Here is a 288,358-nt window from a genome sequence, read left to right on the forward strand (position 1 = left end):
GTTTACGACCACTCAGCAATTGGAAAATAAACAAGAACCCACCAGCAGCAGGTTCAAAGTTCACAACTAAAAGGGCCCTTTAAAAGGAGGCCACCTATTTATAACCGGGGCTCATTCTCTCTCTCTCGCGCGCGCGAGTAGGCGCTGGTCCCTGTATAGGTGGTCGCGTGGATCATGTGCGGGTTGGTTGGGTTGGTTCATAATGGCCGTGTCAAGAGATACCATGGGTGGAAAAAACCCGATTTTTCCAGCGGCAGGCATCGGGTTTTTTCTTTAATACAATTAAACCCGATTTCGTGGAATTAAAACCTGGTTTAATGAACACGAAACTCTGATCCAAGGCTTAGGCTGCTTCCTCGTCGGTGCTGCTATCGTACTCGGGGGGGCCGTCGGGCACGGGGTAGTCGTAGAATGCGGCGGGCAGGTTGGTCGTGATGAACACGAGGAGCTTCTCCTCCACAATCGTGGGCGCCAGTGAGTTCCTTCGCTTGGAATGGATGAAGCTCATCGTTGAGAAGTTGGCGAAGTGCGGTTCTGCAATTAGAACCGATTAAGCCGCATTTCTCCCAATCTCAGATGATCGGGTTTAATATAAAAATACAATTAAACCCGATTGTAAAAAAACCCGACTGTGCCACCCCCTTGAGAGATACCGACACGTGAGACGGCGACGCTGGAGGAAGCTGAGTTCGAATTTTGGTTAAAGCCACCCACCCACCCATCATTAAACCGGCTCCTTGAGTGCAGTGCGTTGGTTGGTTACGAAGAGACCCCGGTTGAGAAGAGGGCAGGACAACTGTGTCGTCGATTCCGTGGAGTTTTCTCCTCCTTACTCTTAGGTTTTTTCGGTAAAGTCACGTAGGTAAAAAAATTAAAATTAATAAAAGTAATAATAGAAATAAAATAATAAATCACGACGTTTCGGAGGCAACACAAGTCTCCGTCATCAGGTGGGATCGTCACAGCTAGATTTACTGTATCAAGTGAGGACGCGGCATCTCTTGAGGAAGGCCAGCGTCTCGACAAGCTGTGACTTCTTGTCTCGATGTCTGTTAAAAGCTCTAACAGATCGGTGGAATTCCTCCCCGTAGGGGGCATTAATTCTAGATTTGAAGCTTTCGTGACTTTACCGAACAAAACCTAAGAGTATGAATCCTTGCAGTCACGAAAGCTTCACATCTAGAATTTTCTTTCCTTCTTTTGCAATGTATGCGACCGATTGAAACGCGTGATGATGATGTTATTGTTGCACCACTGCCAAACGCCACCTACACCATCATGGTCACAGTGGCAACTGCCGCGACCAGGAGGTCGAATCGAACCGGCGAATAGACTTGGGTCAAACCTTGACTTACAGCTTTCGTGACTGCAGGAATTCATCTTCTTGGGTCTTTCCGTAAAGCCACGTAGATGGGTTCAAAGAAAATAATAAAAAATAACAGAAAACTACGACGTTTGGATCGCAACGTAAGCGGTCGCGTTTTCCCGAAGACGACTTTGCCGAAAGACCCAAGCACTTGGGTGACTTTACCGATCGCTGGTCCAGTGCGCTGCACATCACTGTGTGGGTCGCAGCTCCCGTAGTGTCTCGGACAGAAAGGTGAAACACGCTGCGGTTAAATTTCGATTTAAAGCTTTCGTGACTGCAGGGATTCATCTTCTTGGTTCTTTCGGTAAAGTCACGTAGAAGGGAAATAATAAAATAATAAAACATTATTAAATAATTCTCACGACGTTTCGGCCACAACGCAAGCAGCCGTCCTCAGGTGAAGACCAGATCTGTCGGGGAGACAGCGTCATTCAGACCTGGTCTTCACCTGAAGACGGCTGCTTGCGTTGTGGCCGAAACGTCGTGAGAATTATTTTATTATGTTTTATTTTTATTATTTTAACAGGACCCTGCGGGGTGGGCTGGTAGGAACGAATAACCAAGGAATATAAACATAATGTATTATTACACTTGTTTAGCCAGGAAAGCCCCACTGAGTCAAAAGGTTGTTGTAGGGTCCTGCCAAGTGTTTGCAGTAGGGGTCGATGTTGATACACGGACGGACGGACGGACGATATAATCTATTGGTGGTCTGGTCCACTTCGTTCCTACCAGTATTATTTCCCTTCTACGTGACTTTACCGAAAGAACCAAGAAGACGCCGCGGTTACTTTACCGTTTTTTCCCCCTCCTGTTTCGGTTATGCAAAACACGATTTTAACAACCCTAATAATAATCCCTTTTACAAGTCGCCGATATCACTACAGTGGTACAGTACCACCGGGATTACTTCACGTCACTTTATTCTGATGGGATGTGTCAAATGACTCAAACGATTTTTTATTTAAACTAAACTTTTTATTTTATCTAGTAAGAAGCAGCTGAGCTATATCGATATTTTCCAGAAGCGACTTGGCCACAAGCGGCAGCAGCACAACAAGTGGAAATGTATAACAGACATTACTCGAAACGCGTGATGTTGATTATGCATCCATAATGATTCTAAATTTGGAGGGGAAAAAACCAGATGACACGGAGAGGAATCCACGCAACCATGGGGGGGGGGGGGTAGACACGCAAACTCCAAATAAACAGCAAGCGTCAGGGTCCGGGTGGACATCCACGACTTCTGTAAACCAGGCGAGGTAGTCAACATTTCGCCACCGTGGCATTGAATTTGCACCCACATCTCACAGAATGCATTCCTTGCCTTTCGACATCTGGCAGTTTGCCAGCTTTGGTTCAAGCTAAGCCTGATTGCTGATGAGACGGTGAATGCCGAAACCAGTCGTTTCCTCTAAACACCTGACGTTTCACCAACTTTGGTTCAGGCTAAGCCTGGCTCTGCTGATGAGACGGTGAATGTCGAAACCAGTCGTTTCCTCTGAACACCTGACGTTTCACCAACTTTGGTTCAAGCGAAGCCTGGCTCTGCTGATGAGACGGTGAATGCCGAAACCAGTCGTTTCCTCTAAACACCTGACGTTTCACCAACTTTGGTTCAAGCGAAGCCTGGCTCTGCTGATGAGACGGTGAATGCCGAAACCAGTCGTTTCCTCTAAACACCTGACGTTTCACCAACTTTGGTTCAGGCTAAGCCTGGCTCTGTTGAGCCAATGCTGCATTACGCAAATTCGGCACACCCTGAAGCTGATTGGATGTGTTCAAAGTGTACTTGAATGTTGACAGCTATAGGAGGGGTAACGTCTTATTTATTTTGCAACTTAACAGACTGGTTGCGTGCGTTGCTAAGCAGCGGGACGTGACTGTATCACCTGGTTGACCAAAAATAGAGACAAAGATCCCCCGTCTAGTCTCTGACAGACTGTTGGGGCAAGTGCTGTTAGCGAGCACCTATGAAGGCCGGAACGGCGCACGAGCGGGTGTTGTGCTCAACACGACACCCGGCCACCTTTGTCTCCCCCCCCCCCCCAAGTGCTGATGTCTACACAACGCACCGGGTACTCGTTTTAATTAAGGCCGAGTCGCCCTAGGGGGGAGGTCCAAATCGAACCGGTTCAGGTATTCGCCGCCGCTGTTATTGGTCGCGAACGCGCCGGTTTCGCAGAGGGCGGCGCGCTAACCACTGCGCCACCGCTCCCCGGCAGGGCACACACCCCCACGCGCACGAGTTCCAAACAAAGTGCGCTCCCCCTCGATTTTATAGAAATCATTGCGTCGTCAACTTTACCTCACATTTCCGGAATTTCTGCCAAGTTTCACCGACTCAACCAGGAGGAACCCCCCCCAAACCCACTTTCGCCCCCCCCACCCCCGTGACACATCTAAACAAATATGTGCATATGCTGCGTTGAGATAACCGCTTCCCTCGTGGTTGAATAATATTGAGGACATCACGTTCACGCGAGACGACATCGCTTTGGCATTTCGCCAAAGCGATGTGTAAACAGACGTTTATTGTCGTTTTAAGTGGAGGGGCAAATATGACAGTCGGGCGTATTGTCTGCTTATTTATTTAGAAACTTATATACTGTGCTGCGGTGGGGGCCAATGGAGTGCGTTGAGCGCGATGCACAGATGGATTTACGAATTTTTGTTGTAAATCTCCTCCTCCCTACCACAAACTTCCACAAGCCACTGCTGTCCAAACCAGCCCAACCCCGTGTCCGGTGGAGGGAAAGGGGCGGAGACTAAACGGAAAGAGGCGGCGCCTAAAAAATAAGAGGGCGGGGCCTAAAAAAGAAGGGGGCGGGGCCTAAAAAGGAAAGCCGTAAAACCGAAAGAGGCAATGGGGGAGGGGCAGGGACTAATCAGAAAGAGGTGGGGCCTAAATAAGGGGTGGGACCTAAACAAGGGGGTGTGGTCTAAAAGGGAAAGCCGAGAGGCAATGGAATGGGATGAGAGGGGGGGGGGGTGCCTGAGCAGGAAGGGGCGGGCCAAAGGAGAAAGGAGGCGGGGCATAGAGAGGAAGGAGTGGGGCCTACAGAAGTTTAACTTCTCCGTTTCAAGTACAGTCAGAGATAATACAAAAAAAGTGTAAACTCAAATACGTGCAGCAGGCAGCATTGGGTTTAGTGCCCACAGATGCGGCCATGAGCCAACGAGTACACGTTTAAAAAAATATTTGTTTCTATGTGCTTAGTCATAAAGACAGAGTCTGTTGCGTGCCTTGCGTGCGTTTGTCAAACGGATTATAGATACACCACTACCTGGGTGGTGGCACACAGCAGATAACACGGTAAGTTTAGACGAGGGGGGATGTCACGGGCAGTGCTGTTCAAGCCACCACACCCTCGCCATCACTGCCGTCCTTGGTGCCAAGATTCTGCGAGCTGTTGCAGATTTGACCTCTGCCCTCCAAGATCTGCTCGCCACCTTAACCACCACCATAAAATCAGACTGGGGATGCTGCTGCTGCTGCGTTGGCAGAGGTGCAGGTGCACAAGCACAATAAAACATTTTAAAACACGTTTGTTAATAAGTGCCCTGAAAAGGAACAGTATATATCATAGTCGACGTTTCGGGCAATGGCCCTCCTTCATAGCACACCACCACCCAGCTGATGGACTTCCCCTTTGCTAGACAACACATACATAACTAAAACAATGAATCATACCATGTAATTGGTATTGGCAAAAAACGTCCCAATGCTGAAAAACGACCAGAAAATTATTAAATTGAGATTGCACACAGCAGCAACATCGCCTCCTGATCGCGAAAATAACTTGGAAGAACGCTGCTGAATGAGAGTCGTGAGACTCAGTCTTTCCCGGGTAAAACATGCGTACCGATAATAAATCATATTTCCAGCAGGCACACTCGCAGTATCAATACTGCGACTGGGTTTATGGTCCTTCCCCTTGTTAGACTTTGACACCGTCCTCCAAGGATCGCTCTTGCAGCGTCATCACCACCGCCGTCTGACCTTGGGTCTTCCCCCCATGTTGAACAGTCAGAAGGAACTTCAAATAAACAACGCGCCCATGCACAAACGCCAGACAATTGTATTGGCTTCGGCTTTTTATTACTCATTAGCTTGACGATAGAAACTACACCTTATTGGTCGGCTGGTAACGTTTACATTTCAGCCAAAATGTTACTGTTTAAATTTCGATTTAAAGCTTTCGTGACTGCAGGGATTCATCTTCTTGGTTCTTTCGGTAAAGTCACGTAGAAGGGAAGTAATAAAATAATAAAAATAAAACATAATAAAATAATTCTCACGACGTTTCGGCCACAACGGAAGCAGCCGTCCTCAGGTGAAGAATTCACTCAAGTTTCTTCACCTGAGGACGGCTGCTTGCGTTGTGGCCGAAACGTCGTGAGAATTATTTTATTGTGTTTTATTATTATTTTATTACTTCCCTTCTACGTGACTTTACCGAAAGAACCAAGAAGATGTTACTGTTCAATGAAGTTTTTTTTCACGTTAGATGTATTATTCAATGTGACCGAGGAACATCCCTTGGGGCGCCACGGTGGCGAGACGTTAACTACCTCACCTGTAATGCAGGTCGTTGGTTTGACCCCGAACCTGACGCCTGTATATTTTGAGTTTGCATGTTCTCCCCGTGATCGCGTGGATTTTCTCAGGGTTCTCCAGTTTTTCCCTCCACATTTTGAAACATGCGTTTAGAGAATTTGGCTGTTATAAATGTCCAAGTCGTAATAAGCCACTTTGTCGAGCTCTCATTCGTGGCCAGTTCGCTTCTGGAAAAGAACTACATAGCTTAGTGGGCTTTAACTGGTAAAATAACAAAAAAGTTACGAGACATCTCCTCTAACAGTGGCAAAATATAGTAATAGGTTTTTACCCTTTCAACTGGTACAAAAACTGACACCTTTTTACAAGGCATCATGTTTGTAATAACCACAACACAAGCAGTCAAAATGCAAACAAAAAGAAACAACTCTGATGATATGCACTGTCCTTGAAGTTGATTGGTCCACACCCGAGACAACTTTTCTTAGAGCCCAGTCTCCATTGGTGTTAGACCAGATGACGCCTTTTGGCGTTGGACCAGATGACGCCTTTTGGCGTCATCTGTCTCGGGTGTGGACCAATCAACTTCAATGACAGTGCATATCATTATCAGAGTTGTTTCTTTTTGTTTGCATTTTGACTGCTTGTGTTGTGGTTATTGCAAACATGATGCCTTGTATAAAGGTGTCAGTTTTTGTACCAGTTGAAAGGGTAAAAACCTATTACTACAACAAAAAAGTTTAAAATAAAAATGTTTTTCAAACAGATGGAACATCTCGTTTGCAAGGGTGTCCACATTTCTCAGGCAAACGGTGGCGGTGACATGGCCCCGGCGGGAGTGCATTGTTGCAGAGGGTTAGAATCCTGAAGGACGCCCTGGTAAATTTTTACTTTATCACTGCGGGCGCGTTGACCGCAGAACGAGCGCCGCCTGCTTCACAGCTGACGTTCTAGAGGGGGGCGCCGCGATTAGCGGGCCTCATGGTCAAAATTGACTCAAGTTTAAAAGATTACTCGTAATTCACTTGATTGGGAACCCCCCCCCAATCAAGATCCTCCTTAGTTTTGAGACTCAGCGAGGACTTTGCTGAATAAAGTAAAAAAAAACATCCGAATAGCCTTTAGTCAACTCATTGTGGGGGAAACTACAATGTCAATGCTTATTTTTTTGATGAACAGAAGGACTTCGAAAGTGTTTTCTTTTGGGTTCAATCCCTCACTTCTCTACACTCCTCCGGTGTTGCCAATGAACCCGCATCAATTGGCATATTTGCCAGTCACGTGACACCATAATTAGATTGGCTCTGTCGCCGGGTGATGGAGGGCTACAGGGCAACATTGGCTTAACCGACGACGCTAATTTAACACAAAATAGACTCGTTTATGAATCATAACACTGAAAGCCTCCTCGTTATTTTTAAAGTGTTACTTTAAATAGTTGAAGGCCACAGGTGTTCCCTCCCCCCACCCCCCCAAGCTCACAAAAGTACGACCCCTTATTTTCTTTGACAGGTCTGACCCTTTCATTTCCACGGTGGTTCCGGCACACAATTGAGTCGCCACTCGAGAAACGTGCGTGCACGCACGAGGTCTGGGCGTCTTCTTTTGTTGTTTTGTGTGAATTTATTTCAGTATTTTAAACAAAGAAATCAAACCGTAATATCGGCGCGGCCACCCGCACCGACGCGCGCGCGTTCCAACTCCCACGGGAAGGGCGGCAAATTATTCTTCCTGCATTTAGAGGACACATTCTGCGAGCTGTAAACGTCAAAAATATAGCGTTACCCGCTCGTTTCAAGACGTGGTAACTTCGCGCGTGTTTGGTCGTGTGCGAATGTGAGTGTTTGCGAGTAGTGCGCGTGTGTGCGAGTGAGTGTAGTGTGCTTCACAGCGTGTGCGCGCGCGCGCGCGTGTTTTGGCTGCGATGCCCCTCAAGTTGGGTAAGCAATACAAACCCTGGTTATAAGTCAAGAGTTCAATTCAAATATAATCGATCATAAATCATCATTATATATAATCATTACATATTATTGTCCCTTTGGGGTCAGCGGAACAGATACCGTCGCGACGAGGCCACAACTCGTCAGCAAATGACCGCTGTTGTGTTCAATTCATGGTCGACGGGGACCTGGCATAGGAATGTGGAATTTCCAACGTCTCAGGACTGTCAGTGTTTCTGACCACCACGACCCAAGTGGCCGTTTGTGCGGAAATAAGTTTTTTGAGGGGCCGTCGTTCGGCTGATTGGTGGTCAGAGACTTAAACGGAGAGTCTGCGATTCACCAAACCCATTGAAAATTCATTCCGAGAAATAAATATGCTTTTTTTGTTATTTTCCTTTGAATTTTGTCGCTCATACATTACGATAATCCCTCGTGTCGCATCGGAAAAGGGTAATCTGCTTAAAAAAGAAAATTTGACAAAAAAATTGAGCAAAAAAATAAATTACTAAATTCACTATACAATCGGTGGGGGGGGGGCAGCGGGGGGAGCAGAAAGAAAAATCGACGCTATGGCACTGTAGCGTGAACCTGCGAGCCGGTCCCGTCAAAAGTTTGGGTTACAGCTCAGTTTAAATTAACATGGGTCACATAATCATCATCATCGTTGTCGTCACGATCATCATCATTCTCATTATCATGCCATCATCATCATCATCGTTCCAGGCCCGATAAAAACAAATAGTAACGCACCGCGTGACGCTACACCGTTTGGCGGACGCACCCAAGAGAAGGGTGGTTTTATTTTAAGAATATTCCTCGGGCCTGTCATGGGAACAAGGAATTGCCTTCACTGGCTGAGGACCAATGGCCCAGGAATACAAAAATCAGAGAGAAAGCCATGTGCAGTCGTGAGGGTTTCCCACTCGTGATTGGCCGACGATGAAGAGCGTTCACCCGTGATTGGCCGATTGGTTCGGACAACTCCATTGTGATTGGCCGAAATTTGAATGGCAGCACTCGAAATGGCACCACCACTGTAGTGGGGTACAAAGACAAATGTCCCCCGTGTAGCCTGAACAGACTGTTGGGGCAAGTGCCGTTCGCGAATAGCACCTATGAAGGCCGGCACGGTACACGAGGGGGTGGGTGGACAGCACCACGCCCGACCGCCTTTGTCTCCCCCAGTGACGATGTTTAATACACCGCACCAGATACTCATTTGAGGTTGAGTTGACCTAGGGGAGGCCCAGGACCGGTTCAGATAATCGTCACTGGGTGTTGGCAGTGAGCGGGAATCAAACTCGGGTCGCCAGGTTTATAGATCGGCGGCGCTATCCGCTGCGCCACCGCTCCCTAGGGTACGGGGTACACACACACAGGAAGGGTAGGCACACATTCGCAAATACACAAACAGCACGCACATGCACGCAAGATGCGCACGCACGCACATAAAACCACGCAAAGAAACAAACAAATATACAAAGACAAACATCCACCCGCGTAGCCACATCGACTGTTGGGTCAAGTTTTGTTGGCAAGCACCTATTAGTAATGCCAGAAATTGCGCACAAGGTGGTTCTGTGGCCAGCACCACGCCCGGCCACTTTTTCCCCCCCCGGTAGTGATGTTTACGGACCACACCAGCTACTAATTCGAGGCCGAGTCAGGTGGAGGATGGGTGGCCCAGCGATTATCTCAGTCCCCATTCGTGACGGACGTTACCCACGGCTGGAGACTGAACCCAGGTTTTCTGGGTTCGTCGTGCAGAGCGCAAATCGGCACGCAACTGCCGCCCGGCTTTGCACACGCGCTTAGATTACTCACAAGCGCAGATACAAACAGGTACACACAAAGATCCTCCGTATAGCCAAAACTGACTGTTGGGGCAAGTGCTGTTAGCGAGCACCTATGAAGGCCGGCACGGTACACGAGAGGGTGGGTAGCCAGCACCACGCCCGGCCGCCTTTGTCTCCCCGGTGGCGATATTTACACACCACACCAGGTACTAAGTCGAGGCCGAGTCGACCTAGGGGAGGCTAAGGACCATTTCAAATATGTGCCACTGTTATTGATCGTGAGCGGGAATTGAATTCGGGTCGCCGGGTTCGTAGCGCAGCGCGCTACCTACTGCACACACACATAGCCAGGTCACGTGGGTAACGGCACACACACACAGCCAGGTCACGTGGGTAACGGCACACACACACAGCCAGGTCACGTGGGTAACGGCACACACACACACACCGCTGGGGCACGTGGGTAACCATCACCGCCCCTCAGGCTCTCAGGGCCGCACCTGCACTCACTCGAGAGGGCCGCTGCCTAGCAACCGAGCACCGTTCTCGTCTGGTCAAGTAGGGGATTTGTTTTTGGGTTTTTTTTCTCTCTCTTTCTCTCTCTGCACGGCGATCTCATCGCTGCCCCCTCCCCCCTCTACCCGAGGCTCCAGCGTTGTGAACGTCGTTCCGTGCCCACGTGGGCGGAACAGTAGTTTCGCCGAGTTAACAAAGCGATGGCAAGTTACTGTTATTTTTTTTTGCAAAAGTGTAAGCCGGCATTGCACCACGACATCGTCCTGCGCACAACTCGTACCACATCCAGTGTTACCTCTTCGCTACGGCTGTGGGCTACTTGCTAGCCACGTCGCTCACCTACTCCAGCCAATCAGGGGGACCCAGAACAATATTCAGTGGGAGATGAAGCCACGGTCGTTGTCGAGCGGTGGCCGCTCCCTGTTTGGGGAGTTATCACCGCTGTTTATTGTTCTGATGGTTGTTGGTTAAACGTTTCTGGGTGCACAGCTCCTCTCACCCCGCGTCTCGCTCTCTCTCTCTCTCTTCCCTGTCTCTCTCTCTCCCCGCCTCTCTCTCTCCCCCATCCCTCTTTCTCTCTCCCCATTCCTCACTCTCTCACTCCCAAACCCAAAGCTGCCACCCCTTCGGACGACTTGCTGCTGTGCCGAGAACGTAGCACGGCTCAGCTGCACCGCCGGTCCTCTTCCCGTGTCTCCCGACTCTCTCTCGAGGGAGAGAGCGTTGAGACAGAGAGAGCGACACGCAGATGACAGAGACAAACACGCCGGCTTACCACTTTGGTGGTGTTGCTCGAGTAAATGTCGTTTATTCGAGCAAAACAAAACGGCGTTGGGAAAAGCAAGATGGGCGACAACAAAAAATATATACCTGCTTTCAAACAAAAATTACGGCCTCCTTCTAGACCGGGACGAATAATTACATAGCCTTATAAATGTTTTCTGAAATAAATGCGCTGACGACGTAGTGAAACGGCATGTTTTGTATCCGTATGTACACGCAATTGCCTCTAGTCACGCCCGCTGCTGGATGAGGGCCTCCCCTATCCGTGCGGGTCGTGCAGAAGGGACGGGGGGTGGGGGGGGGTTATCCGACCGTACTTCACCACGCTGGTCAGTGCGGCGGGGGGAAGGGCGGGGTGGGCAAGGGGGGAGGGGGGGAGCAAAGAGGGGGCGGCAGCAGCACTTGTGTTTTTGGAAACCCAGCGACGAAGGATGCGAGACTCCACCATAACCGCGCCACGCCGTGCGTCTCCCCCGAACGCTCTCCGCAAATTCGCAAACGACGGATACCCGCGCCGGGTCTCCCCTCTCGCGTGTAAAATAAAAAAGAAAATCTATTCGTTTTGTTGTTTGCGATGCATTCATTGCCGTTTTTTTTTTGTTTGCTGCATAGCAGGGCAGAATGAAAACCTCGCAAAATATATATTTTTCCGAACGACGATGACAAAAATGACGACGATGATAACCGACGGGGTGGGGGACAGCAACAAACCCCCGTGGAGAGTTCCCCTACGACGGGTGCCCCCCCCCCCCCCGGCCTTCCCCACTACGAAGGGGGGCAGAGGAAGGGGGGGGGGGTTCAGCAGAGGTGTGGGGAGGCCAGCGAGCCAACGATCCCACTCCCTCCGGCGACATAAACTATCGAGAGACGACGCCCCCTCCCCTCCTCCTTGCATCTTGAGAGGCGAAAAACAGCCACCGTTACAGCTCCGCAGAACTCCGACGAGCGATATCTGTCGTCGTCGTCGTTGTTGTTGTAGTAGTAGTCGTAGCAGTAGTACTAATAAAAAAAATAATGGCAGCAACGATCATTTACAGCATCGGTGTCTCGAACGAAGGTCGCGGGGGTCGAGAGACGGTCGTGTTCTGGGGGTTGGGGGGTTAAAAGTTCCCCTCCAAGTTTCTGGAGGTCCCCCGCCTCCCCCACCGTTGCCGTGCTCCCGCTCGAGAGACGTCGTCCCCCGCCCGCCTATCGGGTCACCTTCTTCTCGGACGAGTAGATGGACAGGTAGCAGTCGCTGCTCCCGGCCGCCAGGTGAGGCTGAGAGCGACAGGGGCCGGTGGGGGGGGAGGGGGCGGAGGATGAGGCGGCAGAGGGGGTGGAGAGACAAATTTGTTTAGAATGGAAGTCGCAACCCCCCCCCCCCCCCCGGTCTTCTCCCAACAAAGCAAGTGGCTCTTCTTGTCGAGAGTCGTGCCCGGTAATGGACCGGAGCGGTGCGTGTCCCCCGGGCAGGCCGACGCGCACGCGAAAGCTTCTGTTCAACTGAACGCCAGGGTCATGCGATTGCAAACATCGCTGCGACAGTGACCTCTAGTGATTTGATGGGTGCCGCACCCGTTACGACGTCTACGTTAACGCGTTCGGTGCATTGCGGCTCAATGCGTTGTTAGTTCAGCGTGCGGCTCAAGGTGTCGCTGGTTCAGCGTGCGGTTCAATGTGCTGTTCAGCGAGCGGTTCAGCGTGCGGCTCAATGTGTCAATAGTTCAATGAGCGGTGCAGCGTGTGGTTCATGGAGCGGGACAGAGCACCGTACCCAGGACGGGTGGAACGCCAGGCAGCTGACGGCTCCGATGCGCTGGCCCATGAAGCCGTCGTAGTACTTGATGCTGTTGAGCGTCTCCCCGCTCATGTTGTACACGGAAATCAGCTGGTTCATGGAGCCACTGGTCGACCACACGGGAGCACAACCACGGCAACGGCCATTGATTAGTGCTATCGGTAAAAGGCAATGCACGGAGGAGGGATTTATTACAGCGGCTGCACAAACACCAAAGACAAAGACCTCCCCCCCCCCCTTCCCGCCACCCCTGCCCCCTGCACAGCCTCACCAGACTGTTGGGGCAAATGTTGTTGGCGAGCACCTATGAAGGCCGACGCAGCACACGACCGATTAGCACGGTTGGCTACGTACGGTGCAAAAGAATTTCAACAAACGTACGGCACGCGATTGTGTTGGCGTGGCCAGCATCACGCCCGGCCAATTTGCCTCCCCAGTGGTGAAGTGTACACACCGTACCAGCTACTCGCTTGAGGCCCAGTCGACCTAGGGGGACAATAAGGAGCAGCTAAGATATTACTAATAGGGGTTTTCCCCTTTTTTCTGGCAACAAAACTGACACCTTTTGCAAGGAATCATGCTTACATTAACCACAATACTTGCAGTCAAAAAACAATACTCTGATAATTTATGCATTGTCTTTGAAACTGATTGGTCCACACCAGAGACAGCTTTCTTTAGAGCCTAGTCTCATATGGTGTTCGACCAGATGACGCCAAAAGGCGAACACCATATGAGACTAGGCTCTAAAGAAAGCTGTCTCTGGTGTGGACCAATCAGTTTCAAAGACAATGCATAAATTATCAGAGTATTGTTTTTTGTTTGCATTTGACTGCAAGTATTGTGGTTAATGTAAGCATGATTCCTTGCAAAAGGTGTCAGTTTTGTTGCCAGAAAAAAAGGGGAAAAACCCCTATTAGTATATTTTGGTACTGGCAAAGGAGGTCCCATGATGTAGCCAAGATATTCATCTCCGATGTTGGCCGTGAGCTAGAATCGAACTCTGTGTCGCCGAGTAGGTAGCGCGGCGCGCTAACTACTGCATCACCGCCACCACCGCCGTCACCGTCAGCACCAGCGCTCACCATGCGAAGATGTCGGCCTGCGGGTGAATGTCCATCGCGGTGAGGCCCTTGCTCATGGTGGTGCAGCTCAGAGACTCGGGCAGACGCACGTCCCACTGCCGGATGTCCCCGTCCACGCTGCGTCCGGTACGCGGTCACCGTGTGTGCGGGGGACGGGGGCGGGGGCGGGAGGGGGCGCGGGGTGGAGAGCAAGGAGAGGAGAGCGGTGTGGCAGGGGGGCAGGGAGATCAAGAGCGGTCGATTCTCCCGACACCATGTGGACTGCTCTTACCTACGAGTGTGAAGATGCACGATTCGTGAGTGAGGACGACAGTGCTGACAATTGCGGTTGACGATATAAACGACAATGAGAATAATGACAATTGTGATGCTGATGACGTCAATGTGGCCGTTTATAATGTTGATGGTGAGGATAAGAGTGATGAGAGTATTGATCAGCATCACGATGATGATGACGATGATGAATCTGACGATGATGGTGGCCGGCGGGGGTTGATGGTGGCTACCTGGCGCTGATGATCTTGCCGTCGGGGATTCGCTGCAGGTAGGCCTTGAGCACCCAGGCTTCGTGCTCACGGAAGGTCTGGACCCGGCTGGACAGAGAGAGGAGTTGGGAGGGAGGGGAGAAAAGGGGATCAATCAATGGCAGAGGAATGAAGGAAGGTCCTGAGCCTTGGCTGGAACAGAGGCGGGGGAGTCGATGGCACGGACCAATGGGGGAAGGGAGTTCCAGATTTCGGGGGCAGCAGAAGAGAATGAGCGACCTCCCACTGAGCGGAGGTTGACCGAAAGCATTTGTCTGTTGGAGTGGAGAGTGCGTGGCGGGGAGCAGAGTGAGATGAGAGGGGAGAGATGAAAGAGGTTTGTGAAGGGGAGTCGAGGGAGATGAGAGGGGAGAGGTAGGGGATTGCGTGGAGGAAATAAGAATGAGATGAGAGGTAGGAGAGTGCGTGGAGGGGGGGGGGGGAGTATGGTGAGATGAGAGGGGAGAGAGAGTGCATGTTTGATGGGAGTATGGTGAGATGAGAGGGGAGAGAGAGGAGAGTGCATGGAAAGAGAACGAGAGCTCAGCAGAGATGAGTCTGCTGGAACGCGGTGTGACGCACGCGGGCTGTGACGCACACACGCACGCACGCACAAACGCACCAACGCGCACACTCACGCACCAGTCGTGGGGAGACATGCGGCGGTCGAAGAGGCGCACCGAGCCGTCGCCCAGACCCGCGACGAGCAGTGCCGAGTCGCACGACAAGCTCGTCACGCAGCTGTCCGCGCCCGTCGGGATGTCCTGGGCAGAGGGACGCGAGCGTGAACACGCGCAGACACACACACACACACAGACACACACACACACACACAGACACACACACACACAGACACACACACACAGACTCACACACACACAGACACACACACAGACACGCACACACACACAGACACACACACAGATACACGCACACACACACAGACACACACACAGACACACACACAGACACTCACACACACAGAGGTCCCCGACGTGTAGCCTTCAACGAGTCCGATTAGCACGGTTGGTTACATACGGTGCCAAGGAAGTTCAACATACGTTCCCACTAGCGCTGCTAGCGAGCACCTATGAAGGCTGGCATGGCACACGCTAAGAGGGTGGTGGTGTGGACAACACCATGCCCGGCTGCCTTTGTCTCCCCGGCGGTGATGTTTAGACACCGCACCAGGTACTCATTTAAGGCCGAGTCGAACAAGGGGGAGGCCCAGGACCGGTTTAGATACTAGTCGCCGATGTTGGCTGCGAGCGGGAATTGAACTCGAGTCGCCGGGTTTCGAAGTGCAATGCACCGACCACTGCATGACCCTTCCCAACATACATGCACATACCTGTACACACACACACACACACCTGTACACACACACACACGCACACACCTGTACACACACACACACGCGCACACCTGTACACACACACACGTGCACACCTGTACACACACACGTGCACACACCTGTACACACACACACGTGCACACATGTACACACACAGGCACTGGCAGTAAACAGTAAAGGTGACGTGTCTCCCCACCCGTGTGTGTTTGTGCGAATGGAGGGGACTTTGCAAGTGGGGGGGGTGGTGGGGGTGATGGGGGAGTGCGCGGGCAGCATGGGGGTCTCATAGGTGGAGGGAGGGGCTCGTGGGGGGCCCCTTGGGGGTCGGGAGGGGGTCTCGTAGGGGCGGACCTGCACTTTCATCTCCCGCTCAGTGTCCCACACGCGCATGATGCGCACGTCGCCGGACACGACGAGGAGCCCCGTGGCCTGCTCCCAGTCCAGCACCAGGCCCGCACCTGCACGCGCACACACAGGTTACACACAAACAGCGGTGACACACACACACACAGCGGTGACACACACACACACAGCGGTGACACACACACACACAGCGGTGACACACACACACACAGCGGTGACACACACACACACAGCGGTGACACACACACACACAGCGGTGACACACACACACAGCGGTGACACACACACAGTGGTGACACACACACACAGCGGTGACACACACACACACACAGTGGTGACACACACACACAGTGGTGACACACACACAGCGGTGACACACACACACACAGTGGTGACACACACACACACACAGCGGTGACACACACACACACAGCGGTGACACACACACACAGCGGTGACACACACACACACAGCGGTGACACACACACAGCGGTGACACACACACACAGCGGTGACACACACACACACAGCGGTGACACACACACAGTGGTGACACACACACACACAGCGGTGACACACACACACAGCGGTGACACACACACACACAGCGGTGACACACACACACACAGCGGTGACACACACACACACAGCGGTGACACACACACACAGCGGTGACACACACACACACAGTGGTGACACACACACACAGCGGTGACACACACACACACAGTGGTGACACACACACACACACAGCGGTGACACACACACAGCGGTGACACACACACACAGCGGTGACACACACACACACAGTGGTGACACACACACACAGCGGTGACACACACACACAGCGGTGACACACACACACACACAGCGGTGACACACACACAGCGGTGACACACACACACAGCGGTGACACACACACACACAGTGGTGACACACACACACAGCGGTGACACACACACACACACACAGCGGTGACACACACACACACAGCGGTGACACACACACACACAGCGGTGACACACACACACACAGCGGTGACACACACACACAGCGGTGACACACACACACACAGCGGTGACACACACACACAGTGGTGACACACACACACAGCGGTGACACACACACAGCGGTGACACACACACAGTGGTGACACACACACACACAGCGGTGACACACACACACACAGTGGTGACACACACACACAGTGGTGACACACACACACAGCGGTGACACACACACAGCGGTGACACACACACAGTGGTGACACACACACACACAGCGGTGACACACACACACAGTGGTGACACACACACACAGTGGTGACACACACACACAGTGGTGACACACACACAGCGGTGACACACAAACACACAGTGGTGACACACACACACACAGCGGTGACACACACACACACAGTGGTGACACACACACACAGTGGTGACACACACACACACAGCGGTGACACACACACACACAGCGGTGACACACATACACACAGTGGTGACACACACACACACAGTGGTGACACACACACACACAGCGGTGACACACACACACACAGTGGTGACACACACACACACAGCGGTGACATACACACACACAGCGGTGACATACACACACAGCGGTGACACACACACACACACAGCGGTGACACACACACACACAGTGGTGACATACACACACAGCGGTGACACACACACACACAGCGGTGACATACACACACACAGCGGTGACATACACACACAGCGGTGACACACACACACACACAGCGGTGACACACACACACACAGCGGTGACATACACACACAGCGGTGACACACACACACACAGTGGTGACACACACACACACACACACAGCGGTGACACACACACACACACAGCGGTGACACACACACACAGCGGTGACACACACACACACAGCGGTGACACACACACACAGCGGTGACACACACACACACAGCGGTGACACACACACAGCGGTGACATACACACACAGCGGTGACACACACACACACAGCGGTGACACACACACACACAGTGGTGACACACACACACACAGCGGTGACACACACACAGCGGTGACACACACACAGCGGTGACATACACACACAGCGGTGACACACACACACAGCGGTGACACACACACAGCGGTGACACACACACACAGTGGTGACACACACACACACAGTGGTGACACACACACACACAGCGGTGACACACACACACACAGTGGTGACACACACACAGCGGTGACATACACACACAGCGGTGACACACACACACAGCGGTGACACACACACAGCGGTGACACACACACACACAGCGGTGACACACACACACACAGCGGTGACACACACACACACAGCGGTGACACACACACACACAGCGGTGACACACACACACACACAGTGGTGACACACACACACAGCGGTGACACACACACACACAGCGGTGACACACACACACACACAGCGGTGACACACACACACACAGTGGTGACACACACACACAGCGGTGACACACACACACACAGCGGTGACACACACACACACACAGCGGTGACACACACACACACAGCGGTGACACACACACACACAGCGGTGACACACACAGCGGTGACACACACACACACAGCGGTGACACACACACACACACAGCGGTGACACACACACACACAGCGGTGACACACACACACACAGCGGTGACACACACACACACAGTGGTGACACACACACACACAGCGTTGACACACACACACACAGCGGTGACACACACACACACAGCGGTGACACACACACACACAGTGGTGACACACACACACACAGCGGTGACACACACACACACAGCGGTGACACACACACACAGTGGTGACACACACACACACAGCGGTGACACACACACACACAGTGGTGACACACACACAGTGGTGACACACACACACACACAGCGGTGACACACACACACACAGCGGTGACACACACACACACAGCGGTGACACACACACACACAGCGGTGACACACACACACACAGCGGTGACACACACACACACAGTGGTGACACACACACACACACACAGTGGTGACACACACACACACACAGCGGTGACACACACACACAGCGGTGACACACACACACACAGTGGTGACACACACACACACAGTGGTGACACACACACACAGCGGTGACACACACACACACAGTGGTGACACACACACACAGCGGTGACACACACACACACAGTGGTGACACACACACACACAGCGGTGACACACACACACAGCGGTGACACACACACAGCGGTGACACACACACACACAGTGGTGACACACACACACACAGTGGTGACACACACACACACAGTGGTGACACACACACACACAGTGGTGACACACACACACAGCGGTGACACACACACACACAGTGGTGACACACACACACACAGCGGTGACACACACACACACAGTGGTGACACACACACACAGCGGTGACACACACACACACAGCGGTGACACACACACACAGCGGTGACACACACACACAGCGGTGACACACACACACACAGCGGTGACACACACACACACAGTGGTGACACACACACACAGCGGTGACACACACACACAGCGGTGACACACACACACAGCGGTGACACACACACACACAGCGGTGACACACACACACACAGCGGTGACACACACACACACAGCAGTGACACACACACACAGCGGTGACACACACACACACAGTGGTGACACACACACACACAGTGGTGACACACACACACAGCGGTGACACACACACACACAGCGGTGACACACACACACACAGTGGTGACACACACACACAGCGGTGACACACACACACAGCGGTGACACACACACACAGCGGTGACACACACACACAGTGGTGACACACACACACACACAGTGGTGACACACACACACACACAGCAGTGACACACACACACAGCGGTGACACACACACACACACAGTGGTGACACACACACACACACAGCAGTGACACACACACACAGCGGTGACACACACACACACACAGTGGTGACACACACACACACACAGTGGTGACACACACACACAGTGGTGACACACACACAGCGGTGACACACACACACACAGCGGTGACACACACACACAGCGGTGACACACACACACAGCGGTGACACACACACACACAGCGGTGACACACACACACACAGCGGTGACACACACACACAGTGGTGACACACACACACAGCGGTGACACATACACACAGTGGTGACACACACACACACAGTGGTGACACACACACACACACAGCGGTGACACACACACACAGCGGTGACACACACACACACAGCGGTGACACACACACACACACAGCGGTGACACACACACACACACACAGCGGTGACACACACACACAGCGGTGACACACACAGCGGTGACACACACACACACAGCGGTGACACACACACACACAGCGGTGACACACACACACAGCGGTGACACACACACACAGCGGTGACACACACACACACAGCGGTGACACACACACACAGCGGTGACACACACACACACAGCGGTGACACACACACACAGTGGTGACACACACACACACAGCGGTGACACATACACACAGCGGTGACACACACACACACAGCGGTGACACACACACACAGCGGTGACACACACACACACAGCGGTGACACACACACACACAGTGGTGACACACACACACACAGCGGTGACACACACACACACAGCGGTGACACACACACACAGCGGTGACACACACACACAGCGGTGACACACACACACACAGCGGTGACACACACACACAGCGGTGACACACACACACAGCGGTGACACACACACACACAGCGGTGACACACACACACAGCGGTGACACACACACACAGCGGTGACACACACACACACAGTGGTGACACACACACACAGCGGTGACACACACACACAGCGGTGACACACACACACACAGCGGTGACACACACACACAGCGGTGACACACACACACACAGCGGTGACACACACACACACAGTGGTGACACACACACACAGTGGTGACACACACACAGCGGTGACACACACACACACAGCGGTGACACACACACACACACAGCGGTGACACACACACACAGCGGTGACACACACACACACACACAGCGGTGACACACACACACACAGCGGTGACACACACACACACAGCGGTGACACACACACAGCGGTGACACACACACACACAGTGGTGACACACACACACACAGTGGTGACACACACACACACAGTGGTGACACACACACACACACAGCGGTGACACACACACACACAGTGGTGACACACACACACACAGCGGTGACACACACACACACAGTGGTGACACACACACAGCGGTGACACACACACACACAGCGGTGACACACACACACACAGTGGTGACACACACACACAGCGGTGACACACACACACACAGTGGTGACACACACACACACACAGCGGTGACACACACACACACAGTGGTGACACACACACACACAGCGGTGACACACACACACACAGCGGTGACACACACACACACACAGCGGTGACACACACACACAGCGGTGACACACACACACACAGTGGTGACACACACACACACACAGCGGTGACACACACACACACAGTGGTGACACACACACACAGCGGTGACACACACACACACAGTGGTGACACACACACACACACAGCGGTGACACACACACACACAGTGGTGACACACACACACAGCGGTGACACACACACACACAGCGGTGACACACACACACACAGCGGTGACACACACACACACACAGCGGTGACACACACACACACAGCGGTGACACACACACACAGTGGTGACACACACACACAGCGGTGACACACACACACACAGTGGTGACACACACACACACACACAGCGGTGACACACACACACACACAGTGGTGACACACACACACAGCGGTGACACACACACACACAGTGGTGACACACACACACACACAGCGGTGACACACACACACACAGTGGTGACACACACACACAGCGGTGACACACACACACAGTGGTGACACACACACACACAGCGGTGACACACACACACACAGTGGTGACACACACACACACAGTGGTGACACACACACACAGCGGTGACACACACACACACAGTGGTGACACACACACACACAGTGGTGACACACACACACAGTGGTGACACACACACACAGCGGTGACACACACACACACAGTGGTGACACACACACACACAGCGGTGACACACACACACACACAGCGGTGACACACACACACAGCGGTGACACACACACAGTGGTGACACACACACACACAGCGGTGACACACACACACAGCGGTGACACACACACACACAGTGGTGACACACACACACAGCGGTGACACACACACACAGTGGTGACACACACACACAGCGGTGACACACACACACACAGTGGTGACACACACACACACAGCGGTGACACACACACAGCGGTGACACACACACACAGCGGTGACACACACACAATGACAAAGATCCCCCACGTAGCGTTTATCGACTGCTAGCTAGTAGCGCCTATGCAGGCCAGCACGCCATACAAAGGGGGTGGGCGGCCAGCGCTAACGCCCGGCCACCTTTGTCTCTCCCAAAGAATCGGGGGGGGGGGGGGGGGGGGACAACACAACAGCGAGGCCAAACGTATAAAGGCAAAGCCTTCGGCCTCCAATGCGGGGGGGGGGGGGGTATAGAACTTCACCGCTCCGTCCCATTCTACGTTCACATTCATTCCACACTTCTCTCTCGCTTGAGCTAAATAACGTAATTATTATTACTATCACGTAATTAATTCTAATTGAGGAGGGTCCTGCCAGAGTTGACGCTGTTAGGCGGCGATGCTGCTGCTGCTGCGTGGAATCCCAAACGAGTAACCTGCGGGTCGGTAATAATTATCGGAGGAAAACCCACGCAGAAGAGGGGGAGAGAGAGAGGCGCCCGAGTCGGGAATCGAACCGGGGTTCTTGCACCGCCGTAGGGCGCGTGTGTCACAGACGTTTCCGTGCAGTCTCCTCTCTGCCCCCCCCCCCCATTACTCTCTCTCCACCATTCTCTCTGTCCACTCTCTCTGTCCACTCTCTCTGTCCACTCTCTCTGTCCACTCTCTCTGTCCACTCTCTCTCTCTCCACTTTCTGTTCACCCCCCGGAGGCACTCACCTCCCTGGTTACTCTTCTCGAGAAAGATGGAGAGTCTCCGCGCGAGTCCTGTGTGCGAGACAAAACCGCTTACTATGGGGACACAGGAAAAAATAAATACACAAATGGACGAACAATTTATATCCCACGGTAAAAGGTTACCGTGTTTACTGTACCATACTCACCACTCCAATCTCGAATGCTCTGCATGGGTTGATGTACCTAGTATACTACGCCGTGCGGCGGTGGTTTGGTGGAGTGTGGCGGTGGGGTGCCGTGTGGCAGAGGTCGCAACCGGGTACCCGATACCCGTACCCTACCCGATACCCGGCTACCCGTACCCGGCACGGGCACCCGTTTGCGACCCTGGTTCGGCCGGGTACGGGTACGGGTAGGCCGTGAGTCACCGGTGAGTAACTGTTTGTCACTCATTTCCCAACGTCTTGTCTCTTCTCACAATTCAAGTTCCTAGAATCAACCCACCCGCGCCTGCAACATGGCTTCATCCCAGAGGTCGCAATCAGGTACCCGATACCTGTACCCTACCCGTACCCGGCCGGGTACGGGTAGGGTACGGGTACCCGTTTGCGACCCTGGTGCGGCCGGGTACGGGTACGGGTAAGGAATCAAAACCCGTTTGCGACCTCTGCCGTGCGGCACATCAGGCACCGTACCGCGTGCACTGCGAGTGGAGGGCAGCATGTCGGAGAGGCCTTGCCACGAGGAGATGAGCTCCGGGTTGCGCTCGCCCTCGGCACAGTTCTTCCAGATGCGGATCGCGCCGTCGTCTACGGGGACACGCACAGATACACAACACGTGAACACAGACAAAGATCCCCCGTATAACCAAAACAGACTGTAGGGGCAAGTGCTGTTAGCGAGCACCTATGAAGGCCGGCACGGCACACGAGGCGGTGGGTGGCCAGCACCACGCCCGACCGCCTTTGTCTCCCTGGTGGCGATGTTTACACACCGCACCAGGTACTCCTTTGAGGCTGAGTCGACCTAGGGGAGGTCCAAGACCGGTTCACATAATCGTCACCGGTGTCGGTGGCCGTGACGGGAATCGAACTCGGCTCGCCGGGTTCGTAGCGCGGCGCGCTAACCGCTATACCACCGCTCCCCACAACAACAACAACCGCCATTCGCCACTAAGTGGCGGTGACGTCACCACTCCCCACAGACACACAGGCACACACACACACACACGTGGATAGACTCGCGCACGCACACACCCACCCACAGGTGTGTAGTGTGCCGTGAACACGGGCATATTTCACCACCGGCCAATAGGGGGCAGTAAAATCAAGTGACAAATTGCCCCCCAAACCCAACCCAACTGCCGCCACCGCCAACTCTCGCACACTGGGGACCATCAGCAATAGCCACGGCGCGTGACGGTGACGCCGCTGTTGGGCAGGTTCGCGAGCGCGAGCGCCCGCGGGCGTCGACGAGCGTGCGCTCACCGGCAGCCGTGAGCAGCAGGGGCACGTCGTGTGCGTTGAGGAACTCCATCGCGGTGATTCGCGTCAGCTTGGGGTTGCCGTTGTGGAAGTAGTCCACCTTCTCCTGCCGCTCCCAGTCCCAGAAACTTGGGACGCGGGTGCGGACGCAGCGGCGGCAGCAAACGCAACGGGACGACAGAGAGAGAGAGATTTAGTCAATTAAAAAAATCAGCTGCTTGTTCTTCTTCCTGTCCCATCGCCACACTTTGCAGCGTCGTACCTCGTCGTGACTTCTTTGTTTAATTGCCTCCGTGAGCATCTCTGATCCAGACATCAGAGCGCGAGCAGGTGACACGCGTCGATTAAAACCCATCCACTTCAGTTGCAGTGGGATCGATGGACCAATTAGGAGCGTATTTTTTTCTATACATTTTTTTTATTGTCATTCAAGAACCCGGACTACAAAGTAGATTTAAAAAAGAGGGGGGGGGGGGGAAAGAAGGTAACGTGTAACAAACTCATTACACCCTCAAAATTAAGGATTGATCGGGGGTGGGGGGGTGTGGGGCGTGCGGGCTTCGCTGCCTTACCGTGGTCGGGGTAATGATCGGGGAGCAGTGGATTTCAAGGGAAGAAAATCGCAATTTAATATGAATTCGGGTCAATACTCGTGCATTGAATTGGGAGAGCAATTATAGTAATGTTTACCCCTCTACATTTAGAATAATTTGTCTGACCTGTTGTTACTGCCATTGGACAATGTTTATAATGAGCGACGCGCGTCCACCGTTGTCTATTCACAGTTCCCCAGAGTTCGCAGACACTTTGGATCGAAGAGGCATTTAAACGTAGCTGCCCCAACGTGTTTTGGAACCCACTCAGTTTCGTCTCCATTCTGCCATTTAAACTGACTCCATCGCTAACATCACACAAGTTTAAGTGTGAATGTAACTTAATTAGTTTTTTTTAAAAATCTGTAATTGTAAAATTGCTTTGATTTTGTCTACCGGCTGAGTTTCCCTTGTTAAATAACTCCATGGCACGACGAGCTTTACTCAGTGGGAAATACACGTCACTCGTCAGATCTCTGGACCGCACGCCCTCCTGCCCCCGGGCCTTCGGGACGACTCCATCCAGCAGTGGATAGACCCATTCCCCCCCCCCCCACCCCCGCCCCTCCTGCCCAACCTGGACAGGCCTTTATCCAAAAGTACGTCAATAAAAGGAGTTCCCAATTTGTTGTATTGCTGGGTTTTTTGACACACTTCGATTGAACTTATTCAATCGAAATCCCTTACATTCAAATGAGCGTGGGGTAGCCCTTAGTTCTAGATCTGGGCTACAGAGTCCGTGAACTTCTGTATGCGCTACACGTTCGTGAATCATCAATTACAACGACAACAACAATAAGGCTGTCACTTCCGCAGGAGAGCCTCGCCAACACTCAAGACTCTTTTGCAAGAGGGGTGCTGCCAGTTTTTCCCACAGTCGGGTGACGGGGGGGGGGGGGGTGTGAGCTGATGGATCGCCATGCCCATGCCCCGCAGCGGCGTGCCGAGTGCCCGCCCTCACGGCCACGGGAGCCACGGGTTCGCATCCCAGCCGGAGGTCGGGAATGAGGCTCTCGGGCCTGGTTCCGCCGTCGTGAAGATCGCAACGCTCCACTCACAGATTCCGACGCGCCGAGTTTCACGTCCGGGTCATGGTTCGGCTCGGCCCGGCCCATCATGGTTCGAGGGCCGTTAAAGCGAGCGCGACGGTACTCACCAGATGCTGTCCCGGTCGGCGACGGCTACGTAGGGGTCGTAGGGGTGGAACTTGACGACGGCGGGGACCCCGGGGTTGCGGTTGATGAAGATTTGCTCATCCACCCGCGCGATGCCTTGTACGGTGCGAAAGAAGTTCAACGTACACACGCGCGTCACACGTTACGCAACACGCAAAAGGAATTCTCTCTCCTCTGTTTATGAAGAAAATATTTTATTCAATCAATATTGGCATCATACCTTCCGTAGATCGATGGCGTTCAAGTTACTGATCTTAAACTGAAAACATTTTTAATTTCGATTTAAAGCTTTCGTGACTGCAGGGATTCATCTTCTTGGTTCTTACGGTAAAGTCACGTAGAATGGAAATAATAAAATAATAAAAATAAAAGATAATAAAATAATTCTCACGACGTTTCGGCCACAACGCAAGTAGCCATTCAGACTCTGTCTCCTCGACAGACCTGTTCTCCACCTGAGGACGGCTACTTGCGTTGTGGCCGAAACGTCGTGAGAATTATTTTATGTTTTATTTTTATTATTTTATTATTTCCATTCTACGTGACTTTACCGAAAGAACCAAGAAGATGAAAACATTTTACTTGCGGCGTTCAGTTTGTGCTCACAATGTTTTAAATTAAATAACAATAACAGCCGCCTGGTCGGGAACTGGCACAATAGCGTCCCCGGATATAGTATAGGGACCGATTGATGAGATTTTAGGCTTTTAAATGTTTTTATTTTAATTCCTATTTTTAATTCTAGATATGTTGTTTGTCTCTTAACTGTGATTCTTAAATGCTATTGTTAGTTTGAAACGTGAGGTTAGAAACGATAAGTCTGTGCGACTCTACACTTGCCTGGGTAAAATGTGGGATAGGTTTTTTGCCAAATCCTGGCCAGATGTCTCAAAAACTTACTGAACCAAACTGCCAATTAATAAGCATCCAGTACATAACAGTCAACTATAATCATTCATTCAGTTAATTATAATGGTGAGATTCTGACAGTAAATTATCATGATGTATCGTAATTGACAATATATAACTATAATGGTGCATTATAACAATTATCATGAGTTACAACGGTTAATTGTAATAGCCATTAAGAAGAATTAATTATCACGATGAAATTATATCAGTCAATTACAAATGGTAAATTTATGATTAATCACAATGGCTCATTACAAGGGTTGATTATAACGGTAAATTGTAATAGTCAATTACAATGGAGAACCAAAACTGTTCAATATAACGGTACATTATCACGGCGTAAGCATAGAGTCTTATCCACGACAATTCCAAGTGCATATTCAGACGGTCAATTAAATAATACAATTTAACGACGACGGGTAGTGATGGCTAGGCGAAAGCCTCCATCCAGCAGCGGCTAGATCGTGGTAGGCGATCATCATCGGTCAAAATGCAAGCGTCTCTCTCCTGTTTGGGCCTTGAACTGGTGGTGTAAAATCCACGTTCCTATGGCCAGAGCAAAACCAATGGTGATAATAATTTAGAAGTTGTAACTGTGCACGATTTTTGTTTACAATGTAATTGAGCCTTGTCAGTAAACGTGGTAATTAACCATTGCAATTAATTGTGATAAGTTGCAGTTGATAATGGACCATTCACTCTCTCTGACAAAGACAGAGTAAATAAATTATTTGGTGATACTGCTGCTGCTGCGTTGGCAGTGGTGCACAAAGCACAAAGAACAAACACAACTCACACTCGACAACAACGCCACCTTAAAGGAAAAACACATATAGCAAGTCACCATGTGTTCTGATGAAGAGCCATTGCCTGAAATGTCACCGCCACCCCAAACCCCCTCACCACATCCCCCCCTTCTCACCAATCCCACCCCCTTCTCACCGCCACCCCCCCCTCCTCACCACCACCCCATTCCTCACCACCACCCCATTCCTCACCGCCACCTCCCCCTCCCTTCTCACCAATCCCACCCCCTTCTCACCGCCACCCCCCCCTCCTCACCACCACCCCATTCCTCACCACCACCCCATTCCTCACCGCCACCTCCCCCCCTTCTCACCAATCCCACCCCCTCCTCACCACCACCTTTTTCTCACCTCCACCCCCTCCTCACCACCAACTCACTGCCATCCCCCTCTCCTCACCGCCACCCCTTCCTAACCTCCACCCCCTCCTCACCACTACCCCCTCCTCACCACCGCCACCCCCCCCCCTCTCCTCACCACCACCACCACCTCCTCCTCCCTGCTGGAATTCGAGCCCACGCCCTGAGCAGCGCCGGCTCAATGCCCCTGTGACGGGGTCATTATCGGGGCCCTGCGAGCCACCTGGCGCCGACGTTAATTTTTAATCGGGGCATCTCGTGCACGTGGGCACCACGCACACACGCGTGCGCCCGTGCTCACCTTTGCCGAGCAGCTGTTGAGCGTCAGAGCGCACGCGCTCGTTCCGCATGAACCGCCACTCGCGCTCCTTGTAGATGTGCGACTCCGTGTCGTGCTCCTCCGGGTACTGGCAACCACCGAGACACAAACACGACACGAACGCGGCTCAACCACAAGGCGCCGCCACTGCCCGCCGGACACGACGCTCGCGACGGCCGCGATAACCACGACGACCGCACGAACCGCGACCGGCACCACATCGGCACGATGTCCCTGCACGGAAAAAAAAACTGGCTGCAAGCGATGACCGGCTGCAAGATGTGATGTTACGCACACGCTGCAAGGTGGCGGCAGGACAAGGAGCCGAGACGTTGCACCGCATTGCCGCGTAGCGCATCGTTTCCGCGCGTGTACCCAGAATTCCCGCACCGCTCGGCTGCGCGGCTCGAGCCAAAAGCATTTTCGCCGTCGCCCGCTTTGTGAGCGCGTTTGTGCGACAAGTGTTCCCGATTCGAAGAATTTGTGTTCTTAGCGGAAACGCAACACCAGGTGTTGTTTCGGCCAATGCAAAGGTCACAGAAGCATGAGCTCTGTCTCTCTGGCCCCTCGTCTGTGTGCTGTACGTGTAGTGAGATGGCTGGTCAGAGAGCGGGTGAGTCTAAAGTTCTTTATTCGTTTCGGTCTCTCACACGGAACACGACCTCCTCACTCCATTTCCCGCCGAAAAGGGTCCCGAGCCCCCCCTCCCTTTCCGCTGACCTCACACCAGAGGTCGCAAACGGGTTTTGATTCCTTACCCGTACCCGTACCCGGCCGCACCAGGGTCGCAAACGGGTACCCGTACCCGGCCGTACCCTACCCGTACCCGGCCGGGTACGGGTAGGGTACGGGTACCTGATTGCGACCTTTGGGATGAAGTCATGTTGCAGGCGCGGGTGGGTTGATTCTAGGAACTTGAATTGTGAGAAGAGACAAGACGTTGGGAAATGAGTGACAAACGGTTGCTCACCAGTGACTCACGGCCTACCCGTACGCGGCCGCACCAGGGTCGCAAACGGGTACCCGTACCCGGCCGGGTACGGGTAGCCGGGTATCGGGTAGGGTACGGGTATCGGGTATCCGGGGGTTTCCCTGGCCTATCGCTACGTCTTCTCCGCAGTCTCCTCTTGACGACGTCACCCTTTCTTGGGGGCGGCATCTCTTGTAAGTATGTCTACGTATGTATGTTGAGCTTCTTTCGCAACGCATGTCGCTAACCGTGCTAATCGGAGGTACGGGGGGGGGGAGGGGAATGACAAAGAACTAAACAAAAAAAGCAGTTTTTAAGAAACGAGTTTTCACTATGGATGATTTAAAAGTGCATAGCTCCAGGTGGCTTCCATAATATCGGAAGGAAGCGCGTTCCAGACGGCCGTGAAGAAGGTCCATTGGCCGAAACGTCACCCACTATAAACTTGTCCCTTCGAAGGTCACAGTGTTGTCTCTGACGAATTTGTCGAGTGTTATGTCCACCAATGCCAATGCCAGCAACAGCATCGCCAAATAATCTGCCACCTCGTGGCAATGTTTGCCACCAGAATCCCAGTCATTTGAATGGAGATGAGGCGATCACCGACACAATTCCCTTCGAAGGCCTGAGAAGAAGCAACTCTTAAAGAGATTGAGATGTGTTAGCCAATCGGATCGCCTTCACCTGCATATCTGAGACAACACAATTAGATGGTCCGTATTGTATATATACATGGTCCAAATAATATATTTGGTTCCTATTAACGGTTCATATGGTGAATGCAACAGTTCAGTCTCCACGCGACGTCTCGCCAATCTTGGCGACGGCTCCAGACGGGAAATTTCCACGTCTCCCACCGTAGCTCATCACCAACGGGGAGTCGTAAAAAGTAAAAATTAACCCGTAAAAACAAAGTTTTTCACTATAAATCCTTTATATGCGTGGCGGCTAGAGTCCTCTCGTCCTCTGGCTTGAGATGGCTGCCACCTATGGGTCAGATGATTGCCTGCCACCATTAAGCAATTGGTAATTAAATATAATTTATTTTTTCCTAAAAAGTGTAAAATTTTTGAATTTTTTTTTCACGAAAATTAATTGTCACGCACAACGAGTCTGTGTGCAAAATGTCAGCTCGATTGGATCACGGGAAGTGGGTTAAAAAACGACCGAAAGATTTGCACGGTCGTAAGCGCGCAAGCAAGCAAGCAAGTGAACTTAATATAAAGGATTTAAAAAATGAGAATCATTTTAAACAACAGGCGTGGCAACAACGATCATCGGCCACATTCACCGCTAGCGAACGAGCATCGCCCACTGCGCTCGCGCCGTTACCCATGAACCGGTGCCCGGGGGGGGGGGGGGGGGGGGGGGTGGCGCTCCTCTCACAGCACCGCGCAGTGCAGTTCCCACGTCAACCGGAGTCAGCGGGCTTCGTCTCGTTACCGAGGAGCCGCGCGTCGCCTAGCAACCCCCCCCCCCCCCCACCGGTCGCCGCGGTAACGGGTCACGGACGCCGTGAAAGCGGAGTGCGGTAACGGCGGAAGCGACGGCAGGATTCGTGACGGCGGGAGCGGCGGCCGATAGAGGCGAGCGGAGATGCAGGGCAGAGAGGAGAGACAGGAGAGAGAGGCCAGGTCAAGTTGTCCTGACGCGACGCGGTGGATTTATCTGTCCCGTGGGAGAGAGGGATGGCTCGAGGGGGGGTGGGGGGCGGGGGGGGGCGGGAGGGGTGGGGGGGGGCGATTCATAATGGCCGTGCCAGGAACGGAGTGGTATCTACGGGTTCCATCGCCCTAATGGGACCGGGTCCTCAAGAGAAGCGAGTCGCTGCGATGGCCTCTCGGCCCGGACGCCAGTGACCGGACCAGACACATTCAAAGCGTGCCCAACGTCTTGGTTCTTTCGGTAAAGTCACGTAGAAGGGAAGTAATAAAATAATAAAAATAAAACATAATAAAGTAATATAATATATTTTTATTATTTTATTACTTCCCTTCTACGTGACTTTACCGAAAGAACCAAGAAGATGTTTCCCTGCAGTTACGAAAGCTTTAAATCGAAACGTGCCCAACGTGTTTAAAGTTTGATACAAGGCCACGCTGCAGACGCTGCGGAGAATCGAGATAAAAGAAGGGATCTAGACGGGACAGACTGCACACGCGAGACACGACAAGAAGAGACCAAACACAAACAAGCCATCTACGAATCAAACCATGACACCCCCCCCCCACCCCGACTCTCCACCACCCCCCCCCCCGCCGCCTCTACGAATCATGACAATGGATTGAATTATAAATTGGGGGTCACGTCAACTGAAGGGAGTCTCTGGAGCCTCGGCGTGAACATAAAAGCGGGACGGTCAATTCTCGCGATTACTTTCTTGGGGAGGGGTGGGGGGCAGGCTGGGGGGGGGGGTCTCCCATCACCGGTGAAGTAAGCCGCTGGCTCCCGGCGTCGCCGTGGAAGTCAAGGTTTTTATTCAAATGGTGACATTTCAAACCGGGGGGGGGGGGGGGGCACCCTCTCTCCTATTCCTCCTCCCCAGGCCGGAGATAAAAGAGCGACAAAAGCTCCCCAGGCATCAAACGGCAGGGCGAGCATCAAAACGACATCACACAACGGCCACATCGAAAAGATTACGTGTTCTAAAAATGGAGACCCCCACGGGTATCGTGCTGTGAGTGCCAGGTCGGGGCTATAGAGTGGGTGATGAGTTATGGGTCGGGGCTATAGAGTGGGTGATGAGTTATGGGTCGGGGCTATAGAGTGGGTGATGAGTTATGGGTCGGGGCTATAGAGTGGGTGATGAGTTCTAGATCTGGGCTATAGAGTGGGTGATGAGTTCTAGATCTGGGCTATAGAGTGGGTGATGAGTTCTAGATCTGGGCTATAGAGTGGGTGATGAGTTCTGGGTCTGGGCTATAGAGTGGGTGATGAGTTCTGGGTCTGGGCTATAGAGTGGTTGATGAGTTCTAGATCTGGGCTATAGAGTGGGTGATGAGTTCTGGGTCGGGGCTATAGAGTGGGTGATGAGTTCTGGGTCGGGGCTATAGAGTGGGTGATGAGTTCTAGATCTGGGCTATAGAGTGGGTGATGATATTCTAGGTCTGGGCTATAGAGTGGGTGATGAGTTCTGGGTCTGGGCTATAGAGTGGGTGATGAGTTCTGGGTCGGGGCTATAGAGTGGGTGATGAGTTCTGGGTCTGGGCTATAGAGTGGGTGATGAGTTCTAGATCTGCACTATAGAGTGGGTGATGAGTTCTGGGTCTGGGCTATAGAGTGGGTGATGAGTTCTAGATCTGGGCTATAGAGTGGGTGATGAGTTCTAGATCTGGGCTATAGAGTGGGTGATGAGTTCTAGATCTGGGCTATAGAGTGGGTGATGAGTTCTGGGTCTGGGCTATAGAGTGGGTGATGAGTTCTGGGTCTGGGCTATAGAGTGGGTGATGAGTTCTAGACCTGGGCTATAGAGTGGGTGATGAGTTCTAGATCTGGGCTATAGAGTGAGTGATGAGTTCTACATCTGGGCTATAGAGTGGGTGATGAGTTCTACATCTGGGCTCTAGAGTGGGTGATGCGTTCTAGATCTGGGCTATAGAGTGGGTGATGAGTTCTGGGTCTGAGCTATAGAGTGGGTGATGAGTTCTAGATCTGGGCTATAGAGTGGGTGATGAGTTCTGGGTCTGGGCTATAGAGTGGTGATGAGTTCTAGATCTGGGCTATAGAGTGGGTGATGAGTTCTAGATCTGGGCTATAGAGTGGGTGATGCGTTCTGGGTCTGAGCTATAGAGTGGGTGATGTGTTATGGGTCTGGGCTATAGAGTGGGTGATGTGTTCTGGGTCTGAGCTATAGAGTGGGTGATGCGTTCTGGGTCTGAGCTATAGAGTGGGTGATGAGTTCTGGGTCTGGGCTATAGAGTGGGTGATGTGTTCTGGGTCTGAGCTATAGAGTGGGTGATGCGTTCTAGGTCTGAGCTATAGAGTGGGTGATGTGTTCTGGGTCTGAGCTATAGAGTGGGTGATGCGTTCTGGGTCTGGGCTATAGAGTGGGTGATGTGTTCTGGGTCTGAGCTATAGAGTGGGTGATGAGTTCTAGATCTGGGCTATAGAGTGGGTGATGAGTTCTAGATCTGGGCTATAGAGTGGGTGATGAGTTCTACATCTGGGCTATAGAGTGGGTGATGAGTTCTACATCTGGGCTATGGAGTGGGTGATGAGTTCTGGGTCTGGGCTATAGAGTGGGTGATGAGTTCTGGGTCTGGGCTATAGAGTGGGTGATGAGTTCTGGGTCTGGGCTATAGAGTGGGTGATGAGTTCTGGGTCTGGGCTATAGAGTGGGTGATGAGTTCTAGATCTGGGCTATAGAGTGGGTGATGAGTTCTGGGTCTGGGCTATAGAGTGGGTGATGCGTTCTAGATCTGGGCTATAGAGTGGGTGATGAGTTCTGGGTCTGAGCTATAGAGTGGGTGATGAGTTCTAGATCTGGGCTATAGAGTGGGTGATGAGTTCTGGGTCTGGGCTATAGAGTGGTGATGAGTTCTAGATCTGGGCTATAGAGTGGGTGATGAGTTCTAGATCTGGGCTATAGAGTGGGTGATGTGTTCTAGGTCTGGGCTATAGAGTGGGTGATGCGTTCTAGATCTGGGCTATAGAGTGGGTGATGAGTTCTGGGTCTGAGCTATAGAGTGGGTGATGAGTTCTAGATCTGGGCTATAGAGTGGGTGATGAGTTCTGGGTCTGGGCTATAGAGTGGTGATGAGTTCTAGATCTGGGCTATAGAGTGGGTGATGAGTTCTAGATCTGGGCTATAGAGTGGGTGATGAGTTCTAGGTCTGGGCTATAGAGTGGGTGATGAGTTCTGGGTCTGGGCTATAGAGTGGGTGATGCGTTCTGGGTCTGGGCTATAGAGTGGGTGATGAGTTCTGGGTCTGGGCTATAGAGTGGGTGATGAGTTCTGGGTCTGGGCTATAGAGTGGGTGATGTGTTCTGGGTCTGAGCTATAGAGTGGGTGATGCGTTCTGGGTCTGAGCTATAGAGTGGGTGATGAGTTCTAGATCTGGGCTATAGAGTGGGTGATGAGTTCTAGATCTGGGCTATAGAGTGGGTGATGTGTTATGGGTCTGGGCTATAGAGTGGGTGATGAGTTCTGGGTCTGGGCTATAGAGTGGGTGATGTGTTCTGGGTCTGAGCTATAGAGTGGGTGATGCGTTCTGGGTCTGGGCTATAGAGTGGGTGATGTGTTCTGGGTCTGAGCTATAGAGTGGGTGATGCGTTCTGGGTCTGAGCTATAGAGTGGGTGATGCGTTCTGGGTCTGAGCTATAGAGTGGGTGATGAGTTCTGGGTCTGGGCTATAGAGTGGATGATGAGTTCTAGGTCTGGGCTATAGAGTGGGTGATGAGTTCTAGATCTGGGCTATAGAGTGGGTGATGTGTTCTGGGTCTGAGCTATAGAGTGGGTGATGAGTTCTAGATCTGGGCTATAGAGTGGGTGATGAGTTCTGGGTCTGGGCTATAGAGTGGGTGATGCGTTCTGGGTCTGAGCTATAGAGTGGGTCATGAGTTCTAGATCTGGGCTATAGAGTGGGTGATGAGTTCTGGATCTGGGCTATAGAGTGGGTGATGAGTTCTAGATCTGGGCTATAGAGTGGGTGATGAGTTCTGGGTCTGGGCTATAGAGTGGGTGATGAGTTCTAGATCTGGGCTATAGAGTGGGTGATGAGTTCTAGATCTGGGCTATAGAGTGGGTGATGAGTTCTACATCTGGGCTATAGAGTGGGTGATGAGTTCTACATCTGGGCTATGGAGTGGGTGATGAGTTCTGGGTCTGGGCTATAGAGTGGGTGATGAGTTCTGGGTCTGGGCTATAGAGTGGGTGATGAGTTCTGGGTCTGGGCTATAGAGTGGGTGATGAGTTCTGGGTCTGGGCTATAGAGTGGGTGATGAGTTCTAGATCTGGGCTATAGAGTGGGTGATGAGTTCTACATCTGGGCTATAGAGTGGGTGATGAGTTCTACATCTGGGCTATAGAGTGGGTGATGAGTTCTAGATCTGGGCTATAGAGTGGGTGATGAGTTCTGGGTCTGGGCTATAGAGTGGGTGATGAGTTCTGGGTCTGGGCTGTAGAGTGGGTGATGAGTTCTAGATCTGGGCTATAGAGTGGGTGATGAGTTCTGGGTCTGGGCTATAGAGTGGGTGATGAGTTCTAGGTCTGGGCTATAGAGTGGGTGATGAGTTCTAGGTCTGGGCTATAGAGTGGGTGATGAGTTCTAGGTCTGGGCTATAGAGTGGGTGATGAGTTCTGGGTCTGGGCTATAGAGTGGGTGATGAGTTCTGGGTCTGGGCTATAGAGTGAGTGATGAGTTCTAGGTCTGGGCTATAGAGTGAGTGATGAGTACTAGGTCTGGGCTATAGAGTGGGTGATGAGTTCTAGATCTGGGCTATAGAGTGGGTGATGAGTTCTAGATCTGGGCTATAGAGTGGGTGATGAGTTCTAGATCTGGGCTATAGAGTGGGTGATGAGTTCTAGATCTGGGCTATAGAGTGGGTGATGAGTTCTACATCTGGGCTATAGAGTGGGTGATGAGTTCTAGATCTGGGCTATAGAGTGAGTGATGAGTTCTAGATCTGGGCTATAGAGTGGGTGATGAGTTCTAGATCTGGGCTATAGAGTGAGTGATGAGTTCTAGATCTGGGCTATAGAGTGGGTGATGAGTTCTAGATCTGGGCTATAGAGTGAGTGATGAGTTCTAGATCTGGGCTGTAGAGTGGGTGATGAGTTCTAGATCTGGGCTATAGAGTGGGTGATGAGTTCTACATCTGGGCTATAGAGTGGGTGATGAGTTCTAGATCTGGGCTATAGAGTGAGTGATGAGTTCTAGATCTGGGCTATAGAGTGGGTGATGAGTTCTAGATCTGGGCTATAGAGTGGGTGATGAGTTCTGGGTCTGGGCTATAGAGTGGGTGATGAGTTCTACATCTGGGCTATAGAGTGGGTGATGAGTTCTGGGTCTGGGCTATAGAGTGGGTGATGAGTTCTGGGTCTGGGCTGTAGAGTGGGTGATGCGTTCTGGGTCTGGGCTATAGAGTGGGTGATGATTTCTGGGTCTGGGCTATAGAGTGGGTGATGAGTTCTGGGTCTGGGCTATAGAGTGGGTGATGAGTTCTGGGTCTGGGCTATAGAGTGGGTGATGATACTTCTCAAATACACACCACCATCATCATCATCATCATCCCACGTCGCCTTCTCCTCTCCTCCGCTCCCCTCCCCTGCGCTTTGAAGCTACGACATCAGTCTGTACGGCTGCACGTGTGTCTGAGTGCACGCACGTGTTTATCGACGCATTTGTTTTTGTGCCCACCCACGCGTGTGCGAGCTTCTGTAGCTTAACGGTTGGCGCGCTGCACTACGCAACCGGTCACCCGAATTCTATTCCCGATTACGGCCAACACCAGTGACAATTATCTGAACCGGTTCTGGCCCTCCCCCTATGTCGACTCGGCCTCAAATGAGTACCTGGTGCGGTGTGTAAACATCGCCGCTGGGGAGACAAAGGCGCTCAGGCGAGGTGCTAGCCACCCACCCACCCCCCCTCCCCTCAAATACTGCTCTGGCCTTCATAGGTGCTACTCGCGAATAGCACTTGCCCCAAAAGTGTGTTAAGGCTATACGGGGGATATTTGTCTTTGGTCTGGTAATTAGCTCGTGAATCCCAACAGGGGTACCGTTAAAAAGTGAAAAGGCCAAATGATTGCGTAAACGGCAGACTTAATTACTTCTATATCTTACCGCAGTTTATTTTCACGTTCAAGCAATAAAAAACTTTAAATCGTCTTCCTGGATCAACGAGCATTGGGGCAACAATCATCTCTACCGGGCAAGCCTCGACCGGTGCTGGACATTCCCCATTACTATGACAGGAGCTGGCTACGAGCAAATAACTGTTGACTTCCCGAAAAAGTAGTGCTCATTTTATCAACCCCCCCCCCCCCCCAAGAGATGATGATGGGCTGTGCCCATCATGCTCACATTGCGAACATTTTTAAACGCGATAAAAAAAAAGAAGAGGCCCTTTCCAGCACTTCAGATGCTAAGATGTTCAAACGCCACCGATTACAAGGTATCATGGAGCCTGCATTGACCACACGCCCCTGCTTGTGGTCAACCATGCAAACAAACATGCTGTGATAATGCACGCATTGGCCTGGAAAATTATTTGCCTACACCAGAGACAGCCTATGCTCTTTGGTTCTTTCGGGAAAGTCACGTGGGTGAAAATAAAATAAAAAATAAATACAAATATTTTTATTAAAATAAAAAATATTTTATTTTATTTTCACCCACGTGACTTTACCGAAAGAACCAAAGAGTATGGATCCTTGCAGTCACGAAAACTTCAAATCTAGAATCAGAGACTGCCTCCTAAAGGGCCGTGTCTCAACACCAGTGCTGGACAGGAGGACAACGGCAAAAGGCGAAAAAGCGCAAAGGAAACAATATTAATATCTCGGGTTCAACGATTATATCAATTATGATTATCTTGATACCGGCAAAAAAGGGTGCCATAGATATATTCAATCATTCAAAGTTTTTACTCACAACTCGGACGGCACAACTGTCATTACTTATCCAGGCTAATAATAATTAACTCACGAAAAAAATGGCACTGGCGCAGAGCGTTCGCATAGTGCGAGGCCATCGCCGCCGAGGTGTGCGGCGGGAGTTTCCCAGCGAGCGAGCGGCGATGTTGCCGCTTGTCGCCCCACAACCGAGTAAGTTTCACAGAGACTCCTGACAAACAAGTCAGCCGGGGGAAACGGGGCGCTGCGATACGACGAAATCCGACACCCGGCGAAATCACCAATCAGAGACGTTGCCCGTATATGGGGGAAAGGAGGTGCGGTGTTGGTCACGTGCGGACATTTGTGGATCGTGAATCGAGGTAGAATCGGATCGATTCCTTCCGCTCAGTATCCGTCAGTCGCTCAGTTGATCGGGCGGCCATCTTGAAAATGTCGATTCATTGGCAATCAATTGATTGGTAATCGGTACTTGTATCGAGTAGTCGTGTGACACGCCCCCTTTATTTGTTTGGCTAAGATCAGTGGGGGGGGTGGGAGGCTGAGAAGAATGCAGGGGGGGGAGTCGCGGGGCTTGTGGCTGGTGGCGGTACCTTCATGACGGACTGCGTGAAGTACTTGGTACTCCAGTCACAGAAGCCGGTGTGCAGCGCGAGGCAGGCGGCCGGCCTGTGGGGCAGCGCGCCGTCCTCGCCATCCTCGGTCGCCTGGCCCGGCACGGGAGGACAACGGCAGGGGAGAGGGAGGGGAGAGGGAGGGGAGAGCGAGGGGAGAGCGAGGGGAGAGGGAGGACAACGGCAGGGGAGAGGGAGGGGAGAGCGAGGGGAGAGGGAGGGGAGAGCGAGGGGAGAGGGAGAGCGAGGGGAGAGGGAGGGGAGAGGGAGGGGAGAGGGAGGGGAGAGGGAGGGGAGAGGGAGAGCGAGGGGAGAGGGAGGGGAGAGCGAGGGGAGAGCGAGGGGAGAGGGAGAGCGAGGGGAGAGGGAGGGGAGAGGGAGGGGAGAGAGAGGGGAGAGGAAGGGGAGAGGGGGGGGAGAGGGAGGGGAGAGCGAGGGGAGAGGGAGGGGATAGGGAGGGGAAAGGGAGGGGGAGAGCGAGGGGAGAGCGGGGGGAGAGGGAGGGGAGAGGGGGGGAGAGGGAGGGGAGAGCGAGGAGAGAGCAAGGGGAGAAGCGAGGGGAGAGGGAGGGGAGAGCGAGGGGAGAGCGGGGGGAGAGCGGGGGGGAGAGGGAGGGGAGAGCGAGGGGAGAGCGGGGAGAGCGAGGGGAGAGCGAGGGGAGAGCGGGGGGAGAGCGAGGGGAGAGCGAGGTGGTCAGGGAATCGTGAGTGAGCCACGCGAGAGGGAACGACCCCAGGAGGGGACGACACTGACACCGCAAGCGTGGGGTTAATGTTGTTATTATTATTATTGAACCCACGTCGCGCCGCGAGATGAAGGGGGATTCCATTTGGAGCTCTCGCAGAGCCACAGAAGTGGATATCGCAGAGCTAACTCCTTAAAGTGACCTCTGATCCATACGCGGTAACGGGCAGCGCACTCACCCCCACCCGCCCGCCCGCCCGCCCGTTTGTCGCACGACAGCCTAAACTAACGTCTTGAAATTCTCGCAGCTGAACATTTATCCCAATGAAGTGCAGAACCACATTTTTTTTTTACACGGTGGTTTTCGTTGTTGTTGCTGTGCAGTCGTCGGTGGCCGCACTCGAGAACCCGGTGGATTTCATCGCAAGCAGGCAGGGCACGCGGCTCAAACTCCAGGGTTTGAACCCAGGAGGGGCGGCTCTGAGGTTCCGACCTCCAGAGTAACCCCCCCCCCCCCCGACGCTTGAACTAAGACATCGCCGGAAGAGAACGTCCACGATTCGCGAGTCTACACTCCTATGGTGTTCCCTCGTTATTCGGAGGTGCTCGTGAAAAGCACATTTCACGGATAATGATGTTGTTCTTTTTAATGCATTACCTTAAATAAATACTTAACATTTCTCTCATCACTTTATCCCTCATCACATTCTCTCTCATTACTTTCTCTCTCTCCCTCTCGATGCGCAGTCGCATCGTCCGTCTCGTTTGCATCGTCCGTGCAGTTTGCATCGTCCGTCCAGTTTGCATCGTCCGTCCAGTTTGCATCGTCCGTCCAGTTTGCATCGTCCGTCCAGTTTGCATCGTCCGTCCAGTTTGCATCGTCCGTCCAGTTTGCATCGTCCGTCCAGTTTGCATCGTCCGTCCAGTTTGCATCGTCCGTCCAGTTTGCATCGTCCGTCCAGTTTGCATCGTCCGTCCAGTTTGCATCGTCCGTCCAGTTTGCATCGTCCGTCCAGTTTGCATCGTCCGTCCAGTTTGCATCGTCCGTCCAGTTTGCATCGTCCGTCCAGTTTGCATCGTCCATCCAGTTTGCATCGTCCGTCCAGTTTGCATCGTCCGTCCAGTTTGCATCGTCCGTCCAGTTTGCATCGTCCGTGTAGTTTGCATCGTCCGTCCAGTTTGCATCGTCCATCCAGTTTGCATCGTCCGTGCAGTTTGCATCGTCCGTCCCGTTTGCATCGTCCGTCCAGTTTGCATCGTCCGTCCAGTTTGCATCGTCCGTCCAGTTTGCATCGTCCGTCCAGTTTGCATCGTCCGTCTCGTTTGCATCGTCCATCCAGTTTGCATCGTCCGTCCCGTTTGCATCGTCCGTCCAGTTTGCATCGTCCGTCCAGTTTGCATCGTCCATCCAGTTTGCATCGTCCGTCCAGTTTGCATCGTCCGTCCAGTTTGCATCGTCCGTCCAGTTTGCATCGTCCATCCAGTTTGCATCGTCCGTCCAGTTTGCATCGTCCGTCCAGTTTGCATCATCAGTGCAGTTTGCATCGTCCGTCCCGTTTGCATCGTCCGTGCAGTTTGCATCGTCCATCCAGTTTGCATCGTCCGTCCAGTTTGCATCGTCCGTCCAGTTTGCATCGTCCGTCCAGTTTGCATCGTCCGTCCAGTTTGCATCGTCCGTGCAGTTTGCATCGTCCGTCCAGTTTGCATCGTCCGTCCCGTTTGCATCGTCCGTCCAGTTTGCATCGTCCGTCCAGTTTGCATCGTCCGTCCAGTTTGCATCGTCCGTCCAGTTTGCATCGTCCGTGCAGTTTGCATCGTCCGTCCAGTTTGCATCGTCCGTCCAGTTTGCATCGTCCGTCCAGTTTGCATCGTCCGTGCAGTTTGCATCGTCCGTCCAGTTTGCATCGTCCGTCCCGTTTGCATCGTCCGTCCCGTTTGCATCGTCCGTCCCGTTTGCATCGTCCGTGCAGTTTGCATCGTCCGTGCAGTTTGCATCGTCCGTCCCGTTTGCATCGTCCGTCCCGTTTGCATCGTCCGTACAGTTTGCATCGTCCGTCCAGTTTGCATCGTCCGTGCAGTTTGCATCGTCCGTCTCGTTTGCATCGTCCGTCCAGTTTGCATCGTCCGTCTCGTTTGCATCGTCCGTCTCGTTTGCATCGTACGTCTCGTTTGCATCGTCCGTCTCGTTTGCATCGTCCGTCCAGTTTGCATCGTCCATCCCGTTTGCATCGTACGTCTCGTTTGCATCGTCCGTGCAGTTTGCATCGTCCATCCAGTTTGCATCGTCCGTCCAGTTTGCATCGTCAGTGCAGTTTGCATCGTCCATCCCGTTTGCATCGTCCGTCCAGTTTGCATCGTCCGTCCAGTTTGCATCGTCCGTCCAGTTTGCATCGTCCGTCCCGTTTGCATCGTCCGTCCAGTTTGCATCGTCCGTCTCGTTTGCATCGTCCGTCCAGTTTGCATCGTCCATCCAGTTTGCATCGTCCGTCCAGTTTGCATCGTCCATCCAGTTTGCATCGTCCGTGCAGTTTGCATCGTCCGTCCAGTTTGCATCGTCCGTCCAGTTTGCATCGTCCATCCAGTTTGCATCGTCCGTGCAGTTTGCATCGTCCGTCCAGTTTGCATCGTCCGTCCAGTTTGCATCGTCCATCCAGTTTGCATCGTCCGTCCAGTTTGCATCGTCCATCCAGTTTGCATCGTCCGTGCAGTTTGCATCGTCCGTACAGTTTGCATCGTCCGTACAGTTTGCATCGTCCGTGCAGTTTGCATCGTCCGTCCAGTTTGCATCGTCCGTCGAGTTTGCATCGTCCGTCGAGTTTGCATCGTCCGTGCAGTTTGCATCGTCCATCCCGTTTGCATCGTCCGTCCAGTTTGCATCGTCCGTGCAGTTTGCATCGTCCGTCCAGTTTGCATCGTCCGTCGAGTTTGCATCGTCCGTCCAGTTTGCATCGTCCGTCGAGTTTGCATCGTCCGTCCAGTTTGCATCGTCCGTCGAGTTTGCATCGTCCGTCCAGTTTGCATCGTCCGTCCAGTTTGCATCGTCCGTCGAGTTTGCATCGTCCGTCCAGTTTGCATCGTCCGTCGAGTTTGCATCGTCCGTCCAGTTTGCATCGTCCGTCGAGTTTGCATCGTCCGTACAGTTTGCATCGTCCGTCCAGTTTGCATCGTCCGTCGAGTTTGCATCGTCCGTCGAGTTTGCATCGTCCGTACAGTTTGCATCGTCCGTGCAGTTTGCATCGTCCATCCCGTTTGCATCGTCCGTCCAGTTTGCATCGTCCGTGCAGTTTGCATCGTCTGTCCAGTTTGCATCGTCCGTCCAGTTTGCATCGTCCGTACAGTTTGCATCGTCCGTCCCGTTTGCATCGTCCGTCGAGTTTGCATCGTCCGTCCCGTTTGCATCGTCCGTACAATTTGCGCGAGTGTGCGCTCTGCCGGCACGACGGGCGCGTCCGCCAGCTCACCTTGTCGGGCCCCTTGTCGAACATCTTGCGCGAGCGCGAGAACTGGTAAGTGAACTGGACGCCCGGCGCCGCGACGGCTCCGCGCTGCGCGGTCAACTCGCGTGGAGACGGAACGACCGCCACGGCCATCGTCGCCCCCGCGTGACCAGAGCCGAGCGGGACGGCGGAGAGCCCGACGCTCGAGCCGTGGCGCCCGCCGCTGACGGGGGTGCCCTCCCCCGCCGATCCCGCCGGGCTCGCCCCCTGGAAGGCGCCCGTGCGGTCGCAGTGGGAGGGGTGGGAGGGGGTCGGGGGGTGAGGGGTTGGGGGCGGCGGTGGGTGGGGGGACCTGGGGAGTGACGGGTGAAAGGTCAAACCGTGAACAACGTTTTTAACGCGTGTGTGAGTGTGTGTGTACACTGAACTTCTTTCGCACCGTACGTAGCCAATCGCGCTAATCGGAGGTGTGGGTGGAAGGACAACAAATTAAACACGAATAGCAGTTGTAAAGAAATTTTTTTTTCATCTAGATTTAAAAGTGCACATCTCCAGTGGCTTTATAATATCGGAAGAGCGTTCCAGACGGCCACAGAAGTGCGCCTGAGAGCCCGCGATGCGGTGACCATCTTTGTTATCGATGGTTAGCCGCTGCGAGCATGACCCGAGTTTGCGTATGTATTCATGTTGAACTTCTTTCGCACCATACGTATCCAACCATGCTAGTCGGAGGTGCGGAGGAAGGACGCCAAACTAAACACAAAAAGCAGTTCTAAAGAAACGAGTTTTCAATCTAGACCAGGGGTTGGCGATCACAATAACAAGAACCATTTTTTTCATATTCGGTCAAAAAAAATCCTTATTTCAAGCGCCGCAATGCACGTGACTACGAGACGGTGGCCCTAAAAAAATAATGTCACAAATCAGTCGATTTGTGACATTATTTAGGTCCTTAGAAAGCCGCATGCGGCTTCGGAGCCGCAGGCTGCTGAACCCTGGCCTAGATGATTTAGAAATGTACGGCTTAAGTGGCTTCCGAATATCGGAAGTAAGAGCGCGTTCCAGACGGCCGCACGAGCGTGTCCGAAAGCGCGCCGTGACCGTCTCTGCCCGTCGGCGGCGTGCTCGCCGTACCTGCTGCCGTGGGCCGCGGCAATCGGCGTGCGGTTGGTGGGGCTTGCCGGCGCCGAGTGGGTCAGCGACGACTCGGAGACACGCTGAGGTCGCCCGCTGACGGTCGTCTTCAAACGCGGCACGGGCACAGCGGGAGGTCGCAGTGAGGGTTATCGGCGAGCACGGCGGGCGAACGGCGCGTTTAAAGTTGTAAACGGTAAATAAGGGCGAGCACGCAAACACACAAACGCGTGCGTGCGAGGTTGTCGTCAATGCTCCGGAAGTGCTATGTTGTTGATGTTGTTGATGGCGATGATGGGAGGAGGGAATTCCAAAGTGGAACGGTGCGAGGGAAGAAACGGAAAGAGAAGTGAGGCGACCTGCAGTGTGGGTGAGTAATTCAGTGAGTTAGTTGTTGTGACCAGCAGTGTGGTGGGTGAGTGTGTTAGTGGGTGGGTGAGTGAGTGAATGGGTGAGTGATTGAGCGAGCGGGTGAGTGAGTTGTTGTGACCTGCAGTGTAGTGGGTGAGTGTGTGGGTAAGTGAGTGATTGATTGAGTCAGTGGGTGAGTGAGTTGTTGTGACCTGTAGTGTGGTGGGTGAGTGTGTTAGTGGGTAGGAGAGTGATTGAGTGAGTGGGTGAGTGAGTTATGACCTCCAGTGTGGTGATGGTGGTGTGTGAACAGTGTGATGGATGAGACCAAGCAGTCTGTGTCTGGTCGACCGAGTCTTCAGCATTGGTGGAGGAATCAATTAAAAATGTTCAAGGGTAGTAGTAGCGACCGAATAGGGACAAGCAGGCAATTGACCATGGGCGACATAGTGACTGCAGTGAATCAGTGCATGCAGCATCATCACTCAACCCCGACTCCTTGACGTTGAATTCCGTCAGACGCACTGAGGACATGGTTCGGGGTTAGTGCACAACTCTTATCACCTAGGTCAGGGGTCGGCAACCAAAATAACAAGAAGAGCCATTTCTTTCCAATTCGGTACAAAATTCAGTATTTCAAGAGCCGCAATGCATCTATGTACATACGTACATATCGTCAAGAAGCAGCCCGTAAAGAGCCGCATGCGGCTCCGGAGCCGTAGGTTGCCGACCCCTGACCTAGGTTATCTCAAGTGCGAAACATTCGTACATTGTAAGATCTATAAAACAGTTCGGTCTTGCATTTTTACTGAACTGGTTAAATGTGTCTGGGCCGATGGAATGCTGAGTAGGTGAGTGGGTGAGTAGGTGAGTCAGTGGGTAGGTGAGTTCCAGGCCAAAGGACCTCTGAGTAGGTGAGTGGGTGAGTAGGGGAGTCAGTGGGTAGGTGAGTTCCAGGCCAAAGGACCACTGACTAGGTGAGTGGGTGAGTAGGTGAGTCAGTGGGTAGGTGAGTTCCAGGCCAAAGGACCACGAACCGCAAAGCCGCGGGGGTCCAAATCTCGCTGCGTAACAAGCATGTGCATGTCAGCGTGCACGAGTGGAGAGAGCGCACCAGCGATACACGTGTGTATGTGGCTGTGCGCATGTGTGCGTGTGTGCGTGTGCACGTGTGTGTGTGTGTGCGTGTACGTGTGTGTGCGCGCACCTTCCACGCGACGGAGTTGAGCGTCCGCATGGCCATGTCGGACACCTCGGGGCAGGGGTCCACGGCCATGTGCAGCAGCACGCGCCAGATCTGAGTGTACACGCTATTAAACGAGATCCCTGCGCACGCGCACAAAGGCAAAGATCCACCGTGCGGCGTTAACAGAATGTTGGGGCAAGTGCTGTTAGCGAGCACCCACACGCAGCCACACACCACCAAACTCAACCTCTTCCTGCACCTGCCCCACACCCCCCACCCACCCGACCTCTCCTCCCACCTACAACCCACAGCCCTCCTCCCCACCTCACCCACCCCTGCCCGCACCGATGAGCGAGTTGAGGGCGCTGTAGGAGCTGACGCGGCGCATCTTGTCGACGGTGTCGTACGTGAGGATGAGCTCCTCCCCGTCGGGGCTGCTCGCCGTGCTGCTGCTCCCGCCGCTCACGTTCAGCGGCGGCGATGTCATCGCTCCGCCGCCGCCGCCGCCTGCGCAGACGAGGGGAGGGCGATCACGGGGTGGGGGGGGGGAGGTCGGAGGTCGCCGTCGTTATCTCGCCCAATGTAGCTGCGTGAAGTTCGCGTCTCCCTGCCGCTCGTCAGTCTCTCTGCTCAATTCGTTTGTGCCGCGGCGTGGCCTAGAGCGGGCGGGCGCCGTGTTCGTCGCGGGAGGTTCGCGCTTCGAAGCCAGCGGCCGCCCTCGGTTATTGTTGCCGCGCCGATTGTGTTAACCGTAATAATGCTGCGAGCCGTCCTCTTCGCGGCGGGCGCGCCGACGGGTCCCGGGATGTCGGTGGCCAGAGCAGGCCGTCGCGTGCCGGCGCTGCCGTCTGAACGTGCCAGATCTCATTCCAAAAAGAATTCCACCGCAAATTACTCGATCTGAATTTCCACTTGCATGGCTCACTCATCTTCACCACCGTTCTGTAGAAAAAAAACCTCGACGGGACCCTCCTGAAAGAACAGAGTCTTGGGACTCGGCGAGGCCTTCCGGGGCAAATGCTCAAAAGGATAAATAATATATATTTAGAATGAGCAGAGGGGCGGACTCCTCCTCTGGTGATGGCCATTGTGAATGCATAACAAAGATTGGACGAACTTTATTGGCCGCCATGCAATGATCGGCTCACCTGGGAAATCGCCACAATTTGGGGTCAGGATTAATTTCCACCGAGGTTGTGTTTCTTGGCAAGTTGCGGTCGGTCTCAACGTTCCGCGCCATTTGCTTCTTCTCAATTTGGCGCGTCGGCCCCAAGGTGACGTCCGCATTGCGATCATCGAAACATTTGCAAATCGTGCACGGCGCGGTCCTAGCATTGTGTGCGTCGTTAGGCGCTCGCTTATCCGTGAGCAGGAGAGTTCCCCTTGGCCGTGAGCACGCAGCACCGCACGCAGCACGCACGCACGCACGCAAAATACCTGTACACATTTTGACTTAAAGCTTTCGTGACTGCAGGGATTCATCTTCTTGGTTCTTTCGGTGAAGTCACGTAGAAGGGAAATAATAAAATAATAAAAGTAAAACATAATAAAATAATATAATAAAAGCATATTAAAAAATATAATAATATAATATTTTATAATGTTTGATTTTTATTATTTTATTATTTCCCTTCTACGTGACTTTACCGAAAGAACCAAGAAGATGAATACCTGTACACAGTGTATACACACACTCCACATACCTACCATGAAACCCCACCCAGCTGTGCAAGACAAAGATCTCTGTGTAACCTTAACAGACTGTTGGTGCAAGTGCCGTGCGCACGCACACACACACAGGTAAGCGAGGGATGCTTAGGGAAGACACAACTCAACAAGCCGACGACGACTCTTCTCTTATAGCTACACAGCCGGGCTGTGCGTCGCGGACTCTCCCGCAGAAGCGTGAGGCTTTGTTGAAGAAAAAAAACGTTTAAGTGACTTTCATGAGCGGGGCACCGACGTTGGCAAGATGTTAACTACGTCGCCCGGTATACAGGAGGTTGTGGGTTCAATCCCAACCTTGACGCCTGCCGCGTGGATTTTTCTCCAGACCCTCCGGTTTTTCGCTCCGGATTTAGAATCAACATCAAACGTTTAAAGTATCTGGTTGCTATAAATTTCCACGTGACGGTAAGTCACTTCGTTGCGCTTGTAATTTGTGATAGCCAGGTCGTTTCTGAAAAAGAGCTGTGTAGCTCCGTGGGCCGTACCTGGTTAGTTTAGTAACGTAACGGCGCTGCGCCGACACCGCGCTACAACGTACGGGGAGCGGCGCCTCGCAGCGACGATGACGCCGGTGCGCTACGGCATCACCGGGGAAGTTTCGGCGCCCGTGCCGGAGAGCCCGGCGCACACAACCCACTCGTTCGGCCACAAAGCTGGACATTACGCATCCACGTTCTGCCTTCGGGGTGGCCGCCCCTCCCTGCTCCCGTGAGCGGCGCAAGCCGGGCGCAAGCGGAGGCGACGGAGCGCCGCCGGCACGGCGCCAAACCGACCGACCGGCGCGGCGTGGCAAAGCTGGCGGGCCACCGCGGAGAGCCCAGTCCACACGCGGACACTTTTTTTTTATTTACATTTTTTTTTATTCATTGCCGGATTCTGTAGCAGGCATCGCTCGCCGCCGGGCGGTGACGCCAAGACTGGAGGCGTCGTGGCCGTAATTGGACGGGCCAATCAGAGGTGAGCGTGATGACGACGTCACTTCCCGCTTGATGCCCTGCACCCCCGCCAGCCAACCAGCCTTTAATTAACGGAGTAAGCGGCGTCACAAGAAGCGACGTCGAACCGTTGTGGATTGAGGCTTCTCGGATCTCGCCGAAGGCGCTTTCGGGGTGGCGGTCGGAGCGGATCGTTGGTTGGAATCGACGGCGCCGTCGTCGGGGCGACAATTTCTCCCTGACGACACGGACGGCGGCAAGAGCCTCGCGCGTGGACCGGGCCTTGGCGTTTGTTAACGTGCAGAGCGATAGGAAGCGGCAGGGCAGAGAAAGCGACGCCGCAGCAGGGAGTGGGGGCGGCGAATTGGGGGGGGGGCGAGGGGCTAAGGACAGGATGGCAGGGGGCAGAGGCAGACGTGTGTGGGGCGGGAGAGAGGCGCGATGAGGCGGAAACGCTGACGCTCGCGGCGCGGCTGGTAACCCACCGACGTCGCGCTCTTTGTTCGCCGCCGAGTCCACGCGACACAAACTCCGCACGCAAGCACGCTGCAAAGCTGAGCGTGCCAAGGGGTGTGAGAGTTTTCCGGCATCACACGAGGCTAGCCACCATGCACCTTCCTCTGAGCTTTGGGCAAAGCAGTGACGCTCAGGCAGCAAAGGGTGACGCATCGCAGCGGCAACCCTCGGACGAGATCAAAAACTCTGGGTCAAAGCGTTTGTAGTTTGTGTTTTTCTTTCAAGAGGTGGAAGAGGGACGTGGAATTACGCGAGCGGTGGGCGAGATTAAAATCCAGCGACAGCCCTGGTGACCTCTAACCCTGACCGCTCATCCATTTCCCTCTACGAGGTGATCAGAATCAGAATTTTATTTTCATACTGGAGGAATCTGATGAGCTACAAAGTCCAGTACCGACTTGCTGATGCTACCCGCTTGAATTACCCGGGCGAGGGCCTGCCCATTGAGCTTCTGCTCTGCAGCGTCGTGCCAGTCAACCTCTCGCCATCGCTCAGCCACTGCCGCGTCACTCCCGTTACCACGACGACCGCAGTTTTCGCCCCCCTGATTTACAATGCTGTTATGATGTCTCTGCAATGCTAACCCCCCCCTCCACCCCCCCGACTCTCCTCTCGTCCGGAACTGCGCTCAACGCACTCACCGCTGCAGGTCGCCTCGCTTCTCTCTCTGCTTCTCCCTTCGCACCGCTCCCCTTCGGGATTCCCTCCTCCCATCGTCGTCCCTTCTCCGACGTTCCGATAACCCCGTACGATCCCTAGCACTCTCGGTATGCTAGCGCTGCTGCTGCTGTTGCTGCTGCTGGTGGCGGGCGGTGGTGGCATTGGGTGGCGGTGGAGGGCAGGGTCGGGGGGCGTATAAAGTTTTGGGAGGTGGCGCTCGTGAAATGGAGGGGATGACGGAAGGGGGGGGGGGGGCGTGAGCGACACCGCTTACCATCCTCGCTGAGACTGAGGTTCTGCAGCGACTTGTTGAGGCTGCGGGCCGTCGCCGCGTTGCCGATGGCGCGCAGGTTGCCGTACGAGCTCACGGGGCGCAGGCGCGACGACGCCAGCCCCTCCCGCGCCGGCGTCAGGCTGCCGGGGGGGTCTGGGGGGGACGGCGGTTTGGTCGGTGGGGGGGGGGTACGGCGTGGGAGGTGCGGGGGGTGCGGGAGGAGGGGGGTGGTTTGGGGTCGTCGGGGCGGCAAGGGACGTGGGCCTGGTTCGTCAGGTACCTTGACCCCTCACCCACCCGCACCCTGAAACCCGGAATCTAAATCACTAAACGTGGAACCTGGGCCCTGGAATTTGAACTCCTTGAACCATTCCCACAATCCAAATAGCTTCAAGCAAGGGCGCTTGGAAGTGAATTACGCAATACAAATAGACACGCACATATACGGTAAACCTAACGTTTCAGACCGTTATCCTTATTCATAGCGGAGAGTTTCACCCGACGAGTCGATCTCTCTCCCGCTATCGTCTGGGCGATCGTGACGACCGCGACCGCTTTCCACCGCCGGCGCCGCGACAAGGAAGACGCAGAGAGGCAGAGGTGGTGGTGGAGGAGGAAGAGGAGGATTCGGTGAGATGGAAAACAAAACAATCGGAGAGAAAAAAGTGACGGTGCGAGGACAGAAAATCACGGCGGGTGTTAACGAGCCTTGATTGGTCGTGGGTCAACGAGTGAATTGGGTCACGGAGAAAAACAAGTGGTGAAGGGGGTCCAACGAACGATGGCGCAGATGCCATCGCGACCTCTTGACCCCCCCCCCACCCCGCCCCACCCAACGCGGCGCGCTCCCCTGCGGTCGACGGCAACGCGAGCGGAAAGTCTGCGGGCGAACGCGGACGCACGGAGCGACACGCCAAATACCCCACAGTGCACGCGTCAAAGCGAGAATCCCTCCGTTGCGGCGCTGAGGTCAGAGTGCCCGACTGGCAACCACCATCATCACCATCATCACCATCATCATCGTCACCATCACCATCATCACCATCATCACCATCATCACCATCACCATGATTACTACCGGCAGCGGCAGCCGCAGTAATCCTTTGCGGTTGATAAACGACCGGCACCACATCGCAAGGAGATCAACAGCAGTTGCGGCCGAAGATGAAAACTGCCACCTGACACAGGAACGTGGAATTTCCAGCAATGGGCCCCAGAGCGGCGAGAGGCGTGAGTGCGTGAGTGCGTGCGTACGTGAGTGCATGAGTGTGTGAGTGCGTGAGTGCGTGAGTGCGTGAGTGCGTGACTGCGTGAGTGCGTGAGTGCGTGAGTGCGTGAGTGCGTGCGTGAGTGCGTGAGTGCGTGCGTGCGTGCATGCGTGCGTGAGTGCGTGACTGCGTGAGTGCGTGAGTGCGTGAGTGCGTGAGTGCGTGCGTGAGTGCGTGAGTGCGTGAGTACGTGAGTGCGTGCGTGAGTGCGTGACTGCGTGAGTGCGTGAGTGCGTGAGTGCGTGAGTGCGTGAGTGCGTGCGTGAGTGCGTGAGTGCGTGCGTGCGTGCATGCGTGCGTGAGTGCGTGACTGCGTGAGTGCGTGAGTGCGTGAGTGCGTGAGTGCGTGCGTGAGTGCGTGACTGCGTGAGTGCGTGAGTGCGTGACTGCGCGAGTGCGTGAGTGCGTGAGTGCGTGAGTGCGTGAGTGCGTGCGTGAGTGCGTGAGTGCGTGCGTGCGTGCATGCGTGCGTGAGTGCGTGACTGCGTGAGTGCGTGAGTGCGTGAGTGCGTGAGTGCGTGCGTGAGTGCGTGCGTGAGTGCGTGACTGCGTGAGTGCGTGAGTGCGTGAGTGCGTGCGTGAGTGCGTGAGTGCGTGAGTGCGTGAGTGCGTGCGTGAGTGCGTGCGTGAGTGCGTGAGTGCGTGAGTGAGTGCGTGACTGCGTGAGTGCGTGAGTGCGTGAGTGCGTGAGTGCGTGCGTGAGTGCGTGAGTGCGTGAGTACGTGAGTGCGTGCGTGAGTGCGTGACTGCGTGAGTGCGTGAGTGCGTGAGTGCGTGAGTGCGTGCGTGAGTGCGTGCGTGAGTGCGTGACTGCGTGAGTGCGTGAGTGCGTGAGTGCGTGAGTGCGTGCGTGAGTGCGTGAGTGCGTGCGTGAGTGCGTGACTGCGTGAGTGCGTGAGTGCGTGAGTGCGTGAGTGCGTGCGTGAGTGCGTGAGTGCGTGCGTGCGTGAGTGCGTGAGTGCGTGCGTGAGTGCGCGAGTGCGTGAGTGCGTGAGTGCGTGAGTGCGTGAGTGCGTGAGTGCGTGCGTGAGTGCGCGAGTGCGTGAGTGCGTGAGTGCGTGCGTGCGTGAGTGCGTGAGTGCGTGCGTGAGTGCGCGAGTGCGTGAGTGCGTGAGTGCGTGCGTGCGTGAGTGCGTGAGTGCGTGCGTGAGTGCGTGACTGCGTGAGTGCGTGAGTGCGTGAGTGCGTGAGTGCGTGCGTGAGTGCGTGAGTGCGTGCGTGAGTGCGTGACTGCGTGAGTGCGTGAGTGCGTGAGTGCGTGAGTGCGTGCGTGAGTGCGTGAGTGCGTGCGTGCGTGCATGCGTGCGTGAGTGCGTGCGTGAGTGCGTGAGTGCGTGAGTGCGTGAGTGCGTGCGTACGCGAGTGCGTGAGTGAGTGCGTGAGTGCGTGTGTGCGTGAGTGAGTGCGTGAGTGCGTACGTGAGTGCGTGAGTGCGTGAGTGCGTACGCGAGTGCGTGCATGAGTGAGTGCGTACGTGAGTGCGTGAGTGCGTGAGTGCGTGAGTGCGTGAGTGCGTGAGTGCGTGAGTGAGTGCGTACGCGAGTGCGTGCGTGAGTGAGTGCGTGCGTGAGTGCGTGCGTACGTACGTGAGTGCGTGAGTGCGTGCGTGAGTGCGTGAGTGCGTGCGTGAGTGCGTACGTGAGTGCGTGCGTACGTGAGTGCGTGAGTGCGTGAGTGAGTGAGTGCGTACGTGAGTGCGTGCGTACGTGAGTGCGTGAGTGCGTGAGTGCGTGCGTACGTGAGTGCGTGAGTGCGTACGTGAGTGCATGCGTACGTGAATGCGTGAGTGCGTGAGTGCGTGAGTGCGTACGCGAGTGCGTGAGTGCGTGAGTGCGTGAGTGCGTGAGTGCGCGAGTGAGTGAGTGCGTGAGTGCGTACGCGAGTGCGTGAGTGCGTGCGTGCGTGCGTGAGTGCGTGAGTACGCGAGTGTGTGAGTGAGTGAGTGCGTGAGTGCGTACGCGAGTGCGTGAGTGCATGCGTGCGTGAGTGCGTACGCGAGTGCGTGAGTGCGTGAGTGCGTGAGTACGCGAGTGCGTGAGTGAGTGAGTGCGTGAGTGCGTACGCGAGTGCGTGAGTGCGTGCGTGCGTGAGTACGCGAGTGCGTGAGTGAGTGAGTGCGTGAGTGCGTACGCGAGTGCGTGAGTGCGTGCGTGCGTGAGTGCGTGAGTGCGTGAGTACGCGAGTGCGTGAGTGAGTGCGTGAGTGCGTACGCGAGTGCGTGAGTGCGTGCGTGAGTGCGTGAGTGCGTGCGTGAGTGCGCGAGTGCGTGCGTGCGTACGTGAGTGCGTGCGTACGTGAGTGCGTGCGTGCGTACGCGAGTGCGTGCGTACGTGAGTGCGTGCGTACGTGAGTGCGTGCGCCCAGCGCTTGTCGAGCAAGCGTGGGCGTGCGATCGCCAGCGCGCACGACGGCACCGCCACGCTCCCCCCCACCCACCCTCCCCTTTGCTCGCCCTCATTTCCCTGCCGTCACTTACACACCCGGGGATTGAAATTTTTTAATCAATTTAATGAATGCAATCAATTTAATCAGTTTCAAAAATTATTAAATTATAAAAAAATAGAAACCAAAATTATGTTTAACAAATAATTAAAGTGATGTTTTTCCGTTAGAATGACATTAATTAATAAATAAATTGTCTGTGGGACCTTTTTTGGCAGCATCAAGACGATACACCGGTGTAGACCCATCAGTTTCAAAGACGGTGCATATTTTATCAGAGCACCTTAGGTTGCATGTTTTTGCCACGACGTGTGGTTAATGCAGACTCGATGCCTTGCGAAAGGTGCGTGGTCTATTCGGTGTGTGAACATCTTCTCCCGTTCTATTTCCAGAAAGGGTAAGTCCTATTCTTTATTTTTTTCATCGTGAAAAAAATGGTGGACGTAATTAAATTTCCCCCCCATCGCCAATGAAGCCCTCCTCATTTCCCCGCGTTGTTAATCGACCACCCAGGGATCACGTGGCTAACTCCCAGAATGCCGTGCTTGCCTCACCAAAAACAAATCAAACACTTAATTGAGCAGAGTGTGATGGTTGCGTGCGCAGCACGTTGATGCACGGTCATCAGCCACAATCAGGAAAAGGTTTTAAGAAATATATTTAAAAAAATAGGTCTCAGGTAATTTCCCGCCCAAACGAACGTTCGGGTGATGGTTGGAAATTTCACTTTCCGAGGGTACGGTAGCGGAGGAGTCACAACATAGGGACAACAACTGTTGGCTTCTCCAAAAATTGGTACTAATTTTATCCACCCCCCTCGCCCGGAGACATGATGGTAGGAGGCACACCCTCCCCTCCTGCACCCCCCCTGAACTCCCGCCCCCCCCCCCACCACTACACCACACCCCCGCCCCCGCAACCAGCCACTCGCTCTACCGCTGAGCCCGGGAACGCGACCTTTAATGAAATAACGAAATGAGACGATGCCGTTGCGGCAGTGTGGATGGGTGAATTAAGAGCGGCTCGCTTTGGCCACGTCAAAAGCGATCGCAGGCGAGAGCGTCGGCTTGACTCCTGGGCTCCCTCCCAGGAGGAGAGATTAACAATCATGTGCAGCGGCATTGATGGTTTTATCACAATCCTCGGTGAATGGGAAATTTAAAAGTGTATTCCATAGAAATTTGTATTTTAATTGCCCACACCTCCCAACCCCCCCACCACTGAATCTGCCTTTGTCCAGCTCTTGACGACGGCCTTAATCGGATGACGGTCGCAGGGCAAAAAGTTGCTCCGTGCCGTCATCATCATCACCACCACCACCAAACATCCCCATAAACATTACCACCACCATTTTCATCACCGCTTGTCATCGCCACCATTATCATAAACAACATTGTCATCAGTGATCATTACCATCATCACCATCATCATCATTATCATCGTCGTCAACAACGCCATAATTTTGGACGCACCGTGTTGCTATGCTGTCAGCGAGCAAGGCTTGCGGTTGACCGCTGCTGCCACGTGGCTTTGACCAAACTCCGAACCCGCTAGTCGTCCGGGAATAAACAAACACGGAAACTGAACAACAAAAATTATTCCGCTGAAATGTGGACCCCGGTCGAACACAGTCCTCCTGTACTGGGATATGAGGCGGCAGTGGGGGGGGGGTGATGTGGGAGGAAGGGGTGGGGGGGGGTGGAGTCCGGACGGAGAGGAGACGCGGCGGGCTGGGCAGCGGTACCTGCGAAGGTGGCGGGCGACAGCGCCGGGTGGTTGCGCTCCTCCTCCAGGAACTGCAGCGCCACCGTGCAGAAGTTCACCTCGTACTGCACCACCAGGTAGTGCAGCGCCACCACCATCTCCTGCCACACGGGTCGCGTGAAGGTTCGCGGTTAGGGGGTCATCGCAGGCTGGAGGGTGCATCAATGTTATAATTATCATTTCAACTTGCAACGCGCTCGCTCTCTTGGAGACGGAGCGACTCAAAGGGGCGCCAGGAGGAGGAACCGCAGAGTTAGCGGGCAACGCGGCAGCCACGTGGTGGGACGCCGGCACAAAATCCCCCTCCCCCAAGCTCTGCGGTCCGCTACACATTAAGGTGTTACCGGCCGAGTGAGAGGAAACCAGAGCTCCCGGAGAAATCTCCACACGTGCGAGGGGGGAAACGCTCTATCCAATACGGCAGTGGATTACGGTCGCGGAAAACCCAGGAAAAAACCTCTTGACGAAAGGGCCGCAAGTTATATTTTTCATCCCCCCCCGGCCCCACCCCTACCCCCCAACTTGCCCCGCCCACCACTACCTCAACCCCGCCTCCGGGGGGAAAGGGCGGGGCTTAAAATGGGAAGAGGCAGGGTCTAAAGAATTAAGGGGCGGGTCTTAAATAGGAAAGCACGGATCTGAAAGAGCAAGCGGAGATGGAGCCTGATTAGTTAGGAGTTGGGCCTAAAGAGGAAGAGGTGGAGCCTGCAGAGGAAAAGGTGGGGCCTGCAGAAGAAGGGTGGGGCCTGGAGAGGTTGAATTTCCCTGCTGAGTTTGGGTACCAGAAGCGTAGAATAAAATACGTGCAGCTGAGGCCACAGGCCAAACTCGTTATTTTACATTTTTTCTGTGTGCAACTCAAAGCATCTCCCTGCTGAAATGAGCTTGGTCTGGAGAAATTCGCCTATCGGTGGCCTGAGCCATCGTCACGATCGTCATAATCGTCATCATCATCAGCTGTGACCTATCCACTGTTGGACGGCGGCGGTGCCGACCTTGCGGACGATGGGGCTGCCGTCGTTGAGCAGCTGGGCGACGGTCATGGCGACGTTGTGGTCGAGGGTGGTGGCTTGGTCGCTCCGCTCCCCCGAGTTCCCGATGAATGTGCCGAGCGCAAACACGGCCGCGCTGCGCACCTAGCGTCGCACCGGCAACCGCACAAACGCGTTACACCACCACGCAGCACAACCACACCACCAGGCAGCACAACCACACCACCACACAGCACAACCACACCACCACAACCACACCACCACGCAGCACAACCACACCACCACAACCACACCACCACGCAGCACAACCACACCACCACGCAACACACGTGCATTACCGCTGCGACACGTATGCATGTCGCCACGGCGACACGTACACATTACCGCGGCGACACGTACGCACGTCGCCACGGTGACACGTACACATTACCGCGGCGACACGTACGCACGTCGCCACGGCGACACGCACGCGGGCTCAGTACCTCGGGCAGCGGGTCGGAGAGCAGCAAGTAGAGCTTCTCGTGCGCCGAGTCGCGCACGCCGCACCAGCGCGCCGCGTCGAAGTGCTGCCACATGCGGCCCAGGCACACGGCCACCCAGTGGCGCAGCAGCGGGTGGGGGTCGTTGAGCTGCTCCAGGCAGATGGCGATCAGGCTGCCCTGCAGGCACACCTCCTGCAGCAGCAGCAGCAGCAGCACCAGCAGCAGCAAAATCAGGGAGCGGAACAGGCAGCCGGGGCGGAACAAGCAGCCGTGGTAGCGGCAGCAGCAGCAGCACCACCAACAGGAGCAGAAGCACCAACAGCAGCGGCACCAGCAGTAGGAGTGCAACAAGCAGTAGCAAGAGCAGTGGCACCAGCGGGAGCGGAAGCAGCAGCAGCGTTACGGAGGAGAGTGTGTATCTGGAACGGAAGTATGATCATGGCCTCTGCTGATGAGGCAACGAATGCCAAAACTGGTCCAGAGTTTGCTTGCGCTGAACCAATGCTGCTGAAATGATGCAGGAAGGACAGATGCGTCCCGTCCGCTCATCTGGTCCACCGTCTCCACGGAGACGCTCACCATCATTGTGGCTTCAACGCGGATCGATTAGATCCGTGGCTCGGTACGACCAGAGAGCCGTCACCTCGTCCCACGCAGAACCGCTATCCGACCCGACTGGGAACTCTCTCGGAGACTTGGCATCGCTCACTCCACCAGGTGATAGCCTTTGCCCCCCCCCCCAATCCCCCCCCCATCCCGCCCCCCCACACCGCCCCGCCCCCTCACCTGTCCCGTCAGGTAGTTGTTGACGATGACAGCGAGGACGAAGGCTGCCATCGTGCGGTGGTCGGCCTGGAGGAAGTGCAGGGAGACACGCACGCACGGTGTCAACCATCACGCGGCATCCACCGTCATACAGCATTTACCGTCACGCAGCGTCCACCGCCAGCGTCCACCGCCAGCGTCCACCATCACGCCGAGTCCAAACTTCAGCCTAATACCTCGCCCTTGCTTAAACGTGAACACCGATTAAACATCGAACCCAACGCCAACGGTGAGCCTAATCGAGCCCACACTAACCTCCGTCCGAACACTAAATCCCAGCAACAACCCGAGCCTTAACTAAACCCGCGACCCACCGCAAAACGTATAAATCCACAGCCGCGACTCCCCGACTGCGACGCCGACGCAAGGCCCCGTCGACGGCGCTCGACACTCGCCGCCTCTTAGCGCTCGCTCCAGAAGCCAAATGCGGCGGAAACACCCACGAAACCTCCCAACTCTCCTCCGCAACCCCGAGCCCTCGCCCCTAACCTTTCTTGAACTTGGCACTACGATCGTGCTGCTGTGCTGCTGTCACGTTCTTACCGGCACCTACCGAACATCTGTGAAAAGAACTTGCTAGCCCATCGGATTCCTCCTGCAGCGTAAATAAAAAATATTCTGATTCTGATAAGCTCGGAGGGGGAAAGGGACGAGCGGTCGGGGTTAGAGGTCACCAGGGCTGTCGCTGTCGTTTCCCTGGATTTTAATTTCGCCAACCGCTCGGTGATTCTCATTAACGCCAAGCACAGCTCAAGGGGGGGGGGGGGGGGGCTACCCCCAGCTGAGTGAGTCGTCGATAATCAATCCTGCCCCCCGCTGCCCGCGTCACTGCAGGGAAATATTTTCAATTTGTGTGCCATCTCCTCGGTTCCTCCTCATCCTCCCGCTGATTGTTGACACACAGAGAGAGAGGAGTTGCCCCCCCACGCGGATCGCACCGACGTCTTGCTGCGCCTGCCGCGGTCGACTTGTACGGACGCGAGTGCGCGCACGTGTGTGTGCGTGTGTGTGCGTGTGTGCGCGTGTGTGCGTGCGCGCGTGCGCGCGTGCGTACGTGTCTGTCTGTGTTGTGGAAACATCGACTTGTACGGACGCGAGTGCGTGCACGTGTGCGTGTCTGTCTGTCTGTGCTGGGGAGCGACAGCGCTGCACGAGTCCCTGGCACATGATAATATGCTTCACAGTGGCAGTGGGGCTCACAAAATGCCGATTGATTACTAATAAACCCAAAATGATCCGATGGAAAGTAGGGATTTCGATTGGATCATTGGGGGGGGGGGGGGGGGGGGCACATGCAACCCCACCCCCCCCACTGGCTCCGCAAGTGCACAGCCTGCCTCAAGTGAAGAGCGAGCAGGGACGGTGGTCGGTGATCACGAGCACAAACAGGAAGTGCTTACGGGCATGTAGGGGTCGGCCAGCACCGACAGGAAGTACTTGTGTCCGCCATCCTTGACGAGGTCTGCCTGGCAAGACTGTTACACACGGCGGAGGAGATAACGTAAGGTTAACACGCCGATACCTCGGCGTTACCCCGGCGATACCCCAGCATTACCACGGAGTGAGCGGCGTTACCCAGACAGATGTTGTTACCGAGGCACGGGATGGCACCGTGCTACAGTGGCAATGTTGCTGTGGCCAAACCACAGACAAAGATCCCCCGTGTAGCCTTAACAGACTGTTGGGCCAAGTGCTGTTAACGAGCACCTATGAAGGCCGGAACGGTACACGAGGGGGTGGGTGGCCAGAAACACACCCGGCCGCCTTTGTCTCCCGAGTGGCGATGTTTACACATCGCACCAGGTACTTATTTGAGGCTGAGTTAACCTAGGGGAGGCCCAGAACCGGTTCAGATAATCCATCACTGGTGTTGGCCGTGAGTGGGAATCAAATTCGGCCCGCCTCGTTCGTAGCGCATCGCGCTAACCGCTCCCCATACACACACACATGCGTGCACGGGCGTACGTACGCTGTCGACGGCCAGGATTTTGGCCCAGATGAAGACGAGGAGGGGGCGCAACTCGCGGGCCGAGCTCTGCAGCAGCTTCAGCACGTACGGGAAGATCCCTACGGATAGCGCCTGCACGCACACACACACACGCGGACAAAGGTAAAGCCATGTGCAGCCTCAACAAACGGTTGGGGCAAGTGCCGTTAAGTAAATATGAAGGCCAAGAAGGCAACAAAAGGGGGTGGTGGTGCAGTGAGCATCACGCCCCGGCCGCCTTTGTCTCCCTGGCGCTGACGTTTACACAGGCACAGGCTTAAGCGAAGGTCAACCACGCGGAGGCTAAAGGCCGGATTGGACAGGAAATCGAACTCGGGTTGCTGTGTTTGTAGCCGAGCATGCCGACCGCCGCACACCACCGCTCCACCCAACGAGCCCTACCGGATCTGCCCACCGCGGCTCGGGTCTGCTTCCTCGTTGGGGGTGCGAACACAGCAGCAGCACCATCAGCTCCAGCAGCACAAACAGCACAAACAGCACCACACCAGCAGCAGCACAGCAGCAGCAGCGATGTGGGGTGGGGGACCCCTCACCAGGCTCACGGCCCAGGGGCCCAGGTCCAGGAAGCGTCCCAGGAGGTCGAGCGCTCGCAGGCGATGCACCTGGCTGAGCAGCACCTGGGCGCATTACACGGGGACATGGACGGGGTGGAGGAGGATGGAGAAGAGGTGAAGGATGAGTACGAGGGGGTGGGAGTAGAGGGGAGGAAGAAGAAGAGGAGGAGGCGGCGGAAGACGATTGAAGGGAGGGGGGGTAGATCGAAGGGTGAGTGAGTGGGAGGGAGAGGAGGAGGAAGGGGGGAGAGGTAAAGGAGTTCAAGGCAGAATAAAACATTAACACAGGGCAGCATGGTGCCGCAAGAGTGCAGAGTCTGCCTGGGGTAAGTGCGGTGGTCAAAGTAAGCGGTTGCCAATCACAAGGTGAAGGGGAGGGGGGGCAGAGGCCAGGAGAAGGGGTCCTTGCTCACCTGCAGGACGATCGGCAGCTGCTCGGGGGGGTTCCTGTTCTCCACGCCGATCGTCAGCCACACCTGGAACGCGGTCAGCTGCTCGGCGAAGAATGGGCTGTTCTGTGGGGCGCACGGGCAACACACAGGCGGGCGCACACGCACGCACACACCACCAACAGCAACCGACACACACGCGCCTCCAACAACCGTCACTAACACACTCGCACACACACACCGCCACAACCGTCACTCACACACTCGCACACACACACCGCCAACAACCGTCACTCACACACACGCCGCCAAAACCGTCACTCACACACTCGCGCACACACGCCGCCAAAACTGTCACACTCACACACACACCGCCAAAACTGTCACTCACACACTCGCGCACACACGCCGCCAAAACTGTCACACTCACACACACACCGCCAAAACCGTCACTCACACACTCGCGCACACACACCGCCAACAACCGTCACACTCACACCACCATCAACCGTCACACACGCCGTCAACAATCGTCACACACACACACACGCCGTCAACAACCGTCACACACACACTCCGTCAACAACCGTCACACACACAGACGTCATCAACAACCGTCACACACACACACACACGCCAACAACTGTCGCACACACGCATTGTCAACATTCGTCACTAACACACCAGCTGTCAAACACACGCATGCACCACCAACAGCCACCACCAGGCACACGTTCGCGCAAACACACGCACACACACGCACACACGCACACACTGTCAAAATCTGTCAGAGAATACAAACACCAACAATCATGGCACACGCCACACGCTTCACCGGTAACCATCAATGACATCAGCATATAATACAACAAAGACCTCCTGTATAGCCTCTAACAGACTGTTGGGGCGAGTGCTATTAGCGAGCGCCCTACGAAGGCCGGCAAAGCACAATCATGTGCTGGGTGGCCAGCACCACGCCCGGTTGCCTTTTGCCTCCCCAATCCCGATGTTTACAAACCACACCAGGTACTAATTTAAGGCTGAGTCGACCTAGGGGAGGCCCAGCACCAATTGAGATATTCGTCAACGGTGTTGGCGGCCGTGAGCAGGAATTAAACTCGGGTCGCAGGATTCGTAGCGCAGCGCGCTAACCACTGCGCCACCGCTCCCCAGAGGCGCACACAAACACCCCCCTCATAGCGTTAACACTTGAGACAAGCGGCACTGTGGCACACGAGGGGGTGGGTGGCCAGCACCACGCCCGACCGCCTTTGTCTCCCCAGTGGCGATGTTTATACAGTGGCTCAGTCGACCTAGGGGAAGCCCAGGACCGGTTCTGATATCTGCAAGTTTCTCGCTGTGAGCGGGAATCGAATTCAAGTCGCTGGGTTCGTACTGCAGCTCGCTAACCACTAACCTGCCACTCGTGCACGCACGCACGCAAGCTCACGCACAGACACACATGCTCACGCACACACATGCATGCTCACACGCACGCGCACACACACGCTCACGCACACAGATGCACGCTCACACAAACACGCAAGCTCACGTACAGACACGCGCTCATGCACACACACACACACGCTCACACGCTCAAGCACACAGATGCACACACGCATACTCACACACGCTCACGCACGCACGCACGCAACACACGCAAGCTCACGTACAGACACGCGCTCATGCACACACGCACACGCTCTCACACACACACACGCTCAAGCACACAGAAATGCACGTGCTTGCAGCTTCTTCATTAGTGTCTACTGCGCGTACAGCCCCCGTGCACGTAACGACCGCCCGCCAAAAATACGTGTCCGGACATTTCAAGTAGGAAATCATTCCCATCGTCCCGCCGAGCACCCTCATGGCCTCCTCACCGTCGTCGCCGTTTCATCATCGTCGCCATCTCACCTCAGACGACCCCCATACCACCCCCCCACCACCCCCCCCCCCGCTTCAATCGCACCCGCAGATCGGCTTTGGCGCAAAAGACGCGATCACTCACGGCCCCCCCCTGCCCCCAACCCTTCGTACGGGGGGCTCAGCGGCCCTCACGGAATATTCACACGTGGGATGGAAGGGACGGGAGGTAGAAAGGGAGGGAGGGAGGGATGGAAGGGAGGGAGGGAGGGAGGTAGAAAGGGAGGGAAGGGAAGGGAGGGAGGGAGGGATGGAAGGGAGGGAGGGAGGGATGGAAGGGAGGGAGGGATGGAAGGGAGGGAGGGATGGAAGGGAGGGAGGGAGAGAGGTAGGTAGAAAGGGAGGGAGGGAGGGAGGCTGAACAGACCCTGAATGCGTTGCTATCCTCGATGATGGTCGGCAGCTGGGAGAGGCAGATGTCCACGGCAAGATCCCACGCCTGCCTGTGTGTCCGTGCGTGCGTCCGTGCGTGTGTCCATGTGTGCGTATGAGAGTGAGTATCCGTGCGTGTGTCCGTGCGCGCGTGTCCATGTATGTGCGTCCGTGCATGAGCGTGCGTGTGTGTCCGTGCGTGTGTCCGTGCGTGTGTGTCCGTGCGTGTGTGTACGTGCGTGTGTGTCCGTGCGTGTGTGTCCGTGCGTGTGTGTCCGTGCGTGTGTGTCCGTGCGTGTGTGTCCGTGCGTGTGTGTCCGTGCGTGTGTGTCCGTGCGTGTGTGTCCGTGCGTGTGTGTCCGTGCGTGTGTGTCCGTGCGTGCGTGTGTGTACGTGCGTGTGTGTCCGTGCGTGTGTGTCCGTGCGTGTGTGTCCGTGCGTGTGTGTCCGTGCGTGTGTGTCCGTGCGTGTGTGTACGTGCGTGTGTGTCCGTGCGTGCGTGTCCGTGCGTGTGCGTGTCCGTGCGTGTGTCCGTGCGTGTGTGTCCGTGAGTGTGTGTCCGTGCGTGCGTGTCCGTGCGTGTGCGTGTGCGTGTCCGTGCGTGTGTGTCCGTGCGTGTGTCCGTGCGTGTGTGTACGTGCGTGTGCGTGTCCGTGCGTGTGTGTGTGCGTGCACAATGCAGCGCAAGGGAGAACGAGAACGTGAGAGGCGCCGAACATTCGGTCGCACGCCCGGCGCCTAATAGCCCAACGAGAGCACCAGCGCACGGGAAGAATCCACGCGCGGCCACGAGCTAGGGTCAAATGAGTTGTTCAGCAAAAACTCGGAGCTGTGAGGTCGCGAGTTCAAATTGAGATTATTGTCAACGGGGCACAAACGTAAAATCATCACAATCACCATCAGCAGCGGCAGCATCACCGTCGTCATGATCACCACCGAATCAAGAGGACCTCGTAATTGCCGTGCTCTTCTTTCATTTTACTATTCTTACTCCACTCGTGTACCCGGGAAAGCCTCGCCGAGCTTCACCCATTCTTTTTCTGGAGGCTCCCGCCGCCAAATCTTGACGGGAGGTGGGGGTGGAGCGGGGCAACGATACGGTTGCTTTTCGATTTAAAGCTTTCGTGACTGCAGGGATTCATCTTCTTGGTTCTTTTGGTAAAGTCACGTAGAAGGGAGATAATAAAATAATAAAAATAAAAGATAATAAAATAATTCTCACGACGTTTCGGCCACAACGCAAGCAGCCGTCCTCAGGTGAAGAACAGGTCTGTCGGAAAGACGGACCTGTCTTTAGTTTCGGCCACAACGCAAGCAGCCGTCCTCAGGTCAAAGACAGACGCTGTCTTTCCGACAGACCTGTTCTTCACCTGAGGACAGCTGCTTGCATTGTGGCCGAAACGTTGTGATAATTATTTTATTATGTTTTATTTTTATTATTTTATTATTATCCTTTCTACGTGACTTTACCGAAAGAACCAAGAAGATACGGTTGCTGTACGTACATTCTCCAACCGAGTGATTCGCTGCGTCAGCTTTTTAAAACGTCGGCAAACTTTTAACCCCGACGACGGGCACGCGAATTACATTGGCGGGATTTTTTTCAGCGTCCGCTGCGAAGCGAGAGACGGCGCGTGTTCTATTGTCGACGGGTCGCGCTCGTCACGCACACACACAAAAGCGCTCGCCGCAAATGAAGCGCGAAAAACCTCGCCTTTCTCGTCAAGGAGCGTAAACCATCACGCGAACTCCGGGTCCCGTCCTCGCAGCAGCGTCGGCTGTTGGCTGGCCGTCGAACAAAGACGGTCACCGCGCTTTCTTCCGATATAAGGAAGCAGCTGCAGCTATGCACTTGTACATTAAAATTGAAAACTAATTTCTTCACAAGTGCTTTTTGTGTTCAGTTTGCTGTCCTTCGCTCGCGCCTCTGATTAGCACGGTTGGCTACGTACGGTGAGAAAGAAGTTAAACATACATACATAGACTGACACAGAGACCCATAGACTCACACCGAGACCAATAAACTCGTACAAAGACCCATAGACTCACACAGAGACCCAGAAACTCACACAGAGCACCACAGACTCACACAGAGCACCACAGACTCACACAGATCCATAGAACCACACAGAGACCCATAGACTCACGCAGAGACCCATAGAACCACACAGAGCACCATAAACTCACACAGAGACCCATAGACTCACACAGAGACCCATAGACTCACACAGATACCCATAGACTCACACAGAGACCCATAGACTGACACAGAGCACCACAGACTCACACAGAGACCCATACTCACACAGAGACCCATAGAACCACACAGAGACTCATAGACTCACACAGAGACCCATAGAACCACACAGAGCACCATAGACTCACACAGAGACCCATAGACTCACACAGAGACCCATAGACTGACACAGAGCACCATAGAATCACACAGAGCACCATAGACTGACACAGAGCACCATAGAATCACACAGAGCACCATAGACTCACACAGAGCACCATAGACTCACAGAGACCCATAGACTCGCACAGAGACCCATAGACTGACACAGAGACCCACAGACTCACACAAAGACCCAACGTTTGTTGTCCTTCCCCCAAACCTGTGATTAGCACGGTTGCCTACGTACGGTGCGAAAGAAGTTCAACATACGTACGCACAACGTACATAAAATAACCAAGGCAGACGCAGGATTCGAACCGTGAACTTCTGCAACGAGGCAGGCGAGCACGCTACTGCCAGGCCCCAGTTAAGTTTAAAACCAGAGTTCAAATAAATCAGCAGCTTTTAGAGTCTTCATCAATCAACCCCCCCCCCCCGTCGATTTTGCACCTTGGCTCTGTCCATATTTACTCAACAAAATTGGCATCGGATTCTCCGATTGCTTCATTTCGCTGCCTTAAATAAATATGAATGAATAAAAAAAAAATGTGCTGTCTGCCCCCAGCATCTTGCGGTACCTCGACCTTTCCCAGACAAAAGTATATTCGTGTTCGGTCCCTCGTTTTCTCCCATCACACAGCTAAGAACTCTCCATCACATGGCTAAGAACTCTCATTATTTTTAATAAATTTGGCCAAAATCCAGCTTCCGAGATTTTAAAAGAACAATTCCATTCCATCGACTCGCAGGGAACGCGCTGATCACCGGGGCTATGCATGAATAGCGTGAATGAGATGTACACTAAAAGGGGGGGGGGGGGGGGGCCCTGACAATTTCCAGGGCCGTTCTCTAACAATAGCGGGCCCCACTCGCGAGCGGAAATGAATTTGTCTCGTCGTGACAACTTTCCAATATCGGGACACACAACCGGAATGAAACTCTGGAGAGGCGAAAAGAGCACACGAGGGGGGGAGGTAGTTGGAGGGGGGGGGGTAGTTGGGGGGGGGGTAGTTGGGGGGGTAGTCGTGGGGGGGGGGGGTGGCGGTGCAACAAATAAAAAAATAAAGGGGAAGAGATATTTTTCAATCGTCGCGGCCAAAAAGTCAACGGGGAAGATGTTGCACCTCGATGCGCCGAAAATCTAACGTCTGCCAGCCGTCGCTTTGCGCTGGGACAAATTTCCGTTGGGGGGGGACGGGAGGAGGGGGTCGAGGGTGGTGGGGGGGGTTGGGGGTGGGGCAGCAGAAGCCGCAGTATATTCAGGCGTCGTACGAAATGAAGATTTTCCCTCTTCTCCCGCGGCGTGGAAATTGGTGCGATCGAGCGGGGGAGGGCTGGGAGGTTGTGTTGGAGGGGAGGGGGGGGGGTCGGGGGGGGGGGAGCATTTGGTCGCCTCTCTGGAAGTGACCGCAACGGTGAGAAAATACGATATTAATTTCGATTATAGGAACGGCGCTGACATTAACGCTGCCTGACAGCGGTGAAATTGACGGCGGTGGGTGATTGGGGAAGGGGAGGGTGGTCGGGGAGGTGGAGCGGCACCACGGTGGGGAGCGCGCAGCCCTGCAGTGGTGAGCTGTGGCACCGGGCTAACGAGTGTGTGACGAGGTGTGGGCTGACGAGGTGTGGGCTAGCGAGTGTGTGACGAGGTGTGGGCTGACGAGGTCTGGGCTAACGAGTGTGTGACGAGGTCTGGGCTGACGAGGTCTGGGCTAGCGAGTGTGTGACGAGGTCTGGGCTGACGAGGTGTGGGCTAGCGAGTGTGTGACGAGGTGTGGGCTGACGAGGTCTGGGCTAGCGAGTGTGTGACGAGGTGTGGGCTAGCGAGTGTGTGACGAGGTCTAAGCTAACGAGTGGGTGATGAGTGGGGTTCGAGGTCTGGGCGTTGGAGCAAGTGATTATAATTTGAGGTCTGGGCTATAAATGGGTGTTGAGTTGAGCTCTGGTTCTGGGCACCGGGTGGTTTTAATCCACTCTGGAGACCCAGGCCAGGGATTAGAAGACGCAAGATCAGCACAGGGAGTCCAACTGCAAGCACTCCGCGTACCGCGACGAGAGAGAGGGAGAGGGAAGGAAAGAGAGTGAGAGAGGAGAGAGAGGAGAGAGAGGCTCACCACATGGGGTGGTGGTACATTGAGGGCAGCTTGGGGCAGCTCATGGGCGTGCAGTTGTACGTGCGCATGATGCGTTCCGCCAGCAGGAAGTTGCGGAAGAGGCTGGCCACCAGCAGATCCTGGCGGAAGAGCTTCTGGAAGAGATCTGGGAAGGCCGGAAGAGAAGGAGGAGGAGGAAAGGTGCAGCGCTTCCATTAGCGACGAGCCGAGCATGTGGCCGTCACCGCCACCTCACCTGGAAAAGGTCAACCAGGGTCGCCGTGAAGGCTGAGCTCACCTCGAGGGAGGACGTTCCACGCGATGGTGTCGGTGATCGCCGTGAAAATCCAGTTGAGCTCCCCCAGAGGGGTCCTCCTGTCGTTTAGGCGTCCGGGGATCCTGCCGAGGGAAAATTCATCACCATCAGCAGCATCATCAGCATCAGCAGCAGCTATACTTGAGATCCGCTGCTGGATAAAAGGACAGCCCGAGTCGTCGTCGTCTCTCGGGGTCTCGCGGCGCAACAAAGGATCCGCCTCTGCGAAGTTCGGATCCCCTTGCCTCCGTGCCCACGTACAAGTCGGCAATATAATCGTGCGTGCGAGGCGGGGGCGACAACGCACCGGCCAGGGGCTCCCAAAGCGGAGGCACAACGGTCATGTTGCTTTTCGACTTCCAGGATTACAACAAGCGCTCTGACCTGCTCTCGTTCACCTCTTCCAAGTAATGATGTTCAAAAAGTTAAACGCACGCACGCGCACAGCTCGCACAAACACTACGCACACACACGCACGTGTGTGAAAACACACTCTCGCACACACACACACGCGCTTGTCTATATATACATACGCACACAAGACAGAGATCCCCTGCAGAGACTTGACAAGCGCTGTTAGCGAGCAGCGCCTATGAAGGCCGGCACGGCACACGAGGGGGTGGGTGGGTAGGCCAGCACCACCACGCCCGGCAGCCTTTGGTCCCCCCAGTGACGATGTTTGCACGCCGTACCCAGTGCTCATTACAGGCTGAGTCAACCCGAGGGGAGGCCCAGGACAGTATTCGTCACTGGATGCTGGCGGTACGAACACGGGAACTGAACCCGAGTCGTCGGGTTCGCGAGCGCAGCGAGCTAATCACCGAGTCACCGCTGCCCACAAAGACACAGCTTTATCCATATAGCCTTCAGCAGACTGCTGGGTCAAGTGCTGTTAGCGAGCACTTGTGAAGGCCGGGAAGGAACACGAGCTCCTCAAACCGTCCGGGCAGCATCAGTCGCTCGCGCGGTCGAGGGGTGGGGGGGGGAGGGGGATGGGGGGGATGGGGGGGATGAGGGTCCATTTAGTTATCTAACAAAACTAATTAATTTCTTCAATTACCCGACCAATCTGCGTAAATGACCCTTTAACGTTTTCCCTGGCGCTTTAATTTGCCGGGCGATATAAAAGAAACAAAAAACGCAGCGTTGTCAAGGGTGCTCCGCGATTTTGGAGCGTGGGGAGGACAACCTTCCCCCCAACCCCTCCCCCCACCACCCCCCACCTGCTGCATCCCTCCCCCCACCCCTCGCTAACTCAGGTTTAATTTCGTTCCTCGCCATCGCGTTTGCCGCTTTGGCGGCGGTCGTCACGACGCGCGTCCCGCTTTGTGAGTCAGGTCGTGACGTTCGTCTCTGTTCCCGATCGTGCGTGCGCGCGAGCGTGAACGCGCGAGCCAACGCCGGCGTGCGCGCGCGCAAGCGAGTGAGTCACGGGGCTGCGTTTTTTTTTTAAACAGAGCAGGCACAAAGACGAGTAACGACGCACGACAAAACGATCAGCAAAACAAATCCCCCGTGACGAAACGCCACTCCTGTGTTTCTTTTTGAGAGCGAGCGACCCGGCCAACGGAGCCGGGGAAAAAACTTGTGCCGTGCGGCGATTGGACGCTCGCGATCTGCTCGCCAGGGAGACTCATTGGTGGATTGTGAAATTGCGAGTTTATTTATTTGATAAAATAATTCCTAAAGATATTCTTAGGTTTTTTTGGTAAAGTCACGTAAGTAAAAAAATAAAATTAATAAAAGTAAAATTTTATTTTATTTTACTTTTATTAATTAAAATTTTTTACCTACGTGACTTTACCGAAAAAACCTAAGAATATGAATCCTAGCAGTCACGAAAGCTTCAAATCTAGAATTAATTCCTAAAGATGTTCATCTTCTTCATAATGCAGGACGAGTCACAGGAGAGGACCAGTTTCATTAATTTATTTATTTGGCGAGCCATGCGGCTCTTGACTGGGGTGCAACCGCAACAAAACAAAAACATGAACAAGAAACATCTTAAAGTGACTACAAGCAACAAAGCAAGAGGATGGGCCCCTACTTCTCGATGAGGTCCAGGGTGACACCAGGAACCAGCTTGCCACTGCTCTGGCTGCAGAACCTGCCACGAACGCACACACGCACACACACAGACGCACACAACAAACATACCCCCTTTAGCCAATGTTCTCGTATTAGTCCACGGGCTTGTCCATGTCTTCACCCAGGAGAGCCTCACCGAAGATTTCTTTCAGGAGGTACCTGCCAGGTTTCAGTTGGTGGGGGGGGGGGGGCGATGGTGCTCTGTGTAATCCCAATGGAGTAATTTACAGATGCGTTTATTAAATCGTACGTTTCTATATATTTTTTTTTAAGTCAGAGACGGTTGGCAGGCGGTGATAGCGCAAAGAAGTGGCTTCATATTCTTAGGTTTTTTCGGTAAAGTCACGTAGGCAAAAAATTTAAATTCATTATTTACCGAAAAAACCTAAGAATATGAATCCTTGCAGTCACGAAAGCGTCAATTCAAGAAGTGGCTTATCGTGTGGAAATTGATAGCAGTCGAATACGTGAAACGTATGTTTCTAAACGTGGAGGGAAAAACCCGGAGGACCCGGAGAAAAATCCACACGACCACGGGGAGAAAGAGAGACATGCAAACTCCAGGGTTGGGATCGAACCCTCATGTCTACCAGGCAAAGTAGTTAACATTTCGCCACCGTTGGGCCCAATTAAGCGAGCAAGATGGTCGGTGGGCAGGCGAGCGAGAGAGCGAGCATGTGGATGGCGGACGGGCGGACGCACCATCGCAGGGAGATCTTGATGGGCGTGGTGAGGCAGGAGGTGAAGAGGTCGGCGGGCAGCTCGGGGTTCATGGGCAGCAGTTGCGACGCCTCGCAGGCGGCCAGCTGGATGCAGTCGCGCATCGACGTCGGGGGCATCCCCACCTGCGACAGCGGGTGGCTCGGGCTGATGGTCGACACCTGCCGTTGGGGGGGGGGTGTTCCAGGGACGCGGCAAGGTCAAAAGGTCGGGGGCGGTCAGGGTCGCGTTCACGGCCGTGAAACCGGGTCGCCGGGAACGCAGCGCGGCTTGGAAAGTCGAGCAAAATGCCAATGAAAGCAACGCTTATATTGTGCGTACAAAGACAACGAACCCCCCCCCCACCCCGTGTAGCCTTAACAGACTGTTTGGGGCAGGTGCTGTTAGCAAGCAGCACCTATGATGGCCGACACGGCACACGACGGGGCGAGTGGGTGGGCAGCACCACCCCCCGCCCCCCCCCGGCCGCCTTCATCTGAACAAGGCTGCGAAACGGCGGCTGCGTTTATTCGAAAGCAGCTCGTGCGGTGACACGGAGCAAAAAGCAGTCAACTAAACAGGTGCGGGAGCGCGGAGCTGCGTACATTACAGGAGCCTTGGGATGAAGAGTCCGCAGAGAGGGAAGCAAGAGTCGCGGTGCGGACCGACGTCTGCCATGCGACAGGAGAGAGAGACAAAAACACGCGCACACAAAAACACACAACGCTCCGAGTGAGATTAATATAATTATCAGATTCCATTCCAACTGCGGCCCCGCGCGGCTGCGCGTGCTCCATTTCCAACTCTTGACAATCGCGAACAACAAAAGAGGATGAGAGCGGCAGAGAGGGGGGGGGGGGGGGAGAGAGGGGAGGGGGGCGGGGGGGGGTCGGCGAGGATGGGGAGAGATTTGGCGGCCGAGAGTTGATGCGGAGAGAGGTGAGCGCGAGGCGAGAGAGAGAGGCGGCGGTGAACGAGCAAAGGGGATGCGCAGCGATGGAAAGACCGGGGGAGTGAACGTCAAGGACGAGCACACGTGCAGTAGGCCGTGAGACGTAGAGACACCAGACACCGGGCACACAAAGTGTACACGGCTGCGGAGGCATGCGGACATGCGGCTGGTCACCCGTACGCAATGGAACGCGAGAGAACACGTTGACACACACAGACAGACGTACATAAAAACACGCAGAGATGGATAAAAGATGGCGAAGACGGACGCGCGAAACAAGCACACGCCGGACAAATACACAAACGCACGCAAACATAAACACGCACACCCCAGGCAAACGCACAATCACGCACACGCACAAAACACACAATGTCACACACACAAACAGCTGACAAACAATGTCACACACACACACACTCCACTCACCAGACACAAAAAAAACACAAAGATCCCCTTATAGCCTTCACAGAGTGTTGGGGCAAGTGTTGTAAGAGAGCACCTATGAAGGCCGGCACGGCAGGCGAGGGACTGGGTGACCACCATCACGCCCGGCCGGCCTTTGCCTCTGGAGCGGCGATGTTTTACACACCGCACCAGGTACTCATTTGAGGCCGAGTCGACCTAGGGGAGGCCTCGAACCGTTTCAGATAATCGTCAATTGTGTTTGGCCGTGAGCATAAATCGAATTCGGGTCGTCGGGTTCGTAACTCGGCGCGCTAACCGCTACCCTACCATCCCCCACAACACCACATGCACACACGCATGCACACGCGCATGCACACACGCTCGCACGCGCGCGTGCAAGCATGCCGCACCTCGAGCTCCTGCTCCCTCTGCAGAGAGAACTGCAGGAAGGACTTGACGATGATGCCGGCATTGGAGCAGTCGTACACGAATATGGAGGGGCTGCCCATCCACGTCTGCAGGTCGTAGATTGACAGCGGGATGTACTGCGTGAAGTTCTGTGACCAGGGCAACACGAGCACGGAGGGCGTGAGTGACGAAAGGCCGCCAGGGCCGGGGACGGCCGGCGGCCATCGCGAGCGGCCGGGCGCCGGGCGAGAAGGCGCCGTCGACGCACGGGGGGCGGGGTTGCTCGCGAGACGGCGCGCGAGCAAACGGGATCGAGATGGGGATTCGCGTGCTCGCGGAGCGGACGACATCATGATCACGGTCGTCGCGAGAGCGTCAGAGTGGAGGATGTCATCACGATGGTGATGGTGGAAAAAAAACGGAGCAGATTACATCACGGTCACGATCTTCGCAAGAGCGAGATAACGATGAGAGACCAGATGGCGTGATAAGGTTGGGAACATTACAAAATTCTAGATTTGAAGCTTTCGTGACTGCAAGGATTCATATTCTTGGGTTTTTTCGGTAAAGTCACGTAGGTAAAACATTAAAATTAATAAAAGTAAAATAAAATGAAAATCACGACGTTTCAGAGGCAACACAAGCCTCCATCTTCAGGTGGAACCGTCACAGCACGATAGCTGTATCAAGTAAATGAGCTTGATACAGCGAGCGTGCTGTGACGGTTCCACCTGAAGACAGAGGCTTGTGTTGCCTCCGAAACGTCGTGATTTTTATTTTATTTTACTTTTATTAATTAAAATTTTTTACCTACGTGACTTTACCGAAAAAACCCAAGAACATTACAAAAGTGCAGGATGGAGACGGTAAGTGTAATCACAACAATTTTTTTTTTTTTAGTGACCGGGCCCCGCAGACGCCTCGATGAATCTCAAGACTTTCTTTGCGGAGAGTCCTGCATTGAGACGTGTGATCAATTCCACTTCAAGCAGCGGTTCGGCTTCGAGTGGGAGCAAACCGGGAGGGGAGCAAACCGGGAAAAGCCTCCACACGCACCACGAGGGCATAACAGCAGTTTGCGATCCGAGAGATGGGAGCAGCCGGTTCGGGTTCGTGACGCAAAAAGTGCTCGATCAAAGCCATCGCACGACCGCTAAATAAAATGTCACGATGGCGGGCAGGCAGGCAGGGTTCAGGCGGGCAGGCGGCAAAAAACAAACTTAGATTTAACTCCTTTTTACCGTTACTTACAACCAGGATGAACCATCTGCTCTAATGCAAAGCCGGGTAAGCAATAAGCAAGCGTGGAAGCAAGGGGGGGGGGGACAAGCAGAGGGGCGTTTGCAAAACAAAAACCATCTTTACGCGCGCGCGCCAGACAACTGCCCCTGGAATTTCACTGAGTCACTTTTGTATTTGCAATGAAGCGAGATTAATGTTGGTTCGCCTTTCGAGCGAGCGGCACGCTCCCAGCCTGAGGAATTACGATGTTTTTTATTAAGGTCACGGAAAGGCCATTTTCTGTCTCTTAAATATATCTTTTTTTTCTCTTGTTCGCCATTCCCTATTGCCAATGTGAACGTGCGCTCCTGCAAGTCCGTCCGTCTGCGCCGTCGTCGTTAGCAGGCACCGCGGCGAGTCACTCTGCCCGCCGTTCAAACGTCTGTACAGACTTGCATGCTCAATTAGCCTAAAACACAACATTGGCATGTCATTTGCATGAACGGTGAACAATCAAGTCTTGCAAAGCGCAATTCAATGCGCGAGTCGAATGAACCTCAGTCGCATGATGGACGATGCATCGTTACGTGCTGATGAAGACGACGATTGTGAAGATGATGATGCTGCTGATGAGGACAGCGATTATAATAATGTTGGTCATGATGGTGGTGGTGAAGCTGGTGACGCAGGTGATGACGAGGATGCTGGTGATGACGACGACGCTGGTGATGATGATGACACTGAAGAAGCTGACGCTGCTAACAATGACGATGCTGCTACTACCGACCATAACCAAAGTTATGGTCGGCAGAAGCAGCATCGTCATCGCCCACTTCAGCCATTTTTTCTTGCTGCGGTTGTCCCACCTGATGAAGATTGCTCGTGTTGCAATCGAAACGTCGTGATTTGTTTTACTTTATTTCTACCCACGTGACTTTACCCAAAGAACCAAAGAGTATGGATTCCTTCAAATCAAGATTATAACCAGAGTGACGACGACACCGACAAAAAATCCGACGGCCCTGCTGCCGCCGATAACCGTAAATCCGGATCGATCCGCCCCTTCTCTCCAGGGGCGCGAGTTCGACCTCGCGACCTTCCGCTCGCGAGCCTCCCGTCCGTCGTCCGTTCGTTTCACCCACAGCGTCGATGGCAGAAGCGGCGGCAGCGGCGGCGGCGGCGGCGGCGGTGGCGCGCGGCCCAATCGGCAACGACGCCGCCATTGGCGGCGCCGCTGGCGCGGGGGGAGCGGCGGGGGAGCGGCGGGGAGCACCGAGGGAAGAGGCTGGCACCTTGTTGAAGACCCAGATCTCCCCGTTGACGGTGGGCCGCGGCACACCGTGCCCATTGTAGTGGAAGAGCACGCGCTCCTCCTTGGCGTTGCGCCGCAGAGACATGCACAACTTCTTCACCTCCTCCACCGTGGGGTCGAGGCACTGCTTGTACCGCGCCTGAGGGTCGGAGAGTTTTTGGGGGGAGGGCAGGTGCGGGGGGGGGATGGGGGGGGAGTACGTATTTATGTATGCTGAAATTATTTCGCACCGTGCGTAGGCAACCGTGCTGCCTGTGGGGGGAAAATACGAGAGGACCCGGAAACAAAACCACGCGACCGCGGGGAGAAAATGCAAACTCCGCATATACAGGCATCACGGTTGGGATTGATCCCACAACCTCCTGCACACCAGGCAAGGTAGTTAGCATCTCGCTACTGTGGCGGGCGAGATGTGACCGTCCCAGATGCATGTCGAACTTCTATTGCGCCGTACGTAGCCAACCGTGCTAATCGGTGCCGGGGAAGGACAACAAACTTCTTCTTCCTAGCGTTGTTCCCGCTGTGGCACAGGGTCCGCATTTCGGCATTGTCTTCTCCATTTGGCTCGGTACAGGGCATCTTCGGGGGATGCGTTGACCGTCTTCACGTCTTCCTTTATTCGATCCATCCATCGCTTCTTCGGACGTCCGCGTGGACGGCGGCCCTCTGGCTCAATACGCATGGCAGGGGAAGGACAACAAACTAAAACTCAAAAATAACTCCTAGCAAAATGAGTCTGAAATCTAAATTTAAAAGGGGATAGCTCCGGTGGCTTCCGAACATCGGAAGGTAGAACATTCCAGACAACTACAGAAAGTGCTTCTGAAGGTGCGCGATACGGTGACCGTCTTTGTTCGACGGCTATGCAAAAGCCTCCCACTGCGAGAATGCCCGGAGTTCGCGCGATGATGGTTTATGGCTCCCTGACGAGACCAGCATGGTATTGTGGCTCATTTGTGGCAAAGCACGTTGCATGCGATGAGTGCGAGCTCATAACGTATTCGTTCGGAAAAATGGAAGTAAATGAGAGCATCGGCGAGCACTGGACCGGCATTGTCGGCAATGGGAAAGGGGGGGGGAGAGATTATAGTGCAGGGGGGGGGCAGCGGGGGGAGAGGCTGTGACGGAGATGGGCCGGTTGTGCGTCACGATTTTCAAGTGTCAATTTAATTTTGTTCAAGCGGAGCGCGAGAGCCGGGAGACCGGGCGAGGATATGAGTCCCGTTTTGCGAGAGCGGTCGAGTGATAATTATAGTGCTGGATACAAACCACATTTGTCAACGTGATTTGTAACGTGGATCCTTACCCGTGTATCGATAGGAACAAAATGTAATCTGAAAATGTATTTTAGTGATTTGCTCACCTTTCCTTTACTATCGTTTTTTTGTACTGTTTGTCGTTGTAACTTTCTGACCCACCCTTAACAATATCACGGATTGTAAATGTTGTGGATTTACTCTCCAACACACCGAAGTGCGGTACTAGTAACGAACTGGCATGTTCTGTTTACGTGACAAGCATTCCTAATTGGCTGTCTCGATGGTGGCGGGTTTAATGACAGATTTATATTTATGCGATCTAAAAAAAAGACCTGTATTATGTATGATATTGGTCACGAAAGCCTACTGCGTGTTAACCAAATCAAAGAGGTTTAATGAAATAATTCCACGTTATTTGTTAAAATAAATATAATAATCCTGTGTGTCCTGACTTTTGGGTCACCCTGTGGATTAAATTTTAAGGCTAACAGTGTTGTTATTGGCACACGTGTTGGGTAGTCGTTGTTTGTGCTAGCAGCAGCAGCAGCAGCATCGTCACCATCGTCATCACTAGCAGACTCTGTCTTCTCGACAGACCTGTTCTACACCTGCGGACGGCAGCTTGCGTTGTGGCCGAAACGTCGTGAGAATTATTTAATGTTTTATTTTTATTATTTTATTATTTCCATTCTACGTGACTTTACCGAAAGAACCAAGAAGATGAATCACTAGCAGCGTCATCTTCTTTACCAGCGTCATCTTCTTTACCAGCGTCGTTGTCGTCGTCATCATCATCACCAGCGTCGTCATCATCATCATCACCAGCGTCGTCATCATCATGTGTAAACTTGCTGAGCCGCCCCCTGACTGGACGTCCGTGAAAAAGAGCTTCACAGCTCATCGGATTTACCCAGGATAAAATAAAGGATTCTCATTCTGAGGGACGCTATGTTGTCGGCCAAAACGACAACAGCAACAACTAATTTAAAAAACCTATACCAGGTTACAGCCAGCAATTTAGCCAATAGAAATGGGCGCAAAAACCAAACCGTGACGCATCCAGAATGGTGCGCGGACATAAATCCATGTTTTAATAAATAATCATTTTTAAAAACACGCCTTCGGTGGTGCTGCTACTGCTGCATTTGGCGTAACAAGCCAAAAGCACTCAACACGTTCGTCACTAACAAAACGAAAAATTTACACAATGGGTGACATTTCGCAGCGCGCAGAGAGGCCAGAAAGGTATTATTTCGATAACACGAGTTGGAGACAGCACCTCGCATACACCACGGGGTGGGGGGGGGGGCCTGATACAAATTATAAACATGTTTCCTGAATAAATCATAAAGCAACGTTAAATAATACATTGCCCCTGTGCCGTAATCATCGCTATCGCCATCATCATCATGAGCAGCGGCAGCATCACCGGTGCGGTGTGGCGGCAGAGCGTTCTTTGCGCTTACTCCGCTTGTTTGTAGTTCACGACCCCACGGCCGCCCTGGTTAATACCGCGGGGCGTATTCACCAAAAATACAGGCGTGGGCCGATTCGCCTGGGCGGACATTCACGATCCGGTGATGGTTACTCGAAAAAGAGTAGGCCAAGGTCTGTGCCGGTGCCGCGATCCAAATTTTACAAAGTTTCAAAAACAAACTCTTAATGAATTTTTCTTAAACTGGGTAAACCAGAATACAATATCGCCTGCCCACCCCAGTCCCCCACACCCCCAATTCCTCGCTACTGGCAGACGACTCGCATGCCCGTACTACGCTTGATCTTACACCACGCAGGGACAGCCTGCCAATATGGATCCCCCTAGGCTAAACTGAAACTGGACCACACCAGCCGCCAGGTGTTGCGAGACCGATCCAAAGAAAAGGCCCACAACGTCCCCAGTTTGCCGACAGGCCAGAGGTCGCAAACGGGTTTTGATTCTTTACCCGTACCCGGCCGCACCAGGGTCGCAAACGGGTACCCGTACCCGTACCCGGCCGTACCCGTACCCTATCCGTACCCGGCCGGGTACGGGTAGGGTATCGGGTACCTGATTGCGACCTCTGGGATGAAGCCATGTTGCAGGCGCGGGTGGGTTGATTCTAGGAACTTGAATTGTGAGAAGAGACAAGACGTTGGGAAATGAGTGACAAACGGTGACTCACCAGTGACTCACGGTCTACCCGTACCCGTACCCGGCCGCACCAGGGTCGCAAACGGGTACCCGTACTCGTACCCGGCCGGGTACGGGTAGCCGGGTATCGGGTAGGGTACGGGTATCGGGTACCCGGTTGCGACCTCTGCGACAGGCCCAGGCCGTGGCGCAGGGGGGGCAGGGTGGGGGGGGGGTCACAATGGCCGTGTCAGAGGCAATGAGTCGTCAGCACTGCCGAGGGTCATGGGTTCGGATCCGGGTTTCAGCCACCCGTGATTGAGCCCGGGGGGTTCCCAAGTGCGAGAGCCAATTGAAGGCCTGGCAACAAAAGAAATAATCCGGAAAAAATAAACTCTGGTTCGTTGCTTAATCGGGACTCAAATTATTCCAGCTTTGACAACAATTTTTATCAAATTCAGTTGGATTGCAAATCCGAGGCACACCGGGGAAGTGCCACAAAGTCTGTGAAAATGAAAACAAGGCTTATGAAAATGACTCCAAAAGAATTCCGTGATTAAAAAATGTGTAATAAGTTAATCGTGTGCTTCTGAAATAAGAGCCGCCAAGGGGCGTCTTGGAGCGCTTCACACGCACGCAGTGAGCAACTCGCAAAGTCACCTCGAAACATTTAAAGGGGCACCCCCCAGTGGCAGCTACCCCTGTGTGGTACAAGGCTAGTGGGCCATTACGACGGCCAAGTTGGGTCATTAGTCTGCCAGTAGGGGGGGCGATGATTGCTCCAGCTGTGTGTGATCCCAAATTGAGTCATTTGCAGGTAACGTTTCAGCATTGAGATATTTGGTGATTGGCAGTTAAAACGACGAAACTATTTTTATTTTACCAGGGAAGGCCCACTGAGCTATAAAGATATTTCTCAGAAGCAACGTGGCCACAAATTATAGCTCAACAATGTGGCTTATCGCGTGGAAATTTATAGCAGCCAAATACTCTAAACGCACATTTCTAAATGTTTAGGAAAAAACCCGGAGGGTCCAGAGAAAAATCCACGCGACCACGGGGAAAAAAAACACTAACTCACAAATATACAGCACGTCAGAGTCAGGATCGAACCCACGACCTCCTGTGTACCAGGGAAGGGAGACAACATTTCACCACCACAACACCCCATCCTCCGCCCACCCGCAGCACCACATCCTGCGCCCCCCACATCCTGCGTAATATTTAAACAATGGATATTAATACGTAAACATACTAACATTATAAACACATAATATTAAAAGAAACATGGTGAATCAATGCAGTAATCAATATATACTGTACCGACACAAGCCGGTCATTAACAGGGGAATGGTCGGTAAGAGGGGTTCTACTCTACACTACTATATACTACACTATACACTACACTACTATACACTACTCTACACTACTATATACACGATACACTACACTACTATACACTACTCTACACTACTATATACTACACTACTATACAATACACTACTATACACTACAATATATACTGTACCGACACAAGCCGGTCATTAACAGGGGAATGGTCGGTAAGAGGGGTTCTACTCTACACTACTATATACTACACTATACACTACACTACTATACACTACTCTACACTACTATATACACGATACACTACACTACTATACACTACTCTACACTACTATATACTACACTACTATACAATACACTACTATACACTACACTACTATACACTACACTACTATACACTACACTAGACACAACACATTGGGCTCTGTGGAGCCCCGTCTTTAAGTGATGAACCATTAACAGGGGTGGTCTTTGAGAGGGGTTCGACTGTTTTGAACTTCTTTCGCACCGTACGTAGCCAACCGTGCAAATCGGAGGTGCGGGGGGCGGGCAGAAGCACAACAAACTAAACACAAAAAGCAGCTCTGAATAAACGTGCTTTCAATCTGGGACCCCCCCCCGGTGCCAGAGACTCAGGGGCAGCGTGGTCCGATGGTCGCGCGACGCACAACGATGACGACACCGATGGGACGGCATCGTGCCAACTTCGGTGATCAGCTGCGCCAACGTGGAGCGGGAAGCGGTTACCACCTCTCGTGCTCCCAGCTGCCGGCCAGGCCCAATGGTTTGTGAGCTCGCTTCTCCAGAGGTCCCCCGCAAAACACCCCCCCCACCACACCACTGCTTCACAGAATTCGGAGACTCGAGGAAACAATGACGCAGTCGGGGGTGGGTGGCGACCCTGTTTCTCCAAAGTCGAATCGCCACGCGTTGTGCATGTGGCTGTGTACGCGCGTGTGGCTGTGTACGCGCGTCTGCGTTGCGAGCGTGTGTCTGTGTGTGTGGGGAGCGGTAGTGTAGCGGTTAGCGCGCTGCACTATGAACCCGGCGACACGAGTTCGATTCCCGCTCACGGCCAACACCAGTGACGATTATCTGAACCGGTCCCGGGCCTCCCCTAGGTCGACTCAGCCTCAAATGAGTACCTGGTGAGGTGTGTAAACATTACCACTAGGGAGACAAAGGCAGTCGGGCGTGGTGCTGGCTACCCACCCCCTCGTGTACCGTTTCGGCCTTCATAGGTGCTCGCTAATAGCACTTGCCCCAACAGTCTGTTCCAGGCTATATGGGGATCTTTGTTGTTATCTTTGTTGCGGGGAGAGATTGGCGCAGTGTTGACCGCGCCCTCGCGACACGAGTTCGATTCCCGCTCGCGGCTGACGCCGGCGACAAAATACGTGACCTGGTCCTCCCCTAGGTTGACTTGGCCTCAAGTGAGCACCCGGTGCGGTGCGTAAACATCGCCACTGGGGAGACAAAGGTGGCTGGGCGTGGTGCTGGCCACCCGCCCACTCGTGTGCAGTGCGGCCTTCATCTGTGCTGCTCACCAACAGCATTTGCCGCTTTGTTTCCAGCTGCACGCGTCTTTAATTGTGCTTGTACGTTCATGCGCGTGTGCGTCTGTGTGCATTTGCATACACGCACGTGTGCATGTGGGTCAGTGTGTGTGTGCGTGTAGACGTGCTGTCAGGAGGTCAATGGAAAGGTCAAGGTGCTATGGGTTAAATGACCGGGATGACTGGCAGACGCATCGCCTCTGCTAATCACTATGCGTCGCCTTGCTGTGCTTTAACACAACGAAGACAAAGATCCCCCGTGTAGGCTACGTAGACCGTTGTGACAAGTGCTGTTGGCGAGCACCTATTAAGGCCAGCAAAGGGATGGGATATTACCAGCACCACGCCCGGCCGCCTTGGCCACCCCGGGAGTGATGTTCACATCCCGCGTGACCAAGGTTCAGCCAAGCGGAACCGGTTCAGGTGCGCCACGGTGGTAAGATGTTGTCTCCCTCCCCTGGTACACAGGAGGTCGTGGGCTCGATCCCGACGCCTGTTTTGGAGTTTGTGTGTCTCCCTCTCCCTGTGGTCATGTGGATTATTCTCCAGGTCCCCCGATTTTCCCCTCCACGTTTAGAATCAACAGGCGTTTAGAGTATATGGCTGCGATAAATTTCCACGCTATAAGCCACTTCTTTAAGCGATCCTTTATGGCCAGGTCGCTTCTGAAAAAGAGCTAAATAGATCGGTGGGCCTTACCTGGTAAAATAAAAAATAGTTAAGTTTCATAGTTTAGTTTATTCGTCACCGATGCTGGCTGTGAGCGGTATCCAATCCCGGGTCGCTGGGTTTTCGTAGCGCGGCGCACTCAAACCACCGGGCCCCGATTAAAACTCAACACGGTCACAAACACTCGCACGCACGTACGCACACGCGTGCACGCACGCACAAGGTCGCATACCCGTGGCTGCCAGCACTCGTACTGCTTCTGCAGGTTGGTTCCGATGGCCTCCAGGGACTTCTGCGGGCCCAGCGAGAGGGGGTCTGCAACGCAGCCACAACGGCGCCCAAGAGTCAGAGCCATCGCCACACACAACAACAACAGGCGCCGCCATTCGCCACCAAGTGGCGGTGACGTCACCACGGCGCTTGTGCCAGGCTATGTGCACGTTAAGACCACGTGAAGTGTCGAACGCCCGCTGGCAGGTGCCACGGGACGGACCCAGGTGCCATGGGAAGACTGACTGAGATGACTGGCCGATGAACCATCTGTGCCCCCTGCTGTGCCAGACACATAGACTCTGGGGTGGATGGCCAGCACCAACGCCCATGTGTTTACACATTGCCCCAGATACTCGTTTGAGGCTAAGTCGACCTAGGGGAGGCCTAGGACTGATTCAAATAATCGCCAAATAGAGTGCGGGGTGGGGGGGAGGTGTAGTGGGTGCAGGGGGGCTTGTGACTCACCGATCCAGCACTCGAGGCGGCAGCACGGCGTCGTCTTCACCACGTCCGGGGGATCGACGCCCACGTTGAGACACAGAACCAGCGCCACGCTCACCGTCTTCATCTGTGAGCAACACCGAGAGGGGGGGGGGGGGGGGGGTGGTGAGTGCGGGGGAAGATGCGGCAGGGAAGCAGGCACGAGTCACTCTTGAGCCGGCTCCACAGCCGATGATCCTGATCGGTTGCCCAACCGAAATCCGCTCACGTGAATGAAATCGCCTGCGACCGCTTTGTCCATCAAAGATGGTCACCGCATCGCGCGCTTTCAGATGCGCTTCTGCGGCCGTCCGGTCACGCTCTGCCACTTTGAAGGCGGTACAGCAAGTGCGGACTAATCTCCATCTGTTCTATCCGTGTGGGGTAGTGTGTTGCCCCCGCCTTCTTGCACACGTGGATTTCCTCCGGGGTTCTTCGGCTTCCTCCCATGGCTTAACAACAACCATACAATGTAAGTGGCATTGGCCAAACAACATAAAGTATTGAACAATTTTTTCTAATACCAGGTGAGGCCCACTGAGCTATATCGCTCTTTTTCAGAAGCGACCGGACCACAAATGATGGCTCAACGAAGTGGCTTATCGCGTGGAAATTTACGGCAGCCAAATATGTTAAACGCACGTTTCTAAATGTGGAGAGAGAAAAATCCACACGACCACGGGGAGAACATGGAAACTCCAAATAAACAGCAGGCGTCAGGGTCAGGATTGAACCCACGACCTCTTCTATACTAGGCGAGGTAGTTAACACCAGAGGTGGGACAAAGTCATTGTTATGCAAGTCCAAGTCGAGTCGCAAGTCATCAAATTCATGACTCGAGTCTGACTCGAGTCCAAGTCACATGACTCGAGTCCACATCTCATAGGTGGGACAAAGTCATTGTTATGCAAGTCCAAGTCGAGTCGCAAGTCATCAAATTCATGACTCGAGTCTGACTCGAGTCCAAGTCACATGACTCGAGTCCACATCTCATAGGTGGGACAAAGTCATTGTTATGCAAGTCCAAGTCGAGTCGCAAGTCATCAAATTCATGACTCGAGTCTGACTCGAGTCCAAGTCACATGACTCGAGTCCACATCTCAGAGGTGGGACAAAGTCATTGTTATGCAAGTCCAAGTCGAGTCGCAAGTCATCAAATTCATGACTCGAGTCTGACTCGAGTCCAAGTCACATGACTCGAGTCCACATCTCAGAGGTGGGACAAAGTCATTGTTATGCAAGTCCAAGTCGAGTCGCAAGTCATCAAATTCATGACTCGAGTCTGACTCGAGTCCAAGTCACATGACTCGAGTCCACATCTCATAGGTGGGACAAAGTCATTGTTATGCAAGTCCAAGTCGAGTCGCAAGTCATCAAATTCATGACTCGAGTCTGACTCGAGTCCAAGTCACATGACTCGAGTCCACACCTCTGGTTAACACCCCATCGTGGGGCCCAATACTGAAAAAATTACCTCCATGGCATTACACACTGCAGCAGGACCCTCCTGAAAAAAAGTCTTGAGACTCGGCCAGGCTTACGTGGGTGAACAAGCATAGTAATAATAATAACGCTGCGGGTGGCATAGTTAAATAGCTTGTACAACTCCTAACTACTGGGCATCTGTGAAACAGAGCTTCCGAACTCATCGGATTTCCCCAGGATAAAGATTGTGATTCTGTATTTGTAATAACCAGATCCTCTAGGAAGCGACAGCTGTTGCTGGAATGTGAAGATGTTCTTATCAGAAGCCGGTTAATAAATAGCGTATTATAATTTGCCAGCAAAGGTGAAACAAACTAATTAAGTAGACAACACGTTTCCTTCAAATATCCAGCATCCTTCACATATCAATCACTCTCCACATAAAAAAAGTATTTCTGACACAACCCACCAGCCGCACTGATTCAAGACAAGCAAGCTCTTGACTGGTTTCAACATACAGCGTCTCATCAGCAGATTCAGGCTTGCCGAACCAACGCTGCCAAACTGCCGACCGTACAGGCAAGGACCATTTCTTTACAAGATGGGTCCTAACATGCAAGATCGTCACAGCCAAAAAGCACGGGCTGGCAATCCAACCCATGAATTTTGGCTGTGACGATCTTGCATGTTAGAACCCCCCACCCCCAGGACCCCAGAGCAGTGAGCAGATAAACAAGAGAGGAACAAACAAACGCCACATGTCCATGGCGGTGTGGAATGTGCTCTCTACCCTAGGCTTTCAGAGGCCCAGGAATTTTAAGAATGTGGATTCAAATGCCTGTGGCTTATTCAGCCAAACTAAGGCGGCCCGGGAATTAGGGATAAGGGGAGTTAGTTAGGAGGACTCTGAGGGCTCGGTGTCCCAAACGCTTATTCACTCTCAAACAAATTATTCGGTGATGCTGCGTTGGCAGTGGGGCCTTGAAACTAAAAAGGTTACACGGCAAATCCTCGCTTAACGTGCGGTGTTCACGCAGCACGTTTTCGCTACAACGCGGTTCTTCTATTAGGGAACGTTTTTCGCACAACGCAGAAAGCACCTCTTAATGGCGCAGAATTTGCACCCCCCGTTATAACATGGAAAACGCACCATTAGGACGCAGAAACACGCGCCATTATAACCCAGAACACATCGTTACAAGGTGAAAACACACGCCGTTATAACCCGGAACATACATCGTTATAGTGCGGAAACACGCGCCATTAGAACCCGGAACACGTATCGTTATAAAACGCGGAACACACACCGTTATAGCGCGGAACACGCACTGTTAAAGTGCGGGGACGCACGCCGTTATAACGCGGTTTCTGAGCGGTCGACGACGAACTACTTTCTTGAGCTGCGCGGCTGAGCGGTACAGTGATACGACACGCGGAACGATACAGTAACGCGGTGGCGGCATACCCTCAAGTTATTTCTCCCGCCATCTCACCGCGCGGTGTGCCGTAGTTAATCGTATCTCGCCAAACTTTATCGTCACATTATTTATGGGGAAATAATTTTCGCCAAACGCGACACTTTTCAGGAACGCATCTCCTGCCGCGCTAAACGAGGACTCGCCATGCTGGGCGACGTTTTGGGACATGTCCCTTCTTGACACCGTACAGAGGGGTAGAGTGGCCTAAGTGCTCTGAAAAAGGGCCATTTCCCCTCTACTATATAGAGGGTGGCCCCCAAAATATCAGGACACAGATAGGGTGATCGCATTTGTTTCAACACTCGCATGACATAATTTTGATGGTTTATGCTTCTTAAGTCAACTATCTATTATTTTATTTGGATTTTTCTTATTGCTGTGGGGGGGTGGGGTCACCTCAAATCCGTCGTTTACAAAAATCGACCAAGAACTCCCTCTAAATGAATTAATTGAGACAATAAAACATACATTAACGACTGTTCAAGGATTACACACTTTGCAATCTTCTTTTTGCAAAGTCCTACATCCATTTCAATAGTGCTGCCGTGCATCATATATACATGCGTGTTAATGGCAGTTAGTTTCAACATTTGTTGATATAAATTAAAGTTACCCTCAGATTCGTTCAAATAAATATAATAACCGTGCGTATCCTGACTTTTGGGCCACCATGTATATTTCGCTTTAAGGCCAACATTGTTGTTATTGACACACGTGTTGGGTAGTTATTGCTGTTGTTTGTGCTACACTGCCAGGGGAGTAGCAGAATCAGGTGTGTAAATTTGCTGAACCCGCCCCGACTGAACATCTGTGAAAAGGAGCTTCATAGCTCATCGGATTCCTCCAGAATAAATAAAAAATTATGATTCTCACGTGGTCGAATGGAACGGTTCGATTCACTGCTGCAGTGTTGACATTATTGTTGTTGTTGTTTGAGACCCATTCAGATCATAACTTGCCAAGTTTAGATATGCAGTTAGGTGGGTTGGCGAGTAGGTGGATGGGGAGATATTCAGGTAGGAGGGAGGGTAGGCATTCAGCGAGTTGGTAAGGTGGGAGCTTGGTTGTCCAGTTGTCCAGAAGTCTTTATTTAGCCCCGGTCGAGAACCCATCTAGACACAAACTCCCCTTGCCAGGGAAAAAAATCACGGGAGGAGGAATATGGTTGCAGGACGGTGGGACAGAGTTGGGACAGGAGGGGTGGCGGGAGGGTTGGCAGCGGGGGGAGGGCAGTGGGTGGCGGGAGGGGGGGTGGTGACCATAACACAACGGTGTTGTGGTTTTTTGTGGAAGTGAGTTTCTAGGAAGCCGGTCTGCGGCTTCGGACTCGCTCTCTAGGGGAACGGATTCGCAGGGGGCAGGCGGCGAGCAGCGAACCCCAGGAGGAGGCCAGCACCGCAGCAACAACTGCAACCGTAATTAACGTGCGCCTTATTGTCAATTTACTGCTGGATGAGGTGCCGTCCCCCGCCGCCTCGTCGCTCAGTAAGGGTTGGGCAAGCGCAGGAGGGACCGGCGACCGCTTCGGACGTTCGCCGTGGCCGGGAATCGAACCTCAGGTCGGGCCCCAGGGTCAACAACGGCGCGGCGTGCTGACCCGCAGTGTCAATGAGGGTGAAAGAAGCAATCACGGTGGCGAGCCGTGGAGCAGAAATGGCAACTGACTTGGAGAATCACGGCGGAAGGAAACGACTTTGTCCAACGGAGCCGCGTGTGCCGACATGCAGCTTTCACTCGTCACGCACATGCACAAAAACTGCTCACCACAAATGAACCGCAGTACCTTTTGCTGATCTCGTGAAGGAGAATAAACCATCACGTGAACTTCGATCATCCTCGCCGAAGCGGCTTTTGGCTAACCATCGATCAAGGACGGTCACCACATCGCGCACGCTTCCAGATGCACTTCTGTGGCCGTCTGGAACTCTCTGCTTTCCGATGTTAGGAAGAGACTGGAGCTACCCACTTTCAAATCATCTAGATTGAAAACTTATTTCTTCAGAACTGCTTTTTGCGTTTAGTTTGTTGTCCTTCCCCCGCACCTCCGATTAGCACGGTTGGCTACGTACGGTGCCAAGGAAATTCAACATACATACATTTGATTTAATACTTCCTTTTTTATGCTATTCATTGCGCGCGGTTGCACTTTATTTTGCTCAGTGGGTGTCAGCCGCTGAGGTCGTGACGGGTTTCTTGCATCACTCCTGTTGCTCCATGCCCCCAGTATCGTTCCGCTGGAATGTGCACTGATGCCCACTTTATTGAGGGCGCTATTAGCACGGATAAAAAAAAGACTGATTGATTGATTTAGCCACAGAGGCTGTTTTTTCTGAGGCACGGGTGAGTTCGATGCAGGGTGTGTGACGATAATGTGGATCCATTTATTAATAAGGATTTTTGAGCTCGTGACGATAAGGAAAGATTTTCGATTCGGATACCGCATGCTGTTTGTATGCAATGGGTTCACGTTGTCCCTGTACGCCTCTAGAGGCGCTGCAATTCACCGCAACGCTAAAATACGAACGGATTCTTGCATCGAATCGCGACCTCAACCGCGACAATTTAAGGCATGGACACATTCAATGCGCGTCTCACAAATAATTGACAAGCCATACTTTCTTAGAAAAATAGACTGTAGGGCCAAGTGCTGTACAGCGAGCATCCATTATGATTGCCATGGCACAAGAGGGGGTTGTGTGGCCAGTACCGTGCCCGGCTGTCTGTACCTTCCCAGTGCTGATGTTTACACTTTACGCTTGGTATTCGTTTATGGCTGAGTCGACCTAGGGGAGGCCCAGGGCCGGTTCAGATCATCGTCACTGATGTTTGCCGTTTCTACACAGGCACACTACAATTTGCACACACGTGTACAATTACACAGACACACATACACAGTGAAACCACACCCACTGCAACACAATCACCCCCATACAGTACAATCGCTGCCTGGCCACTAATTTAAGGCCGAGTCAGATCACAGGGAGGCTCAGAACCGGTTCAATCATTCACCACTGTTTATCAGTTGTGAGCGGAAATCGAACTCGGGTCGCCGGGGTTTGCCTGGACACAGTGCGCTTACCACTGCGCCACCGCTCCCCATACAGCACAATCACACGCGTCCACACAGCCCACGTGGGTGTGTGTGTGTGGTGAGAGGGGGGGGGTCGACTCTAGCAACTGGGCAAAGGTGTTACGCAACCGATCTCCCACAGTGCCCTACCTCCCCACCCACCTCCAACTACTCCCCAACCCCCAACTTCCCGACACCACTCGCGCATCCCAGCACCCAACAAAGGAGCACTCAATTAACACCACGCACCTACCCCCTCCCCTGCCCCGACCAGAAAGGGCCAATAAATTATGCAATCGTGGGGCACCGCGGGAGGTGTTGGCACCACGCTTCCCTGCGGTGGTGACGGTGGCGGCGGTTGGAGGTGGGAGTCGAGGGGGCGGCAAGGGGGCTGAGAGACAAGAAGAAGAGCGGTTGGAATATTCATCGCAACAATGCCCCTTTTATTTAACTCAAAAAAGCCAATGTCGACTGCGAGGCTCAAGACACAAGCTACGTCAGGATTTCTTTGGCCGCTTGCGCCGAGGATGGGTTCTGAATGTGCGAGGTAAACGGAGAACCCAGAAAAAAACCCCCAAAGCTGAGCATCGCACTCCCACTGTGGCGAGATGGTGGCTACCTCGCCTGGTATACAGGAGGACGTGGGTTCGATCCCGACACTGACGCCTGTTGTATATTTGGAGTTTGCGTGTCTCTCTCCCCGTGGTCGTGTGGATTTTTCTCCGGGCCGCCCGGTTTTGGCCCTCCACGTTTAGAATCGTGCGTTTAAAAGTATTTGCCTACTGCTAATACATTTCCACGTGACGATAAGCCACTTGGATGAGCTATCATTTGTTATGGCCGGGTCCGCTTCTGAAAAAGAGCTACATAGCTCAGTGGGCCTTACCTGGTAAAATAAAAACAGTTTCGTTTTTTAAAATAGTTTTTAATTAAAGTTTCGAAACGTAGGCTTTGCGACCAATATCATCCAAAATACAGGTTTCGTGTAAATATATTCTGCTTACACGATCTAACCCAAAAAGACCTGTAAAAATGAGAGCGCTTCAACAACTTGCTTGCACTACCGCCCGGACGCTTCGCTGGCCAGGCTTGAGAGTTTCACATGTGTCTCTCTCTCTCCAGTGACCCGCAAAACCCTTGCCCTGCCTCCAAAGCACTGGATCTGAAAAGGCTGCAGCAGCGGGAAGAGGACAGGGGGAGGTCGAGTTCTGTTAGCGTGCGCAACTATGAAGGTCGGCATAGCACGTGAGGGGTGTGTGGCCAGCGCCACGGCGGGCCGTCTTTGTCTTCCCGGAGCTGATGGCTCATCAATTGCTCAAGGCACTTACGGCTGTCACAATCTAGAAGGAGGGCCCAGCCACAGAGCCACTGATGTTTCTGCCTGATCACAAGGCCCAGTAATACTGTACCAACCACGGCGCAATGCACTGTACAGGGTGGTCCAGATATCTTGTGACCACCTCCCCCCCCTAATTAATTGACCCCTAACATTTTTCCCCATTGCATCTTCATTTCTGTTTTAATTAAACCTTTAAGTTTTAGAAAATGAAATGGGGGGGGGGGGGAGGGTCACAAGACATCTGGACCACCCTTTAGAGGGCAGACAGCCATGAATGAGGAGGGCGGGGGGAGGGGAAGCTGGGGAGAGAGTGTCTTCGTGATGACTCTTTCGGGGTGCGAGCGACAAGATGGGAGGCTACAGGGCGGAGGGGAAGCCAACGACGGGTTCGCATACACCACGTGGCAGCGGAGTTACGGCGTTACGTAACACACATTCATAACAACGCTTGATGAAAACCACACAGAAGGCCCACTGGTACGAGCAAGTCTCCCTCCCTCTCTCTCTTACGAGCGAGACCTTGAACAGCAGCCAGGAGTCGAACACCCGGTTGGCCAGTATCGCGGCGCGGTCCGCAAACACCGCTGACAACTTACGCCGATCCTAAACGTGGCGCACGGACTAACGCATGCAAGCAAGCAGTATCGCTGCTGCTGCTGCTATGGTCAAGGGAAGGGGACGGTTATTTTTAGTAACGCCAGTCTGGCAGGCGGCCGGTAAAAAACACTTGGGTGAAACCGAGCCGCGTGCTGGAACGCCGCGGCCAAATGGACCATAAGGCAATTGGAGAGCGCTAGGGGGCAGGGCCGGGGGGGGGTAACGTGTTAGAAGTGAGGGTCGCAGAGGTGCATCGGACCCACAACGCCGTTTCCTAAGACCCATCAGGCGGGAGAGAAAGGGGAAAAAATTAACCCGTAAAAACAAAGTTTTTCACTATAAATCCTTTATATGCGTGGCGGCTAGAGTCCTCTCGTCCTCTGGCTTGAGATGGCTGCCACCTATGGGTCAGATGATTGCCTGCCACCATTAAGCAATTGGTAATTAAATATAATTTATTTTTCCCTAAAAAGTGTCAAATTTTGGAAAAAAAATTTTCACGAAAATAAATTGTCACGCACAACGAGTCTGTGTGAAAAATGTCAGCTCGATTGGATCACGGGAAGTGGGTTAAAAAACGACCGAAAGATTTGCACGGTCGTAAGCACGCAAGCAAGTGAACTTAATATAAAGGATTTAAAAAGGAAAGGTTGGGGGGGGCAGTCGACCATGTTTCAACTCTCAGAGCAAGAAATGTATCCACATTGAGGGCTGAATTTAGTTTCATGCCGATGGGGGTGGGGGTTTCGGTAACAGGGCTGAGATCATCAACTCGCTAGAAACGAGAGTCCGGTTTTAGCCTTCCTCTTCTCCTTTGCCCATTCTCTTCAACCTCCCCCACCCCTCCACTTTCCTAACCCCAACTCACCCCTCGACCGTGGTCAATCACTCCTAATCCCTCGGCATGCTCCTGCCACCTAAATAATGTCTTCGTTTATACCGGTTTAAAAAAATTATGTTCAGCAAGCGCCTTGATCGAAGGGCTGCCTGCAGTCGAACCCAGGATCTCAGTGGTGCCGGCAGTCCTCGGTGTGTATTTTCAGTCTGTTCAACTTAATTTTTGCACCGTACGTAGCCAACCGTGCTAATCGGGAGGCGCAGTGCCATCTCAGCGCAAGAGGTCGCAAACGGGTTTTCATTCCTTACCCGTACCCGGCCGCACCAGGGTCACAAATGGGTACCCGTACCCGGTAACAGGGCTAAGATCATCAACTCGCTAGAAACGAGAGTCCGGCCGGGTACAGGTATCCGTTCCCTACCCGTACCCTACCCGAAATGAGTGACAAACGGTTACTCACCAGTGACTCACGGCCTACCCGTACCCGGCCGCACCAGGGTCGCAAACGGCTACCCGTACCCGGCCGGGTACGGGTAGCCGGGTATCAGGTAGGGTATGGGTATCGGGTACCCGGTTGGGACCTCTGCTCAGCGCTCTGACCTATAAACCTCTCTGCGCCACCTGGCCACATTTCTAACGTTTTAAACATGGCAGCGTTAATGACTTTCACACGCCCAAACCATCTGCCTCAACGCACACAATAAGCACACACCTCAACAATTCTCTCCGCAAACTCATCACGGTTAATTACCCTTTATCCCAAGAATTGTAAACTCTTCTTCTTTCTGTGATGCTCCATGTGCATCGAATGAAACTGCACTGAGCGTTTAAAAAGAAAAAAGCCAATCGCTTCCCAGGTTAACTTTTAACGGGGACTTAAATAATTTGATCGTTAATCAGAGTAATTGCTTTTGAATGTTACCCTATCCCACAGCTCACGTATATATCTTTCCTGAAAATACAACTTCGATTTTTTTTTATCCTGATGCTGTTTTAGCGTTAATTCTTGTTGGAAGCTATGAAACAATTTTTTTATTTAGATTTTACCAGGTAAGGCCCACTGAGCTATGCAGATCTTTGTCAGAAGCGACCTGGCCACAATTGATAGGTCAACGAAGTGACATGTGGAACATTTTAGCAGACAATTACTCTAAACGCATGTGGCTTTGAATGTGTCATTTTGCGAATAGTTGAAAATTTACGTTCATAAATTCGCGTGTGCAACGTATTGCTTTGTGTGACAAAGATCTCCCTTGAAGTAAACTTTTGGTCTCAAACGTATAAAGACACATCTTAGCATAATTAAACGGAGCGATGGAATCGGATCGCGTGTCGGCGCAGGTGTGAGGAGGCGGATCGCGAGAGGTGGCGGTGGTGGCGGCGGCATGGGGAGGCCTTCCTCCACCAGCAGTGGATTGATTACGGCTCACGATAGCGACGAAACAAATCGCGCTCGCACGCGGACGCGAGTCGCGGGAACGCGAGGCCCAGCCGTGTGAACCTTTGCTCTGTGGCTATGTGACGACCTTCACCTGTGGGGGGGGGGGCGGTGACCCATGGCCAGGCGGTAGCGCGTTCGCCGCTTTTTGCAGAGCTACATAGGTTCGTGGCTCAAATGCGGCAGGCTGCCCTTCCCTGGGCGCCACAGTGGTGAGATGTTAACTGCCTCGCCTGGTATACAGACGGTCGTGGGTTCGATCGCGACCTTGAAGCCTGTATATTTGAGTTTGCAATATCTCCCCGTTGGCGTGTGGCTTTTTCTCCTCCACATTTATAAACATGCGTTCAATAGAATATTTGACTGCTATGAATTTCCACACGATAAGCCACTTCGTTGAGCTACCATTTGTGGCCAGGCCGCTTATGAAAAAGAGCTATATAGCTCAGTGGGCCTTGCCTGGTAAAATAAAAATTGTTTGTCCGTTTAATTGTTGTTTATCACTGCAGGTGAATTAACTGAAAAAATATGAGCTGTCTGCTTCGCCATGGACATTAAATATCCCATGATGTAATTCGAAAAGAGGCGGCCGTCGTGTGCTGGAGTAATACTCAAAACGTGTGTGCGAGTGGAGTTAATATATTTTCGCCCTTGCTCTGCAGTGTATGTTCTCCCCCAGTTCCCTGCATGAGAATATCCTGTAACCGGTAGAGAACTAAAACTAAACTATTTTTATTCTACCAGATAAGACCCACAATGTTGTCTGACGTCCAACCATATAGCCACACGTCGAGTGAATTCATAACCACACAGAGCGAATTTTGGGTAGAGATAGGTTAGCCGCATATAACGCAAGATCGCACAAACCGAACCCACAGAGCGAGGAAAATCTCTACTTGTACCCACTGAGGGTGGTGTGGAAAACCAGAGGCCATCGGATGACTCACATGGGCCCCGCACTCTGCCCCGTATCACATTTCTCTAAGAGCAACATCATGGTGGGATTGGGGAACAGAAGATGGAGTGGGGAGATATGAGGGAGACACGGGCTCCAGGAAGTGAGATGGGGCCCCTACAGGAGCCCAGGGAGGGGACTGAGGAAAGGTCACATGAGATAAGGTCATATCAGGAGGGGAGGTCATTGTGAGGTCAGCAGAGGTCAGACAAGTTCCTCTTTTTCTCTCTATGAATGTAAGATAAAGATGCCCATTGTATATGTACAGCATCTTGAGATAGTTGCATTTGGCCACTGCTATACATTTCCACATGATAAGCCACTTCGTTGAGTTATCATTTGTGGCCAGGTCGCTTCTGAAAAATAACTACATAGCTCAATGGGCCTTACCTGATCAAATGTAAATAGTTTATAGTTTTTTTTAGTTTATATAAAACCAACGTATTGTATGTGTACGCAGCTTATACGTGTGTATCGTAGTGTATGAATTTGCGAGTGTGCGCGACCCCTCCCCCACTCGGCCAAACCTTAATGCGCAAGGTCTACCAATGTGTACAATCTGTGCGTGCAGTATTTGTGTTGCGGAGGTCATTTGCAAATTATACTACCCTCGTCTGATTGAGTTCTCACGTGGTTCAACAAATAAACGTAAAAGTGTGGGAGCGGGGATGTGTGTCTGTCCCCTCCCTCACCCTGTCTGTCCTTCACGCGCCGGGTCTCCGATGTGTACAAGTACATATTCTGATTCTGATTTGCACGTGCGTACTGTAAACGTGCATATGTGGGTGTGTGGTGCAGCAGTGGGGGAACGGTGGCGCAATCGGAGTTAAGATTCCCGCCCACGACCAAAAGTAGTGGCGAATATTTGAATCGGTCCTGGGCCTCCCCTAGGTCGACTCAGCTGTATGCACCTGGTGCAGTGTGCAAACATCTAAACTGAGCAGAGGCGGCCGGGCGTGGTGTTGGCCACCCACCCCCTCGTGTGCCGTCCAGCCTTCATAGATGCTCGCTAACAGCACTTGCCCCAACAGTCTGTTAAGGCTATAAAGGATGTGGTTCCTATAGTTTAATGGTTGTAGCCTGGTGGAAACCTAAATAGAGCAGGGGGAGAGAAGTGTCACGGTGGCGAGATGTTAACTACCTCGCCTGGTATACAGGTCATACGTTCGATCCAGATCGTGACTCTTGTATATTGGGAGGTTGCATGTCTCTCTATCCATTGTCGTGTGAATTGCCAATACTGAAAATGTACCTGCAAATTACTCAATTAGGATTATACACAGCAGCAGCGACATCACGCCATGCTGTGAAAATCCAGCAGGACCCTCCTGAAAAAGAGGCTTTCCTGGGTAACAAGCGAAACAATCATAACAAGGGGGGGGGGGGGTTGGGTGTCTGTGTATTAGAATCAGAATATAGATTTATTCTGGAGGAATCCGATGAGCTATAAAGCTCTTTTTCACACATGTCCAGTTGGGTTAGTTCAGAACCTTACAACAATACAAAAAACACACGACACGAGTGCAAAGTATGGGGGGGAAAAAAGTGCAAAAAAAACAATTGAACAAAAAAATATACAACCGAAACGAAACTTTTGTTTTCATCCTACGCGAGTCACGCGAATTGTGTTGCGACCTCCCCCCCCACCGCCACCGCTCTCACCCGGTCCTTCATGCGCCAGGTCTGCGTGGCCGCTCTTGATCCCTCGATCTTCTCCGTGTGTCGCTTCTTGGCGAGGGCGAGCGGAATGTGCCAGTCCGGGAGTGCAGCCGCCGCGGCCTCTGGTCCCGGGACCTCAGCGTCCGCTGTCGACGCCACCCCCGCAGCCACCGCCACGACCGCCGTCTCCTCCTGCTGCTGATCCTGTTGTTGTTGCTGCTGCTGTTGCTGCTGCTGCTGTTGTTGTTGTTGCTGCTGCTGTTCGTCGTCCTCGCTGGGTCCCAAGGAGACCCAGGAACCCCCGGAACGCTCCATCGCGAGCATTGGGGAAGGCGCGATTAATGAAGTTGCGGGTGGTGCAGCCGTGGCACGGAGGTTGGATTCGGGAGAACGCAGACTGAGGTGGACGAAGAGAGGTGGTGTGGAGAGAGGACGAGGTGAAGAGGTTTGCTATCAAGAGGGAATTCGACGGAATCCTGGAAAGCGCGAGATCCCTCGCTAGGGGGTCCTCGCCTCCCCCCCCCCCCCCAAGCGGTCCTAGGCCCCCGTCCTCGGGCTCGCGGGGTTCTTATCGCGCCCTCAAGTGTCCAGGACCCGGAGATCCTTAGCAGCCCCCAGTCTCAAGGTCTCGGGGGAGGGATTTCCTGATCCCTGGGTCCTTGAAAAGAGCCACGAATTCTCGGTCCCTCAGTTATGTAGGGGAGGGAGGAGGGGAAGGGGGTTCTCGGGAGTCTCAGCCTCGGGCTCCCTTACTCCTTCCTCGGGGCTCTTTGAGAGGTGGGGTGGTGAGGGTGGTGAGGAGGAACTCGGGGTCTCGCGCTCCGCGACTCGAGGGGCTCCTCAGGGAGGTCTCCGGGGAAGGTTTTCACTCCGCGGTTCCTGTACTCCGAAGGCCTTCGGGGAATCCACGGAGCCGTCGGTGTCCTGGGTTTCTTCGGGGGGTCCTGAACTCGGGGGGCAGGGGAGGAGGAGGAGGAGGGGGGGGGGTAGGAGAGGGGGGTTCCAGTCCCGCAGTTGTGAGGGGTCCCGGGGGGGTCTCGTGGGGGTCTCGTGGGGGTCTCCTCAGTCTCCTCCCCGCGGGAGAACCGCGCGGCCTCCACGACTCACGGGGGCCGCCATGATTGCTGTTTCCCGGCATGCACCGCGCGCGTGGAGGGAGGGGCGGAGGTGGCTGCGGGGGGGGGGCGGAGCAACGCGGTGTGACGTCGACACGACCGTTAGCTCATTAGCATACGTGCATAACATTAACATAATGTTATGCTATCTTATTCTTGGTTCTTTCGGTAAAGTCACGTAGAAGGGAAATAATACAATTAATAAATACATAAAAACTTCCTTTACTTTTTTAATTATTTCCCTTCTACGTGACTTTACCGAAAGAACCAATAATATGAATCCCTGCAGTCACGAAAGCTTTAAATCAAAGAATGCTATCTGTTAACGTTGTTAAAATGTACTTACACTTTTATCTATTCCCATTCAATATTTCACGCCCCTGGATCTTTACCAATCATTGTTGGGGGAAGGAGGGGGTAGATGCGAGTCGTGTTTTCCGGAGCGAGGCCCTGGGCAACTCCGGATGAAAAATATTTGTAACAAAAGTGAACGGTGATAAGACTAAATCTTGACTTACAGCTTTCGTGACGACAGGAATTCATATTCTTGGTTCTTTCGGTAAAGTCACGTGGATAGGTTCAAAGAAAATAATCAAAAACACATTCCTGCTGCGGAGGGAGCTGGTAGGAACGTTGGGTTGCTCGGTCAATGGCCAGGGTCAACGGCGGCGTGGTGTATTCCGCAAATATGCCCGACTGTGAGGGCGGGCACAAGCCGGCGTGAGTAGGTTAAACGTTGAGTTTTATAAGGGCACCACGGGGTGACCAGCCCCTCCCCACCCAGCCCCTCCCCTCCCACCCCCCACCCAGCCCCACTCTCCCTACCCAGTCCCTCCCCACCCTCCCCACCCAGCCCCTCCTCACCCTCCCCACCCATCCCCACCCTCCCCACCCAGCCCCTCCCCACCCTCCCCACCCAGCCCCACCCTCCCTACCCAGCCCCTCCCCACCCAGCCCCTCCCTGCACGACGGACGGACACAATAATCCCCTGTGGGCTGGTGTAACCAGGAGGTTCCTACCAGTATTAAATAAAACTACGACGTTTCGATCGCAATGCAAGCGGCCGTTGCGATCAAGAAGATGATACGACTGGCACGTCGCTGAGATAATTCACGCAACTTAAGACTGGCCCCCCGCCATAGTAACGTGGAATTCCCACCGCTGGGTGAAAAGGAGATCTCAGAGGAGTTAGACCGCCTCATTCTCCAGTGGATTTACAACAAAGTCTCCAACTACGGTTTTTTGAGACGTAAATGACCCTCAATCTTGATTTGAAGCTTTCGTGACTGCAGGAATCCATAGTTTTTGGTTCCTTCGGTAAAGTCACGTGGGTAGCACGGCAGATCTCTCGCCTACTTCAGCAGTTTGTTCTTGCTGTGGTTGTCCCACCTGACGACGATTGCTTGTGTTGCGATCGAAACGTCGTAGGTTTTTGTTTATTGTTATTTTCTTTGAACCTATCCACGTGATAGGTTCAGCAGTTTGTTCTTGCTGTGGTTGTCCCACCTGACGACGATTGCTTGTGTTGCGATCGAAACGTCGTAGGTTTTTGTTTATTGTTATTTTCTTTGAACCTATCCACGTGATAGGTTCAGCAGTTTGTTCTTGCTGTGGTTGTCCCACCTGACGACGATTGCTTGTGTTGCGATCGAAACGTCGTGATCTATTAATAGAAATAATAATATAAATAAAATAATAAATCAAGTGAGACAGTAAATCTGGCTGTGACGGTCCCACCTGATGACGGAGACTTGTATTGCCTCCGAAACGCCGTGATTTTTTCTATTTTATTTCTATTATTATTTCTATTATTTTATAATTTTCTACCCACGTGACTTTACCGAGTATAAAAAAGAGTATAAATGACCCTCGTTAACACCGCCTCAGTTCAGATGACGACAGCCGTTAACTTACAATTAGGGGCCGTCCATAAATGACGTCACGCACCTAGTGGGGGGGGGGGGGTCAGACATTTGTGACGATGTGTGACGAGGGGGGGGGGGGGGGTGGGAAATGTGACGTCACATCAAAATGCGCAACTTTAAATAAATATAGACAACACGTTCCACTTAATTAAATAGACTTTTCAATAAATGTTTTCTCCTACAACATCAGAGTGCTGCGCCACATTAAATACGCACTACAATGACAATAGTTTAAAGCGATTTGAAGCATGTTTTATTTTTTTTGGGGGGGGGGGGCAGAGCTTTGTGACGTCATATTTGAGGGGGGGGGGGTCTGACTTTTTGTGACGCCGTGTGACGAGGTGGGGCGGGTCAAAAAATCTCCAAAATCGCGTGACGTCATTTATGGACGGCCCCTTACACCGCGGTAATTAACGCGACATCTTGGTGAACATAATCACGGTGAACAAACTCAGCCTGTCCGGCAGCACGGCAGACGCAAACATTGCAGTAATTAACATATCATTAGCATAATTAGCGTGCAATTTGCATGCTGCAATCAGGTGGACGTACATCGTCAGTGACGCCTCTCGCAGGTTATAAAATTGAATACGCGTTTGGAATGATCGCAGATTAGATGACCGCTCATGTAATTTGGATGACGTTCAATGCGTTTTACCATTCAATATCTTGAAACTGGCAAAAAGGTTTCCGTAGATACATATACTGTACCGTCTACCAAGCAGCATTGACATTTTAACGTGATCAACGTGAACATAATCCATCGTTTGACATCGGTACCATCACCATCGGAAGCATCAGATTTACACAATTACACTGACGTCACCACCGGCATCGCTAATGTGTTTTATTCATTAATGATTCCAACTTATTCATCATTCAAAATGAACACCGAGTAAAGGGAGGGAGGAGACATGCCCCCCCCCCCTAATCCCCCTCTTCCCTCCCTCCTTCCCTCCTTTTGCCTCCCTATAGGATGCCCCCTCTTCTTTAGTTATCTGACCCCCTCAACCACTCTCCCTCCTCTCTCCCCCTCCCTTTCACCCTCCCCCCTTTTCTCCCTCCCTCCCTCCCTCCCCTCCCTGCCCACTTCTCCACGTCCATCCCTCTCGCCCCCCCTCCCTCCTCTATCCCCTCCCTTTCACCTTTCCCCCTTTTCTCCCTCCCTCCCTCCCTCCCCTCCCTGCCCACTTCTCCACGTCCATCCCTCTCGCCCCCCCCCTCCCTCCTCTATCCCCTCCCTTTCACCCTCCCCCCTTTTCTCCCTCCCTTATTCCCTTCCCTCCCTGCCCACCTCTCTCTACGTCCCTCCCTCCCCCTCCTTTCTTCCCCTCCCTTTCACCTTCTTCCCCCACCCCCCTATTCTCCCTCCCTCCCCCTCTGACTCTCCCTCCCCACTTCTCTCCCTCCATCCGCATCCCTTCCCTGCCTCTCTCATTCGCGCCCTGCCCCCCCCTCCCTCCGCATCCCTCCCTTACCCATCCTGCCCCACCTCCCCCCTATTATCTCGCCACTCTTTCCTCTCTTCACCGATTCCATTTTTGTGCCCCCCCCCACCCAGAGTTTTTTTATATTACAAATATTACATAGAAATCATAGGGGGAACATAGACATGGAGTAGGGAGAGAGGGGGGTAGAGAGAGGGGGTAAAGAGAGGGGAGGGGTGAGAAGGAGGAGAGCAGAGCGTGAAATCTTTTGTTAAATCTTTAATTTAAAAGGGGGGGGGGGGGGTTACATGAAGTAAAGCATTGAAAAAAAACTAAATGATGAACGAAGCAAAGTGCCGACTACACCGAGCATCTTCTTGCTTCCTCTGATCGTAAAAAAAAAAGAGGGGGGGGGGGGGTTAGCGAAGAGGCGGAGTGGGAGGTGGATGGGCAGGGTGGGAGGGGGAGAGGGAAGGATCGCGGGCAGGGCAGAGGAGAGGGGAGGAGAGGGGAGGAGAGGGGAGGTGAGGGGAGGAGAGGGGAGGAGAGAGAGTGGGAGGTGAGGGCGCGTCCGATCCCGCCCGAAGCCCCCCACACCCCTCTCTATTTAAGCGCCTTTGGATTAGCGGCATCTGGCGGAGTGAGCGCGCGGGCGAAATCGCGTCCCCACCTGCACACGGATCTGCTGCTGCACACCTGCTCACCTGCTCACCTGCACGCGACTAACACCTCCTGCGCGCATCCTTGCGCTCGCATACACCGTGCACACCGCCTGGAGCCACGCGCACCTCGACCAACGCGTACGCGCCCCGTTCATAGATTTCGACACACCTGTCACGTCACTCATTCTGTCTCCGCGACATATCACCGCAGCGCGCGTGTGTGTGTGCATCTCTATATCTCGCTCTGTACATCATCTCTCATATCTCCGCGCTATATTTATATTATCATCTTTGTATCGGCTGTCGAACTCACTCTCCTTTCCCTCGTCTCCTCTTTCACTTTGCGCTGCCCCCTTCCATCTCTCTGTCTCTCTCTCTCTCTATCTCCATCTTTCATAATTTCATCTATTTCCCGTCTCTATCTCATCCTATCGCATTTGATCCATATCCCATATACGCCGACCCGGCTCATCTCCCTGCGTTTCCCCTCGCCTCTACCCCCTTTTTGCCACTCAAATCTCCATCGCGTCTCATCCTCTAACCTTTTTTTTCCCATCTCCTATCTCATTCATCTCCCTCTATCTCCCTTCCTCGACCATCTCCCTCTGACTCAACAATATTCTATCGCCGTCACTACTAATATCTCTCTCCCTCTAATCCTCATCTGTGCTGTAATCTCTCACGCAGCCTCTCTCGTCTACTCTGCCCTCTACTCATCTCAATCCCTCCCCTATTCCAGTGTCCTCTCATCTCCATTTCTCTCCACAATCTCCCATCTCTCTCTCTCTCTCTACTTCAGTCTCCTCCGACTACCTCGGATCTGTCACCTCCACCTGCCCCTCCATTTCCCTGCAGCCCATCATCTCCTGTCTTCTCTTTCTCAACATCTCCTAACCTGCTCCTCATCCTCTCTGCTCCATCTCTCCATCTAAATCCATCACCTCACCCCCCCACCCCCACCTGCGTCACCCCCATGGGAGGTCATCCCCGTGTCCCGCGCATCGCGGGCCCCTCCCGGGTCCTGCTCTGCCTCGTCTCGCTTGGGGTCGTGGCGACCGTGGTACCGGGGGGGAAGCAGCCCAGCGGTGGCTTCCAAGGTCACGCCGAGGGCAGCTGACCCCGCACGCATCCATCCTCAACCTCAGCAGCAACCGCAGCGCTTCGTGTGCACCGCCATGCCCATGGAGATGGACAACATCCCTTGTGCTGCTCCAACATCCTGGATGGCCTCCAACATTGGTACCTCCTCCCCGCCATCATCGTCGTCGTCGTCGTCGTCGTCTTCGTCATTGTCGTCATCGTCGTCATCAGCCATCGGCTCGCATCTCCGCGAGATCGTGAGGCAGCACAAGGAGACCATCTCTCGCCAGCGGGAAGCCATCAAGGAGCTCACGACCAAGTTGAGTCGCTGCGAGTCCGGAGGCCACAGGGGATCGGCGGGACTGCGCAAGGGCCAGCCGCAGCAGCCGCAGCAGCAGCCGCAGCAGCAGCCGCAGCAGCAGGAGGAGGAGGCGACGGGGTTGGCGGGCAGCAGGCACGCGGAGCTCGAGGCAGCTGCGGGGATGAGGAATACCATGGGAGACCCTCCGCGAGATTCGACCGAGATGTTGGAAGAGCTGGGGAAGACCACACAGGCGCTCAAGGACAGGCTGGAGCACCTGGAGGTAGCTACCTCCCTCTGTGAGACTGCGCGTGTGTGTGAACCTAGTCCGCGGGGAGCGGCAGTGCAGCGGTTAGCGCGCGGCGCTGCGAACTCGGCGGACCGAGTTCGATTCCCGCTCACGGCCATCACCGGTCCCACCCATCGTGTGCAGTGCCGGTCCCACAGAGGTGCTACTCGCTAATAGCACTTGCCTCAACAGTCTGTTAAGGCTATTCGGGGGCTCTTTGCCTTTGAATCCAGTCCTGGGCCTCCCTTAGTTTGGCTCAGCCTTTAATGAGCACAGTACCTGGTGCGGTGTGTAAGCAACAGCATTAGATAAAGGCGGCCGGGCGTGGTGCTGGCCATCCACCCCCTCGTGTGTCGTGCCGGCCTTTGTAGGTGCGACTCGCCAACAGCACTTGCCCCAACAGTCTGTTTGGGGTATCTTTGTCTCTGTCTGTGGTCGCGGCTACCTACTTTCTACCTGCAGGTGTGGCAGGTAGCCACAGCTGTATACTGTACTGTATATATAGGACATCAATCTGGAGATTCGTGGAGGCTTACCTGGCGAAAGCAGTGTTCTAATCACTAAACTAAAAACGAAGCTACGTTTTATTTTACCAGGTAAGGCCCACTGAACTATGTAGTGTAGCTCTTTTTCAGAAGCGACCTGGCCACAAATGATAGCTCAACGAAGTGGCTTATCATCACCACGTGGACATTCAACGCAGCCAGGGCCCAGAGTTCAGATCCTTGCCGGATAAGCTCATCATCATCATCATCCTTCACAGGTCGCATAAATAGAATACCACTTGGTGGGAATTCAACGGACAAGTGGCCATCATCATCATCATATGGATACACTGGGGGGGGGGGGGCGTCATGAGCGTGTGGAATTTCCACCGCTGGCTCAATGTCTATATGAGCAACCGTCCCGATGCAAATTTGAGCACAGAGAGAGAAAGAGAGAGTTCGACTTTCTGGGCTGTTCCCCACTGATTAACGTATTGGCGGCACACCGTAGGTACACGTGGTTTAAGTAAAACAAAAACTTTTTGTCGCAATAATTTTGTTTAATTTCCCGCGATTTGCAACCCCGGTCAGAAAACCTTGCGGGGTGCTGGTGGTGCTTCAAAATCGGTTCTCGCGATGTCGAAGCAGTCGAAGGACGCAATGCCAGTTGCATATTTCGCTTTTAGAACCGTTTTACGAGGACCGGCGTGTCATGCTGCACCGGTGTATCGCCGGCAACACGTCCGCTGCCTCCACAGTGCGGGAGTACAGCAGCAGCAGCAGAAGCAGCAGCAGCAGAAGCAGCAGCAGCAGCAGCAGCCGCGTTCATTGCTGAAGTTCAGCGCTGGACAGCTCCGGCTACAATGAGGCCCCAGTGCAGTGTACGCGTTGCAGTCGGCACGCGTTGGCTTTGCTCTTTTTTTTTTACGATCAGTGGAAACAAGAAGATGCTCGGTGTAGTCGGCACTTTGCTTCGTTCATCATTTCGTAAAAAAAAATGTTTTTTAAGTAAAACTTTGCTTTATGTAAACCCCCACCTCTCGCTCACTCTCTCGCTCACTCTCTTGGTCACTCTCTCGCTCACTCTCTTTTTTTTTACGATCAGTGGAAACAAGAAGATGCTCGGTGTAGTCGGCACTTTGCTTCGTTCATCATTTCGTAAAAAAATGTTTTTTAAGTAAAACTTTGCTTTATGTAAACCCCCACCTCTCGCTCACTCTCTCGCTCACTCTCTTGGTCACTCTCTCGCTCACTCTCCTTTTTTTTACGATCAGTGGAAACAAGAAGATGCTCGGTGTATTCGGCACTTTGCTTCGTTCATCATTTCGTAATTTTTTTTTTACTTAGCTTTATGTAAAACCCCCACCTCTCACTCACTCTCTCGCTCACTCTCTCGCTCACTCTCTCACTCACTTACTCGCTCACTCTCTCGCTCACTCACTCTCTCACTCTCTCACTCACTCACTCGCTCACTCTCTCGCTCACTCTCTCGCTCGCTCACTCTCTCGCTCGCTCACTCACTCACTCGCTCACTCTCTCGCTCACTCGCTCACTCTCTCGCTCACTCTCTCGCTCACTCTCTCGCTCGCTCACTCTCTCACTCTCTCACTCACTCACTCGCTCACTCTCTCGCTCACTCTCTCGCTCGCTCACTCTCTCGCTCGCTCACTCACTCACTCGCTCACTCTCTCGCTCACTCGCTCACTCTCTCGCTCACTCTCTCGGTTACTCACTCGCTCACTCTCTCGGTCACTCTCTCGCTCACTCTCTCGCTCACTCTCTCACTCACTTACTCGCTCACTCTCTCGCTCACTCACTCTCTCACTCTCTCACTCACTCACTCGCTCACTCTCTCGCTCACTCTCTCGCTCGCTCACTCTCTCGCTCGCTCACTCACTCACTCGCTCACTCTCTCGCTCACTCGCTCACTCTCTCGCTCACTCTCTCGCTCACTCTCTCGCTCGCTCACTCTCTCACTCTCTCACTCACTCACTCGCTCACTCTCTCGCTCACTCTCTCGCTCGCTCACTCTCTCGCTCGCTCACTCACTCACTCGCTCACTCTCTCGGTTACTCACTCGCTCACTCTCTCGGTCACTCTCTCGCTCACTCTCTCGCTCACTCTCTCGCTCGCTCACTCTCTCGCTCACTCGCTCACTCTCTCGCTCACTCTCTCGCTCACTCTCTCGCTCGCTCACTCTCTCACTCTCTCACTCACTCACTCGCTCACTCTCTCGCTCACTCTCTCGCTCGCTCACTCTCTCGCTCGCTCACTCACTCACTCGCTCACTCTCTCGGTTACTCACTCGCTCACTCTCTCGGTCACTCTCTCGCTCACTCTCTCGCTCACTCTCTCGCTCGCTCACTCTCTCGCTCGCTCACTCACTCACTCGCTCACTCTCTCGCTCACTCGCTCACTCTCTCACTCACTTACTCGCTCACTCTCTCGCTCGCTCACTCTCTCGCTCGCTCACTCACTCACTCGCTCACTCTCTCGCTCACTCTCTCACTCTCTCACTCACTCACTCGCTCACTCTCTCGCTCACTCTCTCGCTCGCTCACTCTCTCGCTCGCTCACTCACTCACTCGCTCACTCTCTCGCTCACTCGCTCACTCTCTCGCTCACTCTCTCGGTTACTCACTCGCTCACTCTCTCGCTCACTCTCTCGCTCACTCTCTCGCTCACTCACTCACTCGCTCACTCTCTCGCTCACTCGCTCACTCTCTCGCTCACTCTCTCGGTTACTCACTCGCTCACTCTCTCGCTCACTCTCTCGCTCACTCTCTCGCTCACTCTCTCGCTCGCTCACTCTCTCGCTCGCTCACTCACTCACTCGCTCACTCTCTCGCTCACTCGCTCACTCTCTCGCTCACTCTCTCGGTTACTCACTCGCTCACTCTCTCGCTCACTCTCTCGCTCACTCTCTCGCTCACTCTCTCGGTTACTCACTCGCTCACTCTCTCGCTCACTCTCTCGCTCTCTCTCGTTCTGCACGCAGCCCTTCTCGCAGTCCCACGGTCACGGTAGAGCGGTGGGTTCTCAAACCTGGGGGTGCACGCAGCCGCTGGGAGTGCGAGATGCCCTTTCTGGGGGGGGCGGAGGGGCGTGAGATATGGCCAGATGTTGTTGTGAGAAGGTAAATAATCAAAACACAAATTAAGCACGAGGCACGAACGTACAACGTACTTTCTTTCATCAAACCCGACGTGTGTTTATTAGCATTGTACGTCTAACATTATACGATTTAGCACCAAAGGGGTGCAAGGCTACAGTAAAGGCGAAGAACCGCTGCGTAAGAGGAAGTGGTTGATCACTCGCTAAATCTCTGTGTTTATATAGCCAGCGATTCAGTTCTCGTGGGATGTGTAATGATTTACCGGGACTCTAGAACCTCCTCCAAACGCAGCCCCGCACATCTTCTCCCCGGGGAAGTATTTTCCTGAGCTCAGCCCCGGGCAGTTCCGTCTGCAGTGAACCCCTGCGAGGCCACTTCCGTAGCCTCGTGTGCTTGCTCATCTTGACTTCACATTGTGTTCACATTGCCCCTCACTCTCTCTCTCTCTGCCCCCTCCTGTTTCTCTCTGCCCTCCACCTTCCCCTGGTACTCTCTATCACCTCCCCCCCCTTCCTCTCTGCCCCCTCCCCCTCCGACCCGTTCCTCTCTACCCCCCCTCCTCTCTGCCCCCCCTTCCTCTCTGCCCCCTCCCCCTCCGAACCGTTCCTCTCTACCCCCATTCCCCTACCCTGCACCCCACCCCCCCCGTTCCTCTCTACCCCCATTCCCCTACCCTGCACCCCACCCCCCCCGTTCCTCTCTACCCCCATTCCCCTACCCTGCACCCCACCCCCCCCGTTCCTCTCTACCCCCATTCCCCTACCCTGCACCCCACCCCCCCGTTCCTCTCTGCCCCCATTCCCCTACCCTGCACCCCACCCCCCCCGTTCCTCTCTGCCCCCCATTCCCCTACCCTGCACCCCACCCCCCCCGTTCCTCTCTACCCCCATTCCCCTACCCTGCACCCCACCCCCCCCGTTCCTCTCTACCTCCATTCCCCTACCCTGCACCCCACCCCCCCCCGTTCCTCTCTGCCCCCATTCCCCTACCCTGCACCCCACCCCCCCCGTTCCTCTCTACCCCCATTCCCCTACCCTGCACCCCACCCCCCCCCGTTCCTCTCTACCCCCATTCCCCTACCCTGCACCCCACCCCCCCCCGTTCCTCTCTACCCTCATTCCCCTACCCTGCACCCCACCCCCCCCGTTCCTCTCTACCCCCATTCCCCTACCCTGCACCCCACCCCCCCCGTTCCTCTCTACCTCCATTCCCCTACCCTGCACCCCACCCCCCCCCCGTTCCTCTCTGCCCCCATTCCCCTACCCTGCACCCCACCCCCCCCCGTTCCTCTCTACCCCCATTCCCCTACCCTGCACCCCACCCCCCCCCCGTTCCTCTCTACCCCCATTCCCCTACCCTGCACCCCACCCCCCCCGTTCCTCTCTACCCTCATTCCCCTACCCTGCACCCCACCCCCCCCGTTCCTCTCTACCCCCATTCCCCTACCCTGCACCCCACCCCCCCCGTTCCTCTCTACCCCCATTCCCCTACCCTGCACCCCACCCCCCCCGTTCCTCTCTACCCCCATTCCCCTACCCTGCACCCCACCCCCCCCCGTTCATCTCTACCCCCATTCCCCTACCCTGCACCCCACCCCCCCCGTTCCTCTCTACCCCCATTCCCCTACCCTGCACCCCACCCCCCCCCGTTCCTCTCTGCCCCCATTCCCCTACCCTACACCCCACCCCCCCCGTTCCTCTCTACCCCCATTCCCCTACCCTACACCCCACCCCCCCCGTTCCTCTCTGCCCCCATTCCCCTACCCTACACCCCACCCCCCCCGTTCCTCTCTACCCCCATTCCCCTACCCTGCACCCCACCCCCCCCGTTCCTCTCTGCCCCCATTCCCCTACCCTGCACCCCACCCCCCCCGTTCCTCTCTGCCCCCATTCCCCTACCCTGCACCCCACCCCCCCCGTTCCTCTCTGCCCCCCCCCCCCCAGACGCACGCGGCGCCGGGCCGCACCGATTGGGCGACGGCCGCGCGCGACGCCGTGCGCGAGCTGCTGGAGTCGCGCGCGCTCGAGCTCACGGGGAACCGCACTGCGCATGCGCGGATCGACAAAGCCCTCGGGGAGCTGAGACACCGGATTGCAGGCATCGAGAAGGGTGGGGGAGGGGCCGCGGGGGAGGGGTGGGGGGGAGGGGCCGCGGGGGAGGGGTGGGGGGAGGGGTGGGGGGGGCAATGAGAAGGGGGTAGAGGGGTAGGGGGAGGGGATGGAGGGAGGCGTGGATTGATGGGTGAGTGGAGGGGGGCTGCGTGAGTGGAGGGGGGCAGGTGACGGGGGAAGGAGCCATCCATTGAGTCCGGGGGAGGGGGGGGTGAGGCCTTGATAATAATTTGTCTCCATTGGCCTTTAAATGAGTTAGACAGTCCGGCGGTGGACTATCTGTTTGCTTAAACACGTTAATATGATTAATCCTTGATCGTTTTCTGCGTGGATTAAATATCGGCCGTTCTATAGGATTCAGGGGGAGGGGGGTGTAAAGAGTCCGCGTGCGGTCAGGGAGGGGAGGGGGGGTCAAGTTTTGACAGATGTTTTGCGCACCTACCAGAGGTGGGACAAAGTCATTGTTATGCAAGTCCAAGTCGAGTCGCAAGTCATCAAATTCATGACTCGAGTCTGACTCGAGTCCAAGTCACATGACTCGAGTCCACACCTCTGGCACCTACTAAATGGATGGAAGGGAGGAGGGGTGGAGGGGGGGGTTCTGGGTGGAGGGGGGCGGGAAGTGTGAATGGGGGGGGGGGGTGAAGGGGGCAGGAATAGAGTGGGGGGAGAGGAGTAGGAGGGATGTGCGTAACGAGGGGGGGGGGGGGTATGGTTAGGTGGTGGAGATGGGGTTGAGGGGTGAGTAGAGAGGGAGAGGAGGAGGGAGGAGGGGAGGGGCTCATTGAAGAGCGAACATCGCAGACGGGTGATCGGAGAGATGAGAGATGGAACGGAGCGAGCGAGGGATCGAGCAAGCGAATCACGCCGTCAGTGCGGAGTGAACGTCGTCACCTCATTCTAGATTTGAAGCTTTCGTGACTGCAAGGATTCATACTCTTAGTTCTTTCGGTAAAAGTCACGTAGGTAAAAAATGAAATAAAAATTATTAAAAAATGAAACAATAAAAAATCACGACGTTTCGGAGTCAACTCAGCCTGCACGCCCTCCATCCGGGTTCGCAGCAGGAGCTCTCCGCTCTTTCTCGTGCTGCAGTTGTGCAACGGCGCGCCACGAGTTTCTAGCGCGTGTTACTCCCGCCATCTCGTGGTGGCAGGGGCTGCTGGGAATACAACGGTGGCTATGAGATGTTAACTACGTCGCCTGGTCTGCAGGAGGCAGTGGGTTCAATCCCGACCCTGACGATGCCTGCTGTATATTTTGAGTGTGCGTGTCTGTCTCTCTCTCTCCTCGTGGCTATGAGATGTTAACTACCTCGCCGGGTCTACAGGAGGCAGTGGGTTCAATCCCGACCCTGACGATGCCTGCTGTATATTTTGAGTGTGCGTGTCTGTCTCTCTCTCTCCTCGTGGCTATGAGATGTTAACTACCTCGCCCGGTCTGCAGGAGGCCGTGGGTTCAATCCCGACCCTGACGCCTGCTCCATATTTGCAACGTGCATATTCTCTCCCCCGCGGTCGCGGTGGATTTTTCTCAACATTTAGAATCACACGTTTAGAGTACTGTATTTGCTATGAATGTCCACGTGATGGTAAGCCAACTTCGTTGAGCTATCACTCGTGATCACCAGGTCGCTTCTGAAAAAAGAGCTGTATATCTCAGTGGGCCTTACCTGGTAAAACATTTAAAAATAATAATACAAATAACCTCTGACCCTGCCCCATTGACCCTGACGCGGTGATTCTATCTACCCCAGTGAACCCGACCGACCCAGTCAACACTGAACGCTTTGGGAGAACGTTGTGATAGCAACGTTGGCCTGCAGCCGCTTGCCAATGTTGATCCGCGACATTGCGTGTTTACTTCGGCAGCGACCGTGCCCACAGTTAACCCCACCCAGTGACCCTGACCACGACCCCCATAAAGATAAAGACCCCCCCACCCCGAGTAGCCTTTACAGACTGTTGGGGCAAGTGCTGTCAGCGAGCACCTGTGAAGGCCGGCACGGCACACGAGGGGCTGGGTGGCCACCATCACGCCCGGCCGGCCTTTGACTCCCGAGCGGCGATGTTTAACACGCCGCGCCAGGTACTCATTTGATTCTGAGTCGACCTAGAGGAGGCCCAGACAAATCGTCACTTGCTGCTGGTGGCCGTGAGCGGGGAATCCAACTCGGGCCGCCGGGTTCATGTCGCAGCGCGCTGACCGCTACCACCACCACCACCACCAGAGCCGGCCCAGCCACTAAGCGACCCTTGCAATTGCAAAGGGCCCCGTGGCCAGCAGAGGGCCCCCCTAGAGTCACTGCTAGCTAGTGGGTGAAAAAAATCATACATCAAAGGGGCCTCCAACCAAATTTTGCTTAGGGCCCCCAAAGGTCTAGGGCCGGTTCTGACCACCACCACCGCTCCCAAACCCCGCCGTGCAGGTGTCGACGTTGACGCGGCTGCACCGCCGCCGCCGCCGCCACCGCCGGATGCCTTCAAGGTGTCGTTCCCGCTGCGCACGGACTACATGGTGGCTCGAGCCGCCGCCTCGCTGCCCGAGATGCACGCGTTCAGCGCCAGCCTCTGGCTGCGCTCCTCGGCGTCGGGCGGCGTGGGCACGCCGCTCTCGTACGCCGTGCCGCGCCAGTCCAACGAGATCGTGCTCATGGAGTGGGGCCACAACCCCGTGGAGCTGCTCGTCAACGACAAGGTGACAGAGAGAGAGAGAGAGCGGCGCGCGGTGGCTGGGATGGTTACGCGTGTTGAACGTCTTTCGCCACCCGTACGTGGCCAACCGCGCGCATCGGAGGTGCGGGGGGGGGGCAATTAAAACTAACCCATGAAAAGCTGCTGCAAAGGAATGAGTTTTCAGTCGAGGTGGCCGGAATTCTGGGGGTGGTTGGACGGAACGGCCGACAAAGGACGCAAAATAAAGACCCCCCCCCCAGCCCCCGTGTAGCCTTTAAAGTATTTCGGGGCAAGTGATGTGAGTGAGTAGCATTTATGAAGACCATGTCACCTGTGCTGATCCGTGTTTACCTGTGCTCCCATCCACCCCACCCCGCCCCACCCCCTGCCCCTCCCCCTGTATATGGTCACCAACGTAACCTCTGCCCCCCCCTTCGTCCCTCGCCCCCCCCACCCCCCCCCCCAACAAAAGATGGCTCAGCTACCGCTGTCGCTGAACGACGGCCGGTGGCACCATGTGGTGGTGACCTGGACGTCGCGGGACGGGGTGTGGGAGGCCTTCCAGGACGGCGCCCTGCGTGGCACGGGCGACGCCCTCGCGCCCTGGCACCCCATCACGCCCGGCGGGGTGCTCGTGCTGGGACAGGAGCAGGTCAGGGGGGGGGGGGTCACCGGGTCACCGGGTCACTGGGTCAACGTCATCATGGCTCCCTGCGTGGCACGGGCGACGCCCTCGCGCCGTGGCACCCCATCACGCCCGGCGGGGTGCTCGTGCTGGGACAGGAGCAGGTCAGGGGGGGGTCACCGGGTCACTGGGTCACCGGGTCACCAGGTCACCAGGTCACCAAGTCACCAGGTCACCGGGTCACCAGGTTACCGGGTCACCAGGTTACCGGGTCACCGGGTCACCAGGTCAACGTCATCACGGTCATCGTTTTGTCTCCTTCGTCTCGTATTGCATTCGAAAGGAAGCCGGCAGGGCCAGTGCCGGATTAAGCTAGTGCGTGGCCTGTCGCATATGTTATGAAGGGGCCTTAAATAAATAAATATATACGTAAATATGAAAACGCACATTTTTTTTATTTGCATTGTGAAGTAATTGTATGTTTTCATTTGCTATGAAGCCAGATAATACGACAAATCGCTAACCTTAAACACCCAGTCGTTCGTAAAAGTTGAAGGCGGTATAGTACTATGGTAATAGAGCAAGTGCAGAATCACTGAACCGGAATTGATAGTTTGAAAGCATTTAGCGCGGGGCCCTTGAAAGTGCGGAGCCCGTAGCTACTACATATGTCGCTACTTTTGCTACTAGGATAATCCGGCTACTGGGTAGGGTATTACAGCTGGCTGTGTCTGCGTGTGTCGAGTCGGGTGTCATCCATCCGGTGGTAGCCACGAGTTGCTTGGGGCCCCACGTGAAGGGCCGCACTGAAGGCCACCGAGGGGCCGTCAGTGGCACGCGGGTCTTGCAATGAAGAACACTGTGCTAGAGTATTTATAGTATGCGAACAGACGCACACACAGAACAACTCGTTTATCGTGGCGCCGGATGTAGTCAGTATGGTCCTGTGTCAGGACAAGGCGAGGTGGCTCATCAGTAGAGCTAGCGGCTGGCGATCGGGAGGTTGACAGTTAGACTGAGCTCATCACCCCTCCAGGGTCGATAAAATAATTTACAGGCGTCCCTTAATTTACGATCGTTCGGGGTGACGAAATGTTGCGTTAACGCAATTTGACAAATTTCGGACGCTTTTCCATTAACGGAATCGAATTTCCGCGCGAGAGCGAAATTTCACTCTGCCCACGCGCTACACCGCAGGGCTCGGCAATCAAAGTAACAAGGAGCGCCTTTGCTTTTTCCGAATTTGGTAATGAACGCAATATTCCAAGAGCCGCAATGCCGCGTGGTGAATGCGAGACGGTGGGTCCTTGATAAATGACGTCACGAAGCGGTTCCTTAAAGAGCCGCATGCAGCTTCGGAGCTGCAGGTTGCTCATTCTTGCACATGGTAAACTGGACTCCCATGGTGAATTGGACTTCCGTGGTGAACTGGGCTTCCATGGTGAATTGGACTTCCATGGTAAACTGGGCTTCCGTGGTAAACTGGACTCCCATAGTGGACTGGGCTTCCGTGGTAAACTGGGCTTCCATGGTGAACTGGACTTCCGTGGTAAACTGGACTCCCATAGTGGACTGGGCTTCCGTGGTAAACTGGGCTTCCATGGTGAACTGGGCTTCCGTGGTAAACTGGACTCCCATAGTGGACTGGGCTTCCGTGGTAAACTGGGCTTCCATGGTGAACTGGACTTCCGTGGTAAACTGGACTCCCATAGTGGACTGGGCTTCCGTGGTAAACTGGACTCCCATGGTAAACTGGGCTTCCGTGGTAAACTGGATTCCCATGGCGAACTGGAAAAAGATTCATGCTCTTTATTCATATTGTACAGTGAACAATTATATAGGTGTGCATTTTTAGGATATTAGTACTGTAGAGTTGCCATTACTGTCCAAAACATACCACTCATTTTCATTATTAAATTAATGGAAAAATCCGTTCCTATGTACGACATTTCGTTTAACGCGTTTTTTTTAAAGAACGCATCCATTTCGTAAATCGAGGCATTCCAGTACCACTCTGTGTGGAAGTCCGACAACTCCGTTTACCATATGGATAGACTCACTTCCCCTGTCATAGGAACGAGGAATCTCGACCCACTGGCTCTACAAACAGGCTTATGCACTCTTCCAACTCCGTACACGGTTTGGAGGGAGATGGGGGAAAAATACGAGTTTTTAACTTCCTCTTCAACTGCCATTGATTTTCCGAGCGAATGAGATGATCAAGGAACAGGGCGGGGGGGGGGTTAAGGGTCACGGGTTCAGGGCCAAGGTTCAGGTTGGGGTTGGTAGTCGGTGGAGAGTGGGAACGACGGTGGAATCAGCAATGAGGCGAGGACCTTTGAGTTGCTATCCTCTCAGCGGCCGGAACTCTCTTTCAAGTCACATCAAGAATGCAGCTGACGTAATATAACATTTTAAATCGAATAAGATTTTTTTTTTTTACCGGGATTGATTGGGCAATGTGCTTTGAGTGTGTTTTTGCTCCGACTGTAAAACACCCCCGAGATGTGTGTTCTGCATGGATAAAATATAATTGCTTTGTATTCATATCTGTTCAGCTTCAGTTTTCAGTTTCATTTATTAGGTGTAGCCCTGTGAGCCATTCGGCTCTTGAATCGGGTGCAACCGCAACAAACAAAAACATGAACAAGAAACATCTTGAAGTGACTAAGCGCAAACAGAAAAATCCAGGAAAAAAACAGCAAAGGTTACCAGAAAAAGCACCGTATATCAATGCTGTGTTCAAAAATCCCAGTGGGATGCAAGTCAAACAATAACAACCATTAGACAATTTAGATTAAAGTTAACAGTATAACTCTGTACTACAACAAACAAATATGGCTAAACCAAAACGTTTTCGAAATCACCAAAATAAAGCTATTAAAACAATGTAACAGTGATCATAGGAACTGTGATTTAAAATTTACAATAAACGAAATACATAACATGAACTACCAAACTTTGCAGCCATCGCTGGCAGCATGAGTCACTCCACAACAGCAGGAGTATCAGTAGGAGTATCAACATTTTTCAACGCACCTTTAAGATCGGCACACTATAATCAAACCACAAGATCATACTTTGCAGCGGTCAACCGGAGCTTGTGTGGCATGTACATATCTCACTGACAGGAGGTCACTGGGCGGCCCCAGGTGTTTTGGGTTGACTGGCCGAGATGACTGGCAGATGAACCAACTTTGCTCCCCACTATGCCAACTGTCTGCGTTTTAGCCGCCCGGCGCTCCGCTCGTTGTTGTGAGCGTCGCTCCTCCGCCCCCCGTTGTTGCTGGAGGGCGACTGCCTCCAACTGCCCAGCAGCAGCAGCGTCCTTCACAAACCCTGCCACACGCACGCACACACGCTCACGGTCCACACGACTGGACATCTGTGAAAAAGAGCTTCGTAGCTCATCGGATTTCTCCAGGATAAACATTCTGATTCTGAAAATAAAAATAATAAAATAATTCTCACGACGTTTCGGCCACAACGCAAGCAGGTCTGTTGGAAAGACAGCGACAGACTTGTTTCTTCACCTGAGGACGGCTGCTTGCGTTGTGGCAGAAACGTCGTGATAATTATTTTATTATGTTTAATTTGTATTATTTTATTATTTCCCTTCTACGTGACTTTACCGAAAGAACCAAGAAGATGAATCCCTGCAGTCACGAAAGCTTTAAATCGAAATTCTGATTCTGTTTCCTTACCCCCCCCCCGCATCCGCCACAGGACAAGATTGGCGGTCGTTTCGACGCGATGCAGGCCTTCGTCGGCGAGCTGGCCGACCTACAGATGTGGAACCGCGTCCTCTCGGCCTCCGAGGTGGCCTCCCTGGCCGGCTGCTCCAGCGACCTGCGCGGCAACGTCCTGGCCTGGAGCCACGAGTCCATCGACGTCCAGGGCGGCGCCACAAAGTGGCCGCTCGAGACGTGTGGCGAGAGGATCAACTCGTGATGGCGGTGGCCCGTCGTCGAGATCGTCGTCATCGTCGTCGCCATCAACGTCGTCGTCATCAACGTCGTCGAGATGGTCATCATCATCATCGTCGTCGAGATGGTCGTCGTCATCGTCGTTGTCGAGATGGTCGTCATCATCATCATCGTCGAGATGGTCGTCATCATCATGATCGTCGTCGTCATCACCATCATCGAGATGGTCGTCATCATCATCGTCGAGATGGTCATCATCATCATCGTCGAGATGGTCGTCATCATCATGATCGTCGTCGTCATCACCATCATCGAGATGGTCGTCATCATCATCATCGTCGAGATGGTCATCATCATCATCGTCGAGATGGTCGTCATCATTGTCGTCGTCGAGATCGTCGTCATCATCGTCGAGATTGTCGTGGTCGTCGTCGTCATCATCATCATCATTGTCGTCGCGGTCATGGACAGTGTCATTATTGTCGTGGGAATCCTCAAGGTCACCATCATCGCCGTCATTGGCTGTTTTATTAACAGATGTTTATCTGTTACACGTACGGAGATAAGTTTCGAATGTAATTCATCTCGCATTGATTTTTGCTGCCACTCGAATCGACTAAACACGCCCCAGCCACGTGTACTTTGTAACCATGGATACTCCACGCACTGCCAATCAATGCCCCTGTGCGTGTACATTTAATGAAAGCCGGCCTCTGTACGAAGCAACAAACTCGTAACCTCAATCGAATTCGCAAATTTCCCCCCATATTTCATTGTAAACGTAGCCAGTTAATCCTTAACAAGGTCATCATCTTCATCATCGTCGCGGTCTCTCAACCACCGCCATCATCATCATGAACGTAAGCATGTCTTGCCGAGGTCAAGTCGAGGATGCACCTAAACTTTCTTAAATTAAATTGTGGCACGACGGGGATTGTGTTGTTGGGCTCTCCGCGTTGTGAAGTATTGAGTAGCCCACGTATGTAATATGATCAAAATCTCGTTTTTTCGTCCACGCAACATATCTCCATCTCATCCGAAGACCTACATTGTCCCTTCCTGATGCGGAGGGATGATGCATGCCTTTATTTCATCTCGGTTGGATTACCGTAATGCCTTGCTTGCTGGCGTTTCTAAAAGTGTTTTTTAAATAGATTACAATACATTCAAAACTCAGCTGCCAGGGATTTAACCAGATTCATATCTATATTCGTAGGTTTTTTCGGTAAAGTCACGTAGGTAAAAAATTAAAATTAATAAAAGTAAAAGTAAAAAAAAAATCACGACGTTTCGGAGGCAACACAAGCTTCCGTCTTTAGGTGGAACCGTCACAGCATGATAGCTGTATCAAGTGAGAAAAACTCCAAGAAAACAGTCCTTGTATATATACTGGTTGAGGGTGGGAAAAAAACAACCTAAGAATATGAATCCTTGCAGTCACGAAAGCTTCAAATCTAGAACAGATTCATATCGTATGACCGTATTACTCAGATTCTCTCTTTGCTGCACTGGCGGTCTGCACAGTGCAGAAATCGTCTTCAAGATTGTGTTCCTCGCGTTTAAGGCCTTGCATGGGCCGGCTCCCAAATATCTCGCCGATCTGCTCGAGTTTTATACAGCACTGCGAAAACTTACATCAGCTGATTCTGGTCTAGTCGTCATTCCAAGGGCAAGACTGCGTTGGTGTTCTCTGGGAGACACGGAGTCTCTTGCAGCCAGGGCGCCACGATTGTGGAATCCCCTTCCTCGATCCATTCGGTATTCCGAGCCTGTGACACTTTTTAAATCACCATCTTAAAACTCAGCTGTTTCTACCGCAGCCTTTCCCCGAAACTGAAGACTAACAAAACAATGTTGTTGTTGTCTGTTTGGATTGCTCTGCAATTTATTATCATTCGCTTTTATCATAGTTATTTATTTTATTGGAATTTCCAGGGCAGTCGTCGTCGATACTGTTATCAGCTTCCTATTTCGCTTCAATTACATCTCCACTTGCGAGTGTAGTTTTATTTTCATGGACAGCGCCTTGAGACACTGCGATGTGAAAGGGGCTTTATAAAATAGAGGTTATTAGTATTATTATCATCACGTTAGGCAGTATTATCATAGTCTCCATCGCCATCACCACCAACAACCAGCATCTGTCAGCCCACCTCCTAACAACATCTTCTCCAATGACACCCCAAACCCATTACTTCTCTCTCCCATCTCTTCTGCATTTGAAAGCAGCACGGAGGGGGGGTGGGGGGGGGGTGTTGTCCGTTTCTATAAAAAAAGCGATGAAAATTTTAACCCGTAAAAACAAAGTTTTTCACTATAAATCCTTTATATGCGTGGCTGCTAGAGTCCTCTCGTCCTCTGGCTTGAGATGGCTGCCACCTATGGGTCAGATGATTGTCTGCCAGCATTAAGCAATTGGTAATTAAATATTTTAAAAAATTTCCCTAAATAGTGTAAAATTTAGGAAAAAAATTTTCACGAAAATTAATTGTCACGCACAACGAGTCTGTGTGGAAAATATCAGCTCGATTGGATCACGGGAAGTGGGTTAAAAAAAAATTTGCACAGTCGCAAGCAAGCAAGCGAACTTAATATAAAGGATTTAAAAACCGTAAATCGTCCCCATCGCCGCACGAACCGGGCCCCAAGTGGAAGCAATCGGCCTCCCCGCTCACGCGTAAGGGCGTCGTTGGAAGCCCTGGGCCGCGTGTGACAATTCCACATTCCTATATACGCCGGCGTTCAGACTAATATCCAAGGGACAAGTACTGTGGACTTACCCCCCTCCCCAAAAAAAAATCGGTTGGTACTTATGGTTTGTCGACCACCCACCCACCCCGGCAGAATAATGTCGATTTCGCCGATGATCGTTATAACGACGACGATGATGCCAGTGATGTGAGCCCACGATGCACGTGACCTACTTAAAGGAGTGACTGTGGGGGCATTGCCCGACACGTGGCGATTGTCGTCGTTATGTAAGCGTCCTGTTTATTGTTGTTATTGTTTCGCACGAGCTTGTGCTGGAGGTTTAAATAAAGCGACCTGTGTCTTGACACCCCCCCCCCGCAAGCTCTGACTGGATGGGTTGTCACCTGTGCGAGGGGGTTATTTACAAGGCGAGAGAAACTATTGGGACGATGGGTCTCTCCGTCACAGGACACTGACTGGTTCCACCTTAAAACGATTCAAAATGTGGAGGGAGAAGAGAAAAAAAAACACAGAGGACACGGAGAAAAAAATCCACGCGACCACGCGGAGGACATTGGAAACTCGAAATGTACAGCAGGCGTCAGGGTCGGGATACAACCCGCAACCTCCTGTATACCAGACGGAGGTGGTTGGCATCTCAACACCGTGGCGCCCAACCTGATCCCACCTGTTGTCCCGAGCAAGCCGACGTCCTGCCAACGTCCCACCAGCGGTGCCAACGTCACCCAACATTGCAGCAACGCTTGGTGAGCGGTGGCGCGGTGGTTGCAGCATTGCGCTCCGAACCCGACGACGTCGGTTCGATTTCCAGCGGCGGCGGACAATGACGAGCGCTATCAGAACCATTGCAGGCCCTGCGTTTCCGCCAAACGACACGCGCTGACCAGCGTGGTGAAGTATGGTTGAGCTACGGCCTAGATGTGACACGACGTGGTGAGGTCCTCGTTACAGCGGTGGATCACAGCGATGGCTCCACCGTACAATGGGTGTCCACCAACCAAAGGCCACGCGGATGAAATGTTGACACATTTTAGTCCGTTGTCAGTAAAACAAAAACCCGTTGTTGTTTTTAACTATTTCAAGTCAGGAATAAGAATATGCCACCCTGTGTCAGCCCACTGCTGACAGAAGGCTCCCCCCCCCCACGCCGTACCAGTAATGGGTGCTTCGTTTGACCATACTTCACCACGCCGGTGAGCGCGCTTTGCGAAAGTCCAGCGGAGCAAGAAATTGTATCGCCTTGGGCATCGTTCGCGGTTTGTTGTTGTTTTGTTTGGAACACGGGGGGTGCCGTTACGCAAAAAGCGCCACGTCCGTGCGCAGAGCGTTGAAAGGTGCGCGCGTAGCGCAGTCTGTAATCTGCTTACGTTTAATCAGCCTTGGCTCCCGTTTCGCCGCGCGCTGACTGCGCGGGTTTCCTCCAAAAACGCCTCCCCGACGGCGCGACTATGATGCCGCAGATGGATTTGGGGGGATGGAAGTTGACCCCTGACCCCCACACCGCCCCCCCCCCCAGCTCGGTGAGAGATTTAATTCCACTCAATGTCACTTGCGCCCTTTGTTGTTGTTGTTGTTAAACCGGCTTACTGCGGGCAGCTGTACACGTGATGCACCCCCCCCAGCCCACTGCGTATACACCGCACGTGGATCAGGCTCGCCACGAACGGCCTCGGCTCATCACACCCCTGACCCGGCAGGCGAGGACGGCAGGGCCACGGTGGAGGCAACGACGACTATCGGGGCCTGGGTTCGAGTCCTGAACTCGGGCAGCTTTTTCCGCGCGGTTTGTGCGCGTCCTCTCCCCCTGTGTTCTGCAAAAGGGTTTGCTCCAGGCTCTCCGGTTTTCCTCCCAGAGCTAAACAAAATAATAATCATGGAATGTAGCTGGTGTTGACCGAACATCCCATTGCTGTAAAAAAAAAACCGACCTGCAATTTATTAAATTTAGAGTCGCGCAAACACGGCAGCAACATAGCCCCCATACTGCGTAAACTTCAGAATGTTTATTTATACTGGAGGAATCCGATGAGCTATGAAGCTCTTTTGAACAGCTGTCCAGCAACTTGCCAAGACCATACAGAAAAAAGTCACGAGACTCGGTGAGGCTTTCTTGGGTAAACGAGAGAGAAAAAAATCGCGATTAATGAATAGTTTTTGTAAATAGCTTTATCCAGGATTGCCCGAGTCTTAAGACTTTTCTTTTGAAACGAAATGTTTCACAAGTACCGAAACAAAGCTGGGATACCGGAAAGACAACTCACCATGTATACAAAGGGGACCACAGTGGCCAGATGTTCACTACCTCGCCTGGTATACAGGAAGTCGTGGGTTCGATCCCTACCCTGATACCTGCTGTATATTTGGAGTTTGCGTGTCTCTCTCCCCCGTGGTCGTGTGGATTTTTTCTCCGGGTCGCCCAGTTTTTCCCTCCTAATTTATCATCAACATCACGCGTTTAGAGTATTTGGCTTCTATACATTTCCACATAAGCTGCTTCGTTGCACTATCATTTGTGATATCCAGGTCGTTTCTGAAAAATAGCTAAATAGCTCAGTGAGCCTTACCTGGTAAAATAAAAAGTTAATAGTTTTTATAACACTCCAAGGTGTGTAGGCAGCTTCCTGAAACCTACTTGCTGCCCTACCATTTCCTGACCACATCACAGCCCAGCGGGTTTGGGAGTTTCACAAATCTCTTGGGTGACCCACCAACCCTTGCCTCCCAAGGCGCTGTATCGCAGGCGTGCATCATCACGCCATGATGGCCACCGTTTAACCAGCGGCAGTGCAGAGAGGTCTTTAACGTCAGTTTGCGACGTTCTTTGCTAATTCCACTTAGAACACCAGCGTAGACGTCGTTAAAAGATTAGATGTCAAATGTTAGATTTTACCATCATTTATTCCCTTCATTTTAAAATTTGCCCATGATTTAAAAAAAAAATTCCACCGTAACAGTTGTACACAAGCGAAGACGCAAATTCGCTACGTAACAGCGAGCATCGTAACTGGAAGCACAATTGTGGCAGTAATGCGACGAGGTGGTGACGGCGTTTTCACGATTCAAAGCGACAGTGAAACCTGGTCAACAGGTGCCACCTAGGGTGGCCCTGCCACAACTGCACTGACGATTTCTACTCGGGGGTGAAACCGACCACAGCGTGGCTTCTAAACTCGTGCTAAATTTAGAAATGACCACGTGTTGCGGCATAAACGTTTCTCTGCAAGGCAAGGCGTTTATCGCGATGCTAAATGCGGTAATGAAGGTATTAATGTCTCGTAATTACATTTTGGGTTCGGCCGCTTGAACAAATTATCTTGCGAAAGCGCTCGGTGCAATGGCCCCTCACAGCACAGAGAGAGGCCCAGAGGGGTAGATGGACATCGTCTATTTTAGACTTCTTTCCTTTCTAAGGCGTTATTGACGCGGACCAAACATTCGAACCGTCGCACGGTGTACAAGGGCTTTAAACGAGCCAATTGTTATCGTGTCAGCTCACCGCCAAAAGAGCTTCACGGCAAATTCTCACAACCAAAATTTGGCGATTACATTGTTGTGACCCCAACAATCGATAAACGAATCATAACATTGGCTGCCAAATCCTCCACGCTACGACGACAATGTCCTTCGTAGCGTCGCCAATCAACTTCAAGGACAGTGCATACATTATCAGAGTTATGTGTTTTTTTGCATTATGACTGCAGGTATTGTGGTCTATGTAAACATGACTCCTTGTAAAAAAAAGGTGTCAGTTTTGTTGCCAGCGTCGCCCTGTTTACGGAATGTTACGCTTCCAAGCCTGGTGGTGTTCATTCAGACGCTGTCTTTCCGACATACCTGTTCTTCACCCGAGGACGGCTGCTTGCGTTGTGGCCGAAACGTCGTGAGAATTATTTAATGTTTGATTTTTTTATGATTTCCCTTCTACACGACTTTACCGAAAGAACCAAGAAGATGAATCCCTGCAGTCACGAAAGCTTTCAATCGAATTTTCGTGAAATTAATTCATTACTCTGCGGCCATCCTGAACAAATATTGGCACGTAAAAAAACAGATTGACTGCAGAATGCGACGAGACTCAAGACTACTCAACTCGTCCTCACCCACAGATTGTTCACCACCAGACCCGGGCGTTTCGTCTCCAACTACCACCGCACTTGCAGGTACACAATACACTCTCATCTATTGTTAGGCCTCTGCAAGGTAAGGTAAAAACTACGAGCCTACCTTTACCCTTACCACAATGCAATCACTCTATCCCTTACCTTTTACCCTTTAGCAAAGTAAGGTAAAAGGTCAAAAGTAACGAGCCTTCCTTTACGCGACCTTTTACCCTTACCCCATACAAATAACCCGATTACAGGGTAATTACTGGGGTACTACTACACATGAAAAAGGTTTATAACAGGTAAATGCTAGGTAGAGCGCTTTATTCATATAGAACACTCTTGATTCCAATTTTAAATGGAGGCCACGGACTGCGTCACGGAGCTTTTAGCGAGCGGTAAACAAGATGTTTACGGTAAACAAGGTATTTACCGGTCAATACTTCGTGCTACTTTTACCCTACCCTTTACCTTACCCCTGAGCATATCAACACCTTTACCCTTTTACCCAGTAAAAAGGGTAAATTAACCTTACCTTGCCGAGGCCTATCTATCGTAACATGTATAGTTCTAGCCGTTGTAAAGTTTTGGGCCTTGAGGTCGCTGGCCTCAGCAACTGTGTAAAGTGTCTCATTCTACTTCTTAGCTCTCATCATCTCCTTCCCCACCAAACGTTCTCATCTTAACCTTTGCTCAATTCAGGACACGTGTCAACTCTTATATCCATTACACATTTCAACAGCGCTGTTTTTTTGTTGCTGGTCACTCGGCGTTTCAGGCCTTCGGTCCTGTGCTCAGCAACCACAATGTAAACAACACAACTATTTGGATTGAGTGCAAGATTGCTGTGATGGTCTTCAAGATTCTTCACGGGGTATCTCACCCCCCACATCACTCTCCCAAGCCCTGCACGTGCCCTCCACTCTGCAAATAGCGATCCCCGGCTGAGTCGACGAGGAAATCTGCAAACGATGAAGGGAGGGGGCAGTCGCTCCTTCTTGGCTGCTGCTCCCCTGCTCTGGAACCCGTCACCACTTGAATTTCACGCACTGCCACTCTTTAGGCCTAGCCTGAATACTTCATTAGTTATTTAAAAAGATCAAGACGTCATCGAGGTCAAAGCCGTTGAAGCTACCACCACCATCAGCTCCTCCCCAACACATTCTACCCTCCGCCAGATCCCACAGCTGCTGCACAGGAGGCACGCGGCAAACCTCCAAGGTCTGCTCTGGCAGTAGTAGTCTCGACAGATGGGTGGCACGGTGGTGAGATGTTAACTACCTCGCCTGGTATACTAGAGATCGTGGGTTCGATCCCGACCCAGACGCCCATGTTCTCCCCGTGGTCGCGTGGATTTTTCTCCGGGTCCTCCGATTTTTACCTTCCAAATTTATAAACGTGCGTTTAAAGACTATTCGGCTGCTATAAATGTCCACATGATAGGCCACTTTATTTGAGCTATCGTTTTTGATAGCCAGGTCACTTCTTATCTGGTAAAATAAACAATAAGTTCAGTCGTTTAGTTTAGACTCCCACCATCTGCTCTTAGGTCTTCTCCTTGATCACCTATACGTACATAAATTTACCGCCACCACCGTCGCTACATTGTTACATCTCTCACCTCCACCACTACTAAAACCGCTATAAGCGTGACCGGTACCACTACCACCAAGGGTGGCCAGGTGTATGAAGCCCCTGCAGCGGCCGTTTCCATAACTTTTATATTTAAACTTGGTGGGGAGGAGGCGATGTTAACTTAATTTCTATATGCACCAATAATCACCAACTTCGACCCGATCATCCCCACCAGCCCCAGATCATCGAACGAGTGACCGCTGGTCACCGCAGAGATGGACAGACATTTATTCAAATTACTAATAACTGCCTGGGGAAATATCATGAGATGCAAATGACCAATTAACTGTGTCTGTGTGTAATGTAGATACCAATTACAAATGTAATGGAATTATATACTTATATTTCATGCTCTTCATATCGTGGTTGTCCCCAAGTGTTCCCCAATCGTCCTTGGGTTCATTCCAATTGTTCCTGGATATTCCCTGGGTAACTCTTGGGTTATCCCTACGTTATCCTTCGGTTCTCTCTGGCTTACCCCTGGGCTAGTACTGGGTTATCCCTGGGTTTTTCTTCAGGTTATCCCCTAGGTTCATCCCCGGGGTAGGTCACATTCAGCTGAGAGGGAAGAGCTCCTCCAGCTGCCTGCGCGTGTCGTCTGGAGACGTCACCGTGTGTCCGATCGTACGCTCATCGTAAAAGATCTCGTGGTCGTTTCCACCCTGGTGGGCAGAGAGAGAGAGAGAGGAGATGCCGCGGTCGCCAATTACTATAATTACAAAATGTTCATAAAAAAATGTCATCATCATCAGCCCTTTGTCAGTCCGCTTTTGGGACGAAGGTGTTGGTCGTGGTAGCCGTCTGAGCCGTGCGTCACCCCACTGGTGTGTGCGGGGATCGGTGAAGGGTGGATGAGAGGGCTGGGAGGAGGGAGGAAGGTTTGGTAGGTGGGTGGAAAGGAGTCGAGGTGGCTGCGTGGGTGGGAGGGAGGAAGTGTCTCTCGGTGGGTGGATGGGAGAAAGGAAGGTGTATTGGTGGGGGGGGGCGGGCGGAGAGAGATGGAGGATATAGAGAGAGTGTGTGTGTGGGTGTGTGAGTGAGTGGGTGACAGGACAGGACATTGTTGTGTGAAAAGAGGAGAGGGTGGGTGCATGGGAGGGATAGATGGAGATAATAGGGTGGGTGCATGGGAGGGAGGGACGGAAAGGATAGGGTATGGAGTGTGAGAAGAGAGCGGTGCAGTGAGAGGGAGGGAGGGAGGGGCTGCATGGGCGTTCGTTCTGACCGCCATGGTTTTGTCTCCGAAGAAGTGCACGGTGCGGAGGCGGTCGGGAGCCAGGAGGCCGAGGCAGAAGCGCTTGTCCCATCCCTCAGGGAACACGTCAAAGCTGATCTGTCCTCCTGGGGGGAGGGAGGGGGGAGGGAGAGAGAGACGAGGCAAGATGTGAGGAGCGAGTGAGAGGGAGGGAGAGAAGGTGGACTATGGAAGAGTGTGAGAATGGGGAGGACTAAATGGGGGTGAGGAGGTGAGGAAAGGAGAGAGTGGAGAAGATCGTGGGGGAAAAAAAGATGGGGAGATGAGTGGAGAGAGATGAGGAGGGAGGGAGGGAGGGAGCGAGGGAGGGCAAGCGGGCAGGTGGGCGGGAGGGAGGGAACAGGAAAGTAATGAGTACGTAAATGAGAGAAAATTGTTCTAAACCCCAGTTCCTCGAAATGCTGGGGCCAGGTTTTGTATGGCTGTCACAGTGCCACATTCCTACTTTATGATCCATTCATTGGTCTGAAATCTCCCAGTCATTCCCTGTGCAAAAGTGGCTCCAGGTTCCGGTAGTTATTTTTAAAGTCCATGCCAGGTATCGACCCGTCCACTACTCACCTATCGAGAACACCAGACCCTTCCCGGCAAACTTTTCCCGCAAGTCTTCAACGAACTTTTGTCGGATATTTTCTTTCTGGAATAAAATGTTAAAAACCCACAACAGAATCAAAAACATCAGATGGAAATTGAAAACACTCCATACAATTAAATTTAACATATTTTTGGTCACTAGCATTGATGTTTTATCAATAATGAAACAGTTTGTGTACGAGTTTCATTTAAAGTTTTCACAGCCGGCGGATAATCTCCGCGCCGTTTTCGCGGTTGCGCCGCGTGGCTGAGAATCCCTCAACAGCTTTCCCCACGCACTACTGCGGGCATCTTCACGATCTGAATCGTACGATTTTAATCCCGAAAACACCCAGCCAAACCTTAACCCTCTTAAACCCACCGAGATTTAGCTTTACGTCAATTGACCCAAGGCTCATTACCCACTGAGACTGATTGCCTAAGATTATCGCCAACATCTCATGACTTTCATTGCCCAACTTGACCAGGTTACAGGGGCGTGGGCGTTGTGATGATGTCGAACTCGGGTGCCTTCACGGAAAACGAAATAGCAAAAAACACAATTGGTATTTTTTTCCGTACAAGAGTGTCTCCGTGTGATGCATCTCAAGTTGCTGTACACAGATGGGGGGAGCCGTAATTCAATGACGCAGTTTCGTCTTTTGTCAAAACCCATTCAAGTGTCCCTGTGAAGCATCCAGATATGCTTATAGCATTCAGGCGCTATATAGATGCAAATTATTATTATTACAGGTGAACTCCTCTTATCCGCTGTCCTATTACCCACGACTCGTATTATCCGCGGTAGCTGTAGGGCCCGTATTTTTTTGGATGATTTAGAAATTTGGACTGAGGTTGCATCATCTCCCATTCGCAGAACTGGCCAATGAGCGCATTTTCACCAACATGTCAGGAGACATTTGCCAAGGTGTGCATCGGGCACTTAAGGCTTCTTTGCCTCGTGCATACAAGTCGTGAGAAACCGCGCGCACGCGAGGATTACGCGACGCTTTCCACCATGCGTTGGTGGATCGGAAGTATTTTATTAGCAGCACGGATACCAACGGATAGCTGCTTTGTGTTCTCAGATTTTTTTTTACCAATCGTTCGATCGATTTGGACGGTCAACTTTCGGGGATGTACCGAGTACCAACAAAAGTTTCTATTTCAGGTTCACCTCAACTGCAGCAGAGAGATGCGGCAGTTGGATTGCAAGTCCAGAGCTCTAACCGGCAGCCTCTGGGGGAGTAATCAATTCGTTAATCGCATAGCCCAGCTCTACTTTCAACCGTTAGTAGTACTGTGCTGGATTACACTGGAAAGTCTCACCGAGTCTCAAGACTCGGTGAGCTCGTTGCTGGACGGGGCAATATTGCTTTGTTTAAGCGCAATGGAGTAAATTGCAGGTAAATATTCAGCACTGGGATGTTTGCACTGGCGGAGTCAGTGGAGGGGGGGGTGGGGTGGCACATGCCCCCCCAATGATCCGATCGAAATCCCTAATTTCGATCGGATCATTGGGGTTTATTAGTAATAAATCGGCATTTTGCGACACCCACTGCCACTGTAGCATATTATTACGTGCCAGGGACTCTATGAGATGATAGGACAATAGTCTGAGTCCATAATTGGCAATAAGTAACGGCAAAGCAGTTATAAGTGACTCAGAATTGTGCGCAGTTGTGTATACACAGTACACGACTTCCCTGAGCGCGATGCCGATAACACACGGTTCGAATTCGACCCTCGATCGATGGCTGCGCCATCGCCGCACACGCGTCGAATAAAAAGCAAACGACAAGTCCTTACTTACTAACAACTCCTATTATTTTTCAATCCTACCTGAAATTCCTGGCTCTGCCATTGGATGTTTGGCCAATAGCAACTACATTGTGTTGGTATTGAACCCGGGATAACATACAAATTACACTCAAGTCTCACATTCACTCACACAAATATCCCCCATATACCCTTAACAGACTGTTGGGGCAAGTGCTGTTAACGAGGGGGTGGGGTGGCCAGTGCCACGCCCGGCCGCCTTTGTCTCCCCAGCTGTGATGTTTACACACCGCACCAGAACCGATTCAGAAAATCGTCACTGGTGTTGGACGTGAACGGGAATCGAACTTGGGTCGCTGGATTCGTAGCGCAGCGCGCTAACCGCTAACATCACTCACACACTCCCTGACATACACACCCAATCACTCGCACTCCCGCACTCTCTGCAGAACAGGGGGAGGAGCGTACAAAATCCACGCAGAAAGGCGCCTGAGTTGGGATGCGAACCCAGGCACTTCTTGCCACGAGATGCGAGTGTTCACCACCGCCCATAATTGAACATCCCCGTCTGCCTCGGTGGGCGCGCGATGAGAGTGTGCGCGTGACGATCCGAGGCCATCGGGGGCGAGGCGCTGCGCACGCGAGCAAGCGCACCTTGTCAAGCTCGTAGAATTCGAGTCGCTCCTCCTGGGTGCAGCTTCTCCCCACGGGACACACGTTGAGCATGCCATTCCGGAACTCGATGAAGGTTCCCCTTGCGTGCGCACCGACGCAAAGCACAGCAGACGCACGGACACCGCGGCTCCAGTTAACGAGCGGAAATCAACGCCCACTCTCTCGATACGCAAACTATTTAATGTTGCTGCGACTGCTGCGTTGGCTGTGGTGCACAAGCACATCGATTATCCGGCGCGCAATTATGCGGCTTCCAACATAATCCGACGGTCCCGGGCCGATCTGGCGAACCTCCATCACAACTGATTGAGTTGGATTCAGACTCTGAATAACCACTTCGAATTCTACACCCCTATCATCACCCCATGCTGGGTCTTGAGATTGGAGTGTGAAGTACAGCGCAGTAAATTCAGTAACTTTTTAGGTAGGATATTTTTTAAAATCTATTTTTATGTTCATGCTAATTTCATACTGTAAACTAATTTTAAACACTAAAAAAACATATAAACGACACCTAAAAACGTGTTAAGGAATGAGCCATTAAAAAAAATACTCGCAAATTACTCAATTGGGAATACGCATAGCAACCATCACCCACTACTGCAAAACTACTTCACACTGATTCTGTGAAAACAGCAGTGCCTTCCTACACGAGAGCCTTGCGCTATAAGAATGGCACGGATTGTGAAGGTACTAGTCAATTGACGATGTAACGATTTGATTTCTAACGGTCGTGTAAACCAAACCACTAAACTATTTTTATTTTACCATATAAGGCCCACTGAGCTATAGAGATATTTTTCAGAAGTGACCCGGCCACAAATGATAGCTCAATGAAGTGGCTTATCATGTAGAAATGTATTGCAGCCAAATTCTCTAAACGCACGTTGAATCTAAATGTGGAGGGAAAAACTGGAGGACCCGGAGAAAAATCCAAGCGACCCAGAGAAACGTTGATATGTATCTATGTTGAACTTATTTCGCACCATACGTAGCCAAAGCATGCTAATCACAGATGCGGGGGAAGGACAACAAACTAAGAAAAAATTAGTTCTAAAGATGAAATGAGTTTTCAATCTAGATTTACAAGTGCATAGCTCCCACAGCTTCCTAATATCGGAAGGCATAGCAGAGCATTCCAGATGGCCACAAAAGCGCATCTGAAAGCACGCGATGTAGTGAGCGTTCCGACGGCCAGCCAAAATCCGCGATGAGGACGACTGGAGTTCGCGTAATGGTTTATGTTCCTTAACGAGATTCGCAAGGTATTGAGGTTCGTGGCAAAAATTAACCGGCCAAACACTCTAAATGCGTGATATTGATTCTAAATGTGGAGGGAAAAACCGGAGGACACGGAAAAAAATCCACGCCACCCGGAAAAACCGCTGAGGATCAGAGGCTCGGGGGAGGGTACGGTGGGGCGAGGGGGGGCCCGAACCTCTTGCGAGGCAGGCGGATGTGGCTCATGTAGGCGAGGCAGTAGTTGATGAATTCCTGGAGGATCTCCTCACCCAGGTGACTCTGGATGCTCTGAGCGGGGATGGGGAACACGTGGGGGGGGGGGTGGGGGGGGAGAAGCCTCGGTCAGCACCGCGATGGACCGTCGCCGCTACGAGGAGCACGATACGTCAACTCATGAAATCAAATTAAATCTCACGCTCACAATAAATGAACTGGATCACGTGCAGAGGTAAAAGTGCAGCGCTGCAATGTCTTGCCCGTGCCTCTGGAGAACTCTATGGGAGCAAGCTCTAGAGGGCCCCTCCCGAGGACATTTTGGCCTACTCTTCAATGCTGGACAAACGTCTTAGACGAGGTTGTAATAAAGAGGATCTGTCCTCCCACCATGCCTTGTATAACCGGCACATCACCATACCACATGCATTCCAGTTACGGGGGTTGCGTAACCATACTTCACCACGGTGGCCAGTATGGCTGATGGCAGCACAGCCATGAGCACGTTTTAGATATCACTCACTACTGAGGCTAGCCGTGGCCGGGAATGCAATGCAGGTCGCCAGTTTCACGGTGCAGTGACCTAACCACTTCTCCACCACTATAAATTGACACAGCAAAGACATGTTTCACTATAGAATAACATTATAGACTTTAAAAGACCTACAACTATACATTTTGAAAGATCCACACCACTATAATCGATAGAATTATGCCATCGCAGACACTACAGATTCGTACCATTATAGCTACAACAGCTTTGCTCCATGATAGATTCTGTTGTGGAATCTACACCCGCCACCAGGACAAAAACGCCGGCATCTCGAACTACACCACGAGCCTGAATGGTGACGATTCATCGGTTGTGGAACGGCAGAGTCGCTACATGTTTGTTAAAAAAAAAGTTGACATTTGGTGGTCGTGGCGATGGTGGTCGTGGTGGGTGTCAGACACGACAATACCTGTTGGGCAAAGAGGCGACCATCCTTGTATGCCACCAGACCGTTCTCCGCAAACACATAGTCAAACTGGTTCACCACTGCCAAGCGAGAAGGTGAAAGAGGCTGAGCGTTAGTCACAAATGCAAAGATCCCCCTGTAGCCAATTAGGCTGTTGGGGACAAGTGCTGTTAGCGAGCAAAGACGCAGCAGTGGATATGCACAAACTCGCTCTCACCATAATCCTCGCTGCCTCCCAGCTGCTCGATGATCTTGCAAAAGTCGGAACCACCCACAACCCCGATTCGAACTTGTCTCCTCAGCCTCTGCAGCAAATCCTGCATATCCGGAGAAATTGTCTGCGAAGAGATGTGGGGTGGGTAGGGGGAGGAGATGGGCAGGATCAGGAGGGACAGCAGGATTTGCTCATGATCAAAACATGTTTTGAATCCCTTGTCAATCCACTGCTGTTTAAAGGCCTCTCCGACACCGTGTTGGGGGTGGTTTGACCATACTGCACCACGCTGGTCAGTGCAGGTTGGCGGAGGTAGGGACCAGGACCAGTTAAGACATCACCGGCCACTGATATTGCCCACTGCCGTGAAAGTTAACTCAAGCCGCCAGATTAATTACACAGAGTGAAGCCTCTGCCCCACTGGATGTAGACTCTTGTTGCACGTGCTGTTTAGTGTGAGCTGGTATCTCTGAGGGGGGGCAGGCAGGGGGTTCATGACAGCCATGTCACAAAGTGTCAACAATGTTCAGAACCTGGGTACAATTCCTGGGCTTGGGTGTTTTGTTCTCTCTCTCTCTCCGAGGTTCATAATGGCTGTGCGAGAAACAACGAGCCACCATCTCCGAGATTATATGTTCAAGCCTGGCTGACTCCCTCCTCTCTCTCACTTGTGCCATGTCCAGTTTTGTCAATCCACTGCTGGATAAAGGCAGTGGCGGGTGTCATGGGGAGCTGTTTCACCATAGCTTATACCACACCGGTCAGCGCGGGTTGGTGAAGGTGGAAGCATAGACGCAAAAGCATAGAAGTAAAGTACAACAATGTACATTGCTGCTCTGCCCACCGCATGGTAGCCAAAATACCTGCTTAATGAATGAGTGGTCTTTTCACGTGCAATTTCATTGAGGGTCTGTGCGTTGCCTTGGTGTGTTCTGGGACTGTTCTTGCTGTTGTTTTGCGGCCTTACCCAAGCTTGGGAATTGGTGTACTAATGACACACACAAAACCCATAGAGCCACGGGCATAACTACATCTCAGCGGGCCTCCTCCCCCACCTGGTCAAACAACACCGACAAAGTTTGAGACCGCAGTAGTTTTCGCTTTATGATTTCAGGCTGTGTCGACCTAGGGGAGGCGAGAGAGAGAGAGAGAGGGGGGCGGGGGGGCTGGGCTGGTGTCGCCTCACCTGGCGCGCCGGCGTCAGGGTGCCATCCACGTCGAAGAGACACAGCACGGACTCGTCGCGGGTGCCCGCCATGGCCTCTTGCTACCACCACCACCAGCAGCAGCCTCCTCCTCCTCGCTCACGGAGCGCGAAACCCGGCGGAGGCGGACACAGCCGGTCGTCACCCCCCACGTAACCAACCCCAACAAGTTGCAAGTCGCGTGACGTCATTCACACACACACACACACACGCAGTCGTGCGTGACGTCTTCCGCTTGCGGATTACGTCATCTTGACGCTAATGACGCCGGCTTACTATGAATGACGTCGTTTTACTACGAGTGACGTCATCTTACTAATGACGTCTTCTTACTCCTGACGCCCACTTACTAATGACGTCATCTTACTACGAATGACGTCATTTTACTACGAATGACGTCATCTAACTACGAATGACGCCGACTTACTAATGACGTCTATATGAATGACGCCAACTTACTACTAAATTATGTCATCCTGCAACCGCAGTCTGATTTCTGAATTCCTCGCATTACGAGCTCGTATAGGCAAATATGATCGCACTCAGGATGTTTTTTTAAACAATAAAACTCTTTAATAATAACGAACGAAAAACGCGAACGGCCACATTCACTCCCGACTCACACCACAGTTCCACCTCACTCTCCCTAGTTTGTCTACACTATTAATAACGTCATATTATGGCTAATTGCGTCATCTTACCACTAAAGAGCATGACGTTTTATCGTGTTAACAATGGCCGGCGTCGGTGACGTCACTAGCAGGAAAAAAACTTGCGGCGAATATCAAATCCCAAAAATAAACTTTAAACTGTGGAGGAAAACATTAGCTGTAAAGCTCCTTTCCCGACAGATGTCCATAAGAGCCCCGTTTCGTTAAGCGTAACCGTTTATGAATGAGGGCGAATACCGTGTCTAATGACGTCATTGACTAGCGAGTGGCAACACTTACGTGACGTCACGTAATATAATTTGAAAGTGTCGTCACTTGCAATGTTTCACGTCACTTTGTGGTGTGATGTGTTATGAAATTGGGATATTGCCCGAAACGTCGCATATTATGTTTTCCCTTTAAGGCCACGCACAGTGCTACTGACGAACGTGTTGAGTTCGTATTTGTCGTTCGAGGTTAGTTCCTCATGAAGCACATTCAGAATCAACATGCATCTTCTTCTTGGTTCTTTCGGTAAAGTCACGTAGAAGGGAAATAAAAAAATAATTAAAAAATCACATAATAAAATTTTAATAAAATAAAGAATAAAATAAAATCAACATGCATCTTCTTGGTTCTTTCGGTAAAGTCACGTAGAAGGGAAATAATAAAATAATAAAAATACAACATAATAAAATAAAAAAATGAAATAAAATAAAAATGCATCTTCTTGGTTCTTTCGGTAAAGTCACGTAGAAGGGAAATAATAAAAATACAACATAATAAAATACAAATTTAATAAAATAAAGATAAAATAAACAATAAAATAAATAATAAAATCTACATGCATTTAGATTATTTTGCTGCTGTAACTTTCCACACGATAAGCCACTTTGTTGAGCCATCGTGTGTAGCCCAGATGGCTTCTAAAAAAACAAGTTAATACCTCAGTGGGCATTACCCGATAAGACAATATTTAGTTTGGTTTTATTTGTATAGTTCCCGAAGCGATTTACCTTTCCTATACTTTGCACTCATGTCATGTTTTATATTGTTTACATAGTTTTTTTTTTATATCGTTTGCAGTCTAAACAAATACATTCTGATGCAGTCTGCAAATGGGGCAGCAATCCATCTACAGTTCCCGCGTTGCCATGGAGACCCCCACAGGCGTGATGACGTCACAACCCCCCTCCCCCATCTCGTTGTGGGCGGGGCCTCGCTTCACCCCCTGACCAAGATGGCCACGTGGCCGCTCCGCGTCCGACTTCTGCCTCAGCTACTCCTCCGCGCCGCAAACTCGGCCGGGCGCCACCCTGCCGCCCCCCTCGTCGCGGAGCTCACGACGCTGTCGAGGTATAGAGAGAGAGAGATGGGGGGCACGGACCTTAGCACGCAGCCAGCGCGTCGTCATCTCTGACCCACTAACACCAACAACCTCCTCCATTCGTTAACGCGGCAGCGGGCATCAACCACACGGAAAGGGACTGCGGCAAACATCGTCGCGGGGTTTTTTTCATCACACTTGAAGGGGAGGGGTCGGCGCGGTAAGGGTCTGCGGTAAACGGTGCTTGATTATATTATTAGTTCTTTCGGTAAAGTCGCGTAGAAGGGAAATAATAAAATAAAAAAAATACAACTATTAAATTATTACGACGTTTCGATTGCAAAACAAGCAATCATCATCAGGTGTGAAAACCACAGCAATAAAAAAAATTCAAATTTTCTTGCTGTGGTTTTCGCACCTGATGATGATTGCTTGTGTTGCAATCGAAACGTGATAATTTAATTGTTTTATTTTTATTATTATTTCCCTTCTACGTGACTTACCGAAAGAACCAAGACTATGAATCCCTGCAGTCACGAAAGCTTTAAATTGAAAGGGACTTGATTATTTTGGGTTGTTGCAGAAACATCGTGATCTATTATTTTTTCTACCAACGTGACTTAACCGAAAGAACCAAAGAGTAAAGAAAGGGCACTGATAAGGGGTTGACAGGTTTGTTTGTATTCGTCAACACAGCTTGACTTGGTTAATGGTTGACATGATGTACATTTGTGAATGGTTGATACAACTTGGTTGTGATTGGTCCCTTGGGTTGACGTAGCCTTTTCTGATTTGGCTGATGGTTAGACAAAAATGCAAATGACACAATCCTGGTCTCTTGAGTTTCCACCACATTGTTTAAACGAATGAACTTGACCTGACACCGGAGCTCATGATTGGTCAATATTGTGCTTTATTAGTCGACGTTTTAACACAGCTTGACTCTTGATTGGTTAACGGTTGACATGTTGTGCATGTTGAGAATGGTTGACACAACTTGGTCGTGATTGGTCCTTTGGTTGACGTAGCTTGTTCCTGATTTGCTGATGGTTAGATCAAAATGCAAATGACACAGTTCTGGTCTCTTGATCTGACACCGGAGCTCATGATTAGTCAATATTGTGCTTTATTGGTCAATGTGTAGTGACATATTTTATTATGTTTTATTTTTTATTATTTTCCTTCTACGTGACTTTACCAAAAGAACCAAGAAGATGAATCCCTGCAGTCACGAAAGCTTTAAATCGAAATGTAGTGACATAGCGCTGACTGTTGGACAGCAACTGCAGGTGGGCACTTAGCGCACACGCCGCTGAGCATATACGCGGGTGTGCCGGCAGGGCGGAGAAACTGGGGCAAGGGTCATGATAGACCTCATGTGGAAGCCGCTGGAACCTTCTAGAGGGTTCGAGAAGGGAGGCGCGGCTAGTGCGGAGCCAAGCCGCGCCGAAGGGAGTATAAGCAGTGGAGAGCGAGAGCTCTGGGCTACCGGTTCTGGGATTGGACTCGTCTCGTCGTCGCTGTCATCCTCGTTGCCCTCGTCGCTGCTGTCATCGCCCGATTATGGCGCGGCCGGACAGCGGTTGGCTGTCCCGGTCGACGCCGTCAGTGCAACGCGGACAGGGTCGTGTCTGGGACGGGACGCGTGGCAGCGAGGTCGTGTGTGAGAGAGAGAAGGGGGCCGGAGTGGTGTTGTGAGCTCGGCAACAACAACGAATAAGGAGGGCAGAGCGGTGCCTCCCGCGACCACCTCGTCTTCGGCTGACTGTGTGTGCGTCGCACGCCACCCGCACGCACAGACGACACTACAAATGTTTACTGCAGATCTTCTCTCCTCCCCTGCAGGTGGCATGGACTGCGTAGAAACAACAGTAGCATCATTACCTGCGCAAGTCTCCGCAGCCGTGGGTTCAATGCTGGACGACCTCTTACGACAGCGCGGGGCTCTGCCACTCACGACCCGGCGTCAAGGTCATCATCGGAGTCAAATGTGGACTCCCCCAAATCCTTCCACTGCTAACATTCAAATGATCCAGAACACTGCCGACAGACCCATCGATCACGCCCCGTAAATGAGCTCCACATCACTCCAATTCTCAAAACTTTCCACTGGCTCTCGATCCGTAAACCGGACCTTCAGGATTCTCCACAGACTCGTCTTCCCTGCCTACCTCTCCTACATGCACGCTCTTCAGCTCCACCAACCGAGGCCTTCCGTTACAACTCACCCTCCCCCCCTGAATGGGAGGTCACTGCTGCCCCTGTGCTGGCCGTAAGGTCTGAGAATTCCCTCCCGTGGTTATTTGTGCTGTTCAGGTCCAGGCTCAAGACCTTCCTCTTATCCACTGCCCATAACTGCCTGTCTCTCCATAATAATGGTTTTTGGGTTAGATCGCGTAAATATAAAATGTGTCGTTAAAACCCGCCACCACCCGACACAGCCAATTAGCAAGGTTTGTCACGCAAACAAAACATGCTAAAACATGCCAACTCGTTCACCTGTCTCCTAAGTCTCTCTTCTCCTCTCTGCCCAGTAGCCTTGTGCTCTACGTCATCCGTCTGAAAATAACCCACAAAAAAGCCCCCCCCCCCTCCCCTCCGGCCGCCCCTCCCCCCCCTCTTTAGTTACCAATATTTTCACGACCATTTCCCCCATTTCCCCCTCTACGTCTGTTTGCACAGTCTCCTGAGACGCAATCACATTCAGACTCTTTCAAAATCCAAATACACTTTATTTGGGGCGGTCAAACAAGCAGCATTTTTTGCAAAGGGTATGCGGTTCGTTCCCAGTGGCCCCCCAGGTTGATACTGTGGGCGTAGTAACCAAAAATGCAAGCCAACTTCACAATGGACGCTAAAGATCCTGTCACATTCGAAAAAAAAGCAGGCTTTGTGTGCCGGCATCATGGTTCAAAGTTGGCAAATTATACCCGCAAATTACCTCACTGGGTAAAGGCACGTAGTATAAACATAGCCCACTCTTGTGAGACTGCGGACTGCAATCATCTGCGGAGCGTAGCAACTTCCTTCGTGATAGCCAGCCGCTATAAGAATGGCGCCAATATCGAATGCGCTCCCGATTTGATTTGCAGGTCAACATCGGGAGAGGATGGAAGGGGTGATGTCTTCATTCCGATTTACCGCTTCCCAGCCATCAGAGCGACGCGCTTCATATCGCGACTGAAGAACGTGCAGACGATTTTCATGGTGGTTGCATTGCCACCCATCTATTACCTGCACACGCAGGTGAGACTGGGGGAAACTGGCAGTTCAAAGGGTTCATAATGGCCGTGTCAGAGCTACTAACCCGGAACAGCTGAGATCCTGGGTTTGAATCAACATTTCAACCGCCAGTAGTTAAGCCAGGTTGTCAAGTGCGGTGAAGTGATTATATGTCAATTGAAGGCACCACGCTGTCAAATGTATTCTCTCAACAATAGATCAGTCAACAGTAAGTCAATATTTCTGCCCACCCTACTCCGAAGGACCGTTTCCCAAAACGTTAGACATTTGGTACATTTTTTTTTCTGTTGAAGGCCTTGTTAATTACAAAGCTGTTGAATATATTTTAAAACGTGCGTTTGTGCACTGCTGCCAACGAAATTCCTTAATACGCATTTTATCTGATGCTTGTGGAAGATTTATATCAGGAGAATGTTCAATTTCATCTGGCCTTTGGCTAAAATGCACCAACAATGGGCAAATGGCCAAGGCACTTTTCAACCATAAATCTTGCATTTGTGCGCGCATGTGCAAGATGGCACAGTGGGGAGTGCAGGCGGTGCATGTGCCAGTCATCTCGCTCAGTTTATCCATGACACCTGGGTCACACCTGGATCTGTCCCATGACCTCTTTGCCAGCCAGCGAGCCTTGGACACTTCACGTGATGATCTCAAAGTGCACCTCGCACCCAAGCCCGGGTGGCACAAGAGCCGCGCAGTGGTGACATCGCTCTCACTCGGTGGCGAATGACAGCGGCTGTTGTTGTTTGTCGTCGTCGTCGCGTGCGGGGTGAGCGGCAGGGCCTGGTGGACGAGCACTCATTGCGGCTAACGTCGGGCGTTGCCGTCCTCGCCTGCTGCTCCCTCTACGGCATCAGCCACTACCTGCGCCGCTGGGTGGGGCTGATGGCGCTGAGCGCCGACGGGAACACGCTCCGCGTGTCGCACCTCTCCTTCTGGGGCGGGCGCCGCGACCGCCTCGTGCCCGTGGCGGACGTGGTGCCGCTCTCCGAGGGCCGTGACCGACCCCAGGACCCGCTGCTGGCGCTGCGCTGCTACTCGCACCGCGACGTGCTGTACTTCTCGCTGCGCTACGGCCGCGTGCTCGACGGCGCGAAATTCCGCGCCGTCTTCGGCGATACGTTCGTCTCACCGGATCGGTGACGGTGAAAATAAAAAAACCACCATGCTGCCGTAAGAATGTGGAGTTGAAGCCACTGGCACAGAACTAATATTGGCGAGCGGGATAAGAGGCTCGTTTGAGCAGGAAGACATGCTCTTACATCCCCTTCCTCCAGCTGTCCCGGCCGTCCCAGCCGTCCGTGCTGTCGACTCCCTGCATCTATCCAAGTCCAGGCTCGAGACCTTCATTTTACGACCGACTGCCTCTCCCTACAAATATAAACACTTCTCCTGTCACCGTACATCTTCTTGAGATGTAGTAACATCTAAGCGCTATATTATTCCACGTTGTATCCCTTATGGGGCCGATTAACCTCCAATAAAACTTTAACTGGCGACCTCCGACTGCCCTGACCATACTGCCACCTCGCTGGCCGTTGTGCCGTCATTGCGCAAAACTTGTTTTTAAAAGCACACTTTTAATCTTTAAACGAGCTGTGTAAATCTACGTTTAAACGGTGTGTGTTAAGAAGCCCAGTCCCCCTGGAACCTGTGAAGCGCAATTTTTCATTGTCAACAAGGGTCATAATCTGATGAAAATCTGCTCGATAATCAACTCTTTTGAGTTCTATTCTTGGCCACAGCTGACATCAGTGGTGAGTGATAACCAAACTGGTCCTGGGCACTCCCTTCCCCGACTCTCACCGACCAGCGTGGTGAAGTATGTTTAAACCCCCATATAACCGGCATGGCATTCGTCCAGCGGTGTATTAAACAAGGGCTGTACATTCTACATTCTTGTGTAGTGCTTGTGTAAGATTACGCTCTGAATGGAATGGAAGCTCCCTTACGCTGTCTTCCCGACAGACCTGTTCTTCACCTGAGGACGGCTGCTTGCGTTGTGACCGAAACGCCGTGAGAATTATTTTATGTTTTATTTTTATTATTTTATTATTTCCCTTCTACGTGACTTTACCGAAAGAACCAAGAAGATGAATCCCTGCAGTCACGAAAGCTTTACATCGAAATTTGCCAGCTTTGTTTTACTTTTGATCCAATATAAATACAAAACGTGAAAATAATTAAATCGGATCTCGTGACGGTTTACACGTGCGTTTTACACTTGCGTCAGTTGCAGCTGTAAAGGTATAGCCAGGGACCTGTGAACTCGTTAACACATCATTTACAACAGCCCATAAAGTCACCCAGGTCAGCGGTTCAAATGGCAGCCAAAGGTCAACTCAACCCATCATCATCCTCCAGGGGTCGATACAGTTTGGCAATACCACTTTGTGGGAAGTCAACAGTGGATAGACGCCCACTTGCCATGGGAATGTGGAATGTGCACCACTGGCCGAGGAAGGACTACCAGCAGAGATGAGTATTGTCCAATGCTCATATACGGAGAGACACAATCTAAATTTCGATTTAAAGCTTTCGTGACTGCAGGGATTCATCTTCTTGGTTCTTTCGGTAAAGTCACGTAGAAGGGAAATAATAAAATAAGAAAAATAAAACATAATAATATATAATTGTTTTATGTTTTCTTTTAATAATATTATATTATTTTATTATGTTTTCTTTTTATTATTTTATTATTTCCCTTCTACCTGACTTTACCGAAAGAACCAAGAAGAAGACACAATCTAGTTTACTTTTGGTGATAGAAATAAACTACTGCCCTTTGTCATCAATCCGCTGTCAATGAATGAAACCACTGCTGGAAACACACCTCCCCACCAGGGGGCGGGGGCTGTTTGACCATACTTCACCACGCTGGTCCACACCAACACTCGCCACTGCTGTTACCCGTCGCCGGGAATCAAACTCTGCGGGTTATCTGGATTCACAGCGGAGTGCGCTGACCATTGCACCACAGCTCCCCAAAGTTGAGATTAATTGACAGGTACATTCTTTTTGGGTCTTTCGGTAAAGTCACGTAGATAGAACCTATCTACGTGACTTTACCGAAAGACCCAAAAATATGAATTCCTGCAGCCGCAAAAGCTTTAAGTCAAGGTTTCATTTACAGGTGTTGTTTAGCCCAGTCCCGAGCGGCTTTAATGTGCACGAGCGACGCAATACTGCACGTGTTTTATTACTTACCGTGGTTGTTAAAAGGTGCTTTCGTTTGACAGCCGATAAGGGAGGCGGATTCGATTTCAGTCTGTGTAGGATGTCAGCTCATTGCCTCATTTAACGAGCCTTGGGACCCCATGCTAGACCTTGGCAGTTTATGAAGGCCTCACGACTGAGGTCTCTACGGTATATGGAGACTTTTGCCGTGTGACATCGACAATTACAATTCACCACGGTCATTATTCTGACCTCGTATTCGACGAGTAAATTGACTTGGCCAGCTGGATACATCGCCTATTCGCGCGGGATAATAGCCGGTGGCACAAGACGGGTGAAGAAGGCGCACGACGGTTAAATGAGGGGAAGGGATCCAAGCAGAGGTCGCAACCGGGTACCCGATACCCGTACCCTACCCGATACCCGGCTACCCGTACCCGGCCAGGTACGGGTGCCCGTTTGCGACCTTGGTGCGGCCGGGTACGGGTAGGCCGTGAGTCACTGGTGAGTAACCGTTTGTCACTCATTTCTAGTAGGGTACGGGTAGGGTACGGGTACCCGTACCCATTTGCGACCCTAGTGCGGCCGGGTACGGGTAAGGAATCAAAACCCGTTTGCGACCTCTGGATCCAAGGCTCTAGGACAACCACCACCGTCATAGCGATGTCAGTGATGGGATCAGTTCACGTGTGGGGAGATGAGAGGACCACTCACTGGTGGGCGGTTGGGGTGGCCTCCATCCAGCGGTGGATAGAAAATGGCCCGTTCTAAATAATGATTTTGAACACTTAGAACGATATCATGAAATGGCTTCATCGCCACTGAATACGTTGAAAGGCAAGGCCATTAAGCAAAGGGCTGTTTCTTTTTAGTATTTGCAAAATGGAAAACCCCTGGATGTGCCGTCTCCCCAGGCTCATCAGTCGGGTTGCAGTGGCCACGTGTATAATTAATGTCAGGAGGGTAGAAAAGCTATTGCTGCATTTAGAGTGATCATCAGTGGTGGTGGCCTCGGGCGAAATAAAACTAAGCAAACGATGAGGGGCACAAATAGCTCAATGTGTCGCGGGCTCATAAACAGCGTGAGCTATTAAACATCAGCTGGAATTCTAATTCTAAATTTAGTTTTTATCCCAGTGGTATTAAAATCAGCTGATTCATCTTATCTATCGAGTCGGCATCTATATTCACTCTCGTATCGCTCTGTATCGTCTCTTAAAAAGAGTCTACATGTACAGCGCTTTCTCATCGGTATCTCTCGTCTCCATGGGTCTCTCACTCTGGTCTCGATATTCTCTGCTCTCGTTTAACCAAATCGAAAAGGGGGTCCCTAATACTTTCTGCTTCGGCCCCCTTGCTAATGGGGGGGGGGGGGTTATCAGAGGTGTGGACTCGAGTCATGTGACTTGGACTCGAGTCAGACTCGAGTCATGAATTTGATGACTTGCGACTCGACTTGGACTTGCATAACAATGACTTTGTCCCACCTCTGGAGGTTATAACCAAACACTCATTCGTGTGAATGTCCACACTGTGTAAGCAGGACCCTCCTGGATAGAAGCCTTGAGACTCGGCGGCGAGGATTTCCTGGCTCAACAAAAGGGACACAATGCCACCGTTGACAGCTGAACCAAAACACAATTGCACCACAACAATACTGTCCAGTCTGGATTTGAAGCTTTCGTGACTGCAGGGAATCCATTCGCTTTGGTTCTTTCGGTAAAGTCACGTGGGCAGAGACGTAATAGATCACGACGTTTCGATCGCAACACAAGCGACCGTCATCAGGTGAGACAATCACAGCAGGGAAACTGCTGAATAAAATGTTAAGGGTCAATTAATTGGGGAGTTGGGGGGTGGGGGCTCAAGACATCTGGACCACTCTGTAGAGCACGTGGAATTGCCGCTATTTCATGGAATAACAAAAGACAAAGCCCTCCCCCCCCACCGTGTAGCCTTAACAGACTGCTTGGGTCAAGTGCTGTGAGCGAGTAGCGCCCATGAAGAGCCGGCGGCACTGTGGAACACGAGAGGGTGGGTGGCGGTGACGTCCCCGCGGCGCTCGTGCCAGGCTAGGTGCACACTGAGGGCCATCACGTGACGTGTGGACAGGTCACGGGACAGGCTCGGGTCCCATGACTGGCGCACAAAGACAAAGGTTCCCCCCCGTGTAGCCTTCACAGACTGGTTGGGGCAAGTGCTGTCAACGAGTAGCAGCAGCACCGATGAAGGCCACCGGCACTGTGGCACACACGAGGGGGGTGGGTGGCCAACCACCACGCCCGGCCGCCTTTGTCTCCGGGTACTCATTTGAGGCTGAGTCGACCTAGCGGAGGCCCAGGACCGGTTCAGATAATCGTCACTCGTTGGTGACCGTGAGCGGGGAATCGAACCCGGTTCGTAGCGCGGCTGCAGCGCGCTAACCACTACACCCACCGCTCCCCATTGGCTGGCGTAGACCCCCACGGGGGACCATTTAGACAATGTTGTAACGCAGCCGAACTCGACAACATATTCACAAACACGCATCTTGCCCACATCCACGTTTACACCCATTGTACTATAACGTGTATTGAACAATCGCACGCACGCACAGATCCACAGCTCCCCTAGTAAATGCAATACATCAGGGTCGGTGAAACCCCCGGTGGACACAATCACCATCACCACCACCAGCATCACCATCACCACCAGCATCACTAGCATCATCACCAGCATCACCATCACCACCAGCATCACCATCACCACCAGCACCACCATCATCACCATCACCACCAGCACCACCATCATCACCAGCATCACCACCACCATCACCACCATCATCACCATCACCACCAGCACCACCATCATCACCATCACCACCAGCACCACCATCATCATCACCACCACCACCAGCATCACCATCACCACCACCATCACCACCACCATCACCACTACCAGCACCATCATCACCACCAGCATCACCATCACCACCAGCATCACCATCATCACCACCACCAGCACCACCATCATCACCATCATCACCACCAGCATCACCATCATCACCATCACCACCAGCACCACCACCATCACCATCATCATCACCACCACCAGCACCACGGATTATCACCACCACCATCACCACCACCACCAGTATTATCACCACCACCATCACCACCACCATCACCACCAGTATTATCACCACCAGCATCACCACCAGTATTACCACCAGCACCACCATCACCAGCGCCACCACCACCACCATCATCACCACCAGCATCACCACCAGCACGGATTATCACCACCACCACCACCAGCACCACCATCATCACCATCATCACCACCAGCACCACCATCACCAGCGCCACCACCATCATCACCACCACCACCAGCACGGATTATCACCACCACCACCACCAGCACCACCATCATCACCATCATCACCACCAGCACCACCACCACCAGCGCCACCACCATCATCACCACCACCACCAGCACGGATTATCACCACCACCACCAGCACGGATTATCACCACCACCACCACCAGCACCACCATCATCACCATCATCACCACCAGCACCACCACCACCAGCACCACCATCACCAGCGCCACCACCATCATCACCACCACCACCAGCACGGATTATCACCACCACCACCACCAGCACCACCATCATCACCATCATCACCACCAGCACCACCACCACCAGCACCACCATCACCAGCGCCACCACCATCATCACCACCACCACCAGCACGGATTATCACCACCATCTGCGGCGGGGCGAGTGTTACCATGGCGCTCACGCAAACCGGACCGATCCCGTTTGAGCCGGAGAGATTCACTCTCCCCTCTCTCTCCCCTCTCTCTCTCTCACGCCACTCTCCCCCCACCACCACCACCCTCTCTCTCTCACACTCACTCCTCCCCTTCTCTCTCTCTCTCGTGTTGTGTTGTCTTCCTGTCTCGATCTCTCTCTCTGTCTCTCTGTCTCCTTCGGCTGTCATCTCTCCTCATCGCTCTCTCTCTCTCTCTCACCTCCTCCCCCTCTTCTTTCTCTCTCTCAGCTCTCCCTCCGTACTAACAATTCATCCATGTACCCTTCCATTAGCGCTAACCCTATTCCTCAACGCTTATATTAACCATTATCCTCACCCTGAACCTAACCCTCCACCTTACCCCGAAACCAACTCTAACCGTTAACCCTGATCCTAACCCCTACCATTATTAACCTTATTCCTAAACGTACCTTTTACCCTCACCCCTAACCCTGAACTCAACCGTCACCTTAACCCCTTTTAACCCCAACTGCGACCCACGCCGCAAGAGACCACCTTGGGAGCCGGTTCAAAGTGCCACCGCTCTCTGTGTGTGTGTGTCTGTGTGTGTGTGAGTGTGCGTGTGTGTGGACTGTATATGGGGGCAGTCCTATAGAAACTATCGAGCCTAGACGAGCATCGGCACATGGAGGTGGAGGAGACGACACCCGGCTGCACGTGATACAGGTGCCCACACACACCACACCTGTCATGTACCTGTACATAGACACACCACACACACTCACCTGTACCTAGACACACCACACACACTCACCTGTACCTAGACAGCACACACACCTGTACCTAGACACACCTGTCATGTACCTGTACCTAGACACACCACACACACTCACCTGTACCTAGACACACCACACACACTCACCTGTACCTAGACACACCACACACACTCACCTGTACCTAGACACACCACAAACACTCACCTGTACCTAGACACACCACACACACTCACCTGTACCTAGACACACCACACACACTCACCTGTACCTAGACACACCACACACACTCACCTGTCACTAGACACACCACACACACCTGTACCTAGACACACCACACACACCTGTACCTAGACACACCACACAAACTCACCTGTACCTAGACACACCACACACACTCACCTGTCATGTACCTGTACCTAGACACACCTGTCATGTACCTGTACATATACACACCACACACACTCACCTGTATCTAGACACACCACACACCTGTCATGTACCTGTACCTAGACACACCACACACATTCACCTGTACCTAGACACACCACACACACTCGCCTGTACCTAGACACACCACACACACTCACCTGTACCTAGACACACCACACACACTCACCTGTACCTAGACACACCACACACACTCACCTGTACCTAGACACACCACACACACTCACCTGTACCTAGACACACCACACACACTCACCTGTACCTAGACACACCACACACACTCACCTGTACCTAGACACACCACACACACTCACCTGTGTCTAGACACACCACACACACTCACCTGTGTCTAGACACACCACACATACTCACCTGTACCTAGACACACCACACACACACACACCTGTACCTAGACACACCACACACACTCACCTGTACCTAGACACACCACACACACTCACCTGTACCTAGACACACCACACACACTCACCTGTACCTGTACCTAGACACATCACACACACTCACCTGTACCTAGACACACCACACACTCTCACCTGTATCTAGACACACCACACACCTGTCATGTACCTGTCTATAGACACACCACACACACTCACCTGTACCTAGACACACCACACACACTCACCTGTACCTAGACACACCACACACACTCACCTGTACCTAGACACACCACACACACTCACCTGTCTATAGACACACCACACACACTCACCTGTACCTAGACACACCACACACACTCACCTGTACCTAGACACACTACACATACTCACCTGTACCTAGACGCACCACACACACTCACCTGTACCTAGACACACCACACACACTCACCTGTACCTAGACACACCACACACACACACACATGTACCTAGAGACACCACACACACTCACCTGTACCTAGACACACCACACACACTCACCTGTACCTAGACACACCACACATACTCACCTGTACCTAGACACACCACACACTCACCTGTACCTAGACACACCACACACACTCACCTGTGTCTAGACACACCACACACACTCACCTGTACCTAGACACACCACACACACTCACCTGTACCTAGACACACCACACACACTCGCCTGTACCTGTACCTAGACACACCACACACACTCACCTGTACCTAGACACACCACACACACTCACCTGTACCTAGACACACCACACATACTCACCTGTACCTGAGTCTAGACACACCACACACTCACCTGTACCTAGACACACCACACACACCTGTACCTAGACACACCACACACACTCACCTGTACCTAGATACACCACACACACTCACCTGTACCTAGACACACCACACACACTCACCTGTGTCTAGACACACCACACACACTCACCTGTGTCTAGACACACCACACACACTCACCTGTACCTAGACACACCACACACACTCACCTGTACCTAGACACACCACACACTCCTGTACCTAGACACACCACACACACTCACCTGTACCTAGACACACCACACACACTCACCTGTACCTAGACACACCACACATACTCACCTGTACCTGAGTCTAGACACACCACACACTCACCTGTACCTAGACACACCACACACACCTGTACCTAGACACACCACACACACTCACCTGTACCTAGATACACCACACACACTCACCTGTACCTAGACACACCACACACACTCACCTGTGTCTAGACACACCACACACACTCACCTGTGTCTAGACACACCACACACACTCACCTGTACCTAGACACACCACACACACTCACCTGTACCTAGACACACCACACACACTCACCTGTACCTAGACACACCACACACACTCACCTGTACCTAGACACACCACACACACTCACCTGTGTCTAGACACACCACACACACTCACCTGTGTCTAGACACACCACACACACTCACCTGTATCTAGACACACCACACACACTCACCTGTCTATAGACACACCACACATACTCACCTGTACCTAGACACACCACACCCACACACACCTGTACCTAGACACACCACACACACTCACCTGTACCTAGACACACCACACACACTCACCTGTACCTAGACACACCACACACACTCACCTGTACCTGTACCTAGACACACCACACACACTCACCTGTACCTAGACACACTACACATACTCACCTGTACCTAGACGCACCACACACACTCACCTGTACCTAGACACACCACACACACTCACCTGTACCTAGACACACCACACACACACACGCATGTACCTAGACACACCACACATACGCACCTGTACCTAGACACACCACACACACTCACCTGTACCTAGACACACCACACATACTCACCTGTACCTAGACACACCACACACACTCACCTGTACCTAGACACACCACACACACTCACCTGTGTCTAGACACACCACACACACTCACCTGTACCTAGACACACCACACACACTCACCTGTGCCTAGACACACCACACACACTCACCTGTGCCTAGACACACCACGCACACTCACCTGTATCTAGACACACCACACACACTCACCTGTACCTAGACACACCACACATACTCACCTGTACCTAGACACACCACACACACTCACCTGTACCTGTACCTAGACACACCACACACACTCACCTGTACCTAGACACACCACACACACTCACCTGTACATAGACACACCACACACACTCACCTGTACCTAGACACACCACACATACTCACCTGTACCTAGACACACCACACACACTCACCTGTACCTAGACACACCACACACACTCACCTGTGTCTAGACACACCACACACACTCACCTGTGTCTAGACACACCACACACACTCACCTGTACCTAGACACACCACACACACTCACCTGTACCTAGACACACCACACACACTCACCTGTGTCTAGACACACCACACACACTCACCTGTGTCTAGACACACCACACACACTCACCTGTATCTAGACACACCACACACACTCACCTGTCTATAGACACACCACACATACTCACCTGTACCTAGACACACCACACCCACACACACCTGTACCTAGACACACCACACACACTCACCTGTACCTAGACACACCACACACACTCACCTGTACCTAGACACACCACACACACTCACCTGTACCTGTACCTAGACACACCACACACACTCACCTGTACCTAGACACACTACACATACTCACCTGTACCTAGACGCACCACACACACTCACCTGTACCTAGACACACCACACACACTCACCTGTACCTAGACACACCACACACACACACGCATGTACCTAGACACACCACACATACGCACCTGTACCTAGACACACCACACACACTCACCTGTACCTAGACACACCACACATACTCACCTGTACCTAGACACACCACACACACTCACCTGTACCTAGACACACCACACACACTCACCTGTGTCTAGACACACCACACACACTCACCTGTACCTAGACACACCACACACACTCACCTGTGCCTAGACACACCACACACACTCACCTGTGCCTAGACACACCACGCACACTCACCTGTATCTAGACACACCACACACACTCACCTGTACCTAGACACACCACACATACTCACCTGTACCTAGACACACCACACACACTCACCTGTACCTGTACCTAGACACACCACACACACTCACCTGTACCTAGACACACCACACACACTCACCTGTACATAGACACACCACACACACTCACCTGTACCTAGACACACCACACATACTCACCTGTACCTAGACACACCACACACTCCTGTACCTAGACACACCACACACACTCACCTGTACCTAGACACACCACACACACTCACCTGTACCTAGACACACCACACATACTCACCTGTACCTGAGTCTAGACACACCACACACTCACCTGTACCTAGACACAGCACACACACCTGTACCTAGACACACCACACACACCTGTACCTAGACACACCACACACACTCACCTGTACCTAGATACACCACACACACTCACCTGTACCTAGACACACCACACACACTCACCTGTGTCTAGACACACCACACACACTCACCTGTGTCTAGACACACCACACACACTCACCTGTACCTAGACACACCACACATACTCACCTGTACCTAGACACACCACACACACTCACCTGTACCTGTACCTAGACACACCACACACTCTCACCTGTACCTAGACACACCACACACACTCAACTGTACCTAGACACACCACACACACTCACCTGTACCTAGACACACCACACACTCACCTGTACCTAGACACAGCACACCCACCTGTACCTAGACACACCACACACACCTGTACCTAGACACACCACACACACTCACCTGTACCTAGACACACCACACACACTCACCTGTACCTAGACACACCACACACACTCACCTGTCTATAGACACACCACACATACTCACCTGTACCTAGACACACCTGTCATGTACCTGTACCTAGACACACCTGTCATGTACCTGTACATATACACACCACACACACTCACCTGTGTCTAGACACACCACACACACTCACCTGTACCTAGACACACCACACACACTCACCTGTACCTAGACACACCACACACACACCTGTACCTAGACACACCACACACACTCACCTGTACCTAAACACACCACACACACACACCTGTACCTAGACACACCACACACACTCGCCTGTACCTGTACCTAGACACCACACACACTCACCTGTACCTAGACACACCACACACACTCACCTGTACCTAGACACACCACACACACTCACCTGTACCTAGACACACCACACACACTCACCTGTACCTAGACACACACTCACCTGTACCTGAGTCTAGATACACCACACACTCAGCTGTACCTAGACAGCACACACACCTGTACCTAGAGTCTAGGTACAGGTGTGTGTGGTGTGTCTAGGTCCTAGACACACCACACACACCTGTACCTAGACACCATACACCCTCACCTGTACCTAGACACACCACACACACCTGTACCTAGACACACCACACACACTCACCTGTACCTAGACACACCACACACACTCACCTGTACCTAGACACACCACACACACTCACCTGTACCTAGACACACCACACACTCTCACCTGTACCTAGACACACCACACACACTCACCTGTACCTAGACACACCACACACACTCACTTGTACCTAGACACACCACACACACTCACCTGTACCTAGACACACCACACACTCTCACCTGTACCTAGACACACCACACACACTCACCTGTGTCTAGACACACCACACACTTACCTGTGCCTAGACACACCACATAAACTCACCTGTACCTAGACACACCACACACACTCACCTGTACCTAGACACACCACACACACTCACCTGTACCTAGACACACCACACACACTCACCTGTACCTAGACACACCACACACACTCACCTGTACCTAGACACACCACACACACTCACCTGTACCTAGACACACACTCACCTGTACCTGAGTCTAGATACACCACACACTCAGCTGTACCTAGACAGCACACACACCTGTACCTAGAGTCTAGGTACAGGTGTGTGTGGTGTGTCTAGGTCCTAGACACACCACACACACCTGTACCTAGACACCATACACCCTCACCTGTACCTAGACACACCACACACACCTGTACCTAGACACACCACACACACTCACCTGTACCTAGACACACCACACACACTCACCTGTACCTAGACACACCACACACACTCACCTGTACCTAGACACACCACACACTCTCACCTGTACCTAGACACACCACACACACTCACCTGTACCTAGGCACACCACACACACTCACTTGTACCTAGACACACCACACACACTCACCTGTACCTAGACACACCACACACTCTCACCTGTACCTAGACACACCACACACACTCACCTGTGTCTAGACACACCACACACTTACCTGTGCCTAGACACACCACATAAACTCACCTGTACCTAGACACACCACACACACTCACCTGTACCTAGACACACCACACACACTCACCTGTACCTAGACACACCACACACACACACTCACCTGTTCTATATCTCTGCCTTTAGACTAAACGAACACCTGTTTTTTATTATATTTATACGATCAAGAGCACACACCTGTTCTATAACTGTACAGTACACAGAGACCAAACACACAAACACTTGGGACGAATACATTAGACAGATGTTGTGTTCCCTGTATAAATACGTAGGATCCTAATCTACATCGCAGGTAGGTGCTCTGTGCAGGTGACATTGTACGGAGGCTGTTCCACACCTCTGTAGACGATATTCACACCTGAGTCCCTCATTAGCATAGCAAGCAGACGCACGACACTTTAAAGGTTAAGCGATACAGTGCAGCCACACACAAGGGATCCTAAATTAAGACCGGTGGTAAACATGAAACGGTGGGGCAACGTTGGCCTCGCGGTTCCAACGGTTGGGCCGCGTACGGCGCGAAGGAAATTCAACAACAACAACCGCCATTCACCACGAAGTGGCGGTGACGTCACCACGGCGCTTGTGCCAGGCTATGTGCACGTTGAGGCCACGTGAAGTGTCGAACGCCCGCTGGCAGGAGGGTCACGGGACGGACCCAGCAGGTGCCACGGGTTGCCTGACTGAGATGACTGGCTGATACACCGCCTGTGCCCCCTACTGTGCAAAATACACACACATCTGGAACTTTAACCTGGGCAGACAGGTGTTGTGCATTTGTCTAGATTTAAAGTCGTGGAGTCTGGCCACAAGGTGAGAGAGAGAGAGCTCTGTTTACGTTTTGAAGGAAGGCATCTGCCGCTGCTACACACCACGGCGTCTGTTTTCACAGGGGGCGGGGAAATGAGTGAAAATCCGTAGTGGGGGGGGGGTGGGGGGGTCCACGCAGGATGAATCACGTGGTCTACGGGAGGCTTGAGCCGATGTTTGATATGCGGTAGTCCCTCGATTAACGTTTGGAATCCGTTCCACGAAGATTGCTGTTAACCGAAATAACTGTCGATCGGATTTTAACTAATTGCACGTTGGAAGCATTCATCCGTTCCGAATCGGTCGGAAGTTGACCTTTTTTGACCCTAAACACATCGTATGCAACATTTAAACACTCGATATCAATAAATAAGCATGATAAGAAGACGTTAAATAAGGGGTCGTCCATAAATGACGTCACGCACCTGGAGGGGGGGGGGGGTCAGACATTTGTGACGATCTGTGACGAGGGGGGGGGGTTGAGAAATGTGACGTCACATAAAAGTGCGCAACTTTAAAGACATATAGACAACACGTTCTACTTACATTTTGATTTAAAGCTCTCGTGACTGCAGGGATTCATATTCTTGGTTCTTTCGGTAAAGTCACGTAGAAGGGAAATAATAAAATAATATTGTTGTTTTATATTAGTATTATTTTATATAAATATTATTTTATTATTTCCCTTCTACGTGACTTTACCGAAAGAACCAAGAATACGTTCTACTTAATTAAGTATACTTTTTAACAAATGTTTTCTCCTACAACATCAGAGTGCAGCGGCACATTAAATACGCACTACAATGACAATAGTTTAAAGCGATTTGAAGCATGTTTTATTTTGGGGGTGGGGGGGGGGCAGAGCTTTGTGACGTCATATTTGAGGGGGGGGGGTCTTACTTTTTGTGACGCCGTGTGACGACGGGGGGGGGGGTTAAAAATCGTTCAAAATCGCGTGGTAGCTGCCTCCCCTGGTGCTATTTCATTGCAGTTTCATGACAAGACCAGCGAGCCTAAGTATCTTCATACACATCGTGAAATAATTTCGATTTAAAGCTTTCGTGACTGCAGAGATTCATCTTCTTGGTTCTTTCGGTAAAGTCACGTAGAATGGAAATAATAAAATAATAAACATAAAACATAATCAAAATAATTCTCACGACGTTTCGGCCACAACGCAAGCAGCCATCCTCAGGTGAAGAACAGGTCTGTCGAGAAGACAGACCTGTTCCATTCTACGTGACTTTACCGAAAGAACCAAGAAGGTGAATCGTGAAATAAGTTACCTGGCGTGTGGAAGGCGAGGACATGAAATGAAGGGGTCTACAAACATTACATTGGTGACATACTGAGATAGTAACAGGCACGCGCTTATTGCCCACGCTCCATCCAGTTACTGAGGGGTTGCGCAATCAGAGGGGAGGCTGAGCTCGTCGCTGCCTCACCTCTCGTCTCTTCCTGTATTTAAAGCGGAGCTCCACAAATTTGGCGATTTTGACGATAAAAATGATTGGAATCGTACAGAAATGACATTTATAACACACATCAGTGGAAAAATCTTAATATTTATTTAATTAGATTATTCTTTTTTTTTACTTTTCGTAACAGCTATTTTCATTGGAGTATCACAGGTGAGGCTCTGCCTCCCCTGCCTCCCCTAACCGCACATCCCTGCAGGAGATACATCCGCATTGCCTGTGTATAGTATGTGTGTGCAGTGTTGTGTATAGGGTATGACTACTACAGACTTTGTGACCAGTTTATATGTTTACTTTAGTGTTTATGACAGTGGCTGTCTTTTTAATGGACTGGGCCCCGCCATTGAAATGTGTAATTTCCGGCTCATGGCCACCAATGGAAATGAGTGCTGTCAGCTCATTCGAGCAGAGAAACACCGACTTCCTCATCTCGAGCGGTGGGCCCGGGCCAGTGGTGAGCATTCCACATTCATATGACGGGGTGCCGGTCCGTCCACGGCAACAACAAAACATATTGACCCCGACGATGTAAAGTGAAACCGGCTAGAAACGTCAAGCACGCTTCCTTTGTCCACCAACGGCACAACAGCCTGGATACAAGGAGTGTTTACGTGGACGCAAATAACAAAGTCTGCGAAACTCTGCTTCGGTCATCCACACAGTGTCACCGCGTGACCCACACGGAACGGCAGTGGGGGCGGGATGACCCAGGGTGGTCTCGTAATGGCCGTGACGACGGCGGAACAGCTGAGGTTGTGGATTGGAATAATAATTATTTATATTTTCAGCGAGTAACGTGACGCCACACAGTGTCCGCTTGCTGTCGGAAGGGGAAGAGGGAGGAGAGAGAAGACAACTCAGAGGCGAGGGGAGGAACCCACAGACAAGCAGGGAAGGCAGCAACGCCACACGGTGAGCACACCCCCCACCCACCCCACAAGCTCTGCGGTCCTCTATATATTAAGATGCTATCAGGCAATTAATGAGCGTTTACATTTAGGATGATACCGGAGCACCCAGAGAAACCTCGCGCGTATGAGTGTTTCAGTTGCGGGTGATCTACCAACCCTTGCTTCTGCATCCATAGTGCTGTACCACCGCCACCACCGCCGCCACCGCCACCACCGCCACCCGGCGAAATGCTGCGTGGCATTTCGCTGACCTCGGCACATTTACCACCGCGGGCTGTAGCGCAGTAGCACAGGATCTTGCACCCGTGATCTGGCCTGTTTTTTTTTTTCGGTGGTATTGACAATGTCACGAGGCAATGAATTCCAGAGCAATGCAGGAAGCTTCCGTGTTGGGCGAACGGCCCCCACAATTGGTGGACATCACGCAACCGCTTCTGAGAAGTGACCCACCTTGCCCCAAACCTTTCTACTCAACCTGGCGCAGCGAGTGACCTCCGTCACACGACAGCCCTGCCCGATACGAAGCGGTCTTCCCACTGGGATATTTGCACAGGGTTGGTGTACGGTGATTTTTTCTGCAATATTTTGCTGTCTTTTCTTGGATTTTCTGTTTGCACATAGTTACTTTAAGATGTTTTCGTTTTTCGTTTGTTACGGTTGCACCCGATTCAAGAGCCGAATGGCTCACAGGGCTACACCTAATGAATGAAGTTTTAACTTTTAACTTTTACATTCTCAAGCGCTGGAATTGAGCACAAAAGATTAGCCAGGTGCAGAAGCAGATTTAATGCGATGGGGAGTTTTGTGCAGTCTTTGGTGGCCGGGGTTGAGACATCAACTCACAACACTTGAGAGAACCCAGTTTTAATTGGAGGTAACCGAGACCTGGATTTGAACCCAGGTAGCTCAAGCAATGCCGGTTCGGCCATCTGATCTTCAGAGCCATTTCGCCACCCTGGGTTTTCCAGTTCCATCGATTTATCATGAGTTTTTTTGGCATTCTTAGACTAAGAATATATTGTAATCAATAAATGCACTGTGACACCTGTATTGCCACAGATCCTGCAAGTGTAGTGTAGTTATTGTCTCAGTCTTTTGTTACCCAATGACTGCTTAGAAACCCATGAAAAACCCATCCCAGCTTTTGAAATAAAATAAAAACAATTAAGTCTGCCTAATAACATAGTACATTTTTCTTCTTGGTTCTTTCGGTAAAGTCACGTAGAAGGGAAATAATAAAATAATAAAAGTAAAACATAATAATTGTATTATGTTTTATTTTTATTATTTTATTATTTAAAAGTAAAACATAATAATTGTATTATGTTTTATTTTTATTATTTTATTATTTCCCTTCTACGTGACTTTACCGAAAGAACGAAGAAGATGAATCCCTGCAGTCACGAAGCTTTAAATGGAAAAATAGTACATTTTACGCCGTACATGTTTATATTCATTGCAATGAATAACTTCTTCAGCAGCCGGATAACGATTGGAACTTCGTTTTGAGCAGACATCAAATCAAGTGTTTGGCAATGCAACATTTAGACCTTAAATCATACAGTACTGTAAACTGCAAAGAGCCGCAAATACTAAAACCCTCACATTTTTTTAAAAACATTTTTTATGTATATATATCAAACATTTTTTACACATGCCAGAAAAGTTATCCATGTTTTGGGGGAACAAGTAACGTGTAGTTTTCCTCACATCCCACGACAGATGTAATCGTTTACAAAAAAAAGCACGTTCCGTAGCATAGCCTCTGGCGGATGACATTGCAAATTTTTTTTCGAGGTCCATGTCCATGCCGCTCATCCATACAATACTGGGTGGGGGTAGCGACCGGGTTCGCAGGGGGAAGGGATTCATTTGTTTGCAACTGCCTTTCGTGTTTAGTTTGATGTCTTCCCTCACTACGTACAGTGCGACAAAACCTCTTCTTGGTTCTTTCGGTAAAGTCACGTAGAAGGGAAATAATAAAATAAAACATAATAAAATACAATTCTCACGATGTTTCGGCCACAACGCAAGCAGCCGTCCTCAGGTGAAGAACAGGTCTGTTCGTCTGGCTTGGTGTTCATTGGCGTTTCATTCAGACGCTGTCTTTCCGACAGACCTGTTCTTCACCTGAGGACGGCTGCTTGCGTTGTGGCCGAAACGTCGTGAGAATTGTATTTTGTTATGTTTTATTTTTTTTATTGTATTACTTCCCTTCTACGTGACTTTACCGAAAGAACCAAGAAGATGAATCCCTGCAGTCACGAAAGATTCAAATCGAAATTTAAACAGGCATTGTCAGGGTTAACATCTCACCACCTCAACGGTATATCTCTATGCGTGTGAATATATCTCTACGCGTGTCTGTGTAGACATCTCTATGAGTGTGTGTGTGTACAGCGTGGTCCAAATGTCTTGTGACTCCCCCCCTGCCATTTAATTCTCTAAAACTCAATTTATTTTTTTATTAAAGTAAGGTTTATTTAAACAAATAATTTACAATGCAATGGGGCAAACATTGTTAGGGGTCAATAAATTAGAGGTCACAAGACATCCAGAACACCCTGTACACAATCCTACGAGTGACTCAATACAGTTTAACCCGTATTAGGCTTTTGCGACCAATATTATTCATAAGAGGGTTTTTTGGGTTAGATCGCGTAAATATAAAATGTGTCGTTAAGCCCACTACCACCCGACACAGCCGATTATTAAGGTTTGTTTCGTTACTAGTTCAGCACGCCGGTATAAATGCTGTGGGTTTATTCTCCAACACACCGTTGTGCTGAACTAGTCACGAATTGCCTCGTTTTGTTCAGCGTGACAAACCTCCTTACTAATTGGCTGTGTTGGGTGGTGGCAGTATTAACGACACATTTACGTGATCATACCACAGATAAAAAAAACACCTCTTACGGATGACTCCATACAAACACGCAGCGAGCCTTGCGTTGCTTCCTTTGCTTGGGTATCCTCCGCAGAGTCCATCCTATTCGGTTTACCCGACACGGATTGTTGACGCCGTAGTGGTGGCGGTGCTGCTGGCGGTGCCTGGTCGCGGTGAAGACGGAGACGGTGGCGGCGACGACGGTGACGACGACGACGGTGGCGTCTGTAGGCGGGCCATGGCGAGCTGGTGGGGGCGGCTGTGCGCGCCGCGCGTGTACCCCGTCGTCCCCGACGGCGGCTGGGGCTGGGTGGTGGTGGGCGCCCTCTTCTCCATCAGCGCCGTCACCATCGGCTCGTTCAAGGCGTACGGCGTGTTCGTGCCGGAGCTCATGGCGCACTTCGACACGCACGCGCGCGGGGTCTCCTGGATCTTCTCCATCTGCATGTTCGTTGTCGCCTTCTGCGGTGAGACGTCGTCGCCCGCCCGCGTTACCCCACTCCGCGCCCCCCCCCGCACCACCCCCCCCCCGCACCACCCCCCCCCCGCACCGCCCCCCCCCCCGCGCCCCCCCCCCCCGCACCACCCCCCCCCGCACCCCTCCCCCGCACCACCCCACCCCGCGCCCCCCCCCCGCACCACCCCCCCCCCCGCACCACCCCCCCCCCGCACCACCCCCCCCGCACCATCCCCCCCACACCACCCCCCTCCGCACCACCCCCCCCCGCGCCCCCCCCCGCACCACCCCCCCCCCCCCGCACCACCCCCCCCCCTGCACCACCCCCCCCCCCGCACCACCCCCCCACCACCAACTTTGGGACAACGTTGGGCCAACGGTTCCAATCACATTGATCCCACCACGTACCAACATTGATCCAACCGCATGCCAACGTTGCTCCAACCACACGCTAACGTGCCGTCGCCCCCCTCCGCGTGCCTCCCTCCCAGCCCCCGTCACCACGGTGCTGGGCAACCGCTTCTCGCCGCGCGCGGTGGTGATGGTCGGCGGCGTCATCACCAGCGTGGGCACCATGAGCACGGCGCTGTCGCACACCCTGACGCACGCCTACCTCACCCTGGGGCTCGTCACCGGTGGGCACAACTCGGCCAAACCAACACCCGCCGTTCACCGCTAAGTGATGGTAACGAGGGCTCACTGCTGGCAGGTCACGGAACAGACCCAGCAGGTGCCATGGGTTGGCTGACTGAGATGACTGTCGGATGCTACCAGCTGTACCCCCCCCTACTGTGCCAGCTTGCTGCATTTTAGCCGTCCGCCGCTCCGCTCGTTGTCGTGAGCGTCACTCCTCTGCCCTCCATTGTTGTTGTAGGGCGACTGCCTCCAACTATTCAGTAACGTCCTTCATGAGCCTCACACACAACTCACACACGTACACACACAAACAGACAAAGATCTCCCGTGTAGCCTACAACAGGCGGTTGGGGGCAATTGCTGTTTGCGAGTAGCACCAATGAAAGCCGCCACGGCGCACAAAGGGGGCGGGTGGCCAACAGACCAGGTAGCTTCCACACAGCGTTACGCAGCCAATGAAAAGATAATGCCGCTCGACTGATTCGGAGTGAGACCTCTGCTATCAAACCGGAGCCGGTCATGAGCATACTGCCCAGGTATGGGAAACTCTCCACTCTCTCCACAACAGCCCCATCACCAATTGGGAGTTGTGGGGGTGGATTGTCCGATGGTACAAAATACCCAGGCAGGTGCTCAGTTTTGGTGGGGCTGATGGTAAGGCCCTACCTCTTAGTGGCAAGCTCCAGGTTCAGCAGCAGCACCTCCAACTCCTCCTCTGAGTGAACAGCAAATACCAGATCATCGGCATACATAACGTGGTTGGCCAATAGGGAGCCATCCCTTGACCGCACCCGGGCATCGATCAGCCTCCCATTGTAAATGTATCAGATGGAAATTCCTCCGGTACAGCCATCGAAGGCTTTACGAACTACGTGGTCGAAAAAGATGTTAAATAATGTGGGAGCCAGAGGACATCCCTGTCGCACCCCAAGGTATACAGAGAATGGCTCCGACTCCTGGCCACGTAGTTTTACCCGGGCCCGCTCACCATCATGTCGGTCCTTAATGATCGTGAGCAGAGGGTCAGGGACTCCGAAAGCAAGAATAACCCAGAGCCCAGGCCTATTGATGGTATCATAGGCTTTGACCAGGTCAATAAAGCAGAGATGTAGGTTTTGTTGGAATTCCCTACACTTCTGCTGTAACAGACGGACATAAAATATGGCATCTGTGCAAGACCGCCCTTTCCTGAAACCGCATTGGGGCTCCGCAAGCCTCTCCTCAGCGTGCCTGGCAAGGCAATGTTGAATAATCCTTGCCAGGACGTTTCCCGGCACACTGAGGAGTGAGATGCCCCTGTAGTCGTTACAGTCTGTGCGGTCCCCCTTCTTAAAGTGGTGGTCCCCCAGGGCATCCTTCCAATCGTGCGGAACCCGGCCAGTGGTCCAGACTGTTGTTATGATGTTATGTAGGTCAGTCTGTGCACAAACGCCACCCTCCCTCAGCATTTCGCTTGGGAGATCATCTCTGCCCGGTGCCTTTCCTGGTCTCAGACTCCGGATCGCCCTCTGTACTTCCTCAACAAATGGTACCTCAGCCAGCCACTCACAGGGGGTGACTTCTTCCAATATTTGAGACACCGCAGCCTCAGCAGGGTCATCCCCACTTTGTCCTACAATGTTTTCCAGACTGAGGGATTTCCCCTCCCCCAGGACCTCACAGAAATGCTCAGCAAATCTGCAAACCTGTTCCTGGGGGTTGGAGATTGGATCACCGTTCTTTCCCCTAATGATGGTAATAGGTGTGGCGCTGCAGGTTACTTTTTTGTTGGAGTTAAAGAGCGATTTAAGGTGGAGGGGTTACCAGGCCCTCGCACCCATCCAAAGCCCCCATTTGGCCGCTGTGGTGGCTACAAACGCCATGAGGCTAAAGGTCAATCTACATTGGCCCTGCCCCCCACGGCACTGCCCACCGCAGCGTTGCTGTCCAGCAGCAACGAGAAGGTAGGGGGTTGTTTTTGTACACTCATACACACAAAGACAAAGATCCCCCGTATAGCCTACAGACTGTAGGGGCAAGTGCTGTTTGCGAGCACCTATGAAGGCCGGAACGGTACACGAGGGGGTGGGTGGCCAGCACCACACCCGACCGCCTTTGTCTCCCCAGTGCCGATGTTTACACACCGCCCCAGGTACTCATTTAAGGCTGAGTCGACCTAGGGGAAGCCCAGGACCGGTTCAAATAATCGTCACTGGTGTTAGCCGTGAGCGGGAATCGAACCCGGGTCGACAGGTTCATAGCGCGGCGTAGCGCTAACCGCTACCCCACCGCTCCCCGAGTCTATTCCACAGGGCGAAGCTCTCGTTGACCTCCCTTGTGTGTCGTCGGCTCGTAGGCCTGGGCATCTCGCTGAGCACGCTGCCCTGCTACTCGGCGCTCTCCTGCTACTTTGAGCGGCGCCGAACCCTCGCCATCGCGCTCGCCACAACCGGCGAGTGCCTGGGCACCTTCGCGTTCGCGCCTGGTGAGATGGGGCCCAGGGGGAGCTTGGGGGGGGGGGAGGCGCCATGCAGTTTGCCAGATGACGATAGTTGGTTAACCGCCGGTTTGCCGCCTCCACGGCGCAGGCTTCCAGCGTCTCAACGAGGCCGTGGGCTGGCGCCATTCCTTCCTGGTCATCGGCGCTGGACAGGCGATCATCGTGGCTTGTGGAGTGCTGCTCCGGCCGCTGGAGCTGCGAGCGCCGTCACCTGCCGACCGGCCGGGCCGGCGCCAGCTCTGCACCGACGACGGTGCTGCCGTCACCGCCGCCGCCACAATCGTCATCATGCGGGAGAACGAGCAGACGCGGACGACGGTTCACTCCGACGACTCGGGCGTCTGCGTGCAGCCGCCGCCACCAGCGACGGCGGCGTCGCTGTTCTTCCCGGCGACGGCACAACCGCTTGTTGCCGACGACTTCTGTGCCGGCGGAGACGAGGAGGAAGAGGAATTCGACGAGGGCGGTTGCTCCAAAGCGGCGTCGATATGGAGCGACGACGAAGCTGGCGCCGCCGACGACGACGGAAGAGAAGAGCCGGCACCCGCGGCAATGACCTTACTCGACCTCTCGGTGCTGCGAGAGCCCGGCTTCGCCTGCTACGCGCTCTTCGGCGCCTTCATCTCCTTCGGATTCTTCCCGCCGGGGCTCTTCCTGGTGCCGCTGGCGCTGGACGCCGGCGTGCCCGCTACCGAGGCCACTTACCTCCTGTCGGCGATGGCCGGCGCCGAGCTGGTGGGCCGCTCGGCCGCCGGGTGGCTCTTCTCGCGCCCGCTGGCGCTGCCGCGCGTCTACCTCGAGCTGGTCTGCGTGTGCGCCGTCGCCGTCGCGCTTTTCGCCTTCCCTGTGGCGGCCGCCGGCAGCGGCGGCGGCGGCTGGGGGCGGCCGATGGCGGCGCTGGCGTCGTGCAGCGCCGCCTTCGGCCTGGCGTTCGGCGCCGTCGCCGGCACGCACGTGTCCGTGCTGGCCGAGCCCGAGGTGGTGGGGCCCGGACGCTTCTCCTCGGGACTCGGGGTCTACGTGTTCGTGCAGAGCTTCTCCGGGCTGCTGGGGCCGCCCCTCGCCGGTAGGGCCGGGGCTACGCCGACGGTTGTCGGAGACGGGCAGAACGCGGCGGGGTGCTGGGGGTTAGCGGCGCGGTTGTGGTTTGCGAGAAGGGTCGTGCCCGTCATGGCTGCTTGCCTAGTTATGGTTAGTGGGAGTACGAATAATTAAGTTGTATTTTAACGTTTCTAAAGTTTTTTTTTTTATCAGTGTATGTTACCTGCTATGGTGGCATAGGATTAATCAACATGAACATCGACAGTGTAGATGTAACACAAGCTAAAGAGTGTGCAAAGAAGCGTGGAGAATGCTTGGAATTACACTGACAGCCAGAACAAATGCAAGTTCAAACGTTGTATTGACTTAACCCTTCCCCATTCCGATGACGTACGTTTACGTCATCGGAACAGAATTGGAATAAAAAATAAAATAACTTTATCAGTACGTCTTCAGGCTGGAAGACTTCAGGTCGGTAGACGTACCGAGGCTCCCACAATGCCATGCGGGGGGCTCATGTGGCAGTTTGTCGCCAGCTATCGTGGAGTGCGGCGGTTGTGTCGCGACGGTTCTCTGCGGCGAGTACAATGTCTCTAAACAAAACTAAACGCTGAGCCGCTCGTGCGTTCCGAGAGTTAGCGGTGAACAGGACACCCCACCCTGCAACTTACAGACGTCTCGGAGTGGGAAAGGGTTAAGAAGAGCAAAGTAGGCTCGGGGCAGGACACGTCGCTGGCAGAGACGTCGGTGGCCGGTGGTCAAGACTAACGTCGGAGTGGCAACCAATTGAAGGAACACACCCCGAGGGAAAGCCACCTCGGAGATGAAGCGATCAAACCGAGCGCGGTGTGCATCGCAGCATCTCGAGATGCCAACGTTCATCTAGCAGTGGATTGATTATGGCTGACTATGATCCCTCCCTCGCCCCCCCCCCCCACCGTGTGCTCAGGCTGGTTGGTCGACCTGGCGGACGAAGACTACCTCATGGCGTTCTACACCTCCGGCGTTGCCGTGGCCCTTGCCGCCATTTGCATCGCGCTCGTGCGGCCATGCGCTCTCGAGTTTGGCGGCAGACTTAATTACGATCAGCGGCAGCGGCGACGGCACCGGCGTCGCTGCGGCGGCAGCTGCTGCTACCGACGTAACCACAAGCAGCAAGACAACGGAAGTAGCAGCAGCAGCAGCCGCACGGGCGTTAACGCCAACCCCGGCGTCCTGGCGTTTGCGATGCCGTTCGCTGACGTCGCCGCCACCACCGAGCTGCTGGAATGCCGGAGCGGAGCGGTCGTGCTTCGTGCCGACAGCGCCGAGTTCCTCGAGACGGACCTGCAAGACGACGCTCGCAAGTGAAGCCGCCCCCCCTTGCCGCGCGTGCGGCTGGTGGCACCCGAGAACCAAAAAAACAAACGGTTTTTTTTTGGTGGTCTTGTAGCTGGCACACAGGACTCGTGTCCCAGGCTGAAGATCGCATAATTAAAAAAAACAACAGAGGCTTCGCCTTTTGGGACGCATCTTCTTCCTTTAACCGACACACGGGGCCAGCGTCTCCATGAATCAGAGGGTTTGTCGTCATCCCTGGGTGCCGTCAGTTACCGTCGGCCGCTCACTGCCCTCCCAACACCTCGTCTCTTAACGACCCGCAAAGTCGTGATAACAAAACCGGCTCCAGTGGCGCTGGGCAGGAATTTAAGATGGCTTCAGTCATGGTTGGAGGAAGTGGTGCTTGTTCAGCTGGGTTGACAGCTATTCTTTTTTTATTTCAGGAATGATTTAAGTTTTGTTTACAATTCATAAACGTTATGGAATCTGACCCAAATGTTTACAGCTCCATTGATTTTACCGAACATAAGTGAATCACCTCGCCGACCCTGCCACCCCCCCCCCGTCCCCCCACCAACGCACACCCCCAAAATTTGTCGCTGGACTGAACGCACGCGGGTGAATTGGCGGTATCAGCGTTTTCAGTGGCCCGGATCCACGTACAAAATCAACAGGATTGTCCGGGTCATGAAGCAAGCACAGCCATAGCAGCGTCTGCACAATGACGGGTGGGGGGGGGGGCTCAAGTCCCACTTTTAAAGAACAATAACTTTGGTCGAAAAATGAAGTGTGCACCTCCTGAATTTTTTTAGCCAATTTTTTTGTTGCTCCTCCAAGCCGTGCCTTTGTCCTCCTTCGAAAAGAATCTTCAAGTTGAATTTCGCCGTTTCTGGGAGCCATTCGAGGCCGCTCGTCGGTGAACGGCGACTTGCACCTCCCAAGAAGTGCACTTACACGTTCCATCGTTTGTCAATATGTAAGTTTAATTGATTTTTTTTTTAATACGCGCCTTGCTGGTCCGCACTTAGAGCCGCGAGTTTTTTTGTCGCGACGTCCGAACGCACTTCCACGAGAGTCAGGGTCCTCGCGAGACTCGAGTTTTCATTTCCGTAACGACGACGACGGCTTCAGGCACTTGAATTTTTAATCGAGTAATGTATTGCGAAGTCGTAGAGGCACTTTTGTTCGCCTTGTCATGAATCCGCGTTCCGTCTCTCAGCGCGGTAGTTGAAATGAGTTTTTAAACTTTGTTTCGAACGCATGTCACACCGACCCGTTCCATCTTCTTATTTCTAACGAGGATCGACTTTGCGTGCAACTCGCGTGTAAATCGTCGGCGTGCATCGCACACTTATTTAATGTTCAAACGTGAAACGGCACACTGGAGGCATTTGCGTTGAAATAAAGGACGATGAAACGCAAACGTGGAGAAGCAAGCGATCTTCATTTATCATTCGTGACGACAATAACTTCGCTCTGATGTCCGATTAAATCCCACCCGTGACGTATGCTCGTTTGGCTGAATGTGTCTTGTGGCAACTTTCAAATATTTAAATTCGACAACCTCGCACTCGGATGCATGAGATCGAAAACCCACCAGGGAGAGCTGAACAGATTTGAATTTCAGTTGTTTATGTTTATTTTTATTTATTGCTGTGCAGTATAAAATAAGCAACACTTTAAAGTTAGGACACAAAATATCTGATGCCAGAAAGCAGTGCTGAGTGTAACTCTGAATCCTGTGTTTTTCATGGTTCCAGGAACCGATGTCAGTTCAATTGAGAAAAATCTGTACAAATCAAAGTAACAATCATGCCAAGTTTTGAGATCAGTGAAGGAGATTGTTGTTTTTCTCTCTATCTGGAACAGTTTTTCTGGTTCAGATAACTCCTTGAGTATGTATGTTGAACTTCTTTCGCACCGTACGTAGCGAACTGCTAATCGGAGGTTACGGGGTCTTCATCTTGGTCTTCGTCATCATATTTGTCTACGTCATCATATTTGTCTACATCATCATATTTGTCTATCCAATTATAGTTGCAAGTCAAGTCGTCTCAACGATCATACGAGCAATGGAGGCCACACTTATCTCCCTTGCCGACTTGGAGCCAGTGGCGAAAAAAATCCACATTTCTATGACGGGGGCCAGTTTCACTTAACTTCCTTCATTGGGACGCTGTCTTTCCGACAGCTCTGTTTTTTCACCTGAGGACGGCTGCTTGTGTTGTGGCCAAAACGTCGTGAGAATCTTTTTATGTTTTATTTTTATTATTTTATTATTTCCCTTCCTACAAGAGTTGGCGCTCATTTCCCTGACCCCTGATGGACTGGGCTCCTGGTTGACCTCTGACCTGGATTCGAGCTCACAACCCTCGTGATTCGAACGTCCTAACTACAGCTGCGTTAGTGACCCAGAAAATACATTCACATCCAGGATACCTCCCGCCATGTCCGCGATTAGTATTCACGCACCATTGCGCAGTCATCACAGCGAAACACTCCGCTACTACTGAAAGCGATTATCTGGCTCAACTGCTTTAATGTAAAATACTTGTTGATCGACATCAACATCAGCCATCTGCAGAAGAAGAACACTTCCCAGGTCTACCAACTACCAGGAAAACATTCAGCGATAATGTAATAGTTCATGTGCGCGTGTGTGTGTGTGTGTATCACGTCACGAAATGTTTCTCACTGGCACCGCCACACGGTGAACCTTTGTCGGACGGGTCCATAAATGAAGCCACCGTACGATCCTTTCCGCAAGGGGATCAACAAAGCGTTCTTCACACCGATTCCGTCGTGTCCGCTGCCTCGGGGGGGACATTAAAGAGACCGCACGACGTCGTCGTCGTCGTCGCCGTCGTCGCCCCATCACGGGCGGCGCTGCGGCCTGGCAGCGTCGCGCCGCGCCGATCACTCGCGCCAGTTGTGGCCGCACTGCGCGTTGCAGCACTTGTAGAACGTGGTCATGGGCTCGTCGGCCGAGCGCGTCTGGATCTGCATGAAGTACGCGCGGGGGTGCTGGCACTTGGGGCACTGCTCTGAAGAGGAGGGCAAGACAAAGATTCCCCCCCCCATGTAGCCTTAACAGACTTTTGGGGCAAGTGTTGTTCGCGAGTAAAAATAAATTATAATGAATTATAATAAAACATTCCCAAGTCAACGGCCTATCACGCAACATATAAGGAACGCTGCGCGCACCCACACCCGAGCAAGCGAAGATTATAACGGACACCCATAGAGGGTTCAGAACATTTAGAGGATTTAAAAGTGCGCTTCACAGTCCAGAATTGATCTATAGGGCGACAGGGGGAGGGGGGGGCGGGGGAAGTTGTGCTGTGCATGACGGTGAGGAGATGATACAGCGATATAAACTACGTTAAGATGTACGGTATGTTGAACTTTTTTCGCACCATACATAGCCAACCGTGCTAATCGGCGGTGCGGGGTGGGGGGACGACAAACTCAACACAAAGAGCAGTTTGAAAGAAATGAGTTTTCGATCTGGATGATTTAAAAGTGCAGAGCTCCAACGGCTTCCTAATATCGGCAGGAGCATTCCAGACAGTCACAGAAGTGCATCTGAAAGCGCGAGCGACGCCGTGATCGTCTTCGTTCGATGGCCAGCCAAAAGCCGCCGCTGCGAGGATGACCAGGAGTTCGCGTGATGATGGTTCATGCGAGAAAGGGGAGACACCTGCGGTGGAGTCCACGTTCTCCCAGGCCTTGGCTCCACCCAGCACATCGTCCACCTCCTTCAGCTTCGGGTAATTCCGCGACGTAATCTGCTCCGGCACGTTGCGACAGCGTCGACCAAAGGAAGACAACGACAACAAAAAACGTAAACGGCTCTTGCACTGCACGTGGACACATAACTAGGTACAAACACGTCATAGAAAGCTGTTGAGGCACATGCTATTCGCAAGCACCTAGGAAGGCTCACACGGCACATGAGTGGGTGGGTGGCCAGCACCATACCAGATCACCTTTGTCTCTCGAGCGCCGATGTTAACACATCACACCAGGTACTCATTTTAGGCTTTGTCGACCTAGGGGAGGCCCAGGATTGGTTCATATGATCGTCACTGGTGTTGGCAGTAAGCAGGAATCGAACTCGGGTCACTGGATTCATAGTGCACTGCACTCACCACTACACTACCGCTCCCCACTCCCAACACACACACACACACCACATCACTCCCCCACATCTCATCCTTCACATCACACACAAACAGTTCTCATCACATCACTCCCCTCGCATCACACACACACACCACCCGTCACAGTACCCAAGGACGCGCCGATGCCTCACCTTGCGTGTGATGCTGTGCACATAGGGGCACGTGTTGCAGGCGAAGCGGAAGCATTTCTGCCCCTCCTCCACCACGAGCACGTTCCCACACGTCGGGCAGAACAGCAGCATCGCTCCTCTCCTCGCAGCAGAGCTCACGGAGCCTGGGGACTGAACACGCAGACCCGCAGTCAAACCCACACCCTGTACAAGTCCTAAACAAGCAGTTCTCAACCTGTGGGTCACGCTCCCACCCTGTCTCCCGGGGCGAGGGGGAGTTACAGGCTGCAGAATGGATACCGTGCAGGAGATATTTCGAGCGTGCCAGGAGGTAACATCAGTGCCACGTTTGGGCAGCAACGCACACCACTAATGCACAACATGAAACAAACGCCTTCTTAACAACACCACGTTGACCAGAGGCGTGGACATGTGATCTCTCCGAGGAGAACGAGGGGTCTCAGGGCACTCTTTGGGAGGGGTGGCCTTCATACCAAACATGTTGGGAACCATAACCGTGGCCCAGGGGTCGACAATCTGCGGTTCCGGAGGTGCGTGTGGGCTCTTTAAAGGGCTACTTCGTGACGCGATTGATGGACCCACCGTCTCGAATTCGCCACGTGGCATTGCGGCTCTTGAAATGTCGTCTTGTTTTTTTACTGGTAGCAACCACCTGGTTCCACATGCCCACAGGGGATTATTGTGTCCATCCGTCGTGCATACAAAAATGGGAGGGGTGGGGCTGGGTGGAGAGGGGCTGGGTGGGGCTGGTCATCCCGTGGTGCCCGTATAAAACTCAACGTTTAACCTACTCACGCCGACCTGTGCCCGCCCTCACAGTCGGGCATATTTGCGGAATACACCACGCCGCCGTTGACCCTGGCCATTGACCGAGCAACCCAACGTTCCTACCAGCTCCCTCCGCAGGAATGTGTTTACTGAATTAAAAAAAATCCCCTTGTTTTGGTTGCCGGTGCCTGGCCTAGCCCCTTTGTGTCAAGCAGCCAGGCGTAATACTTACAAGAAAACCCCGGGGTCGATCCTAGGCCGTTGGATCTCAACAACCAATGGAACACAAAATCAAGAGTGCGGATAAACAGGGGACGCCTTGTGTCTCGATAAAAACTTCCCCAGAGGCAAGGCTATAAAGTAAATATTCATATTACACCACCCACCCATCTGACTCTCATCCGTTTCCCAAGGCCAATCAACCATAATGATTTTTTCTCCCTCTTAATGAGAAAAAACGGTGTTATATATTCATCAACATGTATTTGTGTACATGCTCACTGAAGGAGAGATAAGAGAACGTATAGAGAATGAATATACGTTGAAACATTCGGCAATAACACCGTGACTTTACAAGGGTTAAATATATAACAGGCGACGTTTCGGCAACGACCCTTCTCCATATAAACCGTCGGCGATTAGTGGCGCCGTGAGCTCGCGAGTGGGTGCAGTCCATCATCATCATCGTCGTCAGCTATGATCACTCCACTGCTGAATGATAGCCTCACAAAGCCGTGGGAGCGAAATGTTGACTACCTCGCATGGTACGCAGGAGGTCGTGGGTTCGACCCCGACGCCTGCTGCGTATTTGCAGTTTGCGTGTCTCTCTCTTTCGCCCCCGTGGTCGCGTGGATTTTTCTCCGGGTTCCTCCGGGTTTTCCCCTCCACATTTAGAACCGACATGCGTTTGGCTTCTGCTTTAAATGCCTACATGATAAGCCACTTGGTTGAGCTATCATTTGTGATGACCAAAGTCGCTTCTAAAAAAAAATTAGCTATACAGCTCAGTGGGTCTTAACTGGTAAAATAAATCTAGATTTGAAGCTTTCGTGACTGCAGGAATCCATACTCTTTGGTTCTTTCGGTAAAGTCACGTAGAGTATGGTCAAATGAAATAACAATAGTAACATTTTGACAATGGCCATGTGCTTGACCCTACTACACCGTGGGTTCGTACAATTTGATGAAATCACTCAAGTTTTGAGAACAACACAAAACCCGCAGTCAAACCCGGACACATGAGTCTCTGTGGGCATTTCATTTCTGGCGATACATTTTTGTAATTTAAAATCGTAAATTAACACCCGAGTCTCACTATGAGATCTCTTTTACCAGTGGCAAAATATAGTAGGTGTTTACCCTTTTAAAGTGGTACAAAACTGACACCTTTATTCAAGGCATCATGTTTGCAATGACCACAACACAAGTAGTCAAAAAAGCAAACAAAAAGAAGCAACTCTGATAATGATAATAGTATGCACTGTCCTTGAAGTTGATTGGTCCACACCCGAGACAGCTTTCTTTAGAGCCTAGTCCCCATTGGTGTTGGACCAGATGACACCAGAAGGCGTACAACTCAAACACAGTGCAATATCAGAGTCTTGAGAACTCGGGGTAAGCATTTACACTATGAGATCTCTTTTACCAGTGGCAAAATATAGTAGTAGGTTTTTACCCTTTTAAACTGGTACAAAACTGACACCTTTATTCAAGGCATCATGTTTGCAATAACAAACAATAACAAACATGATGCCTTGAATAAAGGTGTCAGTTTTGTACCAGTTTAAAAGGGTAAAAACCTACTACTATACCCGAGTCTCACTTTCATTTCTGGTGGTATTTTTTTTTTGTCGATTAAAATCGAAAATTTGGCCCCGAATTCTACCCCCCCCCCCCCCCTCGTAATACTTTCGGCGAGGTAAACGCCGCAACTTTAAATTCACCACCCCCATCGAAACGTAAAACATTAATTACTGTACAAATATTGCACTCCTTACTGTACCTCGCCGCGTGGAACTGTACGAGCCGACCACGTGACCGGAACGAGACGCCCCTCCCCCCCTCATTAACATTGCTCGCGCGTGATTGGCTGATATCGGCGGGAGGGGCGGTGGGAGGGGTGGTCACGTTGTCGTGAACCAACCAATCACGAGGAGCCGCGTATTTAAGGTACAGTACGACCAGTGCAGAGTGGGCCGACTCTTTCCACTGCTGGATGAGGGCCGTGCCAATCGTGGTGACGCGGCCATGCTTCACCGCGCTGGTCAATGTGGGTCGGTGTGAACGAGGGGAGAAGAGACGTGGGGAGTGTACACAATACGTCTATAGGACAGCCATTGTCAATGTGAGTCACCCTCGCAAACGAGACTCATCCCCAGGTCTTTGGAGCTGCTCACATGGTGACACAAATACAATTGGAACTTGAGTTTGTGAGTCCTGGTTACTTGAGTTGAAGAGTCCTGGGTTCTTGAGTTTGTGAGTCATGGGTGCATGGATTTGTGAGTAACGGGTTTCAGTCCAGGGTTCTTGAATGTGTGAATCCTGGGTTTGATTCCTGGGTTGTTGAGTTTATGAGTCCTGGGTGCTTGAATTTACTTGAATTTGTGAATCCTGGGTTTTTGAGTTTGTGAATTCTGGGCTCTTGAGTTTGTGAGTCCTGAGTTTGAGTCCTGGGTTTTTGAGTTTGTGAATCCTGGGTTCTTGAATTTGTGAGTCCTGGGTTCTTGGGGTTTTTGAGTCCAGGGTTTTTGAGTTTGTGAATCCTGGGTTCTTGAATTTGTGAGTCCTGGGTTCTTGGGTTTTTTGAGTCCAGGGTTTTTGAGTTTGTGAATCCTGGGTTCTTGAATTTGTGAGTCCTGGGTTCTTGGGTTTTTTGAGTCCAGGGTTTTTGAGTTTGTGAATCCTGGGCTCTTGAATTTGTGAGTCCTGAGTTTGAGTCCTGGGTTCTTGGGTTTGTTGAGTCCAGGGTTTTTGAGTTTGTGAATCCTGGGCTCTTGAATTTGTGAGTCCTGAGTTTGAGTCCTGGGTTCTTGGGTTTGTTGAGTCCAGGGTTTTTAATCCTGGGTAGGGTTGCTGAGTTGAGGTCCCAGGTTTTTGGTTTGCGGCCCAATTCTCCTGTCCCTTCTCACAGAGTGGAACTTCTCCCCCGCTCGTGAAATGGAGACCAACGTGGAGACCAAGGCAGAGGAGACCAAGGCAGAGGAGACCAGGGATGAGACTCGCGATGGAGAGACTGGAGGTCGCATAGACGATGAAGAGGAGCGACGAGGTGATGGGGATGGAGGTGAAGTTTAATGATATAATCGTGTTAATACGCTTGATGATTGTAAAGGAAGTGATGCTGAATTTGAAGGATGGTATTCAAGTTCAAGTTGATTTATTAGGTATAGCCCTGTGAGCCATTCGGCTCTTGAATCGGGTGCAACCGCGACAAACAAAAAACATGAACAAAAAACATCTTAAAGTGAATATGTGACTAAGTGCAAACAGAAAATCCAAGAAAAGACAGCAAAATATTGCAGGAAAAAAATCACTGTACACCAACGCTGTGTGCAAAAATCCCAGTGGGATGCAAGTCAAACAACCAACAACAACCACAAGACAACTTAGATTAAGGCCATCAGTCTAACTCTGTACTACAACAAACAAACATGGCGAAACCAATACACTTTTCGAAATCACCAAAATAAAGCCATGAAAGCAATGAAACAGTGATCATAGGAACTGTGACTGAATTTTCACGGTATTGATGGTAAGGTTCGTGGTGATGGTTATGGTGATTATTAACAGCAGCGTCAGTGATATTAATTGCAGTCCTTTGTCAGTCCACTGCTGGATGAAGGCCTCCCAATGCCATGTCGCTCACAGAGGTTGTTTGACCATACTTCACGCTGGGTGATGGAGGTTGGGGAAGGGGATTGGCCCAGGACTGATGCAGATGTCACTCGCTACTGATATGAGCCGTGGTCGGTAATTAATCGTGTGGTGCGCTAACCATGGCACCACCACTCCACCAGTCCATGGTCATAGCTGTGGGACATTGGTGTGGATGATTGTGGTGATAATGATTAAGGTTGCGATGATGGTGGCGATTGTAACACAAGTTTTGTTCCTGGGTACTAAGTGTTATTTTTTAATTGCTTATGCCTAAAAAGTATAGAAAATGACTTATTCTCCACAAATTTTTTTTAGAAAAAACTACGACGTTTCGATCGCAACACAAGCGGTCATCTTCAGGAAAAGACGACCGCTATCTACGCGACTTTACCGAAAGATCCAAGAATATGAATTCCTGCAGTCACGAAAGCTTTAAGTCAAGATTTTTCACTGTCCTGGTCAAAAAAGCAAAGTTTGTGGGGAATAATAACCATTTTCTGTACTTTTGAGGCATCAGCAATTAGGAAATAACACTACCCAGGAACAAAAACAACTTTTGTGTTACACTGTTAAAACAATGACGGTGATATTTGTGTATTTGATGTTGACGTTTCCTGTGATGAAGAAGCTGCTCGCGGCAAAGTTCATGAAGATGCCAAACGAGATCGTGATGAGGAGGATGACGATGACGAGGAGGACGAGGAGGATGATGACGAGGAGGACGAGGAGAAAATGAGCCACACGCAGTTCCTGGATGTCTTCCAGGAGGGCATGGCCAGGATTCTCCAGGACCCCCTGCTGTGCGACCTCCCCGTGGGGGTCAGTGGGGGTGGGGGGAGGAGGTAGAGCAGTGGCGCAGCGGTTCGTGCGCTGCGCTACAAACCCGAGTTCAATTCCCGCTCACAGTCAACATCGGTGACGAATATCTGAACCTGTCGGTCCTGGGCCTCCCCTAGGTCGACTCGGCCTCAAATGAGTGCCTGGTGCAGTGTGTAAACATCGCCACTGAGGAGACAAAGGCGGGCAGCGCTATACAGGGAATCTTTGTCTGTGGAAGTGGTAGAGTAATGTTTCTTCATCGTCACCATAGCCTATGACCTCATCACTTATAACACTGGTCAACACACTTTTTCTGGAATAAGGTATTCCAACGGTTTTAATGTAATTTTGGGGTGCTGATTCCAAATCTGGCATCAGTTTTTGTCTATCACATCAGGTTTTTGAGATATCAAATATTGCATTTTCAATAAAAACTGCCGAAGAAAAATATTAAATAAATGTGGATATCTACATAAAATGATATTATAAACGCACTATCCTAAAAATACAGCACTATATTTTAACACTAAAGCAGTCACTGACTCGCAACAACTTGCAATCATAAGTGACAGAGTTAATTTCGGGTAAAATGAATGAAAATGGGGTATGCCGATAGCATAAAATGAGATGTGATAGAGCAAATCTGAGATCAGATTTGGAATCAGCACCCTGAAATTAGTCTAAAACAGCTGCAAAAGTCCAGGCCAGAAAAAAACTTTTTTTTTGTTGACCAGTGTAATGCACCCCATCTGGTCAAATCTGAGACGCCAACCAGGATTTTACATGAATAGTGTGTGGAAATTAATAAGCCTCTTTTCACACATCTCTCCCTCTACATAAAAAATAAAGTTTTTTTTTCTTTACACATTCTCGGCCTTCTGGGAGCGCATCATTCCAGCACCATTGGTTCAAGATGAGTGAAACTGTGGACCGGTTTCGACAATCATTGTCTCATCAGCAGAGTCGGGCCTGTTTGAATCTGTGCTGGAGAACTACCAGATTGTGTACAGGCCTGTACCCTCTCTCTTAGATATGGGTCATAGTTTGATGCAAAGCGTGTGGATTGGCAATCGCCATGCACACAGAGGTTGTTATACTGCAGCACAATCTATTGTGCTCGGTTTCAATGCTCCCACATCTGTACTACTTGTCCTAAATCCACACTGATCAACACGGTAAAGTTTGGTCGATCAACTCCCACGACCCGTATCGCGTAGGCAGGCTGTCATTTAGCAGTGGATGTCCAGAGTGGTCGAGATGTCTTGTGACCCCCCCCCCCTTCGAATTTATTCACCCCTAACATTTTGTTCCCTTTGCTTATTTATTTGTGTTTTAAATAAACCTTACTTATTTATTTCAGATGGCTGATACGAGTTCATATACTATTGAAGAACGGCTTGTAGTGAGCATATGGGCGCATGAAAGATCACACACCAGAAAAACTATGAAAGATGTCCGAAAGGATTTTTGTGAAAGATTTAACAAAGACGCTCCACCCAAATGGACAATACTGAGGTGGGAGCATAAGCTGTTTTCCACAGGATCGATATTGGACAAAAAAAGGACTGGGAGACCTTCTAAGCGAAAGGAGCAATGCGCAGCAGTTGCCCTATCGGTCGAGCGCTCGCCCGAAAAGTCACTCCGAAAAAGATCATCCGAACTTGGTATCCCAAAAACCACACTGTTAACATGCATGAAAGATTATCGTAAATTGAAATCGTTCAAGCCTACGTTTGTCAACGAGCTAAGCGATGCGGGCTTACAAAAAAGGAGCGAAGCTTGTGGCCAGTTTGGTGAAGTTTTTGAGATTCTCCCACAACTTGGTAAGGTTTTTTTGTTTTCAGACGAATGTGCAATTTATCGCGGTGCACGTAATAGAAATGTAAAATATTTTGGAGTAAAGTTAATCCACGTTATTACGAACAGTCAAAACATAATCCACCACATGTTGTGATGTGGGCGGCGATATCAAGCAAACATTTGTTTAGTCCTTATTTTTTTTATGGTTCTGTTAATCAACATTTGTATCTAACCATGTTGAAGGATTGGTTTGTTTCACAGCTTGAAAGTTTAAATCTTCTTGGGCTTGTTTGCCTTCAGCAGGATGGGGCACCTGGCCACTACGCAATCTCTGTTCGAGAATTCCTAAATTTAGTTTTTTGGGGGATAATTGGATAGGCAGAGGCTCAATACATTTTACACCACCGCTTAATTGGCCTCCAAGGAGTTCTGATCTCTCCTCCTGTGATAGCTCACCATGGGGATTTATCAAAGGATGGGTCTCAAAAGAAAGGTACAGGACAACAGAAGAATGGAAAGATGCTCTTAAGAATAATACATTTTTCTCAAGTGGACCTGGCAATTTTGCCTAAAATGTCTCGTAGGAAATGCCGCCGAAGTCGATGCTGGTTCTCGGATAGACTTACTGGACCCTTAACAAGGACATTATTAATATTGACAATGATGATATTTAATGAAGTGATATATTGATAACATTACATTACGCACCCATTGGTATGTAAAACATATTCAGTTTTTGCGAATTAAATGGGGGTAACAAGACATCTGGACCACCCTGTACATCGTCATCCGCGTTGTCATCGTCATAAAACAGTTCAAGACGGCATGGACCCAACATCCCAGTCCAGGCTCCTCAAGATTTTTCATCAACCAATTTACAGCGCAATCAAAGTTGTAACGTACGAGAATTGAGCAAGTTTACTCTTGTAAGAACTTGGGGGGGGGGCGGGGGACGGGGCAGGGAGAGAGGGGGGGGGGCTAAGAGACGGCGAGTCTGAATTCCCAGAGCGGAGCGAGCGAGGGAGCGGAAGAGAGGAGCGCTGCGACCCGCGTCAGTTGCACGCGGTGTGGATGTGACGACGCGGCAACAGTATTCTGACAGAGCAGAGAGACTGTGACCACGACTGCTGTTGCCGTGGTGCTGCGCAGGTGACGCTGGAGGAGATTCGGTCCCAGATCGCCCTGGAGCACGGCCGCGCCATGACGGTTCGGGTCGTGCGCGAAGACGGCGATGTCCTGCGTAAGGAGCCACCGCTCGGCCGTGCGATGGTGGTGGTGATGTTGGTAGTAATAGAATGATGGTGGTGATGGTGTTGGTAGTAATAGAATGATGGTGGTGATGGTGTTGGTAGTAATAGAATGATGGTGGTGGTGATGTTGGTAGTAATAGAATGATGGTGGTGATGGTGATGGTAGTAATAGAATGATGGTGGTGGTGATGTTGGTAGTAATAGAATGATGGTGGTGATGGTGATGGTAGTAATAGAATGATGGTGGTGATGGTGATGGTAGTAATAGAATGATGGTGGTGATGGTGTTGGTAGTAATAGAATGATGGTGGTGATGGTGTTGGTAGTAATAGAATGATGGTGGTGGTGATGTTGGTGGTAATAGAATGATGGTGGTGGTGATGTTGGTAGCAATAGAATGATGGTGGTGATGTTGGTGGTAATAGAATGATGGTGGTGGTGATGTTGGTAGTAATAGAATGATGGTGGTGATGGTGATGGTAGTAATAGAATGATGGTGGTGATGGTGATGGTAGTAATAGAATGATGGTGGTGATGGTGTTGGTAGTAATAGAATGATGGTGGTGATGGTGTTGGTAGTAATAGAATGATGGTGGTGGTGATGTTGGTGGTAATAGAATGATGGTGGTGGTGATGTTGGTAGCAATAGAATGATGGTGGTGATGTTGGTGGTAATAGAATGATGGTGATGATGTTGGTAGTAATAGAATGATGGTGGTGATGGTGATGGTAGTAATAGAATGATGGTGGTGATGGTGTTGGTAGTAATACAATGATGGTGGTGGTGATGTTGGTGGTAATAGAATGATGGTGGTGATGGTGTTGGTAGTAATAGAATGATGGTGGTGATGGTGTTGGTGGTAATAGAATGATGGTGGTGATGGTGTTGGTGGTAATAGAATGATGGTGGTGGTGGTGTTGGTAGTAATAGAATGATGATGGTGATGGTGTTGGTAGTAATAGAATGATGGTGATGGTGGTGTTGGTAGTAATAGAATGATGATGGTGATGGTGTTGGTAGTAATAGAATGATGATGGTGGTGGTGTTGGTAGTAATAGAATGATGATGGTGATGGTGTTGGTAGTAATAGAATGATGGTGGTGATGGTGTTGGTAGTAATAGAATGATGATGGTGATGGTAGTAATAGAATGATGATGGTGATGGTAGTAATAGAATGATGATGGTGGTGATGTTGGTGGTAATAGAATGATGGTGGTGATGGTGTTGGTAGTAATAGAATGATGGTGGTGGTGATGTTGGTGGTAATAGAATGATGGTGGTGATGGTGTTGGTAGTAATAGAATGATGATGGTGGTGGTGTTGGTAGTAATAGAATGATGATGGTGATGGTGTTGGTAGTAATAGAATGATGGTGGTGATGGTGTTGGTAGTAATAGAATGATGATGGTGATGGTGTTGGTAGTAATAGAATGATGGTGGTGATGGTGTTGGTAGTAATAGAATGATGATGGTGATGGTGTTGGTAGTAATAGAATGATGGTGGTGATGGTGATGGTAGTAATAGAATGATGGTGGTGATGGTGTTGGTAGTAATAGAATGATGGTGGTGATGATGTTGGTAGTAATAGAATGATGATGGTGATGGTGATGGTAGTAATAGAATGATGGTGGTGATGGTGATGGTAGTAATAGAATGATGGTGGTGATGGTGATGGTAGTAATAGAATGATGGTGGTGATGATGTTGGTAGTAATAGAATGATGGTGGTGATGGTGATGGTAGTAATAGAATGATGGTGGTGATGATGTTGGTAGTAATAGAATGATGATGGTGATGGTGATGGTAGTAATAGAATGATGGTGGTGATGGTGATGGTAGTAATAGAATGATGGTGGTGATGGTGTTGGTAGTAATAGAATGATGGTGGTGATGGTGTTGGTAGTAATAGAATGATGGTGGTGATGATGTTGGTAGTAATAGAATGATGGTGGTGATGGTGTTGGTAGTAATAGAATGATGGTGGTGATGTTGGTAGCAATAGAATGATGATGGTGATGATGTTGGTAGTAATAGAATGATGGTGATGGTGATGGTAGTAATAGAATGATGGTGGTGATGATGTTGGTAGTAATAGAATGATGGTGGTGATGGTGTTGGTAGTAATACAATGATGGTGGTGATGTTGGTAGCAATAGAATGATGATGGTGATGATGTTGGTAGTAATAGAATGATGGTGATGGTGATGATGTTGGTAGTAATAGAATGATGGTGGTGATGGTGTTGGTAGTAATAGAATGATGGTGGTGATGGTGTTGGTAGTAATAGAATGATGGTGATGGTGTTGGTAGTAATAGAATGATGATGGTGGTGATGTTGGTAGTAATAGAATGATGGTGGTGATGATGTTGGTAGCAATAGAATGATGGTGGTGATGATGTTGGTAGCAATAGAATGATGGTGGTGATGGTGTTGGTAGTAATAGAATGATGGTGGTGATGATGTTGGTAGCAATAGAATGATGATGGTGATGATGTTGGTAGCAATAGAATGATGATGGTGATGGTAGTAATAGAATGATGGTGGTGATGATGTTGGTAGTAATAGAATGATGATGGTGATGGTAGTAATAGAATGATGGTGGTGATGGTGTTGGTAGTAATAGAATGATGGTGGTGATGATGTTGGTAGTAATAGAATGATGGTGGTGATGGTGTTGGTAGTAATAGAATGATGATGGTGGTGATGTTGGTAGTAATAGAATGATGGTGGTGATGGTGTTGGTAGCAATAGAATGATGGTGGTGGTGATGATGTTGGTAGTAATAGAATGATGGTGGTGGTGATGGTGTTGGTAGTAATAGAATGATGGTGGTGATGTTGGTGGTAATAGAATGATGGTGGTGATGGTGTTGGTGGTAATAGAATGATGATGGTGGTGATGTTGGTAGTAATAGAATGATGGTGGTGATGGTGTTGGTAGCAATAGAATGATGGTGGTGATGGTGTTGGTAGTAATAGAATGATGGTGGTGATGGTGTTGGTAGTAATAGAATGATGATGGTGGTGATGTTGGTAGTAATAGAATGATGGTGGTGATGGTGTTGGTAGCAATAGAATGATGGTGGTGGTGATGATGTTGGTAGTAATAGAATGATGGTGGTGGTGATGGTGTTGGTAGTAATAGAATGATGGTGGTGATGTTGGTGGTAATAGAATGATGGTGGTGATGGTGTTGGTGGTAATAGAATGATGGTGGTGGTGATGGTAGTAATAGAATGATGGTGGTGGTGATGGTGGTAGTAATAGAATGATGGTGGTGATGGTGTTGGTAGTAATAGAATGATGGTGGTGGTGATGGTAGTAATAGAATGATGGTGGTGATGGTGTTGGTAGTAATAGAATGATGGTGGTGGTGATGGTGGTAGTAATAGAATGATGGTGGTGATGGTGTTGGTGGTAATAGAATGATGGTGGTGGTGATGGTAGTAATAGAATGATGGTGGTGGTGATGGTGGTAGTAATAGAATGATGGTGGTGGTGATGGTAGTAATAGAATGATGGTGGTGGTGATGGTGTTGGTAGTAATAGAATGATGGTGGTGGTGATGGTGGTAGTAATAGAATGATGGTGGTGGTGATGGTGGTAATAGAATGATGGTGGTGGTGATGGTGGTAATAGAATGATGGTGGTGATGGTGTTGGTAGTAATAGAATGATGGTGGTGGTGATGGTGGTAGTAATAGAATGATGGTGGTGGTGATGGTGGTAATAGAATGATGGTGGTGGTGATGGTGGTAATAGAATGATGGTGGTGATGGTGTTGGTAGTAATAGAATGATGGTGGTGATGATGTTGGTAGTAATAGAATGATGGTGGTGGTGATGGTGGTAGTAATAGAATGATGGTGGTGGTGATGGTGGTAATAGAATGATGGTGGTGATGGTGTTGGTAGTAATAGAATGATGGTGGTGATGGTGTTGGTAGTAATAGAATGATGGTGGTGGTGATGTTGGTAGTAATAGAATGATGGTGGTGATGGTAGTAATAGAATGATGGTGGTGATGGTGTTGGTAGTAATAGAATGATGGTGGTGATGGTGATGGTAGTAATAGAATGATGGTGATGGTGGTGATGGTAGTAATAGAATGATGGTGGTGATGGTAGTAATAGAATGATGGTGGTGATGGTGATGGTAGTAATAGAATGATGGTGGTGATGGTGTTGGTAGTAATAGAATGATGGTGGTGATGGTGATGGTAGTAATAGAATGATGGTGATGGTGGTGATGGTAGTAATAGAATGATGGTGGTGATGGTAGTAATAGAATGATGGTGGTGATGGTGTTGGTAGTAATAGAATGATGGTGGTGATGGTGATGGTAGTAATAGAATGATGGTGGTGATGGTGTTGGTAGTAATAGAATGATGGTGGTGATGGTGTTGGTAGTAATAGAATGATGGTGGTGATGGTGTTGGTAGTAATAGAATGATGGTGGTGGTGATGTTGGTGGTAATAGAATGATGGTGGTGATGGTGTTGGTAGTAATAGAATGATGGTGGTGATGGTGTTGGTAGTAATAGAATGATGGTGGTGATGTTGGTAGTAATAGAATGATGGTGGTGATGGTGTTGGTAGTAATAGAATGATGGTGGTGATGGTGTTGGTAGTAATAGAATGATGGTGGTGGTGATGGTAGTAATAGAATGATGGTGGTGGTGATGATGTTGGTAGTAATAGAATGATGGTGGTGGTGATGTTGGTGGTAATAGAATGATGGTGGTGATGGTGTTGGTGGTAATAGAATGATGGTGGTGGTGATGGTAGTAATAGAATGATGGTGGTGGTGATGGTGGTAGTAATAGAATGATGGTGGTGGTGATGGTAGTAATAGAATGATGGTGGTGGTGATGGTGGTAGTAATAGAATGATGGTGGTGGTGATGGTGGTAATAGAATGATGGTGGTGGTGATGGTGGTAGTAATAGAATGATGGTGGTGGTGATGGTGGTAGTAATAGAATGATGGTGGTGGTGATGGTGGTAATAGAATGATGGTGGTGGTGATGGTAGTAATAGAATGATGGTGGTGATGGTGTTGGTAGTAATAGAATGATGGTGGTGGTGATGGTGGTAGTAATAGAATGATGGTGGTGGTGATGGTGGTAATAGAATGATGGTGGTGGTGATGGTGGTAGTAATAGAATGATGGTGGTGATGGTGTTGGTAGCAATAGAATGATGGTGGTGATGGTGTTGGTAGCAATAGAATGATGGTGGTGATGGTGTTGGTAGTAATAGAATGATGGTGATGGTGTTGGTGATGGTAGTAATAGAATAATGATGGTGATGGTGTTGGTAGTAATAGAATGATGGTGATGGTGTTGGTAGTAATAGAATGATGGTGATGGTGTTGGTAGTAATAGAATGATGGTGATGGTGATGGTGGTAATAGAATGATGGTGGTGGTGATGTTGGTAGTAATAGAATGATGGTGATGGTGATGGTGTTGGTAGTAATAGAATGATGGTGGTGGTGGTGATGGTAGTAATACAATGATGGTGTGGTGGTGGTGATAATGACTATGGTTGTGGTGATGATGTTGGTAGTAATACAATGATGGTGTGGTGGTGGTGATAATGACGATGGTTGTGGTGATGATGGCAATGGTGGCGATGTTGTTCGTGGTAATGATGGTGGTGATGGCGTCGATGATTGTGATGGTGGTGGTAATAATGATGATGATAGTGGTGGTGGTGTTTGTGGTAATGATGAGGGTGGTGGCGATGATGATGACGACGGTGATAATGACTATGGTTGTGGAGATGGTGGCAATGGTGGCGATGTTGTTCGTGGTAATGATGGTGGTGATGGCGTCGACGATTGTGATGGTGGTGGTAATAATGATGATGATAGTGGTGGTGGTGTTTGTGGTAATGATGAGGGTGGTGGCGATGACGACGACGCTGATGATGTGTGTGGTGCAGCGGTCGTCGTGCAGCAGGATGCATCGGTGCTCGACCTGAAGAAGGCGCTGCGGCGCCACATGCAGCTGAAGATGGAGCGCGAGTCACGGACGCGCCTCGTCAGCTGGTGCGTCCCCACTTCGCACATCGTCATCGTCAGCCGTGATCTGTCCACTGGTGGATGAGGCTCTTCCCATGCCATCTTTCGCGTTTTCACAATGCAACGCTTCACACGGAACGATTTTACTTCTCCGTCTCCGTGGCGTGAGGGTCGTCCTCTTGGGCGCATGACCTCTTTCATCTGCCATTCCATTGTTGGCCTCGACCACCCGGCCATCGTCAATTCCGGCGATGACGTGTCCTGCCCACTTTGCCTGATTCAATAGTCGGCGTGATGTCTAGAACTCGTGCGTCTTTGACTCGTGCCTTCTTCTTCCTTACCCTTGCTACACAATCCAAAGCATTCACATCGGCATGCTTTGGAAACATTTTCAGCTTGATGTATATCGCAGAGGATTGAAATCTTTCTTCACATTAGGCACATATATTAACGTGCTTAAATATACGGAGACTCCCGTGGAGTTTCACAAACTCATGCCATATACACGCTCACATGAGAGGCATGTTTGTTTTGTGACGCACACACATTAGGAGTGTCATTCATTGCCCGGCCAGCACTTCTGCAGAACATGCGAGTGCGTATGTTCGCGTGTGGAGCGGTGACACAGTGGTCAGTGCACTGCCCTACGAATATCTGAACCTTGACACGCCTGTATTATTGACGGAAAGGCTAAAGCCTATTCTTTTTTCATAATTTTTTCTCATCATCTGAACCAGTCTTGGGCCTCCCCTAGGTAGACTCGGCCTTACATGACTACCAGGTGCAGCGCGTGAACATCAGCATTGGGCAGACGAAGGCGGCTCGGCGTTGAGCCGGCCACTCAAACCCTCGTGTCACCTGCTGGCTTTCGTGGGTGCTCGCGAACAGCAGCACTTGTCCCAACAGTCCGTTAAGGCTACGCGGGGGATCTTTGTCTTTACGCAGGAGGTACGTGTGGAGGACCTACCACATGGTGTTTGAGGGTCACCAGCTACTCGATGACTCCAAGCTGCTCAAGGAGTGAGTTTCGGCATCCACCTCGCGTCCACCCACTGGGGGGGGGGGGTGATGACGACAGCCCTCCCACGCCCCCCCCACCCTCTTCACGCGATCCCTCGCTGTTGTCGGCATCGCTTCGGGTACCGTTTCTGACGACCTCCCGGTACGGGGAGCAACAATCAAAGTCAAGGATCGGAAAACAAAGATGGTCCTTACCAGGCCCAAACAAACGCTGCCATTGGGACCCCTGGCATCCACTTGCAGATGCCGTAATGCAGAGATCCGTAGCAGCGCAGAGGGTTAACACTGCGCTGCTACCACTGAGAAACCTCAAGCCTCTTAAGTTGACGCTGTATTGTTTGGTGACGCCGCATCGTGCAGCGGTGCATGAGCACGGATACAAACTCAATATGCTCGTCAACAGCACTGCCGGAAAAAGAAAGATATCGGTGATTTTATTTTTGTGCGATCACCCTTCCACATAGCTCGTAAATGGAGATTCCAGAGAGGAAGTGGACACGAAAACGTGGGCTGCACATGACTCCGTGTTTTAATGTTTGCTGATGAACACTTTTCAATGGGCATATCAAAAGTTACATATTAGTTCCTGTTGAGTAACAAACCCCATCGGTATTGACAAGAGTATTAATGAATACACTTATTTATACTGAAAGTAAAGTTTCATAAGATGTTGCTGTCACATTCCATTATGGGAAGAACAGTTGTACGTCAACACTGGGTGGGTAATAATTCACCTCCGCACTCCTCAACCGGTCCACAAATTGCCACGATGATCCGGGGGTCATCCAGGGGTCGCGTGATTCAAGAGCGCAAACATTCGACAGGTGCATTGACATGGGTGGCAGGAGACGTGAAGAGGCTTTGAAATTAAATGGAGTTTTACTGGTAGGAACCTCCTGGTTACACCAGCCCACGGGGGATTATTGTGTCTGTCCGTCGTGCAGGGAGGGGCTGGGTGGGGAGGGAGGGGCTGGGTGGGGAGGGTGGGGTGGGACTGGGTGGGGAGGGGCTGGTCACCCCGTGGTGCCCTTATAAAACTCAACGTTTAACCTACTCGCCTTCATAGATGCTACTCGCTAACAGCATTTGCACCAAAAAAATATGCTAAAACTATACGGGGGATCTTTGTCTTGTGCACTTAAGCGTCTCCCTGCTCTAACAAGCAATGTAACCCAGTCTTGATTTCCCATAAAGTGACTACTCATTTTATGGACCCAAGACCAATTCGATGATGATGATGACAATGATGACGATGATTGAATAATGAGGATGATGATGATTGGCTGCCTCGAGTCCTGACCGTAAGTGCAAGTCTCGATGTCCGACCACGACCGCATCTCCAATTAAACGAACGTCTCCTGTCGCCACAGCTATGGCATCCGGAACCGCGACGAGGTGACCTTCGGCAAGACGCTGCGCAAACGGTAGCCGACCATCGCCGACCCAGGTCGCCGGGTCGACACCGCGGCAACTTGGTGTTGACGTTCGTCACTGCCGCCGCCGCGATGTCTCAACTCGACGGACGGTGTCGGCTGGAGGAGACCAGGAACCAGAGGTCGCAAACGGGTTTTGATTCCTTACCCGTACCCGGCCTCACCAGGGTCGTAAACAGGTACCCGTACCCAGCCGGGTACGGGTAGCCGGGTATCGGGTAGGGCACGGGTATCGGGTACCCGATTGCGACCTCTGGGGTGAAGCCATGTTGCAGGCGCGGGTGGGTTGATTCTAGGAACTTGAATTGTGAGAAGAGACAAGACGCTGGGAAATGAGTGACAAACGGTTACTCACCAGTGACTCACGGTCTACCCGTACGCGGCCGCACCAGAGTCGCAAACGGGTACCCGTACCCGACCGGGTACGGGTAGCCGGGTATCGGGTAGGGTACGGGTATCGGGTACCCGGTTGCGACCTCTGCCAGGAACCCCAAGGGAAAGGGGGACTGGTAACCCTGGAAGATCGGATACCGATAACCTTTATTTCATACCATCTGAGAACCGATTTGAGAACCAGGCATTTGTTTCAAGGGAGGTCAACGAACCTGGGAGGAATCCGTCGGCCCTGAGATATAAGCTCGTGGAGATCAGGGCTGCATTATTGAGCAGATGGAGACCCAGGGCAGAGTACCCGGTTGAGACCAGCAGCCCAGGAAAATTATGGGAGATCAGGGATACCCAGGAGAAGGCTGAGACCGAGAGAGAGAGAGAGAATATCGAGGCGTAGAGGAAAGGCCCCTTACCCAATATTTCAATTTGTCGGTGAGCACGCGTCTAACCAGGCCACCCACACAGGTGGGAATGGTTTCTTTTTACAGTTGTGTTATTTTTCACGTCGGATTTCATATTTAAGTTGTTCCGGTTGTCGCGCCTACGGCATTTGAAGATGGTAATTGCGATGGCGTTTCTGCGCACTTGAAGTAAAGAAATAAACTTTTCCCCGCTTTCCTGAGATATTTGAGTGGCGTGTGAATGTGTCATGTTCTCAGGCCAGCCACAAACCACCTACTAGAAATCCCCCCCCCCACCCCATCGAATACAATAGATTTGGTTTTGCGTTTAATTCCATCGACCCTGCCCTGTTAGATCATTCGACGCAAAAAGGTCAACAATCTCCGGGTTGTGCCAAGTGGAGTGGTGGCGTTGTGGTAAGCACAGTGAGTGCTCTCTGAACCCCAACGACTCGAGTTTGATTATCGCCTACAGCTCCAACAACAACTTTCGCAGCAGCAGGGTTTTAATTTGTCCGAGTCGCGCGCTTTACCACGTGGTGGCGCTGTGGCTCAAGTGCGATTCGCAGCCTAAAGAAAGTGCTTACTATTCTTAGGGTTTTTCGGTAAAGTAACGTAGGTAAAACATTTAAATTAATAAAATAAAAATCACGACATTTCGGAGGCAACACAAGCTTCCGTCTTCAGGTGGAACCGTCACAGCACGATTGCTGTATCATTATTTTACTTTTATGAATTTAAATTTTTTACTTACGTGACTTTACCGAAAAAACTTAAGAATATGAATCCTTGCAGTCACGAAAGCTTCAGAGTGCTTAATGCTGTGAAGGGTCATTGCCTGAAACGTCGCCTGTTATATAATTTTCATTTTTAAGGCAACAGTGTTCATGACGAACTCGTTGACTTCATTTAAGTAGCTTTGCTTGTGCATCACTGGCAACACAGCATCACCAAATCGTCTGAATGGGGTTCGGGCTGGGTTATGAACAGGTTATGGGTTGGGTTTGGCTTGTAGTTTGTGATTGGGTTGTAGGTATGGTAATGGTTGAAATTATCGTTTGGATTATGATTAGATGTGTGGTGAGGTTTAGGATTTACTCGAAGGTAATTGAAGTGTAAATATGCGTAAAATTGGGATTTGGAATTATACAGTAAATTAGACTAGGTGTATTTCTTGGGAGTGGGTAGGATACGGGATACGGTTAGGATCTGCGTTAGGGTTATTGTGTGGATTGGGGTGTTTGTGTTGGGTGTAGGGCTGGGTGTAGGGCTAGGTGCTGGGTGTAGGGCTGGGTGTAGGGCTAGGGCTGGGTGTAGGGCTAGTGCTGGGTGTAGGGCTGGGTGTAGGGCTAGGGCTGGGTGTAGGGCTGGGTGTAGGGCTGGGTGTAGGGCTAGGGCTGGGTGTAGGGCTAGGGCTGGGTGTAGGGCTGGGTGTAGGGCTAGGGCTGGGTGTAGGGCTAGTGCTGGGTGTAGGGCTGGGTGCTGGGTGTAGGGCTAGGGCTGGGTGTAGGGCTGGGTGCTGGGTGTAGGGCTGGGTGTAGGGCTAGGGCTGGGTGTAGGGCTAGGGCTGGGTGTAGGGCTGGGTGTAGGGCTAGGGCTGGGTGTAGGGCTAGTGCTGGGTGTAGGGCTGGGTGTAGGGCTGGGTGCTGGGTGTAGGGCTGGGTGTAGGGCTAGGGCTGGGTGTAGGGCTGGGTGTAGTGCTAGGGCTGGGTGTCGGGCTGGGTGTAGGGCTGGGTGCTGGGTGTAGGGCTGGGTGTAGGGCTAGTGCTAGGTGTAGGGCTGGGTGTAGGGCTGGGTGTAGTGCTAGGGCTGGGTGTCGGGCTGGGTGTAGGGCTAGGGCTGGGTGTCGGGCTGGGTGTAGGGCTGGGTGTAGTGCTAGGGCTGGGTGCTGGGTGTAGGGCTGGGTGTAGGGCTGGGTGCTGGGTGTAGGGCTGGGAGTAGGGCTGGTTGTAGGGCTGGGTGTAGGGCTAGGGCTGGGTGTCGGGCTGGGTGTAGTGCTAGGGCTGGGTGTCGGGCTGGGTGTAGGGCTAGGGCTGGGTGTCGGGCTGGGTGTAGGGCTAGGGCTGGGTGTCGGGCTGGGTGTAGGGCTGGGTGTAGGGCTAGTGCTGGGTGTAGGGCTAGGGCTGGGTGTGGGGCTGGGTGTAGGGCTGGGTGTAGGGCTGGGTGTAGGGCTGGGTGTAGGGCTAGGGCTGGGTGTAGGGCTAGGGCTGGGTGTAGGCCTAGGGCTGGGTGTGGGGCTGGGTGTAGGGCTGGGTGTAGGGCTAGGGCTGGGTGTAGGGCTGGGTGTAGGGCTAGGGCTGGGTGTAGGGCTGGGTGTAGGGCTAGGGCTGGGTGTAGGCCTAGGGCTGGGTGTGGGGCTGGGTGTAGGGCTGGGTGTAGGGCTGGGTGTAGGGCTAGTGCTGGGTGTAGGGCTAGGGCTGGGTGTGGGGCTGGGTGTAGGACTGGGTGTAGGGCTGGGTGTAGGGCTGGGTGTGGGGCTAGGGCTGGGTGTAGGACTGGGTGTAGGGCTAGGGCTGGGTGTAGGGCTAGGGCTGGGTGTAGGGCTGGGTGTAGTGCTGGGTGTAGGGCTGGGTGTAGGGCTAGGGCTGGGTGTAGGGCTGGGTGTAGGGCTAGTGCTGGGTGTAGGGCTAGGGCTGGGTGTGGGGCTGGGTGTAGGGCTGGGTGTAGGGCTGGGTGTAGGGTTGGGTGTGGGGCTAGGGCTGGGTGTAGGGCTGGGTGTAGGGCTAGGGCTGGGTGTAGGGCTGGGTGTAAGGCTAGGGCTGGGTGTAGGGCTAGGGCTGGGTGTAGGGCTGGGTGTAGGGCTATGGCTGGGTGTAGGGCTGGGTGTGGGGCTAGGGCTGGGTGTAGGGCTGGGTGTAGGGCTAGGGCTGGGTGTAGGGCTGGGTGTAGGGCTAGGGCTGGGTGTAGGGCTAGGGCTGGGTGTAGGGCTGGGTGTAGGGCTGGGTGTAGGGCTAGGGCTGGGTGTAGGGCTGGGTGTAGGGCTGGGTGTAGGGCTAGGGCTGGGTGTAGGGCTAGGGCTGGGTGCTGGGTGTAGGGCTGGGTGTAGGGCTAGGGCTGGGTGTAGGGCTAGGGCTGGGTGCTGAGTGTAGGGCTGGGTGTAGGGCTAGGGCTGGGTGTAGAGCTAGGGCTGGGTGCTGGGTGTAGGGCTGGGTGTAGGGCTAGGGCTGGGTGCTGGGTGTAGGGCTGGGTGTAGGGCTAGGGCTGGGTGTAGGGCTGGGTGCTGGGTGTAGGGCTGGGTGCTGGGCTGGGTGTAGGGCTGGGTGCTGGGCTAGGGCTGGGTGTAGGGCTGGGTGCTGGGCTGGGTGTTTGTGTTGGCTACGGGCCCAGTGCTCGTGCTGGGAGCCGGGTGAGGCACTGCAGTGGCAGTGACGAGCAGCGGGTGACTGGGTGAGCTTGGCACGGGTCGGGTTTCCGTCGCGCGCTCTCCGAGCTCTTTCATCTCTGCTCGTGCTGAAGCCATTAGCGCGACGCCTCGTGACCTCAACGAATCGATGGGGGGGTTTAATTCAATTTTATTTACGTGTACATCAGTGCATGCTCGCGATGGCAGCTGTGAAAATACAAATAGATACGTTACGCCTGTGTAGCGTTTTTACGCGCATTTTGGATTTTGGTCAAATCCATATTTGGGGCCCAAATCAATCGACCACGATCATCAGCCCTTAGTGGGTCGATGAAAAAAATATGATATAGTACCGTACCACTTTGTTGAAATCCGCCTTCATCATATGTGAATAGACCGGCGTCGGTCATAGGAATGTGGAATTTCCACCACTGGTTCAGGGTTGTTAGATCGCGCAGATAGGCACTTTTGGCCTTGTTTTGAGGATTTAATTACAAACAACCGTGCAGATGGTGCCCTACCTTATTACAGACCAATTCAAACCTTATTGGTCACCCAGTGCCCTTATAAATGTCAACGTTCATCCTGCAAAGTCCCATCGCAAGGGAGAAACACAAACAAGTCGACAAAAACTGGGTTTTTTGCCCGTATTGAAACCGCTGTACGCGGTATGGACCTGAAAACTGAATTTCCCTGTACGAGAATACGGGGTTAAATCGTATGGGTTGACAGCTATGAGATGGAGCAATGCAATCAGCTGATGTGCAGGAGTGCGAGGGATGGCAACGACTTTTGGGAGGCCTTCATCCAACAGTTGATCGAGCAGGGATGATGATGATGGCGATGACAATGGATATTAATTCTAGATTTGAAGCTTTCGTGACTGCAAGGATTCATTCTCTTAGTTCTTTCGGTAAAGTCACCATGTAGGTAAAAAATGAAATAAAAATTAATAAAAATAAAACAATAAATCACGTTTCGGAGGCAACACAAGTCTCCGTCATCAGGTGGGACCGTCAAATCTGGCTGTGACGGTCCCACCTGATGACGGAGACTTGTGTTGCCTCCGAAACGTCGTGATTTATTACTTTATCTTTATTAATTTTAATTTAATTTTTTACCTACGTGACTTTACCGAAAGAACTAAGAGAATGGATATTAATTTGAAATCGCGATCTAGAACGAGCCTCTCAGAGTCTCGAGACAATCTTTCCAGGAGGGTCTTGCTGAGAATATTTGTCCCAAGTATCGGAGCTCATCCACAAAACCTACTTTTGCTGTATTGCCTACGGCAGCAGTTCAAATCCTGCTCACGACCAAATAACAGTGGCGAATATTTTCAACCTATAGTCCTGAGACCCCCCCCCCTCCAGGTCGACTCAGCCTTAAATAAGTACCCGGTGCGGTGTGTAAACAACAGTGCTGGGGAGACAAAGGCGACCGGGCCGTGGATGATTTCCACCCACCCCATTTTCTTCCGTGCCATCCTTCATAGGTGCTTGCTATAACAGCACTGCTCCTAAATGTCTATACGGGATCTTTGGTTTTGTGATGATATTTGTGTGTTAAGTGCGTAACGCTACGTGGAAGCTACCTGGCCCATCGCTCCATGTTAAGCTTCGGGTCTTTTCGGCCACAGTTAAGCCTCTCTTATCTTCTGCGTGCTTGCGAAACGTGGACCCATTTACAGGAACGGACGCCTCAACTGGCTTGAAACATTCAGTCAGGCCTGCCTACGGTCCATCCTGGGTTTAATCAGACTGGATTGTGTGAGGAGCTCACAAATCCTTGAGCGACCTGGACACAGTCCCATCGGTGAGCTCCTCGGGCGGGCAAGGCTGCGTTGGCTGGGTCACGGAGCCCGCATGCCCAGCCACCGCATGTTCAGCCACCACATGCCCAGCCACCGCATGCCCAATCAGCTTCTGTTTGGCCGGTTAGAGGCGGCTAAAAACGCACGCGGCACGGGCTGGAGAAGAGATTGACCGATGCGGTACGGGAGGATGTGGAGCTGAGTGGACTTGCCGATGACTGGTACCAGCGGTGTCAAGATTGACCTCTGTGGAGGAGGCTCGTGAAGGACGCTGCTGGACAGTTGGAGGCAGTCGCCCTCCAGCAACAACGGAGGGCAGAAGAGCGACGCTCACAACAACGAGCGGAGCGCCGGGCGGATGAACGGAGAAAGTTGGCACAGTAGCATAGCTGATGGATCTACCAGTCGTCTCAGTCAGTCGACCCATGACACCTGGGTCTGTGCCGTGACCTCCTGTCAGCGGCGAGCCTTGGACGCTTCACCCGGGCTCAAAGTGCACCTAGCCTGGTACACACTCGCCGCGGTGACGTCACCGCCACTTATCGGCGGGTGTTGTTCAGCGTGTCTGTGTGTGTGGGTCTCTCTCTCTGTGTGTGGGTCTCTGTTTATCTCTCTGTGTGTGTGGGTCTGTGTGTGTGTGGGGGTCTCTGTGTGTGTGTGGGTCTCTTTGTGTGTGGGTCTGTGTGTGTGTGGGTCTGTGTGTGTGTGTGGGTCTCTGTGTGTGTGTGTGTGGGTCTCTGTGTGTGTGTGGGTCTCTGTGTGGGTCTCTGTGTGTGTGTGGGTCTCTGTGTGGGTCTCTGTGTGTGTGTGGGTCTGTGTGTGTGTGGGTCTCTGTGTGTGTGTGTGGGTCTCTGTGTGTGTGTGGGTCTCTGTGTGGGTCTCTGTGTGTGTGTGGGTCTGTGTGTGTGTGTGGGTCTCTGTGTGGGTCTCTGTGTGTGTGTGGGTCTGTGTGTGTGTGTGTGTCTGTGTGTGTGTGTGGGTCTCTGTGTGTGTGTGTGGGTCTCTGTGTGTGTGTGGGTCTCTGTGTGTGTGTGGGTCTCTGTGTGTGTGTGGGTCTGTGTGTGTGTGTGGGTCTCTGTGTGGGTCTGTGTGTGTGTGTGGGTCTCTGTGTGGGTCTCTGTGTGTGTGTGGGTCTCTGTGTGTGTGTGGGTCTCTGTGTGGGTCTGTGTGTGTGTGTGGGTCTCTGTGTGTGTGTGGGTCTCTGTGTGTGTGTGGGTCTCTGTGTGGGTCTCTGTGTGTGTGTGGGTCTGTGTGTGTGTGTGTGTCTGTGTGTGTGTGTGGGTCTCTGTGTGTGTGTGTGGGTCTCTGTGTGTGTGTGGGTCTCTGTGTGTGTGTGGGTCTCTGTGTGTGTGTGGGTCTGTGTGTGTGTGTGGGTCTCTGTGTGGGTCTGTGTGTGTGTGTGGGTCTCTGTGTGGGTCTCTGTGTGTGTGTGGGTCTCTGTGTGTGTGTGGGTCTCTGTGTGGGTCTGTGTGTGTGTGGGTCTCTGTGTGTGTGTGGGTCTGTGTGTGTGTGTGGGTCTCTGTGTGTGTGTGGGTCTCTGTGTGTGTGTGGGTCTCTGTGTGGGTCTGTGTGTGTGTGTGGGTCTCTGTGTGTGTGTGGGTCTCTGTGTGTGTGTGGGTCTCTGTGTGTGAGTGGGTCTCTGTGTGGGTCTCTGTGTGTGTGTGGGTCTGTTTGTGTGGGTCTGTGTTGTTGTTCTGGGGGAGCGGTGGTGTAGCGGTTAGCGCTACGCTGTGCTACAAATCCGACATCCCTGGTTCGACTCCCGCTCACGGCCAACAACACCCGTGACAATTATCTGAACCGGTCCTTGGCCTCCCCTAGGTCGACTCAGCCTCAAATGAGTACCTGGTGGCGGTGTGTAAACATCGCCACTGGAGAGACAAAGGCGGCCGGGGGAGTGCTATTGGCGACCCACCCCCTCGTGCGCCGTGCCTACCTTCATAGGTGCTCGCTAACAGCACTTGCCCCTACAGTCTGCTAAGGCTACACGGGGGGGGGGGATCTTTGTCTTTGTCCTCAGGGTGAGCGTGCTCGGGGGTAGACGTCGTGCTCAGCGCGTGCCAGGAGCCGCGTGTGGAGTGAACGGGTTTGGAGTGTGACCGCTACGGTAACGCGCACTGAACACCCGCCCCCCTGGGCATCGTAAGGCGGAGGAGGAGGAGGGGGGAGGAGGGGGGAGGAGGAGGGGGGGAGGAGGGGGGAGGAGGAGGGGGGGAGGAGGAGGGGGGGAGGAGGGGGGGAGGAGGAGGGGGGGAGGAGGGGGGGAGGAGGGGGGGGAGGAGGAGGGGGGGAGGAGGGGGGGAGGAGGGGGGGAGGAGGGGGGGGAGGAGGGGGGGGAGGAGGGGGGGGAGGAGGGGGGGGGAGGAGGGGGGGGAGGAGGGGGGGGGAGGAGGGGGGGGGAGAGTGCGCCTCTGCGCGGCACACTACGGCCGCTCCACGTCCTCCTCGCAGAAACAATGGAAGAAGAGTCGCGGGCATCCTCATCACTACTCGCACGACCACCACCATCAGCAGCAGCAGCAACAGCAGCAGCATCAGCAGCAGCAGAAACAACAGCAGCAGCAGCATCAGCAGCGGGTCTGGAACTCCATCGGACATCTCCGAATCGTCTGTAAGAGCAGCAACGGCACTCGTGTGTGGTGTGTGTGTGGTGTGTGTGTGGTGTGTGTGTGGTGTGTGTGTGGTGTGTGTGGTGTGTGTGGTGTGTGTGGTGTGTGTGTGGTGTGTGTGTGGTGTGTGGTGTGTGTGTGGTGTGTGTGTGGTGTGTGTGTGGTGTGTGTGTGGTGTGTGTGTGGTGTGTGTGTGGTGTGTGTGTGGTGTGTGTGTGGTGTGTGTGTGGTGTGTGTGTGGTGTGTGTGTGGTGTGTGTGTGGTGTGTGTGTGATCTGTGTGTGATCTGTGTGTGATCTGTGTGTGATCTGTGTGTGTGTGTGGTGTGTGTGGTGTGTGTGGTGTGTGTGGTGTGTGTGGTGTGTGTGGTGTGTGTGTGTGCGGTGTGTGTGTGCTAGGTGTGTGTGCTATGTGTGTGTGTGTGCTAGGTGTGTGTGTGGTGTTTGTGTGTGTGCTAGGTGTGTGTGTGGTGTTTGTGTGTGTGGTGTGTGTGTGTGTGGTGTGTAATGTGTGTGTGGTGTGTGTATGTGTGCGGTGTGTGTGTGTGTGGTGTTTGTGTGGTGTGTGCGGTGCGGTGTGTGTGTGTGTGCTAGGTGTGTGTGTGTGCTCGGTGTGTGTGCTAGATGTGTGTGTGTGCTAGGTGTGTGTGCTAGGTGTGTGTGTGGTGTTTGTGTGGTGTGTGTGTGGTGTTTGTGTGGTGTGTGTGCTAGGTGTGCTAGGTGTGTGTGTACTAGGTGTGTGTGTGTGTGTGCTAGGTGTGTGTGTGTGATAGGTGTGTGTGTGTGCTAGGTGTGTGTGTGTGTACTAGGTGTGTGTGTGTACTAGGTGTGTGTGTGTGTGTGCTAGGTGTGTGTGTGTGTACTAGGTGTGTGTGTGTGTACTAGGTGTGTGTGTGTGCTAGGTGTGTGTGTGTGTGTGCTAGGTGTGTGTGTGTGTGCTAGGTGTGTGTGTGTGTGCTAGGTGTGTGTGTGTGTGCTAGGTGTGTGTGTGTGTGCTAGGTGTGTGTGTGTGTGCTAGGTGTGTGTGTGTGCTAGGTGTGTGTGTGTGTGTGCTAGGTGTGTGTGTTGTGTGTGTGCTAGGTGTGTGTGTGTGCTAGGTGTGTGTGTGTGCTAGGTGTGTGTGTGGCTAGGTGTGTGTGTGTGTGCTAGGTGTGTGTGTGTGCTAGGTGTGTGTGTGTGTGCTAGGTGTGCGTGCTAGGTGTGTGTGTGTGCTAGGTGTGTGTGGTGTGTGCTAGGTGTGCGTGCTAGGTGTGTGTGTGTGCTAGGTGTGTGTGTGCTAGGTGTGTGTGTGTGTGCTAGGTGTGCGTGCTAGGTGTGTGTGTGTGTGCTAGGTGTGTGTGTGTGCCAGGTGTGCGTGCTAGATGTGTGTGTAGGGGTGTGTGTTCTAGGTGTGTTTGGGGGTGTGCGTCGGGAGATCCGTTTTCCTCAGTGCGTTGTTCTGTGTGTATGTGTATGATTGAGGTGTGTGTGTGTGTGTGTGTTGGAGTGTGTGTATGTGTATGATTGAGGTGTGTGTGTGTGTGTGTTGGAGTGTGTGTATGTGTATGGTTGAGGTGTGTGTGTGTGTTGGAGTGTGTGTATGTGTATGATTGAGGTGTGTGTGTGTTGGAGTGTGTGTATGTGTATGATTGAGGTGTGTGTGTTGGAGTGTGTGTATGTGTATGATTGAGGTGTGTGTGTGTGTTGGAGTGTGTGTATGTGTATGATTGAGGTGTGTGTGTGTTGGAGTGTGTGTATGTGTATGATTGAGGTGTGTGTGTGTTGGAGTGTGTGTATGTGTATGATTGAGGTGTGTGTGTGTGTTGGAGTGTGTGTATGTGTATGGTTGAGGTGTGTGTGTGTTGGAGTGTGTGTATGTGCATGGTTGAGGTGTGTGTGTGTGTTGGAGTGTGTGTATGTGTATGATTGAGGTGTGTGTGCGTTGTTCTGTGTGTATGTGTATGATTGAGTGTGTGTGTGTTGGAGTGTGTGTATGTGTATGATTGAGGTGTGTGTGTGTTGGAGTGTGTGTATGTGTATGATTGAGGTGTGTGTGTTGGAGTGTGTGTATGTGTATGATTGAGGTGTGTGTGTGTTGGAGTGTGTGTATGTGTATGATTGAGGTGTGTGTGTGTTGGAGTGTGTGTATGTGTATGATTGAGGTGTGTGTGTGTTGGAGTGTGTGTATGTGTATGGTTGAGGTGTGTGTGTTGGAGTGTGTGTATGTGTATAGATTGAGGTGTGTGTGTGTGTTGGAGTGTGTGTATGTGTATGATTGAGGTGTGTGTGTGTGTGTTGGAGTGTGTGAGTGTTGTTGTGTGTGTGTGTGTGTTGGAGTGTGTGTTTGATTGGTGTGTGTGTTGGAGTGTGTGTATGTGTATGATTGAGGTGTGTGTGTGTGTTGGAGTGTGTGTATGTGTATGATTGAGGTGTGTGTGTGTGTTGGAGTGTGTGTATGTGTATGGTTGGAGGTGTGTGTGGTTGGAGTGTGTGTATGTGTATGATTGAGGTGTGTGGTGTGTTGGTGTGTGTTGTGTATGTTTTATGTTGTGGGGTGTGTGGTGTGGTGTTGGAGTGTGTGTATGTGAATGGTTGAGGTGTGGTGTGTGTGTTGGAGTGTGTGTATGTGTTATGATTGAGGTGTGGGTGTGTGTGTGTTGGAGTGTGTGTATGTGTATGATTGAGGTGTGTGTGTGTGTTGGAGTGTGTGTATGTGTATGGTTGAGGTGTGTGTGTTGGAGTGTGTGTATGTGTATGATTGAGGTGTGTGTGTGTGTGTTGGAGTGTGTGTATGTGTATGATTGAGGTGTGTGTGTGTGTGTTGGAGTGTGTGTATGTGCATGGTTGAGGTGTGTGTGTGTGTTGGAGTGTGTGTATGTGTATGGTTGAGGTGTGTGTGTTTGTGAGTGTGTGTATGTGCATGGTTGAGGTGTGTGTGTGTTGGAGTGTGTGTATGTGTATGATTGAGGTGTGTGTGTGTGTTGTTGGAGTTGTGTGTATGTGCATGGTTGAGGTGTGTGTGTGTGTTGGAGTTGTGTGTGTATGTGTATGGTTGAGGTGTGTTGTGTGTGTGTGTGGTGGAGTGTGTGTATGTGCATGGTTGAGGTGTGTGTGTGTGGAGTGTTGTGTATGTGTATGGTTGAGGTGTGTGTGTTTGTGGAGTGTGTGTATGTGTATGGTTGAGGTGTGTGTGTGTGTTGGAGTGTGTGTGTGTGTATGGTTGAGGTGTGTGTGTTGGGTGTGTGTATGTGGATGATGAGGTGTGTGTGTGTGTTGGAGTGTGTTGTATGTGTATGATTGAGGTGTGGTGTGTGTGTGTTGGAGTGTGTGTATGTGCTGGTTGAGGGGTGTGTGTGTGTGTTGGAGTGTGGTGTATGTGTATGGTATTGAGGTGTGTGAAGTGTTGGAGTGTGTGTATGTGTATGCTTGAGGTTGTGTGTGTGTGTTGGATGTGTGTGTATGTGTATGGTTGAGGTGTGTGTAGTGTTGGAGTGTGTGTATGTGTATGATTGAGGTGTGTGTGTGTGTTGGAGTGTGTGTATGTGTTTGATTGAGGTGTGTGTGTGTGTGTGTTGGAGTGTGTGTATGTGCATGGTTGAGGTGTGTGTGTGTGTTGGAGTGTTGTGTATGTGCTATGAGTTGAGGTGTGTGTGTTTGTGGAGTGTGTGTATGTGCATGGTTGAGGTGTGTGTGTGTTGGAGTGTGTGTATGTGTATGATTGAGGTCCGCCTGTGTGTGTGTGTTGGAGTGTGTGTATGTGCATGGTTGAGGTGTTGTGTGTGTGTTGGAGTGCTGTGTATAGTGTATGGTTGAGGTGTGTGTGTGTGTGTGTGGAGTGTGTGTATGTGCATGGTTCGAGGGTGTGTGTGTGTGGAGAGTGTGTGTATGTGTATGGTTGAGGTGTGTGTGTTTGTGGGTGTGTGTAGTGTGTATGGTTGTAGGTGTGTGTGTGTGTTGGAGTGTGTGTGTGTGTATGGTTGAGGTGAGTGTGTGTGTGTGTGTTGGAGTGTGTGTGTGTTGGCTTGACGAGTAGGTTTGGGAGTTTGCGAGTGTTGTTGGTGTGGTGTCTCTCTGTACGTTGTGGAGCGTGTCGATGTGTGTGTTAGGACGACTGTGTGTGTGTGTTGTTGGGGCGACTGTGTGTGTGTGTTAGTGTGTATTGGAATGCGTGTTGGCGTGTGACGGCGTGTGTTCCCGTCCGTGTGCTGGTTTGTGGCTACAGCGTGTGTTGTGTTGTGTGTTGTGTTGTGTGTGTGTGTTGTGTGTGTCGTTGTGTGTGTGCTTTAGTGTGGATGTGTGCATCTCTGAGTGCTGGCGGGATGTTGCTGTGCATGACAATTAGTGTTTTTGTGCACGCACCAGTAGTAGGGCATAGTACAGTGGACTTAAGTGCAGTTGTCGGTGTGATTGTGAGTGTGACTGTGTGTGAGTGGGTGTGTGATTGTGTGTGTGATTGTGTGTGTGAGTGGGTGTGTGATTGTGTGTGTGACTGGTGTGAGTGTGTGTGACTGTGTGAAGTGAGTGTGAGTGGGTGTGTGATTGTGTAGTGTGATGTGAGTGTGTGTGACTGTGTGAGTGAGTGTGAGTGGTGTGTGTGATTGTGTGATGTTGTGTGTGTGACTGTGTGAGTGTATGTGACTGTGTGTGTGAGTGGGTGTGTGATTGTGTGTGGTTGGTGTGTTGTGAGTGTGACTGTGTGATTGGGTGTGTGATTATGTGTGACTGTGTGAGTGAGTGTGAGTGGCTGTGTGTGGGTGTGAGTGGGACTGTGTTGGTGTGACTGTGTGTGTGAGTATGACTGTGAGTGTGTTGGTGTCTGTGTGAGTGAGTGTGAGTGGGTGTGTGATTTGTGTGTGTTGGTGTGTGGTGTGAGTGTGACTCGGTGTGTGATTGTGTGTGACAGTGTGAGTGGTTGTTGTGAGTGTTGTTGTCTGTGTGACTGTGTGAGTGAGTGGTGAGTGGGTGTGTGATTGTGTGTGTTGGTGTGTTGTGAGTGGGACTGTGTTGGTGTGACTGTGTGTGTGTGTGACTGTGAGCAAGTGGGTGTGAGTGTGACTGTGTGTGACTGTGTGTGACTGTGTGTGAGTGGGTGTGTGATTGTGTGTGTGTGTTGGTGTGACTGTGTGTGTTGGTGTGTTGTGAGTGTGTGTGACTGAGTGAGTGGGACTGTGAGTGTGAGTGGGTGTGTGATTGTGTGTGTTGCGGTGTTGTGAGTGCGTATGTGAGTGAGTGGGTGTGAGTGGGACTAGTGGTTTTGTTGGTGTGTTGTGAGTGGAACTGTGTTGGTGTGACTGTGTGTGTGAGTATGACTGTGACTGTGAGTGTGTTGGTGTGTGATGGTGTGTGTGACTGTGTGTGTGTGATTGGGTGTGTGAGTGTGTGTGACTGTGAATGGAGGTGTGTGTTGGAGGAGGAGGTGGTGGTGGTGGGGTGGAGAAGCGATTTTACCATAAAACCCGGCGTGTCACGTAGCGGAGAGAGAGGAGAGACACGGGGTGGGGGTGCGGGGAGTGAATCGCTCAACCCCCACCCACCCCCACTCACCCCCCCACTCACTCACCCCCCACTCACCCCCACTCACCCCACTCACCCCTCGCACACCCCCCGCTCACCCCCCGCTCACCCCCCGCTCACTCACCCCCCACTCACTCACTCACCCCCACTCACCCCCGCTCACCCCCCCACTCACCCCCCACTCACCCCCCACTCACCCCCCATTCACTCACCCCCGCTTCACCCCCACTCACCCCCCACTCACCCCCCGCTCACCCCCCACTCACTCACACCTCTCTCCCCACCACCCACTCACAGCGCCGAGCACAGCGAGGAGGAGGAAGGATGACGGCCAAGACGGTGGTGCTGCTGCTACTGATGGCGATGATCATATTGCCTGATGAGTAGCAAGCGACCTGCAGCTCTCTCCGTCTCTCTACAAGAACAACACGAATTTAACTCAAGAGCAGAAGAGTCTACGCTGCAATTGACATTTGCCTCGACGGTATACGATAGATTTTTTTTAAAGATATATTTTTAAATCAAGATTTGCGTGTCTAGTTTGTTGTCTTACCCCCCCCCTGCACCTCCGATTAGCACGGTTGGCAACGTACGGTGCGAACGAAGTTCAACGTACAACCCCCCCCCCCCCCACACTGCACGCAGAGTCGAGGGGGGCCATGGTGGATATGGGCAGGAGGTGGTGCATCGCGGTGGTGGGCACCGTCATCATGATGGCATCGTTCTTGCTGATGCTCGAACAACAGAGCGCGCTTACCGCATCGGAGGACGAGGCCCTTCGTGATCACCACCTCGTCGGCATCATCATCATCCTCGGCAGCGGCAGCAGCAGCAGCGGCGGCAGGAAAATCAAACGTGGATCTGAGATCGAGAGAACTCTTGCGCCGATGGCAAGGCAGGTCCAGAAGTGGCAGCAGCAGCAGCAGCAGCAATCAAAACGGCATCAGCAGTCAAAACAACAACAACAACAGCAGCAGCATCAGCAAGGTCCCGAATAGTCTGACGAAATTCTTCAGCACAGTGAGCGGTGGTGGAGGTTCGAGGCATCTCAAGGCAGGTCTTGGCCAACGCGAAGCTGCAATGCTGCAGCAGCAGCAGCTGCAGGGACACCACCAACAACAACAATATCATCATCAGCAGCAGCAGCAGCACAGGTCCGCTTGCAGGAGCCTGCATCGGACGACCTCGGGACTACTCGTCCCTCGGGCAGCGAGATGGAGGAGGCGAAGGTGGATGGACGATGGGAGACGGTGGGCGGTGGTGGACACCACGAGGACACGCGGCCTCGGCGTGACCTCAAGTCCTCGGATATCTTCGTGGCGGTGAAGACGACGGGGAAGTTCCACGCCAGCCGGATGAGGCTGCTGCTGCGCACCTGGGTGTCTCGCTCGAGGGAACAGGTGAGAGTGATGGCGAGACAGGTGAGGGTGGAGGGAGAGACAGGTGAGAGTGGAGGGGAGAGACAGGTGTGGAGGGAGAGACAGGTAAGAGTGGGGGAGACACACGTGTACAGGTAGAAATGTGTGTGTACCTGTACAGGGGTGGAGGGAGAGACAGGTGAGGGTGGTGGCGAGACAGGTGGGAGAGGAGGGAGATACAGGTGAGGGTGGAGGGAGAGACAGGTAAGAGTGGGGGGAGACGGATGTGGAGGGAGAGACAGGGTGAGAGTGGAGGGAGAGACAGGTGAGAGTGGGGGAGACAGGTGAGAGTGGGGGAGACAAGGGTGTGGAGGGAGAGACAGGTGAGGGTGGGGGAGACAGGTGAGGGTGGGGGAGACAAGGGTGGAGGGAGAGACAGGTGAGGGTGGGGGAGACAGGTGAGAGTGGAGGGAGAGACAGGTGAGAGTGGGGGGAGACAGGTGAGAGTGGGGGAGACAATGGTGGAGGGAGAGACAGGTGAGGGTGGGGGAGACAGGTGAGGGTGGGGGAGACAGGGGTGGAGGGAGAGACAGGTGAGAGTGGTGGCGAGACAGGTGAAGAGAGGGTGGGGGGTGACACGTGTACAGGTAGAAATGTGTGTGTACCTGTACAGGTGTGTGGGGGGGGGCGGTGTGTAGGTGTTAGCGCGCTGCGCTATGAACCCGGCGACCCGAGTCCAACACCAGTGACGATTATTTGAACCGGTCGGTCCTGGACCTCCCGTAGGTCGACTCGGTCCTCAAATGAGTACCTGGTGTGATGTCTAAACTTCGCCAGGCGGGCAGGCGTGGTGCTGGCCACACACTCCATCGTGTCTCTTACCATACTTCATAGGTGTTCGCAAACAGCACTTGACCTAAAAATATTTTAAGGTTATACGGGGGTCTTTGCCTGTGTGTGTGCCTGTAGATACAGATGTAGGTGTGTGTGTAGATATATGTGCATGTGTACCTGTACAGGTGTGAGTATTCAGATGTTATTGTATGTACCTGTTTGTGTGTGTTTGTGGAAATGTGGGGGTATTTGTGTGTGCTTACACAGAGTGTGTGAAGATGTACATCCGTGGCTGCGTATCTGTGCCGCACATGTGCATTGGTGTGGATGTGTATGTATGTTAAGCATAGATCTAAGTAGTGTGTGTGTGTAAAAAGTGGGTTATTAGAGCACTTGCCCCAAAAGTCTGCCAAGGCTTCATGGGTGATCTTTGTATTTGTGTGTGCGGAATATGTATATGTGGGTATATGTTGGTGTATGTGACCGTAGTTGATGCGAGTGGGGAGCGGTGGTGTAGCGGTTAGCGCACCGCGCTTCGAACCCGGCCAACACCAGTGATGATGATTTGATGAACCGGTCCCGAGTCTCACCTAGGTCGACTCGGCCTCAAATAAGTATCTGGTGCGGTGTGTAAACATCATCGCCACTGGGGAGACAAAGGCGGCCGGCCGTGATGCTGGCCACCCACCCCTACAGTCTAGTCTTTACGAGGATCTTTGGTTGTGTGATGACTCGTGTTGTAATGTGTGCACGTGTCGCTATTAAAGCTGAGATGGCTCCCAATATCACTTTTCGGAATTTATAATTTGGAAGAAGTCTTCCTAACGTCGCCGAGAATAACCTCGCCGAGACCCCCCCCCCTCTACCCGAGCCCCCCCCCTCTACCTGAGCACCCCATCCGAGCCCCCCCCCTACCCGAGCCCCCCCTACCCGAGCCCCCCCCCCTACCCGAGGCCCCCCCCTCTACCCCCCCACTCTGATTCGCGCTTCCCATCTGCTCCATCACCTTCCTCGAGCGTCGTAATTCGACCCTCGTCAAGGGGTCGGTGGGAGGGTGGGAGGGGGGGGAGGGGGGGAGGGTGGGAGGGGGGGAGGGTGGGAGGGGGGGAGGGTGGGAGGGTGGGAGGGTGGGGGAGGGGGGGAGGGTGGGAGGGTGGGAGGGGGGAGGGTGGGAGGGGGGGAGGGGGGGGAGGGTGGGAGGGGGGGAGGGGGGGGAGGGTGGGAGGGGGGGAGGGGGGGAGGGTGGGAGGGGGGGAGGGTGGGAGGGGGGGAGGGTGGGAGGGGGGGGAGGGTGGGGAGGGTGGGAGGGGGGGAGGGGGGGAGGTGGGAGGGGGGGAGGGGGGGAGGGTGGGACGGTGAGGGGGGGAGGGTGGGAGGGGGGGAGGGGGGGGAGGGGGGGAGGGTGGGAGGGGGGGAGGGGGGGGAGGGGGGGGAGGGGGGAGGGGGGGGAGGGGGGAGGGGGGGGGAGGGGGGAGGGGGGAGGGGTGGGAGGGGGGGAGGGGGGGAGGGTGGGAGGGGGGGAGGGGGGGGAGGGTGGGAGGGGGGGAGGGGGGGAGGGGGGGAGGGTGGGAGGGGGGGGGAGGGGGGGAGGGGGGGGAGGGGGGAGGGGGGGGAGGGGGGGGAAGGGGGGAGGGGGGAGGGTGGGAGGGGGGAGAGGGGGGGAGGGTGGGAGGGGGGGAGGGGGGGAGGGTGGGAGGGGGGGGAGGGTGGGAGGGGGGGAGGGTGGGAGGGGGGGAGGGTGGGAGGGGGGGAGGGGGGGAGGGGGGGAGGGGGGGAGGGTGGGAGGGGGGGAGGGGGAGGGAGGGGGGGAGGGTGGGGAGGGGGGGAGGGTGGGAGGGGGGGAGGGTGGGAGGGGGTAGATGGTGGGAGGGGGTAGATGGTGGGAGGGGGGGAGGGTGGGAGGGGGGGAGGATGGGAGGGGGTAGATGGTGGGATGGTGGGAGGGGGGGAGGGGGGGAGGGGGGGGGAGGGGGGGGGAGGGGGGGTTCTTTATAATCCATCCTAAATATGTTCTTCCATGTACTTGGGGCTTGCGTCTGGCAGAGATCGGGTGGCCTCGACATTTACACCGTAGTCCACAACTCGTATTCGACATCCATCGGTCTTTTATTTTATTTCTGTACGGAATCAATTTGCCGGTAAGCGTGCCATGCGCATGCGGTGTGGCCCACGGTCGGAAAACTATTTTCTAAATCTCTCTCCCGGCGACGGCGGCTTCCCTCTCGATTAAGTTTGTTGTCCTCCCCCTCCACCCGGTTTGTCTTCGTGAACGATGCGCAACACGTGCCATGAACCCAGTAAACGTGGCAACGTCGGTGCAACGTTCCGCGTGTGCGGTTGGAACAGGTAAAGTCACGTAGGTAAAAAAAATGAAAAATTAAATTAATAAAAGTAAAATAAAAATAAAATAAAAATCACGACGTTTCGGAGGCAGTCACGAAAGCTTCAAATCTAGAATGGAACAGGCGAGCCAACGTTGGGTCGACGTTGCCCGCGAAGTGGCTAAATGGGTCCTGTGTTGTAGTCCTTCGAGGCGTGATTGCATCTTCGGGGAATTTCGTTTCTGCGCGTAAACATATCGTGCCCGGTCCACCGCCTCGTTGAGCCGATGGCTTCGTTGTACAAGTGCCCCCATGTGTGTTTGATTACGCACGTGTAGCTGTCGTGTGAGTGGTGCGCGTGTGTGATTATGCATTTTCCATGAGGCATACCGATCTTGCACCCCACCCCTATCCCCCACCCTGACGTTGGCATCTGCACGGGAACTGTTGGGCAAGCGGTGGCCCAACGTGAACAACGCTCCCCATGGGTTTGTAACTAAGCGCGTGCGCATAATGAAATTAATCCGCGACGGAATGAATGATAAAAAAAATTAACGTCGAAAGAATCCAATCGGCGTCAAATGGGCGGCCTAATGTCTGGGGGGGGGGCGCTTTTTTCTTCCCACAAATCGTCTCTTGAGATCCAGAAACCACGTGACAGGAATCACTTTAACGGTTTTGAAAATGTATTCTCTAAATATCACGGCTATATGTTTCGAGCGTGGATCAAGCTTTGTAGCCTTCAACATCGGTCGATTCTCCTGTGATCGAGCATCGGAGCGTTGGAAATCGTCAATTCCCGTTTCATTAATTCCTTATACGGGCAAAGCCGTGCCAAATGACTCCATATATGGGCCTACAACATTCAACATAATTTATGATTAATTAAATTTCGATTTAAAGCTTTCGTGACTGCAGGGATTTATCTTCTTGGTTCTTTCGATAAAGTCACGTAGAAGGAAAATAATAAAATAATAAAAATAAACATAATAAAATACAATTCTCACGACGTTTCGGCCACCTGAGGACGGCTGCTTGCGTTGTGGCCGAAACGTCGTGAGAATTATTTTATAATGTTTTATTTTTATTATTTTATTATTTTCCTTCTACGTGACTTTACCGAAAGAACCAAGAATTATGATCAATTCTGTCGCGGATTCTTTCATCCTGTTCCCAGCGCGCGTGCCAAGCTCAAAAGCGTAAAAGCGCATCAAAGTCTACACATTGCCCAAACGGTGATGTGTGCACATCAGCGGCTGAAACAAACACCAAGAAATCAGAGAGCAGGCCCAATGGCTCATTTGTCATCATTATACGCCCAACACCCCTTTCAGTTTTGGGCACACACTAATAAATACCCCCCGACTCTGTTTCCTACCACACCCGACATAAAGATCTCTTCCTCGTATGTCACAAACCAGCAAGCTAATCAATCGATTTCCCAATCACTTGCAGCAGGTCATTTGGGGCCGTCTATAAATGACGTCAGACATTTGTGACGATGTGTGACGAGGGGGGCGGGTGTTTGAGAAATGTGACTTCACATCAAAATGCGCAACTTTTAATAAATTTAGACAACACGTTCTACTTAATTAAATAGACTTTTTAATACATGTTTTCTCTTACAACATCAGAGTACAGCGCCACATCAAATAAGCACTACAATGACAATAGTTTTAAGCGATTTGAAGCATGTTTTATTTTGAGGGGGGGGGGGGCAGAGCTTTGTGACGTCATATTTGAGAGGGGGGGGGGGTCTGACTTTTTGTGAAGCCGTGTGACGAGGGGGGGGGGGGTCAAAAATCGTCCAAAATCGCGTGACGTCATTTATGGACGGCCCATTTGCCCAATCTAGGCAAGGTCACGACCAGAAATAGCTCAGCTGATTCCAATGCTGTACGGTGCATACGTAGTAGGCATGCATTGGGGTGGTGGGTGGCGGTGTCGTTTGCAAAACAATCATCAGCAAACGTAGTGGCAGTGGCGGTAGTGGTGGTGGTATGCTTCCACGACCAACGTTATCATTCGTAAATTGGCTCCTCTGAGATTTCGGGACGTGTGGGTGTGGACGTTCATGCCGAGGCTGTGCACCCACACCAACGGCCTACCACTGCACACCCACGCCAACGTGTCGACAATTGTCACGTGCGAATCGGTTCTGTGGCGATTCTTTATTTGGGTTTCGGTTAAAAAATTTGTTACGCTTCTGAAAAGACAAAAACATCGATGGGGAAACATTTGCCCCGCGACTTGGATCTGTTTGGCTGTGTCGCGTGCTTGGATGGTTTCTGTCTCTCCGATTGGCTTTATACCCAAAAACTATCGTGAATCAGAATTCAGAATTTCCTGCGGTAAAAACGCAACATGTCCCGGCGCCTCCGGTTAGCGCGGTCGGCTAGGTACGTGTGTGCGAAAGAAGTTCAAAGTACACGCGACATTTCTGTAATCTGGACCCGAAGAAAAAAAATAATTGCGAAGCAGAGCAAAGATTTGACACTGTCCGTTGTTTTTTGTTGTTTTCGTGGAGTCCTTTCTCCTCTCTCTCGCTCTCTCTCTCCCCCCACGCAGTTTTGGCACCACTTCCCAAGGGCAGCGGTTGTGGATTTTGCATCATAGCAGTTTCATTCTGGGCACGGAGAGACCGAGAGAGAGAAGAGAGAGAAATATTTCATTCAAAAAGGGAGGGGGGGGTGGTTTACATAAAGCAAAGCATTAAAAAAACCGAAATGATGAACGAAGCAAAGTGCCGACTACACCGAGCATCTTCTTGAGAGCTAGAGGAGATGATGAGGAAGAGAAGTGAGGACACAGGAGAGAGAGAGAGAGAACCAGAAGGGAGAGGCAGAGAGGAAACAGGAGGAGGGAGTGAGCTCCGAGAGAGAGAGAGATAGACGCTGGAAGAGAGGACATTGAGAAGAGAGGTATTTGGAGCGGTTGAGAGAGTAGATGAGAAATAGACGGGAGAGAGGGAACAGAGAAAGTGAAAGAGATTACGAGAGGATTAGGAGAAGAGGAAGAAAAGAGAGAACGGCTGCGTGCAGAACGAGAGAGAGAGCGAGAGAGAGAGAGTGAGCGAGAGGTGGGGGTTTACATAAAGCAAAGTTTGAAAAAAAATGTAAAAAAAAAATTTTTGGACTAAATGATGAACGAAGCAAAGTGCCGACTACACCGAGCATCTTCTTGTTTCCACTGATCGTAAAAAAAGAGAACGTGGTGAGAGGGCAGAGTAGGGGGAGAGGGAGAGAGGTGGAGTGTGTGCTGAGGACGGCGTCTGCAGTATCCATGGAGTTTTTTTTCAGTTCCCCACTCGGACGGATAGACACAAAAGCACACGCTCTCAACCCCGACACTCGCTCTCTCCCTGTCTCTCAACACACGCACACACACCTGCAGACATCTTGTCTCACGCACTCCCTCATACCCCTTCAAAGACAAAGATCTCCCCGTATAGCCTGGAACAGACTGTTGGGGCAAGTGCTGTTAGCGAGTAGCACCTATGAAGGCCGCCACGGCTCACGAGGGAGTGGGTGGCCAGCACCAACACCCGGCCGCCTTTGTCTCCCCAGTGGCGATGTTCACTACACACCGCACCAGGTACTCATGTGAGGCTGCGTCGAACACGGTGAGGCCCAGCACCGGTTCAGACAATCGTCACTTGGTGTTGGTGGCCGTGAGCGGGAATCGAACTCGTGAGTCGCCAGGTTCGTAGCCGCAGCGCGCCAACCACTATGCCACCGCTCCCCCATTTCTCTCACACTCCTATCTCTGGCACTCGTTCACTCTCAACACTCTTTTTTTTTTAGAGGAATCGGCCAAGCATCCCCAATGTGGCAGCGGCGGCCTCCTGAAAAACGAGTCTCGAGACCAGGCGAGGGGTTTCCTGAGTACACAAAAACAAATGGCATCATATTATTAATCTATTCCATTGTTGCGTACGACGGCATTTTATTCGGGAGCTAAATGCCAGATGTGGAGATCTGCTGCTGCTGCTGCTGCAGCTGGCTCCGACGAGAGGGCTTCAGCAGAGAGAGATTTAAAGCTTTCGTGACTGCAGGGATTCATCTTCTTGGTTCTTTCGGTAAAGTCACGTAGAAGGGAAATATTAAAATAATAAAAATAAAACATTATAAAATAATTCTCACGTAGAATGGAAATAATACAAATAAAACATAATAAAATAATTATTATTTATTTAATTTTGTTTTATGTTTATAATTTTATTATTTCCATTCTACGTGACTTTACCGAAAGAACCAAGAAGACTGAGAGAGAGAGAGTTCGTGTCGTGTTGCTGTTCCTCCGTTGAAGGAGCGCGCTGGTCTACTCTGTGATCCAGAGTGTGGCTTGCATGGCCACAATCGCATTGTGGCTCATCTTCACATTTCCAAATGATTATTATTACTGCAGCAGCAGCATTATTACTACCATTTGAAATCTCAAACAAAAGTTGGGCTCGTCGTATATTCCAGTGTGTACGTGCGTGTTCGCGTCTTAGTGTGTGGGGAGCGGTGGCATAACGATTAGCACGCTACGCTACGAACCTGGCGACCTGGGTTCGATTCCTGTTCATGGCCACCAAAACCGGTGACGATTATCTGAACCGGTCGTGGGCCTCCCCTAGTTAGACTCAGCCTCAAATGAGTACCTGGGTACGGTCTTTAAACATCGCCACTGGGCGTGGTGCTGGCCACCCACCCCTCGTGGGCCGTGCCGGTCTTCACAGGTGCTTCTCACGGGGGAGGGGGGGGGTCATTGTCTTTGTGTGATCAGATTTGCATACAAGGATTGGCTTGGGATGCGTCTTACATTCCAGAGAATTCGGTCACAATGTTGTCGGAGCACACTCCGTGGTGTCTCGCTCCCACAGTCGCGATGTGCTCCGACAGAAACAGCCCGTTTGTGTTGCGGGGAGACTCCCCTCCGTCTCCCTCGTTGACACGACGGCCCTTTCGAAATATAACGAGCACTCCTAAATTGGTCGATGTGGCGGGTGGTGGTGGTGGTGGTGTTGGTGTTGGTGGGGGGGGAGGGGCACACGAGACGTTTACAGCTGAATTGACGCATTCATTTTTGCATTCCGCTCGTTCCGCTCGTTCCCAATCCGCAAGAGACACAAACTCGCTTGTGTTCTTGTCTGTACGGGAGGGGAGCCGCGCCGAACCTCAAGGCGCCGCTTGTTTACGGGGAGGGGGGTGCCCGCCACTCCGCGGATGATCGCCCCCCCCCCCCCCCCCGATTCCGTTATTCGCGAGCGGATTCATTACGCGTCTGAAACGCCGGAGAGAGAAACGCTCAAAGCTCCGCAACGGATGGGATTCAATAATCTACGGGCACGTCACCGCGGCAGCGACGCCTCTGGGTAGTTCTACGGCGGTCTCCCACGTGACCTCTCGCCAGGTTCGGCACTGCTTAGCCTCGTGGGATCTCTGATCGTCGGTAGGAGGAGGGGGAGAGGCACGGGGTGGGGGCGGGCGGTGATGGGAGGGGTGCAGCACACGTGTCTCCCTGTCATGTTAAAAGTCCCTGTGAGTGATGGGCGTCACACCCTGTTAGTGCTGGGTGGGGGTGAGGGTGGAGACGGGGGAGGGAGGGAGGGAAGCCCTGGGTGACGGATGGCCTTGGCTGAACCGTGGGTTCGCCTCGCAAATGCGGACCCCTCTCGTTCATCGCTGAGCCACGTTCTATGCCGCTGCCCCGATGGAGGCCGTCACCGCGCCATCGTCATCCTCGTGTGTGCTGCGACGATGCGTGCACGAGCGGGCTGGATTGCATCCACGCAGCGGTCGTATTCTCAGATGTGTCCCCTCCTTTCGGCTGCCATTCTGTGCCACTTTGACGCTAAAAATGTCGACCATCGACCACCACACCTTCTGGTGATGACGTGGACCTGCCCAGACACACATTTCTGAAACGGTCAACATGAAAAGCCTAAATTTCGATTTAAAGCTTTCGTGACTGCAGGGATTCATCTTCTTGGTTCTTTCGGTAAAGTCACGTAGAAGGGAAATAATAAAAAATAAAACATAATAAAATAATTCTCACGACGTTTCGGCTACAACGCAAGCAGCCGTTTTATTATTTCCTTTCTACGTGACTTTACCGAAAGAACCAAGAAGATAATAACCCTAAACTAAACTTATTTTAGTATTTTACCAGGCAAGACCCACACCGAGCTATGTAGCTATTTTGTTCAGAAGCGACGTGGCCACAATTGATAGCTCAACGAATTGGCTTATCATCACGTGGACATTGATAGCAAACAAATGCCCTAAACGCGTGTCTGTAAATGTGGAGGGGAAAACCCGGAGGGCCAAGAGAAAAATCCACGCGACCACACGGATGTCTCCCTTGCGTGTGTTCTCAGATCCCCACGTGTTCAGTTTTTTTACCATCTCTGGATCGAGCGTACACCTCCCGTGATTTTTCTTGCACTTTTTAGCTTTTGCTCGAATATATATTTTGTTGTCAAGACAACTCGAATGGACTTTGGTTTTGTCTCGGAGAACCCATCAGGTCAAAAGATCACAAGGTTTATTTATAAGTGGATCAGCTGAGCCCATCACCATCCATCGTAATCGATGTTGTAATTGTATCATCCCCGTCGTCAATAATCAAATCAAAATCTATCATAATTATATTATCAACACCATTATTAATTATGAAACCACAATCAAATCATCACCACCACCATTGTGTCATTGTCAATCATCAACATTGTATCATCATCATGCCCGTCATCATTGTATCATCATCATCTTCACAGAAAAGGTAAAATCATCATCACACAAGCAAAACAGAGAACATCATTCAAAAACTCAAGCAACTCAAAACAAGATTTCAACTCAGATAACAATTCTAGCAACTCAGAAAATACTTCTAGCAACTCAGAAAAGAATTCAAATCTGATAACCATTCCAGTAACTCTGAAAAGAATTCAACTCGGAAAATAATTCTAGCAACGCAGAAAAAAATTCTAGCAATTCAGAAAAGAATTCAAATCAGATAAGAACTCCAGCAACGCAGAAAAAAATTCTAGCAACTCACAAAAATAATTCGAATCAGATAGGAATTCTAGCAACTCCGAAAACAATTCTAGCAGTTCAGGAAAAATATCAACTCAGGAGATAATTCTAGCAACTCAGAAAATAATACGTTTGTGCAAAACGTTAGGGGGGTGTGGGGGGGTACACTTACGGGCCTTACTTTGATCAGCCCACTGCTGGAGGGAGGGCCTGCCCCTGTGGCGTGCGGCCCGTTGGGGATATTTGGACTGTACCCTTTGACCTTTTCTGGCTCGTCAGGGGAAACCCGAGTGCCTGGAGAAAACCCCATGCGTTTGATGGGGTTGACACTCAAATCTGCACGCGCGGGTCTGCTTCCTGCTTGCTGTGCTGGTCTCCTGCGAAAGGGCCCTTCGTGGTCAGCTGAAATACTCACGTGACTTGGCTCCTTGCAAAGCATCATGGGTCTCCTTCCGCACAATTTCCATGAGCCGCAAACATCTCCCATGTTTCTCCGCATCGCAAGACGCTCCGGAGAGAGCGAGCCGCAACCGCAAAGTGTGTACCCAGTGTCAATCGCGCCATCCGAATCTGGTCACACGAACGAGCAAAGACAAATATCCCCCGTCTAGCCTCAACAGACTGTTTGGGCAAGTGCTGTTAGGGAGCGCCTATGAAGGCCGGCGCGGCACACGATGGGGTCGGTGGCCAGCACCACGCCCGACCGCCTTTGTCTCCCCAGTGGCGATGTTTACACACCGCACCAGGTACTCATTTCAGGCTGAGTCGACCTAGGGGAGGCCCAAGCCGAGTTCGTAGCGCAGCGCGCTAACCGCTACGCTACCGCTCCCCACACTCGCGTACAAAAGACAAAGATCCCCTGTATAGCCTTCACAGACTGTCGCGGCAAGTGCTGTTGGCCGGATAAAGGCCAACCCCCCCCCCCCCCCCCAAAGATGCCGCCACCTCCTCTCACGATGCTGTGACGCCGGAATGCCGCACACGCCGCACGCGAACAGATTCCGTCGCCCCGCCCTGCCGGGTGGACGCGTGGTCTCTCGTGATGCGTCTGCCACAGAGGTCGCAAACGGGTTTTGATTCCTTACCCGTACCCGTACCCGGCCGCACCAGGGTCGCAAACGGGTACCCGTACCCCGCCGTACCCGTACCCTACCCGTACCCGGCCGGGTATGGGTAGGGTACGGGTATCGGGTACCTGATTGCGACCTCTTGGATGAAGCCATGTTGCAGGCGCGGGTGGGTTGATTCTAGGAACTTGAATTGTGAGAAGAGACAAGACGTTGGGAAATGAGTGACAAACGGTGACTCACCAGTGACTCACGGCCTACCCGTACCCGTACCCGGCCGCACCAGGGTCGCAAACGGGTACCCGTACCCAACCGGGTATGGGTAGCCGGGTATCGGGTAGCCGGGTATGGGTATCAGGTACCCGGTTGCGACCTCTGGTCTGCCACTCCGTCACCGTCATCTGTGGACATTGTCCGTTCCTGGCCACTGACGTGCCCTGCCCGTTGCCCACTTCCAACCTGCTTGAGCCCCTCCCCCTCGTGCTGAAACGTCTGTGAAAAAGAGCTTCATCGGATACCTCCAGTCTGAATACGGATTCTCATTCTTTATCGTGGGGATGTTTTAACACGGGGGGGGGGAGGAATGCCACTTCTGATCTGGAGAATACGGCGTCACCGTAGAGATCCGTTATTTGATGAAACTAAAATAAATAAGTGTACACAATATTCTGCCAGACCGCATGCAACTCAAAAGTATATTTTGATTTTTGAAGCAACTCTTTTTGCCGACGTATGTACGATATGTGGAACTTCTTTCGCACCGTACGTAGCCAACCGTGCTGCTCGGAGGTGCGGGTGGGGAAGGACAATAAACTTAACACAAAAAGCAGTTCTAAAGAATAAGTTTTCTATCTAGATGATTTAAAAGTGCATGGCTCCAGTGCCTTCGTAATAGTGAACTCTGACAGTGCGCTGTTTTTGAGTTGTACGCCTCCTGGCGTCATCTGGTCCAAGACCATGTGAGACTAGGCTCTAAGAAAAGCTGTCTCTGGTGTGGACCAATCAACTTCAAGGACAGTGCATACATTATCAGAGTTGTTTATTTTTGTTTGCATTTTGACTGCTTGTGTTGTGGTTATTGCAAACATGATGCCTTGTATAAAGGTGTCAGTTTTTGTACCAGATGAAAGGGTAAAAACCTATCACTACAGTTCTATAGACTTTATTATTTCTGTTTGTGGAACATTTTTGAAATCTCAAATAATATTTTTCTTTCATACTCCAATGTACCATTGGGTCGGTCAGGGGTGGCTCTCTGGTGGCCTTTTCATTGTCTTCAAGAATACTTACGAAAAGACGATGTTTTTTTTATTTCTTTGAAGAATTATAACAGAAGAGAGAGAGAGAGAGAAAAAAAACCCATGAAGCAATTTAAAACTTAATGAAATCTGACAGTGTCATTGCTTCGCAACTCTTGGACGGGTTACGGACTCGTTTCTACACACCCCAATCAGCCGGCCGAACGGCCCTTCCTTATTCTCTTGACCGGTTGCAACATTCAGTAATTTTTGCGGTCCATTCGCTCGTTTAATGCTGCTGCTGTGTTGTCGTCTGAGTGTATGCATGTACGTTTAACTTGAGCAGTGTAGTGTATAGTGAAATGTAGTGTATAGTGTAGTGTATGGGTGAAGTATGTATGCAATTTTAAACACGAGTTTTCAATTGAGTATAGTGTATAGTAGTGTCGTGTATAGTGAAGTGTTTTGTAATGTATAGTGGAGTGTATAGCGTAGTGTGTAGTGTATAGTGCAGTATGTTGAACTTCTTTCGCACCGTATGTGCTAATCGTAGGTGCGGGGGAAGGACAACAAACTAAGCGCAATAAGAAGTTCTAAAGAAAATGCGTTTTTAATCTAGATGATGATTTAAAAGTGCATAGCTCCAGTGGCTTCCTAATATCGGAAGGAAGAGCGTTCCAGACGGCCGCCGATGCATGTCTGGAAGCGCCAAAAGCCGCCGCCGCTGCTGCTGCTGCTGATGCTGCTGCTACTGATACTGATGCTGCTGATGCTGATGCTGCTGATGCTGCTGCTGATGCTGCTGCTGATGCTGCTACTGATGCTACTGATGCTGCTGCTACTGAAGCTGCTGCTGCTGCTGATGCTACTGATGCTGCTGCTACTGATACTGCTGCGACTGATGCTGCTGCTACTGATGCTACTGATGCTAATGATGCTGCTGCTACTGATGCTGCTGATGCTGCTGCTGCTGATGCTGCTGCTGCTACTGATGCTGCTGCTACTGATGCTGCTGCTGCTGCTGCGAGGATGAGCGGAGTTGGCGCGATGATGGTTTATGCCCCTTGACGAGATCAGCGACGCTTTGTGGTTCGCTTGTGGCGAGCACGTTACGTGGCGTAATGAGTGCGACCTTAACGTCGCCGTGCTGTGTTGGCATCTCAGTGTGAACGTGGCGAGGCAGGGGCTTGTGGTGGCGATGTGTTGATGTTGTGGCTGGGAGGAGGAGGAGGAGGATGGTGGGTGGGTGGGTGGATGTGGTGCTGGGGGGGGGGCAGAGGAAGTGAGAGGAGGCTGCTGGTTTAAGCTGCGTTTTGTTGGAATGTCTTTTGTGATGAACGAGAGGGGAAGGGATGGCAGGCAGATGGTCCGAGCCACTTAACCAGCCGGAACGTAACTCGTCCCCCCCACTCGTCCCCCCCCCCCCAGCGGTCCCCACCAACAACCACAACCAGCCCCCTGAACCTCCTCCTCCTCCTCATCCCCATCATCATCATCATCCCATCACCTCCTCTACGGACCCGGGTGGTTAATCCTCGTCAGCTGCCCGTACCGGGACGACGACGGCCGAGTTGGGGTGGCGGGTTCACGGGGAACGAACTACAAAGACAAAGGTCCCCCGTGTAGCCTCGGGAGACGCCTTTGTTTTCGGGCAAGTGCTTGCGAGCGAGTAGCAAGCCCTGGGAGGCTGGCACGGTTGCGCACGAGGATGGTGGGGTGGGGGGGGGGCAAGCACCACGCCCGGCCGCCTTTGTCTCCCCAATGGCGATGTTCGCTCCACACCGCACCAGATCTACACTCGGCAAGGCCCAACACCGGTGCAGACAACACTGGTCAACACACTTTTTCTGGCATATGGTATTCCAACGATTCCAAATCTGGCATCAGTTTTTGTCTATCACATCAGGTTTTTGAGATATCAAATATTGCATTTTCAATAAAAACTGCAGAAGAAAAAAAATAAATAAATGTGGATATCTACATAAAATAATATTATAAACGCACTATCCTAAAAATACAGCACCATATTTTAACACTAAAGCAGTCACCGACTCGCAACAACTTGCAATCATAAGTTAATTTCGGGTAAAATCAATGAAAATGGGGGTATGCCTATAGCATAAAAATGAGACGTGATGGAGCAAATCTGAGATCAGATTTGGAATCAGCACCCTGACATTAGTCTAGAACAGCTGCAAAAGTCCAGGCCAGAAAAAAATGTTTTTTTTTGTTGACAAAGTGTAATCCGTCACCGGTTGTTTCGTGGCCGTGAGCGGGAATCGAACTCGGGTTGGGGGGGTCTCCGGGTGTACGTAGCGCGGCGTTGCGCTCCCCGCCGCACGCGCGCGCACGTGCCAGGTGCCAGCACGACGAAGATCGACAAAGACAAACAAACACGCGCGTTACGTACACACACACAGACAAAGATCGCCCCCCCCCCCCACCTCCGTATAGCGTTAACGGTCTTTTGGGGCAAGTGCTGTTAGCGAGCACCTTTTACGCACACACACACACGTACGCACACACAGGAGTGTACACACACACGTGGACACGCACACGTGAACACGCACACACACACGCGTGGACACGCACACACACACACGCACACACACACATGGACTCGCACACACACACACACACGTGGACACGCACACACACACACGTGGACACGCACACACACACACGTGGACACGCACACACACACGTGGACACGCAGACACACGTGGACACGCACACACACACACACGTGGTCACGCACACACACGCACACACACGCACACACACACGCACACACACACACGTGGACTCGCACACACACACACACACACGTGGACACGCACACACACACGTGGACACGCACACACACGCACACACGCACACACACACGTGGACACGCAGACACACGTGGACACGCACACACACACACACGTGGTCACGCACACACACGCACACACACGCACACACACACGCACACACACACGCGCACACGCACACACGTGGACTCGCACACACACACACGTTGACACGTGCGCGCGCTGGCCTTGATTAAAGGGCGAGTGGAGATCCGTCCGCGAGTTCCTGTGCCGCTGCTGCGACTTCCTTTCTGCCTCGCTCACCCCCCTGCTCACCCCCCCGCTCACCCCCCCGCTCACCCCCCCGCTCACCCCCCCGCTCACCCCCCCCGCTCACCCCCCTGCTCACCCCCCTGTCACTGCTCACCCCCCTGCTCACCCCCCCACCCGGAGCCTTCCTCCTGCAAACAAAAACCGACCCCACCACCGCCCCGACCCCAGACAAAATGCCACAGAAAGAAGACTCACACGGAATACTCACACAGAACTTGAAAACAACACTAGCACAACACTCACACACACACAGAACACCAGAACACACACAGAACACTAACACACATACAACACACACAGAACACACACACACAAACACTCACACACAGAACACAAAACACGCACACATTCACACAACACACACACATTCATACAAACAGAAAACTCTCAAACATAGAACACACACAGCGTACACACACACAAAACTCACCGAACACACACACACGACTCTCACACACAGATCACACAAACAGAACACTCACACAGAATACACACACACAGAACACACACACACACACACAAAACACACATTCACACACAACACAAACGCAGACAACTCTAACACACAAACAACACACACACAACACACACGCAACACACACACAACACACACGCAACACACACGCAACACACACACAACACACACGCAACACACACACAACACACACACAACACACGCAACACACACACGCAGCACACAACACACACGCAACACACACGCAACACACACACAACACACACGCAACACACACACAACACACACACAACACACGCAACACACACACACAGAACACCCCTCGATACTCCCACCCCAACCAACACACTCATCACGTTCGAATCGTCACCAAACACGAACCTTAGTAACTACATAATTATAAACCTCTCACCAAAAAAACCTAACATCCTGAATCCTAAAACTTAACCAAACCATAACCCTGAACGAACCCAATTCCTAACTACTGTATATGCAAACCCACATCCTGACCCTAATCAAATCCTAACGCGAACCAAACCCAAAACATAACCCCAGCCAAACCCAAATCCTAATCCTATCCAAACCCTAATGGTAACCAAACTCAAATGCTCACCGCATCAAAACGCAAATCCTTGTCGTGATCCCTTAATTCAAACCAAACCCTAACCAAATCCAAATTCCAAAACCCACCCAAATCCTAACCAATCAAAACTAGCAACAATCCTACCCAAACGCAAACCCTAACAAGAACCACAAAAGCTATACAAACCCCAATCCTAACACTCGCCCTCCATTAAATCAAATGCATACGCTATAGCCCATAACTCTCATCAAACCCCAAAGGTCTGACCAACCCCCCCCCCCCCACCGGCTCTAACCTTGACCAAACCCCAACCTTAACCCCTCCTCACCAGACAAAGTCGAACCCCTAAACCAAATCCCCAAACAAAAACTCTCGCCAACATTCAGCGAACGAGGGGGGGGGGGGCACATTGCCACGCAACCAGATTGTCAAAAAATCCTCAAATATAGGACCCCAGAACTTGGGCAATTGTTTCTATTGCACCGGCTCTCATTGCCTTCCCCCCCCCCCCATCGCTCAGTGCTCGGCTCCCAGCCTGCCTCTGAATCATTCTCTCGCTCTCTCCGTCCACAACCCGCTCGGAACGTTCTGCGCAATCGCCTCCTTAACATCTTCCTCGAGAAACAGCACAACGCCACACACACAGAGACGAGACACACACACGCACGCAAAGACGACACACACACACACACGCACACAGAGACGAGATACACACACACACAAAGACGAGAGACACACACACAGATGAGACACACACACACACAGACGAGAGACACACACACAGAGACGACACACACACACAAAGACGACACACACACACAGAGACGAGATACACACACACAGACGAGACACACACACACAGAGACGAGAGACACACACGCAGAGACGACACACACACACAAAGACGACACACACACGCACACAGAGACGACACACACACACAGAGACGAGACACGCACACGCACACAAAGACGAGACACACACACAGACGAGACACACACACAGAGACGAGACACACACACACAAAGACGACACACACACACACAGAGACGACACACACACACAAAGACGACACACACACGCACACAGAAACGAGAGACACACACACAGAGAGACGAGACACGCACACAAAGACGAGACACACACACACACAAAGACGACACACACACACACACAAAGACGACACACACACACACAGACGAGACACACACACACACGCACACAAAAGCCCCGAATCTGAATGGGGGGGCCTACGAGCCACCGCTGGACGAAGGATGTCGAATCGAGCCGAAAGGGGGAATTGAATTTCCCCCGTGCGGTCGCGTCTCGGTTCACACTTCGCCTTTCGTTCCGATTCTTCGCCATTCAACGACGACTGCCCCCCCCCTCCCACCCCCTCCCACCCCCCCTGCCCCCACCGCCCCCCCCCCCTGCCCCCCTCTTTACACCGGCCATCCACCATTCACTACGGTGGGCAGTCAGTGGTGTGGGTTGTACAACAGCAAGCCGGAGCCAAATCGAGCTCACGGTGGTTATTGCCGGCACCATCCCCCCCACGCCGCCACTCCAACCCCCACCACCCTCCCTCCTTGCCTCTCTCTCTCGTCTCGGCCACGGACTTTTAGTCACAGCCTGGGATGTTTTAGTCTTTTTTTTGGGGGGGGGGGGGTCAGTGGGTGGCACTGTGCATAAACAAATGAAGAGAAAAGTAAAAAACGTTGTCGGGCACCCAAATAGCCAAGGGTGGTGGGGGTGTGGTCCCAGGTTTGTTCACGGAGTCCAACCACCACTCCGCAAAGTTAGGGGCACACGAGTGCCGATGGAGAAAGACCCGGGGGGGGGGGGGGGGGCGAGATCTGATGAGTTGTCTTTGTGCGAACAGACCGTGGTTGATGACAATGACGATCATCATCATCATCAGGGCTCGGGCAAACAAAATAACAAGCGGAGCCAAAAATCCGCGCGACCACCAGGAGAGAGAGAGAGACACGCAAACTCCAAATATACAGCAGCAGGCGTCAGGGTCAGGATTGATCCCCATGAGCCCCCCCTGCATACCAGGCGAGGCAGTCCACATCTCGCCACCGTGATGAGTACAATGGTCCCCTTCGCCATCCCCTCCCCCCGCAGCCCCTCGAACCAGTCCCGTCTTGTCCAGTCGACGCCAGGTGTGAGAGTCTGGACACGGCACCAGACACTTCCACAATTGACATCCTCCCGCGAGTGAGGAGGAGGAGGAGAGAGAGAGGAGAGTGAGAAACAATAAACCCCCCCCCCCTCCACCCCACAGACCACAAAAACCTTCGGACAAAAGGCAGAATCCCTGGGAGAGGCGTCCTCAATAAAACAGAGGGCGCGCACCCAACAACGAAGGGCAAAACTCGCACCTGAGTGGTGGGTGGGGTGGTGGGGATCTTTGCTGCGAGAGAGAGCCGAGAGGTTTTCACGGCCGACTTGTCACGAGCCGAGTAGCAGCAGTAGCAGCAGCAGCGCGCTCGAACGTGGCTCATTCATCCGCCGCTCCCTCTGGCTCGCCGATGAGCTCCGCTATTGTTTATTGTCGATTGTTTATTTTTTGCCGGGCAAGGCCCAGCAAGCTGTGGGCTGCGTTGCGCTTATTTTTAAATCCTTTATATTAAGTTCGCTTGCTCGCTTGCTTAGGACCGTGCAAATCTTTCGGTCGTTTTTTAACCCACTTCCCGTGATCCAATCGAGCTGACATTTTGCACACAGACTCGTTGTGCGTGACAATGCATTTTCGTGAAAATGTTTTCCAAAATTTTACACTGTTTAGAGAAAAATGTTTAAATATTTCATTACCAATTGTTTAATGCTGCCAGACAATCATCTGACCCATAGGTGGCAGCCATCTCAAGCCAGAGGACGAGAGGACTCTAGCCGCCTCGATGCCACGCATATAAAGGATTTATAGTGAAAAACTTTGTTTTTACGGGTTAATTTTTTGTTGTTGCAGAAGCGATCTGGTCACAAGTGACAGCTTCAGCGAGGTGGCTTGTGGTCGCGTGGAAATGTTACATGGCAGGCGAATGCTCTTACACGCGCGACGTTGATTCTAAATAGTCTTTTGTTCTTTCGGTAAAGTCACGTAGGTATAAAATAAAATTAATTAAATCACGACGTTTTGATTGCAACACAAGCAATCATCATCAGGTGGGACAACCACAGCAATTATTTTTTTTTGCTGAAGTGGGAGAGAGATGCCGTGGTAAGAGGTTATTGCTTGTGTTGCAATCGAAACGTCGTGATTTAATTGATTTTATTTTTCTACTTACGTGACTTTACCGAAAGAACCAAAGAGTATGGATCCCTGCAGTCAGGAAAACTTAAAATCTAGATTGATTCTAAATGTTGGAGGGGGAAACCGGAGGACCCAGAGAAAAATATAAAATTATAAACTCCACTTTTTATATTCTTAGGTTTTTTCGGTAAAGTCACTTAGGTGCTGTGACGGTTGCACCTGAAGACGGAAGCTTGTGTTGCCTCCGAAACGTCGTGATTTTTTATTTTATTTTTATTTTATTTTTTATTAATTTTTAATATTTTTACCTACGTGACTTTACCGAAAAAACCTAAGAATATGAATCCTTGCAGTCACGAAAACTTCAAATCTAGAATTACACTTTTTATTGTACAGGTGAGGCCCACTAAGCTCTATAACAGCTCATTTTCAGCAGCGACCTGGTCACAAATGACAGCTCAACGAAGCGGCTTATCACGTGGAAATGTAGTGCAGGCTAATACTCTAAATGCACGTTGATTCTAAATGTGGAGGGAAAAAACGAGAGGACCCGGAGAAAAATTCACGCGATCACGGAGAGAAATGGAGGCACATGCAAACTCGAAATATATATTAATTCTAGATTTGAAGCTTTCGTGACTGCAATGATTCATATTTTTAGGGTTTTCACGTAGGTAAAAAAAGTATTAATAAAAGTAAAAGAATTATTTTACTTAAAATAATTATTTAACTTTTATAAATTTTAATTAAATTTTTTTTTACCTACGTGACTTTATCGAAATATATAGGCGGCAGGGTCGGGGTCGGGGTCGAACCCACGACCTACAGTATACCAGGCGAGGTAGTAGACATCTCCCCACCGCAGCACCAACATAGCAGCCCCCCTCCCACCAACCCAATCAATAACACAGCTCCGTCCACGCAAGCTCCCTTCCCACATCGCTAAGGCCACAATATTTCGTGCTACTTCGGGTTTTTTTCCGTCGAACTAGGAGGACCGGGACCCATGCGTAGAACAGAGAGGGCCTTATCCCACAAACATGCGTTTGGCAATGTACCGGCCTTGGATCTGTGCGAGTCTGTGGGTCTCTCTCTCTCTTGCTCTCTGTGAGTCTGTTGCGATTTTGTGGCGTGAAAATACAAGAGTCTAGCGTCGGAACTCGTAAGAGGGGGGGGGGGGGCGTTGCCTACAGGTACTGGGGCAGTTTCACCGGCGTTGATTCAACCGACCCCGAGTGTGTTTCCTTTTTGTGTTGAGCCAATGCTGCCGTGGTTTTGCACTCCCTGCCAGAAGGCGATGTGATTGATGGGATATATAAAATGCAAAGGAGGCGAATGATCTGCTTGCTTATTTTAGGACGCAGAAATCACGCGTCCACTGAACACGGGTATATAAGGCGCGTGTGTGTCTCACGTTGTGTGTTTGGTGTAAGTGATCCGTTTTGTGTGTGTGTGTCGATGTGTGTGTGTAAGGTGTGTGTGGGGAGCGGTGGGGTAGCGGTTAGCGCGCCGCCCTACGAACCCGGCAACCCGAGTTCGATTCCCACTCACAGCCACCAACGCCGGCGGTGACGGTTATAAGAACCGTTCCCGGGCCTGCCCTAGGTCGACTCAGCCTCAAATGAGTACCTGGCACGGTGTGTAAACATCGCCACTTGGCAGACAAAGGCGGCCGGGCGTGGTGCTGGCCACCCACCCATCCCCACCATGTCCCGTGCCGGTCTTCATAGGTGCTACTCGCTAACAGCACTTGCCCCTACAATCTGCCAAGGCTACACGGGGGATCTTTGTCTTTATGGTGGTCGGTTGCGGGGGGTCAGAGTCCGTACCGAATATCTTGATAAAAACACAACAAAAGCCACAGGGCACACAGGACTTCAGCTCTCCGAGATATATTTCATCGTGGCATCCCACAACCATCTGAATTTTCTCCCCCCACTTCCCTCGACATGATGGGGAGGGGGAGTACGAATTATTTTCCGTAGCTCATCCCCATCTGAAATTAATCCGCCGCCTGTTTTAACAATCACAGCGATGATTCAGTTCTGCCTCCATGTCTTGCCCCCCTTCTCACCCCTCCCCCGTTGACTCTCCTCCCCCCTCCCGGTGTGTGTGCTGATCAACTCTGGAACTCACTCACCATCTCTGACCGCACGCGAAAGAAAAAGGACAAAGATCCCCCGTGTAGCCTTAACAGACTGTGGTGGGCAAGTGGCTGTTAGTGAGTAGCACCTATGAAGGCCGGCATGGCACACGAGTGGGTGGGTGGCCAACAACCACGCCCGGCCGCCTTTGTCTCCCTCGTGGCGATGTTTACTACACACCGCACCAGGTACTCATTTGAGGCCGAGTCGACGTAGGAGGAGGCCAAAAAACCGGTTCAGACAATCATCGCCGGTGTTGGCCGTGGGCGGGAATCGAACTCGGGTCGATGGGTTTGCGGCGCTGCGCAACTAACCGCTCCACCACCACCACAACAACCGCCGTCATTCACCACACTCGTTGACGCGGACGTCACCGCAGCGCTTGTGCCAGGCTAGGTGCACGTTTGAGGCCACGTGCAAGCCACATACACACACACACCACTCACACACACACACAAAAGTGCATCGCCTCCCCCCCCCGCACCATTTCTCTCCACCCCCACCGTTACCACCACCCCCTCCCTGCCCTCTCTCATCTCCCGTCACCGTTTCATAAGTAAATTCAGAGCACGCCTCCTCCTCCTCCACCTCCTCCCTTCTCCTCCTTTGCCTCTGTGCTCACTCGCACACAAAGCCCAGGCCCTGTTCACAGCGCGCACGCCATTGTGTGCCAGAGGTCCTGCCAAGCGTGAGAAGCCTACAGGCTCCAGACCCCCCCCCCATCTACCTTGCCCCACGTTCCTCCCTGCCCCCCACAACACGTATGTATAATGCCACGTGTGTCGAACCGTTGAACTTCTTTCGCACCGTACGTAGCCAACAGTGCTATTAATCGGAGGTGCGGCAGACACACCCCCCCCCCCACTCTCCATTCTTTACAGTCTCCCTCATCATCATCATCACTCTCTACACTACCAAACAGAGATAAAGATCCCCCGTATAGCTTTTAACTGTTGGGGCAAGTGCTGTTAGCGAGCACCTATGAAGACCGGAACGGGCGCACGAGGGGGCGGGTGGCTTGCACCACGCCCGGCCGCCTTTGTCTCCCCAGTGACGAAGTTTACACACGGCACCAGGTCTTCATTTGAGGCTGAGTCGACCTAGGAGAGGCCCAGGACCGGCTCAGATAATCGGTGGCCGGGTTCGTAGCACGGCCCGTTAACCGCTACGCTACCGCCACCTCTACCACCTGCACCATCATCCGACATCTAACCCACTCCCCCTTACATAACACTCAACCTTAACACCCATGCGTCACCACCCGCAGAGGACAGGGTTAGAGTTGGAGGCCAAGGGGTTAGTGTACAGAAGCGCACGGTATGCACGATTAGAATTGCATTCGCGTCTAGACGTGGGGGTGAGGATGTGAGGAGGTTCAAGGCTTTAGAGGTTTTGTGTCTGGGGGTGGGTGTGTGTGTGTGTCGTGCGAGCCGTGTGTACCCCGCGTGTACGGAGCATGCCGTGTGGCGTCACACTCCACGGTGGCGAGATGTTAACTACCTCGCCTGGTACGCAGGAGGTGGCGGGTTCAATCCCGCCCCTGACGCCTGCTGTATATTCGGACTTTGCGGGTCTCTCTCTCACCGTGGTCACGTGGACATGCCATGGATTTCTCACCTCCTTAAACAAATGCGAGATGTTAACCCCCTCGCCTGGCGTGCAGGAGGTCGTGGGTTCGATCTCGACCCTGACCCTCCTGTATATTCAGAGTTAGGCGAGTTCTCTCTCTTTCTCCCCGTGGTCCGGTGGATTTTTCTCCGGGTCCTCCGGTTTTTCCCTCCGCATTTAGGAACACGCGTTTTAGTGTATTTGGCCACTGCTCTGAATTCCCACGTGACAATAAGCCACTTCGTTGAGCTATCATTTGTGATAGCCAGGTGGCTTTTGAAAAAAAAAGAGTTATTAGGCTCAGTGGGCCTTACCTGTTAAAATAGACAATAGCTCAATAGTTCATGGTTTTAGGTGAGTGAAATCTCGCACGGGTGGAGGCACTCCCAATGGTTGCGCAACTCCCTTCGTTAGCCGTGGGAGTGGAGGAGGCACCACGTGGCACGGTCCCCTGGTGGCCCTTAGTGCTGCCCCCCCCCCCCCCCGACAATACAACAAAGCAAAACGCAAATTGTGAAAACACCCCCGTCATCATCATCGTGCTGCTGTCAAACCCCAACGATGGGTTTGAAATGGTGCGGCGGCCCTCCTCGCGCCGATTGATGTCTTACCGGCGAAAATGCGCCCCAACTCTGAAATTTTTTGAAGAACACTGGGATCGAGCGTTGCCCCTTCTCACGCGAGCGTTGGGTTTTCTCCCCACACGTATAGTAAACATCCATCGTTACTCGGCTGAACACGTCCTAAATCTGTACATGCACCTCTCTGTGGGTTGCGAAAATTGCACGACGTTATATTATCCTTCTCTGGCAAGGAATTTGAAATAGAAAGCGGCAACAGGCTACAATTGTCACCACACGGAGTAGTCGACTTGTTGTGTTGGGCAGCCATCAGTGAGATCTATACACACCTGATGGTGTTCACCTTGCCGCTATAATAATATCAATAATGTTGTTAGTTTTGCGAACCGTGTGTGTGTACTGTGTGTGTACTGTGTGTGTAGTGTGTGTGTACTGTGTGTGTGTGTACTGTGTGTGTACTGTGTGTGTGTACTACGTGTGTGTGTACTGTGTGTGTACTGTGTGTGTGTACTATGTGTGTACTATGTGTGTAGTGCGTGTGTGCTACGTGTGTACTACATGTGTGTACTGTTTGTGTGTGTACTGTGTGTGTACTGTGTGTGTACTGTGTGTGTGTAGTGCGTGTGTGTACTGTGTGTGTACTGTGTGTGTGTACTATATGTGTACTATGTGTGTACTGTGTGTGTGTAGTGCGTGTGTGTACTGTGTGTGTACTGTATGTGTGTACTATATGTGTACTGTGTGTATTTCGTGTGCCTTGGCTGGGCCGCCTGGCGGGCGCGGAACCCCTGGGGCACCACTCACTCGTGCCGGTGTGAACCTCCGAGCCAAGAGGGGGCGAGGGGGGTAGGAGGAGGCGAGGGGGGTAGGAGGAGGCGAGGGGGGTAGGAGGAGGCGAGGGGGGTAGGAGGAGGCGAGGGGGGTAGGAGGAGGCGAGGGGGGTAGGAGGAGGCGAGGGGGGTAGGAGGAGGCGAGGGGGGTAGGAGGAGGAGGCTTGATGGGGGCCCGGCATCACTTCCAGACGCAACGCCCAGATCACGAGAGGAGTCCGGGGGAAATAAAACCCAGCTGCCCAAAAATAACACCGCCGCTACCACCACCGCCCAGGCCCCCCCCCCCCACATACCTGGTTAGGCACGGGGTATCGGAGACAGCGGCCTCAGTGACGGCCTCGCCCCCCCCCCCAACGCGCACGCACACAGTGCCTCAGTCTGTCTCTCTCTCTCTCGCTCTCTCGTGTTTCTTGTCTGCGCCGGTGTGTCGATTGGCCGCTCATCGTGATAAGAAGTTCAACATACATAGAGAGCTCCTGCCGAACGCGGCACGGAACCGCGGTCCGATCCGACACGGAACCCTCGTCTCATTACAAACGGGGATCCTCGTTCCATCTGACATGGAATCCCTCGGTCTGATCCGATACAGAACCCTCATTCCATCTCACACGGTACCACGGTGCCATCCGATGCAGAACCCGCGGTCTCATCCCACACTAAAATCCTCGTTCCATCTGACACGGAACCTTCGGTCCCATTCAACACAGAACCCTTGGTGGGCACCGCCACCCCAGTGGCTCCGTGGCTCACGAACCGCCAGGTTCAGCCACGGCCCCTGAGCTGTCAAGGTCCTGGTTCTTGCGTTTGATTAACAACGGACCGGGGACCCCGGCGTTGACACCGGGGGGGGGGGGGGGGGCGAGCGGGTGGAGCTGGGTTGACATATGACCCTACGACGGGCTTCCTGACTCACAGAGAGACGCACTCAGGGGTCCTGTCCACCCAGACTCCCCGTGGACCCATTGCCACATCCCCTCCCCCACCCCTCACCCCAACCCATCCGCCAACCAACACCCCCCCCCCACACACCCATACAAAAATATTCCATAAAAATACAGCTCATTCATCCCACATCACATGTACACGCGGATATGTATACACACACGGACACACAAAGATCCCCTTATAAGTCACAGGGGGACTATTAGGGGCAACGGGATGTTGTCGGATGGTGTGGCCGGCACCGTTCCCGGTCGCCTTTTCCTGCCGAGTGCCGATGCTCGTTGCAGGCCGACTCGACTCGGCGAAACTTTCCGGGAGCTCTTCAGATATTCGCCAACGACGTCGGCCGTGAGCGGGAATCGAACTCGGCCCGCCGGGTTCGTAGCGCAGCGCCAGCCACGGCCGGGTGGGTGCCTCCGTTGGGTGCTACTCCGCTAACCGCACTTGCCCCAACAGCCCGTGCAGGCTACATGGGGGATCTTTGCCTCCGCGCGCTCTCGCGTCTGTACGTTGACCCCCCCCCCCCATTCGCCTCCGGACGCTTCCCGTCTGTGGCCACTTTGCGCTCATTAAACCCAAAAACATAAATAAATAAATATCGTTGCCGCCACCCCGTCCTCGGAAAAAATATAAAACGAGTTCATAATGCGGGGAGGCGCCCAGATGTTTCCGTTAAAACTCTCCACGGCGCCCACCACCACCGCCGCCTTACAGCACCCCCCCCCAGCCCCCGAGCCGTGTGGGAGACCCCCACGACGCTTCTCACGGACGGCGATCAGGGCGGCGGGTGGCTCGCAATGGCCGCGTCGGAGACCTGAAGCCGACGCACGGATGAGCATCTCACTGGTCGAGTCTTGAGGCCTGGCTGCCTCGCTCTCAGGCTCACAGTGGCCGTGGCCGTGGCTCAAGACGCACAGCTGAGAACCTGAGATTGAGTCCCGGAACTGAGCGTCTCTCTCTCTCTCTTTCCATGTCTTCAGGTTCTTAATGGCCGTGTCGGAGACACAAGGCTGGCACGGCTGAGATCCAGGGGACAAAGCCCTGCTGCTAGGAGATTCATAATGGCCGTGTTAGAGACGTTGAGCGGACAGCGTCGAGAGACCTGGGTTTGGATCCAGCCATCAGAGGCGCTTGCGATTAAACTAATGCCCCGAGAGTAACCTGGTCAACCGTAACCAAATCGCACGGAAGGTGGCAGCCCGACTTCTCGAGACATGGGCCATTCTGAACATTCAGAAGGGGAGAGAGAGAGACCCAGATCTAGCATCGCTCATCTCAGCTTTGCCAGCTCATTGTTTCCGACATGGCCATTGTTGTGAACCGCCTGAGAGAGAGAGAGAGCAGCAGAGAGAGGGAGGGAGAGAGAGGGGCAGATACAAAGAGCTGGCGCGCAAAACCCAGATTCTCAGCGTTGCCAGCTCCGGGTCTCCGACACGGCCATTATGAGGCCCCCCCCCCACCACCACCACCATTCCCGGCTCGCCGCGCCGGGTGGGATTAGTGGCGGGGCCGGTGAGCGCCGGGCCGGTTGTTTAAGCGGCTTCACGCCTCGCCAGCGGAAAGGCGGCGCCGGGGGCGGCCGCGGCAGTGATTCGTTCGTTCCTTCCTTCCTTCCTCGCTCGGTTGCTCAGTCGCCAGCGAGCGACCTGGGCGCGGCGGAGTAATCGTAAAGTAAAAAAAAACTTACCACAGTGCCCCCCCCCTCTACCAGCCCCGTCCTCGCGCCTGCGTCTACGCTGGCAGCTCCCGGGGGCGGCGGTGTAGATTCCACATTCCTGTGGCGGGGACCAATGACTGCGTAGTAGTAGTAGGACGATCGTTGTCAGGTTCCCAAGAAGTGTTGCGACTTATTTCATCGACACCTGGCAGAGATGATTATGTTGTTGTCGATTATGATGAAGATGGTCACGATGATGATGATGATGATGGGCCTGGAGTGGTGGCGCAGTGGTTAGCGCACTGCACTCTGAATCCAGCAAAAGCCGAGTTCGATCCCCGACCAACGGCTCAACAACGTCAGCTGGCGAGTGGCACCCCAACCAGTCCAGAGTCGACCTCCAAGCAGGATTTGAACTCTCGTGACCTTACGACTGCAGCGACGCCCTGACGAGGATGTTGTCGTAGTAATGATAATAACTTTTAAAAGGTGTTATGTTTTTAATCGGAATAGAAATAACACGCAGCCTAATAGCCATTTTTTCAAGACTAATGCCTCCCATCAGTGGACGTTTATTCAATAACTCAGCCTTGAAGTGATTTCCACATGGATTGGATTCATTTAAACCAAAGCCACTGGGCGCCTCTGATGGCCTGAGGTTATTATGGGCACGAGTCCAGGTGGCATTTCAACCTCATTGGGACTCGTCAGCAAGGCTTAGCCTCATAAACTAATGCCGCTTGGGTGGCTTTATTATGTCAGACGCACGCACACGCACGCGTGTAGCGTAAATCGCACAGTGCTCATTTACGGACACCCGGCTTTGACCCCCGGCTAACGTCGGGGACAACCGATTGGCGGGCCCTAGGCCACCCCTACACCTCTTCCACCCGTAATTGCTGGGAATCATTGCGTGCGGAGGTCTTTATCCAGCAGTCGGGAGGAGTGGCGATCCACGACTTCCCGATGCTGCCCATGACCCCGAATCTTGCCCTTCAACTTGCTCTGTGAGTCACACAATCCCTCCCTCTCTCTTTGCCCCCCCCCCCCACCCCCCACAGACATACATATTTACGGACACGGATGACGAGGAGATCCGCAAGGTCGCCGGTGAGTACCGACATCGCCTGCCCGCCCACCCACCCGCCCGCCTGGAATGATGGGAGATTACCCAGAGTGCCTTGGTGGCTCGGGGGTTGGAAGGTTGGAAGTGGCGCTGGGAGACTGGGCACATGCTTTCAATGAGTTAATAAACACCACACTACGAACCTGGTATTGGCCAAACATCTGAATATAAAAAAAACAATATGCAAAAAAACCGTAAATTATTTGATTACAGACAGCAGCAACACCGCCCCCGCAACTGCAAAATATTTGGCAGGACCCTCCTGGCAAAGACACTTGGTGTTGCTTTCTTGGGTAAACAAGTCGAACGATGATAATAATGCAGCAATGGAATGAACAATAATTTATTAACACGGCACACGATTTGGATGCGGATGCAGCGGTCCAAAAAAGCCGGCGCAGTTTTCCGCTCGAATAAGTGCTGGAGGCGATTGGGGAAGGGGGAGGGTGGGTTGGGGGGGGGGCCTGAATGCGCTGCGTCATAGCTACACATTACACGTAACGTTCGGGTCAAGTCTGTTGTGACCACAGCTGCTGGTCCGATCCGGCCTCGGCAGATCTCGTTGGCGCTAACGCCAAAGCACCGTCAGTTGGACCACCCCCCCACCCCCTCTTCCTCCTCTTCACCGTCCCAAACTTGAGTTCGAGTCCCGAGTCTGCTGGTGCCTTGGTGGGGTGGGGGGGGGGGGGGGAGGTCATCGACATCGTCCGCTGCCGTTGTTTTGCATCGCGGGGCCACCGTAGCGTGAAGCGATCGGCCGAGAAAACCGGTCGAGGCGGTGACGCCTCGCGATGAACGTGCCGAGGCTCTTTTGGCTTCCCCCATCTGGGGAACCGGCGGCGGGGAAACGACACGGCCGTGACGGTCGGCGGCTCTGACTAGCCCAGCGCGGTCGAACAACATCGACAACAATCAGAATAAGAATCACCCCCTGCGTCCAGCCACGGTGACGGGGGAGGCAACCCTCCCGGGGTAAAGCGAGCATACGGCCACATCTTCGACGAAGAACGTCGGCTCATTGTGTGGGAGCCGGGTGGATCGCCGCGTCGCTGTGACTGTGAGCGATGGAGATACGGCGGCTTGTGGAGCTGAAGGAGGAAGGTTCCTTCACGGCGGTAGTGATGGTGAACACGACGACGATGATGATAATGACGACGACGATGACGACGATAATTATGATGATGTCTGTAATGGCGCGGCGCAGGCTCCCACATGGTGAACACGAACTGCTCGGCGGCGCACAATCGGCAAGCGCTGTCGTGCAAGATGTCGGTGGAGTACGAGACCTTCGTGAAGTCCGGCAAGAAGTGAGAAGCGCGCTCGTGCACGCACGCTCACGCACCCTCACGCACGCGCGCTATTGCATGCACGCGTACGCACACTCACGACCTGCTTGCTGTGCTGCCCATTCCCCCCACGCAGGTGGTTCTGCCACGTGGACGATGACAACTACGTGAATGTGGAGGCGCTCAGGGCGGCACTCTCCTCCTTCTCGCACACACACGACTTCTACGTGGGGCGGCCATCGCTGGATCGGCCCATCGAGGCCACCGAGCGCCTCTCCCCCCACGTCTCGGTAAGCGGTCGCTCCCGGCAACCGGGCCTCATGGGTAACTAGGCGTCAAGGGCAACTAGGCCTCAAGGGCAACCAGGCTTCACGGGCAACCGGGGCACCATGGCAACCAGACCTATTACCTGTCCACATACCCCTATCAGCATGTTGGTTTCATAGTGAGTTAAATCATGTAATAACATAAATGAATGTGTTCTAATTACCTTTCCACGTAGTTAACACCGGAGACATTCAGACAAATGTAATAGTATATCATCTCGCTGAGGCTTGGTCAATTTGCTTGACCAGTGCTGTAGCATTTGAACATTTGGCTTTGTGGCGCCATCATTTTTATACCGTAGGGCTATTACGAAAAGAGATGCCGCTGTGTTTCACGCAGTCCGCAGTAGTTTCTGCAGTCGGGGAAGGTGGCGATGTTGCTCTGTGCGTGTGCGCAATCCCAGTTTTGAGTAAATTCGTCGGCCATGCTCTATTTCGAATTTGACAAAAGTTCTACCATGACTGTGACACACAATGGCCAGCTCGTTTCGAACAACGCCACGCGATTTGCAATGTCCGCCGTGAATCAGACGGCGAGCAGCGCGCCATTGGTCAATAATGCGCACCGCAGCATTGACCAGGGCGGCCACCACATTTGAACCCGTGAATGCAACGGTGGCTACCGCTGGGGCCGCAGTCACGGCCACCCCGATATCAGCAGGGCCCACCCCCCGTCACCAATGGCTTGTCGTACAGAACCAGCGAGGTCCTACCGAGCAGCTCATCCCGGAGTGAGAGAGAACTCAGCGTCACGCAGAGAGAAGAGTTTTCCGTGGAGTTATATATTCCGTGGCTGGCTTTTTGGCAGCAGCAAGGGGATAATCCACCATTGTACCGTACCTCTATGTTCTCACCGACAATCTCTTTTTCTGTCCACCAGCCCCGCGCTGCCACAGCGTGGCGTAAGCGTTGTTCGATTCGAATAGCTGGCGCACGACCGGCACAGCCTAGGGTAGGCCCTCATTTAGCAGTGGATCGATGGAGGGCTGTCCGTGTGCGTAGAGCAAGGCTGGCAGCATCAGGTTTTTTCCATCGGGTTTTTTTTATGGTTTTAATTAAAAAAAACGATCATCTCAGATGGCAAAAAATCCTGTTTTTTTCGGTTTTATTGCCTGTTAATCCATACAATTATAGCACCCACCAAAGAGAAGACAAACAACACATTCTGCTACAAGATGATGGTCAAAGGTCGCAAGACGCCGATGGAGTATCGGCCGTCCGATGGCAGTGAGTAGCCTGAGCTGCAAAAGATCGACGTCAAACTGTTCAGCATCGCCACGTCCAGTGCCGTAGCCAAGAGGAACTTCTCCACCTTGGCCTTCATTCACTCCAAGCTGAGGAACAGCCTGAGCTTGAAGTCGGTGGAGAAGCTCGTCTTGTTCAAGAGCAACATTCCCGCCTTCTTCGACGGCGTGGTTGAGATGATCGAAGAGGACAGCGAATCCGATTGCAAAAAAAACCGGGTTTTTTCCACCATTGGGCGTAGGGAGCAACCCAGCGCAGCAGTCAACGGAGCGGCGAGACTTTGGTGGTGAATGTGTTGATGTTGGTGGTGGTGGTGGAGCGGTAGTGTTGTTGTAGCGCGCTGCGCTACGAACCCGGCGATCCGAGTTAGATTCCCGCTCACGGCCAACACCAGTGACGATTATCTGAACCGGTTCTGGGCCTCCCCTAGGTCGATTCAGCCTCAAACATTTCCACTAGGGAGACAAAGGCGCCCAAGCGTGGTGTTGGCCACCCACCCCCTCGTGTGCCGTGCCGGCCTTCATAGGTGCTACTCGCTAACAGCACTTGCCCTAACAGTATGTTAAAACTATACGGGAGATCTTTGTCTTTGCCTTGGTTTGGTCCTGGTTTGGTGGAGATAACGGTGATAGGGAAAGTGATGATGATGTTGATGATGATGAAGACGATAATGGAGATGATGACGATGATGACGATGTTGATGTTTATGATGATTATGATGGAGATGATGATGGAGATGATGATGATGATGATGTGCCATCTCCCCCGCAGCACACGGTCACGTTCTGGTTTGCCACGGGAGGTGCCGGGTTCTGCTTGAGCCGCGGTCTCGCGCTGAAGATGACTCCGTGGGCCAGGTGAGTGCCGCCTGCCGTGGGGTTGCGGGCCCCCTGTGTGCGGTGCGCCGCGGTGTGGTATGGCGTGGCCACGGTGTGACCTGCCGTGCTGCGGTGTGGCCTAACCCATGGCGCGCCCGGTCTCGGTGTGGCGTGTGCCTGACGTGGTGTGGTGACGTAGTGCGGTGTCGCAGTGTGGTGATGTGGTGTGGTGACAAGGTGTGGTGTCGTGGTGGTCTAGAGCTCCCTGTCTCGGTGTGGCACACCCTGACGCAGTGTGGTATCGCGGTGCGGTGTGGCGTTGCAGTGTGACAGTGCGGTGTGGCGTCGTGGTGTGGCAGTGTTAACACGGTTCAGTATCGTGGTGTGGTGACACGGTGCATTGTGGCGATGTGGTGACGTGGTGTGGTGTCGTGGGGCGGTGACGCGGGGCGGTGACGCTGTGCGGTGTGGCGGTGCGGTGACACCGTGTGGTGTGGCGATGCGGTGTGGCGGTGCAGTGCCGGCGTGTTCATGAGCACGGCGGAGCGGATCCGTCTGCCGGACGACTGCACGGTGGGCTACATCGCCGAGGCCATGCTGGGGGTCCCGCTCACCTTCAGCCCACTCTTCCACTCGCACCTCGAGAACCTGCAACAGATCCCTCACGCTCAGCTCCCTCACCAGGTGAGGGTGCCACACACGCACACACCGTGGTACTGGGTGAGAGCAGTCCACCGAGTGGGCGAGCGTGGGGATAAGGAAGGTGCGACAGGTGACGACGGTGACGATGGTAACAGTGACGATGGTGATGATGACGGTAACGACGACATTAGTGACAACGGTGACGATGACAATGGCGGTGACGACGACATTGGTGAATTTATCTGGCATCTCCTTTCAGAACGGAGGCCTCCTAAATGGCTGAAAAATCCAACTGCGATCCAGTGACAATTTTAACATATAATTTCTCTCTCCCCGATTCTCACTCCCTCTCTCCCTGCCTCTCCTTCCTTCTCTCCTTGTCTTTCCCTGTCTCTCCATCTCTCTCCCTGGCTCTCCCTGTCTCTCCTTCCCCCTCTCCCTGCCTCTCTTCCTGTCTCTCCATCCCTCTCTCCCTGTCTCTCCATCCCTCTCTCCCTGTCTCTCTCCCTGTCTCTCTCCGTGCATCTCTCCGTGGCTCCCCCACTTCAAGGCGACGCTGAGCTACGGGACATTTGAGAACAAGCGCAACGTCATCAACATCAACAATGGAGCGTTCGGCAGCGAGCAAGACCCAACGAGGTTTCTCACCCCTCACTCACTCACCCCTCGCTCGCTTCACCCCTCACTCACTCACTCACCCCTCGCTCGCCCGCCCCTCGCTTGCCCGCCCCTCGCTCGCCCGCCCCTCGCTCGTCCACCCCTCGCTCGCCCACCCCTCGCTCGCCCACATCACCGAGTTCACCCAAAAATTATATTGCTACCATGGCTGTGATGATGATGGTGGTGGTGGTGATTGTCGCTGTTATGATGCTGCTACGATGACAACGATGATGATGACGGTGGTGGTGATTGTCGCTGTTATGATGCTGCTACGATGATGACGATGACGATGATGGTGGTGGTGGTGCTGCTGCTGCTGCCACTCGTGAATGTGATGCACATAGCTGTGTTCACTATTAGGAAGGCACTGGAGCTATGCACTTTTAAATCCTCTAGATTGAAAACTTATTCTTTTGAACTGCTTTTGTGTTTAGTTTGTTGTCTTTCCCCGCCCATACCTCTGATTAGCGCGGTTGGCTATGTAATGATGTGTGAAAGAAAGCTGTCTCTGGTGTAGACCATTCAGTTTCAAAGACAATGCATATGTTTTCAGGTGTTGTTTGCATGTTCACCACAAGTGCGTGTGGTTAATGCAGATTTGATGCCTTGCCAAAAGGTATCTATTTGGTGTTTGAACATCTTAACACCTGTTGTATTTCCAGGAAGAATAAAAGCAATTCGTAATTTTCATAATCAGGTTGGTTTATGTATAGTAGTGTAGGGCATCGTAGTGTATAGTAGTGTAGTGTATAGTAGTGTAGTGTATAGTGTAGTGTAGTGGAAAGTAGTGTAGTGCCTCCATAGAGCCCAATGTGTTCGCTTACCGACCATTCCCCTGTTAACGACGGACTGTTGTAGGTACAGTAAATATTAATGAATGCATTGATGAACCGTGTTATTTTTGATATCATGTGTTTATAATGTTGTTAGTACCTTTATGCATTCATATGCATTGTTTAAATATTATAAAGTACGTTTTTTCGGTGGAAAATATGTAGCTTTTGCTGCTATCGGAACGAATTAAGACTTTAACATGTATTTACTATACTCGTTTAACAACCAAATCGCCTAACGACCGGTTTGATGGAACCAATTACCGTCGTTAAGAGGGCTTCTAACGTATTTATACAAAATATAAATCTAGTTTAGTTTTTTTTATTCTTAGGTTTTTTCGGTAAAGTCACGTAGCCGCACCGAACCTCACGAAAATAATATTCAGGGCCTACCTTGGCTCCTCCCACCCTCAACCAGTATATATACAAGGACTGTTTTCTTGGAATTTCTCGTACTTGATACAGCAATCTGGCTGTGACGGTTCCACCTGAAGATGGAAGCTTGTGTTGCCTCCGAAACGTCGTGATTTTTTATTTTATTTTTATTTTACTTTCATAAATTTAATTTTTTTACCTACGTGACTTTACCGAAAAAACCTAAGAATATGAATCCTTGCAGTCACGAAAGCTTCAAATCTAGAAATAGTTTAGTTTTACCACCCCGGCCATTTTCGTCCGCTGCCAAGTCACGTGTTCCCACGGGATCCGCTCACTCGTTTCCAAACGGCGCCCCCTGCTGGAGCCGTGGCGCCGGTGCGGCAGGACCGGCCTCGACCTGCCCCCCCCCACCCCCCTTCAGGCTTTCCCGGAGCGTGACTTTTAAAGTCTCTTTTTTCCCCCATTCTTAAACCAAATGATCAAATTCATCCGCGCAGGGGAGAGATCCCGCGTGGGTACACGCAGGCCCGCGTGCGTAGCTACAATAGAAGAGCCGGTGGCGTCTGGCTTACGGTGGTGATGGTGGTGGTGACGACGATGTATGTACGTACGTGTGTGTTTTGAACTTTTTGCATACCACCGTGTGGGGAGCGGTGATGTAAGAGGTCAGCGCGCTGCGCTACGAACCCGGCGGCCCGAGTTCGATTCCCGCTCACGGCCAACAACACCAAGTGACGATTATCTGAACCCGTCCTGGGCCTCCTCCCCTTGGCCGATTCCTCTACAAAAAAGAGTGTTGAGAGTGAACGAGTGCCAGAGAGAGGACTGTGAGAGAAATGGGGGAGCGGTGGCATAGTGATTGGCGCGCTGCAGCTACGAACCCGGCGACTCCCGAGTTCGATTCCCGCTCACGGCCACCAACACCAAGTGATGATTGTCTGAACCGGTGATGGGCCTCACCGAGTTCGACTCAGCCTCAAATGAGTACCTGGTGCGGTGGGTAAACATCGCCACACTAGGAAGACAAAGGCGGCTTGGGCGTGGTGCTGGCCACCCACCCCCTTTTGTGCTGTGCCGGCCTTCGTAGGCGCTTGATAACAGCAGTTGCCCCAACAGTCTATTAAGGCTATACGGGTGATCTTTGTCTCTGTGTGTTGAATTTCTTTCGCACCACCGTACGTAGCCAACCATGCTAATCGGGGGCAAGGACAACAAACTAAACACAAAAAGCAGTTCTGAAGAAACGAGTGGTCAATGTATGTAATTTAAAACTGCACAGCTCCATTGGCTTCCTAATATCAGAAGAGAATTCCAGACGGCCGCAGAAGCGCATCTGAAAGCGCGCGATGCTGTTACCGTTTTGTTCAATCGCCAGCTAAAAGCCGCTGATTTTGGTTGGCTCGTGGCAAACTGGTACCCGTTTGTTTTCTGTCACACAATACCTTGCTGACGAGATCAGCAAGATATTGTGGTTCATTCGTGTGTAATGATGAAGACCATAGTGACAATGACGACGACGACGGTGGTGGTGGTGGTGTTGATGATGAAGTTGCACCCCGATGTTGTTGATGATGGTGACGTTGATGTTGAAGCTGATGATGCTAATTAAGCTGCTGGTGCTACCGCAAGCTGACGATTGCCGCTGATGATTCTGCTGACGACGATGCTGATGATGCTGATGCTCTCTGCAGGTTTCTGTCCCTCCACTGCCTGCTCCACCCCGACACGGACTGGTGCCCCCCGAGCTCATGACGTCCGCCGCTTCGACCCACGACCCACGACCCGCGACCCCCCTCAACGCTCAAACCTCTTGACCCCATCCTACCCCCCCTCCCTCCCCCCATTGGTGGATGAGAGTGAGCGGGGTAAGGTGACTGTTTTCTGGGTGGAGGACCAAAATCCGGGCTCGTCGTGAGCACCCCGCATCGCGACTCCCGATGATCGGCAACGAAGACGAAGCCTTTTGCGAAGCGAAACCCGAATCAAATTCTTGCACTCGACAGGCGACGACGGCGCGGCGGGGACGCTTCTGCCTGTCCTCGGCGCCTGCGCGCGTGGCCGCTTGCGGCGTTACATCTCGAACGTCTGTACAGAAATAATGACGACGACGACGACATTCGAGCCCTTTTTAAGGCAGCCGTTGCAGTATTTGTTCCTGAATGTTCTCTTGTTTTGCGTTTAATTTTACAGTTGATTGATTGTTATTACGTTTTGCTCGAAAGTGCTCGCCGTGTTCACGGTGACGTTGAAGGGACCAACGAAGGGAACGTTCTCCGCGCGAGCCTCACGCCGAAGCTCTTTTGCGTGAAATATTAACGACGACGATGATAGCGGTGGCGATGGCGGTTACAGCACAATGTTGCACATCCGGCCGTCGCACGTCCGCCGTGACCCAGTCAACCGCCCGCACCGCCCGCCGTAGCATTGCCGTGCCGCTTTCCGCTCTGTGACCTTCACAGGTTGGGATTGCTACGTACGATGTGAAAAGAAGTCCAGTGTAGACACACACACGCACACGCAGGCTCAAGCACCTTGGCGCTCTTTTATCCAGTCGCAACGGTTGCAACTGTCGGTTTCAATAGAATCGGTTTAACACGCGGTAGGCTTTTGCGACCAATATTATCCATATTGGGGTTTTTGGGTTCGAGTAAAATTGTAAACGTTGTGGGTTTACTGTCCAACACACCGGGGTGCTGTACTAGCAATGAATTGGCACGTTTTGCTAACGTGACAAATCTTACTAATTGGCTGTGTGGGGGTGGCGGCGGCAGGTTGAACGGCACATTTATATTTACACGATCTAACCCAAAAAAAGAAAAACCTCAGTCTCAACGGATGTTCACACATTGGACCTTTCCGCACGTTCCACCCGGACGTCGAGTCGCCGTCCAGACGGATACGCGGCAGCTGCTGCACCGTTAACCCGCCGTCGTGTTTCTGACTCGATGGGGGGGGGGGGGGGTGAAATATTGACAGCCCGCGTGCGGTGCGTTTCCCCGGTCGACTGCAGGCGTCTTAACCGCAACTAGTCGGGTACTAGAGGGCAGTATTTCCTACCCGGTAACAAGCTGGGGTTGTTGAAATGTATTTTTGTTGTTTGCTTAACCTGGCAACCGTGTGACAGAACACAAACGGGTACCAGTTTGCCACGAGTATAATCATTCGAATCTTAATGTTTAGCGTGTGACGTCATCGTTGACGCAAACTGCATCTCTCGCAATCGCCGAGGAACCACAGACGCGAGCTGGAAGGCCGCAGCAGCAGCAGCAGCAGCAACGGATTGCCCAAGTTCTGCGCTCCTCTACATATATATATCAAGGTGTTTTCAACCAATGAATGAGCATTCGTTACATGCGGGAGGAAACCGGAGCGACCCGAGAATTGCCACTCTGGCGTGCAAGGAGGCGGCCATTCCATCCCATTCAGACGAGGCGGATGGAGATTAGTCCGAACATTTGCTGTGCATTCGCCTCCTGGCGATCCAGAGTAGGTCACCTCCTCCACGATGCCCGCAGGTGGAAGGGAGTTTCGCAGCATCCGCGTGTGAGCCACCAACCCTCGCTTGCTGCCTCCCCACACGCAACTGCTGGTGGGCAGGCAGCCACGTGCAAAGCCACCACCACCACCCCCGTGTGATATATAAATGGCTCAAAAGTCAGGACATGTAGGGTTATTTATTTTATTTTAAAACTAAATTTTTTTAATTGATATTTTATCTAAATCGTTATGTATATCTATGTGTATTCTTCCTTTTGAGATGACATTAAAAATGTTAGATAATTGATTAAAATTTTTGTTCAATTCGTTTTTACGTCCGCTGAAGTAGGCAGCTGCGATCTTAAACAAAAAGCAAGTCCTCGATTAATTTCTAAAATAATAATTCATGCGTGAATGTTAAGAGTGGAATTCAGTTTGAGCGCGTGTTAAACTAAACCAAATAACTCCGTGCGGTTTGGTAACATCGATGTAACACCGCTGCGTGTCCTGACTTTTTGGCCACCCTGCAGAGAACAAGTGACCGTGCGACTCTTTGACCGTCTCCACTGAAACACGAAGGGAGCTGCCACCGCTGAGCAGCGACGAGCGGTCGGCGGCACGCTGGACTTGTCAGCCAAAGGGCACCGCTCCGGTTCCGTTTCCCCGCGCGGCAGTTGAAACGAGGGGGGGGGGGCAAAGTTGATCAAGTCCGTTCCGAATGTTGCACCGGTATCGGTCACCAGTTACGGCACGTGGCCTGGTGGTGGTGGCGGTGGTGATGGTGGTGGTGGCGGTAGTGGTGGTGGCGGTGTTGGTGGTGGCGGTAGTGGTGGTGGTGGTGGTGGCTATTCACGTGGCCTTGCAGCGGTGGATGGCTGTGCACGTGGCTGCTGTAATCCAGCACGGTGGAGGAGGCAGCAGTAACGAGAAGGGTCGGTGGAGCGTGGCACAACTGGCGTGAGACTCCCTTCCCGCCGTGGGCATCGCTGAGCTACCCGTACCCTGGCTCGCCAGGAGAAGGCAGCGCAGGTGCGCTAAATGTGGACTCTGGCCATTCCAGATGCACGCGACACGGTGTTGCCACCTTGCGCTTGTGGCTTCTCTCCGTGTGTTCCGCTTCATATTAATTGAAATAACGCCTTCGTATGTAGAGGACCGCAGAGCTCGGAGAGTGGGGTGCCGGGATGTTCTGCTCATCTTGCCGCTGCCTAGCTGCTGCTGCTGCTGCTACCCTTCCAAATTCGCCCGTCGTTCCTCCCTCTGAGTCGCTCGCTCGCTCGCCCTCCCTCCGAGAGAGCGAGCAGATACCCGTGAGGTGACCGAGATGTGAGCGCGGCACTCCACCGTCGCTTCTGGTTTTTTTGTTAAGTCGGTTGGCAGGAAGGGCATTGGATTCTCCCCAGTTGACGGGGAGTTCTTGACGTTGACATGGCCAAGCCATATTCGGGCGGTTGATTTGCTCGCCTCGTGTGAGCGTCGATGGCGTGGCTGCGGCCACCCCCAGAAGTGGTGGGGGGTGGTTGGGTATTGGTTTGGCGGGGCCTCTGAACGGCGTGTTGAGTGAGGCCTACGGTTGAAGAGGGAGGAGGGTTTGGGTTCAACACCTCCTGGCTTAAAGCGGGGGCCGGGTGTCGGGTCTCCCGCCGTGAAGTTGACGTCGCAAGAATTCAAAGCGAAATGTCCGGAACGGTTTTGTGAAGTTCAAATAAAAAAGGTGCCTTTTGGGGGGTGGGAGGGGGTGGTCAACTTTTGTTGTTGTTGTTGTTTTATACCGAGTTATGAGCCCGCTGCAGTGGGTGGGAAATTCCACATTCCATGTGACGGGAGCCAGTCTCTTTGAAGGATGCCCGTTTTGTTTTTGTTGTATAAGTTAGGGGTTCGGGTTAGCGTTACGGCTGGCAGTTAAGCACGCAGGGTAACGGGGGGGGGGGGCTATTGTTAGAGCTGTGGCTGGCGATGATGGCGAGAAGGGATTAATATGTTCTGTTTATTTAAGTGTTTTTTTGTTATTTTACGGGATACGTTGTTTTTCTCTCCATCAGAGGACATTGCAGCAAAATGTATTGTTGTCCTGTACCCATGTACCCATGCTCCCAACGTCGAATGCTCCCCGGCGTCATCAACCCGCACTGACCAGCGTGGTGAAGTATGGTCAAATGACCCCCATCCACCCGTGATGACACGCTCGGTCGGAGTCGGGGAGACGCATCTACCCAACATTGGTGGATTGACAAACGGGGCCCCACACCTTTGTATCGGAGCAATCGTACCTGCCCCTTTTGAGACATTGAGCGCCAGGTCACCCACGCGAATGAATCTCAAATGGGCTCCCGCCGGGTGAAATAGAGGGACATTAGAAATCTCACGAGGCGAGAAATCTCAAAATTGGCTCACATCAGATGAAGTAATGGGACGTTAAAAATATAACGAGGCGTGAAATCTCAAAATTGTCTCTCATCAGGTGAAATAATGGGACGTAAAGAATCTCAGGAGATGATCAATCTCAAAATTGTCTCTCATCAGATGAAATAATGGGGCGTTAAAAATATCACGAGCCGATCAATCTCAAAATTGTCTCTCATCAGGTGAAATAATGGGACGTTAAGAATCTCAGGAGATGATCAATCTCAAAATTGCCTCTCACCTGGTGAAATAATGGGACGTTAGAAATCTCACGAGGCGAGAAATCTCAAAATTGTCTCTCATCAGATGAAGTAATGGGACGTTAAAAATATAACGAGGCGTGAAATCTCAAAATTGTCTCTCATCAGGTGAAATAATGGGACGTAAAGAATATCAGATGATCAATCTCAAAATTGTCTCTCATCAGATGAAATAATGGGGCGTTAAAAATATCACGAGCCGATCAATCTCAAAATTGTCTCTCATCAGGTGAAATAATGGGACGTTAAGAATCTCAGGAGATGATCAATCTCAAAATTGCCTCTCACCTGGTGAATTAATGGGACGTTAGAAATCTCACGAGGCGAGAAATCTCAAAATTGTCTCTCATCAGGTGAAATAATGGGACGTTAAAAACCTCACGAGCCGATCAATCTCAAAATTGCCTCTCGCCTGGCGAAATGGACATCAATCTTCAAGAGGACGTCATTAATCCCGGCGGATATCTCGCCTGGTCAAACAACTAAAACTAAAATGTTTATCCTCATCGCGCGAGGTGACGGAATCTTCCTGCGCGGAGGCTCTTGGGTTCAAATGAAGGACACTGACGATTCGTCTTCAAGACTGTTGACTTTGTTTTATTTGTAAGTGCCGACACGGATACAGCAAGTGTTACCCGAGTACCGATGACAAGCGTTGCGTTGGTCATGTTCTTATAACGATGATGATGATGATGTTGTTGATGGTAATGATGATGATGATGTTGTTGTTGTTGAAGTTATTAGTGCAATAGCAGCTCGCTATCCCTAGGGGGCAGAGGGGACACGCGGCCAATCGTCCTGCAAAGGGAACTCCATTGGGGCGGGCGAGGGAGGGGAGGGGGTGACCGGGCCGACTTGGCACACGAAGGGTGTTTGTGCGTCTCGGTGTGTGTGTGTCTCGGTATGTGTCTCGGTGTGTGTGTGTGTCGGTGTGTGTGTGTGTCTCGGTGTGTGTGTCTCGGTATGTGTCTCGGTGTGTGTGTGTCTCGGTGTGTGTGTGTGGTTGTGTGTCTCGGTGTGTGTGTGTCGGTGTGTGTGTGTGTCGGTGTGTGTGTGTGTCGGTGTGTGTGTGTGTCGGTGTGTGTGTGTCTCGGTGTGTGTGTCTCGGTATGTGTCTCGGTGTGTGTGTGTCTCGGTGTGTGTGTGTGTGGTTGTGTGTCTCGGTGTGTGTGTGTCGGTGTGTGTGTGGTTGTGTGTGTGGTTGTGTGTCTCGGTGTGTGTGTGTCGGTGTGTGTGTGTGGTTGTGTGTGTGGTTGTGTGTCTCGGTGTGTGTGTGTGTGTGGGGAGCGGTGGTGCAGCGGTTAGCGCGCTGCGCTACGAACCCGGCCACCCGAGTTCGATTCCCGCTCACGGCCACCAACACCAAGCGACGATTGTCCCAACCGGTCCCGGGCCTCCCCTAGGTCGACTCGGCCTCAAACGAGTACCTGGTGCGATGTGTGGTGAACACCGCCACTGGGAAGACAAAGGCGGCCGGGCGGGCGTGGTGCTGGCCACCCACCCCCTCGTGTGCCACAGTGCCCACGGTGGTGACCTTCATGAGGTCACCCGCCTGGCCAATGGTCAGTGACAGTGTGGGGCCGAAGGCCTCTCTCCCCCCGGTGCTTCTTGTGAGGTTGACGATTGCCATGGCCACAATTAATATGGCAGTCACCTCCAGTGTGAGACATATCTTCCCCCATAGCGGCCTTCACCCGATTTGCCGGGGCGCGTGCGTGCGTGTTGTGTTTCTTGTGTTCGTTACCCGTAAACGAAACCAACTGTTGACCGTCGTGTTTAATAATAAGCTCCGTATTAAAATGGTATCTGTTCAAATCGACTCGAGTTTCTGCCGAATGACTCTGGTGGTGGTGCGGTGGTCGCTGCGTTACCGCGTAGAAGGTTCAATTCCCCTACCCCAGGGTCGGATCTGGGCTACCACGACACAACTCGCAACGTATCGGGATCTCGCGACTGCTTTGTCCACATCTGAGCGACTCGTTGCCGTTTCAGCGATCGCGGTTATCGGGGTGGGTTGTGTGACAGTGATTGTGGTTATCGGGGTGGGTTGTGTGACAGTGATTGTGGTTATCGGGGTGGGTTGAGTGACAGTGATTGTGGTTATCGGGGTGGGTTGTGTGACAGTGATTGTGGTTATCGGGGTGGGTTGTGTGACAGTGATTGTGGTTATCGGGGTGGGTTGTGTGACGGTGATTGTGGTTATCGGGGTGGGTTGTGTGACAGTGATTGTGGTTATCGGGGTGGGTTGTGTGACAGTGATTGTGGTTATCGGGGTGGGTTGTGTGACAGTGATTGTGGTTATCGGGGTGGGTTGTGTGACGGTGATTGTGGTTATCGGGGTGGGTTGTGTGACAGTGATTGTGGTTATCGGGGTGGGTTGAGTGACGGTGATTGTGGTTATCGGGGTGGGTTGTGTGACAGTGATTGTGGTTATCGGGGTGGGTTGAGTGACGGTGATTGTGGTTATCGGGGTGGGTTGTGTGACAGTGATTGTGGTTATCGGGGTGGGTTGAGTGACAGTGATTGTGGTTATCGGGGTGGGTTGAGTGACAGTGATTGTGGTTATCGGGGTGGGTTGTGTGACGGTGATTGTGGTTATCGGGGTGGGTTGTGTGACGGTGATTGTGGTTATCGGGGTGGGTTGTGTGACGGTGATTGTGGTTATCGGGGTGGGTTGAGTGACAGTGATTGTGGTTATCGGGGTGGGTTGAGTGACAGTGATTGTGGTTATCGGGGTGGGTTGAGTGACGGTGATTGTGGTTATCGGGGTGGGTTGAGTGACAGTGATTGTGGTTATCGGGGTGGGTTGAGTGACGGTGATTGTGGTTATCGGGGTGGGTTGAGTGACGGTGATTGTGGTTATCGGGGTGGGTTGTGTGACAGTGATTGTGGTTATCGGGGTGGGTTGTGTGACAGTGATTGTGGTTATCGGGGTGGGTTGTGTGACAGTGATTGTGGTTATCGGGGTGGGTTGTGTGACAGTGATTGTGGTTATCGGGGTGGGTTGTGTGACGGTGATTGTGGTTATCGGGGTGGGTTGAGTGACAGTGATTGTGGTTATCGGGGTGTGTTGTGTGACGGTGATTGTGGTTATCGGGGTGTGTTGTGTGACGGTGATTGTGGTTATCGGGGTGTGTTGTGTGACGGTGATTGTGGTTATCGGGGTGGGTTGAGTGACAGTGATTGTGGTTATCGGGGTGGGTTGTGTGACAGTGATTGTGGTTATCGGGGTGGGTTGTGTGACGGTGATTGTGGTTATCGGGGTGGGTTGAGTGACGGTGATTGTGGTTATTGGGGTGGGTTGAGTGGCAGTGATTGTGGTTATCGGGGTGGGTTGTGTGACAGTGATTGTGGTTATCGGGGTGGGTTGTGTGACAGTGATTGTGGTTATCGGGGTGGGTTGTGTGACAGTGATTGTGGTTATCGGGGTGGGTTGTGTGACGGTGATTGTGGTTATCGGGGTGGGTTGAGTGACAGTGATTGTGGTTATCGGGGTGTGTTGTGTGACGGTGATTGTGGTTATCGGGGTGTGTTGTGTGATGGTGATTGTGGTTATCGGGGTGTGTTGTGTGACGGTGATTGTGGTTATCGGGGTGGGTTGAGTGACGGTGATTGTGGTTATCGGGGTGGGTTGTGTGACAGTGATTGTGGTTATCGGGGTGAGTTGAGTGACGGTGATTGTGGTTATTGGGGTGGGTTGAGTGGCAGTGATTGTGGTTATCGGGGTGGGTTGAGTGACGGTGATTGTGGTTATTGGGGTGGGTTGAGTGGCAGTGATTGTGGTTATTGGGGTGGGTTGAGTGGCAGTGATTGTGGTTATTGGGGTGGGTTGAGTGACGGTGATTGTGGTTATCGGGGTGGGTTGAGTGACGGTGATTGTGGTTATCGGGGTGGGTTGAGTGACGGTGATTGTGGTTATCGGGGTGGGTTGTGTGACGGTGATTGTGGTTATCGGGGTGGGTTGAGTGACGGTGATTGTGGTTATCGGGGTGGGTTGTGTGACAGTGATTGTGGTTATCGGGGTGAGTTGTGTGACAGTGATTGTGGTTATCGGGGTGGGTTGTGTGACGGTGATTGTGGTTATCGGGGTGGGTTGTGTGACAGTGATTGTGGTTATCGGGGTGAGTTGAGTGACAGTGATTGCGGTTATCGGGGTGGGTTGTGTGACAGTGATTGTGGTTATCGGGGTTGGTTGTGTGACGGTGATTGTGGTTATCGGGGTGGGTTGTGTGACGGTGATTGTGGTTATCGGGGTGGGTTGAGTGACAGTGATTGTGGTTATCGGGGTGGGTTGTGTGACAGTGATTGTGGTTATCGGGGTGGGTTGAGTGACGGTGATTGTGGTTATCGGGGTGGGTTGTGTGACAGTGATTGTGGTTATCGGGGTGAGTTGTGTGACAGTGATTGTGGTTATCGGGGTGGGTTGTGTGACGGTGATTGTGGTTATCGGGGTGGGTTGTGTGACAGTGATTGTGGTTATCGGGGTGAGTTGAGTGACAGTGATTGCGGTTATCGGGGTGGGTTGTGTGACAGTGATTGTGGTTATCGGGGTGGGTTGTGTGACGGTGATTGTGGTTATCGGGGTGGGTTGTGTGACGGTGATTGTGGTTATCGGGGTGGGTTGTGTGACGGTGATTGTGGTTATCGGGGTGGGTTGAGTGACAGTGATTGTGGTTATCGGGGTGGGTTGTGTGACGGTGATTGTGGTTATCGGGGTGGGTTGTGTGACGGTGATTGTGGTTATTGGGGTGGGTTGAGTGACGGTGATTGCGGTTATTGGGGTGGGTTGTGTGACAGTGATTATGGTTATCGGGGTGGGTTGTGTGACAGTGATTGTGGTTATCGGGGTGGGTTGTGTGACAGTGATTGTGGTTATCGGGGTGGGTTGAGTGACGGTGATTGTGGTTATCGGGGTGAGTTGAGTGACAGTGATTGTGGTTATCGGGGTGGGTTGTGTGACAGTGATTGCGGTTATCGGGGTGGGTTGAGTGACAGTGATTGTGGTTATCGGGGTGAGTTGAGTGACAGTGATTGCGGTTATCGGGGTGGGTTGTGTGACAGTGATTGTGGTTATCGGGGTGGGTTGTGTGACGGTGATTGTGGTTATCGGGGTGGGTTGTGTGACGGTGATTGTGGTTATCGGGGTGGGTTGAGTGACGGTGATTGTGGTTATCGGGGTGGGTTGTGTGACGGTGATTGTGGTTATCGGGGTGGGTTGTGTGACGGTGATTGTGGTTATCGGGGTGGGTTGAGTGACAGTGATTGTGGTTATCGGGGTGGGTTGTGTGACGGTGATTGCGGTTATCGGGGTGGGTTGTGTGACGGTGATTGTGGTTATCGGGGTGGGTTGAGTGACGGTGATTGCGGTTATCGGGGTGGGTTGTGTGACGGTGATTGTGGTTATCGGGGTGGGTTGAGTGACGGTGATTGTGGTTATCGGGGTGGGTTGTGTGACGGTGATTGTGGTTATCGGGGTGGGTTGAGTGACGGTGATTGTGGTTATCGGGGTGGGTTGAGTGACGGTGATTGTGGTTATCGGGGTGGGTTGTGTGACGGTGATTGTGGTTATCGGGGTGGGTTGTGTGACGGTGATTGTGGTTATCGGGGTGGGTTGAGTGACGGTGATTGTGGTTATCGGGGTGGGTTGAGTGACAGTGATTGTGGTTATCGGGGTGGGTTGTGTGACGGTGATTGTGGTTATCGGGGTGGGTTGTGTGACGGTGATTGTGGTTATCGGGGTGGGTTGTGTGACAGTGATAGCCGTTATCGGGATGGGTTGTGTGACATTGCGGTCATGCAGAGGAAGATTGCGTGTGTGTGTGGGGAGGGGTACTGGTACTGGGTGCGGGTGCGCAGTCTCCGATGCGGTTGTGAGCTGTTCCCCAGGAATGCGTGAATACGAGAGCGAGAGGAGTGAGATAGCGAGAGAGATGGAGTAAGAGATTGAGAGTTCTAGAGGGAGAGCGATAAAGAGATCGGGAGATAGCAAGAGTGAGAGAGTGAGAGCGAGCGAGAGATAGAGTTGTAAACCACTTCTATTGTCGCCAGCGGCAAAAGCACTGGAGCCGATTTCGATACAAATGACATCGCGTAAAGCATCACGTGGTGTGCGCGTCACACACACAAACAACATGCACTGCACGTGGCCACGTGCAACACGAGGGCCGTCGCGAACAGAGCAAGAGGGATGTGAGAGGGATTCGAGGGAGGGAGATTGAGAGAGCGAGCGAGAGAAAACGATTGAGAGATGGAGAGAGATGGGAAGAGAGATGAAGAGAGAGCGAGTGAGTGAGTGAGAGAACTGTGCGGTTTTGGGAATTAAAAGTCCTTGGCAAGACCTTCCCCACTCCGTCTCTGTCTCCGTCTGTTCCTCTCTCTCTGGCTCTCTCTCTCTCTGTCTCTTTTTTTTACGATCAGTGGAAACAAGAAGATGCTCGGTGTAGTCGGCATTTTGCTTCGTTCATCATTTCGTATTTTTTAATTTTTTTCTTTTTTTAAAATAATAACTTTGCTTTATGTAAACCCCCAACTATCGCTCACTCTCTCGCTCTCTCTCGTTCTGCACGCAGCCCTTCTCGCAGTCCGACGGCCTCCGACGGGTAGCTCATGTCAGCATGCAGAGCTCGCCGTCATCTGCCACCGAGCACACGGCCTCCTCCATCGCCCACTGCTCCTTGAAGGCCGGCACGGCGTGGGTCAGCCGCGCCGCATGGCGGAACTCCAGCCCACACACCCTGGCTCCGACCAGAGCGCGGTCTCAATCTCTCTCAATCTCTCACCTACTTTACCGCGTCTGTTCCCATCTGGATAGGTCCGCTCACCCCCCCTCTCCTCTCTCTCTCTCTGACCTCTCACTCCGCGTATATTCACATCACTCGCTCGCTCTCTCCATCACTCACCAATCTCGACTCCGTCGCTCATCTCTCGGCACCTTCTCCGAACCCTCTGTCTCTATAAAGCCATCCGCCTCGCCCTTAATAACTCTCCCCACTCTACTCTTAGGTTTTTTTTACGGTAAAGTCACGTAGAAAAAAAATTGTTCTTTTATTTTATTTCTATTATTACTTTTAATAAAAATAAAATATTTATTTCATTTAAAAATATTTATTTTATTTCTATTATTACTTTTATTAATTTTAATTTTATTTCTTACCTACGTGACTTTACCGAAAAAACCTAAGAGTATGAATCATCGCAGTCACGAAAGCTTCAAATCTAGAGTTAATACCCCCTCCCCACTCTCCCTCCCTCTCTCTTCTGCACCGCGATCTTTAAATCCTTCACACGAGATCTGCTGGCTCTCCATCCCCCCCCGCCCATCCTCTCCCGTCTCTCTGCGTTGTGGGTTCCGACTGGTGGGTCGTGGGTTTGTGGTTGTGAGTTGATGGCTCTGGTTGTTGCCTGGTCGTGGTTGCTCTGGGTTGTGGTTCGGCTCGGCGGTTGTGTTCAGGTGGATAGTTGTTGTGGTTGGTGAGAAGGCAACACACACGCACAGACATACAAAACGAATACAAAGATCTCCCGGGTAGCCTCGACAGACTGTAGGGGCAAGTGCTGTTACCGAGCACCTATGAAGGCCGGCACGGTTCAGATAATTGTCACTGGTGTTGGCCGTGAGCGGGAATCGAACTTGGGTCGCCGGGTTCGTAGCGCAGCGCGCTACAACAACAACCGCCATTCGCCACTAAGTGGCGGTGACGTCACCACGACGCTTGTGCCAGGCCACGTGCACCCTGAGGCCACGTGAAGTGTCGAACGCCCGCTGGCAGGAGGTCACGGGGCAGACCCAGCAGGTGCCACGGGTCGACTGACTGAGATGATTGAGATGACTGGCTGATGCATCACCGGTGCCTCCTACTGTGCCAACTGGCTGTGCTTTAGCCACCCGGCGCTCCGCTCGTTGTTGTGAGCGTCGCACCTCCGCCCTCCGTTGTTGTTGGAGGGCGACTGCCTCCAACTGCCCAGTAGCGTCCTTCACGAGCCTCCTCCACTGAGGCCGATCTTGACACCGCTGGTACCAGTCATCGGCAAGTCCACTCAGCTCCACGTCCTCCTGCACCACATCACTCCATCTCTTCTCTAGCCCGTGCCGCGCCCGTTTAGCCCCCTCGATCCGGCCGAACAAAAGCTGTTTGGGCATGCGGTGATTAGGCATATCCACATTCACACACATACACACAGACATTAAGAGACACAGACATTAACACACACAGACACAGACATTAACACACACAGACACACATACACACAAACATTAACACACACAGACACACACACAGACATTAACACACACAGACACACATACACACAGACATTAACACACACAGACACACACAGACATTAACACACACAGACACACACAGACATTAACACACACAGACACACACAGACATTAACACACACAGACACGCAGACAGTAACACACACAGACACACACAGACATTAACACACACAGACATTAACACACACAGACACACACAGACATTAACACACACAGACACACACAGACATTAACACACACAGACACACACAGACATTAACACACACAGACACGCAGACAGTAACACACACATACACACATACACACAGACACTAACACACACAGACATTAACACACACAGACACACACAGACATTAAGACACACAGACACACACAGACATTAACACACACAGACACGCAGACAGTAACACACACATACACACATACACACAGACATTAACACACACAGACATTAACACACACAGACACACACAGACATTAACACACACAGACACACACAGACATTAACACACACAGACACACAGACATTAACACACACAGACACACACAGACATTAACACACACAGACACACAGACATTAACACACACACATACACACACAGACATTGGGTTGGGGTGCTTTCCTGTGACCTCTTGCGAGGTCACCGTGACCTCTCCATGGGGTCTCTTCGACCCCCCTCCCAACTCAGCCCCCACCCCATCCCCTGAACTCCCCACAGCTTCAATCTGGCAGCTCGCGGAGCTCGATTCAGCGGCCAAGGTCCGGCTAGAGAACGAGACGCGGGGAAGACCGGGACAGCCCGACATTCAAAACTGCTGATGATGCTGCTGCTGCTGCTGATGATGATGTTGATGATGTTGCTGATGATGCTGATGATGATGCTACTGATGATGCTGCTGCTGCTGATGCTACTGATGATGATGATGATGTTGATGATGCTGCTGATGATGATGATAATGATGATGTTGATGTTGATGCTGCTGATGCTACTGATGATGATGTAGATGATGCTGCTGCTGGCGCATCTGATGATGATGATGTTGATGATGCTGATGCTGCTGCTGATGATGATGTTGATGATGATGCTGCTGATGCTACTGATGATGATGTTGATGATGCTGCTGCTGATGCTACTGATGATGATGCTGCTACTGAAACTACTGATGATGATGTTGATGCTGCTGCTGCTGACGCTACTGATGATGATGTTGATGCTGCTGATGCTACTGATGATGATGTTGATGATGCTGCTGCTGGCGCTACTGATGATGATGATGTTGATGATGCTGATGCTACTGATGATGATGTTGATGATGCTGCTGCTGATACTACTGATGATGATGTTATTCTGCTGCTGATGCTAATGATGATGATGTTGATGATGCTGCTGTTGATGCTACTGATGATGATGTTGATGATGCTGCTGCTACTGATGATGATGTTGATGATGATGCTGCTGCTGATGCTACTGATGATGATGTTGATGATGCTGCTGATGCTACTGATGATGATGTTGATGATGCTGCTGATGCTACTGATGATGATGTTGATGCTGCTGCTGCTGCTGATGCTACTGATGATGATGATGTTGATAATGCTGTTGATGCTACTGATGATGTTGATGATGCTGCTGCTGATGCTACTGATGATGATGTTGATGATGCTGCTGCTGCTGATGCTACTGATGATGTTGATGCTGATGCTACTGGTGATGTTGATGCTACTGATGATGATGTTGATGATGCTGCCGATGGACTAATACCTTTGCAAACATTCCACCTTCACACATATGTCCCTACACGTGAACCATTTCAGGTATTTCCCCCCCCCCACACACGCATCCCATCAGCCCACACACTCGGCCCCCTCTCTCTCTGTGGGAGCGCATCGCTTTTGGGCAGCGTCTGCGGCCAACGCACGCGACGCGTTTCAACATGCAGGGTCTCATCGGCGGAACCAGGCTCTGCTCTGAACCAATGCTGCGACAGACAGCCAGAGGACCCCCCCCCCCTGCCTCTCTGTTAGTTGTGTGTCCTGGGATCGACGTCTCCTCTGTAAGCCGCCACCACCAAGCAGGTCCATCGGACTGTGGATTGATCAACAACTGGCGGTCCAGCTAGCCAACCGCTTCTCGGCGCCTGATGATGATGAGGATAATGGTGTGAAGATGATAGTGCGACGATGATGATGTGGAGATAAAGGCAATGATGTGAAGATCATAATGTTAACCAACTATAAGATGCGTTTTTTTATTTTACGAGTTCAGGCCGACTGAGCAATGTAGCTCTTTTTCAGAAGCGGCCTGGCCACAAATAATATCATCATGGTGTGGAAATTTATATCAGTAGCCAAACACTCGATAACGCGTGATGTTGATTCTAAATATAGAGGGGAAAACCGGAGGATCCTGAGAAATATCCACGCGACCACGGGGAGAGAGAGAACTTGCCTAACTCCAAATATACAGGAGGGTCCGGGTCGAGATCGAACCCACGACCTCCTGCACGCCAGGCGAGGGAGCTAACATCTCGCATTTGTTTAAGGAGGTGAGAACTCAGAAGTCTACGGCATGTCTCTATAGCGGGATGGTGAGGTGGTAACAAACACGAGGATGATGATGGTGATGATCATGGTAATGATCATGGTAATGATGATGGTGATGAAGATTATGGTGATTATAGTGATGATGGATGGTGATGATTATGGTGATGATGATTATGGTAATGATGGTGATTATGATGATTATGGTGATTATAGTGATGATGATGATGGTGATTATAGTGATGATGGATGGTGATGATTATGGTGATGATTATAGTGGTGATGATGATGATTATGGTAATGATGGTGATGATGGTGATGATGATGATTATGGTAATGATGGTGATGATGATGATTATGGTGATTATAGTGATGATGGATGGTGATGATTATGGTGATGATGATTATGGTAATGATGGTGATGATGATGATTATGGTGATTATAGTGATGATGGATGGTGATGATTATGGTGATGATGATTATGGTGATGATGATTATGGTAATGATGGTGATGATGATGATGATGATTATGGTGATTATAGTGATGATGGATGGTGATGATCATGATGATGATGATTATGGTAATGATGGTGATGATGATGATTATAGTGATTATAGTGATGATGATGATGGTGATTATAGTGATGATGGATGGTGATGATTATGGTGATGATGGTGATGATGATGATTATAGTGATTATAGTGATGATGATGATGGTGATTATAGTGATGATGGATGGTGATGATTATGGTGATGATTATAGTGGTGATGATGATGATTATGGTAATGATGGTGATGATGATGGTGATGATGATTATGGTATTGATGGTGATGATGATGATTATGGTAATGATGGTGATGATGATGATTATGGTGATTATAGTGATGATGATGATAGTGATTATAATGATGATGGATGGTGATGATTATGTTGATGATGATTATGGTGATGATGATGATTATGGTAATGATGGTGATGATGGTGATGATGATGGTGATGATGGATGGTGATAATTATGGTGGTGATGATGATTATGGTATTGATGGTGATGATGATGATGATGATTATGGTGATTATAGTGATGATGGATGGTGATGATCATGATGATTATGGTAATGATGATGATGATGATTATGATGATTATAGTGATGATGATGATGATGATGGTGATTATAGTGATGATGGATGGTGATGATTATGGTGATGATTATAGTGGTGATGATGATGATTATGCTAATGATGGTGATGATGATGGTGATGATGATGGTGATGATGGATGGTGATGATGGATGGTGATGATTATGGTGGTGATGATGATTATGGTATTGATGGTGATGATGATGATGATTATGGTGATTATAGTGATGATGGATGGTGATGATCATGATGATGACGACAACAATGACGAGTCGAGCCCTGGACGGGGGTCTCAATCTCAGCTGGTGAGAAGCAGCAGCAGCTTCTCAATGACCGACCGTCCGCGACTGCTGCGGCTGTACGAATGTTGAACTTCTTTGCACATGTGTTGTACGAATGTTGAACTTCTTTCGCACCGTACGCAGCCAACCGCGCTAATTGGGTTGCAGCCAGAAGGGCAACAAACTAAACACAAAACGCAGTTCTACAGAAATGAGTTTCAAATCTGGACGATTTCCAAGTGACACAACTCCCAGTCGCTTCCTAGCATCGGACGGAAGAGCGTTCCAGACGGTCGCAGAAGCGCAAACTGAGAGCGCGCAATCCAGTGACCGTCTTTGTGTTCTGGCTGATGATGTTATATAACGTGGAGCTCTCTCTCTCTGTCCGCCTCTCGCTCTCTTCGTGCGCGTCTTCTTCGAACGCTGGTGGAGCCGGAAAAGCCCCTCTCTGTACCAGCGTGGAGGGCAACCTCGTGTTCACCTTCTGAAGCGCTCGCTCTTCACCGTGGCGTGCGCGATGACCACCACCACCACAGCCACAACCATCACGTGACTTTTCTTTCGTGTCGTGCGCGGTGCTTTTAGCGCCACGGCGCGTGGATTTGTAGCGATTATTTTCATTTGTGTTGCTGGTGACTTTGTGTATTTCATATCGAACTCGCCTCCAGTGCTGTTGCTGCTGGCGGCAATAAAAGTTGTTTAAAAGCCAAAGTTTCTCTCCCTCTCCATCTCCCTCTCACTCCCTCTTCTGTTCCTTCACAGAGTCTGAGCTGGCAAATCGCCTCCCGTGCCCCAGATGTTTGTCTGTCTGGGTCAGAAACGAGAAGCTTGGTTTGGGGAGTTGGTTGAGGTGGGGGGTGGGGGGCGGGGCGTGGGAGGCTTGGGGGGGGGGTGATTTTGTCTGAGAATGGAGAGAGATGCGTGGAGCTGGGGGACAGGGCGAGAGATTACAGGTAGGAACAATGTCCCACACTGTCCACCAGGGATGTTTGGTCTGTCTGTCTGTCGTGCATAAATATATATATAATACAAACAGCTCTTTGATTGGTGGAGACCTACTGCCGGGTACGGAGAGGGGAGGGGCCTAAGGGAAGGGGCATGAGGGGAGGGGCCTGAGGGGGGGGTCAGGGGAGGGGCCTAAGCAAGGGGGAGGGGCCGATAGTTAAGGGGGCTGGCTACCTGGCTGGCTGCCTGGCTACCTCAAGTAAAGTTATCTTACAGGTAGGAACAACAGGTTCCACACTGCCCACCAGGGATTATTTGTCTGTCTGTCGTGCACGAATGCGCTGTCCAACCACCAACCAAGTTCCTACCTGCCCACTCCGAAGGAACGTGTTGAATTTGAAACCCAACTTGGACATCGCGGGCCCTTCCCTTGACACGTGCGGGTCGCGATGCAAACAAACTCCTCGTGGGGGCGATACGCAAACGACGAGTCGCGTTTATTTGATAGATTTTTTTTAAGTGGTTTAATTACTGAGCACTTCGCTGGGTTTCCAAGGATAAGCCTCCAGGACCTCCTTTTGAGGAGGGTCCTGCCAAGAAGTTCAACTCGCACAGAGACCCGTAGACTCATACGTAGCACCATATACTCACACAGAGACCCAAAGACTCACGCAAAGATCCATAGACTCACGCAGAGATTCATAGACTCACGCAGAGATCCATATGCTCACACAGAGCACCATAGACTCACAGAGAGACCCGAAGACTCGCGCAAAGATCCATAGACTCACGCAGAGATCCATAGGCTCACACAGAGCACCATAGACTCACAGAGAGATCCGAAGACTCACGCAAAGATCCATAGACTCACGCAGAGATCCATAGACTCACGCAGAGATTCATAGGCTCACACAGAGTGCCATAGACTCACACAGAGACCCGAAGACTCACGCAAAGATTAATAGACTCACGCAACGATCCATAGACCCACACAGAGTGTCATAGACTCACACAGAGACCCGAAGACTCGCATAGAGCTCCATAGGCTCACACAGAGCACCATAGACTCACACAGAGACCCAAAGACTCACGCAAAGATCCATAGACTCACGCAAAGTCCCATCGTTTGTTGTCCTTTCCCCGCTCCCCCCCCCCCCCATTCGCAAGGTTGGCTATGTACGGTGCAAAATAGGTTCAACGTACAACACACACAGGGGCCGTCCATAAATGACGTCACGCGATTTTGGACGATTTTTGACCACCCCTCCCCCTTCGTCACACGGCGTCACAAAAAGTCAGACCCCCCCCCTCAAATATGACGTCACAAAGCTCTGCCCCCCCACCCCCCCAAAAAAAATGAAACATGCTTCAAATCGCTTTAAACTATTGTCATTGTGCGTATTTAATGTGGCGCTGCACTCTGATGTTGTAGGAGAAAACATTTATTAAAAAGTCAATTTTATTAAGTAGAACGTGTTGTCTATATTCATTTAAAGTTGCGCATTTTGATGTTGACGTCACATTTCTCAACCCCCCAGGGCGAGATTGCCGGGGTCACTTTGCGTGGACGTCGTCTGGCTTGTGGGTTGTGCGATGATTATGATCCGGACACTACACGCGCACTCGCTCACAGGACCACAGGAGCACATGCACAAGACAAAGACTCGTGTGGGGCTGAGTCGACCTAGGGGAGGCCCAGGACCGGTTCAGATAATCGTCACCACTGGGTGTTGGCCGTTGAGCGGGAATTTAACTCGGGTCGCTGGGTTCGTAGGGCAGCGCGCTAACCACTACACCACCGCTCCCCTGTACACACTGACACACAGACACACACACTGACACACAGACACACACACTGACACACAGACACAGACACTGACACACACACAGACACACACACAGACACACACACAGATACACACACTGACACACAGATACACACACACTGACACACAGACACACATACAGACAGACACACACTGACACACAGATACACACACTGACACACACAGATACACAGACACACACACTGACACACACAGACACACACACTGACACACATACACACACACTGACACACAGACACACACTCACACACTGACACACACAGACACACACACAGACACACACTGACACACACACAGACACACAGACATACACTGACACACAGATACACACACTGACACACAGAGACACACACACTGACACACACAGACACACACACTGACACACAGACACACACATTGTCACAGACACACACACTGACACACACAGACACACACACTGACACACACAGACACACACTGACACACACACAGACACACACACAGACACACAGATACACACACACAGACACACACACTGACACACAGACACACACAGTCACACACAGTCACACACTGACACACAAAAACACACACTGACACACACACTGACACACACTGACACACACACTGACACACACAGACACACACACACAGACACACACACACACAGACAGACACACACACACACACACTGACACACTGACACACTGACACACACACACAGGTGTGTAAGTGGATTTGGGAGGTTTTGAACGGCAAAGTGGTGTGAGTCCGCCCACCTCTTCCCAACACGTCTGGTCAACGTGGAAGAGTAGGCCAAAATACGGCTCCTCACCTGTACTGTACAATATGCATGCATGCATGAACACCCACACACAATCACATGTACTACAATACCTATGCATGCACCACCACTCGCCTTGTTCCATTCTCTTCGTTATTAGTGCATATTTCTGATCAGGATAGGTAGAAATGCACTCACAGGAACACATATACGCACACACTGTTACACAATATACGCCTTACGTAACCAAATACAACATCAGGCACATTCAGATTCATTCTCATATTTAAACAAAAGAAAGGCAAAGTTCCCACAGAGAGACATACAGACTGCTCGGGGCAAGTGCTGCCATCCAGCACACGACAAAGACAAAGACCCCCCGTATAGCCTGTAACAGACTGTAGGGGCAAGTGCTGTTAGCGAGTAGCACCTATGAAGGCCGGCACGGCACACGAGGGGGTGGGTGGCCAACACCACGCCCGGCACACAACACACACACAGACAAAGACCTTCTGGGTCTCATTTAACACAGTCGGAACTTGTTGTTTCTTGGATTTTCTGTTTGCACTTAGTCACACACAGTCACTTTAAGATGTTTTTTGTTCATGTTTTTGTTTTTTTGTTTGTTGCGGTTGCACCCGATTCAAGAGCCGAATGGCTCACAGGGCTATACCTAATAAATGAACTTGAACCAGATGCTCTTGGCAAGACCCCCGCCCCCCCCATATAAAACGTGAGGCTGCTCATCAAATACAAGTGCCAACATCGCTACATAAGCCGTGTGGGTCCCGACACATCAAATAAAGACAAAGATCCCCCGTATAGGCTCAACAGGCTGTTGGGGCCAAGTGCTGTCAGCGAGCAGCACCTCGGAAGGCCACTGGCACCACGCCCGGCCGCCTTTGTCTCTCCCTCGTGGCGATGTTTTTTTTACACTTCAAACTGGGTGCTCGTTTGAGGCCGAGTCGACCTAGGGGAGGCCCCGGACCGGTTCACGTAATCGTCACTGGTGTTGTTGGACTGAGCGGGGATCGAACTCGGGTCGCCGGGGCCGTAGCGCAGCGCGCTGACCGCTGCACCACCGCTCCCCGCAAGCACACACACAACACACACACACACAACATACACACACACACAACATACACACACACACAACATACACACACACACAACATACACACACACACTCATACACACACACACAACATACACACACAACATACACACACACACAACATACACACACACACAACATATACACACACACAACATACACACACACAACACACACACACACAACATACACACACACACAACACACACACACAACATACACACACACAACATACACACACACACAACATACACACACACACTCATACACACACACACAACATACACACACAACATACACACACACACAACATACACACACACACAACATATACACACACACAACATACACACACACAACACACACACACACAACATACACACACACACAACATACACACACACACAACATACACACACACACAACATACACACACACAACACACACACACAACATACACACACACACAACATACACACACAACATACACACAACATACACACACAACATACACACACACAACATACGCACATACACACACAACATACACACACACAACATACACACAACATACACACACAACATACACACACACAACATATACACAACATACACACACAACATACACACACACAACATACACACAACATACACACACAACATACGCACACACACACAACATGTACACACACAGCATACGCACACACACAACATACACACACACAACATACACACACACAACATACACACACAGACACACAACGCACATACACACAACACACACACACACAACATACACACACACACAACATACACACACACAACATACACACACAACATACACACACAGACACACAACGCACACACACACGCACAACAACAACCCTCCGCGTTCACCACCAAGTGTTCACCACCACACACACGCGCACACTCACACTTGACCACATGAACACACACAACATACACACACACAACATACACACACACACACAACATACACACACGCACACTCACACTTGACCACATGAACACACACAACATACACACACACACAACACACACACGCGCACACTCACACTTGACCACATGAACACACACAACATACACACACACAACATACACACACACACACAACATACACACACGCACACTCACACTTGACCACATGAACACACAGCCACCGCCACGTAAACACATAACCGCGTCGGAAAACAACTCACAGACATCAACATAAAACGGAGAATAACCCCCCCGGGCGAGAGACACAACACAAGATGCGAGTGCCTGGGGAGACAAAGGCGGCCGGGCGTGGTGCTGGCCACCCACCCCCTCGTGTGCCACAGTGCCGATCTTCATAGGTGATCTTCGACAGCACTTGCCCCAACAGTCTGTTCAAAGCCTACACGGGGGATCTTTGTCTTTGTATTCGAGTTGAGGGTTAAAAGGAGAGAGTCTGGGAGAGTTCGTAAGGGCGAGAGAGTCCGTGTGTGTGTGTATTGGGGAGACAGGAGTGTGTCTTTATGTGTGTGTCTGTCTTGTGTATGGGATTGAGAGAGAGTGTGAGAGAGAGTGTGTGAGAGTGTGTGAGAGAGAGAGAGTGTGTGAGAGTGTGTGAGAGAGTCCGTGTGTGTGTGTATTGGGGAGACATGGAGTGTGTCTTCGTGTGAGTGTCTGTCTTGTGTGTGGGATTGAGAGAATATTAAGGGAGTGTGAGAGAGAGTCCGTGTGTGTATTGGAGAGACAGGAGCGTGTCTTATTGTGATTTAAGGCCGTAATTACACACATCCCCCCCCCCAATATTCATATTCAAATATGCTCAAAATGCCCCCCCCCCCCCAATATATTGATATAAAATAGATTTATGTTTTGTGATTGTGGTTATGGTTGTACTTTGTTAATACCTCATCTCTGCCATTGCATACAATGAAACAAAAAATGGTAAAAAAGAAAAGAAAAAACAGCAATGTGATATGATACATTATTCGACATTATTGTAAAAAAAAAATAGTCCATCCCATGTGGTAGTGGATTTCTTTATATTGTAGGCAGGAAATGGCAGGAAATCCGTTTTCAAATTTAGATTTTTTTTTCTGGGGGGGGGGCCCTCACACCCCCTGGAAGATTTGGTCCCCCCAATGTTGACTCCATGGCTACGGCCTTGGAGTGTCTGTCTTGTGTATGAGATTGAGAGAGAGAGAGCGAGAGAGTGTGTGTGAGAGAGAGTTCGTGTGTAGGTATTGGAGAGACAGGGAGTGTGTCTCCACGTGTGTCTCCACGTGTATGAGATTGAGAGAGAGTGAGAGACAGCGAGAGAGTGTGTGTTAGAGAGAGTTCGTGTGTAGGTATTGGAGAGACAGGGAGTGTGTCTCCACGTGTGTGTGTCTCTCTTGTGTATGAGATTGAGAGAGAGAGCGAGAGAGTGTGTGTGAGAGAGAGTTCGTGTGTAGGTATTGGAGAGACAGGGAGTGAGTGTGTCTCCACGTGTGTGTCTGTCTTGTGTATGAGATTGGGAGAGAGAGTGTGAGAGAGTGTTACGAGACAGACAGTGAGAGAGGGAGTTCGTGTGGGGGAGCAGTTGTATCAGCGGCTTGTTATAAAATCTCCCGACTCATGAATTATCTCGCTGCTAACAGCTGTTCCTGCGCCCCAGCCACACTCACAAACAACACAGGCAAATGTCCCCCGTGTAGCCTCCAACAGGCTTGTTGGGCCAAGGGCTGTTAGCGAGCACCTATTAAGGCCGGCACGCCGCACCAGGGGGGTGGTGTGGCCAGCACCACGCCCGGCCGCCTTTGTCTCCCCCAGCGGCGATGTTTGAACATCGCAGCAGGTACTAACTTGAGGCTGAGTCGACCTAGGGGAGACCCAGAACCAGTTCAGATATTCGTGACTGACACACACACCACATCAGTCTAACACACACACACGAAACGACAAAAAACACCTTATCAGACAGCCATACACACACACACGCACACATATATACACATACACGCACACTTACACACAAACGTACACACACACGTACACACACACACGCACACTTACACGCACACTTACACAACAACAACCGCCATTCGCCACTAAGTGGCGGTGACGTCACCACGACGCTTGTGCCAGGCCATGTGCACCTTGAGGCCACGTGAAGTGTCGAACGCCCGCTGGCAGGAGGTCACGGGGCAGACCCAGGTGCCACGGGTCGACTGACCGAGATGACCGAGATGACTGGCTGATGCACCACCTGTGCCCCCTACTGTGCCAACTGGCTGTGCTTTAGCCACCCGGCGCTCCGCTCGTTGTTGTGAGCGTTGCTCCTCCGCCCTCCGTTGTTGCTGGAGGGCGACTGCCTCCAACTGCCCAGTAGCGTCCTTCACGAGCCTCCTCCACTGAGGCCGATCTTGACACCGCTGGTACCAGTCATCGGCAAGTCCACTCAGCTCCACATCCTCCTGTACCACATCACTGCATCTCTTCTCTAGCCCGTGCCGCGCCCGTTTAGCCCCCTCGATCCGGCCGAACAAAAGCTGTTTAGGCATGCGGTGGCTGGGCATGCGGGCTACATGACCCAGCCAACGCAGCCTTGCCTGCCGGAGGAGCTCACTGATGGGACTTTGCCCAGATCTTTCAAGGACTTGTGAGCTCCTCACACAATCCAGCCTGGTTAAACCCAGGATGGATCGTAGGCAGGCCAGCCTAAATGTTTCCAACCGGCGAAGATGCTCCACTAGGGGGGTCCACGTTTCGCAAGCGTAGAGAAGGGAGGGAATGACCGTGGCCGAGAAGACCTGAAGCTTCGTGCGGAGCGACAGACCAGGTAGCTTCAACACAGCGTTACGCAACCGATGAAAAGATATTGCCGCTCGACTGATTCGGAGTGAGACCTCTGCTGATAAACTGGAGCCGGTCATAAGCACACTGCCCAGGTATGGGAAACTCTCCACTCTCTCCACAACTGCCCCATCACCAATTGGGAGTTGTGGGGGTGGAGTGTCCGATGGTACAAAATACCCAGGCAGGTGCTTAGTTTTGGTGGGGCTGATGGTAAGGCCCCACCTCTTAGTGGCACACTCCAGTCTCAGCAGCAGCGTCTCCAACTCCTCTTCTGAATGAGCAGCTATTACCAAATCATCGGCATACATAACGTATGCACATACACACATGCACACACACGTGTTTAGTTTGTTGTCCTTCCCCCCCCCATATATATTATATTCAAATATGCTCAAAATGTACCCCCCAATATATATTGCTATAAAATATATTTCTGTTTATATGATTGTGGATATGGTTGTACTTTATTAATCCCTAATCTCTGCCATTATGAACAATGAAATAATAAAAAGTAAAAAAGAAAACACAGAGCAATGTAATGCAATACACTATTAGACATTATTGTAAAACATAAATAAAAAGTCCATCCCATGTGTTAATTAATTTTTTGATATTTTAGGCAGGAAATGGCAGGAAATTCGTTTTAGAATTTAGATTTTTTTTTTTGGGTGGGGGGGACCCCCAGCACCCCTGGAAGATTTCGTGCCGAGTCTCTAGGGAGGGTCGTGCCAAGTCGTTTCTGTTTCAATTTCCGCAGTCGAGTTTTGGCCACGCTTTGCGATGCGCATTCCCGATTTAAAAACTCAAAACTTTTTTTTGCGAGGTAAGGGCCTCGCTGAGCTATGTAGCCCTGTTTCAGAAGCGACCTGTAGCCCTTTTTATAACTACACGCTTTTATTTAACTCACTCTGTCTGTTGTTGTTGTTGTTTTTGTCGTTATATCCTCAAATCTTGTCAACTTTAACCCACTCCCCAATGTGGTATCGACTGGAAACTTGGTATACTTGTGTCATACTGATGAAAATACTATATTCTATCAAATAACCATTTATTTTAAAATATAAATTTGTATTTGGTATGTTTCGGCTTGGGTTTAATTGTCCACGCTAAACTGACGTTGGCTGTAATTCGCCAGGGTCCCTTACGTTATGGCAAGCTTCGGGGCCACTTACTAGTACATTTAATTAAAGCGTGTTTTTAAAGAAGTTTTTTTAAAAATATTACTTATTCAGAAGCGACTTGAAAAAGCGAACCCACGGCCTCCTGCATACCAGGCGAGGTAGATAACATCTCCTAGCCACCGTGGTATCAGGGTCTGGAATCGAACCCACGAACTTCCTGCATAACAGGCGAGGTAATTAATATCTCCTAACCACCGTGGTGTCAGGGTCTGGGATCGAACCCACGACCTCCTGCGTATCAGGCGAGGGAGTTAACATCTATTAGCCAGGTCTGGGATCGAACCCATGCCCTCCTGCGTACCAGGCGAGGTAGTCAACATATCCTATCCAGGTCTGGGATCGAACCCACGACCTCCTGCGTACCAGGCGAGGTAGTCAACATCTCATAGCCAGGTCTGGGCTCGAACCCACGACCTCCTGCGTACCAGGCGAGGTAGTCAACATCTCATAGCCAGGTGTGGGATCGAACCCACGACCTCCTGCATACCAGGCGAGGTAGTCAACATCTCATAGCCAGGTCTGGGATCGAACCCATGCACTTCTGCGTACCAGGTGAGGTAGTCAACATCTCATAGCCAGGTTCTGGGATCGAGCCCACGACCTCCTGCGTACCAGGCGAGGTAGTCAACATCTCATAGCCAGGTGTGGGATCGAACCCACGACCTCCTGCGTACCAGGCGAGGTAGTCAACATCTCATAGCCAGGTTCTGGGATCGAGCCCACGACCCCTGCGTACCAGGCGAGGTAGTCAACATCTCATAGCCAGGTGTGGGATCGAACCCACGACCTCCTGCGTACCAGGCGAGGTAGTCAACATCTCATAGCCAGGTGTGGGATCGAACCCACGACCTCCTGCGTACCAGGCGAGGTAGTCAACATCTCATAGCCAGGTTCTGGGATCGAGCCCACGACCTCCTGCGTACCAGGCAAGGTAGTCAACATCTCATAGCCAGGTCTGGGATCGAACCCACGACCTCCTGCGTACCAGGCGAGGTAGTCAACATCTCATAGCCAGGTGTGGGATCGAACCCACGACCTCCTGCGTACCAGGCGAGGTAGTCAACATATCCTAGCCAGGTCTGAGATCGAACCCACGACCTCCTGCGTACCAGGCGAGGTAGTCAACATCTCATAGCCAGGTCTGGGCTCGAACCCACGACCTCCTGCGTACCAGGCGAGGTAGTCAACATCTCATAGCCAGGTGTGGGATCGAACCCACGACCTCCTGCGTACCAGGCGAGGTAGTCAACATATCCTAGCCAGGTCTGAGATCGAACCCACGACCTCCTGCGTACCAGGCGAGGTAGTCAACATCTCATAGCCAGGTCTGGGCTCGAACCCACGACCTCCTGCGTACCAGGCGAGGTAGTCAACATCTCATAGCTACCGGGGCGCGTCATTGAGCCATTTGTGCGGTGCCACATTTGGCGCACGACACCAGAACCAACAGCGGCCCAACTCTCGTCGGACGACAATGGTCAGAGGTGGGGGGGGGGGGAGGGCAGAGGGAGGGGGGGCAGTTCTTTAATGTTCATTCCGAAGCGGAACGGGCACGTGCGTCTCGTCAGGGACGCAGCAATAACCAGGACGGGCCGCTCGATTCGAACCGCGTGAAGGTCGAGCGAACGACGAGCGGCGAACGAGCTACGGGATGAAATGCTGCTCTGCTTAATGGTGGTCTGGAGAGGCGATGGCGATTGGGATGAGTTGATGGCACAAAACACAGATTGGTATTCACACGTGACGCACGGTGAATGATGTTACTGTTACACAGGGGCCGTCCAGAGGGGAGGTCCCACTCTGTGCTCCGACACCCCCCAAAGTACGGGGCCCGAGGCAGTCGCCCCGATTCGCCGTACGCCTAAGGACGACTTTGCTTTAACCCATCGTGCTGTGTGCGGTGTCGCTGTGACGTGGTGTGTGTGCGCGGCACGGGGTCGCGTGGTTTCTGTGGACAGCGCTTGCCTGCAACTTGTAACCCAGCACAAACGCTCGTCTCGCACAAGGCCGAACTCTCTGCTGATGAGACCCACAAAGCAGAAACCGGTCGAGTGTTTGCGCAGAGCCAATGCACAGAGGCCCACGGGTTTCTCACGTCGAAGGCACAGGAATGAGCTCGGCTAATGTTTACTTTTTTCTTTCGAGAACTAAAAAAATCGTGGCGTCTCCTAAATCGCTGATTCAGCATTACAAGGCAGACCCCCCCCCTCCCTCATCACCCCCCCCCTCGGCTCACGTGATGCTGACTCAGGGATTCCAGCCACGACCCGCTTGGAGTAAGTTAATGACCCCACACGCAGAGGTATAATTAGCTCACCACAAACACCACCGATTGGAATAAGACGCGACAACGATCGGTTAGAATTGTTGTAACGGTTGGTTAATGATGATATCAACGTCGTCGCCGTCGTTGTTACTAATTACAGGCACAATTCATGGAACACACTTTAATTATCACACTTTTATTGCAAGTCAGAATCATCGGAAGTTGATGTCACGCAGAGTAAAAGCCGTCGAGCTACAAACGGCGACTCGGCCTGTGGACAACATCAAAGCAATTCCACAATCACGTTTTTTAAAAATGTTTTAAACCGTAGCAGTAGTAGTAACAATTGCAATTATATTTCGAGTTAAAGCTTTCGTGACTGCAGGGATTCATATTCTTGATTCTTTAAGATAAAGTCATCACGTAGAAGGGAAATAATAAAATAATACAACAATAACATTCTCACGACGTTTCGATTGCAACACAAGCAATCATCATCACCACGCCTACGTCTTTTGAACAACTAAATTGGAGGGGGGGGGTCACAGGACATCATCTGGACCACCACCATGTCACACGAAAGGTCGGCGCGTCATCAATCCACTGCTGGATGAACATTTCCCCACTCGCAGTTGTTCAAATCAATCGGGCTGATTAGCCATACTTCACCGCGCCGGTCAGCGTCATTTGGTGAAGGCGGGGGGCGAGGTCAAGGACCGGTTCACGTATCACTCGCCGCTGATGACAGCCGTCGTTGGCTGGGTTTCGTAGCGCGCACTGTGCCAACCACTGCGCCACCGCTCCACGCCTCCTGCGGGAGTAGCATCGTTGATGGTGGCGCAGAGAAGAACACTGGTCAACAAAAAAACAAAATTCTGGCCTGGACTTTGCAGCTGTTTTAGACTAATGTGCTGATTCCAAATCTGGTCTCAGATTTGCTCTATCACATCTCATTTTATGCTATCGGCATACCCCATTTTCATTGATTTTACCCGAAATTAACTCTGTCACTTATGATTGCAAGTTATTGCGAGTCAGTGACTGCCTTAGTGTTAAAATATGGTGCTGTATTTTTAGGATAGTGCGTTTATAATATAATTTTATGCAGATATCCACATTTATTTAATATTTTTCTTCTGCAGTTTTTATTGAAAATGCAATCTTTGATATCTCAAAAAACCTGATGTGATAGACAAAAACTGATGCCAGATTTGGAAGCAGCACCCCAAAATTACCTTAAAACCGTTGGAATACCTTCTTGGTTCTTTCGGTAAAGTCACGTAGAAGGGAAGTAATAAAATAATAAAAATAAAACACAATACAATAATTCTCACGACGTTTCGGCCACAACGCAAGCAGCCGTCCTCAGGTGAAGGCCAGGTCTGTCGGGAAGACAGCGTCTGAATGAACCGTTAGGAATACCTCATGCCAGAAAAAGTGTGTTGACCAGTGGAATCTTCCGCGAAGGGGACCGGTAGATGGCAGCATGGCAAGCGGGCACACCACCCCCCATCCCCCCTCATCATCATCCTCCTGCTGCTGCTCCAATGTCGCCGATTGGGAGCTGCGCGTGTCTCTATCCACTGCTGGATGGATGCAGGCCTCCCCCACGCCTGGCAAGTCATGGCGGGGGGCGGGCGGGGGGGGGGTCGTTTGACCATACTTCACCAATGCTGGCCAATGGGGGTGAGACTCAGCCACGAATGAATTACCGGGTGCGGTGTGTCACGAATGGATGATGCTTCCCGACACCCTCCCCCCCCCCGCTCCCGCCATAGGAATGTGGAATTTCCACCACTGACCTTTTGCAGGGTTATATAAACACATTGAGTAAGCGACCAATGCTCCCCAACGCTCGTGTTAGCGGAAGATCACTTTTGCGAAAGCGCAGTCAAACTAAAACATTTCTTTAAACTTTCTGTTACAAAAAAAAAAGTGGGAATTTTTTTTTTGCGAGCTAGAAGAAATCGTGAGTAATGTTTACAAGAAGCCCGAGTCAACTGCTGTGACTCACGCGGACCCAGTAGTCGATTTCTGTGTAAATCGGAGCGTGAGTGATCAGGGGGCGGTGGATGTGGGGGGGCGGTGTCGTGGTGGTGAGCGCACTGCGACTGAGAACCAGAGGTCGCAAACGGGTTTTGATTCCTTACCCGTACCCGTACCCGGCCGCACCAGGGTCGCAAACGGCTACCCGTACCCGGCCGGGTACGGGTAGGCGGGTATCGGGTAGGGTACGGGTATCGGGTACCCGGTTGCGACCTCTGCTGAGAACTCGACCGCCCGAGTTGGAGTTCCCGTTCGCGACAAAACGCCGAACTGCGAATATCTGAACCCGTTCCCTGGGCGTCTCGTAGGTCGGCTCAGCCTTGAACCGAGGACCTGCCCGGTGCGTTGTGTGAACAACAGCAGTGGGGAGACAAAGGCGGCCGGGCGTGGTGTTGCCATCACAAGGTGCTCGCTAACGGCACTTGCCCCACCAGTCCTTTTAAGGCTACACGGGGGATCTTTATCTTTGGCGCAGCTGTAGCCACTGCCGAGTCGTGCCCTCGGACCGTGCAATGATTGCATAAACACAACAACAACACAACATATGGTCGTCGTCGTGGTTAAGATAATTCAACGTTTGCGTTGCTACGACCGCGTGGTGCTGCTGTGTGTGGACACGCATGTGGTGCCGCGAGGAGAGAGTTTTCAATCGGTGCGTGATGTTATTCAATTATAATTATAATAATCATGCATTCATCCACTGGACGCGTGTCTGTGTGTCTGTGTGTTGTGTGCGGTCGGGCGAGTTGGCGAGTTGGTGGCTGGATTTGTTGGTGAGAGTGAGTTGGTGAGTTGAAGTGAGCTGGTGAGGGTGGAGCTGGTGATGGTGGAGCTGGTGATGGTGGAGCTGGTGATGGTAGAGTTGGGTGATGGTGGAGCTGGTGAGGGTGGAGCTGGTGAGGGTGGAGCTGGTGAGGGTGGAGCTGGTGATGGTGGAGCTGGTGATGGTGGAGCTGGTGATGGTGAGCTGGTGATGGTGGAGCTGGTGAGAGTGGAGCTGGTGATGGTGGAGCTGGTGAGAGTGGAGCTGGTGATGGTGGAGTTGGTGATGGTGGAGCTGGTGATGGTGGAGCTGATGATGGTGGAGCTGGTGAGAGTGGAGCTGGTGAGAGTGGAGCTGGTGATAGTGGAGCTGGTGAGAGTGGAGCTGGTGATGGTGGAGCTGGTGAGGGTGGAGCTGGTGAGAGTGGAGCTAGTGAGAGTGGAGCTGGTGATGGTGGAGCTGGTGATGGTGGAGCTGGTGAGAGTGGAGCTGGTGAGAGTGGAGCTGGTGATGGTGGAGCTGGTGATGGTGGAGCTGGTGAGAGTGGAGCTGGTGAGAGTGGAGCTGGTGATGGTGGAGCTGGTGATGGTGGAGCTGGTGATGGTGGAGCAGGTGATGGTGTGGCTGGTTGAGAGTGGAGCTGGTGATGGTGGAGCTGGTGATGGTGGAGCTGGTGATGGTGGAGCTGGTGATGGTGGAGCTGGTGATGGTGTGGGCTGGTCGAGAGTGGAGCTGGTGATGGTCTGGAGCTGGTGATGTAGAGGCTGGTGATGGTGGAGCTGGTGAGGGTGGAGCTGGTGATGGTGAGTTGGTGAAGGTGGAGCTGGTGAGAGTGGAGCTGGTGATGGTGGAGCTGGTGATGGTGGAGCTGGTGATGGTGGAGCTGGTGATGGTGGAGCTGGTGAGAGTGGAGCTGGTGATGGTGGAGCTGGTGATGAGTGGAGCTGGTGAGAGTGGAGCTGGTGATGGTGGAGCTGGTGAGAGTGGAGCTGGTGGTGGTATTGATGGTGGAGCTGGTGATGGTGGAGTTGGTGATGGTGGAGCTGGTGAGAGTGGAGCTGGTGATGGTGGAGCTGGTGATGGTGGAGTTGGTGATGGTGGAGCTGGTGATGGTGGAGCTGGTGATGGTGGAGCTGGTGATGGTGGATCTGGTGAGAGTGGAGCTGGTGATGGTGGAGCTGGTGATGGTGGAGCTGGTGAGGGTGGAGCTGGTGATGGTGGAGTTGGTGAAGGTGGAGCTGGTGATGGTGGAGCTGGTGATGGTGGAGCTGGTGATGGTGGAGCTGGTGATGGTGGAGCTGGTGATGGTGGAGCTGGTGAAAGTGGAGCTGGTGAGAGTGGAGCTGGTGATGGTGGAGCTGGTGATGGTGGAGCTGGTGGTGGTGGAGCTGGTGATGGTGGAGCTGGTGATGGTGGAGCTGGTGAGAGTGGAGCTGGTGATGGTGGAGCTGGTGAGAGTGGAGCTGGTGATGGTGGAGCTGGTGATGGTGGATCTAGTGATGGTGGAGCTGGTGATGGTGGAGCTGGTGATGGTGGAGCTGGTGATGGTGGAGTTGGTGATGGTGGAGCTGGTGATGGTGGAGCTGGTGATGGTGGAGCTGGTGATGGTGGAGCTGGTGAGGGTGGAGCTGGTGATGGTGGAGCTGGTGATGGTGGAGCTGGTGATGGTGGAGCTGGTGAGGGTGGAGCTGGTGATGGTGGAGCTGGTGATGGTGGAGTTGGTGAGGGTGGAGCTGGTGATGGTGGAGCTGGTGATGGTGGAGCTGGTGAGAGTGGAGCTGGTGATGGTGGAGCTGGTGATGGTGGAGCTGGTGATGGTGGAGCTGGTGATGGTGGAGCTGGTGAAAGTGGAGCTGGTGAGAGTGGAGCTGGTGATGGTGGAGCTGGTGATGGTGGAGCTGGTGAGAGTGGAGCTGGTGATGGTGGAGCTGGTGATGGTGGAGCTGGTGATGGTGGAGCTGGTGATGGTGGAGCTGGTGAAAGTGGAGCTGGTGAGAGTGGAGCTGGTGATGGTGGAGCTGGTGATGGTGGAGCTGGTGGTGGTGGAGCTGGTGATGGTAGAGCTGGTGATGGTGGAGCTGGTGAGAGTGGAGCTGGTGATGGTGGAGCTGGTGAGAGTGGAGCTGGTGATGGTGGAGCTGGTGATGGTGGATCTAGTGATGGTGGAGCTGGTGATGGTGGAGCTGGTGATGGTGGAGTTGGTGATGGTGGAGCTGGTGATGGTGGAGCTGGTGATGGTAGAGCTGGTGAGGGTGGAGCTGGTGATGGTGGAGCTGGTGATGGTGGAGCTGGTGATGGTGGAGCTGGTGAGGGTGGAGCTGGTGATGGTGGAGCTGGTGATGGTGGAGTTGGTGAGGGTGGAGCTGGTGATGGTGGAGCTGGTGATGGTGGAGCTGGTGAGGGTGGAGCTGGTGATGGTGGAGCTGGTGAGGGTGGAGCTGGTGAGGGTGGAGCTGGTGATGGTGGAGCTGGTGATGGTGGAGCTGGTGATGGTGGAGCTGGTGAGGGTGGAGCTAGTGATGGTGGAGCTGGTGATGGTGGAGCTGGTGATGGTGGAGCTGGTGAGGGTGGAGCTGGTGATGGTAGAGCTGGTGAGGGTGGAGCTGCTGGTGATGGTGGAGTTGGTGATGGTGGAGCTGGTGATGGTGGAGCTGGTGATGGTGGAGCTGGTGATGGTGGAGTTGGTGATGGTGATGGTGGAGCTGACACATGCTGACTCACAAGTCTGTTTATATTTTTAGACTTTCGCCAGCGCGCGCCGACAGTGGCGCGCACACCAAGGTCACGCGCACGCAAAGACAAAGTTCCCCCGTGTAGCCGAGGCAGACTGTTGGGGCAAGTGCTGTTAGCGAGCGCCTGTGAAGGCCGGCACAGCGCACGAGGGGGTGGGTGGCCAGCATCACCCCCGACCGCCTTTGTCTCCCCAGTGGCGATGTTTACACACCGCACCAGGTACTTAACTCATCTGAGGCCCACACACACCCACGTGGTACACACACGTGAAAGTGTATGTGCACATACCGTCTCCAGGTATACACACACACGTGTGAACGCGTGTACAGCTCTACACATGCTACACGTGCGTGTGCACGATGTTTGCGACTGACTCTTTCCAGGAATTTCTCCCCCCCACCCCCCTTTGTGGTGAGCAATTCCTGGGCAGGGGAGTTGAGATTTACGAGTGGACGGTGAGATGTGGGTGGTGGTGGTGGCGGTGGTGGAAGGGAGTCTCGATAAAGACTCCGATGAGATTCAAGAGTTCATTTTCTTTGGGTCTTTCGGTAAAGTCACGTGGATCGATTCAAAATTAATTTTAAAAAAATAACAAAAACCCACGACGTTTCGATCGCAACACAAGCGATCGTCTTCAGGTGGATAAAGGAACTAAAGTTTTAAGTCAAGATCCAGGTGGGGGGAGCAGGGAAGGGGGAAGAGAGTGGAGCGAGGGATGTCCTGGGAGTGAAGATCCAGGCGGGGGGAGCAGGGAAGGGAGCAGAGAGTGGAGCGAAGGATGTCCTGGGAGTGAAGATCCAGGCGGGGGGAGCAGGGAAGGGGGCAGAGAGTGGAGCGAGGGATGTCCTGGGAGTGAAGATCCAGGCGGGGGGAGCAGGGAAGGGAGCAGAGAGTGGAGCGAGGGATGTCCTGGGAGTGAAGATCCAGGCGGGGGGGAGCAGGGAAGGGGGAAGAGAGTGGAGCGAAGGATGTCCTGGGAGTGAAGATCCAGGCGGGGGGAGCAGGGAAGGGAGCAGAGAGTGGAGCGAAGGATGTCCTGGGAGTGAAGATCCAGGCGGGGGGAGCAGGGAAGGGGGCAGAGAGTGGAGCGAAGGATGTCCTGGGAGTGAAGATCCAGGCGGGGGGAGCAGGGAAGGGGGCAGAGAGTGGAGCGAGGGATGTCCTGGGAGTGAAGATCCAGGCGGGGGGAGCAGGGAAGGGGGCAGAGAGTGGAGCGAGGGATGTCCTGGGAGTGAAGATCCAGGCGGGGGGAGCAGGGAAGGGGGCAGAGAGTGGAGCGAAGGATGTCCTGGGAGTGAAGATCCAGGCGGGGGGAGCAGGGAAGGGGGCAGAGAGTGGAGCGAGGGATGTCCTGGGAGTGAAGATCCAGGCGGGGGGAGCAGGGAAGGGAGCAGAGAGTGGAGCGAGGGATGTCCTGGGAGTGAAGATCCAGGCGGGGGGAGCAGGGAAGGGGGCAGAGAGTGGAGCGAGGGATGTCCTGGGAGTGAAGATCCAGGCGGGGGGAGCAGGGAAGGGGGCAGAGAGTGGAGCGAGGGATGTCCTGGGAGTGAAGATCCAGGCGGGGGGAGCAGGGAAGGGAGCAGAGAGTGGAGCGAGGGATGTCCTGGGAGTGAAGATCCAGGCGGGGGGAGCAGGGAAGGGGGAAGAGAGTGGAGCGAAGGATGTCCTGGGAGTGAAGATCCAGGCGGGGGGAGCAGGGAAGGGAGCAGAGAGTGGAGCGAAGGATGTCCTGGGAGTGAAGATCCAGGCGGGGGGAGCAGGGAAGGGGGCAGAGAGTGGAGCGAAGGATGTCCTGGGAGTGAAGATCCAGGCGGGGGGAGCAGGGAAGGGGGCAGAGAGTGGAGCGAGGGATGTCCTGGGAGTGAAGATCCAGGCGGGGGGAGCAGGGAAGGGGGCAGAGAGTGGAGCGAGGGATGTCCTGGGAGTGAAGATCCAGGCGGGGGGAGCAGGGAAGGGGGCAGAGAGTGGAGCGAAGGATGTCCTGGGAGTGAAGATCCAGGCGGGGGGAGCAGGGAAGGGGGCAGAGAGTGGAGCGAGGGATGTCCTGGGAGTGAAGATCCAGGCGGGGGGAGCAGGGAAGGGGGCAGAGAGTGGAGCGAAGGATGTCCTGGGAGTGAAGATCCAGGCGGGGGAGCAGGGAAGGGGGCAGAGAGTGGAGCGAAGGATGTCCTGGGAGTGAAGATCCAGGCGGGGGGAGCAGGGAAGGGGGCAGAGAGTGGAGCGAGGGATGTCCTGGGAGCAGAGCCAGGGGAGCAGAGGAGGAAGCAGGATGGCAGGGGGCGGGGGATCAGGGGGATCAGGGGGGCGGGGGGATCGGGGGGGGGTCAGGGGGGGGGGTCAGGAGAGGTTGCAAGGGGACCAGGATAGGAGCGAATGGGAGCGTGGGGGAGCGTGGGGGAGCAAGTTAGGAAGCAGAGTGGGAGCAGAGATGGAGCAGTGGGGGGGGAGCAGTGGGGGGGGGGGGGGGGAGCGGTGGGAGAAAGCAGTTGAGGGTGGAGGGGGAGCAGCGGGGGGGGGGCAGTGGCGGGCAGCGGGGCAAGCAGTGGGGGGGGGGACAGGGGGGGGAGCAGTGGGGGGGAGCAGGGGGGGAGCAGTGGGGGGGAGCAGGGGGGAGCAGTGGGGGGGGGGAGCAGGGGGAGAGCAGTGGGAGTGGGGGGTGTAGGGGAAGCAGTGGGGGGGAGCAGGGGGGGGAGCAGCGGGGGGGGGGGGCAGTGGCGGGCAGCGGGGGAAGCAGTGGGGGGAGGGACAGGGGGGGAGCAGTGGGGGGGGAGCAGGGGGGGGGAGCAGTGGGAGTGGGGGGTGTAGGGGGAGCAGTGGGGGGAGGGGAGGAGCAGTGAGGGGGGGGCAGTGGGGGGTGGAGGAGCAGTGGGGGGGGGCGTGTGTGGGGGGGCAGTGGGTAGTGGGGGGCAGGGTGGGGGGCAGGGTGGGGGGGCAGGGCACTGCGTGAAAATAATTTCCTGGAGAGCGCGGTGACGTCTCACTGGGCGCGCGGAGTTCAAAGTGTCTCGGCCAATCAGCGCCGCGGAGAGCGAGAGATTTGACATTCCACGTTGCCAGTGGCTGTCGTCTCGCCGGGGAATTGGAGCTCAGGTCGCCAGATCCACACGCAAAGCGGAGCGATGACCCGTCAAACTCTTTCATTTTTTTTATCTTCTGGTATCTCGATGTATGTGGCGTCCTTTTATTGCGAGGCGCTCTTACAGCAATGGTGGCATTGCACGTCAGGTGGTGATGGTGGTCGAGGTGGAGCGTGGGGTGCGGGTGTTATTTAAAGTGGCGGTGTGGTTCTGGTGTAGTGACAGGGGTAGTGATAGGGGTTGGGGCAGTGATAGGGGTAATTGTAGTTGTAGTGGTAGGGGTAGTGATAGGGGTAGTGATAGGGGTAGTGATAGGGGTAGTGATGGGGGTAGTGATAGGGGTAGTGGTAGGGGTAGTGATAGGGGTAATTGTAGTTGTAGTGGTAGGGGTAGTGATAGGGGTAGTGATATGGGTAGTGGTAGGGGTAGTGATAGGGGTAGTGGTAGGGGTAGTGGTAGGGGTAGTGATAGGGGTAGTGATAGGGGTAGTGATAGGGGTAGTGATAGGGGTAGTGATAGGGGTAGTGATGGGGGTAGTGATAGGGGTAGTGATAGGGGTAGTGATAGGGGTAGTGATAGGGGTAGTGGTAGGGGTAGTGATAGGGGGTAGTGATAGGGGTAGTGATAGGGGTAGTAATAGGGGTAGTGATAGGGGTAGTGATAGGGGTAGTAATAGGGGTAGTGATAGGGGTAGTGATAGGGGTAGTGATAGGGGTAGTAATAGGGGTAGTGATAGGGGTAGTAATAGGGGTAGTGATAGGGGTAGTGATAGGGGTAGTGATAGGGGTAGTGATAGGGGTAGTGATAGGGGTAGTGATAGGGGTAGTGGTAGGGGTAGTGATAGGGGTAGTGATAGGGGTAGTGATAGGGGTAGTGATGGGGGTAGTAATAGGGGTAGTGGTAGGGGTAGTGATAGGGGTAGTGATAGGGGTAGTGATAGGGGTAGTGGTAGGGGTAGTGATAGGGGTAGTGATAGGGGTAGTGATAGGGGTAGTGATGGGGGTAGTAATAGGGGTAGTGGTAGGGGTAGTGATAGGGGTAGTGGTAGGGGTAGTGATAGGGGTAGTGATAGGGGTAGTAATAGGGGTAGTGATAGGGGTAGTGATAGGGGTAGTGGTAGGGGTAGTGATAGGGGTAGTGATAGGGGTAGTGGTAGGGGTAGTGATAGGGGTAGTGATAGGGGTAGTGGTAGGGGTAGTAATAGGGGTAGTGATAGGGGTAGTGATAGGGGTAGTGGTAGGGGTAGTGGTAGGGGTAGTGATAGGGGTAGTGATCGGGGTAGTGGTAGGGGTAGTAATAGGGGTAGTGGTAGGGGTAGTGATAGGGGTAGTGATAGGGGTAGTGACAGGGGTAGTGATAGGGGTAGTGATAGGGGTAGTGGTAGGGGTAGTGATAGGGGTAGTGATAGGGGTAGTGGTAGGGGTAGTGATAGGGGTAGTGGTAGGGGTAGTGGTAGGGGTAGTGATAGGGGTAGTGGTAGGGGTAGTGGTAGGGGTAGTGATAGGGGTAGTGATAGGGGTAGTGGTAGGGGTAGTAATAGGGGTAGTGATAGGGGTAGTGATAGGGGTAGTGATAGGGGTAGTGGTAGGGGTAGTGATAGGGGGTAGTGGTAGGGGTAGTGATAGGGGTAGTGATAGGGGTAGTGGTAGGGGTAGTGATAGGGGTAGTGATAGGGGTAGTGGTAGGGGTAGTGATAGGGGTAGTGATAGGGGTAGTGGTAGGGGTAGTGATAGGGGTAGTGGTAGGGGTAGTGGTAGGGGTAGTGATAGGGGTAGTGATAGGGGTAGTGGTAGGGGTAGTAATAGGGGTAGTGATAGGGGTAGTGATAGGGGTAGTGATAGGGGTAGTGATAGGGGTAGTGATCGGGGTAGTGGTAGGGGTAGTAATAGGGGTAGTAATAGGGGTAGTAATAGGGGTAGTAATAGGGGTAGTGATAGGGGTAGTGATAGGGGTAGTGATAGGGGTAGTGGGATAGGGGTAGTGATAGGGGTAGTGGTAGGGGTAGTAATAGGGGTAGTGATAGGGGTAGTAATAGGGGTAGTGATAGGGGTAGTGATAGGGGTAGTGATAGGGGTAGCGATAGGGGTAGCGATAGGGGTAGCGATAGGGGTAGTGGTAGGGGTAGTGATAGGGGTAGTGGTAGGGGTAGTGATAGGGGTAGTGATAGGGGTAGTAATAGGGGTAGTGATAGGGGTAGTGACAGGGGTAGTGATAGGGGTAGTGATAGGGGTAGTGACAGGGGTAGTGACAGGGGTAGTGATAGGGGTAGTGATAGGGGTAGTGATAGGGGTAGTGATAGGGGTAGTAATAGGGGTAGTGATAGGGGTAGTGATAGGGGTAGTGATAGGGGTAGTAATAGGGGTAGTGATAGGGGTAGTGATAGGGGTAGTGATAGGGGTAGTGATAGGGGTAGTAATAGGGGTAGTGATAGGGGTAGTGACAGGGGTAGTGACAGGGGTAGTGATAGGGGTAGTGATAGGGGTAGTGATAGGGGTAGTGATAGGGGTAGTAATAGGGGTAGTGATAGGGGTAGTGACAGGGGTAGTGATAGGGGTAGCGATAGGGGTAGTGATAGGGGTAGTGATCGGGGTAGTGGTAGGGGTAGTAATAGGGGTAGTAATAGGGGTAGTAATAGGGGTAGTAATAGGGGTAGTGATAGGGGTAGTGATAGGGGTAGTGATAGGGGTAGTGGTAGGGGTAGTGATAGGGGTAGTGATAGGGGTAGTGATAGGGGTAGTGATAGGGGTAGTAATAGGGGTAGTGATAGGGGTAGCGATAGGGGTAGCGATAGGGGTAGTAATAGGGGTAGTGATAGGGGTAGTGATAGGGGTAGTGATAGGGGTAGTGATAGGGGTAGTGGTAGGGGTAGTGGTAGGGGTAGTGGTAGGGGTAGTGATAGGGGTAGTGATAGGGGTAGTGATAGGGGTAGTGATAGGGGTAGTGATAGGGGTAGTGATAGGGGTAGTGATAGGGGTAGTGATAGGGGTAGTGACAGGGGTAGTGATAGGGGTAGTGATAGGGGTAGTGATAGGGGTAGTGGTAGGGGTAGTGATAGGGGTAGTGATAGGGGTAGTAATAGGGGTAGTGATAGGGGTAGTGACAGGGGTAGTGATAGGGGTAGTGATAGGGGTAGTGACAGGGGTAGTGACAGGGGTAGTGATAGGGGTAGTAATAGGGGTAGTGATAGGGGTAGTGATAGGGGTAGTGATGGGGGTAGTGATAGGGGTAGTAATAGGGGTAGTGACAGGGGTAGTGATAGGGGTAGTGATAGGGGTAGTGACAGGGGTAGTGATAGGGGTAGTGGTAGGGGTAGTGATAGGGGTAGTGATGGGGGTAGTGATAGGGGTAGTAATAGGGGTAGTGACAGGGGTAGTGATAGGGGTAGTGATGGGGGTAGTGACAGGGGTAGTGATAGGGGTAGTGGTAGGGGTAGTGGTAGGGGTAGTAATAGGGGTAGTGATAGGGGTAGTGATGGGGGTAGTGACAGGGGTAGTGATAGGGGTAGTGGTAGGGGTAGTGGTAGGGGTAGTGATGGGGGTAGTAATAGGGGTAGTGATGGGGGTAGTAATAGGGGTAGTGACAGGGGTAGTGATAGGGGTAGTGGTAGGGGTAGTGGTAGGGGTAGTAATAGGGGTAGTAATAGGGGTAGTGATGGGGGTAGTAATAGGGGTAGTGATGGGGGTAGTGGTAGGGGTAGTGACAGGGGTAGTGGTAGGGGTAGTGATAGGGGTAGTGATGGGGGTAGTGATAGGGGTAGTGATAGGGGTAGTGGTAGGGGTAGTGATAGGGGTAGTGATGGGGGTAGTGATAGGGGTAGTGATGGGGGTAGTGGTAGGGGTAGTGATAGGGGTAGTGATATGGGTAGTGGTAGGGGTAGTGATAGGGGTAGTGGTAGGGGTAGTGATGGGGGGTAGTGATAGGGGTAGTGATGGGGGTAGTGGTAGGGGTAGTGATAGGGGTAGTGATAGGGGTAGTGATAGGGGTAGTAATAGGGGTAGTGATGGGGGTAGTGGTAGGGGTAGTGATGGGGGTAGTGATAGGGGTAGTGATAGGGGTAGTGATGGGGGTAGTGATAGGGGTAGTGGTAGGGGTAGTGGTAGGGGTAGTGATAGGGGTAGTGATGGGGGTAGTGATAGGGGTAGTGATGGGGGTAGTGACAGGGGTAGTGATAGGGGTAGTGATGGGGGTAGTGATGGGGGTAGTGATAGGGGTAGTGATAGGGGTAGTGATGGGGGTAGTGATAGGGGTAGTGGTAGGGGTAGTGATAGGGGTAGTGATGGGGGTAGTGATAGGGGTAGTGATGGGGGTAGTGACAGGGGTAGTAATAGGGGTAGTGATGGGGGTAGTGATGGGGGTAGTGATAGGGGTAGTGATAGGGGTAGTGGTAGGGGTAGTGGTAGGGGTAGTGATAGGGGTAGTAATAGGGGTAGTGATGGGGGTAGTAATAGGGGTAGTGATGGGGGTAGTAATAGGGGTAGTGATAGGGGTAGTGGTAGGGGTAGTGGTAGGGGTAGTGATGGGGGTAGTGACAGGGGTAGTGATAGGGGTAGTGATAGGGGTAGTGGTAGGGGTAGTGGTAGGGGTAGTGATAGGGGTAGTGATGGGGGTAGTGATGGGGGTAGTGATAGGGGTAGTGATGGGGGTAGTGGTAGGGGTAGTGATAGGGGTAGTGATAGGGGTAGTGATGGGGGTAGTGGTAGGGGTAGTGATAGGGGTAGTGATAGGGGTAGTGGTAGGGGTAGTGATAGGGGTAGTGATGGGGGTAGTGATAGGGGTAGTGATGGGGGTAGTGATAGGGGTAGTGATGGGGGTAGTGATAGGGGTAGTGATAGGGGTAGTGATGGGGGTAGTGATAGGGGTAGTGATGGGGGTAGTGATAGGGGTAGTGATGGGGGTAGTGATAGGGGTGGTGATAGTGGTAGTGATAGGGGTAGTGATGGGGGTAGTGATAGGGGTAGTGATGGGGGTAGTGATAGGGGTAGTGATGGGGGTAGTGATAGGGGTAGTGATGGGGGTAGTGATAGGGGTAGTGATGGGGGTAGTAATAGGGGTAGTGATAGGGGTAGTGATAGTGGTAGTGATAGGGGTGGTGATAGGGGTAGTGATAGGGGTAGTGATGGGGGTAGTGATGGGGGTAGTGATAGGGGTAGTGATAGGGGTAGTGATGGGGGTAGTGATAGGGGTAGTGATGGGGGTAGTGATAGGGGTAGTGATAGGGGTAGTGATAGGGGTAGTGATGGGGGTAGTGATAGGGGTAGTGGTAGGGGTAGTGATGGGGGTAGTGGTAGGGGTAGTGATAGGGGTAGTGATAGGGGTAGTGGTAGGGGTAGTGATAGGGGTAGTGATAGGGGTAGTGATAGGGGTAGTGATAGGGGTAGTGATAGGGGTAGTGATGGGGGTAGTGATAGGGGTAGTGGTAGGGGTAGTGATGGGGGTAGTGGTAGGGGTAGTGATAGGGGTAGTGATGGGGGTAGTGGTAGGGGTAGTGATAGGGGTAGTGATGGGGGTAGTGATAGGGGTAGTGATAGGGGTAGTGATAGGGGTAGTGATGGGGGTAGTGATAGGGGTAGTGGTAGGGGTAGTGATGGGGGTAGTGGTAGGGGTAGTGATAGGGGTAGTGATAGGGGTAGTGGTAGGGGTAGTGATAGGGGTAGTGATAGGGGTAGTGATAGGGGTAGTGATGGGGGTAGTGATAGGGGTAGTGATAGGGGTAGTGATAGGGGTAGTGATAGGGGTAGTGGTAGGGGTAGTGATAGGGGTAGTGATAGGGGTAGTGGTAGGGGTAGTGGTAGGGGTAGTGATGGGGGTAGTGATAGGGGTAGTGATAGGGGTAGTGGTAGGGGTAGTGGTAGGGGTAGTGATAGGGGTAGTGGTAGGGGTAGTGGTAGGGGTAGTGATGGGGGTAGTGATAGGGGTAGTGATAGGGGTAGTGGTAGGGGTAGTGGTAGGGGTAGTGATAGGGGTAGTGGTAGGGGTAGTGGTAGGGGTAGTGATAGGGGTAGTGGTAGGGGTAGTGGTAGGGGTAGTGATGGGGGTAGTGATAGGGGTAGTGATAGGGGTAGTGGTAGGGGTAGTGGTAGGGGTAGTGATAGGGGTAGTGGTAGGGGTAGTGGTGGGGGTAGTGATGGGGGTAGTGATGGGGGTAGTGGTAGGGGTAGTGATGGGCGAGGTTGTTAACAATTTGCGACCGTGACGGTTTGCCAGCATTGTATGAATCGAGCCTGCCTCTCTACTCACGAGACGTTCAAGGTTGTCTGCGTTGAGAGAGCCAATTCAAATTATACTGGTAAGAACCTCCTGGTTACACCAGCCCACAGGGGATTATTGTGTCCGTCCGTCCGTCGTGTATCCAAAAATTTTAGGGGTGGGGCTGGGTGGAGAGGGGAGGGGCTGGGTGGGGAGGGGAGGGTAGGGAGGGGCTGGGTGGGGAGGGTGGGGAGGGGAGGGTGGTGAGGGGGAGGGTGGGGAGGGGCTGGGTAGGGAGGGTGGGGAGGGGCTGGGTGAGGAGGGTGGGGAGGGGCTGGGTGCGGAGGGTGGGGAGGGGCTGGGTGAGGAGGGTGGGGAGGGGCTGGGTGGGAGGTGGGAGGGGTGGGGCTGGGTGGGGAGGGGCTGGTCACCCCGTGGTGCCCTTATAAAACTCAACGTTTAACCTACTCACGCCGGCTTGTGCCCGCCCTCACAGTCGGGCATATTTGCGGAATACACCACGCCGCCGTTGACCCTGGCCATTGACCGAGCAACCCAACGTTCCTACCAGCTCCCTCCGCAGGAATGTGTTCACAATTGAGAACTCAGTTTGCGCGCGTGTGTACACGTGTTGCGCGCGTGTGTACACGTGTTGCGCGCGTGTGTACACGTGTTGCGCGCGTGTGTACACGTGTTGCGCGCGCGTGTGTACGCTCCACGTGTCGCGCGCGTGGAGCGTGCACACGCGTTTGTGTCACGTGACGCCAACAGCGTTCACTGGTTAGCGAGTCACGTGGGAGACGATTATCAATCATCGGGCGCGTGCAGCGGGTTCATCGATCCTCGGCATTGTCTGAATGGGGAGTACGTTGGCACAACGCGGAAAGACGCAGCGTACGGGTGGGTGTTGAACTTCTTTCGCACCGTACGTAGCTTTGTGCGCCGTAGATTTCCGCATTGCTGAGAGGGGTTAATCTTCACACCGTGTTTCGTCACCGCACCGAAGGTCGCCACCAAAAACAAAGGTCCCCCGTGTAGCCATAACGTGCTGTAGGGGCAAGTGCTGTTAGCGAGCACCTATGAAGGCCGGAGCGACACACGAGGGGGTGGGTTGCCGGCACCACGCCCGGCCGCCTTTGTCTCCCCAGTGGCGATTATTTTAACGCACCGCACCAGGTACTCATTTGAGGCTGAGTCGACCTAGGGAAGGCCCAGGACCGACCGGTAAAAAAAAAAATCGTCACTTGGTGTTGGCCGTGAGCGCTGACCGCGAGATCACCACTCGGTCGCCACCACCACCAACCACCACTACCACCACCACCAACCACCACCACCACCAACCACCACCACCACCAACCACCACTACCACCAACCACCACCACCAACCACCACCACCAAGCACCACCACCACCAACCACCACCACCACCACCAACCACCACCACCACCACCAACCACCACCACCAACCACCACTACCACCACCACCACCACCAACCACCACTACCACCACCACCACCACCAACCACCACCACCAACCACCACCACCAACCACCACCACCAACCACCACTACCACCACCACCACCAACCACCACCACCAACCACCACCACCAAGCACCACCACCACCAACCACCACCACCACCAACCACCACCACCAACCACCACCAACCACCACTACCACCACCACCACCACCACCAACCACCACCACCAACCACCACCACCACCAACCACCACTACCACCAACCACCACCACCAACCACCACCACCAAGCACCACCACCACCAACCACCACCACCACCAACCACCACCACCACCAACCACCACCACCAACCACCACCACCAACCACCACCACCAACCACCACCAACCACCACTACCACCAACCACCACCAACCACCACCACCAACCACCACCACCAACCACCACAACCACCAACCACCACTACCACCAACCACAACCACCAACCACCACAACCAACCACCAACCACCACCAACCACCACCACCAACCACCACAACCACCACAACCACCACCACCAACCACCAACCACCACCAACCACCACCACCAACCACCACCACCAACCACGACCATCAAAGCCGCCCCATCAGCTGCCTCACCTCTCGCAGGAATCTTAACTCAGTAAACGTGGAACGTCGCGGCAACGTTGCGGAAACGTTGGACCAAGGGCGCTAAGCACACCCCAACGTTGGCTGACGTTGGGGTGTGGTTATTGGGTAGTGGGGTCAAAGGGTAGCGGGTAACGGTGTGAGCGGTGGTGTGTGTCTGGGTGTTAATGTGATGGTGTTTGTCTGGGTGTTAATGTGATGGTCTTAATGTGATGGTGTGTGGATGGGTGTTAATGTGATGGTGTGTGGATGGGTGTTAATGTGATGGTGTTAATGTGATGGTGTGTGTCTGGGTGTTAATGTGATGGTGTGTGTCTGAGTGATGGTGTGTGGATGGGTGTTAATGTGATGGTGTTTGTCTGGGTGTTAATGTGATGGTGTTAATGTGATGGTGTGTGGATGGGTGTTAATGTGATGGTGTGTGGATGTGTGTTAATGTGATGGTGTTAATGTGATGGTGTGTGGATGGGTGTGAATGTGATGGTGTGTGGATGGGTGTTAATGTGATGGTGTTTGTCTGGGTGTTAATGTGATGGTGTTAATGTGATGGTGTGTGGATGGGTGTTAATGTGATGGTGTGTGGATGGGTGGTAATGTGATGGTGTTAATGTGATGGTGTGTAGATGGGTGTTAATGTGATGGGGTGTGGATGTGTGATGTGATGGTGTGTGGATGGGTGTTAATGTGATGGTGTGTGGATGGGTGTTAATGTGATTGTGTGTGGATGGGTGTTAATGTGATGGTGTGTGGATGGGTGTTAATGTGATGGTGTGTGGATGGGTGTTAATGTGATGGTGTGTGGATGGGTGTTAATGTGATGGTGTGTGGATGGGTGATGATGTGATGGGGTGTGTCTGTGTGTTAATGTGATGGTGTGTGGATGGGTGTTAATGTGATGGTGTGGATGGGTGTTAATGTGATGGTGTGTGGATGGGTGTTAATGTGATGGTGTGTGGATGGGTGTTAATGTGATGGTGTGTGAATGGGTGTTAATGTGATGGTGTGTGGATGGGTGTTAATGTGATGGTGTGTGGATGGATGATGATGTGATGGTGTGTGGATGGGTGTTAATGTGATGGTGTGTGGATGGGTGTTGATGTGATGGTGTGTGGATGGGTGTTAATGTGATGGTGTGTGGATGGGTGTTGATGTGATGGTGTGTGGATGGGTGTTAATGTGATGGTGTGTGGATGGGTGTTGATGTGATGGTGTGTGGATGGGTGTTAATGTCATGGTGCGTGTGTGGGTGTTAATGTGATGGTGTGCGTGTGGATGTTGATGTGATGGTGTGCGTGTGGATGTTGATGTGATGGTGTGTGGATGGGTGTTGATGTGATGGTGTGTGGATGGGTGTTAATGTCATGGTGCGTGTGTGGGTGTTAATGTGATGGTGTGCGTGTGGATGTTGATGTGATGGTGTGCGTGTGGATGTTGATGTGATGGTGTGTGGATGGGTGTTAATGTGATGGTGTGTGGATGGGTGTTAATGTGATGGTGTGTGGATGGGTGTTGATGTGATGGTGTGTGGATGGGTGTTAATGTCATGGTGCGTGTGTGGGTGTTAATGTGATGGTGTGCGTGTGGATGTTGATGTGATGGTGTGCGTGTGGATGTTGATGTGATGGTGTGTGGATGGGTGTTGATGTGATGGTGTGTGGATGGGTGTTAATGTCATGGTGCGTCTGTGGGTGTTAATGTGATGGTGTGCGTGTGGATGTTGATGTGATGGTGTGCGTGTGGATGTTGATGTGATGGTGTGTGGATGGGTGTTAATGTGATGGGTGAATCTCTGTCTTTGACGGTGGGGGGGGGGGTGACGAGTGGTGATGGTGGCGCGTCTGAACTTACTCGGAGGGAGTTCGTGAAGGTAAGAAACTGTGAAGGGCGGGGAGGAGGAGGAGGGGGGGAGGGATGTTGCTGTTTCTTTTGTTGTGAGCAAGCGGACAGCTCAAGGCCTGGGCGCGGTCCTCTTCCCGCCAATTTGAGTTCGCGCGCGCACCTTGACGGCGACCCACTGTGGCCCAAGTGCCCCAAATGGCCACAGGGGCCCAAGTGGCCCAAGTGGCCCAAGTGGCCCAGGTGGCCCAAGTGCCCCAAATGGCCACAGGGGCCCAAGTGGCCCAAGTGGCCCAAGTGGCCCAGGTGGCCCAAGTGCCCCAAATGGCCACAGGGGCCCAAGTGGCCCAAGTGGCCCAAGTGGCCCAGGTGGCCCAAGTGCCCCAAATGGCCACAGGGGCCCAAGTGGCCCAAGTGGCCCAGGTGGCCCAAGTGCCCCAAATGGCCACAGGGGCCCAAGTGGCCCAAGTGGCCCAAGTGGCCCAGGTGGCCCAAGTGCCCCAAATGGCCACAGGGGCCCAAGTGGCCCAAGTGGCCCAAGTGGCCCAGGTGGCCCAAGTGCCCCAAATGGCCACAGGGGCCCAAGTGGCCCAAGTGGCCCAAGTGGCCCAGGTGGCCCAAGTGCCCCAAATGGCCACAGGGGCCCAAGTGGCCCAAGTGGCCCAGGTGGCCCAAGTGCCCCAAATGGCCACAGGGGCCCAAGTGGCCCAAGTGGCCCAAGTGGCCCAGGTGGCCCAAGTGCCCCAAATGGCCACAGGGGCCCAAGTGGCCACAGGGGCCCAAGTGGCCCAAGTGGCCCAAGTGGCCCAGGTGGCCCAGGTGGCCCAAGTGCCCCAAATGGCCACAGGGGCCCAAGTGGCCACAGGGGCCCAAGTGGCCCAAGTGGCCCAAGTGGCCCAGGTGGCCCAGGTGGCCCAAGTGACCCAAGTGGCCCAGGTGGGCCTTCCTTCCTACAGGCGCTGCAACACACACGCGAAATGGTTACAGGTGAAGCTTCGTAACGGAATAAACAACGACTATTAATCAAACAACGATGAGTTAAATTAGCAAGGAACTCGTCACTGCCCCTGCAATCTGTTGAGTCGCTTACCCAACAATCACACACACACACCTACACACACCTACAAACACACACACACACACATCTACAAACACACACACGCACACCTACAAACACACACACCTACAAACACATACACGCACACCTACAAACACACACACACACCTACACACACCTACAAACACACACACACACATCTACAAACACACACCTACACACACCTACAATCACACACACACATATACAAACACACACACGCACACCTACAAACACACACACGCACAGACACCTACAAACACACATCTACACACACACACGCACACCTACAAACGCACACACGCACCTACAAACACACACACGCACACCTACAAACACACACACACCCCTACAAACACACACACGCACCTACAAACACACACACGCACACCTACAAACACACACACACACACCTACAAACACACACACACCTACACACCCCTACAAACACACACACACACCTACAAACGCACACACGCACCTACAAACACACACACGCACACCTACAAACACACACACACACACACACACCTACAAACACACACACCTACACACGCCTACAAACACACACACACATCTACAAACACACACACGCACACCTACAAACACACACACACACAGACACCTACAAACACACATCTACACACACAAACGCACACCTACAAACACACACACACACCTACAAACACACACACACATCTACAAACACACACACACACCTACAAACACACACACCTACAAACACACACACACACATCTACAAACACACACACGCACACCTACAAACACACACACCTACACACACCTACAAACACACACACACATCTACAAACACACACACACACACCTACAAACACACACACGCACACCTACAAACACACACACACAGACACCTACAAACACACATCTACACACACGCACACCTACACACGCACGCACACCTACAAACACACACACACACCTACAAACACACACACACATCTACAAACACACACACACCTACAAACGCACACACGCACACCTACACACGCACGCACACCTACAAACACACACACACACCTACAAACACACACACGCACATCTACAAACACACACACACACCTACAAACGCACACACGCACACCTACACACGCACGCACACCTACAAACACACACACACACCTACAAACACACACACGCACATCTACAAACACACACACACCTACAAACACACACACACCTACAAACACACACCTACACACACACGCACACCTACAAACACACGCACGCACACCTACAAACGACAGACAAACCATGGAACACCTACACGCATACCTGGATAAGCACACCTGGACAAAGACAAAGATCCCCCGTGTAGCCTTCACAGACTGGTTAGGGCAAGTGCTGTCAGCGAGTAGCAGCAGCACCGATAAAGTGAAAGCCACTGTAGGGGTGGGTGGCCAGCACCACGCCCGGCCGCCTTTGTCTCCCTAGTGGCGATGTTTACTGCACACCGCACAAGGCACTCATTTGAGGCTGAGTCGATCTAGGAGAGGCCCAGGACCGATTCAGATAATCGTCACTCGTTTTCGGGTCGCCAGGTTTGTAGCACAGCGCGCTACCCGCTACATCACCACTTCCCACAATGACACACAGACACACACAGACACACAGACACCCAGGGACACACACACTGACACATGGACACACACAGACACCCAGAGACACACACTGACAGACACACACACTGACACAGACACCCAGAGACACACACTGACACACACACACTAACACACTGACATACAGACACAGACACTGACGGACACACACACTGACACGCACACACTGACACAGACACCCAGAGACACACACTGACACACACACACTGACACACGGCTTCACACACTAACACACTGACATACAGACACACACACTGACACAGACACCCAGAGACACACACTGACACACACACACTAACACACTGACATACAGACACAGACACCCAGAGACAAAGATCCCCTGTATAGCCTGAACAGACTTTAGGGGCAAGTGCTGTTAGCGAGCACCTATCAAGGCCGGAACGGTACACAAGGGGGTGGGTGGCCAACACCACACCCAGAGACACACACTGACACACTGACACACAGACACACACACTGACACACACACACTGACACACGGCTTCACACACGAACACACTGACCTACAGACACACACACACTGACAGACACACACACTGACAGACACACACACTAACACACTGACACACTGACACACACAGACACACAAACACACACACTGACACACGGCTTCACACACGAACACACTGACCTACAGACACACACACACTGACAGACACACACACTGACACACAGACACACAGACACCCAGAAACACACACTGACACACGGCTTCACACACTGACACACTGACCTACAGACACACACACTGACAGACACACACACAGACACACTAACACACAGACACACACACAGACACCCAGAAACACACACTGACACACGGCTTCACACACTGACACACTGACCTACAGACACACACACTGACAGACACACACACAGACACACTAACACACAGACACACACACAGACACCCAGAAACACACACTGACACACGGCTTCACACACTAACACACACTGACCTACAGACACACACACTGACAGACACACACAGGTGTGTAAGTGGATTTGGGAGATCGTTGTTTTGAACGGCGAAGTGTGCGTGGGTCAGGCCCACCTCTTCCAAACACTTGGGCTCAACGTGGAAGAGTAGACCAAAGCACGCCGCTCTGCTGGTGGCGTGAGAGGGAAGTGATTGAGGGGTCTGCACTTTGTTTGAGTTTCACTTGGCGAGTTGGCGGGAAGAAAAAACACAACCCGGTGGTCAAATCCACCCCTGAAGCAGCCTCACCTGGCGGGGAGGGATGGGGGAGGGGGGTACTGTGTGTGTGTGTAGGTGTGTGTGTGTAGATGTGTGTGTGTGTAGGTGTGTGTGTGTGTAGGTGTGTGTAGGTGTGTGTGTGTAGGTGTGTGCGTGTAGGTGTGTGTGTGTAGGCGTGTGTGTGTAGGTGTGTGTGTGTAGGTGTGTGTGTCGGTGTGTGTAGGTGTGTGTACTCTGTGTATGTAGGTGTGTGTAGGTGTGTGTACTCTGTGTAGGTGTGTGTGTAGGTGTGTGTGTCTGTGTGTGTGTACTCTGTGTGTGTGTAGGTGTGTGTAGGTGTGTGTGTAGGTGTGTGTGTAGGTGTGTGTGTAGGTGTGTGTGTAGGTGTGTGTGTAGGTGTGTGTAGGTGTGTGTACGTGTGTGTGTAGGTGTGTGTGTAGGTGTGTGTGTATAGGTGTGTGTAGGTGTGTAGGTGTGTGTGTCTGTG

At 52.3% G+C, this 288,358-nt stretch overlaps 7 protein-coding genes and 1 pseudogene across 21 annotated transcripts; 5 read left to right on the forward strand and 3 right to left on the reverse strand.

Moving 5' to 3' along the window:
• Positions 1–10,959: 10,959 nt before the first annotated feature.
• Positions 10,960–96,550, reverse strand: RPTOR (regulatory associated protein of MTOR complex 1). Of its 8 annotated transcripts, none has more exons than XM_078857057.1 (37): positions 95,425–96,550; positions 82,608–82,710; positions 82,102–82,184; positions 74,909–75,067; positions 72,398–72,544; positions 71,236–71,301; positions 70,634–70,812; positions 69,891–69,941; positions 67,826–67,926; positions 67,549–67,693; positions 63,032–63,107; positions 60,763–60,864; positions 60,329–60,412; positions 59,757–59,867; positions 59,188–59,262; positions 57,749–57,814; positions 56,963–57,154; positions 56,484–56,624; positions 55,469–55,589; positions 50,015–50,167; positions 49,050–49,118; positions 46,235–46,408; positions 45,923–46,041; positions 44,365–44,471; positions 43,255–43,582; positions 39,089–39,202; positions 28,931–29,036; positions 26,534–26,648; positions 24,788–24,912; positions 23,996–24,109; positions 23,343–23,390; positions 16,066–16,172; positions 15,003–15,124; positions 14,343–14,429; positions 13,837–13,953; positions 12,728–12,857; positions 10,960–12,231 (listed from the first exon to the last, which is right to left on the reverse strand). In XM_078857057.1, the coding sequence occupies exons 1-37, from the start codon at positions 95,743–95,745 to the stop codon at positions 12,160–12,162; spliced, it is 4,530 nt and encodes a 1,509-aa protein (XP_078713183.1). In that variant the 5' UTR covers positions 95,746–96,550; the 3' UTR covers positions 10,960–12,159. The 8 variants fall into 8 exon arrangements, with proteins under 8 accessions (XP_078713183.1, XP_078713184.1, XP_078713182.1 ...); XM_078857058.1 differs by having other exon boundaries at positions 46,247–46,408; positions 69,891–69,950; XM_078857056.1 differs by having other exon boundaries at positions 69,891–69,950.
• Positions 96,551–100,919: 4,369 nt separating this feature from the next.
• On the forward strand, positions 100,920–115,279 carry LOC144932710 (neuronal pentraxin-2-like; annotated as a pseudogene). The gene is made up of 5 exons (XR_013636932.1): positions 100,920–102,215; positions 107,765–107,930; positions 110,361–110,629; positions 111,080–111,259; positions 114,959–115,279. The product of XR_013636932.1 is annotated as a neuronal pentraxin-2-like (transcript).
• A 1,778-nt stretch (positions 115,280–117,057) lies between these two features.
• On the reverse strand, positions 117,058–131,933 carry LOC144932709 (phosphomannomutase 2-like). Its single transcript, XM_078857072.1, has 8 exons — positions 131,705–131,933; positions 130,522–130,642; positions 130,308–130,384; positions 129,329–129,420; positions 127,870–127,969; positions 125,425–125,500; positions 124,834–124,949; positions 117,058–124,270 (listed from the first exon to the last, which is right to left on the reverse strand). The coding sequence occupies exons 1-8, from the start codon at positions 131,774–131,776 to the stop codon at positions 124,163–124,165; spliced, it is 762 nt and encodes a 253-aa protein (XP_078713198.1). The 5' UTR covers positions 131,777–131,933; the 3' UTR covers positions 117,058–124,162.
• Positions 131,934–133,575: 1,642 nt separating this feature from the next.
• On the forward strand, positions 133,576–141,681 carry TMEM186 (transmembrane protein 186). Of its 3 annotated transcripts, XM_078857076.1 has the most exons (4): positions 133,576–133,729; positions 135,546–135,671; positions 136,793–136,946; positions 137,724–139,683. In XM_078857076.1, the coding sequence occupies exons 1-4, from the start codon at positions 133,614–133,616 to the stop codon at positions 138,084–138,086; spliced, it is 759 nt and encodes a 252-aa protein (XP_078713202.1). In that variant the 5' UTR covers positions 133,576–133,613; the 3' UTR covers positions 138,087–139,683. The 3 variants fall into 3 exon arrangements, with proteins under 3 accessions (XP_078713202.1, XP_078713201.1, XP_078713200.1); XM_078857075.1 differs by lacking the exon at positions 133,576–133,729 and adding an exon at positions 141,664–141,681 and having other exon boundaries at positions 135,552–136,946; positions 137,724–138,116; XM_078857074.1 differs by lacking the exon at positions 133,576–133,729 and having other exon boundaries at positions 135,552–136,946; positions 137,724–139,805.
• A 2,099-nt stretch (positions 141,682–143,780) lies between these two features.
• LOC144932718 (monocarboxylate transporter 7-like) lies at positions 143,781–164,620 on the forward strand. Of its 4 annotated transcripts, none has more exons than XM_078857090.1 (7): positions 143,781–144,606; positions 154,148–154,271; positions 157,389–157,624; positions 158,106–158,249; positions 160,586–160,714; positions 160,818–161,795; positions 162,720–164,620. In XM_078857090.1, the coding sequence occupies exons 3-7, from the start codon at positions 157,396–157,398 to the stop codon at positions 163,118–163,120; spliced, it is 1,881 nt and encodes a 626-aa protein (XP_078713216.1). In that variant the 5' UTR covers positions 143,781–144,606; positions 154,148–154,271; positions 157,389–157,395; the 3' UTR covers positions 163,121–164,620. The 4 variants fall into 4 exon arrangements, with proteins under 4 accessions (XP_078713216.1, XP_078713214.1, XP_078713215.1 ...); XM_078857088.1 differs by having other exon boundaries at positions 143,782–144,606; positions 157,252–157,624; XM_078857089.1 differs by having other exon boundaries at positions 143,782–144,606; positions 157,298–157,624.
• A 989-nt stretch (positions 164,621–165,609) lies between these two features.
• Positions 165,610–170,226, reverse strand: POLR3K (RNA polymerase III subunit K). Its single transcript, XM_078857096.1, has 4 exons — positions 170,176–170,226; positions 167,406–167,555; positions 166,791–166,878; positions 165,610–166,134 (listed from the first exon to the last, which is right to left on the reverse strand). The coding sequence occupies exons 2-4, from the start codon at positions 167,514–167,516 to the stop codon at positions 166,007–166,009; spliced, it is 327 nt and encodes a 108-aa protein (XP_078713222.1). The 5' UTR covers positions 167,517–167,555; positions 170,176–170,226; the 3' UTR covers positions 165,610–166,006.
• Positions 170,227–170,348: 122 nt separating this feature from the next.
• SNRNP25 (small nuclear ribonucleoprotein U11/U12 subunit 25) lies at positions 170,349–185,407 on the forward strand. Its single transcript, XM_078857077.1, has 7 exons — positions 170,349–170,517; positions 171,304–171,456; positions 172,675–172,868; positions 175,818–175,908; positions 181,862–181,967; positions 182,886–182,960; positions 184,331–185,407. Exons 2-7 carry the CDS (start codon positions 171,330–171,332, stop codon positions 184,386–184,388), a joined length of 651 nt encoding a protein of 216 aa, XP_078713203.1. The 5' UTR covers positions 170,349–170,517; positions 171,304–171,329; the 3' UTR covers positions 184,389–185,407.
• Positions 185,408–199,604: 14,197 nt separating this feature from the next.
• LOC144932713 (beta-1,3-N-acetylglucosaminyltransferase lunatic fringe-like) lies at positions 199,605–242,761 on the forward strand. 2 transcript variants are annotated; one of them, XM_078857079.1, is made up of 9 exons: positions 199,605–199,841; positions 228,550–228,598; positions 229,819–229,921; positions 230,037–230,190; positions 232,243–232,328; positions 232,808–232,973; positions 233,482–233,570; positions 234,254–234,288; positions 236,494–242,761. In XM_078857079.1, the coding sequence occupies exons 1-8, from the start codon at positions 199,656–199,658 to the stop codon at positions 234,273–234,275; spliced, it is 855 nt and encodes a 284-aa protein (XP_078713205.1). In that variant the 5' UTR covers positions 199,605–199,655; the 3' UTR covers positions 234,276–234,288; positions 236,494–242,761. The 2 variants fall into 2 exon arrangements, with proteins under 2 accessions (XP_078713205.1, XP_078713204.1); XM_078857078.1 differs by lacking the exon at positions 234,254–234,288.
• Positions 242,762–288,358: the final 45,597 nt, after the last annotated feature.

The sequence above is a fragment of the Lampetra fluviatilis genome, chromosome 5 (assembly GCF_964198595.1).
Source record: "Lampetra fluviatilis chromosome 5, kcLamFluv1.1, whole genome shotgun sequence".
Taxonomy (NCBI): Eukaryota; Metazoa; Chordata; class Hyperoartia; order Petromyzontiformes; family Petromyzontidae; genus Lampetra; species Lampetra fluviatilis.

What these genes read in the sequence shown, in the direction of transcription:
- RPTOR (XM_078857056.1), bottom strand. Translation starts at nt 95,745, where the DNA reads ATGCTCGCGATGGAGCGTTCCGGGGGTTCCTGGGTCTCCTTGGGACCC. An exon ending in CTCCACTCGCAGTGCACGCG is followed by an intron (nt 23,391 to 23,995) that starts GTACGGTGCCTG and finishes TCTCGCACACAG; the next exon opens with GACTCGCGCGGAGACTCTCC. An exon ending in GGCAAGATCATCAGCGCCAG is followed by an intron (nt 13,954 to 14,342) that starts GTAGCCACCATC and finishes TACCGGACGCAG; the next exon opens with CGTGGACGGGGACATCCGGC.
- LOC144932709 (XM_078857072.1), bottom strand. Translation starts at nt 131,776, where the DNA reads ATGGCGGGCACCCGCGACGAGTCCGTGCTGTGTCTCTTCGACGTGGAT. An exon ending in GGGAGGCAGCGAGGATTATG is followed by an intron (nt 130,385 to 130,521) that starts GTGAGAGCGAGT and finishes CTCGCTTGGCAG; the next exon opens with TGGTGAACCAGTTTGACTAT. An exon ending in ATCCGCCTGCCTCGCAAGAG is followed by an intron (nt 127,970 to 129,328) that starts GTTCGGGCCCCC and finishes TGCGCACGCAAG; the next exon opens with GGGAACCTTCATCGAGTTCC.
- TMEM186 (XM_078857075.1), top strand. Translation starts at nt 136,530, where the DNA reads ATGCAAGCCAACTTCACAATGGACGCTAAAGATCCTGTCACATTCGAA. An exon ending in TCTATTACCTGCACACGCAG is followed by an intron (nt 136,947 to 137,723) that starts GTGAGACTGGGG and finishes GGTGAGCGGCAG; the next exon opens with GGCCTGGTGGACGAGCACTC.
- LOC144932718 (XM_078857090.1), top strand. Translation starts at nt 157,396, where the DNA reads ATGGCGAGCTGGTGGGGGCGGCTGTGCGCGCCGCGCGTGTACCCCGTC. An exon ending in GTTCGTTGTCGCCTTCTGCG is followed by an intron (nt 157,625 to 158,105) that starts GTGAGACGTCGT and finishes CCTCCCTCCCAG; the next exon opens with CCCCCGTCACCACGGTGCTG. An exon ending in GCTGGGGCCGCCCCTCGCCG is followed by an intron (nt 161,796 to 162,719) that starts GTAGGGCCGGGG and finishes CCGTGTGCTCAG; the next exon opens with GCTGGTTGGTCGACCTGGCG.
- POLR3K (XM_078857096.1), bottom strand. Translation starts at nt 167,516, where the DNA reads ATGCTGCTGTTCTGCCCGACGTGTGGGAACGTGCTCGTGGTGGAGGAG. An exon ending in TGCACAGCATCACACGCAAG is followed by an intron (nt 166,879 to 167,405) that starts GTGAGGCATCGG and finishes GTGCCGGAGCAG; the next exon opens with ATTACGTCGCGGAATTACCC. An exon ending in GAACGTGGACTCCACCGCAG is followed by an intron (nt 166,135 to 166,790) that starts GTGTCTCCCCTT and finishes CCTCCTCTTCAG; the next exon opens with AGCAGTGCCCCAAGTGCCAG.
- SNRNP25 (XM_078857077.1), top strand. Translation starts at nt 171,330, where the DNA reads ATGGAGACCAACGTGGAGACCAAGGCAGAGGAGACCAAGGCAGAGGAG. An exon ending in ACGAGGTGATGGGGATGGAG is followed by an intron (nt 171,457 to 172,674) that starts GTGAAGTTTAAT and finishes CCTGTGATGAAG; the next exon opens with AAGCTGCTCGCGGCAAAGTT. An exon ending in GACTCCAAGCTGCTCAAGGA is followed by an intron (nt 182,961 to 184,330) that starts GTGAGTTTCGGC and finishes CTGTCGCCACAG; the next exon opens with CTATGGCATCCGGAACCGCG.
- LOC144932713 (XM_078857078.1), top strand. Translation starts at nt 199,656, where the DNA reads ATGGAGGAGGCGAAGGTGGATGGACGATGGGAGACGGTGGGCGGTGGT. An exon ending in TGTCTCGCTCGAGGGAACAG is followed by an intron (nt 199,842 to 228,549) that starts GTGAGAGTGATG and finishes CACCCCCCACAG; the next exon opens with ACATACATATTTACGGACAC. An exon ending in ACGCTCAGCTCCCTCACCAG is followed by an intron (nt 232,974 to 233,481) that starts GTGAGGGTGCCA and finishes CCCCACTTCAAG; the next exon opens with GCGACGCTGAGCTACGGGAC.